Source organism: Maylandia zebra, linkage group LG22 (assembly GCF_041146795.1).
Source record: "Maylandia zebra isolate NMK-2024a linkage group LG22, Mzebra_GT3a, whole genome shotgun sequence".
NCBI classification, from domain to species: domain Eukaryota; kingdom Metazoa; phylum Chordata; class Actinopteri; order Cichliformes; family Cichlidae; genus Maylandia; species Maylandia zebra.
Genome location: NC_135187.1, coordinates 9,240,674 through 9,521,736, shown reverse-complemented (window position 1 = coordinate 9,521,736; position 281,063 = coordinate 9,240,674). Strand labels below are relative to the sequence as shown.

The following is a 281,063-nucleotide window of genomic DNA, read 5'->3' as shown; positions in this document are numbered from 1 at the left end:
TGAATTCGACGACCCCCGTGATGCTGATGATGCAGTATATGACCTAAACGGCAAAGAGCTGTGTGGAGAGAGGGTCATTGTGGAGCACACCAGGGGACCACGTCGTGATGGAGGCTATGGTGGTGGTGGTGGTGGTGGAGGAGGAGGTGGTGGAGGAGGTGGAGGAGGAGGAGGGCGGAGTAAGTGTCCAGCGGTGTATTTCCCGTATTTCACGTGAATAATAATTTATAAGAAATCTCATTTATTTCAGGGAATTCTTAAATTTCATGGGGGGCAGAACTGGTCCTTGGTGGCTAAAGTGCATTCAGTTTATATCATAATTTCATGGTGGAAACTGACAGAGGTGGTTTTTCTGTAGCTGGTTCTTAGAATTGGGTGGAGTGAGGTGAAGCTGGTTTGTTCTCTATTAATTCAATTTTCGTTTCTGGGTCACACCTTCACAGTAGTTTCATCACAGTTCACCTTTGTTGCAATCTCAATGAGCATTCCTGGTTTCTAGTGGTGTTTTTGAATTGGGGAAATCTTACTCATGTACTACTTAACAGTTGCTTCTGCGATGCAGTCCCTGACAGATGGCGGCATCTTTCTTTCTGTGATGGAAAGCTGGAAACAGGCAAGGTGGAACCTAAGAAAGAAAATGGCGCTGCTCTGCTGTCTAAAGTGAACATTTAACAGTTTAACCACAATTTGGCATGTTATCACGGACTGATTAAGCTTTTCAAATCAGGATTTGACCAATATCTGGTCCTTGTGTCTGGTAGGTGTATCCTCGATACCTCTAGATCGTTCTTTGAGAACCAAAGGGGAATTATTCCTGCTAAGCCGCTGACCTCATTTTCTTTGTTTTGGTCGTTGAGACACTCCCACCCGTCCACATTTCACTATTGTTCTGGCTTGAGTGAGCCTTCTAGGTTTCTAGTGGTCTCTTATTCTGCGAGTACATCTGAGTTTCTGGATAGAGCAGTAATTTGGTTTTGAATTGCTTTGCTATACATCACTTCACAGCTTCTACTCAGAAAAGAACAGCAGGCGTGGGAGGAGGTGTCGTAACGTGATTAAATCTGTGTGCACCAGAGCCACCAATGACTTCTTCAAATATCTTGGGTTTCCATGTGATGGATTTGAAACTAACAATACATGTGAATGTGTGATGATGCAGGAATTGGCTTACTAATTAAAACAGTATAAATGTATTGATTGAGCATTGTAGAGTAACTATTTGACTGTCAAATATCTTGTAATCTATTGATGTCTTATTCCGTTTTTATTTCATTTAAAGTGATTGTCAATTTAAAGGTAAAGATTTAACAAAGAACCTCAATGTTTTAATTGAAAGAGTCCTTTGCTGACTGCCTGCCCCTATTGCTGGCCATGGTGTCCCCCCTTTCCAAGAGTGTGGTTTGACCATTCTGGGCCCCTGGGCAGACCAAAAAAGGGAGCCATTGTGAATGAAGACCGCTTTTCCCATTAGGCCCAGGCCGGGTGGTGAGGATGCCATGGGGTTAGGAACAGATGTGGGTTCAGCTCTTATAGGTGCCTGAAAAAAAACAACATGTTTTGTATCAGTGAAATGTTTTTAGATAGGATAGATTAGACACTTGATTTAGTTCAACGTAAGTACTTCCTCCTTCAGTTATTAATTTGATTTTTATTGCTTTTTTCTTTTCTTTTTTCTTATTAAAATAGGCCTGTTGAGCATCAACCAAAATTTAATATCCATAGGGTTTTTTTTTCTTCTTGTTGGCTTAAAAATTTAAAGAAAGACTAATAGAAAGAAATAATTAGGGTCTTTTTAGGAATTAATAGCTTTTTCTCTTTTTTTCAGCCTTTTTGCTTTTTCCCTATTTTGTTTTCTTTCCCAAGAGATTATTGATATATTTTAATAGTGTGTAGCTGGAAGTTTAGTATGACTGCACCATCCCGGTTGCTTTCCAGTCCTCATTGTTCCTTCTGTTTCCTTGTTACCCTGAAAGGTGGATATGGACGCTGGGGAGGAAGAGACAGATATGGTCCACCTATACGGACAGATTATCGGCTTATTGTTGAGAATCTTTCCAGCCGCTGTAGCTGGCAAGACTTAAAGGTATGTTTTTGCTTAATTCACCCTCCTCTCTCATATTAAATACTTATTGTGAAGGAAGTAAGGCTTACAGTCCTGATTTTAAAAAAAAAAAAAAAAAAATTGAAGTGAACCATTATTTCAGCGTTTTAACATTTCCCATAGTGAGATTTTCCCCGTCTTTTTCTTTTTTAAAAATTTTTTTTTCCGTATTTTACCCAACTTTAAGAACGTTGCATTAGATTTTGATTTTTGTTTTTATTGTGGCCACATGATTATATAAACATTCATAAAGCACAACACACCCATTCTGATCAGGTTGTCCATAAGGGAAGATGTAATATGAATCCATGATTCAGAAGCTCTCATGGATTTTATGTAAAATATTTACATGCAGTTTGGTCAGAGCCTCCAGTGGACACATTCTCATGATCTCATCTGTTTCCTCTCCTTGGTAGGACTACATGAGGCAGGCGGGTGAAGTGACTTACGCTGACACCCACAAGGGCCGGAAGAATGAGGGGGTGATCGAGTTCAGGCTCTACTCTGATATGAAGAGGGCCCTGGAGAAGCTCGACGGCACAGAGGTGAACGGCAGAAAGATCCGGCTCATTGAGGACCGTCCTGGTGCCAGGCGCCGCCGCTCGTATTCTCGTAGCCGCAGCCGTTCCAGGTAAAAAAGGCACTGTTGTTTGGTATTATATTAGGAATTGCATGCTGCTGCAGTCGGATCCAAGATCGATAAATGGTATAATATTTTGTCAGGTCTCGCTCCAGGAGCCGCAGGTCTCGTAAGAGCCGCAGCCGCAGTGAGAGCAGCAGTCGCAGCCGCTCCCGCTCCAGGTGAGAAAAACTTTATTTTGCTGTTTTGTCCAGATGTTCGATCGATTTGTCCTCTCACTAGCTGCCTTGAGACAGCTTGAGACTTTGTATCCAGTTCAGTTCATTTGTTTTTATAAGTATGTTACAGGAAACGTGTTACGCTCATTTATAGCTTTCATATTCGTAGACTCTACTAGTTACTTTGCATGATTCAAATCAAGGCTTATCTTTCTTTCTTATCCTCTTTGTTGTGACTTATTACTTCATCCTGTCTGTAAGAAGCCGTTATAGCTCCTGTGCTCACAGCCAGAGCCGTGAGACTGAGATTGCCATATTAGGATAGATCTCTCGTTCTCACTGTAGAGGAAAGCTAGCTGAAAATAAGGGGTTGCGTTTACTTCTATCCTGACTTCATTAATACAGACTTTGTTTAAATATGACCATCCGTTACTGAAATCGTGGGTGTATATATAAAAATAAGGAATGCATAATGGGTTTAATAATACATGTACAAAAATGTAAATAAATCTTCAGGTCAAACTTTCAGTCTTTGTCATAAGACGATGACATCGCGCATTGGTTTGTAAAGTCGTGCTTAGCTGCAAACGGAGCGTTTTCAGGACTGCAACTGCAATTAGGACTGCATGCTGCCTGGCTAATCCTTTGTCATTAACAATAACAAAGGATGAGCAGATCCTGAATAATCCTCCTTTGTGATTTCTGATTCTTAGTTACTAAATATGACTGAGCGCATAAATTGATCATAAGTGTTTACTGAGGTTAGCGCTGAGGGCTGTCTTACTGTAGACTTCTATAGGGCAAGAAGTCTTTTATTTATTTTTTTTGTATGGTGGCCTTTAAAAAGCATGAAGACTACGTACTTTCTCTTTACTGTCTTCAGACAGGATGTAGAAATTTCTGTTTAAATTATGTCTCTCAGATGCTTTTAAAGCTGCTCACAATCATTCCATTTTTGTGTTGCGGAACATCGAAACAGAGAAAACAGACCTTAGAAAAACCCCTAAAATTCTAGTAATTTTACCCAGCTGTTCAGTGCTTTATGTTAATGAGAATTTTGGTGGATGGGTTGGTGCAATAAGACTTGGTTTGTCTTTTGTCCACAGAGCTGCTTCTCGCTCCCGCAGCCGATCTCGTAGCAAGAAGAATAAGGGAAAGGGCAAGAAGGAGGAGGAGGAGCGCAGCAACGGCGCTCAGAAGAACAAGGATCGCAGCCGGAGCCGCAGCCCCAAGAGTAAAAAGAGCAAGAAAGAGGGGAAAAAGGGCAAGAAGGGGGAGTCCAGGTCCAGGTCTCGCTCTCGTTCTCGCTCCAGGTCTCGCTCTAGATCTCGTTCTGCATCTGGAGCTAAGGATCAGTCAAGGAAATCTGTCTCAAAGGGCCGGGAGGAGCCCAAGAGCGATGACGAGGGCGGCGAGCCTGAGCGAGGCTCACGCTCTCGTTCCCGTTCCCGTTCTCAGTCTCCTGAGGAGTCCAAATCCAGAGCCAGGTCTAAATCAAAGTCCAAATCCCGTTCCCCCTCACCTGCCAAAGCCCGCTCCCGTTCCCGCTCCGCCTCCAGATCGGAGTCCCGCTCTAAATCCCGCTCCCAGTCTCGTTCTCGTTCCCGTTCCCGCTCTTAGTTCAGATTTTGGACTGTTTGTCACAAGCCCTCCTCCCAGTGTCTCCCTCCTGCCCTCTATTTACATTCCCCGTGCCCGACAACACTATCCTCACCTCCTGTTTTTTGATAAGTAGCTGTAGAATACCAGGCGCTCATGCTCGATGTCTCTTATGCACATGCTACTCCATTTCATTTGCCCTTTACCAACATACGTTTTCATTAGTGGTGTTTGTAACAATAACAACAGGGTGCAATGTCAGTTTTATAAGTTCAAGCGAAGGTATGGTATTTGTCTTAGCCTTTTTTAATCAAATGTAGAAGCATACTGTTTTTGTCGATATGCTGGTTGGGAACACCTTCCCCACTTTTGTGAAATCCTTGTAATCTTTGTTTCACATTAAAAAAAAAAAAAAGAAGCTTGTTCTGGACTTGTTAGTCATGTTTATGTTGGTAATAAATTCGGTGTGTGAGGGAAGCAGGTTGGCTCTTTTATTTATTTATTTATTTTTTTTGCATGATGGTGTAAATATCACTGGGGTGAGTTTGTGTTTCTTTGTTTGCTCAGAAAACAGTTGGAACAGTTTTTAGAAAATGTTTTTGGGTTTTTTTTGTTTTGTTATCCTATGTTAACATAGGATTAATTTAAAAAAAAAAAAAAAAACAACAACAACTCATAAGGCAGTTTTATCTGTTTTTAAAAAGCCAAAGATGTGTTTTGTAAAGTAAAAGGCTGGTTTGACTGCTGGCAGGCTTCAGTTTCATAACGTAAATTCCTCTCAAACTCAGCTGATTACACGTTTTCGTCTAATAAACAATTAGTGGGTACATTTTTATTCACGCCAAGCTTAATATTACATTTAAATTTATAAAACTGATTCAAGCCACCTGTTTTCCACGTGACAGAAATTTAAGTAGGATAAATCAAAGAACCCTGTTACCGTGATTCCTTGGATGACATGATTCACGATACACTTAATATTTAATCATTTGTCTAAGACTTACTTTGAAGGTAGAACTGTAATTTGTCAGTAAGATCGCTGAAACAACAATTTAGTCCTTAGGCTCTGATTTTATCCATGATGTGAGAAGAAGAAAACATGCAGTACAAAGTCCCAATTTTTACTTTGTGTGTTTCACATCTTACAAAGCCATCCACTCCGTCTACCCTTTGGCTGACATCCCTGAGTTAAACTATAGCTGCTGGCAGAATTGGTCAAGTCAGTTTTCCTTAGGTTTCCAATGTGTATCTGCATGTGAGCCATAACAGGAGCTGGCTAAATAAATACTCTTCGCACACAGGAAAGAGAGTGTTTGAGAATACACTAAGAATTATCAGAGTTCATAGAAGGAAAAACTGAGGTGACTCGGATCATAAGAATATTTTCCATTTTATGGCATAAAGTTTGGATATGTTCAGTGACAGATTCTCAACGTTGGGGTGTGAGGACTAGAAGGGTTTGGTTTACAAGACCTGTGCTGCCAAATGGTATGGGGACTGTAATTAATTTTAGATCAGTTTAATAGTTATTTGCACTACTGAGCACTCAAAACAAAAGTTATAGATTCCCATGATCAAGTTGCTTGTGCATGTGTGGCAGAAGGCTGTGTGCGTGAACCAGAGCAAGGTCAAGAAACAAAAGCCCTCACAGATGTTGCCTCAGATGCAGAAAACTAGATAACAGGTTAGAGGGAGGGAGGCAGGTGTATCGGTCCATCCCAATGTGAAGCTCCAGCTGAGGGAGGAGAGGAAGAGCAGAACTTTGCTACGTAAACAACGGCCGCTTCGCAATAGTTTTGACCAATCAGATAAACGCACATTCTCTATAAATCTCTCTCCCAGGAGTTGGCTACAGCAGACTGCTGCTGACTGGTTTTATAACCAGAGGGAGATCCATGTATTATTCTTTGAACTGCTTGAATCATTAAATCTAACTTGAATTGGACCAGAGCTGACCACACAACAGCAGCAATAAACCTTTCTTATCAAGTTCTGGTGTGGAGAAAATATTTTTCTATAAAGATTAAACTTTATTAAATAATTTAAGTTTCACCACAATTCAGTCCATATTAGTCATTTACATTTTTTAATACTTTAGTTTGACCTAAATCACAGAAAGCTTTATTAAAGGCAGGACTTGTGCTGGATTATTGATCCAGCATGAACCAGATGATAAGCATTACAAATATTTGTGTTTAACTTTATAGGCTCTTTATTCCATTTTTAAATGTTATTACAACCATGGCAATTTATATTTTTGTCATGAAATGCATTAAACAAGTGTCTAAGATGTGCTTTTTGTAATCCCATCTAAAGCAAATTGTGGTTTTAACACAGAAGACTCACATCAACATCTGCTGTCATGTGATTAAGGCGCCCAGTGTGAATGCATTCATTATTTCCTTGGTCTTATGTTTTCCTTTGAGGGGGAATTTTTAATTTTTTATGATGTTCTATGAAAGGTTTGCAGCACAAACAGGCAGACTTGGCCGAGGATACTAAATGTCCCATTAAACCCCAAATTAGTTGATTCTGCTTTGGACAAATTACAAAAACGCCAAAGCATGTTCAACAGTTTACTGTTCATTTGAGGCCGCAGAAAACAAACAAACAAACAAAGAGTCCCTTTCTTTGCTCTGAGAGCTGTGAATGCTACAATCTATGCAACCTGTGGTGAAAGCTACGTCTTTATGTAAATACAGTCCTATGATGTGCATTTTGTATAAAATACTTTTAATTACATATGAACAGTCATTGAATTACAAACTACATGGGCAGAACTTCCTCTTTTCTGTCACCCATTACTTCAGTCCTCATCCTTTCACACAGCAGAGCACAGCTCCTCTATCTCCCTGCATCAGGCTGACAGCATGCAGGCTGGTAAACAAAGCAGGCAGATACAAGTCGTGCTAGCCAACTTCAGTCATCGTCCTCTTCCTCGGAGGAAGAGCGCATCACGCCTCTGCTGTCGTCTCTGTAACACCGGGCCAGCAGGCGCAGCTGCTCCAGGGCCTCCTGGTAGTCTGACACTTCAGGCCCTTGAGAAAGGAAGCTGGGGGCAACACGGCGGATGTCGAAAGCACTCACACCGCGATGCAGCTCGGAGAGCCAGGGGTCGAGCCCAGGACCCGACTGGAGGGAAGTCATGACGGGTACGGAGGAGACGACACGGGGCGTACCTGCAGAGAAAGATCATTCATGAAAACCTATAATAGAACGGCTCTGCGTTACACACAGACAAAAACAGAAAAACACTCACTGCCAGGCGGGGGCGGCTGGCCCTCCAGGAAGCCCTGAGCACCGAGGGATTGACTGAATATCTGCGGGAAAGGTGGTGCCAGCTCACTGGGAGTAGAAACCAGCTGCAGAGCCCTGAGACAGGGATGACAAGATGATGGAGAGAGCAAGGGTGAGAGATGAGAATTTGTTAGGAAAAAAAAAGAAATAGCAAGTGTCACGTGTCAGTGCAGAGACTCACAGAGGAGCTGAAGGATAGAAGGATCTGATGTAGGAAGCCAGGACGTCCTCTCCGCTGTGGAGACTGTGCAGAGGAGTGGGCGGTTTAGTTCCTGCAGCCAGCGAGCTGGTGAAAAGAGAATAAAGGGGGGGGAGCAAGTTGTTTATTCAAAAATGTTGACAAAACTGTCATTCACAACCTTAGCTGAAGTTTAACCTAAAGTCATTAGCATAAAGACACCAGAGCAACCTCCCCGAAGAGAGTCCAGTAACCATCACAGTGGCAGACATCCAAGAACGGGTTTCCAGTATGAAGAGCTGGACAACACCTGTTATCAGGTACCCTGCTGAGGCGCCTGTATGCAGTAAGGGTCCTAGGCTAGACCCCTAATGCTAAATAAGCCTCCAGTATGAAGAGTTGGACATGAGGGAGAGAGATAAATATGAATGCTACGGTAAGGGGGACCCAGGACAACGTTCAGGGGGGAGATATCCACCAGAGTGGAGAAAGGCACTAATCAATGCAGCACAGGAACAAGCTCTGAGGCTGGGGTCTATCACACACCAGCTATCATAGATGAAGAAGGTCAGTGGTAATTTCGTAGGGGCAGAAGCAAACTTAAACTAAAGAGTCAGAGTAGAATATAACTGACTCAATAACTTCATTCTGACCTGATGAGTTTCTGGCCTTCGAAGCCTTTGAGCGTCGCCCACTGGCCGTAGCATCGGCCGTCTCCTGCTTCAGCGCACCCAGACAGAGGCCTCCACGGCAGTACGTCGGTGTATGTGCTCAGGGCGTCAGGGAGAGAGGAGCCGTGCATCATGGGAAAGGGGACGGCACCATAAGCAGCCACGACCTGTGATTTAAACATTGGTTACCATAATCTCAGGCATCTCCACAGATAAATAACCTAGCTGCAACATCCAGCTAGCTTGTGAGACTTCATGTCCTTTATATACCTATAGAGCTTCGAGCTGGTTCCTTTCATGACTTGATTAAAAAAATAAAATAATATTTGCTGAAGGGGGAGGAAAAAAACCCCCAAATAAACGAACAATTGTTAAATACCTTCCTCCCTGATACAGCCAAGTCATCTGCCAACTGCCACATGGGGACGCTGTTATTTCTCAGCCTGTAAGGTGCAGTAAGGGTGTCCAATGCCAAAGCCAGGACAGAACTGGAGTGGTACCACAGTGAGGGCTGGCACAGAAGACAGACAGATACATGTTTATATATAATCCTGCATACCTGCACATGTAAACTGTGTTTCTATGAGTTGAATTATCTCTTTAATCAGAGCTGTGCCAAAGTTTAAAGTTTGAGTGCTTACATTTGGATAGAACATAAAATAAGTCGGTACAAGGTCTTAAAATAATTGCTTGTTGACCAAAGGACACAATAATAGTACTGCAGCCAGTCTCACATCATAACTGAGGTGGGTGAACGTCGTGGGAGAGGACGGTCGTCTTCCCAGACCACCTCGCAAGGTCAACGGGCAGAACAAAGAACTGTGACTGGCCATGTGTACCATCCCTAAAGTGCAGTTCAGCAGGCGGTAGAGATCCTTCACTGGCGTCTGTTCAAACAGAGACAACAAATATAAATAAAGAAGCCGCGTTACAAAACATTTGCTTTTAAAGAAAGAGACACTCACTGAATCTGGGTGACTGACGGGTAACAACCCCCAGGTTAGGATGCCCCTTCCTCCGTAAGAGTCGTGAAGCAGCTCAGTGACCTTCGACCCCAGACCTGCAAAGCCATCAGCCAAGTCGCACAGCACCTGGAAGCCCTGAAAGGAAAAAAAGGATTGAGGAAGCACAAAGAGATATGCAAGAAGATGGCAGATACGAAATGGTGTACAAGTAAACTTTGATTAGCACCTTTTTAAAGGTCTTACAGTACAAAAAAATATTTCTAATTATAGGGGAGAGTGAAATGGAAGAGTTACCTGAAGGTAATCGCACTCCTCCACAAAGAAGTGCAGCCTGTCCTCCAGCTCCTCGAGCACCGACCCCTGGAGGAGAGACTCGCCCTGGCCGAAAGCCTCCAGACGGTGAGCCTCTCTGAACGCCCATAAAAGCAAATATAAAGCACTCAGTTTAAATACCTCATAACTGTAAGTCAGCAAGTCTCAAGAAGCCTTTTTAAGTGTGGTGGAGAAGCAGTTGTGGGTATGTTTTAGATCTTTATTTCATTCTGTCAACCAATTTAAGAATTTAAGAATAGAATTAATTTAGAAAACTAACTGAATGTTCTTTAATTTTATTCTAAAGTATTCATGTTTCATCTAATTACTTTAATAAAACAAAAAAATGACAGATTGGATACGTGAAGTTGTATAATAAACTTGTTTATACATTTTCTGCCTTTTCTTCCATACTGACCCACAGAGTCAGTTTTAATCCTGATTGTGAGGGAAGGCTGACATCTAGTGGTGAAACGCAGGTGAGGGCCTTCCACTCTTATTTTGTGGTCTAATATATAAAAAGTTTTCTCTGTCATAATAATCTAGATCTGGAGAAACTTCTTTGATGACAACATACAACAGTTTGCATAATGAGGTTTGGAAAATTTTGGGAACATTTCCCAAACATTTTAAGCTGTTTCGATGAGATGTGACAGGAAATTCTGCACCTGCAGTTTTTATGTTGAAGTTATGGCTCTAACTCCTTTAGAGGTTCAAAGTAAGAAGCATCAACAAACTACAGGTAATGTTGCACCCGCCTTACCCATCGTGGTTGTACTGGTGGATGACCGAGATGGTCCGAGGGTGCAGGTGGATCCTGAGGAAGTCAGACCACACCTTCACGCTGCACTCCAGCCTGTAGCTCTTCTGTACTCTAGCCAGGTGGCTGTTCACTGTATCCACACTCAGTGACCTTGCTGCTGGGAGAGATTGGTTTTTTTTTAAGCTCATGTGATAATTTTGGTACAGAAACTTGTTATTTCATGCACGTTTGGTTGAGAGGTTTTCATACCTGAGCACTGAGGCTGGGAGCTGGAGGGAAAATCAGCCTCTGCGAGTATCTCCCCTTTCTACACACAAAGAACAGAATGACGGGCTCAACTCTTTGGAGACGTCTCTATTGAGCTATTTTTTTTCTGGAAATTTGCTCTCGCACAGCCAGTTTCATCACTTATTGCATTCTGTGGATTAATTTGGGAAGCTATGACACACAGCAGTGCATCCTTATTTATTACTTACTTATAGGGATTTTTACAAAGAGAGAAAGCAACGGTGATCTGTAACCTGGTCGCAGTCAGTGATGACACGCATGTATGCGAGTCCCTTCAAGCAGTCCAGGGCATGACACGCTTCGACCCGACTATAACTGTAATGTGTGTGTTTGTTGTGAAAATCTCTTTGTGTTAGTTTTCATTTCTACTTGAAATACTCACATCCAACTTATCAAGGTCTTCAAGGAAGGAGTTCTTTGCAGGAGGACTTTCTTCGTGCATAGTGATACTTCCATCCCTGCCAAATTTAAAAAAGTTTTCAGTATATACACTAAATATGAACAGTCTTAGGACCAGTGCATGTAATAAATGGATTAGTTAAGAATAATGGCGACTGTCAGTGCAACCCCTTAGCCTCCTAGCAGATTCACCTATGTATCAATTACAAAGTCCTACATTGGCTCATTTTCATGTCATCGTATTCACAAAGTGTCCATACCACCTGCCCAGTGGGGTGACTACAAATACTCATTCCTTTTATCACCACAGGGTAAAAAAGGGATATGCTATAGGATTTGATTTGTCCTATAGATAAATAGATTTAAATGTAGATAAATATCTATATGTAAACAAATAAACAGACCAAAAAAAACAAAAAACAAAACATGTGACAGTGTTGAAACCAGAAAACAACACAAATAAAATTTGTTATACCAGGCAGAAAACAAATAGAAAGGGTCTTGTTTACCATGTGACAGCAGACGTGTCCTTGCCTGCATCGTACAAACTTCCCTCCTGTCGCAGAGTACGAAGACTTCCTGTTACAGAATGAGAGAAAGACGGTCAGAATTCACCAAAAAAAACAAAAAAAACAACAACTTTGTAACAAGTGCTCTAAATTAATGCTAACATATTATATTTCAGTCAGTAAACTGGACAAAGTAAAGACACAAAGTTTCCAGTATTTCTAAAAGCAAGTTACCTTTGAGATCCATGGCAATGAGTCGTGGTGTGTAGGTGACGTGGCCGCCCAGAGTCTGTCCTTCACGAAACACGACATCGCTCTGGATCTCACCTGGCGGTGACTCCGGATCGTACGATAAAGATGCATCCTGCAAACAAAGAGAGGAGCACCTCTGTTTATCTGCTAGCACGGTCAAAGCAATTGAACAATGCTTACAGAAATTCACAAAGCAAACGTATCATTGTTAACAATCAACAGTCCCGTTCATGAATGTATATACAACAGGTTGACAGTAAGGTGCAACCCACTGATTACATGGTCGAACAAGAACACCAGTTTAGACTTCAACAGAAAACATTTAAAAGAGCACAAATCTGGGGGGAAAAAATGAAGAAATCTTTGCACAGATGAAACCTAGATCAACTTGAACCAGAACACTGGAAGAGAAAAGTAAGGAGAAGGAGAGACACTGATTGTCATCCCAAGCATACCACAGTATCTGTCAAACATGGGAGAGGCAGTGTTGTTGCATGGGCACATATGGCTGACAGTGGAACCAGGTTATGAGTGTTCGCTAATGATGTGACTTGACAAAAGTAACAGGATGGATGCTGATGTGTACAGGCCTGTACTTTCTGCTCAGTTGAGCCAAAAGCTGGAAAATTTATTAGACAGCACTTCACAGTGTAAAAGAATAATGACCCCAAATCATCCTGCAAAAGCAACCTTAAATATTCCTCCATGACCAAATCAGTCACATGATTTCAACCCAATTCAGCATTTTTATTTTTTTTAGCTACTGAAGACAAAACAAAAAGCAGAGAGACCGACAAACAAGCAGCAACTGAGGGTGGCTAAAGGAATAGCTTGATATAGAGCACCTAAAAGGAGATGGGGAGAACAACACATTTGATGAGGTCCAATTTCGGATCTTTATCCATTTATTAAAAATAAACCTTATGTTTTGAAATACGAAAACTTTTTAATTGAGCTAGAGCCTTTGAAAATGGGGAGACTATATATAATAATATTTGCTTTAAATCTTGGACCAACAAATTATGGACCTAAATGCTCAGGTAACAGTTCTGAGTGTTTTTTATGAAAAGCTCGTAACAGTTTGCTAACCTGCTAATTCAGCAGCTTTAGCCACACAACTGTTGGCGGTTATGCCTCTGTTTATGGTCAATGCCATGCTGGTCAGTTTGACCATACTTCGTGTCCCAGTCTGTCAAACTGAGACTAACCAGAGCTAACGGTTCACAGCAAGCTCACAAGTTTGACAACACATGCACAGCTAACATTAGCCAGCTAGCCTAACGTTAGCCTTGCACGCGCACTCCTCACCTGTAAATTCCACCAGTGAGTTCCCGCAAAGTTGGAGTAATGTCCGAGCTGGAGGGTGATCACCTCTCTGCAGAGGCTGCTCATCGTGACGAAAATCAACACGCAAGACAGAAGATAAAGCCCACAACTACGAGCATGATGGGCATGTTTAGAATTGACGGCACTGAGAGGAGACGAGCTAGCAGCGGCGACGGCTGCAAGCCATTGGCTGACAGGAGAGTAAGACGAAATGTGATTGGATGGATCAGCGACGTCAGTATGATAGTTTGGTTTCACTGTGCCTTATATTCACGTGGGGTCCAACCATCCAGTACTACAGTACTGCGTGTTTGATTGTTTATTAGACTGTTTCAAACACTCAAAGAGTATGTGACAAATATTTATATTAAAACTCATCTGAGGCTTTTTAAAATAATGCAATAGTGAACACAATAATATGAGTTATGAGTAATAAATATGTTTATATACATTTTTAGGTAATGTGATGTTTGCTTTGAGAATGATTTGATGGACAAGTATAAAAGTAGAGGATGTAGAGAAATTATATGATAGGTGCACCAGCCTCAGAAATTCCTCTGCCACTTCTGACTTCAGTCAAACAACTAACTTTCTGGTTAAAGTTTAATTGTTTTGTTTTGTTTTTTGTTTTTAAATGTATGACATAAGTTTGTAGAAGGTTTACCCGAAGTACTTTGTGTTTGTGTACAGCTGATGCAGAACCTTTCAGATAATTATTCAAATATCCACGCTCCCTGAACTTAAAGTGACGATCAGTTATTTATATTTCCTAATCAGGTTTTTATTTTTACGTTTTATTTTTTAAATTTATTTATTTTAAAGAAGTTTAGTTTCAATGAGTTTCCTGAATGGATTTGCTTGATTTAGTTTCTTTTTTATAAAAACATGGCCAGGTACAAAAACTTAGATGAGAACGCACATTTAAAACAAACCCTTTTTGAAGACAGCTGAATCACTGTCCAGTAGACATCAGAATTCTAAGCAAGCAAATACACTAAAGGCAAAACTAATAATTAAAACTAATTATTTGTATATGTTTTGTCTTTTGGTTTATTTTATGAGCACACAAAACAATTCAAGATCCCGTTTTTCTTTCAGAAGTGCAGTTTTTATTTTTACTTCGGTTAACTAAGATATTATTCAAGTTTAAATTTCAGGTTTTAGTTATCATAATAATGGGATTTTAAAAAAGGTATATTTTCTACTGTAGAATCTTTAATATGCTTATGATGGCATACCATTTGTGTTCTGTGCAATTTATATGTCGCTTTTAACAAAGCGTAGCAGTCAAAGGCAAAAATAACTTTCAAACACAAAGTTATTTATTTTCCAGTGTCCATATGCTCTGCAGGAAGTAGTCTTTGTCTTGTTTTCAGGATGTTCATCTCATCAAAGTGTAACTCTTTTAAATCAGGTGTTTGAATGTGAGAGAAGACTGCAAATGAGCTGTCTGAAGACATTACAGAGAACTCAAATGTGAGCAGCTGGTTTTTATTAAAGTCACAGGGAGTGGTCGAACAAACACATTTGATGACTTTAAACTGTTGAATTAGGGTTTTAACTTATGAAGCGATGGATAAATGAGCAGTCCAGGCTAGTTGTAGGGTTTACTGGCTTCCACTGAAATAGGACACAAAGGACTGAAAAATGTCGCGCACATCCTGCATCTTCCCCTTCAGGGTGGATCGCAGGTTGTCAGTGGTGTCCTCAAGGCGATCTTTGATGTCCTCAGCTGTATTCTGAATCTTGAGCTTCATGTTCTCCATCTGAGACGTCAGCAGGTCCTTCAGGGTGGTGATCTTTGTCTGGGCGTTGTCTCGCACCTGAGCAAAGTAAGGGTCCAGTCTAGTCTTCAGGTCCTCCACGTTCTCAGAGGTGCGGGACTGAAGCTCCTCGAAATACTCTGTGACGTGTCTGAAAAATATATGTTTATATTTATATGCTTATTAATAGCTTAATCATTAAGACATTAAGTCAAACTGAAAAATAGACAAAAAAGTGGTAAAAGTTCCCACCAAGGTCAAATTCTTTCCTTCTTTCACACCAAAATGTTTCTTACATTTTAAATTCACCAGCTAAAAAGCATCAAATCCTAATATCTGAGCTGAGTTTGGGTTATTTCACCTGAATAATCCACTCACTATCTGTTCCTTTGTTTTTCTACACTGTTAAAACCCCCCAAATGTTGTTATTTTTCTGGTGAGGTTGTCCCACTCACCTCTTGATCTCCTGTGTGTCCTTGCTGAGGCGCTTCTTCATTTTACGGGTGTAGGTGGCAATTCTGCTCCTGACGTCGTCGGTGTTCTGCTCCATCATGGTCTGAAGCTCCTGGACGTACTTGTCCATCTGCTCTCGGGCCTCAGTCATGTGTTCACGGAGTTTGTCGGCCATGAGCTGCAGGTCTTTTCCCAGACGATCTGCGGCTTCTTGAGTGTAGGGAGCCAGCTTGGTCTGCAGGTCATCCTTGTACATGGCCAGCTCGGCCATGCTGTCCTGGATCAGGGTGCTGTTCATGGACGGGAGAGGAGATGGATCGGTTTAGAGGTTTTGTCTGTGGTTTTGATGCATTCAGGATCCAAAGGGGGTAAAGCACTGAATCATTTAAGATAAGTAGAAATATCAGCAGATTTTAATTGAAACACTGAGAAAGATTCGGTAAACTGTAGGACTAAAGCAAAACTCAGGAGACGCACAGGTCAAAGTTCAGCTCTCAAAATGTCTCACCTCACTGCAACCTGCTGATCAGACTCTGACACTCTGTTGTTATATAACAAAGCCAAAGCCCAGCACCATTTTGTTAAGAGCGTTTCTGTTGTAAATTCAGTGTTTCTAAGTCGTGGAGTTAAACTTTAGTAACTAGATAGAAGCAATTTGTATTTAATTTATGAAGTGAAAATTTCTGTGAACTTAAACTTTAACAAAAATATTGAAATTAATGGTTGGCAGCTGAACTGAGACACTGACTGAGACAATTGCATGTTACTGTTTTATATTAATAAAGGATAAAATCTATGAGCTGGATTCAATTTTTAATCACAATTTTAGTGATTCAAATGCAGCCGACAGCCGAGCAGCACTGATGAAAGTCAGTATGCTCGACTACGATTACAGGAATAATTGAACTCACTCCAGTTCTCTGCTGATCTGGGAGCTCTTGATGTCCTTCACCACTACATCAGCCTTTGAGTTCAGGTCCGTGATGTAATCCCTAAACTTGTCGACTGTGGTTTCCCAGCTGTCCTGCCAGTCCTGCTGAAGCAAGCTTCGTGCGTGGCAGCCTGGTTTGAACAAAGGAAAACATGTCAAATGGTCACTTTTGAATGGTTTTCCATCTTTGATCAAAAGATGCAAATTGTAGTATAAGGCTTTAAAATTATGTTTTAATTTGTCAAATCTGGGACCTATGGCAGCATTTAACTGTTAAAGGACAACTCTGATGACTAAAAAAGCTGCAGAATGCATAGTTTGTTTTATTCAGTATGTAACTAAAAGTTGAGTTGGTGTAGGCCGCATTTTTGCAAAATAAAAGCCCCCAAATCTAACAGGAGCTTACATCTTACATCCTCATTTTCTTCTCACTCCTGTATTCTACTTTGCATCCACTTTTCTTTCTATTATTTGACCCTAAATAGACAATAAACTCACCTGAGAAGACTGCCAGTGCAAGGATTACTGCAAACACCCTCATGATGACCAGAGATTAGGACACCTGGAATATGATGTACAAATAAATTTTAGTTACAAAAGACTAAAAAAAACGTATTCAAGAGACCCTTTATTGACAAATACATAACATTTTGTTGTCTAAATCATCTAACTCTCATTTGATTTGATTAATGAATCTAATAAGTATTCAAATATTTTGGACTGCAAAAAGAAATTCGACTTTTAAAGATTTCAGATCGGTAATCTTACCTCAGCGAGCTGATCTGTGACGTCTGTGAGAACGACTGAGCTCGTCTCCCAGTATTTATACAGTTTGGGGGCTGTTGATGTAATCACATGGATGTCAAGAGGAATTCTGACCCGTGGCCGAAGTTCCCGACTGCGTTGTTGTAACTTTATTGCTGAGCGTGTCGTTTTGGCTCCACGTCGCACACAGAAAGGAGACGTGCAGACACAGGTCAGAAATAGTAAACACTTTTGGACTCACGGCTTCCTCTCTGGATCTTCTGCTGAACTTGTGTTTGAGTTTGTTAACTAAAATGTGATTCTTTCAGCCACTCTGCCTCGAGCACCATCACATGATCAGAGAAACACGATTTTTGGTTTTCTTTTACCGTGACCTTTTCAGCCAGTGCCAGCTGACAGCACAACAATGACGAGGTTAAAGGTCGTTTTTTTGATATCACTGTTCATTGGATCTGGTTCAAAGTCTTCTTTAATTGCCACTGTGTTCATTTCTAGGACTGATATAAGATGGGAAACTTTCCAGTTAGCAAGTTTGACACAGAACAGAGCAAAGTTAATAGCTTTATTGTCTGCAGATGTGGGAACTTACATGTAGCCTTCTTCTTATTAAATATATATGTAGAAAATGTGATACATTAAACATATAACATGCAAAAAACAAAAAAAAAATCAGAAAAGTCATGAAGACATCTACACTAATATACAAATATATTGCTTTACAAATATTTAGACCAAAAAAACTTCTATTTTTATTTTATATTTTTTATTTGTAAGAAGTCAGAAATTAATCAAATATATCATTCAACCACTAAAACTATTTTTTCTGTTCAAGAATCGCACTAAATTACTGTCATTTGGCATCTTAATCGAAAAATAATAACATGCTTTACTGGTTTTTTCAGCTGTTTTCTAAAATAGTAAATGTGAAAAATAATTGATAACAAAATTATTATATTTTAGCATTAAAAATATATAATTTTGATTAAAGATGTTGCACTGGTGGATAAACAAATATAGAAGTATAATATATTTTGGTAATTATGAGCATGTTTAACACTGCGGCATAAACCTTACAATAATACATTTGTAAAGCACTGTACAGTAACATTTATGTATTTTAGCATAAAGGAATATTGCAATCCAAGCACATTGTGTGTAGTTGTTTGATTTATTTTTAACAGCCAAATAAACTATTAAATTTATTACTTCATGTTGACATTACTGTTTGAAATTGTGTAATTAAAACAGATAATATTCAGTAGTGCATTTATTACACACTAAATTGTTTTTATGCATTTATTCAGTTTATCGATTTAACAGTTTTGCTTGTCTTATTTTTTCTTCTTCTATTTTGACCTCTAAAAATCAGTAAATAAAAACAGCAACACTAAAAGTTATGTGATCTTTTATTTTAACGAGTTACAAGGCACTTAACATGAATAAAAACGAATGCCTTTATTTATCAATTTAAATAATAATTTTATCATTATTTATTAAGTTTAATATTTATTTGATATATATTTTTAGTGAAACAGCAAAGAAACCAAACTGGAAACTTCTGTATTCTGACAAAGTGTAATTAATTATCTTTGTAACCAATAAAACAAACTCTGTGCTTTGTAATTAAATTAATGCCACAGTATTTTGGCAGCATGTGGAAACACTTTTAAAGAAGTTTACTTACCAATCAGAGGTTGGGCCCTGTGAGTATTTGGTTTGCATGACAGTGAACACATATATTTAAGATATGGGAAAAAGGTGGAGAACTAGAGGATTTTGTTACGGAGAAGAATGAGGGCAAAGAGAGAAACACAATGTGTAAATGATGAAATCACTGGTGACCATGTGACGAGCAAACGTTCAACCAAATCTGAGCCCCTGTACTGTTAAAGATATCGTCCCGATGCATTGATTGAAAAGTCGCTCTCTTCTTAAATCCTACTGAAAAAAATGGTATGATCACCAGCCACACCGACAGGGCGAGGGTGGAGGGGTTGACGGTTTTGTTCAGTATTTACTGAGCTTTTGTTCCTTTGTTGCTTTTTTAGAAGCTGTCTTCCTTTGTCTTGTCTTTGTGTCCCCTTTATTTCCCCTCTTAGAGATTCCAAGCCCTAAGCCTCATTCTTCATTGTGGTTGACTTTGCCCACCTGTGTCCTTTGGTTCCCTGCATACTTGTTCTACTTAAAAGTACTCAATAGTTTATGGAGAATCTGCAATTTTTTAAAAAAGTAAAAAAACATGTGTAATGTTTGCTGCAATATTGTTCTTTTTGATGTTTCACCCATAAATACAGGGCAGCTTTCTCGTTTCTGTTGAACTGCTATGAGCAGAATTAACAGCTGTATCTGTCTTAACCTTTCCTGAACAGTGAACATGCCGAAAGAGCCAAACAGAAGATCAAAGTTATCACAGAGATAACAGTCTGACCTAGTAGCAAAACCTATGTAAAGTCAGATAACACTGGCTACCAGATCAAGTGAGGCAGTAAATTTTTAAAAAAGAGGCAGCTGAGTGCATTTTGTTACCTGATGGTGATGATTTTTCTGCTCATCATTTAAACGTTTGATTGTTTTTTCTCTGCAGTATTGCTCGGTCTGTGTTTGTGAGATTTTGTTAGACACATAAAGGTGACCGTGCTTGACTTCATTTGCACATTTTTTTAAACATCACATGTATTTTCTCTTTCTAACACAAAGAAAAGACCAAAAGTTCCTTGAATGTGTTTATTGTTGTTTGTCAGATAACACTTTTAGAGGTAAAACGTAACATGTAAGCCAAGAGCCCTGAGAGGCTCTTTCACAGATATAAAATCTGTAACATGAGGTATTGTGTTTTCTATGTAGACATTAAAATCCACCTTGATTTAGCAGCAATCACTGATGACAAGGCAGAAGAAAATATCTGACACCTAGTTTTTATTCTAGTCCATTTACAGGGTCAGTTTTAAGCACGCCCGTGGATCAGACCGTTGATTTTCTGGCTTATCTGGGTCATCTGGGCCTCAAAGCTCCTCTGAAACTCCTCCAGGCTCTCCTGCATCTTCTCCTTTATCTCCTCTGTGTAGGGCACCATCTGAGCCTGCAGCCGGTTCACTTTCTGCTCCAACTGCATCTTCAGCTCCTGGCTCTTCTGCTGCAGAGCAGCCTTCAGGGCCTCTGGGTCCTCAGCGTAGGAGGCCGTGTCTTTCTTCAGCTCCTCCACCTTGGCCAGCAGCTCCTCGGTGTAGGGCTGCAGTCGGGCCCTCACGGCTTCCAGATCCGTCTCCATTTGGGTCTTCAGCTTTTCTGCCTCCTGGGAGAACTTAGACATGAAGTCCTGGGCCAGAGGAGCCACCTGAGTGCGCAGGGTGTTGGTGACCGTGTTGATGGCATCAGTGCTTGTTGCAATGAAGGTGCTGCAGAGATAAGCAGAACTTTGAATTAAAACTTCTTCATCTTCAAGTTTTTTCTGTCAATATAAACTAAAGCCACTTGAAACACAAAATTCAAGCTTTTTAAGCACTGTAGGACTCTTACTTCATTTCCTGTCCCATTTCGGACTCTCTCATCTTCTTCAGGGACTCCTCAGCGGTCGCGGTTACCTTTGCAACGTAGTCCCAGAAAGCATCTTTCACCATTTCAGCCTTCTGTTTGGGCTGGTCGTGCCATGTGACGTTGGCATTGCAGCCAGCTACGAGAAATGAGGCAAAAGCATTTCTCATTCACTGTTGTTTGTGAATATCATGAATACTTCTTGATCAAAGATAATGGATGAGAAGTCTCTCACCAGTGAAAACGGCGAGGACGAGAACCACGAGGACCTGCATGTCTGACGTGGCACCTGTAAAGAAACTCAGTAAAATTAACAGTTTGTGGTGATTTTTGTCAGAGAAGGCAACAAATCTCACTGCTGTCCTAACTGGTGCACCTTCTGTTCAGTCTATCAGCTGCTGAATGCTGTGTGTGCTGTCAGGACTCAGTATATATAGGCAGCCGGTCGTGTGGAGGAATCAGGAGTAAAGTCCAGCGCTGAGTGCTGTTCTGTCATGGCTGCTTCCACATCACAGGAGTGCTAACAGTGTCACTGCACACATCTTTCAGAGCAGCATCTGACCTCTCTCACTGCTGACATGACTGACATTTTGGTGTTTATTTTGGAAATCTACAAATTCACACATGATCAGAACTTTAATTCAATTTTACATCATGTTTTTTGATCTGATCAACTCTGTGAGGCTTTCTGTTTTCTGCATACAAACATCTGTGGGTTGGCACTGAATGGAAACTCCTTTTTTCTAGTGCACAAAAAGGTTTTTATAAACTCTTTCATTTAACAAACTATTATCACCAAAAAAAACTCCAAGACTGGTTGAAATCAAAACTTTGATGCTCTAAAGACGCCAAAGGAAGCACACTGGTGCTGAAAAGAGAGAGGACAACACTTCCACTAAAGGCAATGGTGCGGATCGCCTGCTGGGGCCATAACTAGACAATAAAAGCAAGTATCACACAATTCTTTAATTTAAAAAAACAGACCTAACATGCAGAATTGACAACGAAGGGCAGGCAGGGGGTGAACAACAAAGACTAATACTTACATAATCACTAATAAAACATACGAAACAAAGAGAAAAGAACTGCATTTTGATACAACATAACACAAGTCCAACAGTGTTATTGTGTAATAGGGTAGAATTAGAGAAAAGGAAAACAACAAAGATAGATGAGACCACGAGGAGCAAACCCTCAAAATTAATATATAATAAATAAATAATGAAACAGTTAACTCACTGAGACAACACTGAGATGTAGAGAGGGGGAGGAAGAAAAGGGGAAACACTTCAGAGCAAGGAAGGAAGGACAGTAAAGAAAGTAAAACTAAGCATTAAAACACATAAATCACAAGTACAAAGACTCTGACAGGCAGGTAATTTAAAATGAATGTTTCTTTCAATTCATCCTCTGAGGGGATGTTGGAGCCACATGTTGTGTTGGTTTTTAACACATTTCCATAAGCCAGACTAGCATCGTCACCATCGTCTTCATCTTCTTCTCCCAGTGATTTCCAGTCCTGCAACAGTTATTCTACTGCACCGGAAAATCCGGAAGTTTCCCCTACTTTAAAAAGTTATGCAAACTTGCTTCCTTAAAAAAAAACTAAAAAACAACAACAACAACAAGTACAGTTCACATACTTTGACTCAGGACAGTCATGGTAAGGGAACTCTTTCACTGTACTTAGAGTAATTTTATTTCTAAGAACTGGCAAATATTTGTCTGGAACTAATTCATTTGTACTCCTAAATGAGAAAAATCAAGTTAATCTAAATGTCCAGCTAAGTACTGGCAACTTTAAGAAAAAGAAGTTTTTCATTTGTTAAATTGATTTATTTACAGTAGTGGATTAAAAGAGCAGCTAAATACTTCCCTAAAAATTTTCATTTAAAACATATTATTGTTTTTGTTAAAGCCTTAATGCTATCTTTATTTTAACTTAATTTTAATTATCTGCTTCTTTTTCTTCTTCTTTTTGCTGCTATCCATCCACAGACCTTCTCTGAGGTTTCCCTCCAGCCTGGCAGCTCCATCTAGTGAGAGAAAACTAGAATTTTTATGAGTTACACATTAATAATCAAGTTGTCCATGTAAACAGTCGAGTTTCTACCATTTCTCTATTGTACATATGTAACTGACCCATCTGGTTTTACAGATTCACTTCATCACAGAGTCTCAATAAAGGTTGAATAAAAAAAAACTTTAGGCATTGTTTTGATTTTAAAGTGAGAAACAGTAGATGTAATTTGTTTTACTGCAGTGCAAACAGCGTGTGTCACAAAGAAATCTCAGGTCAGTCAAGTGTGAGTCAGACTTGGTGCCCTCTGATCTGAAAATTATCTTCACTAAAGAACGTCCTTTGGCTGTTCCCTCTCAACAAACTGATAAGAGAAGCTAAAGTCTTCCTCTCAGGACAAACTGCTGATAAACACCACGCTGTTTTCAAATGATGTATATATATATATATATATATATATATATATATGAAAAAAGACCTTGAAGCAACTGAAACAAGCGTGTGGAAGTTGGTAGACTGAAAAGATTTTCATTCAGTTTCTAATAGTTTACAGAATTAAAATTGTGTAGCTGTACAGATGTTAAGTGTAAGGCTACGTATTTGGGAAGAGTGAGGTGGAACTATGAGGGCAGCGTGTACGGGGTTAGGGCTGGGTTATGTTCTCTGAGACGTGCCGTCCAATCACGTTACAAATCCTGGAAACCTTCGTAGCTGTAAAGCTGTGTGGTCAATGAGTCTTGCTTTTATTAGTCTTTCACTAACTTCACATACTGTGTATGTAAATATTTCTTTAATTTCTCTCATGTTTTAAAGCCCTCACTGTGTGCATATTTTTATTCTTTATTCTGCTGCTGTAGCACAGTAATTGTGGGATCAATAAAGTATCTGTCGAGCCATCAAAAAGCCATAGACTGTATATAAAAGACAGAAACCATTCATGTGCAAGATCAGGTACAAAGGTCCAGAAAATGGTACAAAAATAACTTGAAGAAACATTAATAGTTCATAATTCCTGGATTTGTGGTATATGAAGCGTGCTATATTCATTTAGTTAGGTTTAAATTCATTAACAAAGTGTCTGAGAGTTTGCTTGTTGGTCTCTGAGATCAGATGGGCAGATATTTAACACACCGATCAGCACAAATAGTAGTAGGCATCTACTAATTAGGGCAACAGAAGACTTCTTCACCTCTGAAAATCCACCAGTGGTTAAAGTTTGGGTTCACTTAACGTCCAACCATTGTTATAGACTTTTCACTTGGTTTATGTCAGTTTGTTTCTATTTCACATGCAACTTTAAAAGTCTAATTTGTCCCAAATTTCCATTAACACAGTCTCAGAAGCCACGAGCAGAACAAAAACGGTAAATATTGCAGTTCAGTGACTCATATCAGTGGAGGTGAGGTCAACGGCTGCTTGTGTTGGCGCACCTGTCAGTCAAAGCGGCCACTCCCCTTAACTCTAAGCCTTTAATAAAATCCAAATAGATGACTAAATAAAAATAAAAGAAAGACCATACAGTTGTTATAAAGGTGTAAACCAACCAAAGAGACCCAAAACAATTTTTGTACCAGTCTCGTCTTTATTTCATCACTACAAATAAAGACTTAAACATGGTGGTCTATGGAGGAAATCTAGCCAGCCTCAAATGGAAATTACAGGAGAGGCAACCTGGTTTTCCTGTTTCTCCTGAAAAAAAAGCTTTCACGAGTTGTTTTCTGCTGCACCTGATTCTGTTTAGGATGTTCAAACCTAAAGAAAAACTACTCTAACCAAGCCAGATTCCAGTAAGCCTGTATCATAAGATATGGAAACACTAAGATTGTGACGTGGAGTCACAACAGTGACAAGAAACTGTCCAGCGGGGCAACCAGAGGAGGACTTTAACCTTCAGCGTCGCTATAAAGCCCGCGAGCGGTCGTCTGCACAGCACAAACCATCAGACAGTGAAGAAGAGACAAGCTGCATCTGTAAGGTAAAAGATCTTATTTCAAACTATATAATCTTAAATCAACCACTAAATCCAGCTTTAAACTAAGCACCTGTTCTCTTCATCCAACAGCATCAACTTCAATCATGAAGACGCTCATCGTTCTCGCTCTTTTCTCCGGTGAGTAAATCTTCCCTTCAAATTAAAAGCGGAACCCATTTTAAATCACAGCTGATCAAATTAACCGTCTGCTTTCATCCACAGTTTGCAACGCCAACATCCTGTGGCCAGAGCCTCCCAAGTCCAACCTGGAAGTGGTGAAAGATGCCTTTTGGGATTATGTTGCAAAGGCCACACAAACCGCTGAGGAGTCCCTGAAGCAGATCAGAGAGTCCCAGCTGGGAGAGGAAGTGAAGTAAGAGTCAGCATGAGGAGTCTGAAGAAGTACAAAATATGTACATATATTATATGTTTTCAGTTTAATAACTTCCTGTTTCTGTGTATCAGCACCAAGATCTCTCAGAGCGCCGACACCGTGAATCAATACGTCGCTACGCTGCACACTCAGGTGGCTCCTTTGACCCAGAACTTCATGACTCAGTTCTCCCAGGAGGCCGAGCAGCTGAAGGCTCGCCTGGAGAAAGACCTGGCCGCTATGGGCACCAACGCAGAGGAGATGGTGGCGAAGATCCAGACCAAGGTGGATGAGCTGAAGAGTGGAGCTGAAGCCTACGCTCAGGCCATGGACCCAGAGCCCATGAAGGCCGTCCTGCAGCAGAAGAGCCAGGAGCTGAAGGAGCAGCTGGAGCAGAGCATGAGCCAGCTGCAGGCCCAGATGGTTCCCTACACCGAGAACATGAAACAGAAGATGGAGCAGAGCCTGGAGGAGTTTCAGAGGAACATGATGCCCCTGACCCAGAGCTTTGAGACCCAGGTGGCTCAGAAAACCCAGGAGATCCAGCAGAGGTTGGCTCCCTATGGAGACAAGCTGAGGGAACGGCTGGACTCCAGCGCTCAGGACCTGCAGACTCAGCTGAACGCCCTGTGGAAAACCTTCACCAAGATCGGCCAGTAAATGGACTCTGTCTCAGTCTTAAGCCTTAAGCGCTTTCTCTGTATCACAAACCAAATATTTATTTCATCTTCACTCCTGTCTGTTTTATGAAATAAAAATCCAGAAGTTCTGCATTTTCTGCGTCTTGATTATCATTAAAGGTGTGGCAGTAATTCAACGAGCATGTTTAATCTCTGAAAAGCTTTACTCGTAAAAAGTTGAACATTGATCTTACCAGTTGGGGAATGGGGGGGAAATGGGGGGGGGGGGGGGTCAAACTCACTTTAGTTTTATGATCTTGTTTTTTTTCCACATTCAGTTTGTAATTACACAGCACAACAAACCTTTAAATTTAGAGCATTGTGAATAGTTAAAATACTTCTCTGGAATTTTCATACTTTGCAAAGGACCTTTTGGTGGGCCAAAGGTTTGACACCATCTAAAATAGCATAATGTATCGCTCACCTACAGATTAGTAGTAGCGGTAAATAGGTGCCCCAAGGTCAATAACTATTCATCATAAGTAAATACCAAGCTTCAGTGGCGCTCATATATGTACTGGTATACATGTTAAGCTTTAAATGTCACTGGAGGAGTGCAATTTGTCATGATGTTTATGTTCTATAGGCTGATAATCCTGAAGGATCACTATTTTCATACCAATTAAACATGGGCATCTCTCATGTCTCAAATTGATTTATATCTATTATTTATACTTCCACTTGTTCTATTTACTTTTTCCATTAGTTTTTACTACCTGTCTCCAACTTCTTTTATTAAATACATCTAAAAATATTGCTGTTGTGACAAACAGCCTCTGGGATGTACTTCTGGTTTATGGATCTAACATGCGGGAGAAAATATCTTAACAGAGAAAAGTCCTTTGGCTGTTCCCACAACAACCTGATAAGACAAAGGAGCAAAGTCTCCAACCCAAGATAAACTGATGAACAATTCAAATGACGCATAGAGAGATTGAAGCAAATGAAACAGTTATTCAAGCAGCTCACTCTGTTGTACTCCGAGCACAAAATGATATATGTGAAAGATTTCATTCAAAAGTTCTGTTTTACTTTCAATTTGTTAGAAAGTGATTAATGCCACCTCTTATTGATTTGTGGGTTTTGTCTTCTTTTTAGGACATTGTAAGGCAGACTAAGAGGGGCTAATTCTGATCTATTTTCCACCATAGAATATATTTACTTTCAGTTTCTAATAGTTTATGATATTAAAGTTAAACTGTCGCTGGATCCTAATGGTTGTTACGACCCGTCTAGGGCCAGGCCATAACATGAGCGAGGCACTCGCTTCCCCCCCAAGACCCAAGCAGTCACACGAAACCAATCCGTTAGATATGAGGTGATTTATTTACAATGTGAATAAAGAGAACCAAAACGGGAGTGTCAACACTTCAGGGTGAGCCAAGGCCAAAACAATAAACAAAACAAACCTACACAAATCCCGCACCCCTGACCTCACCAAAACAAAGTCAAAAATAAAGACAGAGTCTGACCTCCTTAACTAACTCAAAACAGGAGAAAACGGGTGATCAAAAGAAAGGCAGCTCACCCCTACCCACTCCACTTCCACAACTTTCAAGCGTATACTGCAGCCAGCGGCTACCACAGGACTACTGCTGGGTGATGAGGAGAAACGCGAGGGCCTCTCCCGCTGTAGCACTCCAGCCTCCTTTTAATGGGCGGGTCCTCCAGCTGGATCCAATCACGCCGGGGCAGTATATCCACGCACCAATCGGAACAGGGCCCTGGCACAGCTAAATTAACATAGAAAAAACACAACACCTGCACAAACAAACACATGGACATACAAGTTCGTAACATGGTGCAGACCAGGAGATGTGATGCCCACAAACTACAATAAATATAAGGCAAAGAGTTTGTGTGGGTCAATGAGGGGCATTTACCAAAGCTGAGCCTGAACTTTTGACATTAAACATTAAAACTGCATGTTATAGATTTGCCATTTGAATATGACAAATAAGCTGTAATTTATTACAGTTCCTCAACTTACTATTAACATGAATGGAAGCTGACGTTTCTTTCTGAACTTCTGTGGTATGTTCATTGCACTTGTGTATTCCTCTTTTTCTATTAGAACTATTAACGCACAGCCACAAACAGTTTCAGTTGTACAGTAGAAATCGATTGATCCTCTCTTTGAGCCACATGTTTCTTGTGATGCATTTGTGGACATCTGGAAACTAGAATCAATCAAAATGTGGGATACTGATTCAGTACATACCCATACTACAGTACCGATTGGCAAGCTTAGTTACACTGACAACAGAAAAAAAAACTTGGCGTGGTAGATTGTTTATACGTGGTATGCAGATCAGCATTGCTGCCTCACAACAAGAAAGTCCTGGGTTTGAATCCAGCGTGGGATGTCTGTGGGATGAGTTTCCATGTTCTCCTTGACTCTGTAGCTTCCTCCCCCAGTCCAGAATCACGCATTTTTGGTTAATCTGTGATTCTGCTGCCTTGTCTACTCATTTAGCTCCACTCAAACAGAACTAATCCAATAAGATAGCGGTGAAGTAACCAGTTACGTGCTGTGAGGGGTGAAATTGAAGTTTTTTTGTCATCACAGATGATGAGAATGCCTTTAGTTCCTCCTCACAAACCTGTGATCAGGTGTAGGCTTCTTCTCGCCCTATGACACCCAGGCTCCAGCTCTGCTACAACCCTGAAGCAGACTGATGACAGATGCTGATTATCTGCCAAAACTGGGTCATTCTTGAAGGTTGCCAGGCAGAGGTAATTCAAATTCTGTGAAATAAACGATATATTGTTGAGGAGAGCAACTGATGCTTTCACAATATGCTGCAGGAGTATAAAGGCTAAAAAATGGTCATGGTAGTGCCATTGCTAGGTGGATGTCAGGCAGCATATCATAGATAATTTAACAAGTGGGTATGAATAAGATGTGAAATAAAAAAGTGATACAATAGTTTTTTATAAAGTGTTGTAGGTGGCTAAAGCCTAAAAACATTTATCCCATTGGTAGAGTGTTGCTAGGCAACATGGCAACAACATGGCAACAACATAATATCTGATATTAGATAAGATGTACCTGTGTGCAAAGTATGATTGCTCAACTCCTGAAGGTTCAGGAGTACGCACACAGCAGCTACAAATGGCTCTTAAAAAAAAAAAGTTGACGTTGACAGAAGGAAACGAGCACAACGTCCAGTTTTTGTAAGAAATTGTATTGATCAGCTTTGAAGAGGTATATACAGCTCATATATACTGTTCAGTATGTATGTAACATAAAAAAGGCAACAAAACAAGTGATGCATTGTGAACATGACATACAGTACAGTACACTCCTTCCTAACACCTGGTAAACTTGTCTGTAACCAACAACTGATACTTCTTTCACTCACTGCACACCAAGACAGACTTAATGGTAAAAAAAAAAATATTAATAAGAGAAATGTTTAAATCAGGAGCAAAATAAAAATAAACATGACAGGCACTGAACTCAAACAAAGAGCTCTGTAAATCTGTCTTCTAATGTTACGTCCGCCTGCTGTCTATGTGTCTGTTTATGACGAGGGTCTGCTTGTTCCTGACAGGTAACATTATTCATCACACTACTGATTATCGAGGGGATTCGTCTTTAAGGATTAGAGTCAAATGTAGATTTATATTAACCGCTTATATTCACCACATGTGGTGAAAAATGATTTGAGGAAACCAGCACTATAATTATTGGTCAAATCTACCAAAGAGGTCACCGGCAGTTTCCGTGGTAAAGTCTCTAGGTCAGTGGTGCGTCTGCGCCGTTTGTGAGCCGGCACTACGTCGGCCTAACCGATGTTGACGCCAAAACCGCACTGGAACTTGTTTTTGCGGTGGTTGAGGAAGCCGGAGAGGGCCAGAGAGAGGGGCAGCGGGAGCAACTTCTTTTCCAACGTTGCCCCAACTATCCAGTTACTGTCAATTGAACCTGAAAGAGGCAGAACGGCAGATTTAAAGTAAGAAAAACTCTCAAATTGAGAAAGCCTTTGTGTATATGTACACCTCTGGATTTTTCTAACCTGGTGCGTTTCACAGCTGGGTGTGATCGTGTCAGTTTTTACCTCCATTTGAGTGATTTTGGAACATTACACTGGGATGAGACTTTGTGGGGGGGAAAAATACACCCAGCAATGTCTTTGCTTCCAGTTCTGGCTTCTTCTCTTCCTACATCAGCATTATGTGGCAGTAATGTGGCAACATCTATCATTCAGCAGAATACTGTAGCGGCCTCCTCTGCCTTAATGGCGGTTCTTGTCCAGAAAGTGAGTCGCTTTCTTGTTATTGGGCAGCAGTATGACCTTAAGCACAATTTAAGTGGACACACAACAAGGGATCGTTGTGTGTAAGCTCGCCACACCACAAACTCATCTGTCCATTGGTTGGATGAGATAAAAACTAATGAGGACTTATTTTCTTACTGCAGCAGTTACATTTCTGTTTGGTAAACCTACCAGATCCCATTGACAAAAAACACAAATGTTATCTCACAGAACATAAACCATGAGGGTTTGTCAAGCTGCTGTGATGCTAGTTTGACTCCAAATTTGTCTTCTTTCAGGAGGCAGATCACACTATCCCAGCATCCTTGTGCCACACTACATCCGTGAATCTTCTCTTTCCCAGCAGCTCCATATTCAACATCCTTTGTCCAATATATTCACTATCCCAAAACTCATCCAACTTCACTCAAACAAAACTAACCCAATGAAGCAGTGGTGCCCTAACCAGCTGTGTGTGGGGGTGTCAGCACAGTCTGGAGGCTGTGATGAGAGTTCCTCGTCAGTTCCTCATCACCAAGAGCAGTGAGACAGCAGCTCGAGAGCCAAAACTCATCAAATACATCCTATACTCACCCTGGAAGAAGTGAACAACCTAAGGATGGGACGACGGGGCAGATTTAAGCTCGACTGCTTTAAAATTACCTTTTTTTTTAATGTATAATCATTTGGAAATTCTGAGGGGCTTATAAAACTGGGACACAGTTTTGTTGCTAGGTGGGCAATTTCTGATGCAAGCAACTTCAGATCTTCACAGCTCATATTTGACACCACAAGGTTTATAAAAACTCTAAAAACGCTATAAATGACAAAGCACATTTATAACGTCGACTTTGTTCTATAATCTGTCACAAAAATTTGGCTGCAAATAAAATGCAGCGATGGATGAAGATGAAACTGCTCTCCTGAAATTATTTTACCAAACGTGCACATCTTTACCTTTAAATTGTAAATTTGCTTTAGGGACATCTAGCTGGTAGCCAAACGACATACTGGTGTCTTGCATGCGGGCACTCGCCTCAAACTCCACACCGACCTGTAACTGTAGAAGAGACCGATCATCATGAAGGCCGACTGTAAAAATACTGAGTCCTTTCTTACAAAAAGGATGCATGCGGATGCGGTTACCTGATCGTTGGCTTTATGGTAGTAAGATGCATGAGCTCCCGCTGAGCCGAGTGTTAAAGTGGCGATGTAGTTGTTGCCTACAGAGAAGTAAATCTATCAGTTAGGACATGTGTCTGACGTTATAGTTCAGGCTTTGTATTAATCTTTAAACTGTGTCTCACCTGTGTATCTGCCAACTAAAGACATTACTGAGCCCTCCTCTCCAGGCCTGCGGTGATAAACCAGCTCCCCTCCCAGAGCCAGAGCCGGCGTTATGGACTGGAGGTAGTGTGCGACGACGATACCTGACAGGTGCACGACAGCAAGATGACAACAGATGTTCAGATGCAGATCACAGTTTTGGTTTTGTCTGACTACATAGCTGCTTTTCACCAATTTAAAAGAACAGACAACAGTAACAGTGACCTGCACAGCGTCTGTGACTGATGACCTACCAGAGCCAACAAGGACATCTGGGTTTCCGAGCGTGACAGTTGCAGTAAAATCTTCTCCCCTGAACTCAGCGTCGCCCTGCCAGTTCACAAATTTGTTTTGCTGTGTCTGAGGATACAACATATTTAACAGTTAGAATCATGCAAGAACAATAACACATAAAATGGAAACATCTCAGAAGACATTTTTGAGCGTAGAAACTTCTCGCCACATGAAAAAATAAAGATAAAAATAAGAATCTGACCATGAAAAAACCCAGCAACTTCTCCTGTATAATGATGGAGCAGATATAGACACTCTGCACATCTGGTGCTTAATAATCAAAGATAACTGGAAATGTGGCTGCTAACAAGTGACGCATCCCTAGTTTTATCCCACAGGGTTGTGTCAGAGAGTCCGGTGGAAAAATCTGTCAAACATGCAGAGGTGCCTGCTGTGGTGACCCCTGGTGAATAAGGGACCAGCTGAAAGCAGGTTTAACTGGAAATGTGACTGGCACAAAGTGCTCCGAGGGGATTTATGTCAAAATGGCACGTCTTATCACAACGGAAAATATATGAATAAACTGTAAATGTAAAAAGTTAAAAAATGCCAACATGACACATTCTTTTAGTCTTTACCCCTTGAAAGCCAACTAGGAGTAATCCATGAGGCTGTTTGTTTAACAGAGAGGTTTCTGTAATATTTCAGGCCTGCTTATGGAACAAATTAAATGGGTCTGCAACAGAGGGTACAGAGGGTGGTCTCTGCATAGGCAGCTACCCTCAGAAAAACTGAAAACTATTCTTATAGTCATCAAACACATCTTAATTAATATATACTTATGTGTCAAAATTGGCCATTTAGGGTACTGGGGAGGTCTTCAAACGTTGCCTTTATATAATATATAAAAACATCAGCTGACTCTAGTCTGAAATTAGTGGGAACCCCCCCCCCCCAAAATCAATCATTCGTAAAGTGTAAACTGTGATTTTGTGAAGACTTCAAAATATATTAAAACACTGGCTCAGTCTGATAAAGTCCAAAGCCTTTAACTTGTTTGAACAGTTGAATGATCTATTAAAAAGTATGGTGGCACACTAGACGGCCAAAGTTGGTTGGATTGTTTTTATTATTTTCTTTCTATGGAGTAAAACATTTTTATTTTTAAAGAAATTACTAAAAACTGCAGTGAATTGTTAACAAGAGTCACTGCAGAGCCCCACTCGACCCACACATTTTGATGGTTGTATTAAAGGGAAAAAGTCCAGACAGCAGTAAGAGGTTTCACCTGGAAGGCCACTTTGGATCGTATCCTGTTGGTGATCTGGTGGATGATCTGGGCGTTAAGGCTGCCGCTGTTGTCCATGTCTCCCACCATGACTGGAAAAGACTGAACAACAGGAGAGTGTTTGTATAACAGTTTAAACCACAGCGTAAAGATGAGATTCACATTGAATTTAAGGCTTCACACCTCTGCTGGACCCGTCTGCTTCGATCCAACATACGTAGCACCGAACCTGTAGAGGGAATCTCCAGTGGTGCTCAGCAGCACAGTGTGAATCACCTGCAAGCACGCAGATTAAAAATGCACTTTATTCACATTTATTACAGTTCGCTGAAAACAGTCCAGTGATGGCAAAACTTTAGACTAAAACGACACCGTAAAATCTGAGTTTGAAATATGTTGCTGGACTTCATGAATCGACATAAAGGAGAATTGCTTCAGTCATGCAATGACTGTAAAAACCTGCGTCAATGCCAAAGTTTGACACAATCTTATTTTGCTTCCAGTATTTATTCCCCCTCTCATTCTACAGACAGAGGGAATCTTAAGTGTATATAATCTAACTATCTTCATCACACCATCCTTGAACATTTGGGTACACAGATATCAGTCGAGACAGCCAATTTTAGCCAAGCTAATAACAAGGTTAAATGAGCTTAACTGACCTGGAAGTGATTGCTAAGACCTTTATTAACAACTAGCTTCACGCCTTCCATCTGCAAAGGAAAAACCTCTGAGGAGAAAACACACACAGGTAAGACAAATCGAGAGCAAACAGACATTCCACTCCAATAAACATTTTTTTTCAATCTGCTCCTCTTACCTTTGCACTTCCGATGACACTCGTCAAACGCCCCTGGATTGGGCAAAGCATTTTCTGACTCCTGCTGCTGAGCAGAGGTTTCCCCAGTCTGGGGTATAACTGCGGAAACTGGAGGCATCCCAAAGCCCGGAGGCACCGTCAAGCCAGGGGCAGGAGTGCCGCCCGAGGCTGGTGGTGGTGGGTTGGGGGAGCTGGCAGCCAAAACACTGCCCATTCTGAATAGCCAGGACAGAAACACAGAGACAGAGAGGGAAGGACAGAGTGAGTAGCTGATTTATAACGCAATAACAGACTGCCAGTACAAGCTGAGGAAACGTTAAAGGAAACTTGTTATGGTTTTCTTCATTTTCTCTCATATCCTGTATATATACTGTTACAACACGCACTCAAGTCATGGTTCCAGCAGCTTTTCTACTCTTTGTGCTGTATGATGTCAATAATAGCTGATATCCCCAATATCTCCAGGCAAATAACTCTGTCTGTGACCCACTTACTGTTTTAACCTTCTGTTTGTGAGGGTCAGCCAATCAGAACAATGTTGACTTACAGGAAAAGAAGCTTAAGCAGCTAGTTACAGATGGGGGAGGAACTGAGAGTATATCAAGGCCCTGAATTAAAGGCCTAGGTCATGGATTATTTTGGACTAGAACGCTGTAAAGCCTCTGCAGTAAACATGTGGAGCTTGATATGAGCAGAATAGGTTTCTTTTCAACAATCAGCACTGTTAGTATAAGTATAATACAAATATGTCAATAACACAGGCAAACCTAGAGACTACTCATATTTTATCCATATCAATTACAACATTATCAACTAACTTTGAGCATCAAAACTGAACCCAGCACAGTAACAGAGCCCCACCACAAAGAGTCAGATGCTATTGTTTAGCAACTGTCAGAAAAGCACTTCAGTATGGATACAAGGGATTCATAAGCTTGGAGTCTTATGATTTAGACCAGGGGTGCCCAATCCCGGTCCTCGAGAGCTACCGTCCTGCAGCTTTTAGATGCATCCTTGTTCCCACACACCTGAATCAAATGAATGGCTTGTTATCAGGCCTTTGCCAAACATGATGGCATGCTGAAGAGATCAAACCATTTGATTCAGCTGTGTTGGAGTAGGGATGCATCTAAAAGCTGCAGGACGGTAGCTCTCGAGGACCTGGATTGGGCACCCCTGATTTAGACCAACCAGTCAATCATCCTGAGCTGGTTCTAGTTCCCCAGGACGGCAAAAAGTTAATGAGCTGAGTTATCGGTCCACTCCACACTTAAAATAGTCCTGAGTGACTTGAGCAGGGTATGTTGTTGAACAAAACTGGAGTTTTAAAGTCAGAGTTTTCATGTCATGATGGTGACTCTCTTAACCTGGTAAGATCACTGTGGTGACTTCAGCTGAGGACATGAGCTGGTCCAGAGGAGATTATGTTCAGATTTGGGTTTAAAACTGAGAGGAACCATCACCAATTCTCCTCCCTCTAAATGTGATATAAATCAGATAATGTCTGATCAGACATTTCCACTCACCCCAAAACAAATCTGTGATACAAACCATTACAAAATAGGCCCCACAAGCACTGAAATTATGTAGAAAATAGCAGCTTTTGAATGAATTCAGAAAATGAATTATTTTCTGCAGCACCAGGAATACCTTTAGGTTTATCTTATATGCATCCCCTATTCTCTGATAACATCACTGAAGCAGCTTGCATTCAAGGGATCCATTTGTGCAGAGGCGTCAAATGACACAGCCTTTTATGTTAGTACACAGAGCTTGGAGCCGAAAGCATGGGCTGGGAAAGATGATAACCACTACTGTGACACTTGTTGTCTTTGACAGGGGTTTCTGGTTTTGTTGAACCAGCAAACACAAAGTCAGTCTGACTACATCAGACCTGTGTTGTAGCCCACCCCTCTGTTTTCACACTAAAAACTCAAGTCAGCATAGTTTCCAAAATGACAGTAATAAATCGCATACACTTTAAAATATTAGTGTGAACATACAGAGCTGTAGATTTTTTTTCGCCCTTTCTTGTTTCTCTTTTTTTTCTTAATTATGAAGGAATAACGTTATCCAAACATACCTGGCTCTAAAAAACTACCTGCCCTCTATACCTAATAACTAGGTACCATTGGCAGCAAAAACTGCAATCAAGCAACAAAGCAGCCCTGGACCATCACACTACCACTGCCGTGTTTGACTGTTGATATGTTTGATATGTTGTTTGTTTAAATAAAACGCTGTGTTAGTTTTACTTCAGATGTAAAGGAATTTAAACCTTTCTAAAAACGTTCATCAGTCCACAGAATATTTTCCCAGATATCTTGGGGATCATTAAGACGTTTTAGTAAAAATCCTGGATGCCATTTTTGTCCAGTCTCTTTCTTGTGTTTTTTCATCATGAACTCTGACCCTGAGTGAGGGTTAGAGTGAGAGCTGTTCTTTAGATGTTGTTTTTGGCTCTTTTGTAACTTCTTTTGGAGTAATTTTGGTAAACTGGCCACTCCAGTGAAGGTTCATCACTGTTCGAAGTTTTCTCCATTAGTGGATAATGAGCTTAGCTCTCACTGTGGTTCACTGAAGTCCCAAAGGCTTAGAAATTGCTTTGTAACCCTTTCCAGAGTGACAGATGTCACTAACTTGGTTTCTCATCTGTTCTTGGTTTTCTGTAGATCGTTGCATGATTGCAGATCTTTTAACCTACTGCACTTTGTCAGAGGTTCTATTTAAGTGATCTGATAATTCATCAGCTCTTGCATTAATCAGGCCTGGGTGTGGCTACTGAAAGTCAATTCAACTTTCCAAAAAAATGTGATTAATTACAGTTTGGCTTAACAATAAGGGGTAATTACTCTTTCACAGCACTATACCTTTAGCAGCAGCACCCTGTACCACTCTGTCCCACCACCTGCCAAGCGCCACTAGGAGGATCCCGTTTCTCTCTGATGTTGCCATTAAGTCATAAACTTATAATTATGTAAAAGCATATCACGGTGACAGATCAAACTGATCCTTTCGGAGTTTGGGAAGCGTTTGCTTGAACTAATTAAGCATTAAAACAGCAGTGCCTCAGGTTGCTCATGAGTGAACATGTGCAGAATAGGTGTAGTGTCCCTTTAACCTTCCTTCCACACAGCTCACACTCATTCATTTGCAGTTAAGGTAAAAAGAAGGCGGTTAAATTAAACTAACAATGATGCAATAAGAATGAAAATGTCCACAAACCAGCAATTATTATATACTCTCATAATTTTTTGTAGCTAACACCCTGAATGGGAACTGCCTCATGTATAAGAAAGCATGAATGCGTTAGCCGTGCTAGCTCCTTTAGCACCTGATTAGCTTGCTGGCTAGCTTTACAAACAGCAACTGACAGCCTGGAGATAAAACGCTGCTGCTTATGGAGGAAAACTGCGGCCGATCTGTGAGACAAAAGTTGCCGAACAAAACCGCCAACACGCTTCCACTGAAGCGTCACGTTATATAAAATACAGAGCTTTCAAATGCTACTCACGTTGTGATTTCCAGAGGACGATACAGCCGGAAGTTGAAGCCAATGGCACCAACGAAGAAGACGCGGGAGCCCCGCCTTTTTCGTCAATGCAAAATGATGATTGGTTGAAGGAGCATGTATCCGCGGACATGATTGACGAAGTCATCTATCAGTCATATGAGGCGTCCTTGACGAATCGCAGGCCGGGCTTCGAGATGATGTAATGCTCATTCTCAAGCATTATTGGCTAAACAAGGAACGGTCAGCCGTAAGGGGGCGGGGCGCTGACGCCGATTAAGAGAGAATAGGCGGGCGATTGGTTGGAGTTTTAAGGGCGGTTGTAGTAAAAGGTGAAGAAGACATACTTTCAAGGTCAAAAGGTAGCCTGAGGATCTCCAAGCAAACAAAAAACATTGTTTTCAAACAACAGGCCTCTGTCCCATTATGGCTACACAACGAGCAGCACCTTTACATTTTTTTAGCTGGAGGCCCAAAACAGTAGATGAACAGTTAGCAAGGTGGAGAAAGACGTACACATACAAACCCAGAGTACACAGAGAAAAATGTACTATCATCTTCCACTAGTGAAGTGCAATACTGCAAACTTTGGTATCCAGCCCACACCAAGTAAATACAGGGCTGATACCAAGAAGGACACTGATACAAGTTTAACCTATAAAGGTAGCTTGAGTGACCACTAAATCATGATTCATACCTTCTGTAATAATTACTTAAATAAATAAAAATAGATGTTCAGATATTTTTCATAATGTATGTTTGAGGTGTGGCTTTTCCATTTCCCCAAAAATATTTTATTTACCACAATTCACATGCAGATAAAAATGGGTTATATACTGAACTTAGAGGATAGACACAAGGTCTTAATCCCATTGTGCTAATATCAATCAGATACGAGTACCAGCATTAGTGTCCACACTATCGATATTTGTATTGATCCGCCCACCTCTCTCCCCAAAATACAGCATATCACTAGGGTTTGGATAGCTCAGTAGTCATAAAAATGAAATGTTTAAATTCAGTGTCTGACTCATCAGATTGTTAGAGGCCCTAAAAATATCCTGGAAAAACATTTGTGGAATCAGAACTGCCAACAATCCAACAAACTGACATTTCAGATCTTTCTGCTTCTTTTGGCGTCTTCAGAGCACAACATGTTTAGCTTGGTCCCATCAGGTCGCTACAGATGTTCATCTAAAGTATGTGTGAAGTTGTATGGAATCAAAAAGGTGGAGAAATAAACAGCCAACAACAGCAGCCAGTAAAGTTCAGGTCAATTTATTGAGTTTCTTATCAGGCCCTGAATATGCGTTTCCATGTTACAACAATTGAGGACAGAGTTGCTGGAATATACCTTGTGCCTCTTTAATGCATTTTGTAGGCAAAGAAACCCAAAAGCATTTTTTAATAGTAACAATGGAAGAACGTGCTTTTAAATGTCATCCAATCAAAATCATTTCAGTGAAAATAAAAATGGGTGAAATTATGGGAAAGAGGGAGGAAACATGGAATCTTGTTTTATACCAATTCAGGTCCAATCTAGTCATGGTTTTAGGAAAACAGGGCCAAAAAAAAAAAAAAGTACCAGTAAGTACAAGGAAGGAGAACAATTCAACAAAAGGATAATTTAAACCAACACTTATCTGCCAATTTAGATCATAAGCACCCACTTCTACTCATGCGACTTTGTCTTCATCTACTTTTAATTTTACCGCCACTGTTCTGCATCGAAGCTGCAGGGGGACTGCTGCTCAGCTTACAGCAAATCTGCTGAGTGTGTCATTAAAATCTGGCAAAAACCTCCAGCAGCAGTGGTCGAGTCTATTTTAGTGCAGCAAATCCACGGTAGAAATATTAGCGGCATTTAAGCCTTTAACACTAATAGTCCACATTAAGATGTTAACTTTTGTTTTACACCAGCAGGGAAAAAAGAAAATTCATTATAGTATCCAAGTCCTCACCCTTTCTCTGATTTTAACTTTGAATATGTTTCTGATAATATCCCTGCCTCCCACCCCTGTCAGCACTCCATTTAAAAAGTGCCAACACTCACATACAAAGACTTTATGACGACAACAAAAACCAACATTCATGACTACATTCAGCATAACTTCCTCTGTGACAGGTTAAGCCCGACAAAACAACAACAACATCGACTTAATGCTGTAGTTTCTATCGGTTACGACTCTCCCCCCCCAATTCAAAACATTCGACTGAGTCGAAATGAGGCTGCGCTCGTTACTTTAGAGTGTAAGAATGTTACAACTGACTGCGCAAACAGCAAATATATAGCTAAGAAACAGCTGGCAGATTCATTTCATCTCATCCCTAAAGTAAAAATCCAACCATTTCACAAAGATCTCGGGTGTTCAGCTAAATATCTAATTTTCTGTGTCACAGAGGAGTTTATGGACTGACTGTCAGGGAAGTGAGTAGGAACACAAACCACTGAAGGGGGAAAAAAAGAAAACAAAAAGAAAATCTCATTAGAAATTATTTTGTGTGTCCACAAACATCAACTTCTGGAGCAAGCGGGAGATGGAAAAAAACAAAAGGAGAAAAAAAAACAAAAGAACAAAAAACAAATCACATCCCTGACAACTGTAAACACCCACATCAATACTTAAGACATCGTACTTGACCAACAAAACAGTCTGCACGATAAGCTCGCGTACACGCAGCCTCGAGCTACAACAACAGGTCAGTTTGATTCTTTTAAAATCATGCATGAGTAACAAATTTGGCTCCAAATCAACTGAACCTGTTGGATTTATCCACAGAGATAAAGCTGTTTGGATGAGGCTGCATGTAAACACGATGACTCCTTATCAACTGCACACACACTCTTTAAAACACACATACCCACAAACACACACCCACCCCAGATCAATCAACTCGCACGCACGCACGCACGCACACACACACACAGATCCCACATCAATCAACTCACATGCACACACACACGCGCACACAGATATCCCAGATCAGTCAACACACACACACACTCGCTCATACGACATTCAACTTTTTTGGTTTTGCTTCAATGTAAATCCTGAAAATCTATTTCAAGGAAAACAAAAGGAAACAATACAAGTCTACTTCCTCTTCCACCAATGAAGCAAAGCATTTTCATTTTTTCTTTTTCCTTTTATAACTGTAAACAACGAGTGTAAACAATGAATCATTTACCATTTTCTTTCCTCAAAATGATTCAGAATACCTCGTATAAAGATTGCCCTACTGGGGGAAAAAAATAAAATAAAATAAAAATCACGGCACTTTGATCTTCCATCACACAAACGTTGAACAGGTTCAAGGAGATCACAGTGCTTCATCACTTTTCACAAACTCTTGTTTGTTTGTTGTAACTCTCTGGCAGTCAAAACATAAACAAGTTTTCTTTTTTCCCCCCAACTTCTGGGGGAGAAAAAAAATTACAAATAAAACAAAATCAATGCTTTTTGACTATGCTTTAAGTCCCAGAGAGATGATTCAAGATGCTCGGTGAGCATCTGATAAAACACTTGGCTTCTGCAAAACTCACCCCAAAAACTCCAAAGGTTACCCAGTGCTAAAGCCTCACCCTGTCCCCACCCCCCAAACTGCTTAGAGCAACAAAAATAAATCTTAAAAAGCAAAATTTCTTTTTAATAATTCGTGATGATCTGTGAGGGGGCAGGGGAAAAAAAATAAAAAATAAAAAAAATAAAAAAATCAGCTGCCCATTCAAAGATGCTACAAGTTTGCTTAAAAGAAATCTACCCCTCACAAAAATTGTCACTTAAAAAAAATAAAAAAAATAAAAAATGTGTAGGCTGTGGAGAGAAAAAAAAAAAAAAATTGTTGCCGCACGAGAGAAAAAAAAAATTAGTTGTTTCCAATTGACTTTATATGTGGTCTTTTAAAGACTGAGCGGGTTTCATTCCTCTGTGGTTCATGAAACCAGCTCACATCCAGTTTGTATTTCATTAAAGCAAAGCCTGAAGCGGAGCCTCTACTGCAGCAGCAACGTGAAGAGCTTGGCATTAAACCACCGGGCTGCACAGCTATTATTGGCAACTAATACATTCACCGACGTTAATTTTGTCATGAGGGCTTAAAAACACATTTCCACCGTGCGTTTTCTCGATTAAAAAAAAACAAAAAAAAAACAAGCAAACAAAAAAACCCCAAAAAAAAAAAAAAAAAAAAAAAAAAAAAAAAACAGAAGCTGTGTGGGGAAAGAAAAAGTTAAAAGTGTTGTTTTGCACCAATCGTGGACATGCTGAAGCTCATTTATCAGCTGTTTTGAATGAGTCTTGAATGCATCATCCTTTTCAGGAAAAGAGAACATATTTTCATCCAGCAGCTACAGCGACCAATAGATTTACACTATTTACCAGTCAATATATATATTTTTTTCTTAGCTGTAAAAGAACAACAGCTTTAATTTAATGAAGCTGCTACTCATCTCCCATGCTGCTTGTGTGTATCTGCAGGCCAACATACTCTACGAATCAGTACAGGGGCCGTCTTCTCACATTAGCTCTGCTCATGTTTTATTCATGGTGGAAGGGAAAAACAGTCACGTAGTATTTAAATAAAGCTGCCCTTTTTTTTTTTTATTGCAACGTTCACATTAAAAACAAACGTTCACATTCAGGATGGTTTTGAGCCATGTTTCTGCACACCTCTCAGCGGGAGAGCAGTGTGTTGTCCTTTTTTCCTTTGCATAATGACTAAAGTTTCAATAAACTCAGGTTACTATTGATTCATCTTTGTGCTCGTACTCTGCTGCGTGACAGTCGGCAGCAGGCTATGAATGGATGAGTGCACACGGGAGTCAAGTAAGGCACTTAAGTGACCACAGCAGTGTGAGTGGACAGAGTGATGGCTGGTGTAAGTGCACCACTTTAAAAACAAAACAAAAGAAAACAAAAGAAAACAAAAAAACCCAAAATAGACCAACTTTGCTGCTGGAAGTGAAAACTGTCTCCAAAGGCAACGGGTTCAAAACAGCTCATTTCTCTAATTCTAGGAATTGTTAAGCTTTCTCGCGGTCCCAGCTTGGTGCAAAGCACACTTTAAACCTCTAAATGTATAAAATAATGAGGCAGCTCTTGTTGAGGAAAAGCTAAAGAAATGCTCCAAAATAAAAACAGCCTTTGTTTCTTTTTTTGTTTGATTTTTTTTTTTTTTTTTTTTTAAGACATCCATTCCACAGGCTCGGAAAACAAGTGACGAATGTAAAAATGAAGAGTTGCCTGAAGCCTGGGTGCAAGCGCTGATGTCTGTGCAAAAGCCCGGTGTGTCTCAGCGTCCTGAGGAAGAGGACAAAACATGGATTAGGAGCACATCGTCAGTCAAGTTACCAACACAAGGAGCCACACTGCATCTGAAATCATTCACTACTCACTTGAGTGGGCTGTATAGTGAGTCCGGCTATCTTTCAGTCTGAGTAAGATTATACCCTACATGGCATTTGTCCTCATAGGGGTAAGAATGACTTTGATAAAGCAAGTGGAAGGCCACACATTGACAAAAACTCCCCCCCAAAAAACCAAACAAACACGACACAGAACTGGTAAGGCAAGTTGCTGCAAACTCTTCCATGGATCAGCTGATCCTCGCTCCATGATTTCAGTCATTAAGTGTTTAATTTTTTTTACACATCCTTTTGTGCAAACAGATTAGTCCATCCTGACAAAGCTACAGCTGTTATGATTTTTGGGAGAGATTTTAGGCCGGATTTTTAATATGCTGCATCAGCATAACCACCTCTGCAAATGACAAAGTTAAGAGAAGAAAAATTTAAGAAACTGTTTTGTGAGCCAATCCCAGGCATGTGTCCCCTACCCTACAGCATTTAATGCATCTCACAATGCCTCAGGAAAAGTAGTGTACAGCTGATGTGCACTGCCCTCCAAAGAACCCCGTCATACGCTGAGCAAACTATTTTTTAAGCCAGCTGTGATTAATAAATGTAATTGTGTGCCAGCAAAGACATAACAGAGACAAAGGCGCGAGTAGTCTCTGACAGCATTTCATTTTACTGATCTAAATCTTTCACAAATCTAGCAATCTTTGGCAATTTTTTTTTATATAAAACTCTGTTTTTTTCCCCATGTTAGAAATCTAGTTCACCGCTTTCTTTGCCCACCTCTACATGCCCAAAGTTGCTTGCCATTTAATTTAGCTCATGCTAAACTATATATTTAAAAGGTAAGGAAAGCATTTTAAAATGAACTTGTTCACATTTAAAATCATGGTAAATATTGACCAACTATCACCCTGAATTTACTTTTAATCATAGCTGTGAAGCTCAATACATAGAACTCCCGGGATAGGGAGCAGTGAATGATTTCAGACAACCTCGCTTTTTCTTGGCATCGCACCTGTTTTAGGTGCTGTCCTGTTGGCGCTTCTCCTCGACCTCCTCCACGTCACAATCTCCGCTAGTTGAGTGGTACTCGGCCACATAGAGGCTCTTGTCGATGCTGCTGGGAATGGGCTTAATGTCGGTCACCAGCTGGTCTTCAATGGCCTTCAGGTTGAAGCGATCCTCCGATGTGATCAGGTTGATGGCCAAGCCCAGGTGTCCAAACCGCCCTGAGAAACATGAGAATGTGGTTAATATACAATGTCCAGTTTAAACTAAAAACAAAGTATGTCATTAATATTGTGGGGGAAAAATAATCAAATAAAATAGTACAGTAGAGAAACTGTTCCCAAGGGACATCAGAACATCAAAACCATGACATCAGTCACAGTCTGAAGCGCTGTGAGCGTGTCAAACATGAAAAAACAAAAAAACAACCCCATGAATTTGGCAACTTGTGCCACGTGGCGAGACGTCACAGATGCAGATTGCGAAGTCCAAGCCTGTAGTAAAGCTTTAGTTTTGTGCTTTCTAACTAGTTTGCTTTTTCCTGTTTCACTTCATGTGGAAATTTTGGTTTGTGTTTACTTTCATTTCAGTTACTTTGCAGATTGAATTCACTCGTTTCAGTTTAGTTTTTAAAATAGTATCATAACACAGACCATATTTTTCAGAGGCGGCTTTCACAAGTTCAGAACGGACGTAAAATTACAAAAGTACTTTTTGAAGGCAGTTGAGTCACAGATTAAAGCGCTAAAGCCTGACATTTACTCTGTTAAAAACAGGGCAATTGTTAGAGCAAATAGCAGTTTATGCTCAGCACTGTCATCCTTACAGGCAGTAACACCAGTTTTTGTAAAGCTATGACACTCTTTTCAACTGTGGCTTTAGGGTTAGCGACAGGATATTTAGACCTCTGATGGTTAAAATGAGAGTTTTAACTGTGACATAAGAAAAGAAACACTTTTCTCTCATTGTGCATCAGGGGTTGCTGTGCGCCATGGTTTCTAGCTAAATACAAGCCAGTTATAAACTTTCAAGCATCCTGGAAAACAATTTCATTTACAAAAAAAAAAAAAGCAGGTAAGCTTTAATGATTTACATTTACAAACAAAAACAAAACATACCTGATCTTCCAATACGATGCAGGTAAGTCTCTGCGTTCTTCGGGAAGTCGAAGTTGATAACCACGTTTACCGCCTGGATGTCAATTCCTCTGGTGAACAGATCTATTGGAAGGCAACAGAAGATTACAGCAGTGCTACAACATATCCTGGATTAACTCTGAGGCTTTTGTGATGCACAAGTAGATATTCCAGTTAAAACTCACCAGTGCACACCAGATTTCTGCACAGTCCATTTCTGAAGTCGTGGAACACACGGTTTCTGTATTCCTGGAGAAAACAAATGATCGCAAATCATTACTTATCCAACATTGGGATTTGCTTTTCTTCAGCCTGAAGAAAATGTATTCCTCATTGAAATATTCAGGTATTTTAATACCGTGATCAAAGTAATTTTAAGGTTTTAAAAGAATCTAACATTAATATTTATATAGATGGAGGATTACGAGCAGGCATATTCTTTTATTTTGCGCCCGTCATTCATTTGAGAGCCCACTAATGTTCTGTTAGCATAAAAACATTGTTCTCACCTGCATCATTTTAGCGTGGATGTAGAAGCAGGAGTAGCCCAGCTGAGTGATCTTCTTGGCCAAGAGCTCCACTCTCTGAGTGGAGTTACAGAAGATGATTGACTGGTTGATTTGAAGCTATGATGGAGAGGAGAAAAAAAATAAGTTATTCCTAGCTCAGAATGAGCCTTTGAGGGCATTTTCATCTGTGGAAAGTAAAAGCAATAAGCCTGTGTTTCCTTATCTGATAAAACCTTTTAAAGAAAGGAATTAAAATAAAAAAATAAAGGTAAAGGGAGTAAAATTTAATCAGGAAACACTGGATTAACACGGGCTAACTTGTCACTTTGAAAGAAGTGTACTTGTGGTCACAAAGTAACCGCAGTTAACAGAGAGTCGGTTACCCTGGAGAAGAGTGTGTTGAGGCAGTGAACTTTCTGCCTCTCTGTGACGTAGGCATAGTACTGAGTAATGCCCTTCAGAGTCAGCTCCTCCATCAGGTTTATCTCATAGGGCTTCTGAAGGTGCTTGGCCTACAGCAAAGACACAGAGAGATAACAGTTCACACAGTGCTTTTAAAAATGTGTTTTCAGAACTGTAAAAGCTTCTAGGACATTTCTGTCATGATCATTTTCTGCTCTTCTTTATGGAGAAATTTCTTTTTGGATGCACTGTCACTGAAACCACCACACAAGTAGTACCTGCTTAGATACTCAGAATTTCAAAAAAGACTTGTACAAACAGTAAAAGCAATCGTATCCTGTGACTGTAAACTAAATTTGCTTTAGCTGAATCAACCCTGGAAATGTCCACAACAAAGAAAGAAACAGATTTGGGCGCGACAGGAGCGGAGCTCGGTCTGCAGTGTGAGCTAAGTGGAGCCAAGTGGCTCTGAGCCAGCAGGCTGGACAAGCAGCGCAGTAATTAGCCGTCTACTCACCATGAACTTCTGCACACTGATGGGGAAGGTTGCAGAGTAGAGCAGGATCTGTCTGTTCTTGGCCAGGAAACTAATAATATCTTCAATAAGCACCACAAAATCCTGAGACAGCAGCTTATCCGCCTGAAGAGAAACGGAATAATAATTACCACGAAGCAAGCCTCTTTTCTTACCCGATACAACACAATACATGAAATAACAGCTAGTTTCTGAAATGACTTTACTCATATTTACCTCATCCATCACCATCATCTGGACTTTATCCACCTTTGCCACTCCCTTCTTTATCAAGTCCAGGATCCTGCCAGGCGTGGCAATGACCACATGCACTATTGTGAAAACAGAACTATGATTATCATCAAAACTTCCTTTTTACGGGGCATTTTGTGACAATATTTAACAACAGATAACACACGGAATTCAGAGTGACAGCCTCCATAACCTCTCATGGATAAAAGTACCACAAAGCTGGTTGATATGAATCTTTACCGGTCTCATCCAGACGCATGATGTCATCTCTCAGGTTGGTGCCCCCGGTGGTGGCCATTACTTTGACTCCTCCCAGGTGTTTGCTGAGCTGGATGCAGATCTGGCTCATCTGCAGTGCCAGCTCACGAGTGGGCACCATGACAATGGCTGGAAAATAAAAAAAAAAAAAGAAGTAGAGATTACAAACATGATAGATGGTATGTGATTTCACAAGCTGTTTTCACACATGAAATTAATCTGGCTTTTTAGTTTTACAGTTGTCCTTTCTGCTAGGCAGCACAAAGATGGCCACTTGCTATATTAGCTGTGCCTTCAAACATCACAGAGACTTTGCACTTGAGAACTTAAAGGTTAATGTCAGGCTGAGGTCCATCCCTGTTGGCTCAGTCCTAGAAAAGATCTGGGCTGCAATGCATGTGTGAAATCTGCTTTGAAGGAAAAACATAGAACCAACAGAAAAAACAAGGCTGGCGAGACAATGACGATGCATTAGCTTCTCTTTCTATAGCACGTGCTTTGTTTCCTAGACAAACTGAAGGAAATGCCATGTCAGGTAAAATGGAAGCATAGGAAAACAACACAAGTTAAAAAACACCTTAAAGAAAAAGGTAGTTAAAACTGTAGTCAGTAAAGCTTATATTTGGAGTCCAACTATAAAACCAAAGGCAGTGCCTCACCCTGTATGTGGTCCTTTTTCAGGTCTATCCTTTCCAGCAGTGGGATGAGATAGGCTCCACTTTTCCCTGTTCCATTCTTGGCTCGGGCCAGAATGTCCCGTCCAGACAGGGCGATGGGAATGCTCTCCTCCTGCAAGGAACCAACAGGCAAACCGTCTGTCTCATTACACAAACATACTTGCCTTTTTTATTTCATGGACACAAATGAAATGTGTGTCTTTGTCTTACATGTTTAAACCATGGCATTTGTGCTTTTAAGGTAGACCATAAAAACAACCCGAATTGTGTCAGCATGTGTAAGCATCTCTCAAATCAAACAAACAAAATAAAATGTATAAAACTGTATGACCATACAAGTAACCCAGGTTTTTTTTCCCCATCATCCACAGTGATAGTTAAAATTAGGTAATGGAGATAAAGCCACTATTGTGTTAGATTCTTGTAATAATTCACTTGTCTTGTCACCAGGCTGTTACATTTTTATGTCAGTTCACATTTATATTTTCTTTTCAGTTAAATTATATTTAAAGTTTAAGGAAATTATTTGTTTAATAAGACAAGATTTGTAAAGTTTAACAAATCTGATTTACTTTATAATGAGAAATAATCCTGATCTAAAAAGTGCACCACATCAACCGTGCTGCAGATGATGTTTACTTTTAATGTTAATTTTTGATGAGTTTTAAAGAGAGTACAAAAGAAACAGGATGAAAACACCTATTCTTTTTAAAAAAAGTCAAATGCTGACGCACAAATCAACTGATATTGGCGTATATACTGTCAAAAATGATTCTCCCCCCCCCCCCAAAAAAAACCACAACAGAATACAGACAAATGTGTTTGTCTAATACAGAAATGCCCAGCAGAATGGTTACATGTGTTGGGTTTTCTGTCAACATAAAATTGTAAGTTAATCAATGGGGTCTATTTGGAAAGAAGATAAATGATAATAAATATTGAGCATACCTGAATAGGGGAAGGTTTCTCCCAACCCATCTCAAAGATGCCCATCAGGAGTTCTCTTTTGAGACAATAATCTTCAAACTCATTCCCCTTTGTGGACGTCACATCCTGCAGTGGTCACAGAAATGGTTAGGACATCAGGAGAAAACTAGTCTGAAGCGAAAGCATGACAAGAAACTGAAATCAAATTTTAACTCACTGAGGTTTTGACCCTGTTGTCTTTGGGAGGGAGCTGTAGGCTCTTTTTCCAGTCATCTCCAAACTTAATACCACCTCCGTCCTGAGAGGCTCCTCCTGCTTTCTGGGGAGCACCCAAAGTCTTTCCTTGAGTTGTTGGTGCTGGCTGGACTGCAGCTGGTTTGGTCTGCCCTCTGAGCTGCCCGTTCTGCTTATTCAGTCCCATGACGACCGGGCCCACACTTTCTGTTCTGGCGGTTGCCATTTTCCCTGTTTTTGTCTTCTTTTTTTCTGTCCTTTGAAGTATTAGATTTTTGCGTCTTAGGTTTAATTTTTAAAAATTCTCTTCAGATGTAAAAAAGTTTAATAAAGCATTAACAAACGATATTCTCTCTCTTTTTTTGTTTGAAGTCCAAAGCTGACGACAGAAGTGGATTCGTAGTATTTACATATACACACGTACGTGCAGTTCGGTCCCCTTCAACAACAGAGTGACTGACGTACACAAAACAACCAAAAAAAAAAAAAAAAAAACTTTTTACAGAAGAGCTCTTCAAAATGAAGAGAAATTTGCATTCATATGCATGAATATACTTGTCCACAATATAGAAAAATTATATGTGAACAAGTATTGAAGCAGTTCAAGTCCTGAAACAGAACAACTAAGGCAATCTGAACTTGGGGATCTTCAATATAATCTTACTTCAATACTTAAACTTCTCTTTGTGAATGGAACAGTATTTCTTATTTCCACTTTTGAGTCCATTAGAGTTGCTCAATATCCCTGTTCTTGACAAAAAAAAAAAAAAAAAGGAAAGTAAATGCCCAACTTTGTACAAGTATCTCCCCAAAATTATAGTCCGTAATGCTTTCTGTTTATTTCCACTGTGTGGGTATAAGTCACTCCAAAAAAATGGATCCTGAAATCAAAAATCACACAAGGGGTAACTGAGTCCAAAGCCCAAAAAGCTTTCCACCCTTGCTGAGTCTTCAGTGTGTGTGGGGGGTGTGAGTTTCCTTTCTCCTCCAGGTGTTTGACCCTCTCTCCTTCGACACTACAGGTCTTCAGCTCAGTCTGAAGTGTGAGAGTTGTGGCCTGATCGCCTGCTGCCTCCTCAGAGTCAAAGCCAACAACTCAGACTCCTCACCTAAAAGAAATAAAAGCACGAGATTTTACATTTTTAAATGACCATGAACAGCTGACTCTAAGTCCCAGTTATAAGTAGTTTACCTATTTACTCTCTTGATCATCAGTTGCACTGAAGATGACATCATAACCCAAAATAGGTAAATAATGATTACAAAATGAGAAAAAGAAGCAAGATCTCATAAACAAACAATTCGGCATTTTTGGGATGTTTGCATTTAAAGCCATCAGGCTGCCATGTTTAACTCCTTATCAGATTACTTGTAATTTGATTTCTTTGCATAAAAACAGGTAGGACTCACAGTGGCCTCCATAGCTTTAAAGTTGCCCTGTTCCAAAGTAGACCCAAACACTAACAAATATTTTTTGTTCCGTTTTGTTGGTAAATAAATTTACTTTCAGCGCTCGTTATCTGTGACAGCAGAGATGACAGCGTAGGTGGGGATGTTCCAGATCCTGTTTTAACTTTTCATAATGCCACCAATAAACCACTACTGTTTCAACTGAAAACTACCTCTAACTAAACAAAAGGGAAATTAAAAGGATTCGCACCATCAAATTTTACAGGAGATTAAAACTCCTGAGTGTCAAAGACATGCCTGATCATCTACATCAGAATTCCCTACAAAATTTGAGATCTGCAGCTTCTCATTTCAACTTATTGAATTGCAGATATCGCCAACATCCTGCAGTCAAAAACAATACACAAATCAATCACAAAATACACTAATGTGACATGTAGTCACGTAGCTGGGTTTCAGAGGGGTCTGTGGTTATGATGTACCTATGACATATATCTAACCCTTAAGTCTAATCTGTTCTGTTAAGGGTGTCTCTGAAGAAATGTTACACACACAGTCAGTTGGCTTTGAAGTAATGGAGCAGCAGTTACAACAGGCCACACAGAAACCTAGTCTGCCAGTCATTCTCACATATTTGACAACGGTTAAACTCCAAAAGCCCACAGATGCAAAAATGCACTGGGGAAAAAAATTCATCATCAAAGCGGACTTTTCTTTCGAATCTACTGTTACTAATATTTATTAATTCTTTATTTAAACTGGCAGCATTCTTACGTGATTTCATATTAAATATTGATGCTAAATGCAACATAGTGAAATAATAGTGCTATATTTTTAAGAAGTGAACAGTTAGTAGTAGTTCGTTTATAAGCATACAGATTAATTACAGAATACCTACAGAGTAACTAACTAATGAATATTCAGTATATAGAAACACTGAATATTTCCGTATTAAAACACCATACTCAACAGGCTGTGCCACTTTTATTAAAAAGCTCAAACTGCGTTTTCGGCTTCTTGCAGACCCTTCCCCCTTTAGTTAAAGTTGTTGAGAATCTGCTCTTTTGTTAGTAAAGTTGGCCGACTTCTGCCCTGAACAGTGATAAATAAAAGCGGCAGTTATTTGCAGAAAGCGACACGCTGCTTCAGCACTCCGAGGTTAGAGAGGTGAACCTGCCAGGTGGCAGCCCTCAGATTAACGTAGCCCAAACTGTCAGGATTTTCTTCTTTTTTTAAATTGAGTCTATCCTTTACTGAGGCTCAAATCAGCTTGAAACAAATCAAACAATCACAGTTTGAATCGATTGCCAAAAGCTGCTCACAGCGTCATAACTTTACCAAGTTTTTTTTCCTCCACCGTTCAGACTGCACATTAGCTTAAACTTAATTTTCACGCAGTTTTCCAAACGCACTCTGAAATTAATTAACTTTAACACACCAAAACAATTACTTTGGATTTGATAAACTTTACATACCTTCATTTATTGATTAATATCTTACATTAACGCTGCCTCTAAGGAGAAACACTAAATACGTTATGCTAACGGAGCTAAAGTTAACGAGCGACTGAGCCGTTAAAACGTTCGTTCGTCTTTTACTTTTTATGATCTTTTAATTTATCATAACGATAACAATGCGATAAAAATGTACTTTGACTGGGTTAATTCTTTTGCAATGTTTCCACTAAAGCTTCATGGAATACGGCTATCCTCCGGACTAATTTAGCACAAATAACTCCACTCGCTAACGTTAGCTACATGCTAATCTGCTCATAGCAACTCAGATGTTTTTTACAGAAAGTAAACGCCTCAAAGCTCCGCAAACCTACCTTTATTGTTTTATTTTTCTGCAACGAACACTCACTGCGCGGTCGATCAACTATTTCCTTTACAATAAGCTTCAATCACTGATTTTTTTTCTGGATATAAATCTCCTCTATTGTGTTTCTTCTTCCTTTAAATCAACATGGTCGCCTCTTCTTCGTCTCCTCTTCCTCGTCGTCTCTCTGCTGTTTATCACACGTGAGACTCCAAGACGTTGCTGCCACCTGCTGGCGCACCTAGTTACTGCTACATAGGATTTATATTTTTAACTATAATTATATTATTCATATGTTTATTTTTATATTTTATGGAATGATTAAATAAAAGTTGAATATAAAAAAAGCTCTGTAAAGCGATCAATATAGCATTCTCATTATGTACTTTATCTAATCAGCCACAGAGTTTTCTTCTCAGTCATAAACGCACCTTTTTGTGACTTTTATACAAAGTCACAAAAAGTGCCTAATTACCTGAAACACAGCTCACAGTTGTTTTAGATCTTTGCCCACACATTCTTTGCTCAAGGTTACAATCACCTACCGATCGTAATGGGTTCAAATGAGTTCAAATATGCACTCTTACTGCTCTGACTCCTTAACATTGTAAACCTGTTTCCCATAATGTTTGGTACAGAGATGAATGGTAAATAAAAGCTTCCTAGCTCAGGCAACATTTCTGGCAGCTAACACTGAGGGAGCAACAGCTACATTCTTGCTAAAAAAAATCTAACCTACATCCCAGAGAGTGTCTATAATAGAGGGTTAATTTGAGGATGGGTACCTAGAGGGATGAAGTATCTCGGGATTAGGCTAAGCCAAGATATGGAGGACCTACCCCAACTCAATTTTGACCCAGTCCTACTAAAAATAAAAACGTCTAAGGAGCTTGGAAAGAAAAGCGTCTGGACTTCTTCGAGGTGTTTGAAGATGTTTCACCTCTCATCCAAGAAGCTTCTTCAGTTCTAAGGGTCAATGGTGGGGAGTCCCAGATTTAAACCCAGTGGGAGTTTCCCCCCAAAGAGGGACAAAGGACCCCCTGATGATCCTCTACCTAATCACATGAGCCAAGGTGTGAAAGCGGGTGTGGTTCCCAATCAGCCAGGGTTTCGGGTGAGCTCATTGTGAAACCTGGCCCCACCCTATCATGTGATTTCCCGAGGTCAGATGGCCCAGGATGTGAGTGAGTGTTAAGGCGTCTGGGAGCAAAAAAGTGGAGCAAATTAAAAATCTCATTGTGGGGCAAAATAAATATTGTAAAAATGATTATAGCTCCCCAATTCAACTACGTATCATGTTACCAAATGTGATACTGCCTGTTTTCTTCAAACAGAATGAAAACTTAATTAAGCAGTTTCTGTGGGATGGGAAAAGGGCAAGAATCAAGCTAAGTAAATTATATGGCCCTAGAGAGAAGGGCGGCTTAAGTTTACCCGATCCAAGACTATATTCAATCTCATTCGAGGTGGCAAAATTGGTTAATTACTGGGGAAAAAAATCAAGCTGGACAGGAATGGCTGAGTATAGAGTCTGAGATTTATACCCATTATGACCCAAAATGTATGCTGTCTCAAAGCCGCACTTCAACAAACGCAATTTTGCTTCACTCTAGCCAGGTATGGCTGAATATAGAATTCTTAAAATATCACCTCATGTGCAGTTTTACTCATCGCTTTGGAACAATCCAGCTGTTCGTATAGGGGGGAGAAAATGGTGTTTTGGAAATTGTGGCAGTCTCATGGCATAAAGGTTATTAGTGACTCATTTAAAGATGGGGAATTTATGTCCTATATAGATCTTGTCCAAACATACAAATTGGAAGGGAAGGAACGTCTTTGGAGATATTTGCAAATTAGATATTGTGTGATGTCCAAGTTCAGAAGGGGACATGGAAATCTTGTTCTAAATTTTATAAATATTCCTCGGGAGCGCCACACAGCATAATGCTTTTATAAGTTGGTAAACGATAATAGAAGTGGGTGTTCGAATATTAAAACTTTGTGGCAGAAAGATTTAAATGCACCAATTCCAAACATAAAATGGATGGGAATTTTGGTAGAAAATGGGATTTATGTTAAGGAGGCGAGGAGCAAATGCATACAATATAAAATTGTGCATAGATATTATCATACTCCAACAAGATTACACAGCATGAAGCTTATGCCTGACTATCTCTGTTGGAAATGTAAAAGTGAGGTGTGGACTTTCCTACATTGTTTTTGGAAATGTTCCCTTAAAGCTCCTTTTTGGAAGGAAGTCGTCACACTTTTAAAAGGTTGTTCAGGATCAGAAGTGCCCTTAACTCCTGAATTGTGTTTGTTAGGAGACCGTTCTCATATTCCAAGAATTCATAATAATGTTTTTACGGTTGTTATGGTTGGACTGGTAACTGCATTGAGGGTTATCCTCAGGCACTGGAAGACTACAGCACTTCCTGAGCTGAAAGACTCAGAGCAATGGCAGAGACTGCTTCCTATGAGTCCATGCTGAATAAACTTAAAAATGATACAAAAGACAAAGATAAAATTTGGGACTACTTTTGGAGCTATCTGAAGCACACAGGAAATCACGACCATAATACCATAATCTGAAGGATTATTAACTGTGACTACCAGTCAATATGTTACTTTACTGTCATTTTTAGTTGCCCGTTTCTGTGTTTATTCTTTCAGAACCTACTGTAAGTTAGCTTCTCTTTCCTCCTTTTAAGGAGGGATGCACACCAGCAGTTTTCTTGGTTTCTCCCCCCCCCCTGCTCTTATACAGGTTTAAGTACCGTATATATTTTCAAAAAACTTGCAAAATCAATAAAAACTTAAATGTAAAAAAAATATGAGGATGTGAGAGCCATGTTACATTCCCTCAGATTCACAGGTTATTCTGATAAGCTAAGGTGATGCACACTGTGACCTCTGGGTTCAGAATGTGTTTCACTTTTGTTGTCAGTAAAACCTGCCATGCAAGCTTATGTAAAACAGTAACACTAGAGAACACAGAAAACAGTACAAAGACCACATATTAAATGTTAATACTGAAAGGTCTTATTGTTTTCTTGATGGACAATAACTCAGGTATAATATTGTTTTTCTTTTTAAAGACTGGAAACGTTGACCCAGATAGATAAAGACACAGGCATATCCAAGATGTGTTTGAATCACACAGTGACTGCTGACTCCTGTTCCTCAGACTTACTGGTGCTCTTGGTGACAATGGTATCCTAGATGCTTATTAAACTCTAAGAGCTGGCTCAACAGGTTTGATCCCAGTGACGTTGCTGCTGATGGTGGAACTGTATCGCCATGTGAGGCTTTCAATGGGAACAGGAATTATAAACTTCTCGTGGACATTTTTGTAATTGATGTGACACATCAACGCCCTCACTCAAGAACAACGAGGCAAACGTAGAAAGAGTGGACACACAAATTCCTTTTCTAATAGAGCTAGATGGTTGTGTTTAAATCAGTTTTGACTTATTTATAGCACTGATGACTCTGCCATCATTGATCGAGGTTTCCTTCAGAGTATTGCCAGCTGCTGTTGAGTGACATAAGCCAGGAAATGGACTGAGGTCTGCACTTGTAGCAGACAAACATTTTTATCTTAACATTAAAGCTGAGCGCAGCTATTTAGCTGACAGAGTCCGATTAGAGGACGCAGACAGATAAAGGGGAGAAAAAACTGCAAGAATGAAGGAAATGACTGGCAACAGAGCAATCCGTATGAAGGCTGTGATCCTAAAGTTGCACACACTTGAAAATTTGAAAACGAGAAAAGCCATCAGTGTGTTAAAAACTAAAGCGTTTATTTCACCATTTACTGCCACCAACATAAACATTGAATTTAAACTAATCAAAAGCAAGTTTACTTCCTGTCAACATCTGTGACACCTAACGTTGAAGAAGGACAGGTAATGCTCAGATTCACTAATCTGAGTTATCACCATGCACCTCATTAAAAAAAATGCAAATGCAAAAACTTCAGAGTGTAGTTTTATTCAACAGTTGTGAAAGAATAACAACATGATAAAACAGTTAATTTACACCTTATAAAGTTACTTTCACGCTGGTACCAGATACTGCTGGTAAATACAAGGTGATGGCCTTTTTAATGGTAAGTAAACATGTAACAAACTGTAAAAAAAAGAAACAACAAAAAACCCAACAACCCAAAACAGATGACACACCTTATCCAAATAACAATAATAATGATAATAATAATAATAATAATAATAATAATAATAATAATAATAATAATACTACAGTGCATCTGGAAGGTGATTCCTATACAAGTAAACCATTAACACCGGTCAGTTTGACGTAGGCATTGTGAAATAAAGTGTTTCTGACATAGATCGTATATGTTTAGACAGCTTTGAATTTTAGGCACAGCAGCTTACTGACTTCAGAAATCTTCCATCAGGTGATAAATTACTACAAGAGCTGGTTATTGTGATTTTCTGAGTAAAATTTCTGTCAGTCTGTGATACTCTGAATGTTCAACAGATTGTAAACATGTAAATCCTGGTAGAAAAATACTTCATAACTATGTTTTTTGTCGTTATTATTATTATTAGGATCCTATTAAAGCTGGTTGTAAGAAGTTTTCAGTGGTTCTCTTGAACGCGACTACCTACAGAAAACGCTGTGCGGGGTTAAAGTGCAGAACGACAAAGCTTCCTCCACTTTGTGCTTGTAATTCCTCCTCATTTGTTTCTTTTTCACTTTTCTGTCAGATCTTTCTCTCTCTTTTTTTCTTTATTTAGAAGTCCCAAGAATATTGGATCAGTCATCCCGATAAGTTGGCACTCTTAACACATGTTTAATTAAGTCTCTTCCACAAGATCGTGCGGTGGGTTTTCTTGCTCAAAAACCTCCCTTATTCGTGCTACGCAGACTTCTGCAGCCACATCCGTCTCCTTGGAGAGCTGGTACAGGCTGAGGAAGCCATGTGGGAGGTCCTTCGCCACTGTCAGACTCACAGGTTGGCCCATGTCTCGAAGCTTCTTGGCAAACATCACAGAGTCGTCCAGCAGGGCATCGAGAGCAGAGGCCTGCGTGGGAGGAAGAGTCAATTCAAATTCTGCTGTGAGTAATAGACTGCAGTTCAACTCACACTGGACTTTATGAGGAGAAATCAAGTAAGCTAAATGTTAAAAGTGCCTTTTGTATCTAGTACATTTTCTAGAGCATCTGTCCCGTTGAGCCACTGTGTGACTCAGCTACCAATGATCTGTGAGTGCTACATATTGTCTCAAATGACAATCTCGAAGCACATGTGATTGGACCTCTGCCTGTGGTCAAATTTTCTCCTCGTTCCTCTCACAAAACTTTTCTTTTACCCTTTCTAAATGTATCTAAATGTGTTCCATGTGCCTCCCTGTTCTGCAGCCTTTTGAGCCAGCCACAGCAATAAAGTTGCTTTAGAAACACTCTCTTGTTATGTCTTTCTGCTGGAGTCATAATCAATGTTTTTCTATTCCACCTATTTTTTTCTGTTCAGGCGAGAGATCTGGGGCTCATCCCAACTGTCATAGGACAGAGACAGGGTACACAATAGACAGTCTGTCAAAAGACTAACACAATAGCCCTTTTCCAGTGGTACCTACTCAGTTCGGCTCAACTCAGTTTTTAGGGTTTTCCAATAAGTGATAGTACTTGGTAACAGGTACTTTAAGTACCTGCTCAACCGGGATTTCAAATGAGCGAAGTTGATCTGAAAAGGTGACGTCAATGGACTGCATGCCACTGATTGTCCAATCAATGGCATCACTCAATGAGTCATGAGAGCAACTCCTTCACAAAAAAACAAAACCAGTATTTCGAAGACCAGAATAAAAACGAACAATGTGGCTCATACGTCAGACAAAAAGCAATACACAGAGCAGTAGGTACAGTGGCTTGCAAAAGTATTCGGCCCCCTTGAACTTTCCCACATTTTGTCACATTACAGCCACAAACATGAATCAATTTTATTGGAATTCCACGTGAAAGACCAACACAAAGTGGTGTACAGTGAGAAGTGGAACCAAAATCATACATGATTCCAAACATTTTTGTTTTTACAAATAAATAACTGCAAAGTGGGGTGTGCGTAATTATTCAGCCCCCTTTGTTATGAGTGCAGTCAGTTGCCCATAGACGTTGCCTGATGAGTGCTAATGACTAAATGTGCACCTGTGTGTGATCTAATGTCAGTACAAATACAGCTGCTCTGTGACGGCCTCAGAGGTTGTCTAAGAGAATATTGGGAGCGACAACACCATGAAGTCCAAAGAGCACACCAGACAGGTCAGGGATAAAGTTATTGAGAAATTTAAAGCAGGCTTAGGCTACAAAAAGATTTCCCAAGCCTTGAACATCCCACGGAGCACTGTTCAAGCCATCATTCAGAAATGGAAGGAGTATGGCACAACTGCAAACCTACCAAGACAAGGCCGTCCACCTAAACTCACAGGCCGAACAAGGAGAGCGCTGATCAGAAATGCAGCCAAGAGGCCCATGGTGACTCTGGACGAGCTGCAGAGATCTACAGCTCAGGTGGGGGAATCTGTCCATAGGACAACTATTAGTCATGCACTGCACAAAGTTGGCCTTTATGGAAGAGTGGCAAGAAGAAAGCCATTGTTAACAGAAAACCATAAGAAGTCCTGTTTTCAGTTTGCCACAAGCCATGTGGTCCATCTAATCTGACTGAGCTGGAGCTGTTTTGCAAAGAAGAATGGGCAAGGATTTCAGTCTCTAAATGTGCAAAGCTGGTAGAGACAAACCCTAAAAGACTGGCAGCTGTAATTGCAGCAAAAGGTGGTTCTACAAAGTATTGACTCAGGGGGGCTGATTAATTACGCACGCCCCACTTTGCAGTTATTTATTTGTAAAAAATGTTTGGAATCATGTATGATTTTCGTTCCACTTCTCACGTGTGCACCACTTTGTTGGTCTTTCACGTGGAATTCCAATAAAATTGCTGTAATGTGACAAAGTTCAAGGGGGCCGAATACTTCTGCAAGCCACTGTATACCATATCGTCTCGATGTCCTCCATTGTCACTTGTTGTTTGTGTCAGACACAGATGACATCACAGGACTTTTCTCAAGTTGAGTCAAGGCGAGCAGAGAAGGCACTAGTGGAAAAGAGGCAACAGACCCGCTCATCGATCTAACCCCATGCATGGAGAACCAGTCAAGAAGGCCACCGCTAGTAAGCAGTGACTGAACTTCAAAATAAAAGTGTGGGGATTGTTGTTATCCACTGGTTAGAGTGATAATTAAGTAAAGAAAAACATTAGTTTCAAATATACTTTGGGCAGCCTTTAGTATACATGGGCGAATATATGTATACACCCATGTATACTGGATGTCTATGAGTGTGAAGCCCATGGGCAAAACTGATCAACTAAAGAAAAAGACAGAGGTGTCTATTGTGTGACAACAAATCGAGTTTTATGGCTAGAAATTCCAAAAGTTGCCCAAATCCTAATCTAAACATGAACTCTTTCCATCTCCTTTCTTACCACTATGTGCACAGGTGGCAGGCCTTTCAGCATGCTGTTGGGAGCCAGCAGGGGTGACACAAATGGATTCTTTATAACTGGACAGGATGTTGGGTTAACCATAGCAAGAGACTCAGAGCGCAGAGGCTCAAAGCCTTGTGGGTAACAAAGCTGAGCTCCAGAGTTGGGTACGGAAGCTTGGTTGGACATGTGGGTTTCAGTCTGTCTCTGTGAAGACGAGCGGGAGAGCGAGCGACCTGAAGTCCGCCTTGGGTCCAGAAAGGACTGGATCCAGTTAGAGGCACCCTGAGTGAGATCACTGAGCAGCATGGCCGTGTCTCTACTCAGAGTGCTCAGAGTGCTGCTCCCCATTGCAGGCTGCACCGTCTGGTAGTCTATACCTGAGAGGATACCAACGTTTAGTCAGCAGAGGAAACAGCAACCATAAAGTAAAACAAACAACAAAAACAAAAAACCCACACACGAGTCTGGCACACACTTGTGAATTATTAGAGAATATCCACTGAACTACAAATCAGCAGATATGCCCAATACCTAAGAGTTTTACAAGTACTTTTTAAGGTACTTTAAAAAGAGGGTGTTCTATTGCTTATACATGAGAAGAATTTGTCACATATGAACAGAGGCTTTCTGTATCCAGCTCAATCCCACAGTCCAAAAACATGCTATTAGTGATTTTAAAGTGGCCATGGATGAGAGGTAGATAGAGGGTTTGACTGTGTAACTATACAGAGCACTGTATGGTTATAAGAGGGTTGTATTTCAAAGTCTTTTCAGCGGTTAGTAAGTTGTACTTGAGAAAAACAACTGAAAAAACAGCTTCAGAAGCACTTGGTATTAAATCCACCGAACATCTATTGAATAACTCTTGGATTATCTTTGACAGAGACCTTCTGCTTCAGTCTCAAATATAACTGATGATCGTGAACAGTTGTATCACAACTACTACCCAACTACAACTTTGAGACTTTATTCCAGTAAGTCTTCTCATTTTCACCTTGATTTAAATCTAGATGTACTATTGTCTGTATACCAATAGAGTCTTGGGGGATTACAACACTCAGTCTCTTTTTGACCCTGAAACACTTCTTGGGTGCAGCTGGGTGCAAGAAGACAAACGCAACAAGTGCCATCGTTAAAAAAACAACAACTCAGGAACCTAAAAGAAACCAGATGAAGAACAGCAAAACAAATGTAAGATATGTGAAATATGAGCATTAATGGATTGGTGAGGCTGTGCTGGCTTTATCTTTTGGCTTATTACGCCAGTAATGAAGTCAGAGAATGAGAGGCAGTGGTGGAGTGAGCCAAAAAATAAATAAAGAGAGGGAGCAGTGTCAGTAAAAACAAAGCGGTGAATCATAAAAATAATGCGTTATTTTCAGACTGTTTTACAGCAGTTACATTCCAGAGCGCTAATAAACACACCCAGATCTCTGCTGCTCATAACTGACGAGCAGGCTTCATCACGTCTGCTGCGGCTCCTTTGTGTGTATCAACCGTCACATTGACATTCAGCTCTAAAATGCATTGAGACAGCCAGGATGTAATCTGCTCTGTACATTTTTAATAATAGATTCTGTGATTCGTCTCTACGCCGGCTGACTAATTTGCCTATACAAGCCTTCAAATTTTAGCCAAAATGATCTTTTTAAAAGTTAATTATCTGGAAATGATCAGAAAGCAGATCAAACTTCCAGAGTACCAGTGCTGGTTTTTGTTACTCTGCATCACAGACATTAAATTGGTGCAGGGCTGCTAGTATATCCCATGATATTGATGCTTATAGAAAAAAAATGTGCTTTTGGCTTTAGATTGTGACACTTGGATTAAGTGTAAAATTGTTTGGTTCCAGTTTTTAACAGAGCTTAAGGTTGTTTATTAAGTAGGTATATCCTGAATCTATGACGGCTACAACTTACATGAGGATGTAACTTGTAAATATATTTACAGATATTAAGGAAAATGTTTGCATGGCTTCATTAAATATACCAAATTATACCCAGTTTGCCCAGTCTGCCAGCAGACTCAGCTCAACTCAGTTCTCTTTATATAGTGCCATATTACAGCAACAGTTACCTCAAGGCGCTTTACATTGTTTTTGTAGGCTAAACCCCAACAATAATACAGAGAAAACAGCGAAAACCCAACAATCAGATGTCCCCTATGAGCAAGCGCTTTGGCGACACTGGAAAGGAAAAACTCCCTTTTAACAGGAAGAAACCTCTGGCAGAATGAGGCTCAGGGAGGGGCGGCCATTGTTGAAATTATGTCATTATTTCCCGGTTTAAAAATGGTTGTGGTATGACAGCAAAAGCAGAACCACATATAGTACAGGTCCACTCAGACAAAGCATGAAACACTTATATTATTAGAATGATGGTGATAAATACATGTCTTTGTTTTTGGTAATTAACAACAAGTGAACAACAGGTCACATGACTGAAACCTTCCAGTTTTTGCTTTGGCAGTTATGCGTGGCTGACAACAGGAAGACATCTAGGCGGTGCAATGAAGATTAAATCGAAGGTAGGCACGGATTTTGTTTTTAGTACATGCTTAATTAGAAGTTTGACAGGGCAGACAAATCGTAAGTTTTTCCTCCCGCATTTGACGGTTTATACATAAATCCTCTTAATATTCCGTGTTCTTGTCAGGTGGCACCTGGATGTACTTGTGTTAAATGATCTGTAAAACAACACACCTGATCTCCATGCAGGCACACACGCCCTGCACACACACATACCTGCATAAGCATTAATGCACTTGGTGAGTACACCTAGAGGCAACAGCGGGTCAATGAGAGTGAGCAGGCGGGAGGGTGAAGCATCGGTGGTGAGCAAAGTGGCGGGGTAGGCGGCCATAATGCCATCAGGGATTCGGATGCCGGTGGATATGGCCTTCATGGACACGGTGATGCAGAGATTCCCTCCAGCACTGTCGCCTGCCAGACAAACTCGCTCTGCAGTGGAGCCTGACAATAAAAACAAAAATAATTCCCACAATAATTCTTTGGGGCCATGGCTGCAGATTCAGATGTGCTGTTGTGATATTTTTAAACTGTAAAAATACTTCCTGCCATGATTTTGTCAATCTAGTGCTCAATCTACTACTTGCAGTAAATGCAGTCATTTATGTGTGGTGTACTGTTGTGTACTTTTTTTAACTTAAGATATCTCAGACTATTTATCATCTGTTTTTAAATTAATCTCTCATGAGAAAAAATTAAACAAGAGAAAATTCCTAAAGTATAAAAAGTAGAGAGTGGGGTAAAGGATGATTTTATGGCTTTCTTGGCTTTGGGGTTCATGAACAGTTTCAAAAATTCTCAGAAAAACTTATAAGAAAGACAAAATTTGAAAAAAATAGGTCATTATGGACTGGTTTTACTGGTTTGCCCCACTTTAAATCAAATTAGGCAACATGTGGTCCATGAATTACAATGAGTTTAGCTTTACAGTAAGATAACACACACTGACCCAGCAGGTGACAGTTATTCAGTGCCCAGCAGTAGGCGTAAAAACATTCCTCTAGAGCTCTGGGAAAGGGTGCTTCAGGTGACAGAGAGTAGTCGACGGAGAGGACCGGGACATTCAGCTCCTTCGACCAGCTGCGAAGATAGTTCTGCAACACGAGTGGGTTAAAAGGCATGCGATTAATTTATTTTCACAGGAATGCAAGATCTAATGCTACCTGTTACTATTATTATCATTGGAATTTGAGTAGAATTAATCAGAACAGCTATGACAGATAAAAAAGAAAAAAGTCTGTCTTCTGTTTTGTACCTCGTGAGACTTCGAAGTCTGGGCCACAAAGCCCCCTCCATGGAAGTGGATGAGCAGCCAGGGGGAGCGAGGCTGTTTCTGTACCCAGGGCAGATGGGTGGAGATGGGGGGAGGCTTAGCACGGGACAAAACTAGAAGCTCTTCACTGTCCTGTAAAGTGAAAGGATGAGATCATAAAATAAAGTAAACAAAGCAATCAAGTCTTTTAACAGAAGTCATCTTTCAGCATGTGTACAACCACATTTTTGCAGCTCTCTAATGAAAACCTTGAATATTTCCCCTGTGCTCATTTTTCATTGCCCATCCATAAGCAAATTTTACTGGTTACTAAAATAGCTCTACTAGTTTTATCCAATCTCAAAAACACATAATACAAAAAATACAGAATTTATTTACTGCGCTTATTCTGTAAAAAGTCTGATCCTCACCATATTGGTCAGTCGTGTCAACAACTGTATTTACATATTATAGTCTTTTAAATGCCTTCTCTACATAAAATGTCTTTTTTCTTCTTCTTCTACTCTACGAGTTGTTGACCTTCACCTGTCCTTCTCGGAGTTCATAGGAGATCAGACGCATGTGGACTGGCCCGGGGCCCCAGTGAGCTATTGGAGGTGACACGGTGACAGAGAGCCTGGGGTCGGAGGCCAGAGGAAGGCGTAGAGTGACTGGAGGCACGGTCATGGTGAAGTTTACTTGCACTTGTTTGGAGGCTATTCTGTTGAAGCCCTGAAAAGAGTAAGAAATGGAAGAAAGTTCAAATGCTGAAGATAACTTTAGGTAAAAGACAAGCAAAAGAAGGAGTCTGTGATTCTGCCTACTGTTAATAGGCCGGACTCTGTGAGGTTCCAGAAGGACTTCCAGAACTGCATGTCCAGATTCTGGGTAATGCGCTCAAACTCAGCGCCCCGGAGCTCTGGATCAATAACATACTTCCCTGATGTGAGGAGAGACAAGGCTGCTGTTCCTAAAGGAGGACAGATACTTATTTTAAAGATGGTTAAAGGTAAAAATACCCATTCAGAAGAAGGAAATGTAACTTTTGACAACATCCTAAATAAAATAAAAAAAACCTCACCTAAGCCTGACTGTTGTTTACCATAGGTTTCTCCATATGAAACCATACTTATGACAACAGTCTGCAGGAATGGGCGAATGGAAGGGGAGTACTGTGAAACAAAATAAGAGGGGCATTTAATAAATACATTCAAAAGACAGGGCTCTTACTTATTTTTAAGTATTAATTACAACCACAAAACATAAGAGACTTGTGTGAAAGACCTAGGGATCGGTTCACCCTGCCTGGGACAGGGTTACCAGGGGCTCGCCCTGGAACCAGGCCCAGGAGCATCTGGTGGCTGGGCCTTAGTTCATGGGGCCCAGTGTAAACTTGCCTAATCTGCATATAGTAAGCGTAATGAGCCTATATTACAGTACTTAATGATAGTCTGTGAAGCCTTTGCTTTTATTTCTAAATAATAAAAATAAATGTAATTTAAGCTGCCAGAAATTAAATCGCAGTTAAAATCCTTGTCATGTTTTTATTAGGGGAAAAGTCTAAAACCTACAGCAGGGCTGCAGGTGGCAGAATTGACAAATCAAACCAACAAAAAAATATATATATATAATAAAACAATAAAGTTGATTACAAATATGTCTCCACTGTTAGCTGACCTGAAAGCCCAGACAGCGGCCGTAGAAACACGCTTTGTGCATGGAGGAGTACTCCTGCACAAAGCTGCGGCTCAGGTCCTTGTCCTGCAGGGAGTACAGCTGGCCGCAGTCGTTGTCGTTGATCAGCTGCTGGGCGAGATGGAGAAGAGCTCGGAGCTGGCAAAGGGCGCTGCAGTACGCCTCCATCTCAGACGTGTTGTGGTCAACCCTGAAGAAGGGGTTGCTGTAACTGGAGGCAATGTAACGGGCTTTGTGGATGATGTGCAAAAGGCAAGCCTCCAAGACCTGAAAGAAGAAACAGGATGAGAGGTTGGAAGGCATACATGAAATGCACATGTTTATTATGGCTTTTCATGAAATATAGTTAATTTTAAAAAAGGCTCTCATGCAGCCCAATCACACACTGAGATGATGGGCTTTTTATATCTGTAGTGATTATTATAACATTTATGATGTGCTCCAAAACCTATGAAAATTTAAGATTGTTTTAATCTTGGTTCAATCTTGGTACCTACTATATAAACTTAAGGAAGAACTACATTTCACAGTAGTGTAACCACCAAACCTTAAACCACACAGGAAGTCAACCATTTTTAAACCATTAAAGAATTTTGTGGTTGTTTTCCAATTTGCAGAGTTTGTACTTTAACCCTTTAAAGCCGGTCAGAGCAGCACGCTCCGTTTTGCGTAACTATTTTTAAAACCCTGTAGAACCGGAACCGCGTAAGCTAGCGCAATAATTTTTTTGCATATAAAACCGGAGGAGTTGTACTTACATCTTATGCCATCAGCTTGTCCTAGGTCACGTTTTCCTTCCACATAAAGCTTTGCAAAAATTGCATAAAAAGCGCTTGCAGGAACAAAAACATAATATTCCAGAAACAGGCTTTGCCGATCCGATCAGCTGTTAATAACACTTCCTACATTGACGTCAGCGCGAACTATCGCATGTCCGCCATTACCTGCCCGTAACCGGAAGTGACGTCATTTTCACAGAAAATGTAGTTTTTTATTTATAGGCCTTATAAGCCTATACTGGTGTTTTTAAAAGTCATGTTAGACTTCATGCTTTTCTGAATAGTTTCTGGGATGCCTAGAACTCAAATTGAACTGCTTTAAATCGTTTATTTTGATGCACATGCTGTTTTCTTTGCAAATTTGCATTATAGGATTTATTTTAGTTTCTTCTGCAGTAAATAAAAATTGGTGTATCTCAAAAATAAAATTATGAAGACACTCAAAATAAATTTCCTGTTGTTGTAAACTATTTTTTTGCAACTTTTTTGTATTTAAAGTTTTGAGGGATAAGCCTCTTAAATTTCTCGAAGTAGAAATATATGTAAAAAAAACAAAAACGATTTTCAATTTTTTTGTAGTTTATTGCACTTTTTTGCAATTTATGTAGTTACTATGGACTTAATGCATACATATTATTAAAATTTGGGCTATAACAGTTGTATTGATGTATAGCAACTTGAAATATTCCCTAAAATGGCTCCACAGCATGTAAAAATATAAAGTAAGCTCTGGCGGACTTGGTTCTATGGTAGGTCTTAAAGGGTTAACTCACTGCAGACAATTAATCAGACTGATATCATATTTTGTCAGTCTTCTACAGACTTTTGCATTACTTAGTTTGTTTGTTAATTGTTAATTTGTTTTATTCCTATGCACAATGTCTACTATTTCTCATGCTTTAGGAGTGTCTGTATAACTCAAGATATCAACAGATTTTTTTTAAATTTAAGGTTTACACATAAAAAAGATCTCCTGAACTGAATTGATATTTTTATATTGTTGCTGAATTTCTATAAACTTGAAAAAAAAAAAAACTCAAATGAAAAACCTAAATGGAAAAATATGTTAACTGAGCAAAAACAATAAGGTCCAACCCTCCCATTATCCTGAACTCGATAAGCAGAAGAAAATGGATAAATAGATCAATAAAAATGAGTGAATCTGTACTTGAATCATGTGAACCCCACACTTCTAATATTTGCAGAAATACAAATATTAAAATGTTGTTGTTGTTAAAATGCAATAACCTACAATCTAATAAACAGATTTTTTTCTAATGATTTAAACCAAAGATGTGAAAAACCAAACACACTGTTAGTCACATAACACACACGGTCCAGCCACCGTCATACCTTGACCAGCGTGCGGTAGCCATTCCCGGGTGTTTGTGCATCAAAGTCATAATGGTGATAGACGGCGGTGAAGCTGGTTACTACAGGCTCCAGGGCTCGACCATGTTCCTGAATCTGTTTCACACAAGTGACCAGACGCTCAACAGCAGTGCCGTGTGGCAAACGAGAAGGCCCGCAAAAAACAGAGATGTTGTCTTGGCACACTTTCTCCAAGGTTGCAAACACAACCTCGTAATCCATTTCTGGGGCTGTGAAGGAAAGAGAGAGAAAGAAGAAGAGACCGCCGAGTGAAACTTGTCATTCATTTGAAGCTCTCTGTGTCGATACAGCAAACCTCTGATGTGCGCTTTATACATCTAAATAAAAGACTTAGGGGAAACCCAAAGATCGCAGTGATCTCATTGCCAGTGATTACACTGTATTATCTGTTCAAGGGTTGAAGTTCAACTGACCTCATGAGAGCAGCTGACTGTTATGCAATAAAGAGCAATAAAGATAAGGAGAAAACGTGGCAGTCACAAAATAATAAACAAATCTGTGGAAGACTTCTGTAATGGCAAAGATGGTGCATCTCCAAATGAAAATGAAATGAATTCACGCCCTTTATTATAATATAACTGGGAAGGTATCCAGTAGTGTACTGGCCATTGGGTCTGTGCTGCATCATATTGTCAGCAATTAATCTTGAAAAAAATGTTTAAGTAATATAACAATGTCACGTTGCAACATCTTTGCTGTAACAACACTATTTACCTTCCCTGACAACGACACATTGCATGATGTCTTACATTTGATGATTTAGCTGTGGGTCGGGGAACTCCAGGGCTCAAGGTCCGGTGTCCTCCAGGTTTTAAATGTGTCCTTGATCCAATACAGCCGATTTAAATGGCTAAATTACGTTCACAACACGTTATGAAGTCCTCCAGAGATCTGGTAATGAACTAATCATTTGATTCAGGTGTGTTGACGCAGGGTGAAATCTAAAACCTGCAGGACACCAGACCTTGAGGCTTGGAGTTCAACAACCTCCAACACAGAACTTTGCAAAACATGAAACAAAAAACAAACTTCCAACTAAAAAAGGAAACAAACTACATACACAGGGTTACCCAAAGTGTCGTGGGATTGTCCACCATGGATGCACCAATTCGATTTGGATCTGATACCCATTCAATCCCGACTAACAAAAGCTGGATCGGCTGTCAGTGGTAAAGAGCTGATCTATGGGCCCATCTGTTCACCCGTTATGTTTGCTGTAGCACTTGTTGGAATGCTTTTAATTTTTTATTAGGATTATTTCAATTTAACAGTCATGTGTCATAAAGCAGGAATAGAAACTGCTATCCTGCACTCCAGAATCAGCAGACTCTGATCAATTAAAGGAAAGTCAAACTAGATGTTTCTTTACACATAAAGAATTCTTCCCAGTCTCTTCCCACAGTGAGGAATAGTTTTTTAATTCAACACTGGTGTCTAATTGGCACCCTATATTGAATTAAAACTGGAAAAAGTTGAATTAATGCGTTCCTAAATATCTCACACACACACACACACAACACAGGAGAGGACATTCACCCACTAAAGATCATATTGCATATGATGATTAATAAAAAGAGCAGTCACAGTTTAACATGCATCGTCGTGCTACATTAAAAGCCATTGTGGAAATGATCATGGAGACAATGGACCAGTGTGTGTGGTGTGGCTTTACTAAAAAAAGAAAAGTAAAATCTTTCATGTCAGCAGCAGCTGTCAGAGCGCAGAGCCTGCAGCGAAGAGTGAAATCGGGACACCGTGCCAAATGTGGAGATGCTCATAAACACTGAAAGCTTTGTCGCAGTTTTGACACATGGTCGATTGTGTTTTTCCATTTCTGGGCAGCACTCCGTGCCTTAGAGAGATGACCTTTAGGCTTCTCACAATATTTTAATGCTATAAGGGCTGCAGTGTGATGCACATCTGCCTGCAAAGCCCACTAAACAGCAGTTAGAAACAAGCTCGCACAGAGGAAAGGGCTGCAGCTATAGATTATAGTAATCAGCTATTCTATCGCTAATTGAGCAATAATAAATATTCAACAGAGTAAAATGAACTGCTGATTTTTGACATTGCAATATTTTTATTAGTTTCACTGCAATCCACATTTGTCAAAAAAAAACCTTACTGCTGTATTTGCGTGCCATATCAAAAACATATTTCTTAAGAAAATATTTTCTTAAATGCAAAATTAAATAATCTGAAGTATGGTGATATTAGATAAAAATAGGTATACATACTTACATTAACAGATGGAAAAATAAGAGTTCTGACATTATTATATCTTCAGGATGAAGTAGATTTGGTGTGTGTTGTCTGTGTGTTTACGTGTGGTAGTGAATAAGTGAGTTTGCAAGCCTATAAATGAGCATGTGCAATGAAGAAAAGCGAGTACATCAGCATTCTCAGAACTGAGGCTTAACCTGCGGTTTGATGTAAAATTTCATGGTGCAGAAAAAGTTCTGATGGTGTAGATGCTGATAATGTTAATAATTGATGTTAATAATAATTCAGTGCCCAGCCTTACAGTGCCAGGTCAGTGGCCCATGCAAAACTTTACTGGTTTGCCTTTATTTTTAGATGTTTAAGTAGTTAGTTAACTACTGTGTGTGACTAGCCAAATAGTTGACTAACCGTTGCTACTATCACTAGTCGGTACCAGATGTAATAGTCATTTAATCTAATTGTTTTATACATTAATTGATACACGATGCCAGTAAATAGTTGTGTCCTAATGTCATGCAACCATCTACTACCAGATGCATATGATGAGAAACGACATTAAATCTGTTAACCTCGGCCTGATTTGTTGTTAACGCTATTATTGCTAGTTCTTTTAAAGGTGAAAAAATTAGATCGCAGATAAACGTATCATGTATGCAGAGGAGTCTAGTCATACATCGAAAGGAGTCAGCTGAGGCCTTCTGGGTAAGCTGGTCCGACCGATGTATGCAGCGGCTGGCCTGGGAACACCTCGACGTTTCCCTTGATAAGCTGGAGGAGGTGGGTGGGGAGAGAGAATTCTCGGCTTCCCTGCTTAGGTTGCTGTCCCCATGACCCAACTTCAGATAAGCAGAAGAAAAAGGATGGATGACTTATCTTTTTGTTATTTTAGATTTGAACTTTCATTGAAGCGGTTGCCATGAATTTTCAAACAGCGTGCAAAAAACACGGCACAAAATCACCCTTTTTAGTCAGGGTTTATTCATTTTTCAGGTGGTAATTTGTCATGTTTTTAACAACCCATTAACATGTTTGCAGTAACATGTTTTTATATCATATTTAACATTAATTTAGTGTTTTTCTTCTTCACTGTCTGGACTACAATGTGCAATGTTTATAAAGCACCATGCAAGGTGCTGCACAGTTAAGCAACATGACTCGTTATTGAAGAATGGGATTAAAGGTTTAAATTGTCTTTGTTTAAAAGGCTTTGGACATAAAACAGTTCCCAAATTTGGCTTTATATCTGAGTGTAAATTTTAGTTTTAGCCTAGTTGGTTAGTCTGGATCAATAACATACTTGCTGATTCGCTGCAGGCCTACAGATAACAAAAACTCAGTTCACTTCCCTTTTCTGAGACTGTTCCCAATGTAAAGGTCAAAGTGAAATTTCAAAGAATCATTCAGCTCCACTGTTTCTTAGAAACACCAGTGGTAACTAGGACCCCAACCACAAATAAACCTCAGTTCTTGGGAACATCATCAGGAAAGTTTATTCCTTATGGCTATACTTCGAAGATCTGTGTAAGTTCTTCGAAAACCCTACAAAAAGAGATCACTTGCACTTCTTTGCATTTTCTTTTTTTCTCCTGTTGAGCTTTTCAGAAGTCTGATCAGACGATTAATCTTATTTTGTGCTTTTAGACACTATTTAGCTGCAGCTCTTGATATTATTTGGCAACCACTGCCTTTCATATGCTGCAGATCCCTTTTCCCCTTCCTTCACAAACTTGAATGAAGCTGCTTTCATGTTAGCCTACTTATCCTCAGCACAGGGCCATCTATCTATGTTTGTCTGTGGAAAAACAACAAAAACTACCTCACAAAAGGGTGGTGCTTGTGGCTCACCATCCATGGCTCCTCACATATGAAACTGCAACTACTTTATCTTTTACATATACATATATTTTAATACTTGCTACTAGTTTATGTTGTCTAAAGGTAGGATTATTACTGCTCATTACTAAATGAGTCCGTTTTGTTTACATTTTAACAACTGGAGTTTAAAATGTAAACGAATATCAATGGACAACGCAATCAACACTTAGACCGAAACAACACCCTAAATTATAATTTCACTCTTCCGCTGGCCAGATGTGAAACGTGACTCACTGTTCCACCTGCAATGGTCCGGTTTTGTGATAATATTACAGTGATTCCGTGTTTCAGTTTCGAAGTTACATAACCAAAACTAAACTAAATGATCATTCGTGGCAGCTTGGTGACATCTGTTTAACGATGAGTCCACGCCTCTTTCGACGTGAGCAAACTTGCTTCCCTGCTAAATCTCTTTATTTATCAAAATAAAAAGCCTGGCTTGTCACATGGCAACCCCTTTCAAACTAAACAGCTAACAGTAGCAAACACTTGTCAGCAACAGCGGTAGCAGGCTGCTCTGTCCGCTATCACTATCACTTGTCTTCCCGGACATTGGTTTCACATTTACAGTCTGTATCATTCCGCGTTTTAAACAGCAAACCGGATATCTTAAACGCTGAAAACGCGCCCACTGTCGAAGCTAACAACGAGCAACAGTTTGCTACCGGTGACAACTTCGCCCATAACGCGAAGTTTCGGGACTGTAAGCGCGTCCTCCTCCAATACTGCCAAATGCCACCGTTTACAAACAGATACAACCACCTAAAACGTCGCTAACGTTTGTTTAGCTGGATAACACTGTGCAGATGAGCCTAACACGACAGATGTTATGTTATGTGGGCGGTTATGTGACCTCGTTGTGTAGTAAATGCCTTCACTCACCTTCCCGCATCTTCTTCCTTGATCTTCTGACGATCTCTGTGAGCTCGCCCGCAGAATGCTGGGTAACGTCATGTGAGAAAAGCGCGTTCACGTGTCTACCATGACACCAGTTAGCATTATTATTAATCCACAGGTGGGATAAAAACAAGGATTGTCAATACTGAGCTGCATATTTTGATGCCATGGCAGCCATTATATTATATAATCTGATTTAAATCAAAGTTCTGATGACTAGGACATTTATTCACTATATATTAGTGACAGGACAGTCAGGACAAGCAAGGCAATTGGTGTCTTCCTTGACAAATTACAAAGTAAAGCAATCTCTGTTCTTTCATCTTAGAGGCCTCTACTACTACTATCAAGATAACTTGAGGATTAACCCTGGGTTGTCTTTACTAAAAAAGGTGGCTCACTTCTTATCGGGGTCCCAAAAAGGTTGATTCTGTTCATTTGGACATATCGTTTTTGTAATAGAGTGAATTGTTGCCCTCCAGTATTCAAGAATTTCACAACTAGCGACCAGGATTTTAAAAAAATTTCAGTGTTAAAGAGGCTGTTGAGGGACTGTTCAAACATAAGAAAAAACACTGTGGGTCGTGTTGTCGAATATAATGAATCGAAGGAAGGAATTTTGAGTCATATTTGGAGCAGTTGGAGAAATTGATGTGGGCGAATGATGTTTCCGATGAGAAGAAAGTGTGCCCATGAAAGACAGACCAGACAAGAGGGTAATAACAAAATAAAAAGCTGGAAGGGACCTAAAAAGACACAGGAGCAAAGCAACCATGCTATCAATGTGTTGGAAACATTCAGGACATGAGTGCCTTCCCTGTGTTCCACGTTTAGTTTAGTGAAACAAGGGAAGGCACTAGACTAGAAACTATAAATATAACATAAGCAGAAAACAACTAAGAACCATGAATAGTACGGAATCACACAGTATGATTAAAACAAGAAATATACAAACATTGAGTTACGATTTTGTTTAATCATATGTTTGTTAGAAAGTAATCATATTGCATCGAAGGAGGAATTTAATGCGGAATCCAGAAGTTGTTTTTTATGATTGTTTATCTACTAATAGTAATTTTGTTTGCAAACATTCAGAATCTCTGAAAACTGTTAACAGTCAAATTTAAGAAGAACATTTTTGTCATAATAATAATTACAAAACAAAAGAATCAAACAGTGAAACAATCAAAAAAAGATTCAGAGACAGGTTGCTTATGTACTACAGTTAAAACATTCACTCCATGGGAGTCTCTAGTGGCCATCAGATTAGTTGCAGCTATCAGGACATCAACAGTGTACAGAATATTTACTAGAATTTAAAAAACGGACAATATGCAAGATTTTAAGAGTTTAAAACACAGTGGTCTGTAATTGTAATTTTCTGATATTTATTACAGAAAACAATAACATATATTTCGCAGGAAGCAATGTCATATTTGAGACACTGTAGGGAATAAAAGGCTGTAATGCAATTGCAAGAAAAAGCCTGTAATGTCCAATAATGCAGTTGTACAACTAGTTGATTAAAGTTAAGTAACTACCCAATTTTGTCAAGGTTAGCTCAACTTACAATAGAAAAACATAACTAATTATATTTTAAGAAGATTTTAAACGATTCGTCTTGGGTAAAGAAATATATATGTATATATATATATATATATATATATATATATATATATATATATATATATATATATATATATATATATATATATGTATAAATCTTAATGTTGAATAAATACTGAATGAAGAGTTTAAAAACACCCCGCAGATTAGTAGATGTATAAAAAAGACAAAGAAAGCCATTTAAATAAAGAATTCTGTGCTTAAATTATGAATTGTACAATATTGATATTAAAATATACATTTGTAAATTCATTTACAAATTCATTTTTAATTCGTTTATTAATTCAAACATGACTAAAGTTTTTTTTTTAATATTTAAATTTAAAATAAAAACATTATTTTTTAACCAATATTTCAAAATGAATTATTAATCTATTAATAGATACTTCAAATCGAAAATGAATTTCCCAAAAAAGAATTAAACTCTCATTCAAAACCAAATTTTAAACATTTTTTAATTCCAAAATAAAAAAAAAACAGATGTTCAAAATCGTTTTTTAAAGCACAATTCAAAAAGAGAAATAAGTATATGGATTCAAAATTCAGAGATTAATTTTTGACATTTAAACTGGTGATTCCACAACTCATATGAAAATCTATTTCCCTTTCCTGTTAGTTCACAGATGAGCATTTATATTAGCATATTGATTAGCTCTGAGATTAAACAGGATTAGCTGCCTGGATTTTTCTACACTGCTGTTTGTGCTCATAACTTTGTGTTGCTAATAAGTGTAAGCACGCACAAAAGCTGAAATTGATTCAGTTTAGTACCTTTCTCTGTACGTTCTGTGCTTATAATGGCCCTGAATGCTGTGATATATTGAGCAAATGATGTAGAAATAATTTTAACAGAGGTCATAAAGTAATTAAATCACTGCTGTAATTTTATTTGTTTATATTTTGTTTTTGTGTGAAGGTTTGTTTGATGACAACTTGGACTCCTCCGTGAGATGAGGACACACCCACATCTGTTCCATACCACAGTCATGGAGGATGTTACAGCTCATAGTCAGCTTTGCGGCATCAGACACACACACACACACACACACACACACACACACACACACACACACACACACACACACACACACACACACAGGAAAACCACCAACTGGACTTCATGCAGGAGAGACTGCCTCAGTGATGATTGTCTCTGCATCCTCTACTTTACCTCCTAACCATTATCCCCTTTAACACACAATATAAAGTCACACCAAAAGTGTTGTGTAGCTTTATTAAGAATGACGTCTGTAACTTGTACACATTTGTACTTTTACTTGTTTTATCAGCTCAGTCCGCAGGCACACACGTGGAGGTTCAGCTCTCTGTTTCACTGCAATTCAATTCAATTCAATTTTATTTATATAGCGCCAAATCACAACAAAAGTCGCCTCAAGGCGCTTCATAGATACAGAGAAAAACCCAACAATCATATGACCCCCTATGAGCAAGCACTTTGGCGACAGTGGGAAGGAAAAACTCCCTTTTAACAGGAAGAAACCTCCGGCAGAACCAGGCTCAGGGAGGGGCGGGGCCATCTGCTGCGACCGGTTGGGGTGAGAGAAGGAAGACAGGATAAAAGACATGCTGTGGAAGAGAGACAGAGGTTAATAACAGATATGATTCAATGCAGAGAGGTCTATTAATACATAGTGAGTGAGAAAGGTGACTGGAAAGGAAAAACTCAATGCATCATGGGAATCCCCGGCAGCCTACGTCTATTGCAGCATAACTAAGGGAGGATTCAGGATCACCTGGTCCAGCCCTAACTATATGCTTTAGCAAAAAGGAAAGTTTTAAGCCTAATCTTAAAAGTAGAGATAGAACTGCAGGGTCCCTTCATTCTTCACATATCCGTGTCGGGCAGAGTGTCACTCTGGAGGCTGAATGGCCCTTGTGCAAGCACACACACTTCTTAGCAGTGCATGCGTATGTCCAACCAATCAGGGAGCTCCTTACACTGTTGCAAAGCTAATATGTATTGCTTTGGGATTTCAGAAATCAGATAGCTAATCCAATAATTAATCTGTCAACTAATCCAGGATATAATCCAGTAGTTAATCTGTTAGCTAAACCACTTTCGAATGAGTTGTGGAATCGCCATTTAAAATGTCAGAAATATATTTGTTGAAAATCTTTGATTTTTTAATCCATTTACTTATTTGTCTTTTTAAAATTGTGTTTTTAAAACAATTTTCAAAATCTGTTTTTTAATTTTGGAATTCACTTTTTTTTTTTTGAAATGAGGGTTTGATTGAGAGTTTAATTCTTTTTTGTGAGCCTTATTTTTGATTTAAAGTATTTATTAATAGATGAATAATTCAAATATGGCAGCACGGTGGCACGGTGGTTAGCACTGTTGCCGCACAGCAAGAAGGTCCTGAGTTCAATTCCACCATCAGGCCGGAGTCTTTCTGTGTGGAGTTTGCATGTTCTCCCCATGTTTGCGTGGGTTCCCTCCGGGTACTCCGGCTTCCTCCCACCGTCCAAAGACATGCAGCTTGTGGGGATAGGTTAATTGGATAATCCAAATTGCCACTAGGTGTGAATGTGCGAGTGAATGTGAGTGTGAATGGTTGTCTGTCCTTGTGTGTTAGCCCTGCGACAGACTGGCGACCTGTCCAGGGTGTACCCTGCCTCTCGCCCTATGACAGCTGGGATTGGGATGGATGAATAATTCATTTTAAAATATTGATTTAAAAACAGTGTTTTTATTTTTCATTAAATTATTAAATAATATTAAATTACTTTAGTAGTGTTTGAATAAATAAAATTAAAAATGAATTTGTAAATGAATTTACAAATGTATATTTTATTGTACAATTCATTATTAAGCACATAATTCTTTATTTTGATGCGTGTGGCTGTGTGATCCTCCATATAGCACTTATAAGTAGCCGATTCAGGGACATAGGTAAGGTCATCACAGTCACAGTGTGTTTATTCAACATTCGGTGCTACTTCCCTGAACTGTCAAACAGGTCACACGTCTACTGATATTCATGCAGGTGCTCTTATTTAACATCCTTTCCTCTGCAGTTTCATACCATAAACAGATTTTATAAGACATAAACATGTAATGACTGTGCTTAAACAGATACTTTCAGTAGCGGGAAAAATACTGGTATATTTTATGTCTTCTAAGTTTGAGCTTGTAAATCATCACCTTGACAGGAATGAGGAAAATTTCTTTGAGTTTTTATTTGCTTTGACTTAATTCTTCCGCTCTACCACTCAGCATTTTCTCCTGCAGACTTTTGCATCACACTTAAATTACGTTTACATTTTTAACATGTTAACAAAATTGTTAACATGATTTAACACAACTTGTATCTTTGTTGCTCTTAATTTAGCAAAGCACTATACTGTTGAAAAGACTTCTGGGGTGCAGGATAAAATGCGGTGAACCATATTAAACCAAAACACAAGCCACTGTCCAATCTCTGTGTGCTACTGTTCAAAGTAGAACCGCCTAAGAAGTGAACATAACTTTCTATTTAACCTTTGGAGTGCAAAAATCCAACATTTTATCATGTAAAATTATGACTCAGGGTTGCATGTGTTCTGGAGCCTCTCCAAACTGTGATAGGGTAAGAGGCAGGGTACGCCCAGGCAAGGTCACCAGCCTGTTAAAGGGCTCAAAGTATAACAAGTATCTTATATATGTGGTAGTTATGACAACTCGGAAAAGTTGTAATCGACAATTTAGAGCTTCAGCTTATGACAGTTGGTCTTGATATTTAGATTAGACCACTACTATTACTATTTCCAGCAGACTTGCTTGATAAACAGTCAATTGGCTACTGAAACTCTAAAATAGATAAAAAGGATTAAAAATCTGTCATAATTACACTAAACTTAACAACAACAACAATAATAATAATGATATATTTATTTGTATTAGATAGTATCAGATACCATTCATGTAGGTCTATCTCTTGGGTTATAATATCTATTGTCTGCAAACTGCAGTGAAACAGATAAAAAAAAAAAATCTTTATACCAGAATTTAAAATCGCTCATGCTGGAATGCTTAAACAGTATTTATAGTTTCTATTATTATTTTTTATTTATGAAATACTCTGTGCTGCCTTGTTCCTCCTGAAAACACTGTTTTTTACTGGCTTATGGTCGGTTGCAGGATAAAGGACTGTGAAAATGATTCAAACCAGGTTTGCTGCAGCTACAGCAGAGTACTATCCACAAAACAAAAACACTATAGTGAACACAACTATACTTTTTGTCACGATCCGCAAGGCAGAGCATGAGGAGATCACTGGTGAAAGATGTGGATTCAAGAGCAGACACTGACAACCGACTTACTGAGCGTGAACTTTATTCACAGTGGGAGGCAAAATACGAACAAAAGCAGAGAATGGCAGAAACTCAAACTAAGAAAAGCCTAAACTGACAAAATTAACAAGAAGCATGCAATCTGAGGCAAGGAACTAGAAAAACTTGAAACGCAGGTGAAAATTTAGGGATGACAAGTAGATGAACCAGCAACAAATAGAGGAAGACACAGGGTTAAAATACACAGGCAGGACAATGAAAGGCTGGGCAATGAGTGGGAAAACAGCTGGGACAAATGAGACATAACAAGACAAAGGAAGCTAAGCAGAATACACTGACATAGGACAAGGACAACCAAAGTAAAACAGGAAGCACGAGACATTAGCAAAGACGCAGACTTGATACAGAGATGTGGAAACCATGACAGACTCTGTAACATGAAGCACAGACAAAAGTAACTAGATGAGGAACACAGGGAAGACGTAAAGACAGAAAATCAAGACTAAGCATACAACAGAATTAAACCTTCATCGAGAACACAGCGACGGCACAGAAACAGAACAGAAACCTAGATACCAGGAACTATAAATGTAAACAGAAAACCATAATTCAAAGAGTATAACTTAAACCCAAAAGACAAACAATGGGTCACCAGACCCAGTGCCGTGACACTTAGAGTGCATCTGAAATGACCATAACATTTTATTATGTAACATTACGACTCAGCATTTTTGAAAGTTTTTAGTTTTCATGTTATGCTTAGACTGTTATGAAATATCATACATTTAGGATTTATCTTTTGGGTTGTGATATATAATATGTGATTTTCCATATGCTTCCAGACTAAAAGGAAAATAAAGATGTGGGACACACCTGTGGAGGTGATAAAAGAGATAATTATGAGTCTGGGCTTGCGGTGTGTAAATCTGACATTTGAAGAGTAATACACATTTGAGAGCTTAAAAACATAAATTGGCAGGGATTTAGGAAATATTCTGAGCACTAGTCATCATTCCTCGTAGTATGGGCCAGCGCATGACATATACAAATACAGGTCAACACAGCGGTATCCAACTCCAGGCATCGAGGGCAGGTGTCCTGCAGGTTTTAGATGTGTCCTTGATCCTACACAGCTGATTTAAATGGCAAAATTACCTCCTCAACGTGCCTTGAAGTTCTTCAGAGGCCTAATAATAATTTGATTCAGGTGTGCTGAACCAGGGTGCTATCTAAAACCTGCAGGACACCGGCCCTTGAGGCCTGGAGTTGGACGCCCCTGGGCCAACACAGGGACAGATAAAACAGATTCCCAGTAAACAGAAAACCATCCCATCCATCTATTGTCTTCCACGTATCCAATGGTTATAGTGGATGCTGGAAGCCAGCTCTCATGAGTGCACAGAAAGGTTACACCCTTTGACAGGTTGCCAAGCTATCATGAGGCTCAAAGTATAACTACCATCTTATAGTTGCTGAGAATTATGTATGAATCAACTGAGAGTGTCAGCTTCTTAGAGTTGGCAATGATATTTACTTCCGAGCACCACTAATCTAAAATTTGTAGTTTTAGGTAATACATTTAAAGCTTTTAGTAGCTTTTAGAGGAATTGTTAGATAATGAAAACTGCTCTCCATGTTCAAATTCATGTTGGTTTCTGTTACTCACATGAATTCAGATTAGATAATATCATTTTTAGGTCTTCAATTTCTGTGTCAGTCTGTTGCTACCGTTTTGTTTTTCAAGCAAAAGCTAAAGGCTAAAGCATCACAGAAACCATGTGATAACCAGTAACCTTGGATAAATGTCTCAGACCTATCTTTAGTTAGTCTAACAACTAACGCAGCTAGTTTACCCATAAACTGTAAGTTGTTGAGCAAACACCTCGGACTTCCGTGAAGTTCATGCCGGCCTCAGTAAAGAGAACATAAAACTGACTCAGTATGTTTTTTGTATGTTTTTTGAGGGGTGAATTAAAGAGATATATAGAAATATAGAAATAATTATGCTTTCCTTCAGCTCTTATGTAAAATAATATTAATGGATTATTTTTAATAGGCTGTGTTTTTGGTCCCTGACCTTTCTGGATTTGCTTATGTTCAAACCTTAAGCAATTTTAAATGAGAACATAATTTGTTGGCATTTTGCCTTTATTTGATTGAAATTTGTAGTTATCATTAACAGGAACAAAGTGCAAATAAACTATATCATTTGGATTGTCTACATTGGAAGGAACTACTTAGTCTTCTGCCTGTCATAGTCATGTGTGACGTACGTTTGTATAAATGTGTCCAGCCCCTTGTTGTGCACACTCACAACAATGGCTGAGCATAAATGGAGTCATGTGCAGACGTATTTTACTTCCACAAATGGTTGAGACGTAGTTTGCAATACATGTGGCAAGAAAGGGAGGTGTTGTGGCAACACTGCTAACCTCATCAAGCACTTCAGAGTAAATCATATCACAGAATATGACGAGCTTATGTTGAGGTGAACTGAAGAGGAGGACAGGGACAGGGACAGGGACAGGTGCTGCAAGGGTGAGACAGACGTCTCTCACGGAGTCCTTTAGTGCTGCAGGCAGGCAACGTGTTCAAATAGTGCACAACTTCAGTTTTTTTTATTTCTATATGATAACTGTGCATTATTAAGCGATAAGAACAAGTAATCTGATGTCCTGTAATCATTATGAAGCTATAATTTGAGATACAATAACTGAAATACGTTTTTGTACAAAGTATCGGTATCGGATCAGTATCGTCGATACCACCCTGAATTTCAAGGTTCAAGGTTCAAGGTTCTTTATTTGTCACATGCATAGTTATACAAGTATAACACACAGTGAAATGTAGTCTGACACGCTCCTCGACATGTGCAAAAATTGGGGGGGGGGTGTAGAGGAAGAACATTATATATATATATACATACATATAGTATATACACTGGGTGAATGTGCAGTAGTAGCAGCTAGCAGGTGAATTCTGTACATTAATATGAATAGACATCTGACTATTTTACTTGGTATCGGATCGGAAAGGAAATCAGTGGTATCGCACATCACTACCATGGGCATCACCATGGGCATGAATTTCGTAGTAATTTCAGGCTTTAAATTAATTTTGTGGACTTTTATTTTTCCAGGATTAAATGACTTTGCAGCACATACAACTTTAATGACTTTGTTTGAATATATTTAGAATTTTCTCTAATCCACCAAGGCTCAAAAGTATGCATACACCGCCAGTAATTTATTTGTTAAATGCCCCTTAGCAAGTTGCATCTTGACCAGATACGTTGGTAGCCATCAACACGTTTCTGTGTCGATATTTTGGCTGGAAAACTCTACTTTCAGTTGACTTTAGTGGACTTTAGTGCCGAATAGAGCTTTCTTAACACCATGTTTACTTATCAGCCAGGGATTCTGTTGGAGAACCTGCCAGAGCCTCTTCAGGTTTCAGCTCGAAAAAGTACTTATCTTGCCAGTATCACTCAAAAAACCTCACTGAGTTTCTCAGTCTGTTTATCTTTGACATACCTAGCACACCCTGGTACAGAGGCTAAAAATCCATAATGCAGGCATTGACCAGTCTTGGAATACAATAACTGACTAAAGTTCATTCTGTCACCAGTTCTGTCTGTCACTGACCTGTTCTCGGTATCCAGGAAATATGATTTGGAGGAGGTGTTTCTAATGAATGTGGCTTTCTCTCTTCCAGCACAGCGATTGTATGAATGGGCTGTAGACATTTACACTTTAATTATTGCAGGAAGCAATAATTAAAGTGTAAATGTACATCTTTTGGAAATGTACATCATGGGTTCCCTGGCAGTGGGCATCATCATGCCTTTGTCATATCCACTCTGTTTGGGCTTTTTCTTTCTGGAGAAGAAGGGTGAGAATCTCAAACCATGCATCCGCATTTGAATCAAATCTCTGTTAAAAACAAGTATCTGTTGCCTCTGTTGTCTTCCGCATTTGAACTCTTGCAGGGTGCCACCATTTTTTCAAAGTTGTATCTCAGTAACGCTTACCACAGGGTGTGGATAAAAGATACTTCAAGTATTTTGGGATCCCTTTTATGCATACCACTGCTCCAGCTGTGCTCCAAGCCATGGGTAACAATGTGCTGACTTCACCTTTGTCTGCTTGGATAATATTTTCATCCTCTCCAAGACCATTTCCAAGCATCAAAATCACACCCTCCAGGTACTGGAATGCTTATTGGAAAATGAACTGCATGTCAAAGGACAAGGATTTATATTGCGTGTTGATTTTGTGGCACTTTGGGGATTTATTACTAAGTACAGGTAAAATGACACCCAGCTTAGGTTCAAATGGTGGAGTAGACAGTTTTGGCAATGATGAGAAATCTCCAGCATTTCTTGGGGTTTGTAAACCTTTACAGTCATGTAATTAAAGATGTATGTGAATGTACTGCATCTTCTGTCCAAAACAAGTCCTCCAGTTTACTGTTCATGGGACCGCTTAGACCTCTATCTGTTCCTGGATGGCCATGCTCCCACATTTCCCTGAACCTCATCAGTGTCAATAATTGACCAGTTTTCCAAAGGTGCTCACTTTGTGGCTCTGCAAAAACTGCCCACAACTATAGAAAGTGCTCAGCTTCTAACTCGTCATGTATTTTTGCTTCATCCTACCGGAAACCATTTGGAATCAAGGGCCTTAGAGTTAGAGGGATCCCTGGTACAACAGCCACTTCTATTCCCATCCAAGAAGGTTTGTTTTGCAGCTCCTTCTGAGCAGCTTCACCTCTCCCACTGTTGTCAGCTTTTGATGGCGGCCCGTGCAGCTCTATTGACGACACAAGAACGAAGCAAGCGCCTGGCTTACCTACGGCATGGCACCCATCTACTCTGCAGGTTTGATTATCTTCCAAAAATATCCAGTTATGAAATGTATTTCAGAAACTATTTTAGAATTGCCCTAAGACCTGTCAGGCCTGAGGCAAATGAGAATCATTCTAAATCTTGTTCAGCCCAGTGCAAAGTTGCATAACCTTTCTGTGACTTACTTGCAGTCACAGTTAATATGCACTTTCTGCTGTGCATTAAAACATTTCACTGTGTGTCAAACCATTTCAACATATCAGTCGTAAATTAAAGGGTAAATGAGGTGGAAAATGAGAGGCTTTAATTATTAAATCTGTATTAAATAATTGTTGTTTACATGTGAAGAGACCCCTTTTCAAAGGCTCTTTCACTGGATCATCTTTTCTAAAGAATGTAACAGGTTAAAATTATTGTCAGCAGTGACTGAGTCTGCCATCCCTCCTCCCAGACAAGAAGGTTTCTACGAATGTCCACGTAATCAGTCTCACTGTGCTTAGCACTGGATTAAGTTGCTGCTACCATAAACTGAGCATGCGCATTAACAAAAAAACAGACATTTATAGCATTTTTTCCTCTTCACACAGTTAGCTGGTAGATGGCAGGCGTCTGACTGTGGGGTAACCTGCTGTATATGTCTTGTTGCCACATCAACATGTGGACATGCAATGAAAATTTTCCTTACCCATGTGAGTAAAGGGGCTCTGTAGCTTCATGATTAGTGTGCGTTTGTTCCGGTTTTTCTTACTTCACTTTGATTTGTGCACGGCTGCAGGTGAGGCTGACACAGCGGAGCTCCATCAGTTCATCACGCCTCCACTGCATAAGACGTGCCGGGACCTGAGGTTGTGTTGTTGTGTGTGTGTGTTGGGGGGGCGGGGGGCAGAGGGAGTGTTCGCCTAGGGCACCAAACAGGCTAGGACCGCCCCTGCTTGCTTGTAACCAAACCTGTTGAAAATTTTATCTCAACTCCCAAGGTGGAGTCCATCCTAGTGTTGACCCTTCACAAGAATTCTCCTCAGGTCTTCCCGTTCCTTTGACTTTGCAATTGTTCTGAGGATTGGTTGTTAAACAAATCCTTTTTACGGTGCCAAAGAGAAACTACTGGTTATAGTCAATCATTATCACTAACATGAAGTTATGGGCTTCAGCCTTGTCAAGTTAAAAGACATTGTAAAACCTTTAACATCACTTGTTTATTTTATATCACCGGAAGGGCTTGTCCATGTCCCTCTTTGGGAAAATACAGTTACAAAGAAACAAAGAAAGGCGTTAACCACTTTTAGTTTTTTCTTTCTTTTTTTTTTTTTTTTTACCTTTGTGCTGAAAACGTTTCTAGAAAATTCCTAATTGATTCCTGATCCTGGTATCAAAGGTATTCAAACGTTAACTCCAATGACAATAGGAGCTGATATGGGTGATTTATTGGTTGAAAGGCAAGCCTTTATTAAGAAGTCGGAAAAAGAATCGCCGCATCTAAACCACGGTTCATTTATAAACCTCTGTCACCTAAACACGCCTGTATAGTGGCAATGAAGGCTCAACACAACTTTTGTTAAGTATAGGAGAAGAGGGGGTGATGGGAGCACAGGTGATGAGTCGATGAGTCAAATCACCTCTCGGCCCTTTTATCACTTGTGTCACAGACACACACACACACACACACACACACACACACACACACACACACACACACACACACACACACACACACACACACACGCACGCATAGTTAAAAACAAACAATTCTACAGGAAAGATCTGCTCTGCTTGTGTTCTTTCTGTTAGCCAGGAAAGTCCCCTTTAAATACTGCATTCAAAGATGATGTGATGGAAACTGTATGTAAAGTTAATTCTAGCACAACACATGCTACAAAAACTTTCATAACACTTAATGCCAGCTGCTTAGGACACCAGTGCATTGGTTTTGATTAACTTGATCTCTAGTGATCTGTTGGAGAAATGGCATTAAAGTATTATGCTATTATGCTATTATGCTTCCCGTTTATTGCACTATAGAGTGCATCACGGTCGCTTTTGTCATTCTCAATATTTTGATGTAAAAGGTTACAAGGCAATGCTTGTTTGTTTTGGAAAATTAATGGCTTCATGAATAACTTCATAAGGGGCGTCTCTGTGAAGAAAAACCTAGGAAGATTTACATTTTTCTACTTTCGACTCGGTATGATTTCATGGAGACAGCCTGAATACGGTCATGCTAGACAGCTTTAGCTGTGAGTCATAAATCTCCTGATATGACAAATTTCACATTGTCTGCTTCATGTAAATTGACATTCTGTGTTTCTGGGCTTCCTCTGTACTCCTGCATTGTTGTTGTAAACTAATGTCTTTAGATTTGACTACAGATGCAATCGAGCTAATGCAGAATAGCACTGAGATGTAATTCTTACTTTTCTCTGATAACGGTAGGCTGTGTTTAGTCTTTGATTCATGGCTAATTCAGAAAATTTTGAACATTCTGAGTTCATCACAAAGTTAACAGCTTTCAGCTAACATCAGCTTGAAGAAAACCGGGAGACAAAGGCTCTTAATGGTCCTGATACAAAAACACATAAAATCAAAAAGATGGCATTATGGTAACGACATGCAATATATTTACAGGTGTTTTCTTTTCTGATACGTGTAATAAAAACAGTCAAAGCAAGCTAATTCTGAATGGCTGGTAGGTTTAGATTTAGTCAGCTTTAGGATGTGTATTTAGTTTATTCAACAAGTATACAGTAATAAAATCATCTGTCTGCTGTTTTAAATCCTGCTTCTATTTTAACCAGCATTTTTTTTAATTTTTGTGTTTTTTTTAATGAACTTGGACTAAACCATGCCAAATCTGACTGTTCCTCATGCTCTCTTGACAGCGTGACCTCCCCCTCCCCCCCAAGTGCAAGCGGTTTAAAATAGTTCAGTAACTTTATTACCTATTAACACTTTATGAAACTATTGCTTTATAATTACAAATTGTGCTGGCTCAAAAAGGAAATAACATTTTTATGGAGGCTCAGTGGTTTGTGCCACTGTAAACCATTAACTGTCCTCCCAGTCTCCCTTCACGGTTCAGACTATCAGTCTCTGCAAACCTGCACAAATATCTATCTTATCAAAAGAATATCTGTGTTTGCTTCCTCTGCGTGCCAACTACTGTTGAATTTTATTTTGCATGAAGTTTCATCACTTTTCTCCTTTTTCCACAGGCTTTATTGAAACACATCACAGGAAGAGTGAATGTGTTTCGTACATAAGCTCTTCAACACACAGCTGAATATTTTCAATTGTGAGTTTGTATGTAGTAGAGAAATGGTTTTCAACTCCGTCACAGGACATTGCTCAAAAAGAAGGGTTTAATTGTTCAGTAGTGAAGCTTAATCCATATTCCCCACTATTCTCTGTTATATTTTCTTAGAATAAGTAACAGGGACCAACCAAAGTCTTATGTAAGATTTAAGATAGATATATAAATTAAATCTTCAGCTGTTGTCGGCAATACAGAAGTTTTATGCTGCATTTTCTAGAAGGCAGTTTAAAGTGCTTACAAGAAACATTAAAAGATATGATTAAGGCAGGTCTTCCGGGTGCCGCTTTAGCCCACAGGGTGATTGGATGACCACATGCTAAATGGCACTATGGCATGTGCCTTCCTGCTTTCCTGTCCAGTATTTGTTATTGTGCGCAATAAGACAGGTCTTCTCTCTTCCTTCACAGCTTGTCTGCATAGTTGTAATAGTAAAGACACTGTTCGAACACATTCTGAATATCAAAGCTTGTGTTTCTGAACTGCGTTGTTTTAGCTTCTTTGTACTGGTTTCCACTATGTTTTACAGTAGATTTATTGATTTCTGTACTGGACATTGCATCAGAATAATAAGGGGTGTATTTTCAGTTCACTTGTTTGTATTTGGGTCCTCAGCACTCCTACACTCTACATACAGCTCATGACACTTCTTTTAAAGCTGACATTTTTATGTTGTGTTTGATTTGCTGCCCTTTGAGCAACTTTGCGGGGTGAATTTTAAAAATTGCTCATTGTTGTGATATTTTTAATATATTTTTGCTCTTTTTAATGTTAAACCAAAAAGTTTTTGGTTCAGTTAAAACACAGATTGCCATCATCTAACCTGATGTTAGCTGAGAGCCAAAAGCTTCTGGCTTCAGGAAACACTGTCACAAATACTTTTTAGACAGGACGCTTTTTGAAGCAAAGATTATTTGCTTATTGTAACTCAAAAGTTACACACAAATCATTGTACACATTTTTAAATTTTCGCTCATGCTTGTATATCACAATACATGTGTTTATAACATAGTTTCTCTCCAATCAGCACAGGTCCTTGTGTCCAGTAAAACACTTGAATCCAAGTTTAAGTGACATTAAACCTGATCAGTATATGCAACAGCTTAGTTATATCTGTAATGTATGGATATCATATATTACATTGGATCAAAATTTTCATTTTATTTTTATTTTTTAAAAACATGAATCATCTCAACTTATGACATAATAAAATCAAAGTACACATACACCTGCTTCAAAAAAGAGCTTCATAAGTATGTATAAGGAGTTTCTTCCAAAATATTTCCATCAACTCCATCTGAGAAGTAGAAATTTTATGAAAACTTGCTAATACAGACATTCATAGAATTCACTGAGTAACGTGACTAAACTTGCTGGTCTGGGTACAAAAGTGGGTGGAGAAAGACCAGCATCATAATGGGCTGAGCTTCACCTGCTGTAAAAGCTGTATCCTTGACAGAGAGGAGAGCAGAAAGTGGATACCATGCTCTGGTCAGATGAGGATATGGATACATATGTGAAGAGAGTGACAGAGATCTGAGTGAGAAGAAGAAGGCGCAGAAAAAGGAAATGAGACTTTGAGCTGCAGTCTGAGGCTGACTCGAGCATTTTCATCAACAGTCTAAATAGCAGTTTGATTAAAGTTTTAAGATATTTTATCCAATAATGGCAACTCTTTGGCGATTTACACTTTTTCTCTGCATGCTGCTGATGGCGTGTGGAGGCTTGAGCCTGGCTAGTGAAGAAGCAAAAACCCGAAATACACAAACAGAAACTGGGACGGCCTCAAGCTCTAACACAACTGGAGAAGGTGGTCATGGAGGGCCGCCCATCACTACACTGCCTATTGTGACCTGGAAGTGGGATCACATCAGCGTACAGTACCTGGTGGCCCTGTGGGTTTTGGTTTGCTGGCTCTGCAAACTCCGTAAGTCCAATTCATGGAAGTGCTCTCCTTTTCTGAAATCTATTAAAAATAATCCTCTGCACCCAAGATATTTAAAAAAATTTTTTTTTTTGAAGTAGTAATAATTTGTTTCTAGTTTAGGGCTATGCACAACATGTATTTTTGTCACTGGTGCAATTATTATTATTATTTTTTATTATTTCTCAGGTAAGAGCTCTTAAATGTATAAAAACGTGTGTGCTTATACACTTTAGTGATATTTAAATAGAGCCAAACATATGTCCTCTCAGGGCACTTTGCAATCTAAGATTAACCCCACAACTAGAATTTTAAAAAATCATGCAATTCTGTTTAATTAAAACCCCATCATCTTATATTTCACGGCTTTTCCTGAGCTTACTCATCATATAGTGAATTTTTGGATGTGTGACGGACGATATGGACGATTGGACGATATTTGAACCTCATAGAAATCAATGTGAAATATCGGCAACCCGGCATGCCGCGTTGCTTAGCAACACTTATTGTTTAAGCCGACTTTTACTTAATGGCCGCTCTAACACGAGCCAAGTCTGCGGAGAGTCTATTTACAAATATAAGTAAAAATATTGGCCGTTAAAAACACATAAAAACATAGGAAATCACTTTTTTTTTTTTTGGCAGACGATCCCTTTTTGGCAGGATACTCGATCAGACAGAACTCGCGGAATATCTGCCAAAAAGTGAGCGCCTGCAAAAAAAAGTGACTTGCAGAGTTTTCGTGTGTAATGTCCTTATCTATATTGTTTACATAGAGTTTGATGAACAGGCTTTACAAAGGGGTTATATATAACATGCCCTTTTTTCATCTTTATGACCCCGTGTTATTGCACCTACATTACAACCAATCCAATTATATTTGCCACTTAAAATATCTTTATAGTACTATTGTTATATTTTTTGCAGTTCCTGTAAGCCTCTTGGCCAGATTACCCTTTAAAAAGAAATGTTCAACGTCAATGAGACTTTTTAACTGGATAAATAAAGGTGATGTTAAACTCACTTTAAAAAAAAAACTGATTATAACTTTTTCCTTGTGACTGGAATGTTGTTTGGGGCTCCAGATGACATGACATCATAAGTTTTCGTGTCCCAGGATACGGGGACATTTGTTTTGACATATTATAGGCCAACAAGTTATTTATAGCAGTTTATAAATGGGTAGGCACTTTTTGGTATACACCACTCTTTTTTTGTCTTCCAAAAAGTGATTTCCAACGTGTGTAATTTTTTTTTTTTGTAATACCTTTACTTATAAATAGACTAAATAAATAGAGAAAATAGACTTTAGCGAATAGGATTTACAAAGGGGTTACTTATAAACTAAAGAAAGGACTTATTTTGCAAGTATTTTACCCACTGGGTTATTTTACCTACAATATAACTAATCCAGTCCTTTATAGCCAGTTGAAATATCTTTACAGAACTATTGTTATACTTCTTGCAATTTCTGCTGCCCTCTTGGCCAGGTCTCTCTCTCTTTAAAAAAAAGTAATGTCATTGTCAATTTAACTGGATAAAAGAAGGATATTTAAAAATCACTTTGCCAAAAAATTGTGGCTTCTACCTTGTGAAAAGAATGTTGTTTGTAGCTCGAGGATGAGGGATAGTTAGTGGGGGTAGGTTCATTGATCAATCTAAATTGCCCATAGGTGTGAATGTGGAAGTGAGTGTGGTGTACCCTGCCTCTCACCCTTTGACAGCTGGCATAGCCTCCAGCGCCCCCCACAATCCTGAAAAGGATAAGAAGAAGCGAATGGATGGATGGATGGATGGACATGAGGGATACATTTGACATATGTTTCACATATCATAGGCCAACAAGCCATTAAAAGTAATTTAAATATGGAAAATCACTTTTTGGCAAATACAAGAAATCCCTTTTCAGCACAACACTGTCTGTGCAGTGCGTCCAGAGTGTAGAGAATTATTTCAATCAAATAAAAAGTGAAATTCAGAGCATAGCAGCCAAATCAGACTGTTTTTTTGATCGTGAGGTACAGAGCTGAGGATGTGAAGCTGCAGACTAAGGCAGAGCAGCGTGGATGGTCGAGGAGAGGTTGCAGTACTGGTGATTAGAAGCAGACATGGACGAGATGATCTTAAAAATAGTTTGTCCAGCTGTCCACATATCCATCCAGCCCTTCTGGCTCTCTGACAGCTGGCACAGCTTCCAGCCTGATGAATATGTTGGCTGAGGGCGAGGAGCTTTCTCTAGCCCAACCAACTACTTCATCTAGGAGGAAATGTTGATCTCATCATCGCCGTTCCAACATCGGCCGTCCAAGTCCACACTACTGAATACTGATGGATATGTGGACAGCTGGACAAAGCCTCATCACTGCAGCAGCCTCCTCTGCCTGAAGCTCTGCTGATCAGGGTGGGTTAACGAAAACCTTTGGCCAGCTCGTCAATGCCACTGCAGCTAGTCTCCCACAGAAGGACCCTTGATTCTCTGCCGTAGAAATGGTGACCTCAGACTCCCCCAAAGAACTCATATCTAAAACAGAATTTCCAGTTTTGTTTTGCTGTTGTGAAATATAGGTTACTGGGGTCACTGGGGACACATTTAAATTTGTAAAATGTAAAAAGAAAAAAACAAACCAAAAAAATCACTTAGAACTATGACAAATGCAATTAAATGAAAAAAAAAAAGGTTTAATTCCATATTTATACATACATTTTTTTCACAATCCATGGGATGCATGAAGCTCTCACATTCAAGACCCTTGAGTTAGTACATTAAAACCTTGTATCTGTCCACAGACCCTAATTATAGTCTGAATCTGAATTCTCCCAATACCAACAGCATTGTTATTTATGTTTCCAGTAGTCAGAATGAAACTGTCCAGGTTTGAGCAGGAAGCAGTTTTGCTATAGCTGAAAGGCAGAAAGTGACAAAGTCCAAAGGGGTTATGTCCTGCTAGTTCAGGGCATAACAATTAAAATACAAAGTTGCCTGACAGTCAAATGAAAACTCTGACATGGAGCAATAAAGGAGAAACACACAAGGCAGGGTAAATACACACAATAACAAATAACAAAGACAAGGACATGGTTATATATGCAGGAAGGTCAGGAATGACAGAAACTAATCAAGGAGGTAAAACTAAACACAGCACACAGGAGACCAGAAACTACTGTAACAAAATGAAACCTCAAATGACTCAACAGGAAAATACGTTACACAGAGGCAGGAATTTGACAAGAAGATACAAAAAGGCACGGCTAAACTGAACCAAAACACAATAAAGTAAATATAAATAACAATGTAAATTCCAAAGTAATAAGAACTGGGGACTAAGAATCGTAATACAGAGGGTGACAGGAAACCTGATCGGAAATGGAGTTAAAAAAACTCAATGGAATTCAAAACCCCTGGACTACTATGGAAGAGACAGAAATCAAGAGAAAATAAACAAACCTAGAATAGAGGAAAAAATAAGATAAAACCAAATTAGGTTATTAATTACAGACTCGATAAGAAGTCTACACAACAAAACTCAGTGACCGTGACACCACACACCTGTTGCAACTTTTCCACACATTATACGGTATACACAGATGGATTTTGGCTCCATCTCATTTACAGTATATGTTTGAATGTATTTCTTCATTTAAAGGAAAGCTGGTGAAAATGCTCCTAAACCCACAAATTTAACAGGTATCCAATGACCTCTGTTCCATCACTGACTGTGTCACAAATCCCCGTGGACGTGCCCAGAAAATACAAACAAAGCAATAAATTGTCAAAGCAACAACTAAACCAGACAGTCACACACTGCAATCTTGCGTATGGTCAGTCGGCCTATAGTCTACTGGTTTTTAATTTAGAGCTGGTCACTAGATAATTGCATGTCTGGCTCTTGTTGCTGGTCTGTTTGGTCATCCTTTTCTTGAGTTAAACCTTTTTAAACGTAAAGCTAACTCCTCAAAATCTCAGCTGATCTACTTCACGAGAGACTGCACAGATGTGGTTTTATAAGGAGTCAAGTTAGTGATCAAAAGTGAGAGTTTAAAAGTGTAAGTGTTTTGGTTACCTCATTATTTTTTGTTTGTTTATAGATTTCCAGTATTTTTTTTTTTTTACAAGAGGTTCCTTTGAGTTAAATTTAAAAAAGTGATTAACCTTTGCATGGTGTGGAGAGAATCTTTAACTTGTTGGAGGTCCTTGAGTGAATATGTTTTAGTAATGGGAGAATATATTCACTTTTACTGTGATATGAGTCTTACATATATATAAAATTGGAAGCTTTATGATTGTTTTAGCTGCTTTCTATATGTGTGGAATGACACACAAATTTGTACATTAACTCAAAAACCTGAAAGCAAAAATTCTCATTTTTCATCCTCACTGAAGTAGATATTAGCAAAAATATTCATTTTGATTCTGTGCTTGCACAAATGTAAGCTGTATTGGGGACTATAGTTTTTGGAATTTAATCTTCAACTAATTTTAAATACAAATGTGCACAACATAAGTGCAACCCTGTGGGGTAAGAACAGGTGTACACTGTGGTTCAGTAGTTTTTATTGTTAAATAAATTTTAGTGACACTTTATGAGCTCATTAGACATGTGGTTATCTTTGGTTATGCAGACAGGTTTCACACACGATCCAACCACCTCACGTGTTGCTCATATCCCCAGATGCTTTTTTTTAGATGAGCAAAAGTTGATCATTTGCAGAAGTTGCAAATGGTCAACTAGAGTTTTATATTTAAGTGAACTGAAGTGAACTGAGCTTTGAACATTTGCCAGCTCCTACCTGACAGGAAGAAGAGCGGCTTAAAATCAAAGGTTGTTACAATTGATTGATGGTTCTTGTCTTTGTCTTGATCTTTTTTCTCCTCTCAGTCATTGAGGCCAACCATAATGTCACCAACTACATACCTGAGAGTGCCCTCCTCATCTGCTCTGGTTTCATTTTGGGTGGCATGATTTGGGGTGCAGACAAGGTGCAGACCTTCTCACTGAGCCCAACAGTCTTCTTCTATTTCCTGTTGCCTCAAATCATTCTGGATTCAGGCTACCACATGCCAAACAAGCTCTTCTTCACAAACCTGGGTGCTATTTTGATCCATGCCGTCATTGGGACCTGCTGGAATGCTGCCAGTTTGGGGCTGTCGCTATGGGGGTGTCACATGGGAGGAGCCATGGGTAAGAGAGGATCTTTAATTTATTCCATTTCAGCACACCTGCTGCTGCGACTCACACAGAGGAAGCGATCCATTCTGAGATGTTTAGACTGATAGCTACGATTTGTGATATTTGTAGTGTTGCTTAGCATACTAAAGGATTATTAAAAATCTAAGTAAAAGAAGGAGACATTTAAAAATATCAGTTAGTTACTTCGTTGGAACTAACAATCCACATTTTGAGGCTTGACTGATAAGGATTTGGTCGGCAGCATGTTGGTTATTATAATCCAGAAGGGGCCAAATTTGGAAAAAAGGGTGGATTTCTACATTATCAGCTACTGATAGAAAGCTTGGTTATTAAGCTGTGTGCATAAACTGGAGGCTAATTAGAGCTATTTTCTTTTTAAATATTCACATTTAACTCACAAAACGTTTTGCACAAACTCTGCATCGTAATAATTGAACTGTGCATAAAACATGCACAGTAAATCTTGCTGGCTGCACAAAACAGAGAAAAAAAAAACTTTATTTATATAACAAAAAACTAAAATACAAATTCATGTTTCTCAACGTGTAGCAGACAAATAGTGGGAAAAAAGGCAATTAACAATGGAAGCGAGACAGACCATCATAACACACACATTGTTGTGACACAAATGACACAAACATAAGCACTTCAAACCTGGCTTTATATTTTACCCCTGAAGGCTGTGATTGTTCTGGAACAAAGACATGAGGAACAAATGAAAGTTGTACAGTCACATGACTTAAGCAAGCTGCCTGAAAAGAGCTTTCTTTAGTATTACAGAAATCCTTTAATACTTTACTTTTATTCTTTGTTTGAATACATTAAACAACAGCATCAGTAGCTGCTAATTTGGTTTAATTCCCAAACTTTCTCCAAATGCAGACTTAATAAGTTTATTTTATGCTTAGGCCTTGTCCACTGCACTGGACGAGACTGGAGAGAGATTTGACACGATTTATTCTATTAATGAATTAGAATGCTTACTTTGTAATTCTCAGCTACAGAAAATATGAGCTAGGTTTATTGTATTTCCGGCCCTCTGTATCTGTACAGGTGACCTGGACATCGGTCTGCTGCAGTATCTTCTTTTCGGAAGTCTGATGGCTGCTGTGGACCCCGTGGCTGTCTTAGCTGTGTTTGATCAGGTCCACGTTAACGAAGTCCTCTTCATCATAGTGTTTGGAGAGTCGCTGCTCAACGACGGTGTGACAGTGGTTAGTATGATAAACTCTGTAAACGCAAGCTTTTCACCAAACCAAAACGTGGAGTCTGCTTACACACCGCAAAGAGCAATGAGGCCGAGACCTTACCGAGACGGGGAGCTCAGGTTTCTAGAATCTAAAACAGCAGCGCCTGTTCCTTTAATGACTATTAAAACCTTTACTGTGAAAAAGCAAGCCAGAGTCCTTTAACAGAGCACCTGGTTAACTTTGTTAGGCTGGACACTGACTCAGTATTAATATTAATGTCTAACATCCAAAAACCTGCCTCCTAATAATGTCAGAAAGCTTGACATAACAAGACAGAATAAAAATTGCGTATACATTGCAATTCATTTGACTTTGACCTTTGACTGTACTTGACATCATTTTTATACTCTTGCATTTAAGAAATTTTTTCTTTAAAAAAATCACATTACATTTAATACATTTAAAGGGTTTAATTGTTTTATTATTATTATTATTATTATTATTATTATTATTATTATTATTATTATTATTATGTTACATATTTTGTGTGCAGGTAAACTTTAAAACATTGCAGTTTCTAAAATGGGACCTAAAATGGGACCTGCCGAGCCTTCTTTACGAGGGTGTTGGTGTTATGGATCCAACATTAACATAAGACCATTGGAGATGTGGGTGCCCAACAAATTAAAGATTGAGACAGATTCCATCTGTTCTCCTCCTATAAGAGGGGAGAGGACCCGTCTATGCCTCTTGAAGTCTCTACCTATGTCCTGAAGAAATTGGACCTTTGGTGATTAGGATGTCTGGACTTATGGTGCTGAATGAGCTGTAGTAGTGATCATATTGGGCAAAGGTGTGAGATCCTCTGCAAGTTGGATGCTGCTGTTGTGGATTGGGGGGCTCTGGCCTTTGTAGTTGGTGAGCGTTTGGATGCCCCTCCACACCTGAGGAAGTGAGGAAGCCCTCTATCATTCACCTGAAAGCCTCCTTGGCCTGTTTGATGCCCCTCCTCAGGTTGGCAGGGATGTGGAGCAGAGAAAGTTGGTGTACCAAGTAGTATGGTAATCTTTGATGATGTTGCAGGCTCTGATGAGCTCTGCAGCAATTTCTTTTCTGAGACACTGGAGCTGCAGAATAAGATGGAGATAGAGCTACTCAGCAAGTTTTCAAGGTGCCTCATTAGTAAGTGGAGCGAATGGGGAGGGGAAGGTGTGCTCTCCTCATCCGGCACAGCGATGCAGGTGCTTCCGAGCCCGTTTAACTACTGATGCTGTATTAAGTGACCAGCCCAGGCTATCAGTTATCTGTGCTCCCAGAAACATGATGCTGCCAACTATCTTCACCACTGCTGTGTCATCTGCATACTTAATGATGTGATTAGAAGCAAGTGCAGCACTGCAGTCATGTGTCAGCATTGTCAACAGCAGTGGGCTTGGGAACGAGGCCTGTTTGCCTGATTGAATTCTCCTACTACAATACAAACGCCCTCTGGCAAAGTGGCTTGAAACTCAGTGAAGGTCTTAAAGATCACTCAGGGTCTATTTTGTGTTTGCACTGGAGGGGATGTTTACAGCCATAATATTCATAGTGGTAAATTCTCTGGGCAGGTCACACAGTCTGCCATTAACAGTGAGCAGCTCTGTTTCAGGAGAACACTGACTTAAGACCGCTGCTGTGTTTGTACTTCATCTGTTGCTTGTGTAAATACAAAACCCACCTCCACAGAATTTACCACAAAATGTTTGGCTCCTGTGTAGCCACATTGTGATTAACCCCATGCAGACTAACTACATAATCAGGAACAGGGTTCAGCCATGTCTCAATCAGAACCATGGCACAGGAGTCTCTCACCTCCCGTTTTGATGTTAGGTCCAGCAGTGAGAATATGATGGAAGTTTATCTCCTGTTGAGTGCTACATACTAGAAAAGAAAAGTCTGAAAACATTCCAGTCTGACTGTCCAAACGCTGACAGTTTTTGTTTGTTTCTTTTATATATATACTGATCACTCAATAAGTTTTCTTTTTTTTCTCTTAGGTGCTTTTTAATGTGTTTGATGCATTTGTATCGCTGGGAGGAGGCCGAATTAATGCAGCAGAAATTATTAAAGGAATAGGTAAGCTATAACATTTATCTGGTAAAAGAAAATGTATTTGTTCATGCAGTGTAATTGCTCACAGTCAAGTCTGGCAAAATAGACAGTGTAGAGTGTCCCTGCTGCAACACACAAATGTGTTGACCATTTTGATTTGTCGGGTGTGGACACAAAATAAATTAAACACTTTTTATGCTATCACTGCCCTGTAAGGCTAGTATGTTTTAGAGGGGAGTAAACAATAGCACTAAAAAATAGATTTTTATATGTTTCCTCTCTCTCCACAGTTTCCTTCTTTGTGGTTGCATTTGGTGGTTCCCTTGTGGGCATAGCATTCGGCATACTAATTTCACTTCTGACCAGATGCACAAAAAACATCCAGATCATCGAGCCAGGCTTCATCTTTGTCATGGGATACCTTTCCTACCTGACTGCTGAGATGCTTTCTCTGTCTGCTATCCTTTCGTGAGTATTTCACAACTGAAATATAATTTGTTTTATTATGTCTGTATCCATTTTATATATGTAAAAATGAGGTAAACATATTTAGAGTTTACTTTGCGGTTCCTTCTGTAGGACTACATTCTGCGGTGTGTTATGTCAGAAGTACGTCAGAGCAAACATGGATGAGAGTTCCGTCCAAACAGTCAAATATGCCATGAAGGTTTTCGCCAACGGATCAGAAACCATCATCTTTGTTTTCCTCGGTATCTCGGCCATCGATAAGGTTATCTGGGTTTGGAACACGGGCTTCATCCTCCTCACAGTCTTCTTCGTCTTTGTGTATAGATTCATTGGTGAGATTTTGTTGTTTGGCTATCACTGTTGAGTCAAAGCATCACACACATTGTGGGGTAAAAACTTGGTGTGTTATGCAAAGAAATCTTCTGCTGCTGCAGCACAAAGATCAAATGACACACATTTACAAGAATACGTGTGTCAAGAACACTGAGCGACCGGACTCAGAGGCAGGATTCACAGTATTCAAGTTTAGTGAGCTTATTTACAATGAAAACACCAGAGTGATACATACAGGTAGTGATAAGGGAAAATAGGGGCTCCAGGAATCCAGGGGAAGGGGCAGCCAAACAATGTCTTCTCATTTACTCTGCTCAGGCTGTCTCTAAAAACACTGTGCGGCAGGGAAAATCCAGGAAAGGTCTGTACACAAGAGGGACAACAATGAGATTAGTATGAGGCAAAGAAAACACTAGACTTGAGTGCTGAGCTTTACTAAAAGCGTAATTCAACAATCCAGCAAAAAGCACCACCGATGTGTGAAGTCTTTAAATAACTGTGTGTGTTTGTATGTCTATTCCAGGTGTGTTTTTCCTGCAGTGGATCCTTAACAGGTACAGGCTGGTCCCAGTTGAATTAATAGATATGGTGATCATGAGCTACGGTGGCCTACGAGGGGCTGTTGCGTATGGCCTGGCTGTGTTGCTGGATGAGAAAAAGATAAAGGAGAAAAACCTGATGATCTGCACTACTCTCATTGTGGTGTACTTCACTGTCATCTTGCAGGTAGTGAATTTTTGGAGTTGATAATTCGCTAAAATATGTGTACATTAGTTTGCTTGTTAATTACACAGTCTGTGTTAGAGCTTAATTTTGTTGGCACATTTGTGCTTGACATTGTTACAGGGAATAACGATGAAACCTCTGGTCATGTGGCTTAAAGTAAAGAGAGCTGCAGTAACTGAGGTCTCACTCCTAGAGAAAATTACAAACAAGGTAAATCTAATAAAACACGTCATGTTTCACCGACAAAAACGTTTCCCGCCCAGTTTCTACAAAGTCCTTCTCCTTTCTTTAGATGTTTAATCACACTCTGGTTGCCATCGAAGACATATCAGGACAAATAGGAGATAACTACTTCAGGAGCAAGTATGTACAAGACTTAATACATAACTCCAAAATGCCTTTTAATTTTAAAGTAAGCAACAGTGATATTTCTTTTTGTAAAGGTGGAGGCATTTTGAGGAGAAGTGGATGACGCCATTTTTGATGAAGCCATCTGCAAGGAAGAAACAAGATGACGTGTTTGATGTCTTCCATCAGCTGAACCTCAAGGATGCCATGGAATATGTGACTGAAGTGAGAATCATTTGTGCAAATTCAAGTATGTTTTGCTCAAGTACAAATTAAATGAAACTGAGAAGATTACTGCTGGTGTCTTCTGTTGCAGGGCGAGCGTAGAGGCTCTCTGGAGTTTGTCCGTAATGACAGCGCCATTCTTGATTTCAAGAAAAAGTTGGAAAGTGAATACACAGAGGTCATGCCTGACATCCCACCTTACATGATAAATGATCATGGTGCAATGTTCACTATGGGGTGAGCAATCTGGATTTTTATGACAGTGTGAAAATATATACAGAGGGTAAAATAAGTATTAAACACGTCACCGATTTTAAGTGAATATATTTCTAAAGGTGTTGTTGAAATAAAACTCACCAGATGTCAGTAACAACCCATCCAATCCACACATGCAAAGAAATCAAACTATTGATGTCCATAAATTCAGTTATGTATAATAATGAGAAATGACACAGGGATAAAGTGCATACTGAATTTTTTTTAATGCTTTGTACAAAAGTCTTCGTGGTTTCAAGAAACTAGTCACATGCATTGCCAGGCGCATCTGGTCATGGGTAGTTTATGCTGAAATGATGTTCCTTCCACTTCTGGATTGTGGCCCCAGCAGTGCTCACTGCAACCTTCACTAATTTCAAAATATCGTCTCTAATCAATGCTATCAGTGTGTTTTGCAACAATTATGCTCTGACGGTGTTGCGAGAGCTCACTGGTTTCACTGATCATGAGATGCTTGCCGTGTGGCACCTTGATAATGAGACACCAGTTTATAACCCATCAATTGGGACTGAACAAGCTGAAGTTAATTTGCACTGAGTGGCTGGATTGCGTTCTAATTGCTGGTGTCATGACTTTTCATGGCTTTTTGCATCTCCCTTTCTTCATGTGTTCAATGCTTTTACTTTGTGTCATTTTTCATTTTATACATAAGTTAATTTCTGGACATGCATAGTTTGATGTCTTTGTATGTGTGGATTGGATGGGTTGTTCCAGATATGTTGTGAGAATTTGATATTAATAGCACCTTTAGAAATATATTTAATTAGAAAATCTGTGTACTGATTTGATGCATTCAATACTTTTTATACCTACTTAATAGACACAACTTACTGCAACTATTCAGTGCCTTCAAACAGCTTCCGTTCACCACCATATTTTAAAAATGAAACCAGACTCTTTTGATATTGTTGTATTGCTTTAAGTCAGTGACATGATTGGCTTCCTCTGCAGTAGAGACCATATTCCATCAGTGAGCCTGGAAATGCACGAGCAGACCATGAAGGCTATGAGGGGAGCTGAGGCAGTTGATGTTCACCACCTTCTTGATCAGCATCTCTACAAGAGCAGAAAACAGGTAATGAGCAAATTCAGTCATTGCATGAGGGACTTACTAAAGCATCCTAGTAATACATGTCCATTTAACCATTAAATTACTGAGGTGTATGTGAACTAAAAACAACAAACTGTTATTTATGGCTGGCTATAGACAAATGTATATTTTATGTATATATGCAAATCCTCAGCTTATTTGCTTGAACTGTGGCTGAGCTTGACTTTGTGTCCTTCCTGAACTATTGTTGGTTTCTGTTTTATAAAGCAGTAACAAACTGACTTCTCATTCTGTTGTTTATAGTATCGCCACGGGTTCAGTCGCAGTGATTTCAAAATCAACAGAGATGAGAAAGAAGTCCAGGAGATCTTCCAGAGAACCATGAGGAACCGGTTGGAGTCATTCAAGTCTGCAAAGATGGGTGTTTCACCTCCAAAGACAATTGTCAAGTACTCAAAGAAAGAACAGCAGGAGAAGGTAAAGACAAAAAGAGGGAATAAGCACACCCTACCACTGTTTGCAGAGTTGATTATGTCTCTTCTGAAGTCCAGTGAAGAGGAAATACGGTCCTTCCCCAAAGCTTCATTTTTAGTTTTTTTTTTCCATTTGACTTCAGTGTAGTACTGAAAATCCTTGGTACAAGACAGTGGTCTGGAAACTGAAAACCAGCTGCTGGACTTTTGAGAGAGAAATGTTGTCCTTTTCTTTTTAAATATTGCGTGGCTCAATAGACCTACGTCATCTTTTTATGGTTTTCTGTTTCATGATGCTCCAAATGTTTTTAGTTGGTAAAAGTTCTGGACTGCAGGCAGGCTGGTTCAGCACCCAGACTCTTCTATGAAGTCATGCTGCTGTGATAGCAATCTGCAAATTAGCAAAGCCTTCCCTGAAAAACATGTAATCTGGATGGGAGCATACTGTATGTTGACCTTTATACATACCTTTTAGCACTGATGGTGCCTTTCCAAATATGCAAGCAACCACTTCCATATGCATCTCCATACCATCCAAGATGCAGCCTTTTGAACTGAGTGCTGGTAACAATCCAGAGAGTCCCTCTCCCCGTTAGTCTTGAGAATGTGGTGTCCATGTCTTGCAAAAAGAATTTCACATTTTAATTCATCTGACCATGGAACAGTTTTTTCATGTTGCCTCAGTTTCTTTGTTTTTATGATTTTTTAAAGGCACGTTGTGTTATATTTCTTCTTTTGTCTTTGATGTCAAGAAACATTTAATTTTATTAATTTTTAAATCCTGCCTGGAAGTTTTATCAGTCAGAACCATGATCTGAATGTACTGTTATGCCAAACAAACTTGGATCTTTCCAAGATCAGGGGCCCGTTCTTCGTACGTCGCTTACTACATCCAAGATCAAATGACACATCCAAGATCAAATCATCGCGCTAACTCTGAGCTCGCTATTCCGGTTCCCCGAACACACCTGTTGTTGACGATTAGTATAGCTGGATGAAGTAATGTGAGATCACTGGGTGGCCCAACAGGGGCTACGCATCGATAGTAGAAACATTGATCGGCAACCCTTTGATTGGTCGGCGAAAATGTCGAAGGAGCGCGCTCGGTATTTTTCGGCAGCAGAGCAAGAACTCTTGAGTGAGGGATTTTAGGAGTTTCAGAGTCTAATTAAAACGCAAGGGAACACTGCAAAGGCTGCAAAAGCAAGGAGAGAGGGCTGGCAGAAAGTTGCTGACAAATTAAACTCGTAAGTAATTTAATAATAACAATAATAATGGAGTGGATTTATATAGCGCTTTTCAAGGCACCCAAAGCGTTTTACAATGCCACTATTCAGTCACTCTCACATTCACACACTGGTAGCTGTCACAGCTGCCCTGGGGCAGACTGACAGAAGCCAGGCTGCCATATTGCGCCATCGGCCCCTCTGGCCAACACCAGTAGGTGGTAGGGTAGATTTATCATATCACACCATATTATCCAATATTATATTACATTATATTATATTACATTATGTTATATTATATCCCCTTTCACATTAGAGCCACAACAGGACCCACTAGAACATGGGAACAAGTAAAAGTGAAATATAAGAATATTCTACAGAATGGTAATATTTATCACTTATATTGCTTTTCGTCTCTTGGACAGAGACCCTGAAATAATCTGTTTGTTTGTTTATAACAGCAACCAAGAAAAGGGGCAGCGCAAAAAAAAGACAGGTGGTGGTCCTGCACCCCCTCGTCAACAAGTTGGTTAAGTGAATAATACCCTCACGGGAAAATCGATATCTCTCTATGAGCACACTGTCGCGCTGAGCTAAAGGATCCTGTCTGTCCCGCAATATACGCTGAATTCTGAGGACTCTCCTTATCAATCTTGCACCTTCCGCAATGGGCTGCTCGCGTATACGGACAGGATATGACTGCGACAGACTTCCCAAATCCACCTTCGCTTTTATAGCCGTGGTCTCTCATCTTGATTACACGAAGTAATTTACAATTACTACTCTGAAATCTGAATTACATCTGTAATAATCACATACATGTAATAGAATGTTAATAGTACATTTCCCTTTTTTAGGAAATGACCTGTATGTATCTGTGTGACATCAATAAAAGGATCAAGTGCTGCATTATCTTTAGTTACATTGATGTTATTTATTTATGGTACAACAGTGGTAAAATATCGCTGTTGCTTTCGTATACATGAAGCGGAAATACCTGAGTGGCCGCGATCTAATCCTGTTTACATAAAGTAAACCTGCTCCCGAGCAGGTTTACGCTTACGGCTCTGTTGCTATGACAGCAAGTCCCGGATGGGCTTCGAAGAACCGAACGATCCAGGATCACGCGAAATCGTCAACAGTCAAATCCGGCTAACTTACTTAGCGAGGTACGAAGAACGGGCCCCAGCTCTATAAATTCTCTATAGGCTCCTCTTGTTCATGTGCGTCATTTATCTAGGTCAAGTTTATTTATATAACGCATTTCCCAGAGCTCATGCTGCACAAAGTCTTTAAAAACTAAAATGCAACTAAAACAATTAAAATGTGCAGCAATAAAAATATAAAAGAGAAAAAGTAATACAATAAGACAATAAAGACAGCCAACACAACAATGGCCATAAGGGATATTTAGACATGGAGTGAAAACAAAAGGAAGCATTAAACAATACTTGGAAGTGCACAGATTTGTGCGCGAATTGCCAAAGGACAATGGGACACTGAGACATTAATACAAATCAAGGAGACCGAGACAAGGGAATTAGATTCAATACAAAGCACAGGTGACAACAAGATGCCAAAGGAAAGATAGGAGCTAAACACAATGGGGCACAAAGGAAAGACTAAGAAAACAATAATCAGCAATAATAAACGATACAAAATAAACCTAAGTCAGACACTTTTCAAAATAATCAGAAACTCAAACAAGGAACTAGGACTTGAGATATGCAGAAATGTGGCAAACAAGAATAAATAATAATTGATTGTTGTTGATAAGTGATTGCAGAGTGCCCTCTGCTAGACAAACTAGGAAACATCGCTATGGGTTGGACATGGCTGAGGGCGTTGATCTTGTCTCTTTTACTTTACCTTCAGTTTTTTTAAACATCATATGTGATTAAATAAATCTCCTTCGTTCTACAGACCCCAAATGGAAAGTCAGTGAGCAAGACTAAACTCTGCCATTCTGGTGATGAAGGTTTGTCTGCTTGTGGGGTTTTTTGTGTTTTTGTTTTTTTCAGATTTAAAGTCTTAGCAAACTAATTTTCTCATTTTCATTTTTAGACTTTGAGTTCTCAGAAGGAGATAGCGCCTCTGGCTATGACTCGTCATACCCTTCTTTCTCCATGAGAGCCACGTACAGACCAGGAGGTGAGATCAATGCACTTTCTACATCCTGTATGAAACCAAACATATATTTTTGAGAATGATTAAGAGAGTAGCAGATGCTGTTATTATAAACACAGAGATTAGGGAAACATACAACAGAGGGAACTAAATAGACAGTTTGTGTGCAATAAAACCCCCCAAAAAAGGTGAAATATAAAAGTGTGGTAGAAAGGTCTCTACAGAGCTGCAGATGAGCCACAAACCACACCACACAACAAAAAGTATGTAAGGGTTATGTAAGGGTGAGCTGCAGGGTAAAGGCACCAGACTGTCATACAACACAAGGACTTTGTACTAGTGGGCTGACAGGTTTAAAATCAGCAAATGTTCGATCCGTCTGTGTTGAATATTTCCATTCTTACCTGTTGGGAACAGTTTAGGGCTACAGTGCAAATATGAAAGCAGCTCATTATCATAGAATTTATTTTGAATTTCCTAATACTGTTCTGACTCTGCAAGCAAACACCTATAAAACACTTTCACAGTTGAGTTTATGTATAAATGTCAAATAAAAAAAAACAACAACTCCAGAACAGCGAGTGTATTTGAGTTTAAACGTTTAAGCTGAATTAAAGTGGATAGACCACAAGCGCAAGGGATGAGCAGCCAATAATGGTTTCACTTGTATGAAAATGTAATGCAGAGAACAACAGTGGCCCTAATATTGAACCCTGAGGTACTGATTCAGTTTTTTCTTTCATTAAGGTGGGATTGAGAACCCAGCCTTCGTGCCAGATCTGTACCCCACGGATTTGTTGCAGGAGATCCCTCCTTGGCTGGCAGAGAGTGAACCCGACAGCAGCATGGTGGCTCCGTCATTGCGAGCCCAGGCGAATCTTCCCAATTCACCTATGGAAATGCGCCGCCTGGGGCTTCTTCGTGCCAGCACTCGCTCTACTGACACAAAGCAGATGAACAATGATCAGTTGCCCCCTCCACCAACATCTCCTCCTCCCCCTCCTCCTCCCAGTGGCCAAATGTAACTGTATCCCAATGCAGACACCCTGTTCTGTCTCACTTGAACCTGGAACAAAGACACAAAACAAACCTCAGACTAATTAACCATCTACTCTCATACTGACAAGAAAATGTTTATTTTTCCATGACTATGGTTAGCTCCTGTGTTTCTACACAAAACATTTACATAACCTCTTTAAACAACCCCTGCTGTTTTTAGGTTCACCCTTCACTTGGCAAAAGAAAAACTGCACTGAAACAAATCCTTTATGTTCAACATTAGATATATGTTGAACATTGTCATATAGTCTGTGGTTTGTAGTAAACATGCTATTGAAAATTATTATTTAAGGGTTTTTTTTTTCAAAACATCTTAATATTATGTAAAAACCTTTCAAATGACGTGTAGATATCAATTATAAAAACAGTGATTTAAAATACTTTCTGAATCTATAATCCATACATTCGTATTGCAGAATACCACAACAACTTTCACCACTTGGGGCACTATTTTGTGTGAAAGATGAAATATTACTAACAAATAAAATGCTACATAGGTCAATGATGCAAACACATTTTAGTGGGATGCATTTAAACATTTGCAGCATATATAATGCAGATTCTTAGTATTATTTAGTGAGGCTCCAGCCTGCTCTGAAAGCTCTCTGTTTTTTTGACTTTTGACTCTTGCAACGGAAGGAAGAGAGGACATCCCAAATATGGTCATCTCAGATGCTCCACCCACCTTCCGTTTCAGTGGGTCAAACAATTAGGAAAAAGTTGGTTTAAAGGCAGATGATGAACTAAGAGGTATTCATTAAGGGCCAGTAGAAGATAAATGAGGGTATAAATGAGGATTATTATGAACCATGAATAATGCAAAGCTACTCTTGTCTGAGAATCAAAATCTGCAGGTGTAAATGAGTTTGATGTGCCCATTTTAATTTCTTGTATTGTTTTAATTTTCTAATAAATAGAATAGGTGTGACTGTTTCTCTGTCTTTCTGTGTTAGCTCTGGCGACTTTCTTAGGGTGTACCCTCCCCAGCACCCTTCACAACCCTGAATTGGATAAATGGAAGAAAATGGAGATATGAACTGATTAAGTGTATTATCGAAAATCGCATGAAAAAGAACTTTAACCTCTTAAGCCCCAATGCCCCCTGATACGGGGGCTAAAGGCAGGAGATCAGTTAGGCTTGGGGCTTAAGAGGTTAAAAGGATGTAAAAAAATCTTTTTAATCAACTCTATCTGAGAAGTTTAATATTGGTGAGAAGCTGCTAATAAAGCCATTCACAGGCTTAAATTATACCTCTGAGTAAAGTGACCAAACTTGCTGGTCTGGGTACAAAAGTGGGTTGAGCCAGACCAGCATCATAATGGGCTGTGTTTCACGAGCTGTGAAAAGCTGTATCCTTGATATACAGGAGAGCAGAGAGTGGATACTATGCTCTGGTCAGAAGAAGAGGTGGATGTATGTGGAACATTTATGTCAACAATCTACACAATAGTTTGCTGATGGTTTATAAAGGATTTTATCCAAAAATGGCAGCTTCTTGGGGATTTACACTTTTTCTCTGCGTGCTGCTGATGGTGTGTAGAGGCTTGAGCCTTGCGGGTGAAGATCCAGATCAAACCTTATCAAGCAGTGGTCAAGTAAAAGCCCTTAATCCAGAAATAGACAATGCACTGAGCTCAAACCATGGAACAACTGGAGAAGGTGGCCATGCAGTGGAGCCCATCACTACACTGCCTATTGTGTCCTGGAAGTGGCATCATGTCACCACCCCGTACCTGGTGGCCCTGTGGATCCTGGTTTCCTGGCTCTGCAAACTTGGTGAGTCCTGCAAAGTCCTGTTTCTGCAAGGCTCCGCTCTCCCCTCATCAACCAGAAACCCTGGAAAAGCTATTTTTGCACAAAGCTATTAAAACCTATTTTAGCTAGAATTTTACACTCAATTTGAATATCTATTGTGTAGAACACAGATAGAAAAATAATGAGAATTTAAAAAAAATTTAACTATTTGCTGCTATCTACATTGTTAATTGGTGATTTTGTCTCCACACCTTAGGGGTTAAAGTGGGATTCAGTAGGTGGGATGTTATAGCAGTGCAGAAAAGAAAATAATTGTAGAACATAGAAGTAGGTCCCAATAATTTCTAGATTTCTTTGCCTGCAGTCTGTGAGCAGCAGAGCTGTGCTGCTACTCTTTGTAGATTCCATCCATCCATTGTCTTCCACTTATATAAGCAGATGTAACATGAACTACCGTAACTGATTTCCCACTCCTAGACAGTGTAAACCTCTTAGACTGACCATGAACACTATCGCTGCTCTACACCAACCCAACATTCAATTTAACTCAATTTACTTTTATAGCGCCAAATCACAACAGTCGCCTCGGAGCATTTTAGATTATAAGGTAAAGACCGTACGATAATATAGAGAAAATCACAAAAATCTGATTATCTCCTTTGAGGAAGCACTTGTGGACAATGGAAAGGGAAAAAATGGGGAGGAAGACAGGCCAATAGACACATTATAGAAGAGAGCCGGAGATTAACCCATTGAACCCCATTACCCCTGGTGCAAATAGGGAACACGGGCTGTACCGCCAGGTCTGTTATTCAAATATAGACATGTACAGTATCCAAAGAAATGTCAGAATCTCAGCTAAAAGTGCACAAAACAATTTCCATGATCACTAAAAACAACTAAAACAACAAGGAATTAAAGAGACACAATTTGCGGATCCCCATGTTCTCCTGATGGCATCGACACAAACAAACAATGTCTCTGCTGGAAACACAGATCTCACAGATTCCAAAACTGCAAGATCTGTCATGTTCCAACCAACATTCAATGAACCAGCACTGCAATCCAGCCACTTTTCCTGCATAGCTGCATCTCCCATGTGGGCTTCAAGAGCATCTTCCCATCATATACCGCTATTTTCTGCCTTATTTTCTTGCAAAGACGCATTATGCACCATTTTTTTTGCAAAAATGACCTCTGACAAGAAAGTTAATTTCTTCTATTCAATACCTAAGAAATTTTGACTTTTACAGATGGTGCCAAATTGTAAAATACTTAGCTATGTCTCTAATAAAACCTCTGTAAATTTGCTCTGTTTCACTTCAGCGGCACAATTCTTTCTACAGTTGATGTCTATATGTTGATCAATGCTTTCTTCAGTTTTTGGTCTACTGCAGCACATTTGAGTCGTTATATGCTATAAAAGGCAACAAAAAAACTCTTAAAAAAGGCAGTGATCACTGTTGGCCTCTCTCAGTTTTTATTACCACTGTTCTTTTTAAAGCTCAGTTTTAAAAACCTAACAATGTAACTAAGGTCCAGCCCATGCAGCAGTATATTAATGACTAACCTCGTATTGTTGATAGATTATCTATCTCAGTTGTTCTCCTGACTTAAGTTTGGTGCGTTTACAGTTTACTCCACCAGAGTGCCTATTTTGGGTCACTTTTGCCGGTCCAAGCCCGGGTAAAGGAGCAGGGTTGGAATTGTGACATTAAAAAAAAAACAATAATTGCTAAAAGAAATTTAATTTGTAGTTCTAAATAAACTCTAAATGCATTTAGGACGTTTTTTACTCATTTTATGTCTCTTCCACGATGTTATTAGCATGACCAATTATGCAAATTAGGCGATGACGTCATTTAGTGACTTCTAGCGACTTGTAGGACAACCAATAGCGATTTTCCTTACTGAGGAGTTGGCAACACTGCGGGCGAGGTGCCCACCGCAGCACCCGCTGCTTGTTGAGAGTAAGAACGATACACACTTTTACGTCAAAAAGTTGTCATAAATAAGTCTCCAATAACACCAGAGAAAGTTGCCAGATTAGTCGCTAGTTGCTTTTTACAAAAAAAGGTCGCTAAGGGGGTCTGAAAACTCGCTAAATATAGCGACAAAGTTGCTAAGTTGGCAACACTGCATGTGGCTAGCTACCATAGCTGTGTAGCTAGCCACCACGTAGAACATCATTAAAAACCAGCTAGCCCAACTTTAGCAACCTTACAAATGTCACTACTGTTTAGTGTTCTAGGTTCATTAATGTCTGAAGTGATAGTAGAGCTGTACATTTTCAAAAATCCCTCATTCAGAACATGGTATATTATGTTTAGGTGGAAACTAGCGAGCTAACTCCTTGCTAACTTTGAACTCCGTTAAATTTGATAAATCCTGTTTTCATGGATGCCTGGATGTTCAAAATGTGTTAATTACATAAATAAAATGTAATTTTCTCTATAGCACTTCATGGATTTCATAAGAAACACTGTAGTTGTTCACACAAAGCATAAAGGTAAAAAACAATATATACAGTGTTATCTTCATTTTAGATGGTGGTCAGAGGACCCGGTGGCGCCAGTGTCCGGCAGCCTCGCCTCTCTCAGTGCGCCCCGGGGCGGCTGTGGCTACAATGTAGCTTGCCATCACCAGTGTGTGAATGTGTGGATGACTATATATGTAAAGCGCTTTGGGGTCCTTAGGGACTAAGTAAAGCGCTATACAATACAGGCATTTACCATTTACTATTTAGGGACCTGAAGTGGAGTTTGGACCCAGAAACGGCTAATGACATCAGAAATAATAACTGGATGATTAAGCCCCACAAGTGTTAGCTTTATTTTGATACCAAAAATTGTTAACACAGAGTTTGTAACTGTAGAGATTCTAAAATACTATTGTAATTTTTCTTTTTTCTTTTTTTTAATTGTCTACCCCGCGCCTGCATTATTTAATCACCAAAACTTAATACAAATTTCCTCTCTGTTTCAGTATTACTCTCAAAGCCAGCAGACTTTATACTCTTTGTTCTAGGTGGAATTTGAGTTACAGCTACCCTAGATGACGATTTTTGAACAAAGCATTTCAGAGAAATTTAATTCACAGGTACTTAGAATGTCACTACAATGGCAACTTTAGCTGCAGTTTACGCCAAACAGGAGGAGAAAAGTGGGATCAGTGGCTGAGATTTGACCCATGTGAATTAGTTCATTTTATAAGCAGATTACATCAGTATCTCTATCTGATTAATGGATACATCTGAGCTCTTTTGGTAGTTAAATCTTGTTTCTCTCTAAGAAAAATGGTTAAATCTTACATAAGAGCTCTGCTTGTAATCAAGTACCACACATAAAAAAAACACTGTTTTCTCTCCTGTTTCAATTTCCCAGTTTGGACATACAGTAATCAGGCAGCTCTTGTTATAGCTTCCAAGCACATACTACTGGATCACTTCACTCAATTAGAAACCTTCCTATGCAAATCTGACTGACAGGAAAAATCTAGTGTCAAATTTTCAAAATAAAAGACCACCATTACTTGTACTGTTGGACAATGATGTACACTTTAGCGTCAGGCTTTTAAACAAAACAAAACAAACAAAACAAATAAACACAAGAACAGGAAACTACCTACATTCAAATGAATGGATTGATTATTTGCTCATACTATTTAAGAATGTACTCACACTTGGCATTGCTTTTATTTTGACTGAGGGTTCTTAGACAAAACTAGGTTTGGGCTTTTGTTCTAAACTGCTTCGGTGACCTAATTTTTAATTGCAGGACCACAAAATCTTACTGAGAGCAAATTTCCTATAGAAAAGAGGGACACACATTCATGGAAAACCTTTACTAGATCAAGTTATGATCTTGATCTGTTGGTTGGCATTCATTTCAGAAAAATTTGTACAGGAGTATCATCTAACCTAACTGAGATGAGTTACGGATGAGTTTTAGACAAAAGCATTTCAGAGGATTCAGAGAATCGACCCAAAGTTTTGCACAATTACTCCGGCAACTTGAGCTGCTGCTGTCTAGAACAGATAGGGATGGGCGGTGTCACTGGATGAACTTTTATTTTAATGAGTGTTTTTTAACTGATGAATTTGATCATTTGCTCTCAGTGATTACTGGGTTTAAGTTTAAGGGAAATGGGCCATGGAACTGTGGACAATGTAAAAATATGAACAGGGGTTGTGTGCGGCAGGCAGGAATGGAGGACCCAGTATGAAGACTCCAGGATGCAAAAGGTAAACTCAAAACTCAGCTTTACTGCTGGAAATCAGAAAAACAGAAAACTAACTAAACTGGAAACACTCGTGAAGCTAAAAAGGCAGACAGACAGGACATGACACTGGATGGAAGAAAACAAAGGGGTTAAATACACAAGGAATGACGAGTGCACAGGAAACGCGACGAACACAACTGGGGCTAATTGCGCACAACGAGACAGATGATGAAAAGCCTAATATAACACATGAGACGAGGTACCTTCAAAGTAAGAGAGGCAAAAGCAGAACATGGCGCACACAGACAGGAGACAACCAAATTAAAACGGGAAGTAACAGGAACACACACACACAGACCAGACCCAGATAGACACGACACAGACGAGTCCGGGAAAGAACAGACATGAAAACACAATAGACAACAAAACACAAGGACACAGGGAAGGCAGTTTCTCAAGAACCTATTTCCTCTTTACAGATTAACAGTGCTGTCTTTCTTCCAGCATGCTTGGTACTAACTGAAGTACAATGGACAATAAATGCAGGGTCAACTATTTGTGCTTTTTCAAGAAAAAGCTTCTTTATAGCCATCGGAGTATAACACAATCTATTCAGCTAGCAAGCAAAAGACCAGCGTTAATGGATTTCACCTTCTTTGGTGCAAACGAAAGTGACAATGTTGCACTGCAGTGGCAACGAGAAGACAACCTCCAATCAGTGCAGCTAGAATGTCACTAATCTCACCATGAGTGACAGAGATACTTGCAAAAAGCAAAACTAGAGAAAAAACAATCAGGAAATAATAGAAAATCAATAAAGAGATTTTAAATTTGAGTCTCAGTCACACACAAATTTGTACAAGCACCTTTTATGTCTAAGTACTTTCTTTCTAATTTTTGGAGGTTGTCTTCCTGTTGTCGGTGCACGGGTTATCACTGTTATGTGCACCAAAGCAGGTGAAATGGATCCTGCTTCCTAACTGCACAGACTGATATATAGAAGGTTTATCTGTATGTTATATTTTAATGATCAACTCTTCATCCTCATCATTATAGTAACTTATACTTGACTCCTAACTCGGTTACGTCTCAGATACCAAGTGATCAACCCAAATCCCTCACCTGCTGAAACAATTAATTTTATGTAAAATAGGGTTCTTGAAAAAGCTCATGGACCTCAGCATGCAGTTTAACCACAGTGTCTGGAGAAAACCATCCTGGGCATGGAGAAATGTTTACAGTTTATATAGGTGTAAATGATATAGAGTGACCCTGGCAGGGTTACTGAAACAGCTCCAATTCAAGGACAACATTTCAGACACTTACTGTCAGTCTAATTTATAATAAAAATCTTAAATCTCTAATATTCTATAATATAATGCATAATTTTGCTAACAATGAAACTTATTTATCTGAAATTTATTAATTTAGTTTATTGTGTTGTTTAACAACATTTAATCCTTAAGCGTTGGGACCACAAATGACAAATTTTGTTGAGCACAGAGCCTGAGATGAAAAATACCACACAACAGTCTTGAAGTGTAGCTACTGTTCCTCCCACACTGAAAACAACCTTCATCTGACCATCGTCTGAGTGCTTGCTGTGGTGGAGACCTGCGGTCAGAATGACTGAAAAGTCAAGTCACTACTCAGTGACATTATCATTTCTTAATAATGGGAGGGGAGTTCACGCTCGACTGTGCAGCTAAATGTTCTTAAAGCACACACACACACACACACACTAGTAGATAGCAGGTAACCGAGTGGTCATTTTTATTGTATAAAAATACAGTACAGATTTATGACAGAGAAACTTTTTTTTTTTAGTTTCTTATGCAAGGCTTTCACACTCACCCCCACTCACACCTGTGCCAACAAGTCATCTAACCAATGAGGCTATTGTCCCTATCCTTCCACCTGAGGACCCGGCCTACGTCACGAGCTCCCTCTGTGGAGTGAAACTCTGCCGTCTGCTCCTTGCTATCTAATATATCACCGGGCACTGACGTAAACTCTTCTGTTTAATTATTTTCTGTTTGACGTTTATTCAGCTGTGTGAAAACCCCGGAGGAACCCTCCCGAGGGATTAATAAAGTTAAATTTAATTTAATCTAATCTAAGAACTTTAATCTCAACCAAACCGATTTAGTCACCAACAAATAAAACACTGAAAAAAAAACAATAAGATTTTTAAGTTATCAAAGTGACTTATATATCACGTTTAACCCGAGTAGCGAAAGACCGCGGGGGTTTGAAGACGATGTGTCAGTCGGCTTAGATATTTGAAGTTTACACAGCTACATTCTCACCTGAAAATATGTTAAAAGTTTTTTTGCGACCCAGAAAGAGAAATAAGAGTAATATTAAAACTAAGCAGCTGCCGCCATTGTTGGAAACTGGAATTGGCTGGGCCGCGCTATGAATTCTGCAATATGGTTTTTCAATTTTGTTGTCCGGGTGGAAAATCGGGATTTTCGGGAGGGGCACTGAAATTCGGTATTCTCCCGGAAAAATCGGGAGGGTCATGTATGGTTGTGGCAACATCACTAACCTTGTCAAACACCTCAGAGTAAATCATATCACAGAATATGACGAGCGTATGTTGAGGCGAACTGAAGAGGATGAGAGAGTCAGGTGCTGCTAGGGCGAGACAGACGTTTCTCACTGAGTCCTTTAGTGCTGCAGGCAGGCAAGATGTTCAAATAGCGCACAACTTCAGTTTTTTTATTTCTATATGATGAACTCTGCATTATTAAGTGATAAGAACAAGTAATCTGATGTCCTGTAATCATTATGACGCTATAATTTGAGATACAATAAATAAAATAAGTTTATCGAATCAGTATCGCCGATACCACCCTGAATATTACTTGGTATCGGATCGGAAAGAAAATCAGTGGTATCGCACATCACTAATAAAAAGAACAAATGTTAAAAAAAATTCCTTGAATATGAAGGCACTTTTTTCAGCAACCTGCCAGTGACTTGCTCTGCAGCCATCAGAATCACATTTGGTAATGATAAACACAAATTAAATATAAAAAGAAATAACCATGTTTCCATTTATACATTTATTTTAATATAGGTTTTTTTTGCTTTTTGTTTTTTTGCCAAAGCAGCGGTGAGCCGCTGGTAATGGGTAAAAGAGTCTCAGATTTGAGACCGTGGAGTTAGTAGAACTAAAGTACATTAAAACCAGCCAACTGTTATGAATTAACACTGTTCACCTTCTGTCTGTCCCCAGGAGTCTGTAATTGTAGGCTAAATCATTCTCCCCACACGAGCAGCACTGTGTGTGAAGCTTGCAGCAGCTGGAGTTGAGCCAACGCAACACTCCTGTTACAATATTGTCACAGTGTATGCCAATACAGGTGGATTTTGGCTTCGTTAACTCTCTGTTTCATTTAATTTACATTATATATTTGAAATTACAGTCTCTGACATTGCATTCGCCTTGTAAGTTGGACAAAGTCATACGTTTTTTTGTTTTGGCACAAAATTCCCCTGCAGCATCACTTAGTAATGTAAAGACAAAACAAATGATTAAGCTTCTTAACTGAGTCAGGAGTGTTTTGTGCCCTTCTGAAGTCACTGCTCCAATATGTAATGATAGGAGCTTATTTAGGGACTGCTTTACGACACCTTTGTTATTTCTTCTTCGTTAGGGTCAGCTGTGTTTCAGGTGGTAGAGCAGATCATCTACTGATCAGAGGGTACTTGGCCAAGACAGTGAACACTGCATTCACATGTGTGTGATTGGGAGACTTAGATTAGTAGTAGGAAGCACTTTGAGTGCTTAACAGAGGAGAAAGGTGCTATGTCATTTCAAGGGAGTCTTTAACTAAGACTGCGTAAGGTCGGTGTCAATCATTACTAAGGAGTGAAACTGGTGGAAATGTTCCTAAACTAAAGGTATTCATTCAACAACACTAACAATATCATGACAAACTGGAGTGGACGGGACCGGAAAGTACAAATGTAGCAATGACCGGAGAATGTTTCAGATGTCACTGAATAACCGAATGACATCCTTTGCTCCTTCTTAAACTCTTCAACCACACACTCATACATGACCTTACTCATAGAGGAGTAGTGAACTTATAAAAAGGCTGAGTCCAGTCCTGATACAGACTGTGTCAGGACTGAGGACACAAAGTCGCAGACAGAGTGTTGAATATTGTGAGGGTAGGAAGCCATTGGCAGAGGTGTTGTTTATTTATTTTTACCTCTTGAGGTAATACAGGCACGAGAAGGCTTCTTTTCTTCAGTCAGTTTATTTTTTTCAAATGCTACGCTGTGGATATGCACTCTTCTGGCTGTTGGGGTCAGTGTTGTTGATCTGCGTTGTGTCACCAGTGAAGGGTGAAGCTGTGGTAACACGTGAGGGGTCCCACCTGAAGCTGTCCGAATCCAGTCACTCGAATGAGTCTCAACATGGCCACAGCTCCAATATCACAGGAATACCCATCATTAGCTTTAAGTGGCACCACGTGGAGACCCCTTATTTAGTGGCTTTTTGGGTACTGGTGTCATTTTTGGGCAAACTGGGTATGTAATACATATTGTAGAATATAAATATGATAAAAAAAATTTATATGCTCTGTTTATTACACGAGATGATAAAAGAAAAGAAGAAGTATAGTTTGCCTCTTGCAAACAGAGAAGGTAATGTGGAGCAAGCTTTCACTTTTGGTAGCTGAAATCCTCTAAATGAATAGCTCAGGCTTATAAAATATAAATATACAGATAAAAACACAGAGGTGAAAAATTGTATACTTGATACAAGTTTCTGTAATTTAATCTTTAATTACATTTAACCTCTTAAAGCCTAAAATATGAAATGAATTCAAAATTGAGAATTTGTTGAGCCAATATAACAAATATATAACATTTTAATTTCCATAGATGACTTTTGATTTGTATCATATTTGCTACATCTGGCATTTAAAAAATGCTGAAGAATGTATCTTGAATAAAATTTCTTTAGGTTTTTCACTGATAAAGGAGAAGTCTCAAAAACTCATAAAAAAAACTGCACATATCAAACATGATACACCAGGATTTAAGAGGGTAAATATAAACATGCAGAACAGAAGTGTAACCCCGTGAGGTGGAAATTGGTTTACCGCTGTGGGACAGTAGGGTTTATTGTTAAATAAACTTTAATGGCACTTCCTCTGCCCATTAATCATGAGGCTATCTTTAGTTATGCAGTGGGGTTTCATTCATCCGCCACGCTGGTTAATCATGTGCTTTCGTGTTTTATTTTAGATGAGCACTACAGTTAATCATTTGCAAATGTTACAACCTCACAAGCGTTTTACATTTGTGGTTCAGTAAAGTGAACCAAAGGTTTGAATGTTTGCCAGCTCCAACCTGACTACAAGCAGATTAATGTAAAATCAAAGGTTATTACTATTGATTCATGGCTTTTATCTTTTTTTTTTTTTTTTAAATCTTGTTTTCTCTTCTCAGTCATTGAGGCCAACCATCATGTCACCAGCGTTATACCTGAGAGCGCTCTGCTCATCTGTTTTGGCTTCATTTTGGGTGGCATGATTTGGGCTGCAGACAAGGTGCAAACCTTCAGGCTGACCCCGACAGTCTTCTTCTTCTACCTGCTGCCTCAAGTCATTCTGGATGCAGGCTACCACATGCCAAACAAGCTCTTCTTCACCAACCTGGGCGGAATCTTGGTCCATGCTGTCATTGGGACCTGCTGGAATGCTGCCAGCTTGGGGCTGTCGCTGTGGGGGTGCCAAATGGGAGGAGCCATGGGTAAGAGGGGCTTTGTAATTTCTTCGTGAATGCACCAGAGAGAGATCTAATATGATTCCTGTACATCACAAAAGGTTGATTCTGTTCATCTGGAAATTCAGTGGGAGAAACATTTTGACACTCATCCAAGTGACTTCTTCAGTCTCAGCTGACTACAGGTTTTCCTAACCCAAACAGTACATTTGCACAATAACTGAAACAATGTTATTTGATTCAGAGATGGTCTTTCCCTTTTCACATAAATGGCCTCCTTGACTCCGCGCTCAAACCAGCGCTCCTCCCTGTCCAGAATGTGTAAATCCTCATCATTGAAAGACTGTCCATTTGCCTGTAGGTGGAAATAGACTTCCTTCTGTGTTGTGCCATCCGCTTCACAAGAGGTTGTTTGGTTTCCTCAGTGTCTAAATCATGGCAATCCTCCTGGCACTTAGCGCACTCTACATTACTCTGTTTGTGTCGGGGGATCCGATCATTGGGGTGGACCGTTTTTTGGCGCAGTGTGTTTTGGGGTTTAAAGCCACTGAGGTGTTGTGTTTAGAAAAAATGTGTCTGTGAATCAAGGAGGGGGCTGTGTCTCACAATGCTGTGATTGCCGCCATTCCCCAACTTTCTGTGAATGGTACTCATAGGCATTGATCAATGGTCTTTGATCAATGGTCATGACAATTTGCACATTAATGATCAAGGACTTGACCTCCCAGCCCATTGTTCATTCAGTTGGCTAGTTTCCATTATTATTCAAATGTACTGTTTATAAGATTGGGGATGTACAGATGTACAGAATCAACCTTTTGGGATTTACTTACCTGGATGATTGAGCATCAAGGCATTTCCTGTACAGGTGACCTGGACATCGGTCTGCTGCAGTACCTTCTTTTCGGCAGTCTGATGGCTGCTGTGGACCCCGTGGCCGTCATCGCTGTGTTTGAGCAGGTGCACGTTAACGACGTCCTCTTCATCATGGTGTTTGGAGAGTCGCTGCTCAACGACGGTGTAACAGTGGTTCGTATGCATCATTGCTGTCTTTAGCATTACTTAAGTAACATAACCTGTGAGTTTGGTGAGACATCTGTCATAGGCATGTCCACTTTGAAGACATGAAGTGTAAAGAAAGTAAACATTCCAGCACTTCAGTTTAAGTGGTTTTACTCTAGCTGATGTCTTGCCATCTTATCTGAGCTTCTCTGGTCAATATAGGTGTTTCTGAACAGTCTGGAGTTCATTTGATACGAATCATGAAGTTCCACCCCATTCACTGCTGAAACTTGAAAGTTTGTACACCTTTTAAAATTACAATGTTAGAAACCCGTGACTTTATCGTTAGAAGTGTGACCTTCTCAGAAGCATAAGTGCTATATCATATTGCTCCTTAAAGGAGAGGTGTACTATAAAACTGAATACATGTCTTAGAGAACTGAATTAAGCTTAAAATTGAAAGTAAAATAAAAATGAACTAATTAATTAAATGTGGACAGAATTTGTCAATCAGAGATAATTCATCTCATAAATCAAGACACAATGCTCTCCCTTATATAAGATGCCTTTATAGGTTAAAAGTATCATTATCAGTATTGGTATACTGGCAATGTATTTACTTTATTTCTGGCCCTTTATTGTATTGATATAATCTGTAATTGGAGTTCAACACCTGTGGCGTAAGTGAATCACTCAGGACTCACTCTCTCCCTCCCTCCTGTGCTGAATCATAGAGCGAACGAATCACTCAAGACTCACTAACCCCCTCCCCAGAGGTGTGGACTCAAGTCACATGACTTGGACTCGAGTCAGACTCGAGTCATTAATTTTATGACTTTAGACTTGACTTGAAAAAATGTTCTAAGACTTGTGACTTGACTTGGACTTTTACACCAATGACTTGGGACTTGAATTGGACTTGAACCGGTTTACTTGAAAAGACTTGATATTTTACCCCAAATATAAAATTTAACATGCATATTATATAGAGATTGAAAATGTGACGTCATTCACGGGTAGAACCGCAAAGGATTCTGGGAACTCGTGGCAAGCGGTACTAGCGCACGCAGGCTTTCAATTAAAATCAGTTATACAGCGATAAAAAGAAACACAAAAATGTCAAGAAGCTGTTGTATTATTAACTGCAATAGCCGGTCGCATGACAGCCACGGGAAGCCGACGAGTAAAGAGATCGGTTGTTATCGGATTACGTCGTTGAAGAGAAATTGTTCAGCCATGTTTCCGAAGTAACAAAGACGCGACTGGATTGCAGCCATTCAAAGACCAAATATAACGTCCCAGAACACTCCAGCTCACAGGTTAGTCTGCTCCAAGCATTTACACGAAGGTCAGTGTTTTTTAGTAGTTAATACGTCATTTTCATTACATAATTGGTGATATAGGTTACAAGCAAGTCTGGCGCTGAACAGAAATTGTCGCGCTATGCTCCTTTATTTATTGTGCATAAATAGTGAATTGTCCTGACACAATATTGCGTTTCGCTTCTGTTATTATGGTACATTGACAAAAACATATACTTTTATTCACAGGATAAAACAGGGTTTTTGTATCACTAATTGCCCAGTACGATTACAGCATACAGTATTGTTGTCACTGCTACATTTCTGTGATGGGTACCAGAAATTATTTCCACTACTAATTAATTATCGTTGAGCTCAAAGGTCCTATTAATAAACGGCTAAGGAATGTGTATTTATGAGGACGATTTGTGAGACTGGTAAACTTATGATACGTACGATGGTCTTTCGTTCTACACGGTGCATTTCAAGGTCCTGCACCCATCCGTCGGTAAACTGTACCTGGGCTTGTTGCAGTGACCTGAAGTTACTAAACTTCATGAGTGTATGCACTCACTCCAAGAACCGTATGATTATAAATATGCATATAAATATGCTACAATGAGATAGCTGACTTCATCTAACTAGCAAATGTTGTCCAGGCTACGTTGGTGATACAGTTTTTTTTAATGTGTATGATATTTTTGTCATGCGATTTTAAAGCTGGTCCTACAACCGCATCCAAGAATAACATGCAGCTTATCTCAGAACTGTCGGTGAAAATTATTCTTGGAGCTAGGTTTAATTGAGCTGCATTTTAAAGAGGTGCAATTTCACAATTTGTGTATATTTTCTAAGTTCACTATTTTGTCATGTGTTGAGAAAAACACAGATTTTAAAATTACATGGTCTAATATTTACATTTAGCATATAACTGCAACATTATTTTTTCGTTGTTTTTTTTTAAAGACTCGAAAGGACTTGAAATTCAAAGTTTCAGACTTGTGACTTGACTCGGACTTTTACACCAGTGACTTGAGACTCGACTCTGACTTGCCTGACATTACTTGAGACTTGACTTGAGACTTGAGGATAAAGACTTGAGACTTACTTGAGACTTGCAAAACAATGACTTGGTCCCACCTCTGCCCCTCCCTCCTGTGCTGAATCGTAGGTGTAAGCCACAGGTGTCGAACTCCAGGGCTCGAGGGCCGATGTCCTGCAGGTTTTAGATGTGTCCTTGATCCAACACAGCTGATTTAAATGGCTAAATGACCTCCTCAACATGTCTTGAAGTTCTCCAGAAGCCTGGTAATGAACTAATCATTTCATTCAGGTGTGTTGACCCACAGTGATATCTAAAACCTGCAGGACACCAGCCCTCGAGGCCTGGAGTTCGACACCCCTGGCGTAAGCGAATCACTCAGGACTCGCTCACCCCCTCCCTCCTGTGCTGAATCATAGAGCGAACGAATCACTCACTCACCCCCTCCCTCCTGGCTCACAGCTTCTTCTTCTTCTTGGTTGGCAACCAATGTTAAGGCACATTACCGCCCCCTGGCTCACATTTCAGTGGACATTTAGATGAGAAAATATATATTTAACACATTTAAGGAAAATACTAATAAAATAAAAAAAATGTTTATTTAGCAATTTTGATAGGAAATTGCTTCATTTTAGAAATGTTTTTGCTCTTTTTTTTCTCTATAAAATAGTTGTTTTCTTTTAGAATCATTCATCTTAGCAGTAGGATTTACATGAAAAGAGAAACAAATTAAGTTTGAGTGAAAATGTACATTTTTTGCACTCTCTGGTCAACTGACTCAGTGAATCAAATGACTCAAAAAACCCGATTTACTTTGGTGAGTGAGTCATTAAAACTCGATTCAGTAAAAAGAATCAAATTTACCCATCACTAATGTAAGTCCCCTTCAATTTAATGGAATTTATTTTCATTTCATTTATATGAAATAGCCATGTGATTATCAGCAGTTACCACGCCTACCTAGCCACATCAGAGTCATTTTCCATCCTCCGTTATAGACCCACCTACAGACACGTGACTGGACAGACACCACATGCAGTAAATCTGGGCCCACGTGGGTTTTAGCCTTGCAAGGTCTGATTGGTTGAAGTAACGTGAACGTGGCATTGTTACTGTGATTCTATTGGCTCAAACAATTAAAAAAAGATGCCAATCATGCAAATTGAACAAAAGAGACCAAAGTTACAGCTCCTCAGAGTTTAAAGGGCCAGAGACCAATTAAATGCTCCATGCACACGGCAGAAAAGGGCCATTACCATGTAGATGTGTCGTTAAATCTTTAAATATATATATATATATATATATATATTTAAAAAAAGCATTTTTAGGCCTGTTAATAAAATCTATTATTTCTGCTCTTAAATACCTAAAAAATTCAACTGGCATGGTGTCCAATTGTGTGCCAAAATTAGACATTTTTGTACAACATGTGGATATTCATGTATTGACAGTGCTGTAATTTTTCACTGTTTCACTTTACAAACATAAATCCTTGCACAGATGATGTTTATATGTTGGTTACTGAATTTCTGTAATGAAATGTGAACTGAGGCATATTTTAAAAGGGTTATATGCTAAAAAAAAAAATTAGGTGAGGATAAATTCTATTGACTTTTTCTGTGTTCCAGTCTCAGTAACTTTGACACAGTAATATCTGCTTCAATATTTACACCTCTGATGAAATTTCACAAGTGTTAGCTTTATTTTGATACCAAGATTGTAAGGACAGAGTTTGTAATTGCAGAGAAATAATCAATTAATTTGGGCATTGCATTTTCGAGCAGGAAGCTCAGAAACCCCTTTGGGGCTTAAGAGGTTATATTTACCCACAAATACTTGAGCTATACTTAAGGTAAGCACACTACTTTTTACAGGAAACAAGAAAAATAATTATACTATAAGTAAATTTAAGTACTATGTAAGTAATTTTAAATAGTAGTTGGAAATTTTTAGTTTTGCATGACTTCATGTGCTTTAAAGGAACTAAGAAATAATTACACTGCAAGTGTTTTAAGTAGTGTATAAATTATTTTAATAGATCCTTATTAAGTGGTAATTCGTGGAAAAACAATGAAATATTTCCCAACATCAGGTCTTATTATGGAGGGACTTACCTTGCCTAACTTCCAGGTATTTCATAGGAAAGGAGACGTTCTGTTCTAATACACGTGTTGTGACTGTGACAGAAAAAAAAATTAAGTTAGATGTGGCTCCATCATTATAAGGTCACAAAGGCCTACACATTTGGTGGTATTCATTTATTTTTTGTAACTTGGTACGCTTGGTACTTATCACATCCACAGGGCTTCCATCAATGCACATTAACACAACGATGATTAAATAAAGTCGTAAAAAGGCAGTATCAATCTACTCTGTAAAACTGCCCATACCCCCAAAAGGACAGTGTAGCTACAATGTAATACTGTTTGTTTTTGCACAACAAAAACCTGTTACCCCCTTACTCTAGTGTGTAGTACTTGTAGGTAAATATAATTACTTTGCAATTTCAAATAAAATACGTCGAAATTCCATTTAATTACAGGGAAATTGCACCCTTTGTCATGGGTCCTTCTTTACTCCTAAATGACCAAACATTATTTTTTCTTCTTCATCTCTTAGGTGCTCTTCAATGTGTTTGATGCATTTGTGTCACTGGGAGGACCTAAAATTGATGCTGCAGAAATTATCAAAGGAATAGGTAAGATATGATATTTATTAAGCTGTTAATAGAGGATTTGCCTGTGTATGGGTTATAAGCACTTACAGTCACGTCTGGCTAAGCAGAAATTGTTTTTTTGTTTCTTTTTACAGCATTTTTTTGTTCAGTATTATGAGCTTTTTCATCAAAATGCATTGACCATTTCAAGCCACCACGATGCTTTTATTGGCATTGGCTGGGAACTGACCTCCCAGTTCCTTCAGTGGTGCTAGTTTCAGTTGTTATGCAAATGTACTGTTTATAAGATTGGGGAAACCTGCAGTCAGCTCAGACTGAAGAAGTCACTTGGATGAGTGATGAAACGTGTCTCCCACTGAAAACACTACATCCAGATGAAAAGAATCAACTTTTGGAGATGCCTTTATTTACTCTTTTTTTTAGCAGAAGCCAGTTAGGACAGTAGGGAGTAGAGGCATGTAAACAGATGCAATAAAAAACATAACAAAGCCTAAAAGTAGATTTTTACACATTTCCCCCTTTCTCTACAGTTTCCTTTTTTGTGGTTGCATTTGGCGGTTCCCTTGTGGGCCTTGTTTTTGGCCTACTAATTTCACTTCTGACCAGATGCACAAAAAACATCCAGATCATTGAACCAGGCTTCATCTTTGTTTTGGGATATCTTTCCTACCTGACTGCCGAGATGCTTTCGCTGTCTGCTATCCTTTCGTGAGTGTTTTACAACTGAATTTGTTTTATTATTTCTGCATCTATTTTGCATATTTTGTGAACATATTTAGATGGAAGTCTACTTTTGTGTTTCCTTTCTGTAGGATTGTCTTCTGTGGAATGTGCTGTCAGAAGTACATCAACGCAAACATGGATGAGAATTCGGTCCAAACAGTCAGATACGCCATGAAGGCTTTTGCCAACGGATCAGAAACCATCATCTTTGTTTTCCTCGGCATCTCGGCCATCGATAAGGTTATCTGGGTTTGGAACACGGGCTTCATCCTACTCACGCTCCTCTTCGTCTTGGTGTACAGATTCATTGGTGAGATTTTGTCTTTTTGGGCTCAGTTTTGTGTCAAAGCATCACTGTGATGTAAAAAGTTTGTTTGTTATGCAAATACATTTAGATAGACTGAAACACTAAAATGCATTCAAAACTCATGAAGATTCATTTGAAGATATTTTGTGAGTCTTTATATAAGACTGTGTGTTTGTGTTCGTACTGCAGGTGTGTTTTTCCTCACCTGGATCCTCAACAGGTACAGGCTGGTGCCCTTGGAGTTTGTAGATCAGGTGATTATGAGCTACGGTGGCCTACGAGGAGCTGTTGCATATGGCCTGGCTGTGATGCTGGATGAGAATAAGATAAAAGAGAAAAACCTGATGGTCTGCACTACACTCATTGTGGTGTACTTCACTGTCATCTTGCAGGTGAATTTGTCACTTTTTCTTAATTAGTTAACTATCTTTTTCGAAGAAAAAAAAAGGCTTCTGGCAGTAGCTTAGCTGTTCCTGGGACTGCACTCCTTTGGACATTTGATGTTGTGTCTGGAATCTGCTGGAGTCACTCTTCAAAGTTTAGGGTCTCGGCTCCTAATGCTAATGTAGGTAAGTATAGTGATAATAAGACAGCTGAACCAAAGTCCAGCTTCTGGAGGCTCAATGAGCAATGAAAAGAGGAGCTTGCAGCTCACATGCAGCTCGGTTACCTGGACGTTGGCCTCCATGGCAAGATTCTCTGCACCTCTCTGAAATCTATTCCTTGGAATGGCCTGCAAGTAAGCCCACAGAATCAATATTGCTTTCACGCCCTTGTATTACAGGTATTACTTACAGGTCTAACTATAGTGCTCTCACATGAACCCACATCATGTCATTTCTCATTTCTGTGTTTACAGTAAAGCCTGTAAAACCTTATTGCTGTTTGTTTTTGTGTCTGCCCTTGGGTCCACTTCCTTGTACTGGCCTCTGGGCCCCTTCTGACATGAAAGTAAAGAAGTACCAATAAAAATCACCAATAAAAGCATTAGGAGCTGTCACTCCCAAACAAATTCCAGGCACAACATCAGAGGTCTCTCTCCAAAACAAAGTAGTCCTAGGAACAGCTAAGATACAGAGAACCCTGTCCTCTACCCGGTCTCTGTTAAAGCTCATGAACTTACCACCCCCCCTAACACTATTGCATTCCTGCTTGACATTGTTGCAGGGAATAACAATGAAACCTCTGGTCATGTGGCTTAAAGTAAAGAGAGCTGCAGTGACTGAGGTTTCGCTCCTAGAGAAATTGACAAACAAGGTAAATCTAAAACGAAGAACCTCTCGTTTCACCTACACAACCATTTTCTATCCAGTTATTGCTGAGTCCTTCTCCTTTCTTTAGATGTTTAATCACACTCTGGTTGCCATAGAAGACATATCAGGACAAATAGGACACAACTACATGAGGAGCAAGTATGTACAAGATTTGACACGTAATTTGAAAATATCTTCTCATTTTAAAATAAACTTTAAAATAAGAATTTCGTTTCCTTTTTGCAAAGGTGGAAGTATTTTGAGGAAAACTGGATGTCATGGATTTTGATGAAGCCGTCTGCAAGGAAGAAACAAGACCAAGTCTTTGATGTCTTCCATCAGCTGAACCTCAAGGATGCTATGGAATATGTGACTGAAGTGAGCATCATTTTGCTAAAGTACTCATTAAAGAAAACTGATAAAACTGCCACATGGAAAGAAAGCATGGTCTTCTTCTGTTCCAGGGTGAGCGGAGGGGCTCTCTGGAGTTTGTCCGTAATGAAAATTCCATTATTGACTTCAAGAAAAAGTCTGAAAGTGAATCCTTCGATATCAACAATGCAAATATGTCAAATGATCATGGTGCAATGTCCACTACAAGGTGAGCAATCTAGATTTTTATGACAATAGGAGAAGAGCAAAAAGCAGACTTAAAAGTCAGTATAGGATCATGTTGTGAAATCAAATGCACTGCAACTATTAGTTAGATTAGATTAACAAACATCTTCTATGCCTGAAGCTTCAATTTGCCACTGTGCTGTAAAATGGAAACCAGAGTTAATGTACTACTTTAATATTGTTATATTACTTTATACCGCTGACATGATTTGGTTTGCTTCTTAGTAGAGATCCCATTCCATCAGTGAGCCTGGAAATGCATGAGCAGATCATGAAGGCTGTGAGGGAAGCTGAGGCAATTAACGCTCACCACCTTCTGGATCAGCATCTCTACAAGAGCAGAAAACAGGTAATGAGCACATTGAGTCATTACATCAAGGGCTTACTAAAGCACCTTAGTGCCGCGCTTCTATATAATTAGTACAATTTAACTTGTTATCAAAAGAAGAATATTTCCAGGCATCAGTGAGAACTATGCTTCAGCATACCAAGACATTTTGACCAATTTTAAGCTCTTAACTTTGTGGGAACAGTTTGAGGATGGCCCCTTCCAACATGACCGTGCACCAGTGCATGAAGTAAAGTTTATAAAGACATAGATGAGCAAGTTCAGTGTCGAAGAACTGGCCTGCACAGAGTCCTGATCTCAAAATACCAGAACATCTTTGGGACGAATTAGACCGGAGACTGCAAGTCAGGACATCCTGTCCAACATCAGTGTCTGAGTTCACTAATAAATTCCCATAAACACACCTAAACCCACGGAAAGCCTTCCCAGAAGAGTTGAAGCTGTTATAGCTGCAAAGGGTGAGCTGAGATCATATTAAACCCAAAGGATTAAGAATAGAATGTCACTCAAGTTCACATGTGTGAAGGCAGACAACCAAATACTTTTGGCCATATAGTGTAGTATATAAAGGAAGCACTGTGGTAGATGCATTCCAAAGTGGCTTGCAGATGTGCAGGAACTGTGAGCATGAGCTCAACAGATCTTCTAGTCTATTAACACAGAGCTGAACCTAAGCCTAAGCTTGACTTCATGACCTGCTGTTTTTGATTTTGTGAAGGAGTATTAAGCTGTCTTCTCGTCCTCTTGTTTACAGCATCGGCACAGATTCAGTCGCAGCCATTTCGATATCAACAGAGATGAAAAAGAAGTCCAGGAGATCTTCCAGAGAACCATGAGGAATCGACTGAAGTCGTTCACGTCCGCAAAAATGGGCGTCAAACCACCAAAGACGATTGTCAAGCACACACAAAAAGAACAGCAGCAGAAGGTCATAACTTCATTTCTATATTTATTTTCTTCCTGAAGTAAAATACCACTTTTCAAAACTTTTTAAAAATGTTTTATACTATCTTTATCTCATCTTTAGACATAATCAACATTTTCAGTATTTAGATTTTTTTTTATCATGTCTGTGGCTACAATGTAGCTTTCCATCACCAGTGTGTGAATGTGTGTGTGAATGGGTGGATGACTGGTTGTGTAAAGTGCTTTGGGGTCCTTAGGGACTAGTAAAGTTCTATACAAATAAAGGCCATTTGCCATTTTCCCAAAAAATCAATAGAACTGATTTTTAAGTTGGATACTGATACCAATATTTGATGGTGGTTAACAAATTTAATAGACCACCAACCGGTGCAAGATTTATAGCACAGCTGCCCTAAATTAACAGTATTAGCAATTACAGAAATCATTTTTATTTTTCTGTAGTTGATAATCCACCAGTATGCTTACACATTTGGTTGAAAGTCATATTTTTAATTCTGAAACATAATTATTCTTATTATCCACGAATTCTCAAATGTTTTACAAAAAGAAGAAAAAATAATAAAGAGCATTATGGTTTTTGGCGAAGATGCCAAATTACAGTTATTGGCATTCCTGAAGATAAATTTGTTTAAGTGGTTGAATTTTATGCTTCATTAATATCTCATTTCTCAGAAAGATCCAGTGTTTCGACTCAAATTTGGGCATCACATAATTTTTTCTTTCAGACACATGAAACATGAACAAATCTCTCAAACAGTTTTTATGTGCATTTATTTAATTGGTTGTTTACGCTCTACATAACTCTGCTTGGACCAGCTGGTTGTTGTGTTTGTGAGGGTCCAAGCAAGTGTATCGCTAACAGTGAAGTTACAGAGTTCCCTCTGGTGGACAAACTATCACGTTTCTTGTTACTTTATTCACTTTCATTTGTCAGCTGCTATAAATGCCGATACCAATCAGCCATCAAATAGCTAATATATTCCTATAATATTGGCCTACTCATAAAATTGTTGGGCTTTACTAATCTTTTATTCGAAAATTGAAGAACAACATGAGAACAAATGAATATGACTTAGAATTTCACTTTTTGAACCACAGCTAATAATCTAATGACTCGTCTTCCTGTTACAGATGCCTAATGGAAAGTCAATGGACAAGGCTAAAACCAGCTATTCTGGTGATGAGGGTTTGTATGATTGTTGGGTGTTTTTTTTCTTCAGATTTAAAATAGGTAAGCACTTAGAGAGCCAATGAAAATCTTGTCACGTTCATTTTTAGGCTCAGAGGGAGACAGCGCTTCTGGCTATGACCAATCATACATGAGAGCCACGTACAGAGCAGGAGGTAAAACAAGTCTGTAAATCCTGTATCTAAGAGCAAACATATATTTTTCAAGAGTGACCAAGAGAGTAGCTGGTCACTATAACTGGTCACTATAGTAACTATAAACACAAATATTACAGAACCATACTTTAAATGCAATTAAGGTCAAAATAGATACAATATGAAACAAACCCCCTTCAGTGCAAAATTTACTTAAGTACCATTTTAAAAATTTAATCTTTAAAATAAAATTCTCAGTTTTCAGTCTTTCTGTTTGTGTGCTGCACCTTTCTGTGCAGCACACAGCAGGAAATAGTCATCCTCAGGCTCGCACTACTGGAAATACCGTATGTGGTTTATGTAAGGGTGAGCTGCAGGGTAAAAGTACCCGACTGTCATACATCATATGGACTTTGTACTAGTGGACTGGCAGGTTAAAGCCTGGCTAATGTTCGATTCATTTCTTTTGAACGTTTTCCTTCTAACCTGTTGGGAACAGTTTATGGCTGCAGTGCATGTGTGAAGACAGCTCATTATCGTAGAATTGCCTAATTCTGCTCCGACTCCACAAACATCTGTAAAAAATTTCCAGAGAACTGAAGCTGTGTTGAATTTAATTTATGTACACAGACGAGAAGCATCAAGCACACAGTGTCAAATCTCATAAATCCATATAGCTCGTAAAAGTACACATTTTACTGTTTTGTGAAAAAGATTATCTTATGTTGAATTTGATGTTAGCAGTAATCGTAAAAAGTTAAGACGGTTGGAAATTAGGTGGTACTAAAAAGAATTAGCTGGAAGAACATTTTTCTAGTTTAACTGGTAACAGAACAGTAACATGACTATGTCTAAAAAGATTATCTTTGAGAGGCAGAGTTTATCAGAACGAAACATGGGTAGAAGTTCATCAATCTGCAAAATGTTGTATACAGATCAAGGAACAATTTTAGAAAAATGTTCCTCAAAATAAAACGGCAAAGACTTTGATTATTTCATCACAAGACTCAGAAAATCTGGAGAAATCTCTGTGCAAAAAAACATGGCCAAAGATCCTCAACAGATTCCTGTGATGTTTGGATTAAAAACTGCATTAAAAACTGTCATGACACCGTTTAGGAAATCACAGCACGGGCTCAGAAACACCTCCACATGTTGTCTGTGAACAAAGTTAACCACGACATGCAGAAACGCAGCTCACTTGAAATGAACTGGATGGGACACATGGACACTGCACTGTTATTAGCACTCACTTCAAAAGATTGCATCTCTAATGGTATGGGGGTATATTAATGCCTATGGAAGAAAAGTGGAAGCTAGACTGTTGGAAACATTACTCTCTCCAAACTTCAGACATGTTCCTACGACCATTGAAATTGCCTTATTTTTTTCTTTTTGTCATTTTAAACCTGATACGTTCTATTATAAATTATTGTTTGCAAATCGTTGAGAACAACAGAAGCCATAATATAGAAACCTGAGGTCCTAATTCAGTTTCTTTTGTTCATCCAGCTGGGATTGAGAACCCAGCCTTCATGCCGGACCTGGACCCCATGGATTTGTTGCAGATTCCGCCTTGGCTTGGGGAGAGTGAGCTCGACAGCAGCATGGTGGCTCTGTCACATCGAGCCCAGGTGGATTTGCCAAGGACCCCAAGCAACCTGCGCCGTCTGGCCCCTCTTCGTATCAGCACTCGCTCCACTGACTCCTTCACACTGGAGAACATTCCTGACACACAGCAGATGGACAGCGATCAATTGCAGCCGCCCCCTCCTCCTCCTCGTCCTCCCAGAGACGATGGCTACGTGTAGCTGGATCCCCAACCCAAACACTCAACTCTGCCTCACTTGAATCTGGCTGCCAAAGAAACAAAACTAAACTCAGAACGTTTAACTGTGTACTCTAAGAATATTGACTAGGAAATATATTCTTTTCCATTTATGTGATAACCTTAACTCCTGTGTTTCTACACAAAACACTGACAGTTTCATGACCTGCATGTTCTTTAGACTGCTCCTGTTTTTGTTTTAGGTTCACGCTTCCCTGGGCAAAAGAAAACTGCACTTAGAGCAAAGCATGTTATTCACAGGGCACATAGAACACCGTTAAATATTGTCCTGTGGCTCAATATTAACATGCAATTGCAAATCATTACTTAAGGTTGTTTTCCCTTAAATGTGATGCAACAAACAGAAGCAAAAAAAAAAAAAAAAAAAAAAATCCCAAATATATATTTTTGTTTAGGTCTCAATAATAAAAAATAGGATTTAAAATAATAATGACTGAAAATTGATTCTCAATCAATAATATATAGACATGCTTGTGTTTTTCCTCAGAATTGCAACTGAGGTTAAATAATAAACTTGAATAATAAAACAGTTGTAGAAATGTCACATATATGACGAGGCAATATATTTATTTGTGAATCTAGTGCATCTCGAATATATATATATAGACTGTAATCATTTAAATATGGATTTAAAAAGAGAAATTGTATTTGTTTTGTTTCTGTGGAGTCAGTCAAAAAAAAAAAATCCAAATTAAAACAGAAAAAGATGCATCCAGAGATATTTAATCAACTCTTTCTAAATCACAAACTCTAGATAATTAAAATCAGTCATTAACAGGAATAGGATATTTATTTTAGGTCTCAATACTTTTAGCTTAGTTACTGAATTCACTGTACTCGTGGGACTGGGGCGGTCAAAACATAACAAGTTACACTGGTGACACAATTAAATATCACCATAAACTAGTAGAAAAATGACAAAAGTCGTTTTGTTTATAAATAATCCATTTCTGAGGTTTCCAAATGTTTTGTGACGTAATCCAAAATTATCTTTTCGTTTCCAGAGTCCTTCAGGTAGAAATGAGATCCGTGGAACATCTTTATGGTGAAATCTCCTGATGTGATGTCTTTCCAAGCTGTTAATAAAACACACACACACACATTAATTTCATTTGATCACCTGTAAATCTTTCACGTACTCAGTCACACATTCTTGCTGCCTCTGGTTCAGATCCCGTGCTCTCTAATAAGAAACAGTTAGCATTAGTTAACACTGCCCAGCAAAAGATTTACTCAGCCCGAAGGCCGCAGACATCCCTGGACCAGGTGAAGCCATAAACCAGGTAGATCATCATTTACTAACCAAAGCTAACTCCACCTGACATTTTTTTAAAGGTGGTTTTCACAACATAAGAAACATCCTGACAAACGCCATCCACTCACTGTGAAACGGGGCTTTCGGTGTGTACATTTTAATTTGATTCTTAACTTGTGTCTAATTATGTAATTATTAATGTATGCTTTTAAATTTATTTACTACTCTGCTTGAGCGCTTTGTGCTACAAGGCTCATTCACCCACTCATACATACAAGAGGCTGTTTCTATGGCTGGGTGCTTTCGATCTAACTTTCACACTCCGATGAACAAACTGCAAGATACTGAAGTCAGAGTTCAGTAGAAGGAGACGGATTGTTAGGGTTACGTAAACACTGCTCTGCTGAGGGCAAAACAAAGAAGGGAGAAGCACAAAGTAGCAATTGGCATTTAAGTCAATGTAATAACCATAAGAGTAACGTACAGCCCCTTCTTGGCCTGTTAGAGCACTGACCTTGTAAATCATGAGGAATGTCATCCTTCCCGTCAAAACACGTGACCGGGCAGGAGAAAAGCGGGCTGCTCGCCTTGTTACATCTGCAGAGAGGTCAGCAACTCCCATCACTGACAACATCTACGCTTGGTTTTAGAAATGTTAAGAGCAGATTAAGTAACAGACAGCTGTCCGCCCACCTGTAGTTCTCCACTACGTGCAGGTCAGCCTTCAGGGCGGGAAGGAAGAGCTTGAGGACTTCAGGGTTCGCCAGCAGCTCAGGAGGAGTTCCTCCAATCGAAATTAACCACTTAAGAAAATCTTCATCAGACAAGTCGCTTCTCTTTGGGGTTTTAATGCGAGTCTCTGACTTAAAGACAAAGAACAACACAGTACAGTGTCGTGTCATATCAACAACACCCAACTCTTTTCTTACGTTAAAGAGGCCAAATTACAAACGTTTAGCTTTTCCAAATGTTATCACTGATGTTTGTTGAATATGAACATCAGGATTCATAGATCAGGGTTTTCATGGCAGTTATGTGTGTACAGATTAAGTCTAATTAATTTAAATCGATTTTAAAATACGTGATTAGCTTATAGTGAATATAATTTCAATGAAAGAATTTTAATCTCTTTGGTGATCCGGGTTTTGGGTAAAAATTATGTGGCAGAAGCACAGAAATGTAGATTAAAGCATGAAGTGGTGACATAACAGCACAGAGAGGATTTTCACGTGTGTCACTGCATCACTTATTACTAGATTTGAAGTCCACAGCCCCAAAAAACAGGGTTATGTTTGTCTTTTTTTGCTTCGTGGAACTAATAAATATCACAAGCAATGAAAGAAAAAATACTTAAAAAGCGTATTCCAAGCAAAAAAAAGACTTAAGTAATAAGAAGTTTTCCAGGTCATCCAGTAGTTTTACTTACATAAGGTGCAGAAGCACCAGACAGAAAGATGTGAACTGGCTCCACGTTGTGAATTTTCTTCAGCGCGTCTGCAACAGCGAAGCTTGTGAAGGCACCGAAACTGAAACAGATTAGAATTTTTTCTTTATGTTGCAGGGATTAAAACCATGCAGTGTTCTGTTTATGACGACAGCCTTGTTTTTATTCAGGGATCATTTATTCTCGCCATACCTGTGGCCAAACAGAGCGAATGGCTTCTCCTTTAGCAGCGGCAACAACACACTAATCACTTCATCCACGATCTGCTGCATGTTTTCGAAGAATGGCTCTTTAGCTCGACTCTCTCTGCCGGGAAGTTTGACAGCCAACACTACAAAAAAAAAAAAGGAAGAAAGAAAGAAAGAAAGAAAAACAGTGTAAAGACATGAGGTGATGTTTCTTCTGAGTATTTGTCTTCCTTTGATTCAGAGTAAATGAGTGAGTAACCATAAATAATTCAAAGCATAAAAGTCCTCTGAGGCATGTGTAGAAAACTAATTCTGATGATTGATTGTTTTTAAATGCCAGGTTTTTAAGTGACGGACTAGAGTGCTGGCAATTCTGTTCATAACTGGCACGAGGTTGCAGACACAAGCCGTGGAAAACAGCTTTCTCTGAAGGGTGGCTGGCTTGTCCCTTATAGACAGGGTCAGGAGTTCAGTCATTCGGGACTCAGAGGAGAACTACTACTCCTCTACTACACTACCACTGGAGCTTATCCCAGCTGTCATAGGGCATGAGGCGCAGTACACGCCAGAGTTGGTCGCCACTCTTTCACAGGACGAACACACACACACACACACACACATTCACATCTATGTGCAATTTAGAATCACCAATTAACCGAACCCCAATAACTGCAAGTGATTTAACTGTGGGAAGATGCTGGAGTATCTGGATAGAAGCCGCAATGTGCTAGAGCGCATGCTAACAGAAAGGTCCCGGCCAGAGTTGCGAATTCGAACCCAGGACCTTCTTGGTGTGAGGGAACAGCGCTAATTCCACCACCTGTAGACACGAGACAAAGACACGAACGCAGAGGCAGCAAGAATAAAAGCAAACTACAGGAGAGAGACAGAGTTCAGGAAAAACTAATGATCAAATGCAAATAGGTGTGTAAACATGCAAAGACTGAGAAGACACACTAATCATGGGAAGCCCTCCAGCAGACTAAATGTATTGCAGCATGATTGGGGGACAGTTCAGGGTCACCTGATCCAGCTCTGGCTTATAAACTTTAATTAAAAAGAAAGTTTTAAGGCTGATCTTAAACAGCAAAGTCCTCTGCTGAGATATTAAGGTACTATGAAGTCTTTAAGATACGATGGGGCCTGATTATTGATTATTTTGTATGTGAGGAGAAGGATTTTAAAAACTATACATTTAAAAGTTAAAAGGTAATCTTGATATATAATTATGGCAAAACTTTTTTTCTAAGGTGTTTTTTCCCCCTCAACTCTTTTGCAGATAACAAAATTTAGTCAAGAGCCAAGAATTTATTCTGTGCTCCAAAAATCTTTAGTCCAGCTGTCCTTTAGTCATAAACACAGACGAGAAGACTAGTTATACCAGACCACCACATTTCTTTTCCACTTGCTTCCTGGAGCTTTCGTTACAACGTGCAAGCACGTACACGTGAAATGCTTTCTGGGCACCTCACCTTCAACAGAGCTGCTGAGGACATTTCCCCAGCGAGCGTAGTGTATGGACCCTCCACCTGCCCAGGGGAAGCAGATCAGTCTGGCCACAGCATCTGGTCTTTTCTTGAAACAGTTTACCACCTTGTCCATGCTGATTAAGGAGAACAAAAACATTATGACCAGAGATTTATTTGCACTTGTGTTAAAACAAGAGGTTATTTTAAAAAATCTACCTATTACTTGCTGTCTGCTCCATTAACTTCTTCTAGGAAAATCCTGGGAAGAGTTCAGTGTAACATTTCCTTATTGGCTTCTTCTTCATGATGAATTCACTGGCGCCTAGCACACGGCGAACTGGTGCAATACCGCCACCAACCGGTGCTCAGTGGGAAAAATCAAACATGCGATCTCGTGGAGAATAACAGTTGATTAATTTCTGCAGTGAATCTTTGCAGATAAGGTAGCCGGAAATGCACAGACAGGAAACGACAGCGTCGACACAGAAAATTTAAATCGCCTGTAACAATTCCAGGGAGGTGCAGGTAAAGGCACAGGTTACAGGAAGCAGCTGAATGTACCTGATGAATCCCACCAAGCAACTTTCACTTTCTGAGTTCTTTTGAAGTGTATCAGTAATAGCCAGGTTGACTTTCATTTTCCCCTAGGCGTTGGGCCAGCTGCTTTCTCTGATCTTCATATTTCAGTATAAATAAATCGTGTTACCTCTTTTCCACAATAGCTATAATATATGGGATGCCAGGACTGCCAAAATGAATTAATTAAATACACCAATTAAATAATTAATTAAATGTGTCATTAATTAAATAAAATGGAACGTAATTAAATACATATTTATGGCATATTTAATTAATTATTTATTGCCATATTAATTATTGATACATTTCATTAATTATTTAATGGTGTATTTAATTAATTCATTTTGGCAGTCCTGAACCCTAGGGCCAGGACTGCCAAAATGAAATAAATAAATGAGGAAGTAAAACTGAACTTGAATCTTAATGTCTTAATGTGCTTCTTCTTTAGCCACTCCTCTGTTTTCTTGGTGGTACGTTTTGGCCTCGTCCATTGGCCCCTCAGTCCGGTGATGTCATCCTTTATACTTAGCAGAAAAACAGCCCTGGGGCTCGAACCGGCAACCTTCCAATTGCAAGGCGAACTCCCAACTCTTGAGCCAGGATGGCCCCAAATCATAATATTTCCCCTATACTTAACTGTGGGGATGATATTCTGCAGCTCGTAGTCTGCATTTCTCTTCATCCCAACGCTGCAGGTCGAGCTGATGCCAAAGAGTTTGATTTTGGTTTCATCTTACCACCGCTCTTTCTTCCAAACCTTCTCTGAATCATCTCTGAAGTTCACTGGCAAACTTAAGATGGGCCTGGACTCGTGTCCTCTTGAGCAGGAGGACCTTGCCGCTGCTGCAAGATTTCAATCAATGATGTAGTGTGTTACCAGTAGTGTTCTAGGTGACTGTGGTCCCAACTGCAACCAAGAGTTGCCACCATCTCACCAAGCTTCTTGTTGATGGTCTTGTAACCCATTCCAGCCTTGTACAGTTCTTTGGTCTTGCCCATATTGGTGGAGAGGCTGGAATCGAAGAGAGGTGTGTTTCAGGAACATAACGAGTTGAGTGCAGGAATATCTGTAGCTGATTGTACTCTGCGTGCCACATGGGTACACAGCCAATCTGTGGGAGCTGGAATTCTGGCTGGATTTTATGGGATCAAATTTTATTTCACTCAATGAGGTGCAAATCAACTTAGAACTTTTATGTAATGTGTTTGTTTTCTGAATTTTTGGTTGACATTCTGTCTCCTTCCTATAAAATGAGTCTCATTTTTATGAAACTACCATAAAAATTCGATTCTTTTCTTTAAAAGTGAGCAAACTTACAAATTCAACAGGGATCGAATAATCATTTCACTATTATAAATTCTGTTTCTATCATTCCAGAGCTCTTTAATTCTCTTTTTCTGGGAAGGTTCAAGTATGAAGAAATCTGTCTGTGGCCTTGTAAATATGCCCAGTAGTTATGTTATTTTTCTAATTTCTGCTTATAATACTGCTGTCCCTGTTGTTTTAATTGAACATGTACAAGTCTTAGAGCCTAGTGTTTGTTAGAATTTAACTAATGCATAACCATTCACTGCAGACTCATAATCCAGTACTTATCTGAATAATTGCTCTGGCCTTTTCACAAAAACTTTCTTCCTCTCTTCATTATTGCAAAATGTGAAAAGTCACTCTCACTATCCTTAAACAAATTGTTTATCATAAAGGGCTCACTTCTTTCCTATTCTTACTTGTATTTGCCTTCATAATAGAATTTCCTCTATCTACCTGTGCATTCAGTCTGTATTTCCCAGGTTTATGATTGAGGCAGATGTAAAATTATATGAATGGTTTCTGGGGACATCTACAGTACGGAGTAAGCAACTTGCATGAGGTGTGTCACTGTGTCTTTGACTTGCTTTGACTGTTACAATACCTGAGCAAACAGGTCAAGCCACAGAAAATTACGACAGCTAAAATGCAAATAGAATACGTCTTACTTACAAACCTGACGTACATACTTTAGAAAAAAGTTTCACAGATGTGACGTTACTGCCTTCAGATGGTATTTCCTGATGGAGTAAATCAAATTAAAATATTCCTTTTGTCTTAATCAAAGCCTCTAAACCAACTGAGAACGTCTTGGGAGTCTACATAAGGCGTCACCATTCTTATATTGATCTGAATTGTTGTTAAGGCGCTGTTCAGAGTTACAACAGTTAGATTTTCCTGAAAGTAGCATTTGGTTATATGTGGCTGAAAGTAAATCTTTGAAGCCTACCATTTTGCCACAGCCACAGCTGAAATGTTTCTTGATACTTTGGAGTTAATATATCTTATGTGTGCTCTCCAGTTAAGTCTCTCATCTATCATCTATTACTACCGTAAGAACTTTTAAGAATTTCTATGGACTCGTTCAATATCAACACTGTTTATTTTGTGCTTTAGTTATCTCATCCAATAAATGTTGCAGATCATGACCAGAGCTGTGTTTGTAGAGAAAATGTTTTTCATCAGCAAACTGTGTAATTTTAACCCTTTGGACATAAATATTCTAAGGAATTCGCCATACACACCTTTGTCATGTTTCTGATATATTTGGCACCAGTTCTGTTTCATTAAATTGTTTTAAAAGGCATTTGATTCCTCTGTTCTTACTCGTCTGTTTTTTTCCCTGTCCAAATTATTAATCTTGTATTCCTGTCATAGAGTATAAAAACTGGAAGATGGTCTCTGATATCATTACTCAGAAGTCTACTTACTGTCTTATGTTCAATGTAATTTGAAAAAAATGTCTATGAGAGTGACACAATGTAATGCGTCTCTGTTAGGTCTGGTAATTTTAGGGAATAGGTTCATACAGTCATTGTGTTAATGTTATTTAATGTTTATTTGGGTTAAGCAAATCAATAGTAAAATTTCCACAAATGAAATTTTGTTTGTGACCTATTTCTGTAAATGTTTCCTCCATCCAGTCTTTAAAGGCCTCAATACCAATACCTGAAGCTCTGTATGTACAACTAAAAAAAAATTTCTACTTTTGTCTTTATAGATTTCAACTGTTGTAAATTCCAAGACAATATTAATCACCATTATCATAAGTGACTTATGTATGTATGTATGTATATATATGTATATATTGTACTATTCTTAGTTAGTGTATTGTCTGTCTTGTCTTAATGTTGGTTTAAAAAATTTTTTAATGGAGCACTGTAACAAAAAATAATTTCCCCCAGGGATCAATAAAGTATTCTGATTCTGATTCTGATTCACTACCTACGGGGCGATCGTGGCGCAAGAGTTGGGAGTTCGCCTTGTAATCGGAAGGTTGCCGGTTCGAGCCCCGGCTTGGACAGTCTCGGTCGTTGTGTCCTTGGGCATGACACTTCACCCGTTGCCTACTGGTGGTGGTCAGAGGGCCCGGTGGCACCAGTGTCCGGCAGCCTCGCCTCTGTCAGTGCGCCCCAGGGTGGCTGTGGCTACAATGTAGCTTACCATCACCAGTGTGTGAATGGGTGGATGACAGGTTGTGTAAAGCGCTTTGGGGTCCTTAGGGACTAGAAAAGCGCTATACAAATACAGGCCATTTAAATTTCAAATATTTGTCTGGTTTAGATATTCCACCTCCATCTTTGTTTTGCCAAAATATGTACCTGAATCATAACCTTGCTGTTCAAAGTCCATATTATATGTCCATTATCTAATAGTATCCATATTAATCCAAGTTTCAGATATGGCAATGACATTGAATGGATATGAAAACTGGTTTAGATATTCCTTTGTGTGATTAAAATTTGCACATAGACTTCCACAGTTAAAGTGGATGACTGATAATTTATTAATCCACTCGCTGTGCTGTTCATTTGTATAGTAGCAGCAATACTTATTGATAGATCACCGCACCAGCTTCTTCTCTTCTATTTCATATTCCAAGTCCTGTGTATTGTGATTCATATAGCAAAATGTTTTTTTTAGTTCCAGTTGATCATATTCTGCAATTTAGTGAATGATGCAGTATTAAAAGTTATCCAAATACCAAACATCAACCATGATCAAAGCCACAGCCCGCTCTGCACCCGACAGACAAGAGGAGATTAGCAGGCTGGTGAGTGTCCTGTAGGCCAAAAGTAATGCAGCATGGGAGATTTAGTTTTTTGGTATCTTTGAATAAATAGACTTTTGTCCCCTTCTTAGGTGCGGAGTGCAAACTATGTTTGTCCAGGAGTTTCAGTTCCGTGTGCGAGATGAGATGGCTCAGGTGACGGGTCGCGTCCTGCCAGCCCCCATGCTGCAGTATGGTGGCAGGATTTATTAATCCACTCGCTGTGCTGTTCATTTGTATAGTAGCAGCAATACTTATTGATAGATCACCGAACCCTTTATGGTACCTTCCCCTTTAAATCACGCTTCATGTGTTTGTGTCCTTCTGCGTGTCTCTGTGTGTGTTTGAGACAACAGGATTTCCTCCACTTAGCTACAGAAAAAGTGCTTAAGGTATCAGTGCTTAGCAGTATATATAAACTTTATCTTCACAGTATTATTATTTATGAATAAGAGGGTCTCTTTAAATAGGTTTAAAACACATTTTTCTATCAGGAGAATGTAGATTGGAAAATGCTGTCATTATGGGAAAATAAAGAAACAAAACTAACATCAAAAAATATAACACCAATTTGTGGTCAGTTTGGGCAGTGGTTGATCCCTCTGGTGTCTCTGCTGGAATTTTTTACTGTAAGGTCCAATCTTCTGTACTGCTTATCTTGCAGAAGACAAAGAGAAGAACCCCGTATCTCTTCTTCACCTAAGATTTATACTGGATCACGTCAGAAGGCCCAAAGGCCAGTACGAAGGGTGGACCCAAAAGCAGACTCAATAGGCAAACATTTTCACAAGAACATGAGACTTTATTAAACTCAGGAATCTTAATCATGAAAGTGTGGCAGGAAATGAAAATCTCAGGAAAACAACAGGGAGCTCTGGGGTGTGGGTACCCAGGTGAGTGTCAAGGCATGAAGTGAAGTCAGTAAACCATGATGTCTGCACTTTTCTCTCTTTTGCAGTGATCTGGAAGTAAGCTGCGAGGAGGAGAGCAGGCAGGTGAATATTGAGCAGTTGCGTGATGGCAGGATAGACTGGCGTCAGTAAAACCAGAAGAACGACGAAGTTTGAAGGCAGAGGTAACTGGAGACACAAGGACATGAGAGGTTAACACAAGGAACAGCTAAGTGAGAACCAAACATGAAGGCAGATTTACCACCATGGGTTAGTAGATTATCTGGCAGAGTGAAGAAGTCTGAGTTGGTCTTAAATCCCAATCCACTGATTACCTCTGATGGTTTCCAGTTGCGGTTACAGATGCAGGAAGCAGAACTAGAGATATAATGGAAAAATACGTGAAAACACTAGACTCTCAACCCGGACTGTGACAGATCGCCCTTCCTCACCCCTCTAATGTGACATTCAATCATGTTATTGACATCTAATCCCCTGATGTCGACCACCACCTTATCATTGTCTCGCTGACTTCTCCAAATACATGATTTAAAACATTTAAATTTAGAATCACTTCATTACATTTTCATTTCTGTTATTAGCAGAAAATTCCATTACAAATCAGCATTCGCAATATTCATGAATATACTTCACTTCATCTTTGACATTTTTATGTAATTTTCCTTCAATTAACTCTATCATGACCTTATTCCTACATAACATCCATTTTAGTCTGGATACTTATACCTTTTACCCCCTCAGATGCAGAGATGGGCAGTAATGCGTTACAAGTAACCATTACTGTAATCCGATTACTTTTTCCAAGTAGCGAGTAAAGTAAGGGATTACGATTGCAAAAAAGGTAATTAGATTACCGTTACTTTCCCGTAGGAACGCTGCGTTACTGCGTTACTAAAACCGTGATTTTTTTGCGAGAGTGTCTCATGACAATGACGTAAGCGAGTGCGATGTTGGTGGCAACAGCTGTGTGCAGATCAACAATGGATAATATATTGAGTGCAGAGAAAGTACGAGCGTGCAGCGTTTAAAGCGTGGAAGTACTGACCTTACTTTGAGTTTGATTCCGTAAAAAGTGACAAAAACATTAGCGTCCGCTGTTCACTGCGTAGGAAGAAAACTTCTTTTTACAGCGAAAAACTTCCAAGCAAGCACCAAGTACGCTATGACGTAATGGGAAATTCACAGAAAAACTCGTGGATTCTTCCACTGACCGCTGCGGCACACCTGCACCAGGGCAAACCTCCGCCTACCCCACTCCTGCTTTACAGGTGAAAATAGAGCCAAAGGACCGCTAGTCTTTGATTTTATTTATTTTCTGCCTTGTTTTACTTGCATCTATTTGAAAGACTGAGTGTAAACACAAAAACCTATTGTGGTGGAAGTAAAACACGATGGGACCACAGATCCATGTTTTGAGCCATCTTTATTTAACATTTGCATCACACCACCACAACCCCACACCAACCCCTGAGTCCCCGTGTTTTAACACGGCGGGCGTGATTGCGGATGCCGTGGAGGTGCGTCCGCACGGCACCGCAGACCACGCCCCACCACACCTATTTTATTTTATTTTATTTTATGTGCAAGAATGTGCAGAAAATAGGTTTAAATTTTAAACAAATTTCTTCCAGTCAGAGAATATAATTTAATGTTTGCTTGATGCATAAAGTTAAAAGATTAAAACTAGCGTTAAGAAATAAATATATATTCTTAATGCTTATTTGCTGATTAGATTGTTTTATGAGAGGCCCAGACTTGACTAGGTCACAGGCTGACAGGAAACTGCATGTTTTTGCAGAATATGAGGACCAGAATCTTGTTTCTAAAAAGTAACTAAGTAACTAATTACTTTTGAAAATAAGTAATCAGTAAAGTAATGAGATTACCTTTGGGGGGAATAATCAGTAATTAGTTACTAATTACTTTTTCAAGTAACTTGACCAGCACTGCTCAGATGTGATCACAGGTAAGCCGGGGGGACTTCAATCTCTCTCTGTCTTTCCCACCTCTCTCGACACACTCTTCAATCATGTTAAAATGTTTAAACATAAGTTATGACCTGTATCATCATTATTCTTAATGTAACAAAGTACTAGCCTGTTCCTTGTGTTTCTGAAGGGGAAAGGGGAGACCTGGTTCCATTGGTCTCAGTGTGCAGTCGCGGACGAGAGCTTGCTGGAGCTAGCCTCCACCCCATCGACGCAGGGGGGAACATAGAGGCAGAATAATCCTCTCTCCCCCTGTGCCACGGTCCTCCTCAGTAGTCTAACTGGACGGAGGAGTGACACAATATCTCTAAATGTTGGCCTTTTTTCTAAAGGCCAAAGAGGAGGAGTGTGATCAGGAGATATTTTATTTTGTATTCTCATAATCAGTTATCATTGATTAATCATTTACCATTGTGGAATCTGTTGACAGAATAATCTTTTAATTACATCTGTGTTACTCTGAGCAAATATTAATGCACACTGACTGTTTATTGAGGTTCTGTATCATTCTTGTTATCTGCTTAAGTTGTTGCACTTTAGTGCAGTCACACCGCTCAGACCCACCAGTCCTGTTGGGCCCAGGCCCGCCTGCGTTTAGTTCTGCACGTACGCCGGCCTGTAACCACATGCACGCACTTATGTAACACACGCACGTTCACCTACACACTTAGTAATAATAGGAGGGTCGTCTGAGGACAGTTTCTCTGATAGATACACTTTCACAAAATGCACAATGTAATACACACTTGTTTTTCTCTTAAGAGTAGCAGTTGATGTCTATATAAGGGAAAACTCTTTGATAGGCGGGGAATTGTTATCATTTGTGATCATTTCCAGTAAAGATCCAACTGTGATGTCATAATGGCAATATAAGGAGACGGGATGGTCCAGTTGACGAAGGATTGGATTGCAAATTGTCTTTCCCACACTGACTGCGCAAAGTGTGTAATAAAGCTCACTATTTTTTGACACCTACTTCGGCCTGGGCTTGCTTTCTTCTCTTCCCTAAATCGAACGAACCATAACAGCTATGACGTAATGGGAAATTCACAGAAAAACTCGTGGATTCTTCCACTGACCGCTGCGGCACACCTGCACCAGGGCAAACCTCCGCCTACCCCACTCCTGCTTTACAGGTGAAAATAGAGCCAAAGGACCGCTAGTCTTTGATTTTATTTATTTTCTGCCTTGTTTTACTTGCATCTATTTGAAAGACTGAGTGTAAACACAAAAACCTATTGTGGTGGAAGTAAAACACGATGGGACCACAGATCCATGTTTTGAGCCATCTTTATTTAACATTTGCATCACACCACCACAACCCCACACCAACCCCTGAGTCCCCGTGTTTTAACACGGCGGGCGTGATTGCGGATGCCGTGGATTTGTTTGGGGATTTGGGGATTTATGTAGGGTTATGACCATAAGTTATGACCTGTATCATCATTATTCTTAATGTAACAAAGTACTAGCCTGTTCCTTGTGTTTCCTTGTGAAAAGACTGTCGGTGTGCAGGATAAAATGCTGTGACCCATATTAACCCTCTCAAGGCAGGCGTTGCTGATTTGCAACAGTTAAAAACTAACAACCTGATTACCCCACATACATATTTTATGAGGTTTTTTTTACTCAGAAGTACCACTGCAGGACTTAGTTGTGCATTAATTTTAAATCATGCTTTTTATTTGTTCTTGTTTCTAATGTCTCTGTAAAGCACTTTGAATCACCTTGTTGTTGAATTGTGCTATACAAATAAACTTGCCTTGCCTTGCCTTGCATTAGCAACAAAACGCTTAATTTGAGCCTGAGAGGGTTAAACCAAAACATAAGCCACTGTACAATCTAAACATACTACTGTTCAGACTAGAACTGCCAAAGAGGTGAAAATAACTTACTGCTTGACCTTTGGAGTGAATATAAAATTACAACATTTTGTTATGTAAAATTATGGTACTGGGAGTGATTGTGCTAGAGTCTATCCCAGCTGTTATAGGGCAAGAGGCAGGGTACACCATGGAAAGGTTATTAGCCTGTCACAGGGCTCAAAGTATCACAACTATCTTACTGTATATATGTGGTAGTTATGACAACTCAGCAAATAATATACAACTAATCTGACCTAATCTGTCTAGGTATCTAAATTAGAGCACTACTATTACTAACAGCAAACTTGCAGCTTGAATCAAATGAATGGCTTGTTACCAGGCCTTTGCCAAACTCAATGGGATACTGAACAGGTAATTCAACCATTTGATTGAACTGTATTGGAGTAGGGATGCATCTAAAAGTTACAGCACAGTAGCTCTCGAGGACTGGAGCTGGAGACCCCTGTATTAGGTAGTATTGCATACAACCTAATACAGGGTCTATCTCTTAGGTTGTTTTATCTACAGTGTGCAAACTGCAGTGATGCCAAATAGGAAAAAACTTAATTGTAATTGTGACAAAGTGAGCAGTTTTGATGCTCTCCACTTGACCCAAACGTTTTGACCTTTTTTTGCACATTATGCACATTATTCTGTCTCTGTATTTATTTGCTATGATTTGATATTTGTCAAAGTAACATTGCTGCACTAACTATCCTGGGTTTGTTTGTATAAGCATTCTGTTGCCGGAAAAAAAAAAACATTCTGCAAATTAAGGCAAATACTCAGTTACATGTTTCTTTATATTTTATTATCTTACAGATTAAGTCATTTGTTCATACTTACTTTGTTCTTTCTTTTCAGCCTTCATGTAGGTCAGGTGTGGGGAAAGGCCCGCCTAGCATTTCCTCAAAAAGTGCTGATGACGTCAGATGTGATTTGTTGAATCTTTTTTTTTTTTCGTAAATAGAGCTGTTTAGTTGTGTAAATGTGCTAATCAGAAGTGTGAGGAGGTTTTTGTCATTTTTAGTCATCTGTGTAGAGTTTTAGGTCCCTCAGCTCAAGTGAGGGGTGCTGGCCGGACTAATTGAAGGGAAATTGATGGCCCTATATATAGCCAGTCTAATCCAGATTCAGATGAGAGAGGAAAGGTGAGCTGTGTTACTGCATCCATGTACTTTGAATTTTGTTAATTAAGTTACTTTGGGGGGGGAAGTTTTGTAAGTTTCACATAGGATGGGGTTCACTGTAAATAAATTGCTCACCTCTGGAAACACGAAATGTCTGTTGAGTCTGCTTCCTTACCATCTTCCTTGATGTTCGAGTCTGACTACATTACAGTAATGCGTATTTATTATATACAATAAAGAGAAACTCCTGTTTTTTGTATTTGTTTCTGGAAAGACTCATCCTTGATCAGCTCTGACCTATGGTCGGGCTACATCTGGTCCCCCTTCAGTTCACTTACCAGACCTGCCTCTGAGGATGCCATCATCTATCTGCTCAGTCATGTCTAGACACACCAAAATCAGCTGGCGAGCACTCTGAGGGTCATGTGTTTTTTATTTCTCTAGTGCATTTGATGCCATCAGGCCGACCCTCCTCAGTGATAAGCTGACAGTGATGCAGGTGGATGCCTCTCTCATATTATCCTGGATTGTTGATTACCTGGCAGGAAGACCACAAAATGTGCATCTTCAGCATTGTGTCTGACACCAGGACATCACAAGGGACCATTCTATCCTCTTTCATGTTCACCTTCTATACCACAGACTTCACCTGCTGCACAGAGACCTGCCCTCTTCAGAGGTTTTCTGATGACTCTGTGGTGCTTAGATGCATCACTGAGGGTGATGAAATGGCGTACTCTTCATCAAGTGGTGGGAGCAGAATCATCTGCAGCTTAATGTGACAAAGATAAAGGAATGGATTTTGGACATTAGGATGTTCAGAAAACCAGTGACCCCTGTTTCAGCCCAGGGGGTTTATGTGGGCATAGTGGGAGACTATAAATACCTCGAAGCACACATGGACAATAAACTGGACTGGGTTAAAAATTCCACTGTATTCTACAGGAAGAGCCGTCTCTATTTTCTAAGGCGGCTGAGGTCTTTTTAAATCTGTGGGACAATGCACAGGATTTTCTTTTATCAAAACACACTGCAACAGTTGCAGACCCTTACTATTTGCACATCCTCGACAGGGAAAATAACAAAGCACAGTATGGTAAGAGGGGTACCTCATTGCCAACCTGTGTCAATATGTAATTTGTGCAATATACTGGGAATTAATAAAGTATTCTGATATTCTGATTTGTTTAATAATTTTTTCATTGTTTTCCTAGAAAAGTTGTGTTTTGTTTTACATCTAATTGACCCACTTTTGCCTTGTGGCGATTTGCTGCCTTGTGGCCCCATGATAAAACATTATGTACAGGTTAAATGTAGGAGTTAAACATTGATTCAGAGAAATTCTTTTTTCAATTTTTGTTTTGTTTATTTATATCAGTCATTTACTCGGAAACTTTGCATGGCAGTAGGATCAATCCGCTGCTGCACCTCACTGCTGCTCTAGCAAGACTTACACTTGCCCTTTTATTTTATGCACATTTCTAAAAATGTCTCTTTAACCAATGCTGCAACCACAACGAGGACCACAAAAAACAAGAGTCCAGCTTCATCAAACTGTCTCTTCACTCTAAACAGCCATTATTTTTGCAAGTTTTGCTGACTGTTAACAACACACCCAGTTCCACATCGCACTCTCCTGATTGAACCCTCACCCCACAGTCTTGTGCTGCAATTTTGTACCCTGGCTGCACACCAAACAACAATAAAAGAACAACCAAGAGTCCAGTTATTAGATTGCACGTCCGTGGCTCATGGTTCCAGTTTTTAATCATGTGTGTTAATTATATACAATAAAGAGAGTGTTGTTAAAAGGAAAGCAGAAATAAAACAGTGGTAAACATGCCCGTCCCAGGTTTTTTGGAACATGTTGCAGGCATCAAATTCATTATTACATAATTACATAATTACATTTTGAGAGAAGCCAATTGAGTCTAATAGCAGATCAAATGCCATGTTGAGGCTGTCATTTTTAGCATCTACATGGATGTTAAAATCACCCACAATAATTATTTCATCAGATAAAAAGTCTGAGAAATTAGACAGAAGCTCTGAGTAATGCCAATAGATAACAACTAATAAAACTGGGTTTTCAATTATGACTTGGCAGCGTCTGTTGATTTAAAAAAAAACATGATAAGACAAAGGACCCAACACACAACGTTGCACAATGGATGCCCGTTTATTTGCTAAATCTCTCTTTGCAGCAGCTTTTCAACTGCCTCCTGCTGCACACCACGCACAGCTCCTCGGATCATGGTGGCCTACTTAAATGGGTAGACGTGATTAGGTGATGGAGGTCAGCTATGTGGGTCAGCCTTCCTTGACACCACACCCTGATCCCACTGCTCCACCCCTCCCGTTTGTAGTTGTGCTACAAATGGTTTACTGGAAGGAAGAGTGAATCAATTTGTTGGTAAATTATTAATAATGTATAAACAGGAACTTAGAAAGCTTCCTGCTTCCTGGTCCCAACTCTGGATAGTCACGTTTTGGGAGAGTCGAATAAGTGGCCAGCTTTCTAAAAAGGATTTCTAAAAATGAGAAGTGCTCCATCTAAAGTGGGATGGATACAGTCACTCCTAACAAGACAGGGGTTTCCCTTAAAGTTTTCCAATTATCCCTCATTGTTATTGTGTAAGTTACTCACATAAAGGCAGTTCTGGTAATATCAAATTATTAGTTATTTCATTACTGTCTCAGCCTTGAGCTGCTCTGGTATTTTCAAGCAATGGTCAAATGTTAAACTGTTACAGAAACCCTGTGATGACCAGCAACCTTGGATAAAGGTCTCAGACCTATCTCGAGCCAACGTAACAACTAAGGCAACTAGTTTACTCATAAATGGTAAGTTGTTGGGAAACACTTCAGACTTCCCTGAAGTCCATTAAAGAGAACAAAACATGTGTCATAAGAGAATTAAAATGTAACGATAATTGTGCTGTCTTTATGTTGTCCTTTAGCTCTTATGTAAAAATAATATTAATGGATTTGGTCCATTAATAAAAGACCATGGGTTGAAATGAAACCCATGCCAGTGCATCAAGCTGTCACGTTCCTGGGTCTGTTGACCCAGCGTTTTGAGTTTTAGTTTATTTGGATTATATGATTGAGTTCTTTAGGGTAGCTAAGTTGTTTATTAGTTTCCCTTTGTGTTTTCTACCGCTGTATTTAAGTTTCCCTCTCCCTTTGCCTTTATGTGTTTCATGCTGCGTGTCTTATGTTGTCAAATTTATATTGTCTTGTCTTCGTCACGTTTCCTGTTATATTTTGAAGGTCTGTGTCCTATGTCAGTGTAGTCAGCTTTGCTTCCTTTGTCTCGTTATGTCAGACTAGTGTCAGCTGTTTCTCCATGTGTTTCCACTTCCCCTAATCACCCTTGTGTGTAATTAGTTTGTGTGTTTCTCTTCATTCCTCGTCAGGCTGTCTGCTGTCACGCCATGTTCTTTACACCAGGTTTCATGTCCAGGTTGTTTCATATTGTTGTTTAGATTTCCCAGTTTAGGTTTGTGTTCATTTTGCTTCAGTTTTCCTTGCCTTTTGTTTGTACCTTTTACCAGCCTCATTAAACGGCTCGCTTTTTGTTAACATTTAAGTTTTGTTCCCTGTTCCTTGGGGTCTGCGTTTTGGGTCCTTCTCATCAATTCATACAGTCTGCCTTCACCAGACTGTGACAGAACGACCTGACCGTGATGGACCCAGCGGACATTTATTTCACAGACTTTTTTGAATTAAAGATTCGTGTTACGATTCTTCACGCACTTTGGATTATTTCCTCTGCAGGCAAACAGGAGGAGGAGAAGGAGGCTACTCGGGCTCAGATGACCCAGATAGCCACGGCTAACCCAAGGTTTCTGGATTTTTTGCCTGAGGGTTTTAAAGAACTTTGTTACTGCCTCAACCTGCTCTCATTGAACATGCTGGCTTCAGGCTCTCGCCTGTGTCACCACAGCAGCAGACAAGTGCTGTGTTTTCCTCAATACAACCAGTGGCTGCTTCAAGCGCTACATTCCTCTCAGCTGTAACGGCACCAGCCTCCACAACCACAGTTTCCGGGAGGAGCCCGTCAAGCCATCAGCGTCGCCTGCAGCTGCCTCGTTAGCTGCCTCGTCAGCTTCAGTTTCACCTGCAACAGCCGCTTCAGCTTTGCCTTCGCCTTGCCTGGTCCGGCTTCGCCTGGTCCGGCTTCAGCGTCAGCCTCGCCTGGCCCTGCCACGACCCAGCCAGAGGTCGACGCCACGCCTCTGCTCGTCTCGCCTGCTCGTCTCGCCTGCCACGCCTGGTCCTGCCACGCCTGGTCCTGCCACGCCTGGTCCTGCCACGCCTGGTCCTGCCACGCCTGGTCCTGCCACGCCTCAGCCCGAGGACGTCGCACACCTGGTCCGGCGCTCGCCAAGCCTGGTCCGGCGCCCGCCAATCCATGTCTATGGAAAACCAACAAGGCTGTTTTTCCATGGCCACGCTGCCGTCGACCACCAGCCAAGCCACTTGTGAGTCTTCATTCTTGGCCACTTTCTGGGCCGCTGGCTGGATATCATCACCGTCGTGGGCGGCCTCCTGATCTGCTCCATCGCTGCTGTTGGAAAATAGTCAACATTTATGCACATGAGACACATATGAGACAATGATTGAGCTGCTAGAAGACATTTTTTTAACAGTAGTCTAGTGTAATCTAACAAATATTTCTTTAGTTTCAAGTACTTTAAAATCAGAAAGCTATAAAAGCTTGCTTGTCATCCATAACTCAAAATTTAATTTTTTATTGTGAAAATAACTCAAAATTTCGAGTTAATAAGTCAACATTTGAAGTTAGTTTCTCTAAATGTTAAGTTAGTAAGTTGAAGCTTCGAGTTAATGCTGCCAATCAAGTCAAGTGGCTTTTATTGTCACTTCAAACATGTACAGTGGTACAGTACTGGTGCTACATATGACATATAACAGACAAACACAGGACTACGTAAAGTGAAATGTGTAAAAATTGCAAATGCACAAGACAAAACAGTGCAACACTAGACAGACCAGGACGATACAGGCACAAGACAGTGCAATGGAAATATGCACAAAACTGAGTATTGTGCAAAAAGTAACTTGGTGTCTGAAGGTGTGTGTGTGTGTGTGTGTGTGAGTATGTGTGAGAAACTGCAGATAAGTGCTTGGTTGTGACATGTATGAAGGTGTCACAACCAGTGTCCGTGATGGAGGGAAGAGAAGCTCCAATGATCATCACGCGATTAGTCCCGTACTTTAGCTAGAATGGAAAAAAAGGCACAAAGCTGAAGTTATTCTGTCTTTACGTTGCACAGCTGCCTCTTCTCCCCTCATTCTCTCTCCCTCCCTCTCCTGTTGCTACTCTGAATGGCTTAATTTTCTTGTTACTTGGAAACAGACGGGTGGACACAGACACACTCAAAATCAGGTAGTGATAGCATCAGTGAGCTAGGAATATATATGTTAATAGGAAAATTGTACTTAGTAATCAGTATAATCTTTTAATGATATAAGTTTGCATATGGTAGAATGCTGCATGTAATCATTTGTGTGTAGAAGTATATAGTTGGTGGCATATTGAAAGAATGTCTCATCCTAGGAGGTCTGTAACATTCTAGAGTGTTCACCCCCACATCCTAGGAGCATGGGAGAGGTCGTACCTTGTCTTATTGTTTTACGGTAGGATTAATGTAGCTATGTCAGTTTTAGTTTAAGTGCTTCTTTACATATAGATGAACTGTTGGATTTTCCAGACCAGCAGGTTAAGGGAAGTCGTTTATGGGGCCACACTCTGAACACACACACACACACAACTCCACATTCCAATGTAAGGAACAAAAGCTCACTGAAGTATAAATAAAGACAGTTTCTCAAAGGCAGTTTCTCAGCGCGAGTCTCAGTTTGGAGGCTGCCCTTGCTAGCAAGAAGTTCTGTGTGTTTCTCTTCTCTGAGTCTTTACCGAAGAAGTGTTTTAGAGTATATTTCTTGACAATATAATAAACATGTACATAATACATATGCTGCTTTGCAGGCAATAACACCATGTGATTCACCTAGTAACACAAGGATTTCATCATCTATGAAACCGTGCTGACCATGCAGTACTCAGTAGTTTACTCATTCATAACCATTAGCTGTAAGATTGGTAGCTTATCAGTAGCGTTGATAGCTGATGCCTTCCACGTTCTGCTTCATGGTAACAAGACTATTACTATTAACTTACGTAAGTAAGTTAATAGTAATAGTACCTTCACCGAGCTTCCTGATTGGCAGAGGTAACTTGAAATTTCAAGTTTTTTCAAAGAAATCTCGACTTCTTAACTCAAAATTTGAAACACACATCTTGAAATTTTGAGTTATGGATGGCAAAACAGTTTTTTTTCAGCTTCCATAGAACGCTCATAATGGTTGTGTAAGTGCTTTAAAAGAGATCACTATCTTAATTACATAGTAGCACTTCATATCACACTATCGGTTTGCAAATTGTGTGGACTCATGCAGTACACTGGCAACAATATTTGTTTTCTTCTATGTTTGCATGTTGTTATTGTTGTTAGATATGCTGAATTAATTTTTTTATTGCTGACCTGTGTGTTTTGCTTATGCAATAATGTGAATATCTTATCTCTGGGACTAATACTTATCTTACTAAACAATTTATTTATTGCATTTTCCAGGAAGGCCGTTCAAAGTCTTTTCCAAGAAACATTAAGACATATCATTGAGGCAGATCTTTCAAGTGCCCGTTTACCCGACAGGGTAAATGGGCAACCACATGCTGCATAGATAAATGCAGCAGCTCAGGTTCATCTCTGAGGTGCTATGCTACGTGTCTTCCTGCTTTCCTGTCCACTCTTCATTATGGTGTCCAAAAAGACAGATCCTCCTTCTTCCCTGACAGTCTCTCTGCATAGCTGTAATGATAAAGACACTGTTCTTACACATTCTAAAAATCAAAGCTAGTGTTTCTGAACTAGATTGCTTAAGCCTCCTTGCACTCGTTCCAAGTATGTTTTATTATAGATTTATTGGGTTTGGTGGATTTATTGGACATTGGATCAGCCTAATAAGAGATGTGTTTGCCGTTCATTTGTTCATGAGTCCTCGGCACGTCTACACTACACTCATGATACTTCTTTCAGAACTGATTTTTCATGCTGTGTTTGATTCGTTGCCCTTGTGAAAGACTTTGCAGGGTGAATTTTAAAAAGTGCTCAATAAATTATCATATTTTTTCTGTTATATTTATTACTATAAAACATTTATAAACATTATAGATTACATATATCTTATATTTTTCTCTTTAATATTTCTGCAGAAGATAAAATTAGGATTATTAAGACAACGTGAATAATGGAACGCTAATCCAGTCCAAGAATAACTTCTGTGGCTGTAAATGAGCATAATATGTCAACTTTAATTATGTCTTTGTTTAAACTTTGCAAATAATCGATTGTAATCAGGCAGTACGGTGGTGGAGTGGTTTGCACTGTTGCTTCACAGCAAGAAAGTTCTGACTCCACCGGCTGGTTGGCCGTCACTAACAAGACAAATTTGCAGCGATCAGAGAAGTTTGAGACAAGTGTGTGGAGCGCCAGCCAGCCCATATTTACTCGAATTCCAAACTTTACTCTTAATGAGTATCCGGTTCCTTTGGGGGATGTTGACCTTTTAAGCAGTATATGTCAAGTAAGCAGTCTAAATATTGCATAATGATATGGGCAACTTGTGCTGCAGGGCCAAGTTATAGCTGGAATATACAGGTTTACACGGGGAAACCTGCAGACAGTGTTCCTGAAAAGAATCAAGTGAGGTTTGTAGTTCTGGAGATCGATTGGAGGTCTGAATGGACATAAGATGATAATTTCTTCATCACCTGAAGTCTTAGTAAGAAGCTGTGTCAGACACGTGTACTTTGGGGATAATTTCCTCTGTACACAAATAAAATATTCTCAGTTAAAACAGGTGTTACTTTATATGACTGCATAAAAATTTAAAAATGTATCAAAACAAATGTTCTTGGTAACTTTGACCCAAAGTGGTCTGTGATCAACAGGATCCTATATTTTATCCGATTATTGCTTATAGTCAAAATAATCCTGAAATGATCCCTTTTATAACCCGAATTCAAAGCATATAAAGTCAGAATATTGACACATACAGGGCATAAAGTACAAACACATGTTCAAAAACTGTAATGTCCATAACAACTTAGGTTGATAAAAAGATCAACACAAGAAGTAGTGATAATATAGCTATTATAGTTTTTATGAATAGTCTTAAAGGAACAGACATTTTTGGGACTCATTGTTGTAAATGTTCCTGTCATAACACCATACTAAGTGTGAACCTAGGAAAGAAAATATGTTTGGTGGCCAAAGTTACAGTATTTTCTTTCTTTTGAATTGATAAGTTCACATACACATGCTTCAAACAAGCTCATATTAACATGTGTTATTTACAATAGGATTAAAAAGAGCTTCATAAGTTTGTAAATAAGATGTTTCTTCCAAAAATATTTTAATCAACTCCATCAGAGAATTTAAATATTAGTGAAAACTTGGTAATAAAGGGATTCACGGACTTTAATTATACCACTGAATGATGTGGCCACACTTACTGGTCTGGGTACACGAGTGGGAGGAGAAAGACCAACATCATAATGGGCTGAGCTTCACCTGCTGTGAAAAGCTGTATCCTTATCCAGAAAGTAGATGTTGGAGGACAATGAGAGTGATCTGAGTGAGAAGAAGGCACAGCAAAGGGAATGAGACTTTAAGCTACAGTCTGAGGCTGACCTGAGCATTTGTATTAACGGTCTAAATAACAGTTTGATTACAATTTTTAAGGCATTGTATCCAAGCATGGCAACTTCTTGGCAATTTACACTTATTCTGTGCATGCTGCTGATGGCGTGTGGAGGCTTGAGCCTGGCTAGTGAAGAAGCAGAACCCCGAAATTCTCAAACAGACACTGGGATGGGCTCAAACTCTAACGCAACTGAAGAGGGTGGTCATGGAGCGGTGCCCATCACTACACTGCCTATTGTGACCTGGAAGTGGCATCACGTCACCACACAGTACCTGGTGGCCCTGTGGATCCTGGTTGCCTGGCTCTGCAAACTCAGTAAGTCTTGCAAAGCCAAATTGATGGAAGTGCTCTTCTTCCGGCATTATAAACTCCTCTGCACCCAAGAAATTTTGTAATTTTTTAAATATGTATGTAGTTTAGGGTTATTCTGATCATCTATTTTTGTCACTGGGTCAATTTCTTAATTGTTTTAATTATTTCTCAAGGAAGTGCTCACAAAATAAATAAAAATAGTTATAAAAAAAGAGTGTGTAAGTTCACTTATATTCAAATAGGGCCAAATCTTATATCACAAGGGAGGATTCAGGGTCATCTGATCCAGGCCTAACAGTATGCTTAGCAAAACGGAAAGTTTTAAGCCTAATCTTAAAAGCAGACATGGTTTGCTACAGGCTCTCCCTCCCATTCTATTTTTAAATAATCTAGGAACCACAAGTAAGCCCACTGTCTGAGAGCAGAGTGTTCTAATGGGGTTATATGGTACTATAAAGTTATTAAGATAAGACGGGGCCTGATTATTTAAGACTTTGTAAGTGAGGAGCAGGTTTTTGAATTCAATTCTGGATTTAACAGGGAGCCAATCAAGAGAAGCCAAAACAGGAGAAATATGCTCTCTCTTTCTAGTCCCTGTCAGTATTCTTGCTGCAGCATTTTGGATTAACTGAAGGCTTTTCAGGGAGTTTTTAGGACATCCAGATAATAATGAATTACAGTAGTCTAGCCTGGAAGTAATAAATGCATGAACTAGTTTTTCAGCGTCACTGTGAGACAGAATGTTAAAAATTACCCCAAGTGCCTAAAGGAAGCATGTTGATCATAATCAGGATTGAAATATTAATTAATGGTAGGACTTCTTTGAGCAGTCTTATAGGAATGGGGTCTAAAAGACATGTTGATAGTTTGGAGGAAGCAATAAGTTAAGTTAACTCAGAAAGATCAATTTGAGAAAAAGACTAAATGAATATCAGTGGTACAGAAAGTGGTTACATCTGTGAAATGATTATGAGTAATTTTTCTTTAATGGTTAAATTTTCATTCGTGAAGAAATTCATGAAGTCAGTACCAGTGCTGTCAGCGTTAATCTCGTTAAAACCGCTCTAACGCTTTTACGCCGTGCAGCCCCGCACACTGCGCTAACTCGCTAATGGAGATTTGCCGCGTTAATGCAGTTATGGCGTTAACATCATTTTAACGAGATTAACGCTGACAGCACTAGTCAGTACCAGTTAACATTAAATGAATGGCTTGTTCAACAGAGTTCTTACTTTTTGTTCGCCTGGAAACAAGGCTAAAGAGAAACGTAGGGTTTTTCTTAATTTCTTTAATCAGTGATGAACATGATTGATGAAGATGTTCCAGCTTCCCAGCAGTCGCAAACACTTTTTAGAGGCTAAATGATGATCTTCAAAATTAGTGATACGCCATTTCCTCTCCAGCTTATGACTAATCTGCATTAAGGCACATCTTTGACAGTTAGCAAAATGTTATAACTTAACATTGTTGACCTAATGAGACAATTTTTATTAAGCCATCAGGTAGGACTGAATAAGGTGATATTATATTGCTTATATTGTAATTACTGATAAATTACAGCTGGTGACATGACTTTTCATGGCTTATTGGAACTCACATTCTCCACCTCTTCAATTATTTTCCCCCCATGTCATTCCTCATTATTACACATGACTTAATTTCTGAACATCTATAGTTTTATTTCATTGCATATGTGAATTGGATGGGTTGTTACCAAGATCTGGTGAGAATATCATTTCAATAGCACCTTTAGAAATATATTTGCTTAGAAAACTGGTGACTTATCTTACCTGCTATATATCTGTCCACAGTCCCTAAATATAAATAAAATATTGCAACAGTTGCAAATGATCAAATGGAGTTTTATGTATATGGTTTTACTTAAAGTGCAGTGAAGGTTTGAATGTTTGCCAGCTCCTACCTGACTACAAGCAGACTGGCTTAAAATCAAAGGTTGTTACAAAGGTTGATAGTATTGATTAATGGTTCTTGTCTTGATCTTTTTTTTCTCCTCTCAGTCATTGAGTCCAACCACCATGTCACCAACGTCATACCCGAGAGCGTCCTGCTCATCTGCTTCGGTTTTGTTTTGGGTGGCATGATTTGGGGTGCAGACAAGATGCAGACCTTCAGGCTGACCCCGACAGTCTTCTTCTATTTCCTGTTGCCTCAAGTCATTCTGGACGCAGGCTACCACATGCCAAACAAACTGTTCTTCACCAACCTGGGTGCCATCTTGGTCTATGCTGTCATTGGGACCTGCTGGAATGCTGCCAGTTTGGGCCTGTCGCTGTGGGGGTGTCACATGGGAGGATTCATGGGTAAGAGAGGATTTTTATTTTGTTTCATTTCAGCAAACCTGCTACCACGGCTCACATAGAGGAAGTGATGTCAGAGCTCAGCGGCCCGAGACGAGAGATGGACTCAAACGCAGATTCAACCTGAGACTCGAGAAAGTGATAAACAAAAGAACTTTATCTAACAATGGCGTGATGCACAAGGTGAACAGAGCTAAGGTTGTGAACTGAGCAGGGACTATGAACATGAACTGTGAGACTAAGGGAAGGTTGCAAATAACATGAAGTGTGAGAGGACACTATGCTGGCTGGAATTGGGATCTTGGTGGGGGAAGCAGAGACAGGTCAAAGGTAAAAAAAAAAAAGGTCAAGAAATTTCCAGTTAACTCTGTCAAATGCTTTTTCTGCATCTAAAGAAAATATTGTAGTTTTGATGTTTTTACTGTATGAGTAGTCTATTAAATTAAATAATCTACGTGCGTTTGTTGAGGAGTGCCTACCTTTTATGAAACCAGTTTGGTCAGGATGAATTAAGAGGGGGGTTATTTTCTCTAGTCTCTTTGAGAGAGCTTTGCAGATTATTTTAAGGTCTACATTTATAAGGGATATTGGACGATAGCTTGAGGGAAATAAAGGGTCTTTTCCTGGTTTTAGCAAGAGATTAATGTTTGCAGAATTCATATTTGATGGAAATCTGCCGTCTTCTTTGATTTCCAACGACGTTCTGTAAAAAACTGGTGCTAAAATCGTCCAGAATTCTTTGTAAAATTGTGCAGGAAAGCCATCTGGACCTGGAGCCTTATTATTGGGCATGCTTATCAGGGCTTCCTGGAGTTCACCTGATGTCAGTGGCGAATCCAGTGCCATTGCTTGAGTGTCTAATAATTTTGGAAGAGTTATGTTGTCCAAAAACTGATCAATTTCCTTTTTAGATGGGTTTATTTGTGGTGAATACAACGTCTTATAGAAATCCCTGAAAATGTTGTTTATTTGTTTCGGGTCACATATTGTGTTCCTAGATGAATCTTGAACAGCACATATAGTTGTTTTTTCTTAATTTATTTTTAGCTGGTTTGCCAGAAATTGACCGGATTTATTACCATGTTCATAATTTTGTAAGCGTAGTCTTTGTACTAAGAATTTTTTTTAATCAATCATCTCATTTAAATCTAGTTTTGTTTTGCGTATTTTGTTCAATGTTTCCTGATCTTGGTGGGACACGTAGGCTTCTTCTAGTGATTTTTTGTTTTTTTATCATTTCTGAATATTTTTGTTTTCTTGTTTCTTTTTATGTGATGGGAAATAAATTTTTTCTGGTTTTTCTGGTTCTTGCCTGAGACGAGTAAATGTTGATCCAAGGCCTAAGCTGAAAACACAAAGACCGAGAGGTCACACAAGGTTTTAGCTGATGATCTGGTGGAGAGTGCAGGTCAGAGTTGGTCTTAAATACTGTGCACTGATTGCGGTCAATGAGCCAGCATGAGTGGAGTCAGGATCTCGGGAGAGAAGTGGAAAACTACTCCAGGAAGACCAACACTCACTGGATCATGGCACTTTTAATGCTCTAAGTGGGAGTCTATAGAGATTAATTTGCCTTTGGAACGAGCATCAAGTGGCCACTAGAGGAACTGCAGTTTGTAGTACTTCAGCCTTGGCTTTGTTTTTTTGCCTTGAAATTTGTTCTGGAAACAAAGACACGTCACACAAATGATATTTCTACATCCGTGGTGACTCAGGAAAGCTGCCTGAGAAGAGTTTTCTTTAGTATAAAACCAATCCTTTAAAACATTCCTTTTACTCTTTGTTTGGATACATTAAACATCGACATCACTAACAGCTAATTTGACTTCCTTTTAACACTTCATCAAAATGCAGACAAATGAAAATAAGATTTAAGTGGATTTTTAGTTCATTACAGCTCCAGGTTTGTCTGAGACTTTATACCAGGAGCCCCCAATCCAAGTCCACGAGGGCCGGTGTCCCTGCAGGTTTTAGATGTGTCCTTGATCCATCACAGCTGATTTAAAAGGATAAATTGCCTTCTCAACATGTCTTCAAGTTCTCCAGAGGCCTGGTAATGAACTAATCACGTGATTCAGGTTTGTGGACCCAGGGTGAGATCTAAAACCTGCAGGGACACCGGCCCTCATGGACTGGGATTGGGGACCCCTGCCTTAAACCTTTGGGTGAAGAATACTGAGTCTGACCACTGCCAAACCAGTGCACTGGATGAGACTGGAGAGAGATTTGACATGGACTTTTCCTACCAATAAATGAGAATGTTTTACCAAATGACACAGCATTTCATTCCAGCATTTCAGTTTGCAGCAAAGTGCCAGATTGATCATAGTTACAGTACAATTGAGCAAAACTGAATATATTTCCTGCTCTTTGTATCTGTACAGGTGACCTGGACATCAGTCTGCTGCAGTACCTTCTTTTTGGCAGTCTGATGGCTGCTGTGGACCCCGTGGCCGTCATCGCTGTGTTTGAGCAGGTCCACGTTAACGACGTCCTCTTTATCATAGTGTTTGGAGAGTCGCTGCTCAACGATGGTGTAACAGTGGTTCGTATGCATCATTGCTTTGTTTAGCGTTACTTAAGTAGCATAACAGTTTGTGAGTTTGCTGAGACACCCATCATAGCAATGTAGTAGAGTAAGTAAACACTTGGGCCCTCTAGTGTAAGAGTTTTACAAATTGCACATGCAATGTGCAATTTGTAAAAGGAAACTATGAAAGGTCAGTTTGGTAACAAAATGCATTTATGTAACTATAGCATGTTGTACTGCATAAGGACAGTGAAACAAAATCTGACCAGCTGAATTCTTTCCTCCTTCCTTCGTCTCTGTAAATGTACAGTCGTGGTGAAAAGAAAAAAGCTCTTTTACGTATCAGGACATAGTAAATAATATCTGGTCCTTAATAGTCTCAAAATTAGGTGAATCAAACCAGAGGTGTCATGAGTTTGCAGCGCTTGCAGACCCATTTGGAGTGTTAAGTTGAAGACCAAGATGCAGATATGCAGAAAAAGAAGAAATAAACAGAAAATACACCTTTATTGGTTAAAATGTCCAACAACAACATAACATTAACAAAAGCAGCTGGAGTAACACTAGGGAACACACTGGGAGTAAAGAGACAGTCTGACAAGGACTAAGAAGAAGACAGAATTATTTATGTACAGTGGTGTGAAAAAGTGTTTGCTCTGCCATGCAGGCCATTTCTCCCCAGTGTCTAACTTATGATGGAGTCATGAACTCTGACCAGGACTGAGGCAAGTTAGGCCTGCAGTTATTTGGATGTTGTTCTGGGTTCTTTTGTGACCTCTTGGTTGAGTTGTTACTGAACTCTTGGAAAAATCAGAATCAGAATCAGAGAGACTTAATTTATCCCCAAGGGGCAATTAAGATACAACAGAGCAGCATGATGTTAAAAACAAGGACGGGGCGTAAACAGGCAAAACGAATGAGGAAAAAAAATACTTAAAATACACAGTATATACACAGTTTTAAAATTAAAGTCACTGAATAAGTGAATAAAAAACTGTAGGTGACTAAAAGTGAATAAACTGTCGGCAGTATAAAAAGAGTGTAGAGTAGTTTATGTTTATGGTGTGGGAAATGGGCTTATTGGCTGGAGTTAAAAAGCAGAGTGGCTTTCAGACAAAGGTGGCTCGCTGCATTTTCTCCTCCTGCAGAAAATGCAGTGGAGGCGCCGCCCAGAGAGGGAGCCGTTGAAATGCGGCGTGAAGAATGTGAGAGGGGTCATTAATAATTTTGGCTGCCTGTCTAAGGGCCTGTTGGCTGAAAAACCTGTTCAACAGTTCTGACAGGCAGGCCAATGATTTTAGAGCACACTGATGCAGTGTGCTGCAGTCTGTTCCTGTTCTGAAGGCTGAGGGAGTGGAGCCAGCAGGAGATGGAGAAGGTCATGATGCCTTCCAGGAAGGCATAGTAAAAAGTCATCATGATGGGTGTGCTGACTCCAAAGTAGTTGAGTTTCCTAAGGAGGTATAGCCATTGGTAGTCAAAGGAGCTTGCAAAGAAAAGCGACTGAGAACCTTCACAGACATATAGCCATTGGTGGCACCTCTGTGTTCGCAGAGAATTTCAGGAGGTTGTCAGAGATGGTTCCCAGGTATTTGTATACCTCAACTACCTCCACTGGCTTCCCATGGATGGTGGTGGTGACTGAAGCAGCCAGATCCCTCTGCCTACTGGAGATGGTCACCACCATCTCTTTGGTTTTGCTCACGTTCAGTTCAAGTTTGGAGCTGTTACACCACTCTACAAACTCCCGCATGCTCAGCACCCTCACCTAAATCATAAGGCGTTGCCATGTTGAGAATGTGATAGAAGTTTTTCTCCTGTTGAATGGTACAAGCTAGAATGGACAAGTCTGGAAAACATTTTTACCAGATGACCAGTCATTAATTTTTCTTCCATCCAATTTTTCTTTCATCTCTTAGGTGCTCTTCAATGTGTTTGATGCATTTGTGTCACTGGGAGGATCCCAAATTGATGCTGCAGAAATTGCTAAAGGAATAGGTAAGACATGACATTTATTAAGCTGTTAATAGAGAATTTATCAGTGCATGCAGCTGACTGCATGTTTCCACAACCTTATAAACTAGGGCTGAGTGATGAAGTCACTTGCGTGAATCACAAAACATTTCTTCCACTGAAAATGATTTGTCCAGATGAACAGAATTTACTTTTTGGGACTCTCTCTCCACAGTTTCCTTCTTTGTGGTTGCATTTGGTGGTTCCCTTGTGGGCATAGCATTCGGCCTACTAATTTCACTTCTGACCAGATGCACAAAAAATGTCAAGATCATCGAGCCAGGCTTCATCTTTGTCATGGGATACCTTTCCTACCTGACTGCTGAGATGCTTTCTCTGTCTGCTATCCTTTCGTGAGTATTTCACAATTGAAATATCATTTATTTTGTTGTGTCTTATCCATTTTCTATATGTAAAAATGTAGTAAACATATTTAGATGCACACAATTTATATTTGTGTTTCCTTCTGTAGGACTACATTCTGCGGTGTGTTATGTCAGAAGTACGTCAGAGCAAACATGCATGAGCATTCAGTCCAAACTGTCAAATATGCCATGAAGGTTTTCGCCAATGGATCGGAAACCATCATCTTTGTTTTCCTCGGTATCTCGGCCATCGATAAGGTTATCTGGGTTTGGAACACGGGCTTCATCCTCCTCACAGTCTTCTTCGTCTTTGTGTATAGATTCATTGGTGAGATTTGGTCCTTTTGCTATCACATGCACACATTGTGATTTAAAGGTTTGTGTGTTATACAAATAAATTTTCTGTGTTTGTACTGCAGGTGTGTTTTTCCTCACCTGGATCCTTAACAGGTACAGGCTGGTCCCGCTGGAATTCATAGATCAGGTGATTATGAGCTACGGTGGCCTACGAGGGGCTGTTGCGTATGGCCTGGCTGTGATGCTGGATGAAAACAAGATAAAAGAGAAAAACCTGATGGTCTGCACTACACTCATTGTGGTTTACTTCACTGTCATCTGGCAGGTAGTGAAAGTTTGGTTTTTGTTATTAAATGTATACATTATTTTCTTTCTTCTTACACAGTCCGCATTAGAGCTAAAGGTTTGCACATTACTGCTTCACATTGTTGCAGGGAATGACGATGAAACCTCTGGTCACGTGGCTGAAAGTAAAGAGAGCTGAAGTGAAAGAGCTCACACTCCTAGAAAAAATGACAAACAAGGTAAATCTTAAAAAACATCTCATGTTTCACCTACACAACAATTTTCTGTCCAGTTATTAGAGTCCTTCTCCTTTCTTTAGATGTTTAATCACACTCTGGTCGCCATAGAAGACATATCAGGACAAATAGGACACAACTGTCAGAGGAGCAAGTATGAAAAGACTTGATACATAAATTCAAAATGCCTTTTCATTTTAAAATAGGCTACAGTGATCTGTTTTCTTTTTGCTAAGGTGGAAGTATTTTGAGGAGAAGTGGATGTCGAGGATTTTGATGAAGCCGTCTGCAAGGAAGAAACAAGACCAAGTCTTTGATGTCTTCCATCAGCTGAACCTCAAGGATGCTATGGAATATGTGACTGAAGTGAGCATCATTTGTACATTTTAAGTATATTTTGCTGAAATGCTCATTTTGGAAAACTAATAAGTTTGCCGCATGTAAAGAAAGCTCTGTCTTCTTCTGTTGCAGGGCGAGCGTAGAGGCTCACTGGAATTTATCCGTAAAGAAAGTGTTGCTATTGATTTCAGGAAAAAGTTTGAAAGTGAACACTCAGAGGACATGCCTGGCATGAGGGCGAACATGTCAAATGGTCACTGTGCAAAGCCCACTACGAGGTAAGCAATCTGGATTTTTCTGATAATAAGAGGAGAGCTAAAAGCAGACTTACAAGCCATTATATAATTGGGTGGTGATGAATCAGAGGCCACAAAAAATTATTTTAATTTGAAGAAAAATCTAACTAGCTAACTAGGAGCACTGCAACTATTCAGTGCCTGAAAACAGCTCATTTCACAACCATATTTTAAAATATAAACCAGAGGGAACATAGCCCTTTTAATATTCTAGTATTACTTTAAATCACTGACACGATTGTCTTCCTCTGTACTAGAGACCCTATTCCATCAGTAAGCGTGGAAATGCACGAGCACGCCATGAAGGCTAAGAACGAAGCTGAGGCAGTTAACGCTCACAACCTTCTGGATCAGCATCTTTACAAGAGCAGGAAGCAGGTAATGAGCACATTCAGTCATCACATGGAGGGCTTACTAAAGCAGCTTAGTGCTGCACTTTCATTTCATTGGAGACAAAATGTTAAATGTTGTCATTGTGTTACTTAAATTTGTAAGTCTTAGTTCAAGCACCATGATCAAAGACATTCCTTTGTTTCTGACCTCCCCAGCCTGTTGGTGGGGGAGGCTGTAGTGTTTTATTATGGGCACATCCTACGGTTAGCGTTCTGTTTCTTATTTAGTGAGGATGTTTTACTTCCTGCCTTTTTGACCTCACCTGTGTTTGTGTATGTTGAGACCATTGGAGGGGTTAAGCCATATACAGGGTAGATGATCCTTTTTGTGTGCAGGAGGTCACACAAATGCACACCCTAACACAAACACACACACACGTGCACACACACATTCTTGCACATGCACACACACACACAGATGCTTGCACATACATGCACACACACATACACATTCACACACACACACACACAGATGCTCGCACATGTATGCACACACACACACACACATAGATGCTCGCACACACACACACACACACACACACACACACACACACACACACACACACACACACAAAATCAAAGTAAAATCAAAACAAAAAATGCATATGTAACACTTTTCTTATGTCCTGCTCATGCCAGTCACTCAATTCCTGTGAAAAGATATGAAAGGTTATTCTACTGTTCTCCTTAAAGGTGACACTAATAAAACGAATAAAAAATATATATATATCAGTCAGGACCACGGTAGAAAGATATTTCCAGGAATCAGCATCAACAGATGCAAATGATCAAGTCAGGCACAGCAGTTACAGATGCAACTGTGAGCAGTTTCATGCACCTCAAATCCAGCTGCCTGAGATTTATATTTGTAGAATTTGTATATTTGTATATCAGCACTGAGACCAGCTGAATTGCCTGGACTGTGGCTGAGCTTGACTTCATGGTCTTCATGGTTTGTTTTTATCAGTGAGTTTTCTTTTCTTGTTCATAGCATCGCCACAGGTTCAGTCGCAGCAAATTCATAATCAACAAAGATGAGAAAGAAGTCCAGGAGATCTTCAAGAGAACCATGAAGAACCGAATGGAGTCATTCCAGCCTGCAAAGACGGGCGTTTCACCAAAGACGGTCATCAAGCACACAAAGAAGGAACACCAGCAGAAGGTAAAGAGAAAGAGAGGGAATGAGTTTACCACAAAGAGCAAAGAGCTGATTATGTCTTTGTGAGGTTCAGTGAAGAAGAAAAGTGTCTTTTGCAAATACGGCCCTTACTGATTCTTTATTTTCAGTTCTGTTTTTTGTTGTACAAAATAGTAAATAATTCCCTATTGAGCCTTTATTAAACTTCCTTGAAATAATATTCATAAACTCTCTTCCATGTGTGAAAGTGGACAAAAATATTGGATTTTGCTTCTTGAAGTAAAATTTAAGTAAAATCAATCTTTTTTTAAAATTTTTCTTTTGTCTGTTTGGTACAGTTTCAATTCCAAAAAAAAGGAAGTTGTTTAAAATATATTATTATTATATATATAATTACTACAAAATTCCAATGATTTGTACATCTCACAAATCTATATTTGATTCAAAATAGAGCAAAATAGAATCATAAAACATATCATATGTTTAAACTGAGAAATTAAACTCAGAAGATGTCAATTTTTAAGAAAGATATTTATTTTGAATTTGATGGCAGCAATACATCTCAAAAGAGTTAGGACATCTCCATGTTTACCACTGTGTGCCAGCACAGTGGTAAACATGTTGTCTGGTCAGTCCAAAACTCAGGACCATGACACTTTGGCCCAAAGAAGATAGAAGTGTCCGGATCATGTTCACAAATGGCTTCTTCTTTGGAGGACAGAGCTCTGACCTGCATTTGTTGATTAACTTGATTAACTTGTTAATGAGCCCATGCAGTGATTTCCATGGCAGAATTGTGTTTTTAATGCCGCGCTGCCTGAGAGCCAGAAAATTACCTAAATCCAATATTGATTTTTAACATTGCCCCTTTTGCAGATCCTTTACATTTCTTGTTGATATTATGTACTATAGATGCTGAGATATTCAGTGTCTTCACAATTTTACATTAAGGAACTAGGAATTAGTGTGAAGTTAGATTTGTAGACCCAGATTTTTGCAGATTTGTGCCCATCTTTGCTTCTGAGACACTGAGACTTATTTAAGGTGCTCTTTTTCCTTCCAGTCATTACTGACCTGATGCCACTTAACCTAAAAAGCTGAAAAATGTTCCTCCAAGCTTTTCTTATTGTTTTTATAGTTTTCCAGCTTTTAATTGTCCTGCTCCAAGTCTTTTTGTGTTGCTGTCATCCAATTCAACATGAGCTAATATTGTTCTTAAAATGGCAAATTATTTCTGATTTATTGTGAATAAAATCAAGGCGTTGCTGTTTTTTTACTGGGATTATACCATTTTAGCAGACATAAATTGATATTTAAGTGCTTCTGTTTTTTATCATGTTATGCAGGGCTGAATGATTCCATCCAATCTCTTCCTCTTGTCCTTGTCAGGGTAACGGGGGGCTTGAAGCCTATCTCAGCTACTGTAGGACTGGACAGGTCGTCAGTCTGTCGCAGAGCTAACACGCAGAGACACAAAACTATTCCCACTCATATTCACACCTATGGGCAAAATAGAGTTAACCTAACCCTACCAACAGAATGTCTTGAGAGGACCTTCTTGCTGGGAGGCAACTGTGCTCATCACCGACCATAACAGTGCCAATCTCTGCTTCATACTGCTGCAGAGAACAATATTCAAATATATTTAAAGTATTGTGTAATAAATGTATCATATTGGTTTATTACCAGAGCTCATATAGAACTTTAAGACCGATACCTACACAGATATTTTTAAAAAGTTAAATATTCCTTTATACCTTTTTCTTTTCAGATACATGAAACACTAGTAGACATGATACATTTGTGATGTCTAATTATTTCCTCAATTCAGCTGGTTGTTGTTTGTAGTGTTGCAAACATGCTTGTTGCCATCAGGGAAGTTGCAGAGTGCCCTCTGCTAGACAAAATATGTAACAGCAACATTGGTAGCATAGTTGAAGGCCATTGGTCTTGTCTCTTTTTTTACTTCACCTTCCATGTTTTTTGAAACATAGCGTGTGATCAAATGACTCTTCCTCCTCTTACAGATGCCAAAAAGAAAGTCAATAAGCCAGACTAAACTCTCCTATTCGGGTGATGAAGGTTTGTACGTCTGCTTTTGTTGTTGTTGTTGTTGTTGTTTTATAGATTTAAAACAAATTTTCTCATTTTCATTTATAGATTTTGGGTTCTCAGAGGGAAATAGCGCCTCTGGCTATGACTTGCCATACCCTTCTTTCCCCATGAGAGATTCCAAACCAGGAGGTAAAATAATCCACTTTCTACATCCCGTATGAAAATGAGAGAAAACATATTTTTCAGAAATAATTAAGAGCAGAAAATGCTTTTACTATAAACACAAAGATTACAACATATAACAGAGGGAACTAAATAGACAGTACATATGCAATACATTTAAAAAAGGTGAAGTACATGTGTGAAAACAACGCATTATCATAGGATTATTATAGAATTGCCTAATTCTGTTCTCACTCTGCAAGCGAACACTTATAAAACATTTTGACAGCACTGAGTCGTGTTGAGTTTGATTTATGTACACAGACAAGAAGGACCAAGCACAATGAAAATCTGCAGACATAAAGAGTTATATAGATTTAGCATCTAGAGAACAGAGGTAATCTAATAAAATATGAAGTACTGCTCAGGTGCATTAATAAAAAGGAGCAGCCAATAATAGTGTCACTTGTATAAAAATAATAATAATAATGCAGAGAACAGCAATGTCTCCAATATTGAACCCTGAGGTACTAATTCAGTTTTTTTCTTTCATCAAGGTGGGATTGAGAACTCAGCCTTTGTGTCAGATTTGTACCCCACGGAGTCATTGCAGATCCCTCCTTGGCTGGCAGAGGGTGAGCTCGACAGCAGCATGGTGGCTCCGTCACTGCGAGCCCAGGCAAGCCCGCCCACATCACCGATGGAAATGGGCCACCTGGGGCTTCTTCGTGTCAGCACTCGCTCCACTGACACAAAGCAGATGAACAATGATCAATTGCCGCTGCCACCAACACATCCTCCTCCTTCACCTCCCAGTAGCCACATGTAACTGGATCCCAATCCCAACACCCTGTTCTGTCTCACTTGAACCTGGGACAAAGACATAAAACAAACCTCAGACATCTACTCTCATATTGACAAGGAAATGTTTTCTTTTCCGTAGCTGTGTTTAGCTTCTGTGTTTCTACACAGAACATACACAGTTTCAAACCTCTGTGCTCTTCAAACAACCCCTGCTGTTTTTAGGTTCAGCCTTCACTTGACAAAGAAAAACTGCACTGAAACAAATCCTTCATGTTCAACATAAAAGATATGTTGAACACCCTCATATAATCTGTGGTTTGTAGTGAATCTGCCATTGAAAACCATTATTTAAGGATTTTTAAAAATATCTTAATATGATGCCAAAACTTTTCAAATGATGTGGATTTTCTCTATATAGCAATAATAACAACAGGGTTTAAATAGAGTGATTTAAAATAGTTTGTGAATCTATAATCCATAGATTCGTATTGCACAATACAACGAAAGCTTTCACCACCAGGGGGCACTATTTTCCCTGTCAATGTGAGACATACTATTACTAGCATAATAAAATCCTGCATAGGTCAATGATGCACATGGATGTTCACATCTTCCATTCATCACGCAGGATCTTTGTAAGCTTTCGAGTAGGCGTAAGGATGGTTCCACAGTATGTGGCATCAACTTTCACACATGGGTGGATCTACAAGGGGGCATGGGGTCAAATAAAATACTTTTTATTATTTTTATTTTTTAAAAATAAAAATAATCTCTTGCCATCCCTATAGTGCAGCCCTAGTTTTGCATGCGATGGTTTTGTTTATAAAAAAAAAAAAGAAGCTAGCATTAACACTTTGAGCACAGCTGAATATAAACTGAATATGAATTCTAAAACTGAATTTATTGCATAGTGTTACCGCCAACCCCCACCCCACACACACTTCACCCTTAAAAAATGGTTCATCCCATAGTGGTGCCCAGCTTTAATTCTTGTTGTCAGTAGCAATCAACCTATGATTGTGCCAGAGCACATTTTGAATGAACACCATGGACATGGATTGTTACACTCTGGAATTGGAGTGAAGGTGAGTGTTCTTAACCCTCTGGGGTTATTGGTATTTTTTTGTTTTTGTTTTTTTATTTGGTTGTTAAGTAAGAGGGGAACGTTTGGGGAGTGATTGCAGCGAGAAAAAGTGAATTATGAGATGTGAGAGATTTGTGACGTTTAGCGTGTTTGGAGTGTGTAGTTCGTGCGTTGTCTTGTCTTGTGTACTCAGTGTAGTGTAGTTGTTGTTTTGTGTGTTGTGTGTGGCTTCTTATTCAGACACCTGATTGCTTTGTAATTTCAATTTTAGTAGTATTTTTGAATGGTTGTACAAAAACACCTGAGGCATTGGCTGCATTTTTAGGTACAACTTTATTGTTTAAAAAATTTGCACAAAACATTTTAAAGTTTATATTTGCATTTCAAGTTATGAAAATAATTCACTAAAAATATTTGTGGTTATTACATTAAAAATTATATAAGATTTTCCTACTAGGATTTTATGTTTGTTTTTTTTTGTGTGATTTCAGATAAACTGTGTTAATACAGTATGTCAATAAAAAAAAATAACTATAAATTTCAACATGTGAAATTGTGCTGAAAAGGACGATACCAAGCAAGGCTAATCTAGGTAAATATAAAGGTCAAATCAAAAGTAATCAAAAATGGCCAATTAAATTGTGGGCCTTAGAGGGTTAACCAAGTAAAATATGAAAAATTAGGTTTAAATTTTTGGTCAAAAGTGTGTTCATGAAAGTGCAGATTTCTGTCATTTTGTTTAAATTTAAGCATGAAACAATTTTAACATTTCTAATAAAAAAAAGTTTGAAACTTAAGTTAGAATTGTGTTTGTAAATGAACCATCCCATTTTGAGTAGCTTTCTGGATTTTGTACTTATTGGGCTACATACTTATTATATAGGCTATACAGTATATACAATCAAAATTCACATGTTTTATTGCATGTTTAATTATGTGGGCTAAAGATAAGAAGAAAGTTGTAGACTATATTTATATGAAGCATGTATATACTTACTGCATTTGATGTATGTTAACCATATATGGATGTAGCACTTGCATACGTGCAAACAAGAAATATGGCTTTGATTTTGATTTCCATGTCAGCCTTAGAACATTTCTTTAGATCTAACTGTGAGGCAAACACACTGCAGTGGGAACTATTTAAACATTTGCACAGATTCAATGCACTCATCTCAAGATTCATAGCACAGTTCAGATTCTTAGCATAGCGATACCGCTTTTTAAAAAATCTTTTTAGGATTTTGGGGGGTTCTGTGGTTTTATTTGGGGGGGTGGGGGAGACTTTAGAACCTGAAGTAAATGCTCTTGACACACTCACATGCGCTTCTGGACAGAGACCTCAGATGTTGTTCCTGGGTAAGTATCAGAGTAAGAATCTGGTTAGATACCATATTTCTAGGAATTTTAGGGCCAAGTACAACAATCTCAATTTGATCTGAATTTAGAAGCAGAAAGTTGGAGGTACATCCAGGTCTTCACGTCTTTAAGACATTCCTGCAGTTTAACTAATTGGCGTGCTATATCTGACTTCATGGATAGATTTGGTAGAAAGTTGGGTGTCATCTGCATAGCAGTGAAAATGTATGTTATGCCTTCTAACGATACTGCTTAAGGGAAGCATCTATAATGTAAACAGAATTGGTCCTAGCACTGAAGCCTGTGAAACTCTATAATTAACCTTAGTGTGTGAAGAGAACTCTTCATTTACATGAACAAATTGGAGTCTGTTAGATTGATATGATACAAACCACTGCAGCACAGTACCTGTAATACCTACAGGATTGCTTTAATCGTGCTAATAGAATATTATGGTCGACAGTATCGAACGCTGCACTGAGGTCTAGCAGGACAAGCACAGAGATGAGTCCACTCTCAGAGGCCATAAGAAGATCATTTGTAACCTTCACTAAAGCTGTTTCTGTGCTGTGATGAGCTCTGAAACCTGACTGAAACTCTTCAAATAAACCATTCCTCTGCAGATGTTTGACAACTACTCTTTCAAGGATTTTTGAGCTGAAAGGAAGTTTGGAGATTGGGCAATAATTAGCTAAGACAGCTAAGACGTTTAACTACGCCAGCTTGAAGCCCTGTGGTACATAGTCGATTATTAGAGATAGGTTGATCATATTTAAGACTGAAGGATTAATTAATGGTAGAACTTCTTTCAGCAGTCTTGTAGAAATGGGGTCTAAAAGACACGTTGATGGTTTGGAGAAATTACTGGAGTTAACTCAGAAAGATTACTGGTGCTGAAAGTAGCTGTAGATAATTTTACATCTGTGAGATGATTATGACTAATTATTTCTACTAGTTAAATTTTTATTTGTGAAGAAGTTCATGAAGTCATTACCAGTTAACGTTAAAGGAATGATGGGCTCAACAGTACTCTGACTTTTTGTCAGCCTGGCTACAGCGCTGAAGAGAAACCTTGTTCTTACTTTCTTCAATCAGTGATGAACAGTAAGATGTACTAGCATTAAAGAAGGCTTTTTAAGTACCAAACTATTTCTCCAGGATAAATGATGATCTTCTAAATATGTGAAACGCCTTTTCTTCTCCAGCTTACACATTATCTGCCTTAAGGTGTGCATTTGAGAGTTATACCTGGGAGTCAAGTACTCCCAGGTATAAGCTACAGTATCCCGAGTCATAAACAGGTCAATTTATTTACAAGATAATCAACCTGTCAATCATTACTAAGGTTGGTGGAAATGTTCCTAAACTAAACGTATTCATTCAACAACCCTAACAATACCATGACAAACTGGAACAAATGGACTGGAAACTACAAACGCAGCAATGACCAGTGAATGTTTAAAATGTCACTGAATGACATCCTTTACTCCTTCTTTAATTCTTCAACCGCACACTCATACATGACCTTACTCAAAGAGGAGTAGTATACATATAAAAGGCTCAGTCCAGGATTTCTAGCCTTTCTGAAGTCACTGCTGACCACAGACTGTGTCAGGACTGAGGACACAAAGTCGCAGACAACGTAGTGAAGCGCGACAGTAGAAAGCCCTTCTGAGGTAATACGGGCACGAGAAGGCTTCTTTTCTTCAGTCAATTTATTTTTTTAAATGCTACACTGTGGATATGCACACCACTGTCTGTTAGGGTCAGTGTTGTTGATCTGTTTTCTTTTAGAGCCTAGTGTTTGATAGAATTTAACTAATGTATAGCCATTCACTACAGACTCATTATTCAGTACTTATCTGATTAATTGCTCTAGCTTTTTCACAGAAACTCTAAATTTCTTCCTCTTTTCATTATTGCAGAAAGTGAAAAGTCACTCTCATCTTTATCCATAAACAAGTTGTTTATCATAAAGGGCTCACTTCTTTCCTATTCTTACTTGTATTTGCCTTCATAATAGAATTTCCTCTATCTGCCTGTGCATTCAGTCTGTATTTCCCAGGTTTATGATTGAGGCAGATGTAAAATTATATGAATGGTTTCTGGGGACATCTACAGTACGGAGTAAGCAACTTGCATGAGGTGTGTCACTGTGTCTTTGACTTGCTCTGACTGTTACAATACCTGAGCAAACAGGTCAAGCCACGGAAAATTACGACAGCTAAAATGCAAATAGAATACGTCTTACTTATAAACCTGACGTACATACTTTAGAAAAAAGTTTCACGGATGTGACGTTACTGCCTACAGATGGTATTTCCTGATGGATTTCCCTCAGTGGAGGAGGAGAGGAGGGACTAAGAGCTTTGTCAAGTTAGACTCAATGAAACAGTGGAAATCCTACAAATTATCCTGTTTGCTTTATATGGTTCAAAATTCTAGCTTACTGTTAAAGTATAATGTTAAAAATATATATTAACAATCACGACAGGTAGAATTTTTACCACTCTTCATTACAATGTTGCTTCAGCTCATTGAGGTTTGCAGGCATTCATTTCTGCACAACTCTCTTAAGATCTGATCACAGCAATTTGCTTATTGCAACACCTTTCCTTTCTGTTTCAGTTATTCTGCTGCAGATTTGCTGTTGTGTGGAGGACAGATGGCCTCATGTAAAATACTTTTGTATACAGTTTATGGTTGACAGGTTCTATGGCTGCAGAACAAGACCAAATCCTCAACCTTCCACCACCATGCTTAATAGTTGGTATGAGGTTGTTCCAGAGGTCTTGTGCTTTGTTTAGGTGCAACTTAGCAAACTGATGGTATGTCTTTAGAGAGGAAAGGCATCTTTTCATCTTGTTTGTCTTTTTTAAAAATATACCATTTTAGCAGACAAAAAACAAAGGAAACTAAAAGTTTCTCTTTGAACACTAGTGATATTTGAAACTTAATTTGAAGGTGCTAATCATATTGTTAACATGCACTAGCTATGCCCTACAATCTATGTGGTGGATCAAATGTTCAATAAAGGATAGTAAGATGTGATATATAGTGGATTAGAAGCAGAAAATTGCAGAAAATGAAAATGCTATTCAACGTACAATACAGAAAAAAATGTTACTTTGTGTTTTAAGTTTTGATATAGCTTTTCAGTTAGCACCACTTTCTCAAAAGAACCAACAACTACACACTGTTGAAAAACTGTCACTTCTTCCTGTCTCTAATTCCCTGCACCTGTGCCCTTTGTGCCTTCCTTAATTAGGTCTCAGCTAGTCAATATTAGACACATCAAAACTGGCAATAATACAGGTCTTTTGGGCGACACTGTTGAAAAGAATGTGTTCTTAATGACTACCTGATTAAATAGAGTTAAGACTGACTCACTGCACCATCATGTGATATAAGCATTATGTGAAGGTGCAGCCTGACCCTAGTTCAGCCTCAGTTGGTTAACGCAATACACAGACCTTCTGGACTCAGCAGTTTTTTGAGAAGTAATTTTGAAAAGTTTTAAACTGAGTGTTTTTACGTATATTACTTGTGTAAGTTTCTGTAACATGAGTTTCATGAATTTTAGCCTGTGTGTATGGTTTTTTTTTTAAAGAATGAGTCCCAATGTTTGTAACACATAATACAAATAAGAAGAGGAGGAAGAAGACTTGAATAAGTATTTTGTTTTGAAAGAATATCCCGGAAGTTGCTATGTCTCGTACCCGTTAGCGTTCCCTTAAGTATGACAGAGGGCGGCGTAAGAGCAGATTTCAGACCGGTTTATCGCCGACGCTGAGGAGGACGCCGAGGTAGAGAGCCTCTTATATTTGTTTGAAAAAAGTTGAAATCGGGATTGTCACGTTAAACAGACTTGACAGTAAACTCAGCAGTCGAGCAGGTAAATATTAATGTCAATCTCGGGTTGCCATTTAGCTGTTAGTTGTCGCTGGCTAAAGCTAACTAACGTCGTTAGCTTACACACAGTTGCTAACGCTACCGTAGACATTTCACCAACTTCGTGTCTTAAAAAAAAGCTTAACACCGATAATAATTCTGCTCTTATTTCAGTTACAACGCCAAAGTCCGGAGTTAAGACATTTCATTCAACTTTAATCTGCCAGTTTATGTAGGTCAGGTGTAGTGGGGAGACAAGAAGACTTCTAACCGACGGGACAGCGAAGCGGCCCGGTTCGACTTCACCGAACGAAGCCGGGGAGAAGATATCACGAACGGCGGAGCTTGGCTGATGCGTGCGGGGCCAGCGGAACCACACTGAACATTTTAATCTACGAGGATTATTGATCATAAAGTGCCGGTTCATCCGGACAGACACCCCCATGAATGGAAATCGGAACAACAGGTGGGATCCCGGACTAACTAACCACCGTGCCTAAATGTGCTAATGTGGTGTTCAGGTGCTGCCGAGTTATTTTGAGCCCGTATGTGGTACTTCTCATACATTTAACATTACAGGTTTTTGAATTAGGAGTTTTCCTTTAATCAATTTGGTGTCATACGTTTTTGTTTTTGTTTTTTTTTGTTTTTAAAGTGTTCAGGTTATCATACAGAAAAAAAGCTCAGTGGTGTCTGTTCCCAGAGATTACCGGTCAGTTGAGCGCCTTGCACAAGGGAGACATTTGACCTCGTGGTTTTCTACCAGTTTTTCTTAGACTGGGTTTGAACCCCAAGCATAACCAAGGAGTTGCTGTTGCCTAAGCCTGAAAAATGTTGTATTAACAAACCCTTAAAGGCAAACTTAGCCCCTTAGTATTTGCGTGTTTGCCCCCAAACCAGTCTCACGGGTTTCTTTTTTGACTGTGTAGGTTGTCAAAAGCAGGTGGTGATGCCACCAGGTGTGCTTGAAGACTGGGAGGGAGGGGGTATGTCCCATCCATCCATCCACCCACCCACCCACACTGCTGCCATAGTTACTCAGCCTACTGAATAATGTTTAGTTAACTGCTGTCTTTGTTAATTATGAATCAGATAGGCATGGAGGGTCATAAATCAATTTACTTTTTGCCAGGGGTAGCAGTTTCTGTGTTAATGATTGTGTTGGGAAAAGTCCAGTGGTGGACTGGGAGGGACGAGGTATAGATGTTGACTGGTTCATTGAAGCTGACCCATACTTTCTCCATCCCCTTTACCCGTTTCAGATTTGGGCCTTTTTCAAGCCTGAAAAGTTTTAACAATAAACTTTTTCACTTCAGCGTGTCTGTCTGTTTTCAGACATACCGGCACTACTTTTTTCTCTTTTGCCAGGGCACCATTGTAAATACACTGCTGTGAAAAAGTATTTGTTCCCTTAATGATTTCATATTTTTTTTGGTCATGTTTTCAGGTTTGGGTGTTTCAACTCATCAAACAAATTCTGATATTAGATTAAGAGAACCCGAGTAAAGATAAATTGCAGGTTTGAAATTATTGAATTTATTAAAGTAAAACCATCCATTACCACAGAGTAATGGGCTGTGCCACCCTTGGCAGTGAGAACTGCAATCATGTATTTTCCATAACTGGCAATGACTCTTTCAAAATTTGACTCATTCTTCTTTACGGGGTTGTCTTAACTCATGATTGCAGGGCTTCTAAGAATGAATGCCTGTTTTTAAGTTCATGCCAGTGCATGTCGATCAGATTTAAGCACGAACTCTGACTTTAAGGTCACTCCAAAACCTTCATGTTTGTGGTTGGTGTTTGTTTTTGTTTTTTTTGTAGAGTCTTTCAGTGTTGGATTTGCTGGTGTACTTTGCACATTCTCCTTCAGCATTTTGTTAGAGCAGAATTAATGGATTCAGAATTCAATTATGGCAAGTCATCAAAGTCCTGAAGTAGCAATGGTAGTAAAGGGTGGTAAATGTAAGACGAGCTCAGCAGTGGTTCTTTTCTTAGAACTCTCCCATGGATGCCATTTTTGCCCAGTATTTTGTTGTTGGTTGTTGTGGTTGGTGGTTGTTTTTGTTGTTCTGGGATCTGTGACCTCCTGGGTGAGTCATTGATGTGCTCTTAAAACAGAGAAAACCTGGAACCATTGTGAACCTATTTGCAGTTAATGGAGTGGTTCACTGGAGTCTCAAAGACTGATAAATGTCATTGACTTTATACAGCACCTTAAGCTGTAAGCGGCACAACCCCAGCTCAGCTTCAGTTTATAATTTTTCTATTTATTTATTAATTTTTGTAATGCAGTACACAGATATTTTGGAAGTGAAGTTATTGTGGTTCTCTCATATCCTGTTTAGACTTCATTCTGGAAAGTTTGTTGTTTTTTTTTTTTAATAAGTTAAACACAGGAAGTATCTGTTTATTTCCTTCAGTAAGCAAGGCTCTGTAATACAATGCAAATTTTATTATACCCAGGATCTTTGTTTTGACTTTGCTTAACCAAACATAAGCAGTCAAGATAAATGATCACACAAAGGTGAATATCAACTGCATGACTGACTGCATGCATGCACGTCTTTATAGGTTGCGTATCCCAAATCCTTCACTCTGCATAGGCTATGCTATGCAAACAGAAGCATGGCAACATGAAATTCACTTTAGTCTGAAAAAGTGCTACTATATTGGTCTAATTGAAGTGTATTTTAAGAAAAAATGGCAAGCTCTTTTGTCAACAGATTTGAGTGTCGCAGCTCCATTTTTAAGACAGAATTATTCATATGGCATTGAATTTCTGTTTAAAAGTTTGCAATACTGTTAAGTCCTAGTCTTTCATCTGCTTCTCTTGGGAGTGTGTATATTAAGGGTTTTAGAATAATAAAATTTTAATTGTTTGCAGCTAGTATGAAAATCACAGAATAATGTTGCTTCAGAGAATGTATTTCTTACCAAGGCTCATCAGGAAAATGACAAACTTTAGATGCTCTATAAAGAAATGTTTGACTCCCTTGCATTCCCTCAGAAGAGGTCTTAATGGTGATGCTACTTTTCATAGAATTGATTGGCCAGTAGTTGGTAATTTGTCACGCACTGATCTCTAATCTTTAACATAATCTGCTCTGGTGCAGGGTTATATTTGCAGAGCTGGTAACCATGCCAATGTATTTGTAACAATAAAAACTGAGGCTGAAGTTATCCTGCGGTAATCCTGCTTTCAGTTTTCCCCTCATTAGAGCTGTGATGTTGAGTGTGATGGTAATAAGATGTTTGAACAATTCATACCTATTTATTAACTTGAGAATGAGACATTAAAAAGAGTTCATCTTCAGATTTTATTTTTTCTGCACGTGAGGATTGACTCAGCTTTGCCTATTAAATTCTACTTGATGATCATACTTTGCCTGCTTAATTAAGCAGATTATATTCACACCACAACTATTTAAACACTTGTGTCCTATAAAGTTAAGGAGATTAAACCAACACTTGCTTTATTATTCCAGGATGCACTTTAAAACTTTTAGCTTCCAGTGTTGGTGCTGTGGTGGCTGTACAGTATCTCATCAGTGGAGTTCTTTTAAAATATGTGGGTTAACTACAGCCATGTGTGGGTGGCTGCTGGTTGTGTGGTGCATTTGTACATTGAAGCAGCCTGATAAGTGGTTATTAATCTCTCCATTGTTGCTCAGGCTAAAGTGAGCCTTTGTCTTTTTGGGACATTACTGGTGCAGTAGCTGCTGCCTGTCCTCTGGAAGTGCCAGTAATGGACATTTCAGTTCAACACTTGAAATCAACTCCAGATCTCTTATTTGCCTTAATTTTTCATAAGAATGCAAGGGAACAAAACAAAACTTGTCAGTCAATTGTCTAGTTACTTTCAAGTTTCTGAAAATGAGGGACTGTATTAAGATAATTAAATCCTAAAGATGCTTTTATTAAACCCCTTGAATTAAAGCTGTACATTAATGATATGTTGTTAGTTTATACCATCACAGTGCGCTTCAAAATCAAAGGGGCAACAATTACAAAGATTGTGACATTGTCCAAATACTCATGGAGCTAAATGTCAGCACTTCGGTTACAAAATCCATACTCCGAAGCTTGTTGGGCTGAAAGTTTCTGGGTAATTCCTAACTCAGAATGGAGCTTTTTGGAGAGGCGACTGCATGTAAGAACTTATTAGTCCAATAAACTACATATAAAAACCATGGAAAGTGATAGAAGAGTCCGATATCTGAATAGAAGTCTAATTATAATTATTATTTTTAGTTTTTGCCTTTAGCTGAACTAGAATTTCAGTTGATTAAACCAGACTGGTGGGGGGGGGGGGATCTTAAAATATTTCGTAATTGTGATTTTCTTTAGTCAAAGACGAAAAACCTCTTTGATAGATGCTGGAAATTTATTTGAAAGCAGGAAAAACCCGGGTCATATACTCACACTGAAGACGAAAAGAAATTGCATTCATTTTTTTTTTTAAAACGGCACATATTTAAATTCACCCCCCCCCCCCCCCCCCTTGTTTTTTTTGGGGGGGTTTTTTGGTTATTTTTTTGTTTTTAATTTTTCACATCTAGTTTCGGTTAAGTGTAGTAATCCTTATCCTTGTGTTGAATAGACATATACCCAACTAGTGTTTTTATAAAAGCTTAAATAGAATACATGATTTTGACATTTTTGATCTTTTATTTTGCTATACTGATGGCTCTTAAATAGATAATGGGCACCCTGTTACCTGCCTGAGCTATCATATCTCTCAGGAAGAACCTTTTTTTTTTTTTCTTTTTTTTTTTTTTCTCCTTCTTCATTGCAGCTCAGGGATAAATAAGGTAAATCCATGTTGGCCTGCTCTTCCCTCCTCCTGTCGGCACGGTTGTAGTTACCATGGAGAATTATGGCAGCATGGGTGCCGTCACCATGGGAATGGCACAAGGGAATAAAACAACCTGGGGTAACCATCATGCAGAAAGTGTATTGTTTTAGTCAATAATGCCTCCTTATCACACATTCAGATCCAGATGAGAGTTCAGAACTTGAAACAGTTTAACTTTTTCAACCCCCAGTTTCTCAGTTGCACTGATTTCATAGCCATAGTCCTCACTTCATCACTGTTGTAGAATTTCTTTTCTCTGATTCACACTTTCATTTCAGCAGCAACCAAGTGCTCAAAGTCTTGGTGCCTTTACAGCTTCAGCTGTGTATGTATGCGCAAACATTGTCTTGCGGATCCTCTGAGTCACTTTCGTGGAAATTGTGTGGTTGTGTGATGTCATTTTCTTTTTTCTTTCAATGTGTATTTTCCAGTTTGGTATTTTATGAAAATTGATGTCAAATAAGCGTGGTGTGTCACTCGCCGCCTTCTCCTGTCTGGCAAAGGCCATGTCAGTCAGAAATCTGTGACCGCCAAGCTGGTCTTTATTTTAAAATGTCACCCAACTCTGTAACCTTTCCTACGGCCATTATCAGATTGATGTGGGAATCGCAGTGTTCGTCTGTGTCTTTCAGTTTTGTCGGTTTAAAATGAGGCAATGCTTAACATCCCTGACCATCAGAACCGGCTTACACTGTCTGCACTTTTCCTCCTTATTAACCACTTCCTTCCTTCAGTTTGCCTTTCTCTCTGTAAGGGTGCTCTACACTCGGTGGTACTGTGGTGCAGTGGTTGGCACTGTTGCCTCATAGCAAGAAGGAAGGTTGTTTTGAACCTCCTGGTAGGTGGGGGCCTTTCCTCCCCCTCGGTGTACTCCAGCATCCTCCCACAGTCTAAAGACATGCACATCTGGGTAATCGGTGATTCCACACTAGCCGTAGGTGTGAATGCAACATAGATTATGTGCTTTCGTACAAAGAATAAGTGCTGTATGAATTTACCGTACACTGAATACATTTGTGTATAAGAGCAAAAATTGAGAAGTGAGATTAGATTTACAGTAAATACTAGTCGGTAAAAGCTAAAACTCTGCTGTTGTTTAACATGTCCATAAAACTGTTTCCATTCCTTTGAGCTTTTTCTGCTGAAAATATAATTAACAAAATAAACAAATATAGATAAATGTAGACTAAAGTAATCCTGCAGCTTGGGAGTGACTTGGGGGTTACTGCAAAGGAAGGGTGTGTCTCTTTTGGACAGACACCGCTGTCAAATTGAAATAGCATCTTGATGGTTTTATTTCAGTTGTCTTGTAATGATTCATTGTATTAACTGCCCAAGGTTGTGGCCTCTTGGCTACTTTAATTTTGGAATAAAACAATAATTATAATTTTATTGTCACTGCTTTAGGAGCCGTTGAAGCCCAAGCGCTGTTCACATTGCCACGGCGACCGGGCTATGGCACCCTTGGAAAATCCATCAAGCTTCTGGCCAACTGTTTTCAGGTGGAAATCCCCAAGATTGATGTCTACCTGTATGAGGTGGACATTAAGCCTGATAAATGCCCGCGGCGGGTCAATAGGTAAGGGAAAATCCCCAAACTTATTTGGTAATTTGGCTCATATTTAACATTACTGTCTGTGTAGATTTTTACAGAAGAACTAACAGGACATTATTTACTTTTCCTTTGCATTTTACACCTACACTTTTATGCATACATTAATAGTGACGCTGCAGTGTGATCATTTGCAGGGAGGTAGTGGACTCCATGGTGCAGCATTTTAAGGTGACCATCTTTGGTGACCGGCTGCCAGTTTATGATGGGAAGAAGAGCCTCTACACTGTGAGCCCACTTCCTGTGGCCACTGGTGGGGTAAGAAACTAGATCCTCTGTGTGGTGTTGGTTTGTTTAGGTTGCACCTGTCAGCAGCTTCTTATCTATGATATTGATTTCTAGTGCCCGAGAGTTGAACTTGTCAGTACGCATTTGTATGTCTAAAACTCACCTGCTCAGGTGGTTCTTATTTTTGGTAACCAGAGTTTTAGTTCAGTTTTCACTTTTATTGATGTGAGCTTGAGTCTTTTATTTATTAATTAATGTAGGCATTATCAGAAGCAAAATGTAACAAATTGGAATTGCAGAAATTGGAATGCAAATAAATTGTACTCCCAGCATCAAATTAGGCAGTGTACACAAATGTGACCACTTTGATGAAAGGGTTAAATTTGAGCTAGTTTTAAATACACAAGTTTAGGTTTAGTTAACTCCAGCAACCTTTTACCCTGGACATGGGGTTATATCAAAGTATAAAGCTGTTTAACAGTTTAGAAATAAATTCCCCTCTTCATTTCTAATCTTGTTCACCTCCACTCAAGTCTTGGTCCCTCCCACCAAAGAGATGTGCAGAGAAAGCACGGAAAAGAAGTCAAATTGAAACTTGCTTGCATAAAGCGATGTCAGTTAAATATGACGCCTGACTCAGATGTTATCTGATTGGTTTTAGCCTGCTATTGGATTTAATGTTGTCGAATAAGCACATCATGTTCACTTTTATGCTTAGGCCCACTTTTGATGAAATTCATAAAGTGCTCCAATGTGACATGATTGTACAGATAGTTTTTATTCACACACACAAATTAAGGGCAAAAAGTTTGATCATCATAAATAAGTCATATTTTGTAGAGTCCTAGAAGTTTTTGTCTTTTAATTGAGAAATGAGAACTCAACACTTGGTACCACTGATTAAGTATAACCCCTGTATCATTTTTTTTTCTCTTTTCTTAAACAGGTTGATCTGGATGTCACCCTGCCAGGTGAAGGTGGGAAGGACCGACCTTTTAAAGTCTCAATTAAATTTGTGTCATTAGTCAGCTGGCACATGCTACATGAAGTCTTGACAGGACGCGGAGCACCAGGGCCACTGGACCTGGATAAACCTCTGAGCACTAACCCTGTTCATGCTGTGGATGTTGTCCTTCGGCATCTGCCCTCCATGAAGTGAGTTTCTTGTCTTGCACATGTGTGAAGGTTTGTTTTGCTGATAAACACCTTTCTAAACTGAACAACTAGAAAATTATATGAAACATTTGTTCGAATTATTTAATGTTATTTCAAAATAACTGGCATTGATGTCTACTGTTTAGCAAGTGTCTTCAATTGGAAACATTCAGTTGGAAACTTCCTGGATATTAAGTTGAAGCCTTTGTCTGAATTGTTCTATTTAATTTCTGAAGGATGATCTGGTTTAAAAATCCAGCAGATTATCTCTAAACTATTCTGCAGTTTACATATATAAGGTTATAGCATCATAAATTGCTCAATCCATCATGCTGTCCTCGCCATCTTTGGTTAATTCCACCAAAGCACTTGAGCAAATGAAATGCTAAATTACATTCTGAATACAATAAGAATAAGTACACTTACCAAGCTCTTATGAAAACAAGTAGATTTACCTGCAACCTCACAGCTGAAACTGCTGCGAAGCTCAGCTGTGTACTCATGTCCTAACAATGTACTTTTTTCCCATTGACCTTGCTGATTGTAGGGCTGCATGATTTTGCATAAAATGAGAATCACGATTTTTTTTTTTTGGCTTAGAATTGAGATCACGATTCTCTCGATTCTCTTTTCCAGTATAAATATTTATTGCACTTATTAACTGCACATCAACTTCGTAACAGTTGAAACTGAACATAAAAACAATAAACATAAAAACAACAAATGTCTTACGTTTTGTTGTTGCCGCAAAATGTTGTACTGCTTGAAATTCCGGCTCCACCGTTGCTCGACACTGCGTGTATAGAGCAGGTAGTGCAACAATAGAAAAATAGTTGCGGGACGGCACTGTGTAGCGTTTGTCTAGGGTGTTGATCATTTTCCTAAATCCCTCGTTTTGCACAGTGTTGATGGGAGCCATATCTTTGGTCAGGTGATAAGTGATGGCCTCCGTAATTTCTTTGTGCCTGCGGGAGTTCGACGGGGGAAGCGCTGTATAAGGTTCCCGTTATTGATGTTTGGGTGGTTGACCGGGACAGATTTTCTCCTGTCACTTTCTCGTCATCCCTGACGTGTTCTCCGTCGTTTTTTCCCTGCTAATTTTAGCATCACACGTCACAAGGAAGAGTGAGCGCTTGTTTTCATGCAGATTACGTCCCGGGTCAAAATGCGGTGTCGTCGTCGTCTTTTTTTTTTTTTTTTTTTTTTTTTTTTTAAATCGTTGTCATTTGGAAATGAGATCGCACATAAGTATGAATCAAGATCGCGATCTTCTAACGATTAATCGTGCAGCCCTAGCTGATTGGCTCTTAGGGCTGTTCATTTGCCATCTTATTGCATAATTTAATCATAGATTTCGTTCATTTGTCCTATTTCTGTCAGAATGTCTTTGCTTCTTGTTTGCCATTACTCTGTTGCATTTTACATTTAAGTGATTAAAAACTGTAAAGGCTAAATAATGTAATCTGAATTAAACATGTGAGTAGTGTCTTTGTTAGTTAATTCTCAAGTCAGGAAATATGATCCAAAGATGCTCGCATCCTGGAGATATACAGCTCCCTTAATTTATTATGCAGCATTTCAACCGCAACTCTCTTGTGGTTGAAATGCTGCATTTCATGTATTGCATTTCATCTACAATGCCTCAGGTAGATGTATTTTTAGATTAGTAGATGACCCCACTGGGATTTGAATTTGACATGCAGAGATGGATTAAAAGCATCTTTTTATGTAATCTACCTTGGGATGTGTCATTTGGTGAATCCATTAACCAAAATAACTTTCAGTAACATGAACACAAACCCTCTGAGCCTCCTGTGGTTTGAGACATGAAACTCATGGCTTGTTTTGCTGTACCCAGTGAACTCCACAGGGAATGTCGCTTCCTATCACAGTAAGTGTAATTTCTGTTCCCTGCTTACCTCTGCGTGTCCTCTACATCGTCACCAGGTACACCCCTGTTGGAAGATCCTTCTTCTCCTCCCCAAAGGACTATGACCATCCACTAGGTGGAGGAAGAGAAGTTTGGTTCGGCTTCCATCAGTCAGTACGGCCAGCCATGTGGAAGATGATGCTAAATATTGATGGTAAGGATGGTGAAAGCAGGAACATTTAAAAGGAATGCATGTAGTGAATACGCATATGCTTTCTTGCCCAGATTAGGATGACATGATTGTTACTGTGTGTGCACTAAACTTAACTACCACTAGTTAATCTGTACAAAAGTAAAGGTCTTAAAATTTTTACAAGTTTTACCATTTTTCTCTTTTCTGAGTTTTTTTTCAGCTGTCTTCTTTTTAGTCACACAGACTTGGAGACAGATTAGCAGGTTGGGGAATGGCTGCCAACCAGTTACTCAAAGAAAATATGATTCCTGATTGGTTGTGAGTGGGCGCTAAATGGTGCAGGCAGTCATTAGATGAAACTAGTTGCTTTATGATTACTTTGGTCACCAGCAGATTGCTGCGGTTGCCCATAGTTTGCGTGGAGGATGCAATTTATGGACCAACGCGTTTGGAAGTTTCACTGCAGTGCAGTAGTGGAACCTCATAATGTGACAGAGGCTAAGAATGTTTGCCTTCAGAGTAAAAGTTGCATCTTATTGCTGAATTATTTCAAAAGGTATGTCTATTGCTTTGATGACAAATGTTCTGTTTTCAGTTTCCGTCACACTTTCAGGAATTTATCACAGTGTGGGTAGTTCGTGAGTGTTGGCAAGCAAATTGGTGTCTTCATGCATTCGGTGGGCAACCAGAGCAATCTGCTAGCAACCAAAGCCATCACAAGAAGGTTTTTGCTGCTGTACTCTCTCTGCAAATGATTTCGGAGACTGCCAGCAACCACTCGCCAGTCAGGGAATTAATTCTGCCTTCCCCTTAGTCACCTATCCATAACCAGTCAGTGATCCCTGCCACGTTGAAAGGCCACACTGACTGGTCTCTAGACCTGTTTGACTTATAAGCAGGTTTGCAAATTCCTGTAAACTTCAGTTTGATTTTAATTCTTCTAGTTGAATTCTTCATGTTAATTGGTAAGCTTTGGATGTTTTGTGTTACATTTCATTACATTTGGAAAGGTCTTCTGAGTGTATGCACATTAACTTGCGTATTATAATTCTTTTTTTGGCACGATAGTAAAAGCACAAAACTAACTTTTAATGTCATTAGGAAATTTTAGGAAAAGCAGACATTTCAGTATTTGTTACTGTTTTGTCACAACAAAATCCAGAATGTGCTACAGCTCTTGGTGTCCAGCTGTTTAATGACTTATAATCAAATTCAGATTTCCCTTTTTGTCTTAATCAAAGCCTCTAAACCAATTCGGCATGTCTTGGCTGTCTACATAAGGCTTCACCATTCTTATATTGATCTGATTTGTTGTTGTGGCACTGGTCAAAGTTGCAACAATTAGATTTTCCCAAAAGTAACTTTTGGTTATGTGACTGAAAATGAATCTTTCTGGCCTACCATTTTGACTGTCCTAACTCATCTTGTGTTTTCTCAGTGTCAGCCACAGCTTTCTACAAAGCCCAGCCAGTCATTCAGTTCATGTGTGAGGTTCTGGACATTCACAACATTGACGAGCAGCCACGCCCTCTCACAGACTCCCACAGGGTCAAGTTCACCAAAGAGATCAAAGGTACATCACAGAGGAGTGACAGCCTCTGCTTGTTTTTTATCACAGTGTCACAGTAATAACATTTTGTTTATTGCTGCAGATAATTTAAGATCGTGTATGTAATTGAGGTATCAGTAGTTCCACTGTTGGGGGGGAGCTAACTGCTTATCATTTAAATCTTTACAGGTCTTAAAGTGGAAGTGACACACTGTGGAACCATGCGTAGGAAGTACAGAGTCTGCAATGTAACACGGCGCCCTGCCAGCCTCCAGACGTACGTTTCCATATTGCTCCCCCAGTAGATGTTAACTCGCACTCAAAGCTGTTGCTGGCTTACAATAACACATTCTTGTTACTTTCAAATCCTCAGATTTCCATTGCAGCTTGAGAACGGTCAAACAGTTGAGCGCACAGTGGCTCAGTACTTCAGAGAGAAGTACAATCTGCAGCTGAAATATCCCCACCTGCCTTGTCTGCAGGTGGGACAGGAACAGAAACACACCTACTTGCCTCTAGAGGTAAGAACTAATGTTGATCGTAGGAGTTTGCCCTAAAACCCTAAAAGAACAGTCTCTGGATTTTAAATCATTAGAGGTTACTTGCTACTGGGATTGAGAACAATGTGCATTTCTCGCTCTACAAAAGACAGTCGACACACGTTGATTCCTGAGGTCTAAATGAATTTTGTGACATGAATTCTTGGGACTGCGAGGTTTAAACCTGGCAGGGCCCTTCTATGGAGTTTCCATGAAGTTGGCATCTAAGAATGTTAGGTTAATGCTGCCTATGTTGGATGACGACACCCTATGAACACAGATTGTTAATCTCAAGTTTCACTTCCTGGTTAAATAAAGGTTTTAGAAAATGAGCTTTTTTTCGCATCTAGGGTCATAGGGTCGACTGTTTGGCCAGTAAGCTCACAATGATTGTGTTGGATTCATAACAAGAAACGCACTACATTAATGGGGTTTTTTTGTTTTGTTTTTGTTTGTTTTTAAATGGCACTGACACATTATTTTTAACACTCAGAGCAGCGCACTACCAGTGAAACACTGCCATGTCCTCATCTGGCCTACTTGTTTTTGATTTATTGAACCTGGGCTCAGTTTGCATGTTACTACTCAATAGGTAGGTCATATTAAAAAAAATTAACCTACCTCATCTTGGGTAGCCTACCTTCATGTTTAACGTTTCAAGCCTTTAGTATTATAATACCAGAATCCTTGAATAAGTTTGGTCTATGACACTATGTGGCTCAAGCCACAGCTTCAACAAGCTCCACTGTCTCCTTTGAGAAGGATGGATGGTGTTAAGCAGCATTGGGCCTTCTCTTTTGTGTAAACTACCCTGGTTTGAGAACGGTTTCTTGATGATTAAGATCATACAGGAAAACTCAAAACTTGTAATAAGTCAGGACACTATCATTTTAACTGAAAGAATTTCCCAAATACAGGATTAATTAGGAGGGTTTGTTTTTTTTTGTTGGTTTTTTTTTGTTTGTTTGTTTGTTTGTTTGTTTGGGGGGGGGGGGGGGTTGTGTTTTGTTTTTTTTTGTTGTTCTTACCATTATATCCATCTTGTGATGCTGTTTGTTTTCTCCAACTAATGGAAGTTTAGAAAGGGGTTCTTTTGAGTAGGTAGTTGGCTTGTTAAATACATGAAAATGTAAAATATAGCTTTACAAGTTGATTAAAATTTCACAGAAAAGATATAAATGTGAGATATGTAACTCCACTGCAGTCGGTCTACTGTAGTTTCCATTTTGTCAGTGACTCGTTTGGGTTCAATACCTTCCTGAGAAATGCAGCTGATTAACCGCTTCCACACTTTTGTTTTTACTTTCAGGTGTGCAACATTGTAGCAGGACAGCGCTGTATTAAAAAGCTAACAGACAACCAAACATCAACCATGATCAAAGCCACAGCCCGCTCTGCACCAGACAGACAAGAGGAGATTAGCAGGCTGGTGAGTGTCCTGTAGGCCAAAAGTAATGCAGCATGGGAGATTTAGTTTTTTGGTGTCTTTGAATAAATAGACTTTTGTCCCCTTCTTAGGTGCGGAGTGCAAACTATGACGCCGACCCGTTTGTCCAGGAGTTTCAGTTCCGTGTGCGAGATGAGATGGCTCAGGTGACGGGTCGAGTCCTGCCAGCCCCCATGCTGCAGTATGGTGGCAGGGTGAGCTCTGAACCCTTTATGGTACCTTCCCCTTTAAATCACGCTTCATACGCATGTGTGTGTCCTTCTACATGTCTCTGTGTGTGTTGCAGACAACAGGATTTCCTCCACTTAGCCACAGGAAGAGATTTTGGGGGTTTTTTGGGGTTTTTTTTTTTTTTTTTTTCCAGTTTTATTGATACAGCGTTAAACCATAACAGTCGCCTCAAGGTGATTTATATTATTAAAAAACTCCAACAATTAAATGAGCCCCTATGAGCAAGAGCTTTAGTGACAGTAGGAATGAAAAACTCAAATTTAACAGGAACAAAACTTCAGAGGAACCAGGCTTAGGGAGGGGCGACTTGCTGATTCGACCGGTTTGGGGTGAGGGGAGGAAGACGGGACAAAAGACATCCTGTGGAAGAGAGACAGAGATTAATAAGAACCAATGATTAAATGCAGAGAGGTGTATTAACACATTGTGAGTTGGGAAAAGGATGACTGAATAAGAAATACTCAATGGACCATGGGAATCCCCCAGCAGCCTACACCTATTGCAGCATAACTGAGGATTCAGGGTCACCTGATCCAGCCCTAACTATATGTTTTATCAAAAAAAAGTTAAATCTAATCTTAAAAGTAGAGTGTGTCTGTCTCCTGAATCCAAACTGGACGCTGCTTTCGTAGAAGAGGGGCCTGAAATCTGAGGGGGAGAAACAACCTACACAACCAAAACAGTATGGTCTTATGGCGTGTTTGCAACAAACTAGAAGCACAGTTTTCCTTCAGCGCAGTTGCAGAAAGTATGTGTAATGAGGCAAATTTGCACCAGGAAATATCAGCAGAGATGAGGTTCAGCCAAAAAAAGTCCTTGCCGTTGCTTTGAGAAAACCAAGTGGCATCCTGGGATCGTCCTGATTCCACTGACAATCACAAATGGGGTACAATCTTTGTGGCACCTGTTAGCCTCTGCTTCACCTGGTTTCCTTTTGCTGCACTTGGGATCAGCTGTTTGAACCCTATCTATGCAGAGTCCAACACAGAAGCAGCAAAACCAGAAATGAAGCAAAATTGCCCCCTTTAGCACACCTTTGTGCTACTTTTAAGTTAAATAAACCTAAATTGAGGATGAAGAAAGGAGCTGACTGACAGAAAGCGTTCCCCAACATGTATTTCAGCCATGAGATTTCATATATGTGAAGGTGTTGGTGATTGTTTTTTGCAAATTGTGTATATTTTTTCATGTTAAAAAGATTTGTTCTTATGATTAAAAATGTGCAGTTATGCAACTCTCTCTCAAAGGTCAGTGTGCCGCATAGTCAGAATTATTACATGAAAAACATTTATAAAGCAGGTGAATTTCACTTCAGAACGGCTATGCCGTACCACATCATCCACAATAATACAACTCTAAATGTTTACATGATGTTAAAAAAAAAAAAAAGTTATCATCCATCCTTAACAAAGCACAATACTTTCCAAAATATCCACGAAATCTGTGGCTCTTGACACCAAAATTGTGTGAAAAGGAGGAGATGCTAGCAGGTGGAGATGTGCAACACAAAAGTAAATGAATTTAATTTACTAATTTCATTAAGTAAATGAATTAGCTAGTTTTCCTGTGGAGAAAACCCTGGGAGGAGAAATCATCTTTAATTTGCTTCCACTGTTCAACTACAAACTAATTCAGCTAACATTTTCTCATCTTTCTGAACATGTTTGTGATTTCTGTTTAATTACACCTTAACTTGTGAATGCTGTTTAGGGAGATCATCTACACAGATAATGTTGATTTATTTTTAGTGGCTCTGTTTTGCATGTCAATCATAAAATTAATTTTTTTCCCTTTGCATGTGCATGACGAAAGAAAGAATAAAAGCAGCAAAAATATTACCGTACTAAATAATGAGCCAATCAGTCACTCCCACTAGCTGCTTACGTTTTATGAATCCATACATTGTCATTGTCCATGTATTATATTTGTTTGTGTGACTGCCAGCCCCAGCGGATCAACCCTACACTGTCATTGCAGAACCGCACAGTGGCCACACCCAGTCACGGGGTTTGGGACATGAGAGGGAAGCAGTTTCACACTGGAGTGGAGATCAAGATGTGGGCCATCGCCTGCTTTGCCACCCAGAGGCAGTGCAGAGAAGAGATCCTCAAGTGAGCTTGGTTTGGTTATTTATTTACAAAGTGGTTAAACTGTGAAACAGCACTTAGTGGATATACATATGTTAGACTTGCTTTAGAAGTTAATTTAGTAACAATTTGTTGTAGTTTCAAAAAGTAAACTGAAACAAAGTTTCATTGGTTATTTAAGGTATTTGATTTGTTCTATGGAGGTATAAGTTAAGTACGGATTGTTAATCTTCAGAACCATACTGCTCATTAAACTTTAATTTCCCCCCCCCCTTCTTCTTTCAGGAGCTTCACTGACCAGCTGCGGAAAATCTCAAAGGATGCTGGGATGCCTATCCAAGGCCAGCCCTGTTTCTGTAAATATGCCCAGGGAGCTGACAGCGTGGAGCCCATGTTTAGACACCTGAAGAACACCTACGCTGGACTACAGCTCATCATCGTGATCCTACCTGGCAAAACACCAGTCTATGGTACAAAGATCTTTTAATTTCTAAACCAAGTGTTGTTTAACAATAATATCTTTGTGTTCTTAAAAAAAAAAAAAAAAAAAAAGAGATTTTGAAGTTAAACTCTATCGAAGCAGAAAATGGCTTTATATGTCTGACATATGATTATCAAGCATGCCTGCATAGAGTAAAAGGATGACTAATATTTCTGATTACCCACAGCTGAGGTGAAGCGGGTGGGTGACACCCTCCTCGGCATGGCCACCCAATGCGTCCAGGTGAAGAACGTAGTAAAAACGTCCCCTCAGACCCTCTCTAACCTCTGCCTCAAGATCAATGTCAAACTGGGAGGCATCAACAACATTCTGGTTCCACATCAGCGGTAAGCTCACAAAACTTCAAACTGAAATTAACAGACTTTGATGGTTTTTTGTTTGGTTTTTTTTAAACACATTCTCACTGAAGTGCTTATATGCAGTGTTGGGGAGTAACGGAATACATGTACCGCCGTTACGTATTTAAAATACAAAATATGAGTAACTGTATTGCGTTTCAGATACCGTTTAAAAAAGGTGGTATTTAGAATACAGTTACTTTGTTGAAATAAATGGATTACACGGCGGTACTTTCCTGTTTCATATTGTGGCGGTCAGGACCATTTCGGTTTTGTTTGACAGTAGTTCCAGGCGGCAGCGTTGCGGTTGCCATCGTTACAGGGTGACGCTCTCGCTCTGCGTGTTTCCTGGGTGAGAGAGCGCCTTTTTGTTGTTGTTGTGCTAAGCTAATAGGCAGAATGCTACAGGTATCGCTCTAAAGCAGGGGTGCCCAATCCCAGTCCTTGAGATCTACTATCCTGCAGCTTTTAGATGCATCCCTACTCCAACACAGCTGAATCAAATGGTGTGATTACCTCTTCAGCATGCCATCAGGTTTGGCAAAGGCCTGATAACAAGCCATTCAGTTGATTCAGGTGTGTCAGAAGAAGGATGCGTCTAAAAGCTGCAGGACGGTAGCTCTCGAGGATTGGGATTGGGCACCCCTGCTCTAAAGAATGTAGCCTCATGGGCAGTGTAGTCCGTGCTGCAGGGAGAATGGACTGCCATACTCGTTATGTGTCTGTGAGCGCGAGGTGGGAGAAAAAGGAGAGTCAAAAAGTAGAGTTGTCATCGAGCAAAAACGGGAGCTGGAAGCATGTAAATGTAATAATAACCACTGCAGCCAAGAAGAGTGCCTGACGAGCCCAGTTTTTCGGCTATGAGCCCTATTAGCCAGAGGTCCCTTTACCTCCAGTAATAGTAATAAATCACACAGCAATAGTTCACGTAGTTGTAAAAATGCATGATAATATATTAAGCAATCCAAAGTATTCAGAATGCGTTACTCTCATTGAGTAACGTAACGAAATACGTTACAGAATACATTTTGGGGCATGTATTCTGTAATGGAATACATTTTAAAAGTAACCTTCCCAACACTGCTTATGACATTATGAGCTAGAAAAAGCTGTGAAATAAATGATTTACAATGTTTATTTGTTTCAAAGTTTAAAACTATGAAAACAGTTGGCGCTTTTTCTCCTCTGTTTTTCTCCTTGAGGTTTGTTTGCCAAAAATCGTTTGATCTGTGTCATTTCATGACACATTGGTTGGTAGATAATTTTTTTTTCTTTTCTCTTACTTCCAGACCCACTGTGTTTCAGCAACCTATCATCTTCCTTGGGGCTGATGTCACTCATCCTCCTGCAGGAGATGGAAAGAAGCCATCTATTGCAGCGGTGAGTCGTCTCGTCAGGAAACATCTTTTTCCTGTTCTGGTTTCTTTCGTTTAAGAAACACTTATAAATTGCAACATATTCCCTCCTTAGCTGAACTGGAGAAAATTATTCATGTATTGGTGTCATCGTGCTTGGATTACTGTAATGCCCTGATTACCGGCTTGGATAAATCTTTTTAGGCAGTACAAAAGGCTGCAGCCAGGATATTAACTCACTCTATTAAGCAAGCTCACATTATTCCTATTTTTTATTTTTAATATTGACTCTCAGTAGATCTTTGGATTTATTTTAAAATTCCTGTACTTGAATACAGAGCACTAAAGAGCATTTCACAGGCTCAGAGTGTTAGTTCCTCTTACAAGATTTAAGATTTGTGAGGTCAAGCTGCGACTACAGTCAGCTGACTGTGGGGACCTTTTAAAAAGCAATTAATCGTTGTTGTTGTTGTTGTTAATAGTGGTTTGAGTACTTGTTCTCGGGCTCATGTTTGCAGTGATGAGTCACAAAACAGGCCGAAATGTATCGGATAAATAGAAATGTTGTTGAAGATTATTTGCACTGTTGATACTATTTAATTGGCTAGGTTAAAGTATTACTTTTGAATTTTTAACAGAAAATGATGGCAGGGTTTTGTTTTTTGTATGTTTTTTGCAATTGTCTACACTCCTATAGGTGGTAGGCAGTATGGATGCCCACCCCTGCAGGTACTGTGCTACAGTGCGGGTCCAGAGGCCTAGACAGGAGGTCATCCAGGATTTGGCCTCTATGGTGAGAGAGCTCTTAATCCAGTTCTACAAGTCGACCCGCTACAAGCCAACAAGGATCATTTTCTACAGGGATGGAGTGTCAGAGGGCCAGTTCAGACAGGTACTTTAAAAAAAAATATATTGTTCAAGGCTTATTGTTAGTTTTCCTTTGGGTGGAAACTCTTTCAGGCACCACATAAACACCAATTTAACTTGTACACGAAGTTGTTTATTATTTGGTAAATAACACCAAAGAAATGCTGTTTATTTGTTATACCATGAATGTTTAACTAAAATTAGTAACAGGTAATGTGCACATCAGATACGAAGAATAAGTAATTTTTCCCCACTTGTATTGTAATAAGATTTTCTAAAATCTACTTTTTGAATGTGTACTGTATTATTTTGTGTTTAGGTGCTGTACTATGAGCTGCTGGCCATCAGGGAGGCATGCATCAGTCTCGAGAAGGAATACCAGCCCGGGATAACCTACATCGTCGTGCAGAAACGCCATCACACACGCCTGTTCTGCGCAGATCGCACTGAGCGGGTGAGAAATAAACTACCACTCCTCCGAGGAGTTAATTAGTTAGTCATATTAGAAACTTACTGTTTTTGTATAATGTGGTTAAAATCTGGAAACAATGGCCTGTAATGGTTAATGGAAAGCTGGATGGAAAAACAACCTGTAACTTTAAGTTAAAGGTACAGTGTGTAACCAGCTGATGATGTTTAGTCAAATCACTGTAAGGTGTCTGGAGACAGGAGGGTTGCATGTTTAATCTGCTGGCAATAAGTAATTGTGATAATACTGGAAAGAAATAGGAATGTTTATGCACGTTTTTGGTTATTAGAGCCCTGACTTCAGTTCAGGAGATCAGGCTTGAGGTGGAGGTGTGAGGGGGGAGGAGGAGGAGTACATAATCAGAGAGAGAGAGAGAGAGAGAGAGAGATGATGAAATTATAAATGTACAAATTGATCATATGTACTCTTGAAATAGATTTGGGATCTTTAAAAGATAAGATTAAAAGATGTAATTGGACACCAGTCAATGCATATTTGAAAAAGACTTGCTTTTGTAATAAATAAACTCAAATTATTTTCAACCAGTATATTTTTACGTTGTTTCTTCTTATAAGGTGGGACGAAGTGGAAACATTCCTGCTGGCACCACAGTGGACACAGACATCACCCACCCATACGAGTTTGACTTTTACCTCTGCAGTCACGCTGGAATCCAGGTAAGATTTTAAGGACAGACGCAAACTTTCAGGTGACTTTGTTTCAGCTTCACTTTAAGGCAATCTTGGAGCACGTCTCTCATTTGTGAAAAAAATAAATTATTTGGCTTGTGACGTGTTGATCAATCATTACTTGTTAATTACCAGAATTAATTTCCCTTTCTGCCACCTGTCAGTTAAACCTGGAATCTGCCTCTTTCACTCATGTTCATGTTTGAAGCATTTCCCTAAGAACTACACCTCTCACTCTACTGCGTAACTGAGACCTCAGCAGCTGTTGGAGAAGGGAACCCTGTTACTGTCAAACACACAGGCCTACCAGCTTCACCTAATTTTAGCCGCTCATTGTTTGCTGCCTCTCGCTGGAGCTGCTTTCTCTCCTGGGTGCGATTAACTCCGCTTTCCTCCCTCCAGGGTACCAGTCGTCCTTCTCACTACCACGTACTATGGGATGACAACTGTTTCACCGCTGACGATTTCCAGCTCCTCACTTACCAGTTGTGCCACACCTACGTCCGCTGCACACGCTCCGTGTCCATCCCAGCACCTGCCTACTATGCTCACCTTGTAGCCTTCCGCGCTCGCTACCACCTGGTCGACAAGGAGCATGACAGGTGGGGCCCGAATATTTTAATGTTTGTATTTGTGTTTTTCATGAAACCCCAGAGGACTTGAACTTCTAATGCCTAATATTGCCTGTACCCTTCGAAAACAACAGTTTCATATGATCACCTTTTTGTTTCAGTCAATCCAAATTAGCATTAATATTTTGCTGTTATCTCTGTAGTAGTTTTTGTAGCTTGATGTAGGCCAATAGTATGACTTTTAATACAACAGCATCAGTGAGGGTTAAATAATCATAGTACCATAGGTTTTCTGGGGGCTAACCATTTCAGGTATCTCTGTATACCTTTGTTATCCTTGTACTTATTTTTTTTTAATAACTTTTTTTTTTTGTCATAGTGCGGAGGGCAGCCATGTCTCAGGGCAGAGTAACGGCAGGGACCCCCAGGCTCTGGCCAAGGCTGTTCAGATCCACCACGACACACTGAGGACCATGTACTTCGCCTAAACACCCCTCCACTTCACTCCACCTCCCAGTTACTCAGCCAGTCTTAGTGCCCAACTTCCTCCTGATCCGGAGTGACTCTGTGCTGGCGCAGCTTTGCTGAAGCCAAACAACGACGACGGCTGTGTAGGAATGTCCTAGAGGAGTCCAGCCATGTTATGTAATCTGAAACCAGCCAAGGTGCTCCGGACCTCCATCTCATTCTCCCCGTGAGCCGTGTCCTCGCCTTCTGCATTTTACAGACACTCAGTTTTATTTTTATGGGATTATTTGGGGTTTTAAAGGATGGTGGAGCAGCCAGTAATCAAAAAAAATATATTATTTTTGGTGCATTGGTGGTAGAATCACAGAGGACCTGACCTGCTTTGTAACCTCATGTTGAGCCTAATGTTCATGTTTGTTCTTTGGCTTTCTAGAGCCTGTCTGTGTTGTTTCTCTGAGCAAATGTGTGATCGACGTGGCAGCATGTTAGCTTTGGCACCTTTTGTAAATGGGCGGGCTGCCTTAGTGGTTTCTCTTCTGTCTCCCTTTAAGCCAGTTCTGTGTGGTTCCTCAGTCTGTCAGCCAGACAGTAAGCAGCATAACTTTGCACTCTACCAACACAGACACTGAATGAAATCTTCATTTTTCTAAGCAGAGCCACGTACAGCCGTTTTGAGGCTTTGTCGCCTTATTGTGAGGCGAGGTGCATAAACAGAACTATATAAGATTCAAAGTCATTGCCATGAAATGGACTTTGTTCTTGTTTGTCTGACTATTTATGATTTTTCTTTTTCAACTTAAATTAAGAATAATTTACAGCAATAGTGTGTAGATGACCACAAACCTTTGGACTTTTCCCAGTTTTTACTTTTAAAGAGAGGGGAAAAAAAACTGACCGATTCAGTTGTGAAGAACTCCTTCAGTGCAATAACGTGTTAAAATGGAGAGCGCAGGTGTGTTTTCATGAGTATTTGTGTTGTTCTTAATGAGATCTGGGAAGTGACAATGAAGATGGAATCAGGAATGTGCAGTATTTGACATTCTGGTGACCGTGTAGGACTGATGCCTCAGACGTGAGGCTCGGTCGTGATGAGGTCTGATTGTGTTTGAGGAGGTTTGTGTTGTTAAAGTGCCTGATATGTTTAGAAATTGAACAATTGGTGGGATGGAAGGTCTTTTTGAAACAGTTTGGGTGCCTCAAAACAGTCGATTTGTTAACAACACACACAGCACACTGGATTGTAGATGATCCTACCGCCAGCCAAGTGTGATTGCTAATGTTTGCTGCGTTTTTTGTTTTTCTAAATCACAGATCTGAATATGAAAAATGTTTGAGGTCCTACAGACTCATCATGTTAACCAGAAAAAATAGTTTTCATGATTTTTACAGCTAATCTTTTTTTTTTTTTTTTTCTTTTTTTTCGGCACATAGATGATTTGAACAGTAATTATACTTGACCGCTCTCCTTGGTCATGATGTTTTCTAAATGGTGCTTTTGGTCTCCTGGTTCCAGACCTCTAAATGCATTTCATTTGGTTTATTTACTAAAGAAAACCTTTACATCGGCTAAAAACATCAAAAATACACTCACTGTTCACCAACCTGGTTTTCCCGATGATGAAATGATCAAACTCAAGGCAGCAGCTTTGATTCTTATTTATTTTTCCCTTTTTTTGGTAAATGTATTTAACAATCTCAAACGAGATTATAAATTTTGTGTTTGAGAAGGATTCGCTGTCCCAGCCTTTGAAATTCAGCTTTTTATTGCTGGTTTCTGTCTCATTTGTTTTCACAAACAAATTTGGATTAGTGCAGCTACAAAGGCCTTATTTTCAGTCATTTGCATGTTTAAAAAAATAAATCAGAAGTCTGTAAACTCTGAGGGCGATGCATCAAATTTCTTTTGTTGGCCCCCAAGAGTCTAAAATCTAAATATGTGTGGTTCATTATCATGTATGATGAAGAACGGTAACGTGTTTTCCTTGAAATATAATGAAATTAAATAAAAATGCACAATGCATCAGCTGCTATTGGCCCTGCTGACTGATCTCAGCAGCTATAATCACTGATGCAGGGCCAGTATTTATCTGGTGCATCCCATCCATTTTGAGCTAGCCAGACATGAAAAATTTATGGAAAGAGCTTTATTTAAAAGAGGAAGAAATAATGACAACAAAAACCAGTATCTGACAAGTTGATATAAATTGGCCCCGAAAATCGACTAATCGTTGCAGTTTGAGTGCCAAGATGACACTTTTCTCAAAAGCAGAGTTATCTTTACGTTTTGTTTTTTCCCCCTGGAGGGTTTTTCCTCTATTTGGATTTGCAGGTGGTGATGTTGACATCTTTGTTTATTTTTCAACTTTTAGTCCGTCATTGACGTCTCTGCACTGCTGTTATTGTTGGACACCCAGCCCCACGCAGGCTGTTGCTCATCTCAAACCTTCAGTTTACTTTAACACACATGAAGCCTTCAGGTTTCATCCCTTGGACCAAACCCATGTGCCTGGTCGGGGTGAGTGCTGACGCTCTCCTTGCCACGTGTCACCAGAATCAGCTGCTATAAGAGGAGTTTTATTTAATATTTCAGCAGATAAACATAAATACTGTATATTTATACGCAAAAAGGATATTTTACTGCACTTAACAGAAATTCACGGGGGAGAGAAGTGCTCGTTAGGTTTCTTTATGTTTGGCCGAGGCTGTTTCTTAATGTCAGACATTACCAGCATTTCTTTTAGTTGTTTTTGTTTTGGGGGGGTTGTTTGCTTTTTACTTGAACAATAGCAAAAGTAATGGCGGGCATATTTAACGTTGTTTGCTGGTGCTCTGGTCGTCTCTGTAAGTTGACCTTTAGACAGCCTTATTACAGGAACCCCCTTCTCCACTAGTGATGCCACAGGACTTCAGATGCCTTTTTTTTTTTCCCCTTTTAAAGAAAAAAAAACATATTTATATTTACATTTAATAATGAAATACATGTATTGCTTATTTTTCTAACAAAGTCCTATTTAAAGCAGAAGCCTAATAACTAATAACGTAGAGGTCTGCGATAACTTTCCAAATTTAGGTTTATGTATGTGATCGAGGTTTGTCTTGTCATAGAGCGATCAGATGAATCCTCAGCCCTCCGCACACTCTGTTTGTGTTATCATCTCAAAAGCTCATCTGAGAAGCTTTAGGACATTGATTTTTATTCATATACTAAACCTTTTATTTTGCATATTAATGAGAGGAGGCTTTGTTTTTGGGGGGTTGTTTTCCTGTCCGTTACAGACTGTGCCTTTTTCTGATGGTGCTGGAAAAAAAATGTTCAAAGTGTGCTGAGCCCAGAGTCTACATTAATACGTATATATTAATACCTGGAAATACTGTAATGTGTGTGGATACCTCTGACATGTATGCCAAGAACACAAAAATATGCAGAATTTATCCGTTTTGAGCTGACAGGACCAAAAGGCCTGCAGGGATTGGTTTATTGAACGGGCACTCGAGCACAACCTAAAACCAAACATTTTTCAGTAATACAAATCATAACTTGGGCGAGTGGGTTGGGTAAGAAGCACTCATGACTCGTAGGTAACGAATATCTCAGTGTAGACATGATGTAGCATATTTATTTATTTCTGTGAGGCGTACTGCATATTGTCCTCGGTTGGCGTTTTGTGTGTTCATTCTTAAATGGACAGCAATAATGAAGCAGCTGTAAAATTTCTGTGCAATCGGTTTGGCCGGCCTTCCTTTTTCTCCGTGTTTGGGTGTCTCTGTATGAAAACTTCATTTTGTTTTCGAATGCGAAGTTCAGACGTTTACAGACTTGGACAAAGAGCTTTTGTTTCTCCACGAGTGCCCGTCTCCCATGTTAAGGGATTCCCCACAAAATGAATGAATCTTTAGATGCCTCTGAAGGTTGGCTGCATATCATTCTTGAAGGAAAAAAAAATTTGAGTTTGAAAATGTTTTTTTTTTTGTTTTTTTTGTTTTTTCTTAATTTATGATATTAATAAGTACAACTGTATGTTAAAGGACTTTTAAAGTTTGTCTTAACACTCACCTGATCCTGGTCCTAAGTTGAGCCTTTTTTTCTTTTTTTTCTTTTTTTTTTAATTTGTCATATTTAATTTTTGGAATAAATACTCTATGTATAAAAGTTGTGTTGCTGTCGTGATTTGAAGAAAGTGTCACATCCAGTCTTTGTTTCCAAACATCACACTGAGGCTTTTTGCAAAATCTGAGACGCATGAGTCTAAGGAGAGCTACTTCTGTCCTTCTTAGCTTTAAGCTGAGGCTGATTCTCCAATAATGGCTTTACTTCCACCACCTGACTGCTAGACTAAAAACTGAAGGGAGCCCTCGGTCATCAGTGAAACACAAAGTGCTGTTGCATCCAAATATGGATGGACTTGCCCTTTCTTTGTAAATCAAGGTGTTGCTCTTTGCAGAAACATTACAAATGCTATGTTGTTATTGTGATATCGAAAAATGCTGCTGTAAAATAAATCCCATTAGCTGCAGTCCTAGCTAAACTAATAAACTAGCTGAGCTCTTGGTATGCACTAGTATCTTACTACGCAAGTAATTAAGTAGTAATAAAAGCAGTCCAGAGCAAATGTTTTCAAAATGTATTTCCAGTTTTCTTTTAAACACGTTAGTATTTTTACAGTGCATTATTCGTGTTTGAGGTATTTCTACATCCATGCAAAAACCATGTAAGTAGTACTCAAACACACCTGCTTCCAGCATTCAGCCTGACGGCTCAAAATAAACTGTTTGTGCACACTGAGTGCAGTGTATACTTGGATACGATAAAGGGCTATGAGCTGTGTGCATCTCTGCACCTGCGCACGAGTGCGGTGTTCATTATTATTGACAGGAAATGGCCTGAAGTCGGTTATCAGTTACTGTCTGAAGTCTCTGCAGAGCACAAATACACACACTTTATAACTGTGTCACTACATCCATGTTTAATCTGTGTCTACACTTCCGGGCCGTCTGTGCTCATAACTTCATATTAGCTCAGCAATGTACAGTCTCTCCGCTTCCTGCCTATATGGTCTAACGTGGGTTTTTTAATTGCTTTATCTCTATAAAACACTTATCTTTAATTAAACGGTGTCCTTGTTGAACTCTGAGTGACATGAGTACAGCACAGTGTATACAGCAGGTGCTCTGAAGGGCCCGTTTCCTGCTACATTTATAGCCAAAAGACAGACGGAGTGCACCTTTAGCCTCTGAGTAAAGATAAACAAAAAGATAATAAGCTTTAACTTTATAACAGTCTGGACCTCCATAGATTACCATTCCACCTGAGCAAATAACTAAAAACAAACAAAACACCTTTTTAGCTATTACTGTATTTAAAGTGTAATGATAAAGAAGTGTTCTTTTTCATCATTAAAATAATAACTTTCATTTTCAAAAGCTGGTCCACAGATCTCAACCAATCCAAAATGGGCTTCCACAGGGCTCCGTCCTTGGCGCACTTATTTTTGCATTTTTCTAATAAGTTATTTCTCCTACTCAATTTTTCAGCATTTTATCCACCTAAAAAAAGACAAAACTTCATTTAAAATACATTATCCTCCTTTGGAGAGTTTTGAAACATTTATCAGAGTTTGTTTTCATAGCTTCTTATTTCTTTGGTTGTGTAGTTCTACTAGTTTGGTTTGCAGACTGTGTTTATATCTAATTGTTTTCATTTTCTCAGATCTTAATCACAATAAGACCTGATTCAGGGGGAAAAATAATAATTACTGTATTTTTAGGAGATAAAACTAATCTACTAAACCAGATTTTTCTTTAGCTCTTATTTAAAGTCCTATTTAAGTTGGTAACGAAATACTATGGTCATTTATGACATCAGTTTATAAAATCAACAGTAACACAGTTAACACACATGACAATACAGAAATTAATTCATATCACTCAAACTCAGCTTTAAATATTTTACCTTAAATAAATTAAACCACTGACACCAACAGGAACTGACTCAGTCTCACAGTGGAACAACATTTCCTGGCTTTTCATTTTGTCCATATCTTTTGTATAAAATAAATACGTTCAGAATTTCTCTAGAACTTTCAAGAAGGTTCCGCTTTCTTGTATTTTTCAGTTTCTGGTTTCTGTTGAGGACGGTGTTGAGTCTCTTCACACCGCAGGATGTGCAGCTTTGCTGTGATGTTCCTGAAGCAGTGCTTTAACATGCTTCTAACGGCTGACGAGGACAAGTAGAAGATAAATGGATCCAGGCAGGCATTTAAGGTGCTGGAAAGCAACGCCACAGTCCTCCACTCCTGATTCTCCTTATTGACAAAGCCTACCACATGGGAGATGTTGTAAGGACCAAAACAGACGCAGAATACGATCAGTGTGCCAAGAGCCAGACCAATGCATTGCAGCCTCCGCCGCCTGCTGATATTTGGGAGACGGGACAGGATAAGGATTAGGTTGACGTAGCAGAAGCAGCAGATGATGAAGGGGATGCAGAAGAGGACGAGGAAGAGCTCGAGGCGGAACGGCAGCAGGATTGCAAGCTCTTTGTCTGAGAAATTCAGGTAGCAGCTAGGTGGAGGTGTGGCGGGAGTGCTGCCATTGGTGTGTCTCCACTGGAGGTAAGGCATGATGTAGACGACGATGAGGTTCAGAGACGTTAGCAACCAGAACATGACACAGGCCAACAAAGCATAACGAGGCCGCCGATGGAGGGAATGCCTGATGGGGTGGGCGACCCCTAGGTAACGCTCCACACTCACGGCGGTGAGCAGCAGGGTGCTGTTGTAGATGGTGACATAGAAGAGAAACCCAGTGAAGGGACAGAGGGAGTAGGGCAGCAACCACTCCATGTCATCAAAGGCCTCCTTCATTTTAAAAGGCAGCAAAGCCAGGAAAATCAGGTCGGAGATGGTCAGGTTGAGGAGGAGGATGTCTATCGGGGTTGGCTTGCGATACACCTTGCGGCAGAAGGTACCAAATGCCAGGATGTTGGCGGGAACTCCCATGAGGAAGGTGATAATGTAGACAGAAAGCAACAGATTGTATGCCATGGTGTCTTCTTAGGGACACACTCTCACAGACACTGCAGGGAGGAAGAAAGCAAGTTGTGATCAAGTAGCACCAAAGACTCAGAAACAGCTCATACTTACATTTTTCTTAACTTTACATCAGAAAGAAAGAAAGCTTAATAGAAAAACAGCTAATATATTTCATCTGCCATAGAGATGTGAATGTTTATATAACTCCATGCATCAATATTAATAAGTCAGTTTATCTTGTTTGCAAAGGAAACCAGTTCTTGTCTTTTGCATTTGTTTGTTTGTTTGTTTTTTAAGCTAAAATGTTTAAAAAATACACAAAAGAAGGTTTTTCAGAAAGTCATCAGCCTGCTCTTTCCTTGCCACTACCAGGTAAAGGCACTGAACTTTGGCTTTAAACACAGAACAAATCAAGCAGCGGTCACAACAGCACATTATCTTCTCTAAAGCTTCACACGCTCTTTGACATCAGATTCAAACATTTGCAAATAATAATTTCCGTAAAAGAAAAGAAAAAAATCCACAGTGGAATATTCTAACACATCAGTTGATTGCTACCTTACCATCTAGAAAACATTTAAATTTAAAGATGCACAAATTTGTTTTTTCTTATTTAAAAGTAGAACTTCAGAATTAGTGTGGTGTATGAAGTGTCAACGTTTTTTCTGGGAAACAAAAAAAAAAGGAACTGGAGCAACTGGTGAGCTCTCTGCTACAGAGGAATAAAATACTTTTTATTCTTCTTTGCAATCAGAAAGAAACTCCCCCAAACTTTCTAACCACACAGACTTTTAAAGCTGACTGTTAAAAAGTAACAAACATCTGAGTCCATTTGGCTCAGATTTACCTGCAACATCTTATTGTCAAAGAAATGGAGAAAGTGGGACAAAATTTCTGCATATAAAGACATCCAGAAATAAAATACGCCCCGTCCGAAGTTAGCTGGAGATAAACTCACCTCACTCAGGCTTTGAAATCCAGCCTCTCCATCACAGAGTGCTCTGTAGTGCTGCAGCTCTCTTCACCTCTTGGAAACAGACTGTTTGATCACATCACAAGACTGCCCCTAATATTGTCATCCTTCTGCGCCTACAGTCTCTCCTTCGCCAGCGGAAATTTAATAAACTTCTGGACATTTCGTTCTCACCATTCTCCAAACATCATCTCCCAGCAACCGCTGAGAAGCTCGGCGCAGCGTAGGTGGAAATGATTAATCAGAACTTCTCGTGTAAAAGGCCAAGGCACTAACAAAGAGAAGAGGAAGATTGTTTCCTCTCTCTGCTCTGCTGCGACCAGAGAAGAGAATTTACCTTTTTTTAAAAAGCAAATTTTTTTTTTCTATATCAACACATTTTGGCAAAATGCTGCAGTTTTGCAGAGGAAGCTACACTTTCCTTTTCTTCATTTTTTCGTTGTCGGATCCCACAAAAAGATCTGTAAGTGCATTAAACTACAAGATACCTAATTTTGAAATCCAAGTCAAAATAAAAAAGAAGCCGTAAAAGTGCTTCTTTTTGAGCCACCCCTGATTTCTTTAAGTTTTCTTCAAGTTTTATCTTTCAAAGTTTTTCTTTCAGTCCAGTCCTTGTGCCTAACCATTTTCAGAGGGAGGAGTGTTTAGTTTATTTGTGTTTTGTTCTCTTGTTTTCTTTTAACACTGACCTATGAGTCATTCAAGCAGAAGAAGGCACCAAATTCAGGAGATGAACCAGTGTTGTGTTTACACAACTAGTTTTTAATTGTTTCACTAGGGAGCGCTGATCCATTTACTCTTTGCCAAACCCCCATCAGAAATAGTCTCAGCTCTTAGGCTGCCAGTCTTAAAGGAGGGAAAAGGGGAGAAAAAGCACAGGTGTGCCAAATTACACAACAACTGGTCTGAAAATCAGTTGAAGCAAGTGCGATAGAGTGATGAATCCAAATTTTGTACATCGTATTTCCATTTTATGGCACGATGACTGTCCAAACTCACAACTGTTATCCCAGCTGCTTTTGTGACAAGTAAAAGCAAGCAAACATTTACTGAACCATCCATTTACAAATACATGATTAAGATAAAGCAGCACTATTTCAACAAGGTCTTTTCCAGCTTTAGTCTGTTGTCATTACTCTCACAGGGGCTTTAGTGAGAGGACCCCAAAACAGAGAGGAGCAGTTCCAATAAACAAAAGCTAGCCATTTAAAAGTCCAATAAACAAAATAGTAGAGTCCAAGTAGAAGTCTAAAAGCAAGACAAATAAAATCCACACAAGAACACATACACAGCAGAACAGCAGACAACTCTACAAAGGATGGGGGGAGGACTATTTATACACAGACTGCTAATCAGAGGAGTGGAAATATCAGGAAAGAAATGAGACATATTTCAGGGTAATCATGCAGGAAGAAGGGGCACAAGAGATAAACACTATCAAAACAAAGCAGGGGATCAATAAGAGCTGCACTGAAATAAGGACAAACATATAACATGCATGAACATAACAGAAGAGGTGACACAGAGAGGTATATAATGAGTCCACCCATGATGCTCTGGAATAAATGATAAACAAACCCTGAACCATCAATAAAACTACAAACCAAACAGAGAACAGGGATTAACTGTGGGGTCTGTGACAATTACATGTACATTAAAAAACATGTACAGACTCCAGTAATGACGATGGAATTGAATTCTTAATGAAGCAACTTGGGATACAACAAATTTCGATCTGATCTGATAACGTTGGAGTTAATTAATGATTTTTCAGCAATCCAGTGAGGTGGGCCAGTTTTGGGCCACGTTTAACACCTGGAGTGTAGCAGAACCAGCTCTGCTTGCAATGTAAAATATAATAAGGTGGGTTTATTAAAAATAATGAAAAATATTTTTTTCTAAAAATATGAAGAGCCTTGTTACTGTTGCCTAACATGAAGCTTGTCAGTCACATTCCTGATTGCATTTCACTTATAACTTCAGCAAAGTTAAAAACAAAAATATGAAACGCATATAATACATGAACAACAGCTGTAAGCTGGTTACACTTTTTAAAATGTTTCTAAATCCTCACTTTTCTATTCATTTCCAGATTTACCTGAAAGTATGACTTTGAGTCATTTTTGATGTCATATATGGCACCAAAAATTCAATAATAGGGATTAAATAAACATGATAAAGACACAGATGGTTTGGTTTACCTGACGTGATGTGATCAGTCTGCTGCCCACTTAGTCCTTCAGCTCTGCTGTGCTCTAACACTGGGTGTGTTTGTGTCTCAACCCCTCCCACCAGCCTCTCTTTTTATATCACTTCAGAGCACATCAAATCTCTAAACAACAAGGATTTATGTGCAGGACAGCGTCAGATGACCCCAGTCTGATGTGCATAAGTGGAAGCTGAACATTATAGGCACATTAAGACCAGATGTGTTTATCATGCGGTGGCTCGTATACAGTAGCGCTGAACGCGAGCCAAGAGTCCGAGTGTTTATTTGGAAATTTTCCACTAAAACCTTTGCATGCAGGTTATCCAAGAGGAACACAGAAGCTTATCAACACGTGTGTTTTAATTGTGTTTTAGTCTGTATGTTATAATTTTTTATTTTTACTTTGCATTGTTTGTATTTATTTATTTTACTTAATACATATTGGTTGGAAGTCTGTTAATTTATTATTTTTTATTTATTAAACACAAAAGTACAGCATAATTTATAACTGAGATATGTATGTATTACATATCTCTTTATTTAAGTATTATCATATGTGTGTAGTGTATTTACTTAAACAGTCTATGTTCTTTTAGCATGCTATAACAAAACAGGTGTTTCCTGAGACCCAAGCTATTGTTTAGGAAGGATCTTTAATTTCTACTAGCTATTTGGGATTAGTGTTACCTGATTGGTGTAACTCTAAGCATCTTTTTTGAATGTTAATAACATTAGTAATTTTTAATGTCCTCATATGAAGACAACGGGTTTATTTACAGCATCAGACAATAAAGTCACCAAAGTATAGCACACTTTAGCCACAGCTGCCCTGAGGCTAAAGTGTAGCTTGCCTCCACCAGTGTGTGAATGTGAGAGTGAATGAATAGTGGAATTGTAAAAGCGCTTTGAGGGTCTCGAAAAGCGCTATATGAATGCAATCCATTATTATTATTATTATTATTATTACTTTATTGACCAGGAGGAAGTATAAGGTTCAGGATGAGGACACAGGGTCTCACAAAGGTGACAAACTAAAGAGAAAACTTGACCCTAACACTGTTCTGCTGTGAGGAGTGTAGTTATCCCATTAGAGGGATATGTGTCCTGTGATGAAACATATCTATTATAATGGGAATCTTTATTCAATCATTATATTTTTACAAAGTTGTTTTGCTCTTTTTAAGACGTCTTCATTAGTCAGTCTGTCAGTGCACGATGACTCACATCTCTGCTGAACTGATGGTGTTCATAGGTTTCTTGTTTAATATCCATACTTACATGAGGACAGGTATTGTAGGCATCTAGGACTTTCTTTGTTTTCTTAAAGCGAAATGGACTACGATCACTACAAGAGTCTGCCCCCGGATACACTTTACAAGCTTTCACTGAAGGCAATGTCATCTATTTCCAATGATATAGTGATTTTGCTTTATCTGTCCAATAAGATGCTGACCGCTTTTATTTCTTGATCCAAGACTTACCTCTCATCTCCAACTTTGCATTAAAGTCACCCGTGATTGATCACAAGTCAGATTTATTATTTTAAATTTTCTGAAAAGACAAACAACACAACACATTTGTAAACACACTGCTTTATTAGTCAAGAGACTCAACTTTTCAGGAACTGATCAATTTATGCACAAACAAAAAATTTATGATGTTCATTTAAATGTAATTAATTTCAGACATCATATTTTTGATAATTAAAGTTTATCAAAAAGCTGTTTAAAACACACACACAGAACACACATCACACACGCCACACACACACACGCCACACACACACAAACTCGTTTTCATATCTTAGTGAGGACATGTTTTTAACATAATGCTTTCCCCAGACACTTACCCTAACCTTGACCCTTAGACTAAACCTAACCATAATTTAATTGTAACCCTGACACTAAAAACACATTTTGAGCCTCAAAAGTGCCTTCAAACTTGAGGGGAAGGGCACTTTTTCCCAATAGTCTGTGGTGGCCAGTGCGATCCTCTATGCTGTTGCATGCTGGGGGAGCAGGCTGAGGGTCGCAGATGCCAACAGACTTAATAAACTGATACGTAAGGCCAGCAATGTTGTGGGGATGGAGCTGGACTCCCTCAAGGTGGTGTCGGAGAGGCGGATGCTGTCCAAGATAAAGACAATGTTGGATAACACCTCCCACCCACTCCATGACATGCTGGTCAGTCACAGGAGCTCGTTCAGTGAGAGACTGAGATTACCGAAAAGCACCACTGAACGACACAGGAAATCATTCCTGCCTGTGGCCATCTCCCTGTACAACGCATCCACTTAACACACTGTTTGCTGCTACAGCTACACATGTTTCTTTTCCAACTATTTATTTATAAGTGACTTATGTATGTATGTATGTATGTATATATTGTACTATTCTTAGTTAGCGTATTGTCTGTCTTGTCTTAATGTTGGTTTAAAATGGAGCACTGTAACAAAAAATAATTTCCCCCAGGGATCAATAAAGTATTCTGATTCTGATTCTGATTCTGATAAGTGACTATTAGTCCCCACTACTTGTGGGGACTAATAGTCACTTATTGGGAAAAAGGCATATTCTGTCCTCAAAAAGATATCTAAACATGTACACACACACAGGTGTAACTAATAACATTAAAGATTTGTTTCATGTTGCCGTGCTGATAATTCTGCCACTGAAAATCAAGGCAGCTGTGTTGTGATTAGCTTCACCTGTGAGAAATGTCTTATAATACTGAACACTTTCCAAAACATGACAGATTTTAAAGTGAGCTTTTACAGCTTGAGACACCAGATGGAGCCATTTAAAATCAGCCGATAAACATTCCTCATGAAATCTGAAATAAAATGTTTAAACATACACAGTGTGCCTGGTCAAAAACAATGATTTCACATACTATCCACACATCATTTTAATCCAAAACAAGGATGTTACAAGAATCAGCAAAACATTACATGTGACACAGCAGTACCTTACAGCTGTATTCAGTCTGCAAAATAGGCTTTTACATCATCTCTTTTCTTTAGAAACATTTGGTCTAAACAGGTCGTTAACGCCTGACGACACAAAGCTTTGAAGAAGTCAGTCAGCTCTGAATTAACAGACTTCATGTAGCTGGACAGTCAGTGTGGAGGAGGTTTACTGGGTCTGTTTGCAGAGGTTACTGGTACATGAAGAGTGGTCATATCAGACTAAATGTTTTTGCACCATTTCTTCTTTTGAATTTGTTGCACAGTCTCCTTGTGACACTCTCAGGTCATCTAAGCCCCAGGTTTGCTCCCCTCAGATGGGACAGTTGGTGGTCTAACTTTTGAAGCTTCACTGACGGCTTTACACCGGTACCGAGAACCCCCCCTGTGGCTGAACTGGCTTTGCCGTCCACAGATTCTTCCCAAGATGCCTCTTGACATGACTGGAGATAGCATCAGCATGACCACAGGGTCCAGGAATACGTTACAGGTGCTCGTCAGCATAGCGTACGTCCTCCACTTCACGTTCTCCCCCATCACAAACCCCACGACGTGTGAGGCGTTGTAGGGTGCGTAGCAAACCACAAACACAGCGAGCGTGGACAGCGCAACAGCCAGCACTCTTCTTTTTCCCATGGGGGACAATTTCGAGCGCCACACCAGCGTGACGCAGCGCATCGTGCAAAAAGTTGACACAATCAGAGGCAAAAGAAACAGGGTGATGGCCATCTCCAGGCGGAGTGGCAGCAGCACGGCCAGCTGGGACGCACTAAAAACTTCATAGCAAACTGAGGAGTTATTACCTGTGGAAACAAAAAACCCCCCTTCTTCGACCATCACGCCAGGGCTGAGGTGTAGCACCACCAACAGCCACAAGACAGCGCTGATGATGCAGGAGTTACGAGCACAGCGCCATCTCTTGTAGACAATCGGGAATGCTATGCTGAAGTAACGACCCGCTGTTACAGCAGTGATGAACAGACAGCTGCCATACAGGGACGAGAAGAGGAAGAAGTTGTAGACAAGACACACGGGAGCAGGCAGCCTCCAGTCCTGAAGCAAAGTCTCCAGAGTCTTGACAGGCAGCCAGACTAACAGCCCCAAGTTGGCCAGACACAAGTTGAGGGCGTAGACCACGTTGGGTGTGGCACCATGTTTACGAGCCTTGCGCATGTACACAAAGAAGACGAGCAGGTTGGCAGGAAGGCCGAGCAGAAAGGTCAAGATGTAGATGATGAGAGCAATGCAGTCCTTGACAGCCAGCTGCATCTCTTCAGATGAGTTCACTAAACTGGTAGCACCGCCTCCAGTTTACCATGACATAGTTTGAAGGTTGAAGAAAAGTCCTGCCTGGAAATATGCACACTGCTGACCTTTTGTCCTCTCCGTTTATCTACAACGTCTTTAAAACAGCAAAGTCTCCGTTTGGAATGTTTTCCGAGGCGGTAAAGTGGCTGCAGAAGAGCCGGGTTTCTCTCGCCATCATGTGCACAAGCAGGTCTGAGGCACAGAGACAGGTGATGCCAAAAAAAAAAAAGAGGTGGTGGCCACAAATGGGAGGATGTGTATGGGCACACAGGGGGGCGAGGTTCATACGACATCATGACAGAGATGCAGATAACAAGACGTACTCACCCATGCAGAAGCTGGGGGGCATTTAGCCGGCACCAGGCCACCTTAATTGCCTTCTCAGTGAAGGGCAACAGACAGTTAGCATCTGGGCCCTTAAGTGAAATGATTCAGAATAATTCAACCTGTCAGGAAGCACATGCCCATCTTCTTAAATTCAAGGCTGTGTAAATGAACTGGAGGGCCAGGCAGTAAAGTCATAAATGTGCTGAAAACCGATGGTTAGTGCGAGCAGAGGATGGGTTGGGCTTTGGGAAATGGTGATTTGTTTGTGACATGAAGGCACTTTGAACAGTTTTATGGTGGACGGTGTTTTCCTTATTGTGGGTGTTCTGTGTGTGCATGTGGGAAAGTGTGTTAGGCGAGGTGGTTGTGTCATGCGGGAGGCTGCTGGTGAAGAAAATGGAGCAGAAAATTCACTCGACAATTTTTTTTTTCTAAGAATGGAGCTGCCGCCATTCAAAACACAGCTATTAGGTGTTTGATCAGTCTATTGATCCAGTCTTTAAAACCAACGTCTACAGCGTCCAGTCTTCGGATATTTGATCTGAATGTTTGCAATGAACTGACGACACTTTTCCTGTATTGTTAAATGAACGTGACAGTAGCACAGCTTTTATTTACCAGTCTGATTTTGTTTTTCCTTTCAGGCCGTTTCTGTTTGCACTGTCTTGCGTCATTTTCTCCGGTAGCGCTTCCATTTCTGTTATTGGTATTAATGCAGCACCATTACCTATTCGAATGCTCACTATGTTGTAGTTGTGTTGCCAAAATTAACTGCTTGACAAATTTAAAATACTTCAGTTATGCTCTGATGTTTTTCTGAGATATTTCCTGGAAAGAACAGCTTAAAATGGTTCCAATTATTGGGAAAACAGGGGCATCACAGATCATGTCTACATTAAGAAATGGGAAATTTAACACAGCTGTGCAAAAATGGAGAGTTAAGCACTGAAAAGCTAACCAGTAAACAGTTTATCTGTGTTTAAAATGAACCTTTCTTTCACAGAAAGAACTATTTCTGTGTAATTTGCACCTGGTGCAGTAATCGTGTCCTAGAAAGTAACTTCTTTTTTGTCTCACATGGGAGGGTTTTTTGGTTTTTTAGTGTTATTTTCATACAATTTTTTCTCTTATCTGAGCACATCTTACTCACCAAACATCTGTTAAAAACAGCTCACCCGAGATCATCTGGTGACTCATAAAAAGTCAGTGAATGACACAAACACATCCATCTGAAGACTTTACTACAGCGCCGGGTGAGGTTTATTATTTTAGGCAGGCTGTTTACCAGGTTATTTTATCAGAGTCAAAGTTCCCCTCATTATTGCAGCTTTTAAGCTGCCAGCAGCGTCAGTTGATCAAACAGTGTGGCAAAACTAAACAAAGCCATTAAAGCATAAAAGAACCAAACAGACATGAAAACGTGCACTTTCACGTGTGAATTTTGGATAATTATATGATGCCGGATATAGTTTGAAGAGTGAATTTTTATTTTACTCAAAAGACTGTTTAATCCACAATTTAGAGATGATAAATCAATCATTTCTTGCTGGATTATGATACACAAAAATGCAAATTAACCACACAAAACAGAGGTCAGGATAATAATTTTACAAGAGGAGAAAAGTTGCAGCTGGAGTAAGTTTGTTTTTTTTCTTCGGGACTACTTTGTGAAGCGAACTGTGCCCAGACTTTTACTGAGAGTGTGAGTAGATTTTTGTGTGTCCATTGCTTGTTTATGACTGCAGGGTTAAACAAATTAAACTTAAAATAACTATTCGATTTTTTTCCCTCAAAAACATTCAGACCATCTTCTCACTGAGCCAGCAGCTGCAGGTTGCTCCTCCCACTGGAGTTTGCCAGCGGGACCACGAGCGCCGAGTTTTTATTGTCGGTGCTGGAGGTTGCTGTGAGGCGAGCGCGGGTGTTCAGGCTTCGTTGTTCCAGAGACAGAGCTTCCTGTTTTCTGGAAAGATCCTGCAGCATGCGGGAGTGATGCAGCTTCATTTTCTGCAGAGAGTGCCTGAGAGAGGATTACAGCAGCAAGCAGGGATGAATATCAGCTCCGGTGGCATGCATGCTCGAGAAGTTCTTCTGAATTTGGTTTTATGGTTTATCATTACTTTAAAACATCACAAATCCATAAAATGTATTTCTCTTTATATTCAAGATTGTAAGAGTGACAGATATATTTTTATAGTCCTATGTTATTTCAGCGGTAACTCTATAACTTGTCTGTTTCTCTTCCATTAGATTGTTTATACACTTCCCAATCTAATATTCTATATTATATATAGAATACATATTCTATAATTGGACCTAATATTTATTTAACTGGACAAGCTTGAGATGTGATGATGCCACACATAGTATGATTTCAATAAGATCTCATATTGGTGATGGGAGAGTCAGACCCTTCTGTCTCCAGCACATCCCTCTGATTCTCAAGGTCTGGACATTGTCATCTTGGAATTTACCTGTGCCATCAGGGAAGAAATTGGTGGAAAAATAGTAAGCTGACCTAATTTTTCGGGCATTTAACGTCATTCAGTTACAACCTGCTGAACTGAAGCAACCTCCAGTCATAACACTTCCTTTACAGGGTTATGCAGTAGGCACCAGGCTTGATGAGTGCATCACTTCATCCACCTCTATTCTTACCCTGATGCTTCAACACTCCCAAACAGGGTTGAGAGTATATTACACAAACACATATATGTTTTGTGTAATATATACAATACTTATATATTATTATTATTGTTAATACTACTTAGTTTGGCCACACAAATAAAAATGAAGACTCACTGAGCTTCAGAGAGCTTCTGCTTCAGAGCTGCGATCGTGGCCTCCAGTTGCTGGACTTCATTAACGAGGCCGTGCTGCACCTGCAAACCATCACGATAAAAGGAGAAAAGACTTCTAATGCAATCAGGGACACATCTGCTGCTATATAACTGATATATACCTCATCTCTGCACAGGTCCACGTTAGGCCTGTTGGTCCTGGTCTCCAGTCTGGTGTGAGCAAGCTTCAGGTTGGCTGTCTTCGCCTGCAGATCTGCATCCAGCCCGTGGATGTCAATTTCCATTTCTGCCATTTCCTCCTCAGTCTACAGACGGATGTACAGGCAGTGGGAACATGCGATGACAAACTATACTCCCTCACCCTGCTGCTAACAGCTATTATTTATAAGATCTTACAGTTTTTATTTGCCACTCCAGCTCATGTCGGGCCTGCTCTTCAAGGTGATTACGTTTGCGGAGAGCAAACTCTGTGGCTCTGCGTTGAGTCTCCAACTCATTCTGCAGCTACGAAATAAAAAGAAAGAAAGAAATTAACAGCAAATATGCCCCACCTACTCTAAGCAAGATTAGTGGACAATATAAGAAAACCAAAATAAAAATAAATTAATCAAATTAAAGAAATCCTTTAACCATCTGCAGCGCCCCCGGGTGTTCAAACACCGACATGTGAAACAATGTTCTTATTAACATGTAAGTAAAACCTTTATCCCATAGATTAAAACTGCCTAGAATATCAATGATTTTTAAATTAAATGTGACATCAGAAGATTTTTTTTAACAAAATAAAAATATAATACACACATTTAATACACAAAGCGCATCTTTGTGATTAATAAATGTGGTAACTACATATCTCCTCTTTAATTTAAGCTTTTAAACATGGATCTATGATGTGTGCACAAAAAGCTTTTAATCATTAAATAAACATTTGTCAAATCTGGAGAACACAGACTGAGCACAGAGAGAGGGTTGCACCAATATTTGTGCACAGTTTAATGAATATTAAAGTCATTAGGTGGTTATCATTTTTTAATTTTTTTTAATTAAATAAAATACTTGAATAGTACTTGGTCGTATAATAAGTCATATTCAAGAACTCCTACTAGTTGCAAACCACCTACCTGTGCTCGGGTGAGGTTCATATCCTCCCTTATTTGCTGGGAAACCTGCATCGCCTCATGGGCACGAGCCACATTATGCTGGCTGAACTGGACCCACTCCTGGGGGGTGGAGGAGCTACACCAAAGACAGCAGTTATAACAGTAGTAGCTGCTATGAATGATACGGTTTAAATAGACAGCGGTAACCAAGCATCACAAAAATGCATAATACACAATATTACAGTGACACTCAGTAGTTATGGTTTTTGTGTGTAAAAGAACAAATTTTGTATATAAATTTCATGTAAAAAAGTATATATTACAAAAGCTTTATGAAAAGTTCTAACACCTTGTTGTGATTTGGCTCTATGTAACTGAAGTTGAATTGAATTTCCATAGTTTAGCAAATGAGGAGTAATATTCAACCAATCTTTTAATTATGATAATAATTATATCATACACTAGCATTTTATGATCTGCATACTTCATATTTCATGCACACCCTCATCTGAAGATTACCCTGATGGTATGCGAGTCGGGTTGGTCTTTAGGGAGATGTGGGGCGATTTTATCGTAAGTGACAGACAGGACATGTCAATATCCAGAGCATCCATCTTGTTCTGGAGATCAGCAGTCAGCTGGTGCCGCACCTCCTGCAGAATGCTTAGCAACCAGGAAAAAGGGAGGAGCTTAGAAGTTGGCTAAAGTCAACATGCATTTTCAGCAGTGGGAAACAGAAACGTACCATAGCTGCTCAAAGGCCCTGCTAGTGTGCTGCTGCAGAACTTGCTGCACTCTTTCAATCAGCTCCACCTCTTTCTTCAGCTGTTCGTCCACGGGGTCCGTTACCAGCTCGTGCCCTTGCCGTCCCTCCCTCAGTGTCAGGCATTCAGTGGTGACCTCCAGAGGAACAGCAGTGGCAGCCAAAGCTTGCTCGGTGTGCTCTTTGGACTGACACCAGCGTGAAGCCCACATAAATGAAAGTTATCTCAGAGACCAGGAGTAAAGATTTTAAGAGCACTTGACAAAGAAACACCTAGATGTTTCTTTAAGTATGACACATGTGCACATGTACAAAATGGACAAAGGCACCTCTCAGTCATACTGGGGCCATCTTGGATTTTGAAATCAAAGATTAGCGAGAGGCAAGCTGACATTTCCACTATAGGGCACAGTCTACTCAGGCTCTGCACATCCCAATTTATTGTCTCCAAACGAGAGCTTCATTTACAAAATGCAAATCAGGCTGTGTTAAACAAGACTTTAAACCAGGGACTGAGATCTTAAACATATTAGGAACATGTTTGCTGAGTTATTAAACCAAATAAAGAGTCAGGAGATTTTATCACATCCAGATGGTGTCACCACCTGCTGGTCATTAGAAAGAAAACAGGTTTAAGGCACTGAAATGTTGGCTTTACTTTTTAGACAAAGAAGTATATCAGCTACCGTATTTCCGTGTTTCTTATACAGTCTACAGATTCAACCTCTGCTTTTAAAAAGTCTGAATAAATCACCAGTGTCAGAGTCTCCATCTCTTCATCTACTTTCTGAGCACAAGTTTCCAACACTTCCTTCCACCGAGCAACATCCCAAACACGGTCACTCAGCCTACGACACGTATCAGTCTCATCCCAGCGTGTCTATGGAGAAAAGGTGCTTTATTAACAACGTGTGGAGAAAGAAAGGACATTGTTGGATGGTCCAGTGGACAGTGTCCTTTGAGCTCTGCCAACAAAACAAGACCCCACCTTAAAGTTAGTCTCGTTGCGTAGTGTCCTCCCTTCCTGTCTGATGACATTCGAAATGTGTCGTTCGTGTTGAGCTGTGGCAGACAGCTGCTGATTGTTGCTGGTCCACTCTGACACACTGCGGTGCAGGCCAGGCTTTGCATTTAGTGAAGGCATCATATTTCTGCTGAAACAAGGCCCAGATTCACTGGATCTTTCACGTACAGCTAAATGTGGGGGATCTTTTTCTATGTCTCTGTGAAGATCAAACACCAACACATATATTACCAGTGCAAAGGTACTACCAGAAAAAAGTGCAGTTATGAGTAGCAATTACAAACTGATATTATTACAAAATAATGGCATTATATCCCCTGAAAAATCTGAACGATCATAAAAACTCATCAAAATTTTGCTCTTTATTTTGAATGTTTCCATTTTATTAAATATCACAATAGTAATTTGCTTTGATCCAAGGTAAATATTGCATTGTTTGTTACTCTGTTTTGTGTCAGTGACTATATTGCAGTTAATCAACTACTTTAGATTTTATGACTCTATCAAAACTGCACACAATAAACCCAATAGTGTATTAATTATATAAGTGCGCCATCTGGAGCGTTAGTTATAATATCATTATGAAATGCTGACAAAGTAAACTGATAGATGTTATTACAATATATATTTGAATGAGTGTGCTTTGTGTTAATAAACCATACTTACAAACAAACCATCCCTGTGTATTTAATAACACTAAATGCAGATTTGAGATTTAACGGGCTGCCAGAAACAGAAACATTAATAAAACATCAGTGATAAAAGCACGAAAATAAACAGATACTACACTGTGTAAATACTCCTTTCAAAGTTACATCACCTCTTAGCAACTGCAAAAACATGTAAGAATATCAAGGACCTTTTTAATTTAATTATTATAAATAATTTGGATTGTGCAATCAAAATAATTCAGGCCACGCAGGAAGAAAAGAGGAAGACAACAGAGAAGATTCATGGGTGGAGTAAAGGAGGACATGTAGAGGGTTGGTGTGACAGAGGAGGATATTAGGGAGTTGATGAGATGGACACAGATGATCTACTGCTAAAGGGAGCAGCTGAAAGAACAAGATGACACACCTTTGTGAAATATTAGGAATTAAGTAATTATTGGAGTCTAAAAGGCTACACCACCACGTACAATTATTTCTTTTATGGTTGTAATTTTATTGTTATTCTCAAACAGGTCTCTCTTGTAAATTAGACATTGAGTCTCAGTGGGACTACCTGTATAAATAAAGGATAGATTAAAAATATAAGAAAATAAATTATTATTATTTAAAGCGGGAAAACATGCAAAAAATATAAATAAATCAAAGTACAAACTACCTTTGCAATTCTTTTTCCAAATAACATTTTAGCAAAAAGTAGAAACAAGTTCAAAGGAAGATCATATTTGACTTTTTATTATGTACGTGCATGAATAAAGGATCAAAAATGAACCAAAACTTTCTACCAGCTGTCTCCCCGATTTATCTGTAATTAACTGATTTTATGTTTCAGGTACATGGGCCAGACGTGGCCGTCAAAAAGGCCAGGTGGGTCTGGTACCAGGTAGTTTCTTGAGCACTGTACGAGTTATTAATGAACGAGTACAGCATTAAACGCAATAGAGCGGAATCAGAAAATGCAACAAGATAAAAACAGTCAAGTAGGCTAAAATAGCCAAAATGTGGAACGAAGTGCTGCCCTTGATTAAATGTACTTCAATGTTCGAAAATACCAACATTGACCAGCTCATTTGAATATTTATTGTTTTCCCCCTCTGAATCTGGATACCCCCTTTTATGTTTTCTAGATCTAAATCTGAAAAATATTGTAATGTTTAAATTTAGCTGAAATTTTCGTCACTTCGATCTTACTCACCGGAATTCTGGTACCTTCTGAGCTGAGCTGGTTTTTCCGGGGTTTGTTATCCGTGGCGACCGTCTCTAGGCAACAAGTACACACAACTTGCGCCTAAAAGGCTTTAATAATTAAAATACCTTCATTACGTTTAGTTTTGAGTCAGATTACCAGGAAATAATCATCAGGGAACACGAGCAACTTAAATCCACTTTGCCTAAATGACAGCCGGGGAAATTTCCTTTTAGACTTGTAGAAGCAGACTTAAGTTTAATAGACTTATTCTGCTTCGGGAAAGAGAAAAGGCTCAGTACTTATCTAAACACAATCGGATAAATCCGCATAATTTATTTCAAATGTACTACTGTGGTAGTAGCACCAAACTGACACCTTTACACACCCTTCCTGTCGCATAACTATGAAGGATAAAAAGCTAAAATAGTAAAGCTAAATATTAAAGTTATGATGTAATATGAATAAAAATAATCAAATTATCTGAATAATGTGACCAATTTGAGATCATAGCGTAGCAAAACTGAAAAAAAAAAAAAAAAATAGGGTCATATAACACTTTGAAGGTTGGAAATATATTAAACAATTCAAAAAATTTTATTTACATATTTTTGGGGAGGGAAAGCATCTGTGTATCTATACATATATGCATGTGTAAGTATCTACATGTGTATAAATATATATACACACACACATCTTTTTTATTTATTCTGTTTATTATTAAAGCTGGACTATTTTGACAAGCACCGATTTCTGTTGTGATCTATTATATTGTAGTTAAAATCTAACAAAAACAAAAAACAAAAAAAAACAACCAAAATATTGTACCAGAAGTTTCATTCCAGCCCCAAAACGCTTTTCCTCGTAACCTCGATAATAAACACCACTCGGGTATAAACACTCATTTATTGTAGTATCAGAATTAGTCATGCCAGTGGTTATATTTCCATGCTGTGGTGACTTTCAGTGTAGACCAAAAAAAAAAAAAAAAAAAAAATCTAGTTAGGTATAATCATCATCATCATCATCATCATCATCATAACTCGTATCCCCTCCCTGACCATGGCTGTTTTATGGTCATGAATCAGCAGCAATGGTTCCCAAGGTGTAAATAGTAATATAGGGAAAATAAAAAGTCACCAAAACGCAGCAGGACCGGTGGGCCAAAACCGAGGCCGGTCTCCAACCAGGACCTCACACCTGTATTCCAGTGACCTATTAAGCAGATACACAACCAAACCATGGTTTAATGCCCGACAGAGACGATTCGCCTTGAAAATCATCTCAGTGTTACTTTATCTGTACATTGCACCTAACGGGGGACACATATGAGCTCTAAATTCTTTATATAAGGACGTCATTGAACGTGGGAACCGCTTGCCAGTGCATAATCCCAATTACCTGAGCTATGTTAACACCTATATTCTCCAGTAGGCATCTATTAAGGCCTTACACTAAAAAGAAAAACCTCCATGCCCGTGATGTCAAAGCCACTCCCACTTTGACTCTACAGAAATTATAGTTTTGAATTCACTGACGATGGACGATGTGTGTGAGCTCCGTCTGGTGTGTGGAGTACCAGTGTCGAGAGGAAGAAATTTAAAATAAACAAAAAAAATCCACTGACAGTAAAAGTATTCTTAGTAACAGTGCTGAGCAGGATCAAAACAACTGATTTGCTCATTATTTGTTCATTTCTGGAGATGATTTCAGCTTCTATTTTTTTAAACTTCTGTGTACACATTGTTTAAAGACTAATAAATTAAAACAAAATGGGACCATTTAGTAGCTTCAAACAAAGCATGTCCAAAAAATAAAAAAAACAAACCCAAAGGAAAAAGTTTGTGTGATGATAAAAACGTAAAGACGCTAAAAATAAACTTTGTGTGGCAGGTTCATAATTTAAAGTAAAAAGAAGAGTTTGGCGGCAGCGTGGCGGTGGAGTGCAGAGGTCGATTTCCTTGAAGCAGAAGTGAGAGGTTCAGTTAGCTACTCAGTTAACGGATTTCAGAGCGTTCAAGCTTTTCATGGAGCTGCAGGAGGAGGAGACGTGTTCACTTTGCAGTCCTTCGGTGTTCTTCGTGAGCCTTTTGCGTGTTTCTCTGGTCCAATTTCAGACAGAAATTGTCTCCTGTTATTTCTTCTTTTCTTTTTTTTTTTGCTCCTCTCCTGGTGTCGTTCAGCTGTGTGGGAGGACGCGACTCTGTGTTTGTGATCCTGCACTTGTCCAGTCCACAGTCACTGAGGTGTTGCATCTCCGTTGACTTCTATACCGTGCTGCTGCAGCTGTGCTCGAAGCAGTGCGTTGTCATTCTTTAATTCCTCAATCTGAAAACGTAAGACAGAGTATTTAATTTCATTCATCCTTGATCCTTCAAAGACTTTTTTATTAAAATGCCCCTAACTTTCTTGATTCATGCCACGTTTATGGTGTTTTAGGTGCAAACAGGAGAGCGGCGGTGCTTTTCTCTCTCACATTCATGTAAGTGTTATTTTCTATGCCCAATTTTAACCTAATGGTCACAATCGAATGCATGAACTGGAAACAAATCCGTGTTCTGTATCTTGCCCAACATGCAGGCCGGAGGAGCCAGGACTGAACCACCGCTTTTCTGTTGCCCCCGCTTTGGTGTTGAGGCAAAGAAAGTGGAACCTCAGTACTCTACCTCCACTATTAGTCAGAAATAACAGACAAAACTCGTATTGAGCAGAATTTAATTCAGCTTATTGGTGCAGTCCTCTGCAGTGTTTATTTTCTGTCATGTTACAGTGCGCTCACAACGTTCAGACTGATCGAGACACTCGAGTTCAACGTTTTTCTCTACTCTTGGCACTGCACCGCTTTGTCTGTGAGGACCCAAAGCCCCCTCCACCTATGTTTGCAAAGGGTAGCAAATCAAAATATGAGATGTGTGCACAATGATGGGAAGTTAACCTGTTGTCTAAGCAGCTCGTTGTCCATCTCGACTCGCTCCACCTCTTTGTAACTGTCCTGCAGCCGCTGGTTATTCTGACGCAACTCGCGGATGTAGTCGCACGCTTTGGACAGGATGCCTCCTTTACTCTGAGGAACAAACAAATAATATAATATTTTTCTTTCTAGTCTTTCATTCCCACTGTGAGCTGACTTTTCTCCAGCGGCTGACACACTTTGAAATTCCTTCCATATAAACACTTTGTTACCTGCTGAGCTAAAAATAAAATAAATAAAGTAAACACTGTCACACGCCCCTGGCTGTAGTAAAGCCTGGTGAAGGCATGAATGAAGTCAAAGAACAGGGTGAACAGGAAGTGAATGAAGGCCTGACAGAGGCAAATTTAAAAAGATCAGTGACATGAAACAGCTGCTTTCAGACTAAATGAAGTCACGTTACATACTGAGCTAATCTAACTAGCAGGAGCTTCTGTAACCATCTGTCAGCACTTACACGGTCATGCAAAATATACACGAGTTTTCAGTGAACGTCAGAGGGTTTTTTTAATACAACGCTCACCGCTCCGGTTCTGCTGTCGATGCTGCAGTCAGGAATGATTTTTGACAGCGTGACAATCCAGTTATTAATCTTGTCTCTTCTTCTTCTCTCCACTGTAAAGAAAATAAAAAGGATGCTCAGTTTTAGCTCTCGCAAGCTGTGGTTTCACACACCGATCAGCCCCAACATTAAAACCACCGACTGGTGACGTCAACAACACTGAACATCTGCTGGGAAACCTCAGCTCCTGCCACGCAGATCTTACTTCGATATGTGCTACCCTTCTTGTTACATGCACGATAAGTGAAACTGTTTCTGTTCTTCTTCTGTTGCTCTTCTTTTTCCAGGTATAAAGCCTCCGCCTATTGGCCCATTCAAAGTTAATCGGTACATGTCTATTGGCTGATCTGAGCACATGAGGCCAATCACTCGCCAGTGATCGTTACAAAAGCGCAGATCCCTCGCCAGCTGTGCCTGCTCTAATCCTTAAGTGACATTCTGGTCCAGACTCCATGCCAGTTGGTGGCGGTAATGCACCAATTCGTTTGCCAACCGTCAATAAAAAAAAAGGAAAGGAAATAGAAGAAGAAGCTTCGCCTGCTTCCGACTCTCAGTGACCTTTGTGTTTGGTAGTTTCTGTGTGTGAACAGCAGCAGACTCCCACAGCACGACATTACACCATCCCATGCAACAAAAACTGCTCAGAAACCACATGAGGGACACCAGAAGAACCCAAAGAGTGTATTCCCAGAACACAGAGGCTCTACACAAGAGCCCACATAAGATTCATTTAATGTTGTGGCTAACCTGTGGAGATACACACGAGCTGGAAAAAAAATGCTGCTGGAAATGTGCACTTTGACATGTTACTGCCATTCATGTCTGTGATTAAAGAGCAATTAAAATAAAATCGCTTTCAAACTTTCATTTAAGTTTAGATCCTTCCTTCACTATTCAAATTAAATCTGGTCTTTCCTTAGGAACTTGAAGTTAAAAAGGAGTGATAGATGTGACAGCCCTGAAATATCCGTAACCTTGGCGATCACGCACCTTCATTGTGCTGTGCTCTTCGCCTCTCATCCCTGGGCGCCCGTGGACCATCTACTTTCCTGTAAAGGCACAAAGAAAAAACACAACAATTGTAAATTAACATTGAAAAAAAAAATGCTAAGACACCACACTGAATGCTGATGTGCCAAAACTGTGACCCAAAAGTCTGTTAACAACAAAAAGTATTGATATAAAGGAAAGCATGTTAACCAAAACCCATCTGGTTTTAGTAGAAAATTATCTTTATTTAGGTTTAATGAGCTGTAAAGAACCCCACAAATATACCAACTGCTAGAGTCTGTGTTAACTAGACTTTCACCTCCAAAGAACAGACCCAGATCCTTTAAGTCCTCTGAAGGGCACGCTCTTTGAGCTCAACCCTTTGAAGGATTCAGGCTCTAACCCCCCCCCCTCAAAAAAAAAACATGAGTATGGTTTACTGTTGCCCTCTCTGAAGGAGAATCAGTGACAAACTAAACACCAAAGCTCAGTGGTTCCCACACACTTATTACCTGGGAGGGCTGCCCAAGTATAGTAATGGGCCCTTATTATAGTTAGCCTTTCATTTTAGCATTTTTTGCAGTTAATCTTATCCTCCTCACTTTTATTTTGAAAGTCTCATCACCGCTACACCACTAGTCCTGCGTTAGCAGTGGCTAGTAGGTGGCTCGCAGGCGTGTGCTGCTCATTAGTCATTCAGATGAAGATGTCCTTCAGTGGCTCAATGTAGTCCAACCTCACCATCACAGACTGAAACTGCAAAGAGGTGGAAAACTGGGTCTGAAATCTAAATCTGTGGGAAACACTGATGCCTGAACTAAACCTGCAGCTATTAACCAAAGCCACAGGCAGACCAAAATCCAGTTTAATCCTCGTATCTTAAGCAGCCACCAAACGTCTGATTCTACGACACATGATGGGGGCAGGGTGGGGGGCGTAAGTGAAAGTTCTTCTCACCAGTCTGAACTGCCATGCTGCAACATCTCGCTTTCACCAAGGTCTCTGGGGATGGCAGGTAAGTAGGACATAGTATGTTGGATGTTTTAAATGATTTAAATGATGGTTTTTCTTTTTTTTTAGTATATATTTATTGTTTTACACACAATGACAAGACGGATCACGCCAAGAAGGAAAGCAAGAGGCAGAGTACACCCAGTCCAGTGCAGATTGGGAGGAAAAAGGTGAGATGTCGGCCAAACAGATGTGCAGAGGGATTATGGTGATTTGGTCATTCTGAGATTTTTTGGGAAGTAGCATCAATGTGCGACGAAGCTTTAAGTTGTACTCACGCAGTGTAGGTGTGTGTGCGTGGCGCTATGGTACGTTGGGTCGCCGTCTGCAGCACCTCAGGTGGGCTCATCATCACGTAGAACTGACCTGGATTTGACGAAACACCACGAGGCGTTAGATCGACAACACGAGCCTGTTTTATTTGACGGTTAAAGAAGTGCTTCTCACCTCCCGCTTGTGTAATTGTTGGGTCGGCGGTGGCCTGCACCGACACGGCCGTGGCTGTTCCATCGCTGACTGTGGCTGCAGGGAAATAAGCGAAACGTGTCTCTCCTCCCACCGTCTCCCCGCCAGGACTTCCCCCGTTGCTGAAAGGATTCTGGATGACGGCCTGCAAAGTCGGAGACAGAAAGTTTGTACAGCTGGAATCATCTCAAATACAAATTCGATTACTTTTGCCACTGGAAAACCAAAATGCTGAAATACAGTTTTCAGAATAAGAGCTCCTTAACTCCTTAACCCATGTTTGATATACAGACTGACTCTGTGTCATCCGGTCACGTCCTTGTCATGCACTTTTTCACAGACTGTGTTTTTAAAATGTCACAGGTGTTCATGGTAAAAGCCAAAAATAAATCTTAAAATAGGGTCACTACCCAAACGTTTCCAGACCGAACCATATACACTTCTCTAAATAATTACAGCCCGTGTGAAATTTCACGTAGAAGAGGTTGACGTCATGGTGATCCAATCCCCTATTTGCATGCCCCTCAGCCTTCCTGTCAGCCACGAGCTGATAGATTAGTCAGATAAGGAAGCGGGTGTATCTGTGGCTTCCTGTACAGACTGATGGCTGCTGCGTCTTGACTGCAGTCTGTTTTTATTTCTAGAGCCTTTTGTGCATCCTGATCATCTTGCAGGGTTAACTGACCTGCGCTACTGCCTGAGGGGCTCCAGCAAATGCTGCAGTGGAGACGACGCTGACGGCTCCCGTCCCATCAGCTGCCGCTTCTAGTTGGTCATCTGTCACCTGAACCACGCGATAGGTCACCTGCAGACAGAGGAGGGCATGAAGTCAGTGACCATTATGGGGGTGTTTGAAATTTGTTTTTGGTACGAGTCGACCTCACACAAGCCTGGTGATGCACATTCATCGAGTAGCCGTCACGCAGACGTTTCATCTTATCGTTCATCTTATCATATCACAATATGTATTCTGAAGATGACAGCAATGATCCAATCACAGCGCTGCTGGGACAGCCACCATCACTGTTCACAGCCTCTCATAAACTCTCTGATCAGAAACTCTTTGTTACCATATTTCGTGAGTTTTTTTGGTTCTGAAACTTCTCAAGTTCACTTTCAAATATTTGGGTCAAAATTTTAAAAAATAGATTTTGTTCAAAGGTGTCAGTGACCGTCTGGAGTGAAAACAACAGTCGTTGCTAATTTTGCATGTGCTTATCAATCAAGTCAATTACACTTTCACCCCACAGACCAACAGTGACACCCACGTTCAATGACCTCAGGCGGCGTGACGCCCGGATTTCGATTCGATCGCTGCCAAAGTTGAATCTGTGGCTACAGCCTCGCTTTTAAAGAAACATAACTGGGATAGAAAGAAAATAAGATCCACAATAAATATGTCAACTGAAGAAAAAAAAAAATCACTGACAGAGCAACTATATCACAACTAGGGCTGGCACGATTTGTCGACTAGTCACGATTACGTCGACTATCAAAATCGTCGACGACTGATTTAATAGTCGACGCGTCGTTTGAAGCTTTGTAAGATCCCAAAAGACGCAGGAATAAGTAGCAGGATTTAAGAGTGTAATAACGGACTGAAACAGAAGATGGCAGCACTGCATGTACAAGGATGCCAGCTGCCGTTAAACCCCGAAGAAGAAGAAGAAGAAGCAGCTGTGTCCCAGAATTCATAGCGCGGCCCAGCTTAGTTTCCAACAATGGCGGCAGCTAGTTAGTTTTAATATTACTCTTATTATTCTTTCTGGGTCACAAAATAAACGTTTAACATATTTTCAGGCGAGAATGTAGCTGTGTAAACCTCAAATATCGGATCAGTTTATCAGGACACCACATATTTTCAAAAGCGCTCCGACGTTTTCGGAGACGTCTGTTACCCACTAGCTCGATAGCTAGCCGGGGGCTAGGTCACTAGCGCGGTGAGAACATCGGACTCCCGGCAAATTGTTTTCAAACCCACCGCCGTCTTTCGCTACTCAGGTTAAATATATGAGTCACTTAGATAAATTAAAAATGTTGTTGTTTGGCTTTTTTTTTTTTTGTATTTTATTTGTTCCTGAGTAAATCAGTTTGTCTGAGATTAAAGTTATCCGGTTGTTCAGTGATGACGCGACGAATCCTACTTCCGGGCCTAAAGTAGTCTGCGTTTAATATGGCTTTTGTGTTGTTAACATGTTTAATGTTATGTATTTTCTTCTATTTAATCTCAAAAAGCTCCTAAAACAGTCAGTGATCCCTGTTGACCTCCCTCGGCTTTTATTACCACTAATCATTTATTTAAGCTCAGTTTTTAAAACCTTAGGATGTAACTACAGCCCAGCCCATGCAGCAGTATATGAATGACTAACCTCGTATTGTGGATGGATTATCTCAGTTGTTCTCCTGGCTGAAGTTTGGTCCTTTTACAGCATCCTGCCATGCGATTACATTTGTTTCTGACCACCGAGAAAACTCACGTTAACTTTTATCGAGTGGAAAAAAAGTTAGCTTGTTTATATTATGCTAACATAGCTATGTCGCTAGCGGTCACGTAGAAAATCATTATATACCAGCTAGCCCAACTTCAGTAACCCTACAAACGTCACTGCTGTTTAGTTTTCTGTCTTCATTTATGCTGGAAGTGATAACAGAGCTGTACGTTTGAATTTGTTTCCAAAACCCCGCAGTCAGGACATGCTATATTGTATTTAGATAGAAGCTAGCGAGCTAACTCCCTGCTAACTTCTAACTCCGTTAAATGTCATAAATTCCGTTTTCATGGATGCCTGGATGTTAAACTCAATTGTTACACCTGGTAGAGCAGAACGCTGATCGTTTTATTAAAGATGAAAGACTTTAGACAGTTTTTCAACTCTCAGTAATGCCATAGTGATCGTTTGATATATGGACCTGCAGCGGAGTTTAGACCCAGACACGGCTAGTGACATCAGACTGAACAACCGGATAGTTTTTACACAGCTGAATAAACGTCAAGCAGACAGCTGATTATCAGAAGTGTGAGATGCTGGAAAATATACTCCGTTGTCCTGTTATATTTTAGATAGCAAGGAGTTTGTTAAACTTCACCGAAACAATCTGCAAATTTCATTAAAATTTAATAAACTATCATCTTGTCTTTATTTTTAGTTAGCACCTTAAAAGCTTAAAGCTGTAAGCTAATGATAGTTATATAAGAGCAGATGCTGCTGGTGCAATAAGCTGTAGTTTTACGTCCAGTGGATGATGATCTGATTAGTCGACTAATCGCATAAATAATCGGTGACTAGTCGACTATCAAAATAATCGTTTGTGGCAGCCCTAATCACAACTGCCCACTCTCCACATATTTATTACTAAGGTCTGTCTGGCTTTGTTGTAAAGATATCCTCACATCCTTTGTGTAAAACTATGACGCCTGATCCCAGGATACTAAAATCTGTTGTCACAGCTCAGAACAGGAGTAAATTTTTCACCAACAGTAGACAGACGCTCCTGCTGCTGATGGACTGCTACCTTTAGAAATATGGCTCTGTGTCTTGCTGTTGTGTCCATCTCCCTTGTATAAGACTGTTATACTCCCACTGTGAAATTCTGGGCTGATCTACAGATTTTTCATGTTTAAAATAACAATTTGTCTGATAGCTGACGCCAAAGAGTTTTTTACATTTTTCTCCTTTGGTTGAGGTAAACAAATAATTCTTCCTTATATAAAAATGAGCTGACATCCTTTGAAAGTTTTTCAGCTCCTGATCAACAGATCCTGAACATTGAACCAGGGCACAACTGCTGCTATCAGTTACCGTGGTTACCAGTATCTGAAGCTCTATTGTTGCATTCCAACTAGAAAATATCTGAATGGCAAATCAGCAACAGAGGAAATGCTGCCTGCAGCTCACCTGTCCGCCGCTGTTGTCTGTACGAAATTGGTACTGCACATTGTGGTCAGCAAATGCAGTCTGAGGGACACCGGTGATGGTCACTGCAGTCTGCTCGTCCGTCCCCACAGCTTCCCCTGCAACACACACACCACCACGTTTCAGACCTCGAACACTAAACAAGCGCAGGGCCGTGTAACGCAGGTGCACGCCTTTTGGCTTAACAGCAAGCCTGTTTTGTTTTTCTGCATGGGCAAAAATCTGCCACTGTCCAAACAGGTTTTGGCCTCGTCTGAACTATTGACATGTTACTTTCCAAGTGGAGCTTCGTGTACCCACAGTACTCATGTCCTCACTACCATAAAATTCATTTTTAGTCACTAAATGCCAAGAAATAACAAAAAAATATCCACTGTTTTGTTGAATTAACTATATCCAACTCAATCTTCCTTGTGTGGAGAGTCCAAAAAATGCATTCTGAACCTGGAAAAACTCTATAAAGTCTCACTTTTAAGTGTGTTTTGTTTCAGTCGTGTGGATTACAAGAACAGATGCTCCTACCTTCCTGTAGCTGCACCACCTCCTCTGTTTCCTGTTTGTCGTGACTAAAAACAAAAACAGAGCAGAGCTGAGTCAATTTCAAGTATTTCTCTGAAATAAGATCATTAACGTTTTCTGAACAAAAACCCAGCTCTCCTGAACCAACTGAGGAAATACGGCGCCCCCGGGTGGTTATATGAGGGAATAATCATTAAGATATAAATAAAATGAAACATTACTGGCGTCTAAGACTTAAAATCAGTTCATCTGCACTTAAAAGGGGGAAATGAGAATTATTTAAGACCTAGAAGTCTAGTCTAACTGCTCTGACCAGTTGCGCATGGAAAGGCAAACTTCACAAATATACATAATACTCCAAACAACGCCCTAATGTAGTTGGATTTAAGAGTTTGAAACCTTAGAGATGCTGCATCAGTTACAGTAGCAGTGAAGTGCGTTTACTTGTTAACCTAAAAACAGTCACAAACTGCAGCTGTGCACTTGTTTTTATTGTGCATTGGATAAAACAAGCGCACAGATTTGGAAACGGGCGCACAGCTAATGTGTGCAGAAATCCTCTGAGAAAGTGCGCAGACAGTGCGGGACAACACGAAACAAATATTAAAAGTACACTGAGAAGGCAGGTTATTAACTGCACTGCGCTGCAGGGAGCAGGGGGAAAACAGAGGGGTTTATAGGCCGTGGTGGAGCCATGTCTGAGCAGGAAGCGGGCAGCAGCTTCTCACCTCGCCGAGCTGTCCAGACTTTGCTCCAGCATATCCATGAAGCTTTTGCGGGTGTAAAACGCCGATATTCAACGACACCGAATTACGGAGATGGAAGCGCTGATCACGGGGACAAACACACGGGTCATGTGAGGAAGACAGTCCAGGACACGTGAGGCGCCGACCGGGCAAGGAGCTAAAATGGAGGCCGCTGAGGAGCAGGACGGAGCTGTCTGCGTCTGTGCGGAAAAGTAGAAAAAAAAGAAAAAAAAGAGTCCGGGTGTTTCCGCAGCGGTGCCGAGGCGGTGGAGGGAGGCTGAGTCCTGGATTATGATCGTTATTGTGTTATAAATTCGGATCTGAATGCACGGATTGAGGCTGGTTTGCGGTTAAATTGGTTTCTTTATGTCCTCCGTGTCCTCTGTTTGCGCACAGCTGCTGTTTGTCCGCGCAAAGCGGCTGCGACATGCGCTCCAGAAGACACGGAGTGGATTAGTTTGTTCGTTTTTTGACAGAAGGAAATGCGTCTTTTTTGCTCTAAATGTCGCTTTGTCTTTGTAAGATTTGGAGAGCTTGTATTCACGTGACTCCTGGTGTGCAAACAGTTTGGTTAGAGACGGATTTTCATGGGATTTGTTTGGTTAATTCTCTATTAAAAACGATTTACTCGCGAATTATTTGACTTTGGATTTAATAGCGCGGTAAATATTGTCACTGAGAGTCATTTTTTGTGCTCGTTTTTCTCTCCCAATCAATCAGTTCCTCAATGGGATTTTTTTTTCGGGTCTCTTTTGCCCAGGTGACCACAGAGATCCAATACGGGTTTTCTCTCAAACCACATGACAAAAACTGTCTACATAACAAGGCACAGCCGAAGCTCGCATGGTTTTAACACATCGGGCAGCTATGGTGACCATTTTACTTGAAATTCAGACCCAGTTTGTACATCGCTGAGCTGCTAAATGAGTGAAAAAGACAAATAAAACGGGTTCTTGTTTCTTTACAGCCAACCTTCCCATCAATTTCTGACAGTAGGAGGCGATGCTGAGTGTCAGCGGCAGGAGGCACGACGTCTTCCACAGCTGATCTGCGCAACTGAGATCAGCAGATTTTCTTTTACAGTCTATTTAATTCACAAATAAATGCACCTTTATCATACACAGAATCTCAGAAGCTGTCTATAAAATAAAGAACGAACATACTGAAGCTTGTAAGGCCTCACAAAGCACATCACATTTATTTAAGAACATGTTTTACACATTAGGCCCCTGTTTGTTTGTTTGTTTGTTTTTTAAATACTTGGTAATTTTACACCAGATATCCATAAATCCTTTGATTGAAACAATATTCATTGCCGTTTAATTTACTTGTATAAAGGCTTTAACAGTGTGTCCAAAAGTCATAATTCATAGTGTTTAATAAAACTGTCTGCCATTTATTACATGTCAGTTTTTAGAGCCAGCACAAAGGGGAAAATGAATTTTTGCAAGCATAGCTTTAACCCTTTAAAGTCCACTATTAAAATGAACCACTTCTAGCTTGTGTTACAGGTTATAAATGGGATAAAAGTGCATATGGAAAAAAAACCCCCACATACATACTCATCGGCCACTTTATTAAGTATATCTAGTTAGTACTGGGTTGGACCCCCTTTTTCCTCCAGAACTGCCTTAAGTCTTCATGGCATAAAGTCAACAAGGTGCTGAAAACGTTCCTCAGAGATGTGGCTCCATATTGACATGATAGCATCACAGTTTCTGCACATTTGTCAGCAGCACATTCATCCATCTCCCACATCCCAAAAGGTGCTGTACTGGAGTAAGATCTGGTGACTGTGGAGGTTATGTTATGCTGCTGGAGGCTGTCATCCTAAGATTGGTACACACTGGTTATAAAAGGCTGAACATAGGAAGATTGTGCATTTAAAAATGCTTAATTGGTGCCAAGCGGCCAAAGCGTGCCCAGAAAATATCCACCACGCAATTACACCATCACCAGCAATCTGAAGACATTTTCTCCCAGAGAAAAATACTGCTCACGGGATATTTTCAGTTTTCTAAAAACCCCATGGTTGTGCAGTAAAATCCAAATAGATCAGTAGTTTCTAGAATACTCAGACCAGGTTTGCACTGTAAGGGCGTCCAAAGAAAAAGAGAAACATTTGTTGCCCATTCTGATGCTCAGTTTGAACTTCAGTAAGTTGTTTCACATTGCTTAAATGCACTGAGTTTTCATCATGCGATTGGCTGATAAGAAATTTGCATTAACAAGCAGTCAAACAAGTGTCCCTAATAAAATGACCAGTTAGCATATAATCTCCATCAGCTTGTTCATCAGTTTATGAGATTTAGTAAAATGCTTCAGCCTCAGTGTCTTTGTAGTCACTCCAGCTGTCCAGCCATTCATTTTCCTAGTCAAATTTTGGTCTCAAGCAAGGCAGACTGATCTGGCTGATATAAGAGAGGCGAGATGGAAGCGCCTATAGAGGAGCATGTCTGTGTTTCCGAGTGTGGGAGGAGACTGGAGCACACAGGGAGAACCTGTAAACTCCACAGAGAAACACTCCAGCCGACCAGGACGTGAGTGCTAACATCTGCACCACTGCGTAGTCCTCTCATCCTGCCACTGAAATGTAAAGACACTGTATCATCTGTATCTGTAACACTGTATCTTGTATCTTCTCATACATATTATATGTATGATGTTTAGTGATGTTTAGTGGGCTACAATCAGAATAATTAAAGGTCTACAAAAGAAAACCAGTCTGCCAGAGCACACTTTTGGTGCTGTTTTTGTTTTATGACTCGGAATCTCTTAGTTAAGGCTGTCCAAAGAAATACATTTCTGGCCATTTAGGTATTTAAACCAAAGGCTAAGTAGGAAATTTGTGTAAGAGCTTAAGAAAAGATGTTGCGTAAATGCATCCTTACAGGATGTGAAGACTCCAGCTCTGTGGGGTTCTTCTGGAGTTAAAACTTTTGCAGAGCTTTTACAAAACGACTACAATTCAAGTCTCAGCCAACAGATCTGCTTAAAATTATCCCTTATAGGCATCACATGGCTTTGTGCGTGGCTTTGTGCAGAGGGTGACTCATTTATTCAGACTGTACACCCATTACAGTGAGACAGAGAGAGAGAGACAGAGGGAGGGAGGAACAGCCACCTAACAAGTGCCAAACTTGAGGCCAACCTCTCCTCCCATCTCATTCTTTCCTACATGGGCACTCTGATGGGTTTGCAGACAGCTCAGTTTGCAGACTGAAGAGAGAACCAAGACGAACACTGGGATCACGTAAGGAAATCGTCAAACTACTCTGCAAAGATCTCCAGAGATTTCTCATCCTCTAACAAACTTTAAAAAGGTAAATCGAATTTTATAAGTTAGTATCTTTTGGGCAAGGACATCACTTTAATTTTTGGGTGGAGTTGTTAACCCCACCCATGTCTTTTGATTAATTGTGCTTTGTCGTTTGTGTGCTTAATGTTAGGGGATTAAAAAGAGCCGGATGTATTTGGAAGTAATCAATATGTTCCAGTGAATTAAGCTTTGTTTTCTTTTTAACTTTGAACTTTGAGCCAAAAAGTTGCCTCATTTTTGTGTGTTTCAATGAATATTTCTTGGGCATATTTCTTTCATCTTATTTGTGACACATGTTCCACGTCGACTGTCGGATCAAACTGAATGGTGTGCATTTGCACTTGAATAAAACCTGCTCAAATTGACTCTTTAGACTCAAATGAATATAATCATATCTGTTTTGACAGCAAAATAAGAAAGTTACAATGGCGACACCCAAAAACACTCCACGAGGTGCAAACACACCACTTTCTCCCAACCGGATCACCCGTCTCCAGGAAAAGGAGGACCTCTGCAACCTCAACGATCGACTGGCCGTCTACATCGACAAGGTCCGCTCTCTGGAGGTTGAGAACGCCGGGCTGCGTCTGCGCATCACCGAGTCGGAGACAGAGGTCAGCCGGGAGCTGACGGGTCTGAAGGCCGCCTATGAGACGGAGCTGGCAGATGCCCGCCAGACACTGGACTCGGTGGCCAAAGAGCGAGCACGGCTGCAGCTGGAGCTGGGCAAGCTGCGAGAGGACCACAAGGAGCTGAAAGCCAGGTATAATGTTTACTGTGTTTGCACGTGTCTGCAGGAGCTGCTGAGAAAAAAGATTGATTACTTTGGGTTTGTGCCCTCTCATCTTGGGTCCCCAAATTCCTTAAACTCACCCCTGTGTGTTTGATCGATGTGGGTGGGGTTTTTTTTGTTGTTTTTTTATAGCTATAGTGGGAGTGTGTAACTTTAAAAGACAAAATAGTAACAACAAGATGAAATCATGAGCTGCAGAATTCACCCTTACTCATTCCTTACACTCAGGGGCTGTCACGGCACGATTTAATGTGGTTTGACCTTTAGCTTCCAGTATCTAATTTCAGCAAGTCTTAGGAGTTTCTTGTCATTCTGCTGACTTCATAACTCATTTCTGTTTGTGTTATATTTACATTAGCAGTTACTATTATCCCATAATTATCACCTGTCCCACAGTGTCTGCTGTTCAGCTAAAGTTATACGATACAGCTTTTGAAGTCGGGATTGCCAAACTCTTCTCAGAAAGAACTCTGCTGCAGAGTGTCTGGTGATCATGAGATGTCTCGCTGCTGCGAGGCATCTAAAATCCCCCTTTTCAAACAAACCCTTTCAATTGAAGGCATCTATTTGTCCCTTAATACAAATGTGAAAGGGTTTGGACTTCAGTGTTGATACATATTAAGCAGCAGTTACTCATAATCTTTTAATAACTGATGTTTTAACTTGGTGATGCACTGAGAGTTGTGTTACCCTGCCGCTGGGAACACTCCCTATAACTGTAACATATTCTCCTCATTGCTCACTGGGCAAGAGCTGGAGTGGGACTCCAGCTCTTTCCCATGCTTCCACATCCAGAGGCTGATGACTAACTCTTTCCCCAGCTTCTCCTCCTTCACCAAAGTCATCATTATACACAATACGTGGCAGTGTTTAAAGAGCTCCACTCTTGCCTGGATTATTTTTCCGTAAATAATAAAACGACGGCCACAGTGTGTTTGGCAAAGCCATACCGTTGCCATGGCAATATCTCAGCTAAAAACCAACGGCTGTGGCTTGTGGCTACCAGATCCACGGGACTTGATGAAAATCACTGTGGTCTATGACTCATATGCACCGAGGTCTTTCCCCTGCTTCTGCTTCTTGTAGACATCCTCATTCAAAAATAGCTCATATTTGTTTGATTAGAGTGTGTAAAGGAAACTATAGTAATTCAGTTTTAGGTCTTAGGTCACTAAAACAAATGCAGTAAGATGCTTAAACTCTTAAACTATGGATTCTCAAAGCTTGAATGAATTGAGTGTCATTTGAGTAAAACGAGAGAAAATGTACACATTGAAAGTCTCAGTGGCATTTGTAATAGTAGTTTAAGGTTTTGTTCAAGTATTGTTGCTATGGTGACTAATGGAGATAAACATGAATGAGAAATCCTCCCTTGATCTCACTCAAAGCTGTCATAGAAAATGTAAAGTAGTGCATTCTTTCATTCATGCTTGCACTAAAAATGAACAAAAGCTGCACTTTGAGAACTTAAAGTGGAACTTAGTCCCCATTTTTGTTTTCATAGGAACACTAAAAAAGAGTCAGAACTGGGGGGAGCCTTGCAGAGGCTCAAAGACCTGGAGGCTCTGCTTAATTCGAAGGATGCTTCCTTGACTACGGCTCTTGGAGAAAAGCGTAACCTCGAGGTGGAAAACAGGGACCTGAAGGCGCAGGTTGCCAAGGTAAAGTCAAACCCACGCTCAATTTAAAACTCAATAGAAACACATCTGGGCTCAATCTTTCTGCAGTCAGTCTACAAGCTCAGAACCTCTCTGTTTGTCCTTCATAGTCCTCCTCTCTTTCTTCCAAGTTTTGTTAGTAAATGTCAGCTAATTCAGATTTCAGCAGGGGTTGAAGGACAGCCTCTCTGCATGTTTTCCTGCCCGCATACTCCACTGACTGCTTATTTTCCACTCCGCAGCATTACTTTGTACTCATACTCGGCCCATTTTGTGCTTCTTTTTTAGTTGGATACCAGCTTGGCCGATGCCAAGAAGAAGCTGCAGGATGAGATGCTGAGGAGGGTGGATGGAGAGAATCGCATCCAGACTCTGAAAGAGGAGCTGGAATTTCAGAAGAACCTCCACTCTGAGGTCTGAGCGCTTTTTGCATATGTTCTTATCATTAGTTAATCATTTTAAAAAGTACCCATGCTGGACTTTACTGATAATCATTGCTGGTAAATTTTCAATAGGAGCTGCGGGAGATAAAGAGGCGTCATGAGTCCCGCATGGTTGAACTGGATAATGGCCACCAGCAGGAGTTTGAATGCAAACTGGCCGAGGCACTGGCGGATATGCGCAACCAGCATGAGCTGCAGATTAAAATGTACAAGGATGAGATCGAGAAGACCTACAACACCAAGGTAGACCATCAAGTTACTGTTACTAAAGGTTTACTTTGCAGCATTTATGTCTTCTGTTTTGGTCCTCAGTGGTGAAAGAAAGCTGCACTGAATAATTGCGCAGCAGAAATATCCAGTTAAAACATCGTGACATGGTTGTGTAGTTCCGAGTTGTTGGGCTTTCGCAGTTTCACAAATGTCTTGTATAATTTGGTTACAGTCCATGTTTTATCTCCCTCCATCAGCTGGAGAGTGCTCGTCAGTCAGCAGACAGGAGCAGCCACCTGGTTGGGGCAGCACACGAGGAGCTCCAGCAGATCCGAGTACGCCTGGAGTCCACGTCGACTCAGCTCAGCCAGCTACAGAAACAGGTTCTTACAAATAATCAGCACACACTTATCTGCAAGCATACATCACTTAAAGAAAAGGGTGATATTTTTCATATTTCAGAGCAGGGGTGCAAAACATAAGACACAATCGACCCGCCAAAGCTGTAGAAAATGTAAAGAAGCGCATAGATTTTGAATTTTTAACTGCAGTTTCATAGGTTTTACAGATGTTCCTGATAATAAAGATTGCCCACTTTCATGCTAAATCAAAGTAATTAAGCAACTAAATGACAAGAAAGTTTGTTTTTCAAATATCGAGTCCATAGTAAAAAGAACAACAAAAACTTTATATTTTATCATTTCAGAACAGTCTGTGGAAAAAAGTAACATAAATTATTCTGTAGTTTTGCGTATTTATCATGTAGTTTCACTGGTCCGGCCAATTCAATATCACCTAAGATCAAAGTGGGGTGTATGTGACTCACTATGTAAAATCAGTTTGACATCCATGTTTTAAAGTAAAAACAGACCCCAACAGAAATCAATTTAATTTAAAACAGAAGTTGTTTTTATAGATTCACATGAATTAGGCTCTTCAAATTGATGCTGGCTGTAAACTCCATTTATTTGTTTAAAAGTTCAGTTTTTCATGGTTTCTCTAGATTTCCTTTGTTTTTTGAGCTCAATTATTAACTCACTCCTTGATTGCTCTTGAGGTCTCCAGACTTGCTTGTTTGATCCTATCAGGCAGTAACTTTGTGACTCTTTGGTTTGATCCAGCTGGCAGCTCGTGAGGCAAAGATCAGGGACCTCGAGGATGCTCTGTCGCGGGAGCGGGACAGCACGCGTCGCCTTCTGGGTGAGAAGGATCGAGAGATGGCAGAGATGAGGCACCAGATGCAGCAGCAGCTCGATGAGTATCAGGAACTCCTCGACGTTAAGCTGGCCCTGGACATGGAGATATGCGCCTACAGGAAGCTGCTGGAGGGAGAAGAGCAAAGGTATGTGTAACGACGCTCATCGTTTCCTCTGTGTGGTTCATAAACTTTTTCATTTATCTCATCATCGTCATCAACATGTTTCTCTCTGCAGACTGCGTCTTTCGCCCAGCCCTCCTCCTACCAGGGCGGCGGGAAGTCGATCCTCTACTTCTGGAGCTCTCTCTCGATCTATCCACCACAGCGCTCAGAACTCCCCTGCTAAGAGACGTCGCCCTAACGACACCGACAGCGAGGCCTCCAGCTTCGCCGGTGGAGCCGTTTCCCGCACTCGCATCACCCAGCAGGCTTCGGCCAGTGGACGTGTCACTGTGGACGAGGTGGATCTGGATGGGAAATATGTCAGACTCAGCAACAAAGCTGATGAGGTGAGATGGAGAAGTTGGAGGTGGACTGACTACATTACTATTTGTAATGTAGTGACTTTGAACTCTGACGTTTTTACCCAACTACCCTCTTGCTCTTGTAGGATCAGAATCTGGGGAACTGGCAGGTGAAGCGGCAGGTGGGATCTGGCACTCCCATCGCCTTCAAGTTCCCAGCTAAATTCACCTTGAAGGCTGGTCAGAGGGTGACGGTTAGTAGCGTCTTTATTCAGCAATCAGAATCACCAATCAACACCTGATTAGCACAGATGATTTACTCTGTACTGTCCATGTGGTCAGATCTGGGCCTCTAATTCTGGTGGAACTCATAATCCTCCATCTGACCTGGTGTGGAAGAATCAGCCCTCCTGGGGCACCGGAGACCTCTTCCAGACTACTTTGATCAGCACTAATGGAGAGGTATTTTGAATTAAATCAGCTTATTGGGCTTGATAGACATTTCATTCAGACCTAAAGTGTCAAGACATCAAAACTCATGGCCAGTATATTTAAAATATACCGAAACTGAATGAATAAATAAAAACTACAACACTTTTCTTTCAGGAAATGGCAATGAGGAAGGTCACCCGCACTCACCTTGAAGAAGAAGATGATGACATGGTGAGAGAAATGATAGTTTTCCTAGCATGTGCATAATGAGATCATGTGCAGGACCAGAATCCAATTAGCAGCATCCACTGGTTTTGCATTGAATTAAAATAAGAATCACATTAATTCAGATATTAACATTTCAAATGGATCCGTATCACTGTGTGGGGGCGGTAACATTGAAACTGAGCATTACGTGTTGCATGATAAGGTGATGGTTGGTAAGTAAAATAAAGATATTTAAAAGGATATATGTGTTTTTAGTTAGGTGAAGCAAGGACACATGTGCGTGTGCAAATGAAGAAATACAGCAAAATCTCACACAGTTGCAGCTCCCAATGGATATTTTACATTCTTACTAGAAAAATGATTATCAGTAGTGAAGAATAGTTGCAAACACACATATTTCATCAACTGTTTACGCAACTCAATGTTAACTGTTAAAAGAGACAATTTAAAAAAAACAAAAAAACAGTTCACTTATTGTTTTTAGGCTCTTGTTCATTGTATCAGGGCTACAAAAATACAGGAGACAAAGGCGGTTTAATAACAAAAGCTGTTACAAAACCAGTCCTCCCATAGATACAGACTATTTACACACACAGGACTGAGTAGATGCTCATTAAACAAATAAGGGTGGGGCAGGCAGTCACAAAGGAGTGTCAGAGGTGGGGGGGAAGAGACAAAGACAGGAAGTCAATCCCAAGAGACACAAAGAAAATCACATACCAAAATAAGACAGGAAATGGAAACAAGAAAGACAAAACAGAGACCAAAACATTAGGAAAATATCAGTGAGAAGGAATGAAAATTAAATAAGCACAGACACCACGACACATACTTGACCTTTATTACCACTGCAGGGTTTTGTTTTGTTTTTAACACACACTAATTAAAAGCTTTGTCTGTGCCTCAGCAGGTGGCTCACAGCACCTGTGGGGACGGCGAGTACAACCTGCGGAGCCGGACGGTCGTGTGCGGCTCATGCGGACTTCCTTCAGATAAATCCAGCAACTGCTCCGTGTCCTCTGCTTCCCGCTCCTTCCGCAGCGGAGGCATCTCCGAGGGTTTACTGCCCCACTCCTACGTGTTCAGCACGAGCACACCTCGCAAGGTGAGTACCGCAGCTCATACAGGAGATATATGACTTCCCTTTCATGCAAAGATTACCTCTTTTTTGTCTATTAATATGCATGTGTGATAATTCTAATTTTGTTAAAATTTCTTCCTAGACTGGAGGCAGAATGGAGAGCTGTCCAATCATGTGAAGCCCTGGGGCCACTACACTACATTTTCTATAGCTTCTTAGGTATCAGTTGTTGAGTTATCTGGTATAGTTTTTAGTTCAGTTTATGTACTTTCAATTTAATTTCAAGTTATTGAATGCCAGAAAATTTTATACTGCTTTTTATAATGTACATATGCATGAATAAGAATAATTTTCCAGAGCCTAAAGGTTAATTGGGGTTAGCTTTGTTTGTTTTTTTATATTAGGGACATTTAAGGTTGGAAAATGTAAAACAGTTACTTTAACATTCATTCGTTTTAAAAACTTAATTCAAATTAATTTCATTATACTCTATAGACACTCTGACACAGCGGGGTTGTGATCAGTTTAGGGGAGACCGGGGATAGTTGTAACGTGGGTCAGTTGTAACACTTCCAATTTCTCCAATCAGGGCTAAGTTTCAAATGATGTGACTCATCCTGTGCATGCCCAACTCAGTTCTGCTATCACATGTGAAAAATCAGCACATTTTGCCAAACACAGACAATTTAACATGAAAAAAAGTAATTTGTATGCCAAAAAGTAAGTTTTTCTACTTTATTTCAATTTCTAATAGCATTATCTGCTTTGCAGTTAAACTCATCAAACTTAAATTATGTTATTTGTATGTCTATGGGGATATATTCTGTGTAAGTCTTTAGTGCTAATGTTTTAGCCATTGGCTGTAATGTTAGCTAGTTCATGGCTATAGGAGTCTGGGTCAGTTGTAACAGCAACAGTCTGGGTTAGTTGTAACAATAATGCAGATGTTACAACTTACCACACTATTACTTTAACTTATATTAAACAAGTTGGGGCAACGACATCAGCAGAGAGAGGTTCACTGGTTGCTTTTGTATATGCGGTTAATGCCATTGGCAACACAATTCCTCCACTGTTTGTGTTCCCACACATACATTATGCAGACCACTGTGTCAGAGATGGACCAGTAGGAAGTACTGGTAGTGGAAATAAATCAGGATGGGTGCAAGAAACAGATTTCCTCATCTTTCTGAAGCACTTTGCAAACCTCACCAAGGTAAGCCATGAAAAAAGTAATGGAATTGCGATGCTGGTGAACAACTACATTTTTTCAGCTTCATTGTTATGTTCAAAATTGGTGCAAGAGTTGTGGGTTATAATGCCCACTGAGCCAATGAGGCCAAACTCAAGGAAGACCAACCAAAATTAATGAAATATTCAGTTGCAGAAAATTCCATAACTTGTCTTTTTTGGGGGGTTGGAATCAAAAGTTAGATTTCTGCATTCTGTCACACACACACATAGCTACATAAATGGATGTAAGTGCATTCATGTGTTGAATAAACAAAGATTACATGTAAATGTTTTGTTAGTACCCTTATTTCATTGTGTTACATTTCACCCCAGGATATGTTACAACTAACCCAGACTATGGGGTTAATTGTAACATTTCACTCTTTGTGTTTGAGGCCATACCATGCAATGAGTAATTGTGCTGCAGAGAAAATAGCTGCACTATTTAATAGCTGAGACATGTAAATACTTTGCATTACATTTTGAATCCACTACCTTAAACGAGCTCCAATTTACAGACAGAAATGTCAAAAATGTTACAACTATCCCCGGTCTCCCCTACAATTTTACCAAAATTGAAAACTTTTTTTTTCTCATTAAATCTTCTTACATGGTGAAGGTAAAATGAACCCAACCTTGCTACAGATCTACAGAATATTGTCGGGTTTTTTTTTTTTATTAAAATGAATAAACGTGTTTTCAGAAACCTGCCTTTTTTCTGTGTCTTTCTATTTACTCAGTTTCTTACAATATTTACTGCCTCACCATAGAATCTAATACAGGGGTGGGCAATTCCAGCCTCTAATAATTCCTCTATTAGGACACAGTCAGGTGTTGCTATATAGTTCATCTGTTTGAACGAGGCCAAGAGTTTTATTGATTTAATAAAAATCAATAATTAAAAAAAAAAGTTTCATTCAAATGAAGAAAAATATGACATTTGTATTCAGGCTCACAATTACATGATAACAATAATATAAAAGAACAGATTATAACTGTTCAGTATTCATACTCGTCCACGGTATTATAAAACTATAGGTGCATTTATTTCACCACCTCTTGAACTTTACTTGAGTATTTCATTTATATTTTTTGTACCTTTTCTCCGCTATTTAGAAGGAATTCCTGCTTCTTGAAATTACAAAAAATAAATAAAAATATTTTCAAAATCAAATCGTTCATATATATAATGAACATTCCAAATCATAAATGAAGTTTCTGCTCATAGACCTTCTGTTTTTATAAAGAATTATTTACTGGAATATCTTTAATGGAAATGTTTTTGAACATTTGTGCTTTACTAGTTATAATTAAATTAAGGATATAAAAAAGAATGTATAAAATGGGCTTATATCGTGTGTCACATGGGTCTGATTCTATATAGCTGGCATATAGGGATTCTACTTCATTTATATATAGTAAGGGTTACGCATATTTTCTCATTTTAATTAGAAAAGTGTGTCTTTTACTGCAGTCTCTCCGACTGAGAGCAGGCTTTTATTTTGGAATCCTGGTTTTCAGGTCGCTTTCAAACCCGGAAGTAGCCTACAAGGTCAGGGTGCAAGTGTTGCTCTTGCACAGCGTCAAAGTTCCAAAACTAAGAGCTCTGTGGTTTAAAAGGACAAAACTGCATGTGAAGCTGTCTGCAAGAAAAAGGGTGTTAAAATTTGGTGAGTGTCGCTAATGTTTTGACACGAAGTGGAGCAAATGCTACACGTTAGCTAGCAAGTCAGAGCTAGATAACAGTGAAGTGGACATGAGAGTGCTCCTACTGTAGCCCTGCGACATTAATGTGTACACAGTAATATCCACATAACCGTGTAATGCAGATTAAAAAAAAAAATACAAATGCTAATAAACATTTACAAATATTAGTCGCGTTGATCTGAACATAAATCGAACTGGATGTTAGCAAGTGAAATCTGTTTCACTTCAGTGTTCATAGTTCAGACACTTTTTATTTCTGTGCAGTCATGTGGATTAATAAGTAAACCCTGACTGCTTTCATTGTAATTAAGAGGGTATGTAGCAGTAAGGTGCTGCTAATCACGATTAATTGATCATGAGCACCTCTGTAAAAGCACAAGTGTAGGCACTTTTGCTGGTCTGCAACATTCAGGTGTGTCAACACAGTACCACAAACTTCCCAGCAAATTCACCAAAAGATCGATCTGTGCAATGAACTGTTAGAGAAAGATTAAACAAGTCTGGCTCGTTTGGAAGGAGTGTTTTGCAGACACAGGATGTGGTCACCTTACAGTCACCAGGTTGACTGTCTGCACCAGTTCATATTTGATTCAACTGTTCTTTAATCTGTCTGACAGCTAAAGCCTGACCCAAATTCAGTCATGCAACAGGACAGTGATGTCTAGCACAGCAGCAAATTTGTGAAAAAGAAAAGAATCAAGGTGTTACAATGGCCAGGTGAAAGACCTCAGCATGATTAAAATGCAGCAGGCTCTTAAGAAAGCTGTGCATTAATAAATACCTGCAAACCTCAAGGAACCGAAGCAATGTTATAAAGAAGAGTAGGACAAAATTCCCCCTTAGTGATGTTAGAGGCTGATAAACTCATACAGGAAATGATTGCTGCTAAAGGTAGTGCTACAAGCTGCTGAATCATGGGCTGTAATTAGTTTTTCACAGGATTGCAGAGATTCCTGTGATAATGTTCCTTTTCACATAATTTTAGCGATACAGATAATAGTTTTCTCTGTATTGATTATTAGTGTATTTACATAAAATAAGTTACTTGTAATCTATTTACATTTGTTTTTATTATTGTTATTCTTATTTTTTTTAATGCTGCAGTGGTCTAATTCAAGATGATTTTCTCCTGTGGGAGGAAATAAAGCAGTCAGATCTGTAAATATTACTGCACTTAGATTATTTTTTTGTTTTGATGGTTACACAGAAAATACACTCAGTTTATCTTTACTGTATTAGTTTTGTAATAACACAGTATCATTTTAGTTCATTTTTGTTGTGGAATTTTGTTTTTTAAATGCCTAGTATGGGTTTTTTTATTTAGTTTTAATCAACCATGTTCTGGTGTTGCACAGACTGTGAGAGTGGGGTGTCTCACCTCTTTCTTTAACGCATACTAAGCAGCAACGCAGACGAAGGGAATGACTGATTCTAAGTTTGCAGTCTGCAGGTGTGAGCAAATAAAAGCAAGGAAACAGCGAAAGGAGTGAAACCTGCGTCATCAGCAGACTGAACATTGCTCACTGTGGTCTTTTCTTAAATTTCCTCAGGAGCTTGTATCATCTGGATGTTGAGCGTTCGAGCTCTGTTTGGGATCGGCTTCCTGGTGACCTCACGAGCCGCGACAGCCCTCGCTCAGGCAGGGACATGCCCGTTGCCCGCTGCAGCTAACAGCCACAGAAAGGACTGTTTCAGCAGCACACCAGCGTCCACCATGGCCCAGGCCATCAAATATCTCGGGTGAAGGTTTTAACCTTTTCACACATAAGAGTAAAACCAGACTTCATGAGCCTAGACTGACCTGTAAATACTTCACAGGCAGGAGGAGGCCCAGCACATCGACGAGGAGCTCTTCAGTGAGTACGGCTTCAGTGTGGATCAACTGATGGAGCTGGCTGGACTCAGCTGTGCCACAGCCGTCACACGGGTGAGCGTCACCGTGGGCTCTTATTTTTGAAATGCAAATCTAACGGGAGGAATATTAGTCACTGGACTGGCAACAAACTCTTTTATAATGTAAAATAATTATTTCAGGAACTAATGTGAGACCTCTACCTATTCCAGCTGCTCAAAAATGAGTTTGGTGTCTTTAGGGTTTGAAGAAAGAAACAAGGGTCGAAAGTGGGGTGTAGAAATATTTTCACTTTTTTCTTCTATTCTATGGTTGAGCCACTTAATCCAGTTACAAAAATAAAAGTTTAAACATTGATGTAAATAGACAGCTACCAACCAGTTACGCAAAAATCGTGTGATGAATTTCCCCCAAAACTCTGATCTAATCTTACTCGTCAGCCTTTATTTTTCTGTAGTCAGACTAAAGTAACATTACACTTGATGACGTTATAGTAATGTTGAAACATTCGTCTTTTTGCACAATCAAAGTCTGAAATATTTTCAACTGCACTTTTAAGTTTGCTGTTGTGGAATTGAGATGCACTTGATACAACTGCATTTTGCTCGAAGGTGCAGGAAGAAGCTTTACTTGGTTTGCGTAACTAACACAGAACGGGCCCTTAACCTCCTAAGACCCAAACTCTTCCATGACATGCATTTTTAATTTCTCTTTGATATTTGGGCTGATTGTGACCCAATGAATGTAAAAACAAAGAATTGCCATATTTTTTACCTGATTTTTGTTTCTGAGAAAAATTAGAGCCACATATGAGGATATTTGTCTAAAATTTCGATAGAACAGTGGCAGTATAATGTCCTCGTAAGTGGATATCAGGCCCTTGTAGAGCAAAATTTAGGATTTTGGTCTAAACAACCCAAAATGTGATGTCCACATATGTGGACGCCAGGTCCTAGGAGGTTAAATATATCAAAGTTTATTTTGCTTTCTTCTTTTCCTTCAGGCATATCCACTTACTTCTCTGGTGAAAGCCAGACCTTCTCTGCTAGTGATTTGTGGACCAGGTAACAACGGGGGCGATGGCCTGGTCTGTGCCCGGCATCTGAAACTCTTTGTGAGTGTCTCTCAATTTCACAGAAGAGGAAAGTAAACCATTTATTTTCACATCCTCGTTCAGCCTTAAAATCCTAAATTCCTTTTTCCTCGTTAGTACTTTGTGTGTCTGATTTCAGGGTTACGAGCCGACCATCCTGTACCCAAAGAGGCCAAACAAGCCGCTGTTCCAAGGCCTAACCACACAGTGCCAGAAAATGGAGATCCCCTTCCTGACTGAGATGCCTGAGGTTTGGTGTTAATAAAATATGTAGCTGCAGCTTTATCCAATGTAAACACACAGACACACTGCTTATTGTTTTCTGACTGTGCATTTTGTATGAAGCTGTACAAATGCTCTGTTACACATGAACAGAGCTAATGTAATTAGGCTCCAGTTTAAATTAGCTGTCTAAATGATACTGAGGGGATAATAGCTCTGTTTTTATTACAGCAAACTAGATAGTGAATAATTTCATTGGTAGCTAAGAGGAGCTTTAGTTGATGGATTTACTCACTGAAATAAATGTGCTTTCAAGCTATTGATTAATTCCTTTGAAACTAACTTATCTGGGTAAAACTGTCTCCTCAGGCCAAAGCGATTGATGAAGCATACAACCTGGTGATAGACGCCATCTTTGGCTTCAGCTTCAAGGGAGCTGTGCGAGAGCCCTTTGGCTCCATCTTGGACACACTGAAAAAGTCCACAGTGCCCACAGCCAGCATCGACATCCCCTCAGGTCAGTCCTCACCAGTCCTTGGGTGACATTACTTTGTGAAGTAACTGGTTACAATACAAAATTACTGCCATTAAAAAGTAATCAATAAGGCATGCACCAGTATAGTGGGGCAGGGGTTAGCACATCACCATGAAGATGTGAATGTGAAGTGCTGTTTTTCTTTGTTAGCCATGCTGACAGACTGCTAACCCTTCAACGATATAACCCGCCTCCCAGCTCATGGCAGCTGGGGAAAGCTCCATGTCGCCACAACCTTGAATTGAAATGTCTCTTATAAAAATGGATGTATTAACTTTTGCTAGCATTACCTCTTAAACTAAACCCAATGTATAGCCAGCTTTTAGCTGAAAAACATGTGGTTTTGCAGTCCTCCTCGCTGCAGTACGGCTTGCCAGCAATGTTGTGGAGTTCTGCTTATTGTCAGTGAGGATTTATTAAACTGCAGTGCATCTGTCAACAGTCTGGAATGATTATAATCAATAACTGCATGAAGCCTGCTGCATGTCCGCGCTCCCAAACAGAGGATATTGATTTGGGTCTAACAACTGTCGCTAACAGACATACTGCAGATTATCTCAGGAAACAGAAATTTCAGCTGGTTAGTGACAGCCTTTTTTTGTTTGTTTTCATGTTAAAGGTTGGGATGTGGAGCAGGGTAGCACAGATGGACTCCAGCCTGACATGCTCATCTCTCTCACTGCACCAAAGAAATCCGCCTCCCTGTTTAAAGGACGATATCACTTCTTGGGAGGCAGATTTGTGCCACCTGGCTTGGAGAAGAAATATCAACTCAACCTGCCCCAGTACCCCGGCACAGACTGTGTTTTGCAACTCTAAGAGATGTGGGCCATCACTGAAGGGAAATAAGCTGTCACTGGCGTTATAAAGCAATCAGCTTAGCTCAGCATAAAGGCTGTAAACTGGGTGAAACAGCCAGCAGCGTGACATCCGTTCACTCATTAACACGTCTTGTTTGTTGATTTTAAGAGAGCTTATGTGACATAATCGTATGCTGTCATCACACCTGCAGCACAATGGCAGCATCAGCTAAAGTAAATATGAAAATAAAAAAATTCTTTCTCTGACAAACTGACAAACTTTTTAAAGTTCATATATTCTGCTTTTCCCAAATTTTTTTTTTTACATATACGTACACGTATATACGTGATGGGAGAAGGGAGCGGGAGATCGACAGACTGATTGGTGCAGCGGCTGCAGTGATGCGGACGCTGTACCGGTCTGTTGTGGTGAAGACAGAGCTGAGTGTAAAAGCGAAGCTTTCAATCTACCGGTCGATCTACGTCCCTACCCTCACCTATGGTCACGAGCTGTGGGTAGTGACCGAAAGAACGAGATTGCGAATACAAGCGGTGGAAATGAGCTTCCTCCAAAGGGTGGCTGGCCTCTCCCTTAGAGATGGGGTGAGAAGTTCGGCCATCCGGGAGGGGCTCAGAGTAGAGCCGCTGCTCCTCCACATTGAAAGGAGCCAGCTGAGGTGGTTCGGGCATCTGACAAGGATGCTCACTGGGCGCCTCCTGGGTAAGGTTTTCTTGGCATGTTTCACCAGGAGGAGGCCCGGGGCAGACCCAGGACACGCTGGAGAGATTATATCTTGGCCGGCCTGGAACGCCTTGGTGTTCCCCTGGATAAGCTGGAGGAGGTGGCTGGGGAGAGGGAGGTCTGGGCTTCTCTGCTTGGGCTGCTGCCCTCGCAACCCAGCCCCGGATAAGCGGAAGAAAATGGATGGCTGGATGCATATACGTACACTCACCAGTCATTTCATTAGGTACAGCATGCTAATAATGGGTTAGGCCCTCTTTACCTTCAGAACTGCTTCAATTCTCTGTGGCATAGACTCAAAAAGGTGCTGGAAACATCCCTCAGAGATTTTGGTGCATTGACATGAAACAATCTGCCGTACTGCTCCTAGATCTGGTGACTGGAGGTAATTTGAGTGGACTGAATTCAGTATCATCTAAGAAACAAGCTGGAGATTATTTAAACTGTGTGACGTGGAGTATCATCCCCCTGGAAGCAGACATCAGAAGATGGACACACTGTGGTCATAAAGGGATAGCCATGGTCAGCAGCAATTAAGCAATGCTCAGTTGGTATTAAGGAGGCCAAAGCGTACCAAGAAAATATCCCCTGCACCGTTACACCATCACCAGCAGCTTAACCACTCACGAGGCAGGATGGGTCCATACTTTCATGTTTATGCCAAATTCTGACCCTGTCATCCAAATGTTGCAGCAGAAACTGAGACGCATCAGATCAGACCATGTTTTTCTAATTGTAGCCTCGGTTTCCTGTTCTTAGGTTTTTTGATTTGATTTGATTTGATTGATTAGCATTCAAATTCAAATCTCAGTGAAAACAGTGAAAAAACAAACAAACAGTGAAAACAGAACAGAAATCTACCATAAAGAAAGAAAGCATGAGACAAGGCTAATCAAAAGGTATTGGCAGAAGCATTTGCTTATTACTCCAACCCTTTTCACAAAATATCTTTTTGTATGCAGCTCCTGTACACAGGGCTTGAAGAAAATAATAAAACAAAGCAAAAACCAAACCAAACAAACAAACAAACAAACAAAAACAAAGAAAGAAAAAACTTTCCACCTTAGATAAGTAACTACATCAAAGCAAAAGAATCAAGAGGTTGTTTTTTTTTTTCTCCTTTTTGCTCTTTTCATTCTTGATTTATATATTTTTCTAATACTCTATTTTTAAACATGTTTTTAAACAAGGAAAATGAACTACACCTTTTTAAATCACTGTCATAACTATTCCACAGGTTAACTCCTCTAACAGAAACACATCTCTGCTTTATATTTGTCCTCATCTTGTTTTTCTTAAAGGTGAGTGTCATATAGTGTGGTGTGCTGCTACTGGAATCAACAAGGCGTTTTCAGCCAGAGAACTGCTGCTCACTGGGTATTTTCTCTTATTTGGACAATTTTCAGACTGCAAATCCAAGAGATGTTTGTGTGGGGGAAAATTCCAGTATATCAGCAGTTTATGAACTACTTACACTGCTCCCCCTGGCACCAGTAACTTTCAAAATAAATCACTGGTTTCTAAATATGGTTACAAAAGTGGACTCTCATATTAGACAGGTCCAGTAGAAGAATAAAAAAAAAAAAAAAGTTGTTTTGAACATTAAAAATGGAGCTGGAGCTGAGCAGACCTCACTTGAAATCTTCATCATAATCATCAATCATAATATCCAAGCACGACAATTTTCAACCACGTTTTCTCCATTTTTATTAATACATCTTTATTATTGACTGAATCTATAACTAGCAGTTAATTTAGAAATACAGTCTATTGTAGCCCATCACATTCTATTTTAGAAATCACTTACACATATGGTGTTTTTTATACATTATGTGGTGATGATTTAGTAAAAAGCTTTCTTGGACAGTTAGCCTCATGGACTCTCTACAACACCACTCATATTAAATGCATGACTACATATACTTAAAGACAAATACTGAACGTACAGTATATGCTTCAGACAATGTGGTTCATTAATGCATAATGGTTTCTCATATAAGTGCAGAACATGCTTTTTGTGCACAGGGTACTATATACAGTGCTGGTACCATGCTCTCCTAGTGTGTTGTCCTTTGTTCGGTTTGTTAAGAAGGTAAAATAGAGGTTTGAGACGAAGAGTTTTTCCCTCAGGTTGTCATCGTGCAGGTCGTTAAGTGGAAGGATGTTTTCAGTCCATGAAGAAAGCCTGAGGACAAAGACGGCTCACGTAAATGGAAGTGCTGGCGCAGAATCAAAGCGACTGAGCTTGTAGAAAATCCAGTTTATCTCTAACTAATCCAACCTCTACAGCCACATTTAAATAATTAAAATGATCTCACAGCTGTTTTCCATTAGTTTCAGCTTTGCACACCTAATCAGTGACAACATATCTGTGTTAGATGGTGCCATAAATAATGCTTTTACACTTTATTAGAGAAAACAAATCAGTTTTATATTTAGTAATGAGGTTTGGAGTACATGGTGGTGTAGCCTTTTGGACTCCAATAATACTTAATTCCTAATATTTCACAAAGGTTTATTATCGTGTCCTTAGGGGTAGATCATCTGCATCCATCTCCTCCTCTGTCACAACAACCCTCTGCATGTCCTCCTTCACTACATCATGAATCTTCTCTGCAGTCTTCCTCTTTTCTTCCTGACTTGCATCTTCAACATCCTTTGTCAGATATATCCACCTTCCCTCCTCTGCATATGTCAGCCTTTCCTTTCTAACTTTGGCTCCAAACTGCCCTACCTGAGCTGTCCCTCTGATGCAGTGGTCTCTAATCCTGTCTATTCTGGTCACTACCAGTGAAAATGTTAGCATCTTCTTTTTGTTAGTACCACCATCTCCAAAACATGCATCACAGCAGGTCTCACTACCATCTTGTACATTTTCTCTTTCACTCTTGCTTCTATCCTTCTGCCAGAAATCACCCCTAACACTTGCCTCCACCCACTCCATCCTGCCTACACTCGCTTCTTCATCTCTCTTGTACATTGTCTTTTGCTTTGGATGGTTGAGCCCAGGTATTTAAATTCATCTACTTTCACTACCTTTGCCCCTTGCATGTTCACCTCTCCAACTGTGTCCCCCCCCTTGCACACACATGTATTGTGTGGGTGTTAGTCTGACGTCTAAAACCCACACATTTTCACCTAACTGAAGGTACAGTATTTGTATCACACAATTAGCAAAGCTGGTCCCACTTTAACACTTTAGCTGTGAAAAAATATAGTTGAGCAGAAATTCAAGGGATCCACCTTTCTAACCTGTCATTAATTTCCCTCAAAAATATACTTTAGTGCAAGAACTCAGTATTTAAATCTACAAAGTTTATTTTGCACTTTCTAGTAAATGTTAAGTTAGCAGCCTAATAGCCTAGCTTAGCTTCATGGACATCCATAGAACAATTTTGCTATATCCATAGAAAAGTGCAAAAATGACCCTTAATGACCTTTACATAATGTTTTCAATAAAAGTACACAGTCTAGAAATAACAAAACTTTCACCATAATAATACAATCAGAAAATTGCTAGACTAGATAATAAGTAAAGAGCAATTTTTTCTTTTATATTTTATACTTGACGTCGTTATTGTTGCTACAGGGACACAGTTTACATAGATCAAACATGATGTTTGAAACAAAGCCGTGGTTAGGAGTGGTCAGCTGACAGGGTTTAATGACATTTATGTAGTGTTTCTAATCATTCTAAAATACATTGTAACAGTAGGTATCTTTTATGGAAAGATGACATCCATTTTCATTAAATGATCACAACGTACCTGTGCTATTCTCCGACTTGTACCCCTGCACAGTTATCTTTACTTTCCGAGGCTATCGCTAAATATTCAGCATTTCTGGAAAGGAAAAAAAGAAAATCATTTTCAGTAATCATCTGCAATGTTTTCTTTTATCACAATGACATGGGTTAAAAAATGCAAAAATAAAAAGATACAGGTTTGATTTTCTTTTCGACTTACAGGAGGAAGGTTTTGGTTTTGACTAGGGAGGAGGATGGCAGGATGAAAACACGACAAGGCGACAAGAGGGAACGGGACAAAGACACACAAGTGAACGCACACAAACACGATGGAGACAGCGACAGTCTTATAGTAAAGGAAACAATGATATAGCAGGCAAAGGCAAAAGTTAAAATTATAGGTGTGATTATAGCAGGACAATAAACAATGACATGACTCATGGGGAAATACACACTTTTCACAACTTCCGACTCACACCAAATTTGTTTTTGAGGAAAGTACCATTCACGTCAAACACTGTAAGCCAAAATAACACCTAATAAACAAGTATCAATGAGAAGGAAACCGCAACTGCTTTCACATATCTCTTATCATTTCTGCATATAAATTTGTCTCTTTGGCAGTCTGCCAAACCATATCCCTCTTCTGTGATTCTTCTCCTTTTGCACACCGAGGAAAGTTAACTTCTTAACATGCAACAGGTCATGAGTTAAAATGAGCATTTAGGGTTGAGTTTGGGTTGGGTTAACATCCACCTTTTTATGATGTCATTTTCTCCTGTTTGGATTCAGGAGACAAATACCCTCTCAACTCCAAAGAATGCTCTCATTTATTTTATAAAGCTTATAGTTAGGGCTGGATCAGGTGACTGAATGATCCCTTAGGTATGCTGCTTCAGGCTGCTGGGACACTTCCCATGAGGCACTGAGCAGTTCTTCCCACTCTCCTGGATGTGCTTATATGCAACTACTGCAACCTTTGTCTACTTCCTCCCATACTTTGTGTCTGCTCGTGGTCTCTCTCTGCTTTCCTTTCCTTTCTTCCTTTTACCCTCATCTCTCAACCATTCAGGCCAGGTTGCTGCCCTCCCACAGCTTGGTTCTGCCGGAAGGTTCTTCTTGTTAAAAGGTAGTTCTTACTCACAGTGGATCCTCTGATTTTTTGTGGGTTCTCTCTATAACGATGTGCAGTCTTTACCTTGCAATAAAAGAACATAATCTGTGGATTTTGTTGGGTTTTTCCTTCGGTAAGGATTTCTTAGTTTATCGTTGAGGTTTTTTGTAATTATAGCAAAAATGTAACGGATGTGTTGATTACTTCTAGGTTCTATTTCATCTCAAGATTCTCATTTAGTGTTTTAGTTCTTCTTACTTTTGAAATCAGTTTTTCTTCAACGTTTAGAATACCCCTATACTTGATTTGATTTGGTTTGGTCTGGTCTCTCTGATGTCTTCTTGAATTTTGTTGTCAAGTGTTTCTCTTTTCCTTGGTTTCCCCATTTGGGTACTTCCTGTTTTATTTTGTTGCTTTTCGGTCTCTTGTACATTATCATTAATATTATTTCCTTTCTTATTGTCTTAATTAGTTTCAGCTGTGCCCTGTTAATCTAGTGTTTCCACTTTTCCTGATTGCTTCCTGTGCCCATTTAATGCCTCAGTTTCTATCAGTTTTTTGTTCAGTTACACTCTAACCCTGCTGCCCTCTTTAGCTTTATGTCATGTTTCTGTTTCTTTAATTTTCCACATTGTCTCAATAATGTTTTAGGTTTTTTTCTGTTTAATTAGTCCATCTCTAAAAGCTGTATTTGGTTCGGCCTGAAATCTGTGACATTTAAAGCACCTTGAGGTGACTGTTAGTGTGAACTACAATTATTTTAATTTAATTTTTGCCTAATTGGAACACCTAAAATGTTTTTACCCAACCTGCAGATGCAAAATTCTGGAATCCCTAGCTTACACTCACACAGTGTTTACTTCCTTCAGCTGGAGACCTAAAATTTTCTTTCATTTGCACCTCTGAGTGAGTTTATAATGCTGGTGTGACCGGGCCTTAACCCAAATTTGTCTTTCATCAATATCTACAAATATGCATGCCAATAAGTGCCAGAAAATAAGGAGTCTCAGATATGTTTGTTTCCTTTTCAACTGTAAAATGACTTAATTACACATCTTGGTCCACAATAGCAACGCGTGACTCATTTTATTTTGAGCTACAAACTAATATTGGCCAACATATCTGCATCCAGTTCATAACTGCACTCAGAAACACTTTTATAAGCCTTTAACATATAAGCACATCTTGTATATCTTTTCAAGCTGAATCTTGAAATGAAAAGGCTCAACTGTATATACAAGATTCTGACATGCATTAAGTCAGCATGCATTTAGGTGTAAGAGAAAAATACTTACGCCGCTTCTCGTAATGCTTCTTCTCCAGCTGCTGCTATCTTTCTGTAACAGTATATCATCTCTATGAGGAGCCAGAGCTGCAGGCCGATGATGGACACGTACATCATGACCTCTGACACGATGGAAGCTGTACCTCTGGTGGCTGCATACAGGAAACCAGGAAAGACGAGACAAACAAACAAAACAAAGGTGACCTGACGGGGTCGAGAAAAAGCTGAAACCACCTAAAACCTAAAGAGGAAACATCTGTTCTATCTAAAATCTTTTGTTTTCAACCACAAGAGCCACACGCATCGAAATAAAGAATTCTGTGCTTGAATAGTCTTAGTTTTTCTTGCAGAAGAATCACTTTTGTGACATTGTGCAGTCTGCCTGTGAGACACTACTGAGTTTAATCAAAATATATAATATATAATAAAATGACTTTAACAGTCTCTCATGTTCTTGCAGAGGAATTTTGGACCACTTCACAACATTGCTTCGGTTCATTACAATTTGCAGGCATTCGTTTATGCAAAGCTCTCTTAAGAGTCTAAATATTTGCAAAATATCTATTAATTAATCATAATTTGTTCCAAAGTTACAGTTAAGAGACAGTTTTCCAGACGTATTTAAAGCCTAGTCCTAGATTCAAAGGGAAATTAAATTAAGATCGCCGCAAAGTCTAAGACTAGACTTGATCCGTGTCTGGGAGACTGAACCAAAGAGCGCACAGTTATATATGCTTACTGTTATGCTGCCTGATAGTAATGCATTTATCAGGAAACATTAAATAATTCAGCTAAGCTGCTGAACTGGCAGCGTGTCAGTATCCACGATTAGACATGTTTCTTCCATCTATTGAAAACTGTAGAGAGTAAATATCAGCCACTGATGAAATAGAAGTGAAACAAAATGAATGTTGCTTCCATTTTAATCATAACAGAGACTAGGAGGCTGCTTTATTGACAGTGCCAGAATCTTCAACCTCTGAAAATGGAGGCAGGCTGCATTCTCATAATATTAAAGCTCCGTTGTTGTTCAGGGACCTCCAGGTTAATAGGAATGCACACTGCACTCACAGTGAGATTTAAAAGAGTGACGGTCTGTATTGTGTGAGTGTGAATCAGTTTGTGAAATGCTTCTGCAATGACAGAGTCTGCTTAAGTCTAATTAAGGCCTGAAAATGCTCAGCCATCTCCACCATTGATCGCCACATTTACACGTAAGATAAATTCATTCAAAAAAATTCAAAAAATCTAAATCTGACTGCTCAAACCACACTTTTCAACCTTATTTCAATATGCATAATATATTTTAACATTTAGCAATAAATTAGCTTTTTCTTGTTAACTGTCTTCAGATGTCTTTAAGTCTACTTGCTCAGATACTAATGACCTGTATAAAGTCGTACCTTTCCCCACCACACTGAGGTGCACCACTTTGCTGACAACGTCGTTGTACTCGTAGTTTTCGTAGGAGAGGATGCGGTTGAAAAAGCACCGGTAAGTGCCCGAGTCATTGAAGGTGACATTTAACAGGTATATGGACGCATCTTGAATGTCTCTGCTCCTTTTGCTTCCGTTCCAGTCGACACGAGCCTCAAACTGGTCACTCTCAATGGTGGGGCCATCCTCATTGTAGGTGTACATCTGGACGACACAGAGATCATTTAAGGTTGTGTTCATTACCAGTTACATATTCTTATGCAACACCTTTGCATGAGTGACGGTTAAAATTAATCTTTCATTATTTATGTTATTCTGGGCCTTGGTGTAGCCGCTCAGTTTGTTTCCCCCCTTAAAGAGAACTTATTTCTGATTGGCTGTCCCCCCCTAAACAGAAGATCGGAACAGTTGTGGGTGGAGCTTCTGTTCTCACAGCTAATACCAGGTGTCTGAGATGACTCTATTGGGATATACGCACTCCATGACATCACACAGAGCCAAGGGTAGAAGAAACTGTCAGAAACAGAGCATTTGGCTCACAGGTGTTACTTTTAAAAACGCTGAAACTTTGGCGGTGTCTAATATGAACATCCACCAATGAGCTATTATGTTATTTAGGCTACGATGTATTATTATTATTATTATTATTTTGGAAATGTGTTTCATATCTCTTGAAAATCAAGGATTTAGTGTAAAAACTGTCAGTAACTCGTAAACATTTATTGCTAAATGTTTGTTAAACCCTTGAATTAGAGCAGAAAGTCTACACTTCAGCTGTACCCTGATTGTTTGATTTCAAATTGGAAGCAACAATGAAAAAAATGTCCAGGTTCATGAGTAAAAAACATACTCCATTTTTTAGATTTTCAGTTAATTGGTTAAGTAAACACACTTGACAGCTCCAAATGGATATCATGTGAGAGGAAAATACCTCGTTACCATATTGTAGATGGATGTGTTGCCTCCGATTTAAATTTGTCTACACCCCCAGTCACCCCATATGAAACACACTTTCCCCTGAAACTGTTCAGGCATATTTTTGTAAATTATAAAACGACCGTTCAGACACTACTATACTGAAATACATCCACGGCTACATTAACACAGCATGCACTGCGGCATCAAACAGAGAATCCAGCACAAGGTCAGCAGAGCTCTCTCTGACACTTTGATGACTTCAGTGGAGTAAAATGTTCCAATTGATTCCCATCTGAAGCTCATGACGGTCTCATCACTGGGTGCTATTATGTGACTGAGGACCGTACTGTAGGTGTCTATGTGCGAGTAAGTGAGAGCGACAGGAAGGAGGAGAGCTTTGGTGTGCACTATATATAAGTGCATATATAAATAGCTCAAATCCTGAGAGAAGTAGCCCACAAGTTTGATTTTATGGATGCTTGCATGACTAAGACTTCCTGCTCCAAACCTCCCATATAGTCAGCAGTGCTGCTTGTTGTGTACAAAGCAGAATTTAAGGTCCAGCAGAGGTAGCGGCTTCGCTGTGTGTCATTGACATAAATGTATTTTTCAAGGGATTTTGCAGAAATTGCAACAAGCATAAATAGCACCATAGTTCTGTAAAGATATTATTAAATTGGCCAAAAAGGATTGGGTTGATTAGAATTTAGGTATTATTTTATAGATAACATCTTCATAAATCCAGTTAATTTACCAACACGAGGAGCTATTACACATACATACATCAGAAACATCAGAAATCTTTTTGGTGCAACACCGGCCCACTTCTTGACGTGTATGTCATCCAGTTCAGCGATGCACAGTGAGGATCTTGGAAGACTAAAATTTGTTTTAATCTCCATCATCAAAACTGCAATTAGGAAATGAGAGCTCTTTTCCTGAAGGATATTGCTTCTCCTTCAAATGTACTGAAATCGTTTTGTGTGATAGTAACTGGAAGAAGCTCTGGCTTTTGCAGTTATTTTCTTCTACTTTATTAACAAGGTGAAAGAAGCATCCTTTAAAGTGCTCCACTGGTTTTATCCTACCGAAAGTGTCCTTAAAAAGACTCAAACCTGACATTATGTAATCTTACATGAGTTTGTCTTTCAGTTATTTTAGCTTTACCTCTACTCCTGCCTACTGAAACAGCATGTTTACGTTTATGTAAGTGATTCCCGATTGGTTTGGAAAGATATTTTATTTGGACTCCATCAAGACAATAACGCAAACTCTTGTGAATTTCAGATTAATCTGATTTTTTTTAATTCTGTGCCAAATTTCAGATTCACAAATGTAAGTTTCTAAACTGAAAACGAATGCAGTTCCACAATCATATTCCTACTGTCGTCTCCCCTGAAAATATATTGAACAGTGTTTATTTTATATAAATAAAGCAGCAAGTTACTTCTATACTTTGTTCCTTCTTCTAATAAATGTTTATTTTTTTTTTTTAAAAAAAGATGGGAGGAAACCCAGATCTGCAGGGCCATAAATCCCACTTCATGGAAACACTCACCAGAAAAAAGTCAGCCTCCCCTTTTGGCCTGAAGTACCATTCGACGCTGGCTTCACCTCTCACCTCACTCCTTCTTTTGCAGGAGATGCAGCCCAGTTTAAAACCCTTGCCTGCTACAGCTTCAGTGTCCGAGTCCACCTCTGCACAGGCCCCGTGACACTGGTACACTGTTTACAAGAAAAGAAGAGATGTCATCAGCCTGGGTTAACAAGGTGTCATAGCAAAACACTGCCAGGAATCCCGCCCACTCACCAAACAGCGTGCAGAGGAAGGAAAATAGCAGAAAACGTAGTAGTGCCATAACTCCAGATGTTTTATCGAAGGAGGGGCCTCAAAAAGTACAACCCTAAAATGGTTCTTGAAGCTTTCACGGAGCCTAGTGACACTCACGCACTGAGCACCTCCGAGTTTGCAATAGCAGGATGGATATTTGCAAATGTTTTCTTGTAGATTTCAGGAAGCTTATCTGTATTGTTTTTTTTTTTTTAAGTGCAGGCTGATGTCATGTGTTGGTGACAACTAGCAGCTAAACATGCATTGTAAAGTGCAAACCGTATACGCGTAAATGTAATGTCCCGTGGAACCACTCAGGTCTTTGGCTCAAGCCGGCAACAGTTTCCAGAATTCTGGTTGCAGAATTTATTGCCACAAATTATTGCTCCTTTTGAGACAGTTCCCCCAATTTACACACCCACTGGCCTCCCGCATCCACGCGGTGACCTTTTCTGCTATCAATAATCAAATAGCTTATGAAACGATCCAGATATCTGTTAACTCACAGTGCTCCCCAGATCCGCACCCTGAGGTTATGATTTTTTTTTCCTGAGGTCCTTTTAATATGAGATGCAGAGAGCAATCAGTAGACCTCCCTGGGGCATGCTCCGCTCTAAATGTTGGAAAATTACAGAGAGTATAGACGCTTACGAGGTTAAAATGAATGTGTTCAAGAGTGCAACATGCCAGCTACTGAATAAACGTCAACAATACATTTACATGCCAGTGCATTTATAATCAATTTGCATGCTCTACGGCAGGAAACAAATGGCTACCTTTTACAGGGTACACGCTACCAGTATTTAATAGAGACCAGTCTAATGGTCTAATGGTAATTATCCTTAATCGGATCAATGAAATCAGAGCCACTGTCCTGATCAGGCCTCCTCTCCTCGAGCAGAGTCGTCTCTCCTGGAAAAAATATAGAAAAATACTGTCCTCTCCTGCGATGGCAGCTATATTTTTTTTTTGTATAATTTCAGCTATCTAATGACCCCGTGCTCGGAGAAAAGATGTTTCGTTCGCGTTGGCATTGCAGGTCAAACTGCGTGAGCGCACACGCAGGCATATAAACCAGACACGCAATTAAAAAAAACATACACACAACCCTCAAATAAATCCGTCCAGTGCTCAGTTAACGGTGTTTTTTCCTGCGCCACAGCGGCACCTCTGTTGAGAGGCTGTTGCTGCAGATGCACTGCGGTAAAAACAGCCAAGCGTGTGTGAGACAGGGCAGGTGCTGCATGTGACAGCTGTTTGAGCCTCTTCTGTACGGTTTTTTAAACTGATGCTCATTTAACCCTGCCTCAAACCTGCTGCAGGGATCCCGGTGTGCGTTGGAAGCAAATTAAATGGAAAATGATAAATAAGAAAACGAGAACAGGGCGAGATGGCCCTTTAATTTAACTCCATGTTGATTCATACAGGGCATCAGAGAGCTTCCACTTTCTGGACTTCTTGTTTTATAGGGGGCGCTAATGGGAGGTGACTCAAAAAATCCAGTTAAAATTACAGTAGGCTACAGTGAAGGAATTTTTCGTGAAATTATTTTAATGTATTTCCCAGTGTTTATTACACATTGAGTTTTACCATTAGATATTTGTGGAAACTTAAAAAAATTATAATAATTTTGATGTTTGATGTCTGTGGTCCCCACATGCTTCAAAAGATCCACCATCATCACTGTGCCCAAGAACAGCAAACCCTCATCCCTGAACGATTACCGGCCAGTTGCACTGACCTCGGTAGTAATGAAGGTGTTTGAGAGGCTGCTGAAGAACATCATCTCCTCCTCCATCCCAGACACCACAGATCCGCTGCAGTTCGCCTACAGATCCAACAGATCCACAGAGGATGCCATCGCCCACGTCCTACACACCACTCTCAGCCACGTGGACAAGAAACAGGGTAACTATGTGCGAATGCTGTTTGTTGATTACAGTTCAGCGTTTAACGCAATAGTGCCCTGCAGACTGTTCACAAAGCTCAGGGATCTGGGACTTAACAGCCGTCTGTGTGCATGGGTGTTTGACTTCCTCACTGGCAGAACTCAGGTGGTGAGGGTGGGCAGGTGCTTCTCCAACAGCATCACCATCAACACAGGAGCACCTCAGGGATGTGTCCTCTCGCCACTGCTCTACTCCCTCTACACTTCAGACTGTGTGGCCACCCATGGCTCCAACACCATTGTGAAGTTTGCTGACGACACAGTGGTGTTGGGTGCCATCTCCAACAACGATGAGGCGGCCTACATGGATGAAGTGAAGAATCTGGCATCGTGGTGCCAGGACAACCACCTCCAGCTGAACGTCTGCAAGACCAAGGAGCTGGTGGTGGACTTCAGAAGGGGTCAGCACAGAGACTACAAGCCCATTATCATCAATGGAGCTCCAGTGGAGAGGGTGCAGTCCTTCAAGTATCTTGGTGTCCACATCTCCTCAGACCTGACATGGGCTGCCCACATTCAGGTCCAGACCAAAAAGGCTAGGCAGCGCCTGTATCACCTACGACAACTGAGGAAGTTCAGGGTCCCTCCAAAGATCCTCAGGATTTTCTATACAGGCGCTGTGGAGAGCATCCTCACACAGAACATGACACCGTGGTTCGGGAACAGCTGTGTGAAGGACCAAAAAGCTCTCCAGAGAGTGATCCGTACAGCAGAACGCTGCTGCAGGATTGCTCTCCCCCTGCTTCAGGACACACCAGGAGATGCCGGACTAGAGCAGCGCAGATACTGAAGGACCCGTCCCATCCTGGCAACAAACTGTTCCAACTTCTGCAATCTGGTAGAAGGTTCCGCATCTTCCGGGCAAGGACAGAGAGACTCAAGAGGAGCTTCTATCCCCAAGCCATCCGTGCCCTAAACACACACACCCGCCCTCTCACATCATCTATAATTGACTGAGACAGGACTCTCTTCCAGACACTCTAAACCAAGGCACAATGTACATTCCAAATTCCTTTAATTTTAATGTTTATATTGTCTATCCTGTAAAATAGTCAGATGTCTATTCATATTAATGTACAGAATTCACCTGCTTGCTGCTACTACTGCACATTCACCCAGTGTGTATATATATATATATATATATATATATATATATATATATATATATATATATATATATATATATATAAAATGTTCTTCCTCTACACCCCCCCAGTTTTTGCACATGTCGAGGAGCGTGTCAGGCTACATTTCACTGTGTGTTATACTTGTATAACTATGCATGTGACAAATAAAGAACCTTGAACCTTGAACTTTATTTAGGTGCAAGGGGTGGGTGGGGGTATTTCATTTTCATTTTATCTTTTGCATTTTTAAAAGTGTAAACTTCATTGAGGAAAATTTGAAATTTTTATGATATTTTGTTTGGAGATAAACGTTGGCGGTTTTATTTATTTTCACAGCACTATGAGCCGCTTTACTGCATCCGCCATTTTACTTTTGGGCATGAATCCACCAGTAGCTGAGAATTTCTAGCAACTAACCTCCTGGCAGCGTCCCGTTCAACCACCACAACCATCACACATGTTGTTTTCTGTTGCGGTTTAACTTTTCTTCCACTGTTTATTTAACGCTTGTAGAAACGTGTGTCTTAGTAAAATGCTAGCTTTTGGGCAGCATAAGCTTCTCTGTGAGGACTAACTAAAGGACAGGAACATCGTTTTATTTCAGTACAGGCCCATTATCGATGAGATATGCGAAAATTAAATTACACATTGACCGTTTTGTCTAGAAGCTGTTGTTTTATCCGTGTTGCACTGTCAGCTAATTGAATATCTCCGGAGCGCCCCCTGCTGGGCCTCCAGCTGGATTGCAGCCAGTTTCTCGGGGATTGGGCTCTGTCAATACATGTAACAATGGGTCTGTCAGTAACGTTTAATAATTGTCCATGCAGCTATTGTTTATTCAGCGGCAGGTGAATCAACAGGTTAACGTGTGATGGCGTTTCGTGACAGTTCTAACCGACGTTTACACTAAACACCCACTCACACCGTATGAGGATGCTGCTTAGTCAACTGGCTATAAGCAGCAGCTGCGCCTGCGGGCAGGCTGCCGTTAGTCTCGTTTTATTAGCGTGATTTTTTTGAGATGGCGGTTAGCATGTGGAGTTTACCAGTGACGTTTTGCTGCAAATAGTCAGCGAGGCTCCATGTAAAACAACAAAATCTCGGCTCATCGAAGGTAAAGTCATTAAACTAACGTTTACTGGGCTAACTGTTGACTGGCTAATGTAGCTAAAAGCTAGCTTAACCCAGGGAATATAAACAATGAACCAAAAACTAAGGAGCGAATGTCTTCAGCCCTTCATCGTGTGAGTGCCGCCTTTAAAAGTAGATGGTGAAATAGTAGAGCATCGACGTGAGCAGTAATCACCAGGTGGTAAATTATTCGGGATGAACACAGGTGGTTATTAATAAATCAGCCCTATTTATCCCATATTCGGGAAATGCTATCGTTACAGCACTTAAATTGAACATTAAAGATAACACCCGGATTATCTGGCAGATGGCTTTCTGGTAGGCGGATGTATTGAATTATAGAGTGTGATGGCATGTGGAAGGGAAGATTTTGTATATCTCTCCTTGTGGCAGTGTATCTGAGGCAGGCTCTGCTGTCTGTTTAGTAAGTGTTGCAGAGGGTGGTCAAGATTATCTATGATGGATAGCAGACTGTTCAGTGGCCTCGTCTCGATCACAGCTCTTTCGTAAGTGTCGTGTGTGCAGCCAGTCACAGAGCCAGCCTGTCTGATCAGTTTATTCAGTATGTTGGAGTCACCAGCTCCCCAGCAGACTTCAGCAAAGTCTAAAATTGGGTGATCTGCAGCATTTTGTTGGATGCTTTGAAGGATCTCAGTTTCTTTAGGAAATAGAGTCTCCTATTACCCTTCTTGTATACAATCTGTGTTGGTTTTCCTGATTTGGATGCCTGGAGTAGCCCTCTACTTCAACACCTTGTCCCAGGATAGGTCTTGGCTATGTAGCTGCCCTCTTCCTTCTGAAGTTAGTCACCGTAACTGTGGTCTTATTCACATTCAGAGGTAGACAATTCCTCCTAGACTACTTCACCGGTGGGCCCAGGCAAGTCTCTGGTGTGAGGGAGCTAGTCAATAGTTGTTAAGCCCTGATAGTGTTGAGTTCTTCGGTACAGGAACCAAACAGCATATTTTCCATAACACTGATATTAGCAGCGTTTTACCTGACATTTGAGGTAAAATGATGAGGTAAAATTGGTCTTCATGAAATTACTCGTAAGCAATTAAAGATCAATCAGAGGATAATAGATTAATGTACCAGCTGATCTTTTCTGCGGTGAATGTTATCAGCCTTCTTTTGTGGAAACCAGACAGTGTTATTGCATATTTTAATGGCGTAACAAAACATATATTAGTCTATAATGCATTATATGTATAAGTGTGGATTAGAAAAATAATAACTACATGTGTAGTAAAATATGAGAAAACAACTGACAACTTTTGTGCCTTTCCTCTAGGTTTCTCTGACCATGGATCCGACCTGCAGTGGGTCTGTGGCTCCGGCCGGTTTGACGGTCCAGGTGTGCTTCCCAGGCGCCAGAGCAGCTGTTTTGGACAATCTGAACCGGCAGCGGGAGGAAGGCAGGCTGTGCGATCTCTCCATCCAGGTGCAAGGTCAAGTGTTCAGGGCTCACCGCTGTGTCCTCGCTGCATCCTCACCTTACTTTCATGATCAGGTAGGGCAGAGCATATTAATGCAGGGTTGAAGTTGTTGGGGTTTACTGTCTGATGTTGCACTCCAGTAATATAGCACTATTAGAATACCTAAAATCATCTCTGCATGTAGAGTGGGTGACAAGAGACGAAGGGAGAGACACCACTTCACAGCCTTTATGAGCATATCACCCACATGTTTTCTACTCCACATTTTGAGCTTTAATATTTACATTTTGGCCACAGCTGGCAAACATGTTTAAAAGCTGTATTATTAACTGTTGGAGTGCAATCCACTGAAAAAGATACCTGCTAATTAATACGTAGTAACATAAGCTGATGGTTATGATAAAATACTTGAATTTCACTCGCCAAAACTGAAGCAGAAAATCCTTGGGTAGTCTGTACCTCACAGTAGCTCAGATAATTTCATCAAACAGCACAAACATGGTGGAAATGTCCACATCAGTGACTCCAGTTAGCGGAAACCTAGCTTTTGTATAAAAAGCAGGTGTCTTAAGCCTCCCTTATAGTTTCTTTAGCTGTTTTTCTATGTTTAAAATGGATAACAAACTGAGCAACAGTTTGTTTTTGTAAATGCACTGGGTTTGTAAAACACTGGCAGAAAACCTGTTTATGTGTATATTTTAGTCCAGATGTCAAAGTGTGTCTTTGTTTCTGTCTCTTCACAGGTGTTACTGAAAAATGTTACAACTGTCTCCCTGCCCTCAGTCATGGACCCAGTTGCCTTTGAGAGCGTCCTGAGTTCTGCGTACACTGGCCAGCTGAGCATCGTGCATGACGATATCGTCAACTATGTCACCGTGGCCAGTTTCCTCCAGATGTGGCACATCGTGGACAAATGCACCGAGATCCTGAAGAGGCCTCGGTCCTTAGCAGAGGGCGCCTCTGGGGAGGCTGCCGCCGCAGCTCACCCCGGCTCTGCATCTCGCCAGCAGTCCCCGAGCAGCACGGAGTGCCTGTATGCAGAAAGGGAGGGAAGGAGGAGGGAGAAGAAGCCAGATTCACTGCCTCCTTTGGCTACATGGAGACGCCCACAGCAGTTCTCAAGATGGGGACGCCCTCGACCCTCGTCAGCCCAGCACTTGGCTGATTCACAGCTGGACAGCCTTCCTGGCTATGTGGAGACTGATTACACCAGCTGCGAGGAGACATGGGTATCGTGCAATGCTAAGACGAGTCACTTTACTCATGACGGACCTGGACACAATGCCCGGCACCATGGGGGGTTTTTGGGTGCTGAGGCTTTAAAGCAGAAAGTCAGATTTCAACAGCGGGGGGCACCACAGACCTCTGATCGACCACTCGATAAGAATAGAGAGAGTGGGGATGGTGATGAGACGCAGGATAAGAGGAGGAGTGAGAGAAGAGAGATTGAGGCGGATGAAGGAGTAGGAGAAGAGACGGGGAAGAAGGAAGGCTTTGCACAAATGGGACACTGTGGTAAGATGGACAAATATGAACAGCATTAAAGAATCCTTTTTAGACACTATTTGTTATTAGGATTTTTACTTTTCTTGAACAGCAGTTTTTTTCCAAATATAAAGAAATTTGCAGCTTTTGTGGGGATGATTTGGACTGACAGCAGTGCCCTGACATTTACTGTAAATGTTACTGAAAGTTAATATGTTTATATATTATAAAATAAATACAAGAATTTAAATATTTTATTTATTGGTTTCAATTTAGTGAAATTCTGATTTACGTCAGCAGTGGATATAAATATAAATAATGTTGAATCTGACCAGATAGCTGGGTCATATATTCTTTCTCTTTGTGCATTTTCCCAGTGAATTTAATAAACTGTGCTTTTGTTCCTTCTTGTCTTCAGCAGACTTTCACTCAGTTTCAAATGAAAATGATGAAGCTGGACATGTTGCAGGGAAGCAGAGTGCAGACGTGATGAAGCAAAGAGATTTGGTAGGAAGCGATCCAGCCACAGACCTGCCCAGTCTTCATGGTTGCCAAACAGGTGACGCAGTTCCAGACCCTTCCTGCCCGTCCTCAGCGAGGCTTCAGTGGCAAACAGGTGCCTGGTCTCAGCAAGAGCAGAGGCCTCAGGAAGGAGAGGGCGGCAGCTGCAGTAAAGATGAGGATGATGAAGAGGAGGATGTGGATTTTGAATGTTTCACAGAAGCGACCTATAGGAGAGGCACTTACGATGAGATTGAAGATGGCACAGGACAGGTTTCCCAGCGGCCTTTGGTCCCCGTGTCTCCTGACTTTACAGTGGCGGGCGCGGAGGTGAATTGGCAGGGTGGCTCTTTGACCCCTACCTCCAGTCGCCATTTGTCCTCATCTTCTGCTGCATTTCCACCGCCCCCTTCACCTCCAACCCCATCTTCATCATCCTCAGTGTCCCTCGCTGCTGCGCCCTACACGGGCAAAGTACACTTCTGCCACTGTGGGAAAGCCTACACCCTGAAGAGTATGCGTGACCGGCATGTGAAGATGCAGCACCTCAATTTACGGCCCTTTGGGTGTCCTGTTTGCACAAAGTCCTTCAAAATGAAGCACCATCTCACTAAGCACCTTAAAACCCACGGAGGGCTGCGGCCCTATGAATGCAGCCTCTGTGGGAAGAAAGTCATTTGGAGAGACAGCTTCCTGAGACATCAGGCCCGATGTGAGAGACTTGCTTCCAGCTCCTCGGCGAACAGCAACAGTGCAAGCGCAGCAGCAGATATGGATGATGGCTACAGTTATGGATTTGATGAAGGGGAAGCCTTTCTCCCCACTGGAGGACAGGTGAAAGTTGAGGAAGTGGATTTTCATAAGGAGATAGAGGATGGGATGGGTGGGCTTTTGGGTAGTGTTTCTGGGATAGTTGCTGAGCTAAGAACCCAGACGCAAAACTTGGACCCTGGCAGTCACGTTTTTAAAGAGGAGGCCAGCGAGAGCTTTACCTGAAATTAAACGTTTATGTGGAAAACGGTGATTTAAAGCACTTACTGTAAAGTTTGAAGAAGGATTTTGCTTAAATTGCCATGAAATGTCATCCGATCTTCACACAATCTGAATAAACGAAGAACACAAGCAGTTATACTTTTCATTCTTTTATTTATGAAACATTGAGCAATCACTCAGTGCTGGATGGAAAGAATAAGCGAACCTTTGTGCTAATGAGTTCTCAGAAAAGCTGCTTGGAGTCAGGTGTTCCAATTAAGGCAATGAGATTTGACTTGTGGGATGTAGAGGCACTTATCCCTATAAACAAATGTGTACACAGTCTGATTACTTACAAAGCCTTTTCTGAAATTTATATAAAGTGGAAATATAGGACAGGCACTACTCTTTTTTTTCCAAAGGCCACAGAGACCACAATATATCTGCAAACAATATATCTACACTTACTAAAATAATTAAAAGATATACAGAAAACTTTTGAATAACAAATAGTGTTAATGGAAGGATTTTGCTAAGTAAATAAGTTTGCAAAAGACCAGATGGATGTTCCAAAACAGTTCTGTAATAATTTTCTGAGCACAGTTGAGACAAAAGTCAGTCTTACCATCCACCAACTGGATGCTTTGCAGGCATTGAGAGAGTAAATACGTTTATAGCGGCAGTTCTAAATCTGATGCTTAGAAGAGTTTGGGAAGATGCAGTAAAACAGGAAATATTATTGGCCTCAATGCTGTTAATGTTTGTCCAACTAAATAAATTCAATAGTTTACTTACCGTTTTAGAATAAACACTGTGGGATTACTCAATGTGTTCAATAAAGACATGAAAAGTAAAACTGATATTTTCCGAGTTTGATCAGATAATTAGTAATCAGTTAAAGTGTTGGTGATCCCAAAGGATTTGTCAGCTTTCTGCTGTATGTACATAAACACTTTAAAAGATGGAAATGTATAACGCAACAAATCTTTGAGCCACTGCTTCAGTTTTGTCCATTACATGTGCATTATTTACAGGCCATGGTTATTTTGAAAAACATGAGAAAAAAAATTCTAATTTCAAGTGATCCTTTTTCATTTTGCAGCGTCACATAGGCTCAGTTTTTGTTTAGTGATGCTTAAAACTCTACCAAGCAGTGTTGTGAATGTATTTCTCGCATTTTGCACATAAATTATTTGCCATTGACCTTTAACACAAGGATAAAAATGCTTTTTTCCCGTGCCATGCTGATGTCACTTATGTGAAGAAAAAAAAATCATGGTAATAAAAGTAGTTTTGTTTCCTGGTTTTGGTGATCTGTGATCATTTTAAAACATGTCACCGAGGCTCATTTTAATATTGTGTGTTATTTTAGAGCACTGAGGCCATTTTTAAATATTTTGTTAAATGACTTCTCAAGAAAGAAACTTAAAATCAATGGTGATGAGATTACAGCTTTATCTAGCAGTTGCTGACAAAGCCAGTCAGTGTATTGGCACCTGAGAGGCTAACACTGGGCTCCCGAATAGCTTGTTAGATTTATATGAAGTTTAGCATCTTTTCCAGGTTGAAACAGGTGACTTTGGGTTTCTAGTAGATAAGTGTGATCGTCTTCCCTGTGAGACGAGCTCTACCAGTTACATTTAGGCTTGCAGGGTGTGAACACTGATTTATAATTTTTCCATTTTAGGCTAACACAGTGGATTTTAAATCAAGCTATTAAGATATGATTGAGGTGGAGACTATCAGTTTAAATTCAAGTGGTTCAACAAAAGCAATATATAACTGGGAAAGGCAGTTGACTTAAAAAAAAAAAGTAATTCCGGTGACTGGAGTCGATTTTGTTAATTTCCTCTGTTGTATTTGGGAACCATTTATTTTTGCTATCAGTATGAGGTCCTTAGAGATGTTGATGTAAGTGAAGGAGGCTATGATTAGACTTAAAAAAAACAAAATGAACACCAGAGGGAGACATTATTTTAGGAGTGACCAGTCGACTGTTTGGTACTTTTCTAAAACGAAAGAATGCAGTAAACACCAATAAATCCACAACTAAAGTGGATTCTTGCAGTTTCTTTCATCGGTTAAGAAAAATCCCTTCCTAGTGGAAATTTGACCAACATAAACAAATCTTACATTTTTGAGGAGTTAGAAATGTTTTTAGATGAATAGCCTCTTATCTAAAAGTATTTGAAAAGTACTGTATATGCGGCATTTTCCCACTGGTCAATATTAAAAGATTTTTAAGCAACATTCCACACTGCTGTGTGTTTTTGGAGGACATAAAACACTGAGGTTTAAAGAAACATTGCAGATAATTTTAGAACCCTTAGGCTGATTTGAAACAATCTGGAATTCATGTTTTAAACAATGCTGAGATTGTCGTAGAGCACTAGTGTGTAGATAGTGGTGGCCATTCTAGAACAACGGTGTGCAACATTCCAGAATGCAGAAGTTGATTTTTAAGCATTCATGGCCATTCTAGAACACAGATGCTAATGTGAAACATTCTAGAACTCTGAGACTGATTCTAAACTTACTAGAGCACGGCACATTCTAGAACACAGGTGTCGAACTTGAGGCCTTGAGGCCCGGAGTTGGACACCCCTGTTCTAGAATGTATGTTTTAAACAATGCTGAAGTGCTGTGTATATTGGTGATCATTCTAGAACAAACCAGTGTGCAACATTCTAAACATTGATGGTCATTCTAGAACATTTTAGAAACATTTTAGAAACATTCTAGAACACTGAGGCTGATCTGAAACATACTAGAATGTTTTTTTTTTAACAATGCTACAAGTTTATTGAACACTAGTTTTTCATTGTAGCTAATTGTAGAAGACTAATGCATGAATAATGCTTCATTGGGAAATCTACAATGTTAACCCTTCACTGTAACCTTCCATGTAGCCTGATGTGCACCACCTGATGTGCACCTCCTGAAAAAAATAACTACACATCGGGTTGATGCAGGCTGCCTCGACTTCAATGGCATGGAAATGTGATGGACGGCTAAAAGGAGTTTCTGATTACGACGTAAGTTAGGATGCAGCTTTCCTGCAGAAGTCTAAATCGAGCTTTAGGCTCATCTTAAAACCTGGGTCATTTATGGTCATTCTCATAACAGTCTCAATAACTGTTTGTTGGCTCTTAGTCACCTGCTGAGTTGTGTGCATAAGAACATATTGCTTTTTTTATAGTGGAGAAATTCTGAAATTCAAATTTCAGTAAACAGGTGCTGCTTTTGGATATAGTATTTGCCCCATTAGAACACATTTAGAATGCTGCCTTGCAGCACAATGACGGGGCACAAGAGGTCTCTGTAGCTCAACACTGCATCAAGCCATTCTAGTCAAAAACTACACTATCTGTGATAACATGATCTAGAGATGCCAGTGAATGGGACTGCTGATTAATATATTTGGGTGTTTTCAGAAGGGATAGTCTATAGAAATAGCAAACATGAGGTCCTGACCATCAAAGAAAGAAATGACATAACACAGAAAATACACATTTTTGGCTTGCAGAGCCCTATAGCTTAGAGAGAAATGTTACTGCAGTACAGTTAAAAATCATTTTATAGTAATGTTTTGTCACATTAGACACTTGTATGGCTGGATTAACTGTGAAGATGAACTGGCTGAGTGTACAGTTTGCTCTTTATATGAGTGCTCAAATGTGCGTGACGTAACATGGATTATAGACCTCTGAGCCAATTGTTGAATTATTCAGAGAATAAGCAGCTCAGTGATTATTCTGCTTTTAGAGGCAGTAGTCCATGAAAAGTTCTATCTCACCGTTATTTCTAATGATGAGAAACACTGTTTTTCCCACTTCTCAGTATTGACAAGGGAGTCTAACGAGGATGACTCATCCTTGTTTAGTGTTTAATTAAATGTAGGACAGAGTGTCCTGCTTGATGTAGTTGAGATCTTGTTTTTTTCACTCTGCAAAAGACTTTGATATTGGGATTATCGTCTGACGTAGACGACTGGCCTCGAGAGAATATTTCAGCAGTGTTTGGGAGCTTTTTATGGCATGGATCATCGCTGAGTTACAACAGGGGCTTATCAGTTTACTTTTTTTTCCTCTCAGTTTTTGAGCTGCTAGGTCAAACTATAAGCCTTCTAAGCTGCAAGAAGGTAACAGGGTCAAATTTTGTAATTTTTTAAAACAATTTGGCAATTCAACAAAGACTCTTAATGGGTAAAATATTGAAAATTTATGAAGTATGGTTACAAATCTTCCAGTAGAAGGCTATTACTTACCTTAAATGAGCTTAAATGAGCAGAAATGTAATTTTCTTTTTCTTTCATAGTACTAGAAATTTATATTTCTTTATTTATTTGAGTTTATTTAAGACGTTAGAATATATAACTTCATAATAACGGGAAGCGGTGCAAGAAGAAATCTTATAAGCCTGCCCTTTGTACAAATGAATAGTTTAACATAAGGTATTTCACAATTGCACAATGCCTCTATGCATACTTGCAAATGTACCTCAGCATCAACACACATACAACACATACACATACAGAGCACACTATATTTCATACATTCATGTGCTCAAGGACAAAATAGAAACAAAATAGGAAGTAAGCATGATAAATTGGAACGGAACCAATGAACAGCTCATTTTCTACATTATTATTAGGGACACTTTGTGTACATTATCTTTGTGTAGTGTGTCTGTGTGAACTATTGTGTTGTTTGTTTACATTAAACTAATGATTAATTTAATATGTGTGATGTGAGGCACGATAACTTACAGCGAATGCAGCAGCAAGCATGCCAATGGTACTAAAACAGTCATTTCTGTTCTGAGCCTGTCATTTTCCACGTCTCTGTGTCAAATTGCTTATGTCTCATGCTTTGTGTTTTATTTTGATAGTCCTTGTCTCATGTCAGTGTATCTAGTTTTGCGTCCCCTTGTCTCTTTATGTCTGATTAGTTCCAGCTGTGTTTCCACCTGTTCCCCGTCGTCTCGTTATCCTGCCTGTGTATTTTAGCCCTCAGTCTTCCCCTGTTTGTTGTCACGTCATACTGTCAGTGCTAAGTGCTGTGTGTGAGTCTTCGGCGCTCCTAGTATTCTCCAAGTTCTCTGTTGTAGTGTGCTTCCCTAGGTTTTATGTTTCTGGTTTCGTTTTCTTGTATTCAGTGTAGAGTTTTTCCGGGAAATAGAGCTGCCGTTTTAATTTTACTTTTCCGTGTGCCAAGTCCTGGATTTGGGTCCTCATCCTGCCTGCCACACAGCGAAACATGACACTATACAATATTTTATACTGTTTTTTGCATTACTTAAATGGAAAAAGGCATAAAGCTTTAGAAGTGCAGCTATTTTTATGGTCTGTTCAACCTTAACCCTCCTGCCATCCTTTAAAAAACTCACACCCATCACCCTAGGGACCATTCTCAGCCACGCCATAAAAAGACCATATATCCATATTTTATTCCACTTTAAATTAGCCAACCTTGTAAAACTACTTCTCCCTGAAATATTCATGTAAAGTTTTAATTATATTTTCGTTGTTTTAACCCTTCAAATCCCAGTGTTATTACATGAGCGCCCTGTGTTATAAGCCCCAAAAACCAAAAAACGAAACTAAATATTTCCACAAAAAACCAGTTGAAGTAATATGTGATTGTCATTATAAGTAGGCCTTTAGATGGACCAAAGATTGGCACCAACATACATTTTGACCTGCCATTATCTTTTTTGCATTTTTTTTGCAATTTAAAAATTAAAACTTCAAGGCCCTGAGTCTTCATTGACATCCAAGAAAAGAAGAAAAAATAAAATCATATGATGATAATTTGGGGTTGAAAAATAGCGTTTATAATGGAAGTCAATGGGCAGAAAATGGTCCCCAGGGTGATGGGTGTGGGGATTTCTGCTGCTCAGCCATTTTAGGCTGATTTAAGGAATTCACACTGGAATATTAACATTGACAGGTAAAAACTATCCTGTGGCAAGTTTGGTTATATTCCACTGAACACAGTGGAAATGGCAGCCATTTAACACATAGCAGTGGCACAAAAAGGTCCCAAGAAGGCAGGAGGGTTAAGAATATAGACTGTATATAGGTGGTTATGTTTTTCTTCAAGAACGTAACCACCGTGACATCATCATATGATTTGATTTGATTGATTAGCATTTAAATATCTCAGTGAAGACAGAACAAAGATCTACCACAAAGCAAGAAAGCATGAGACAAGGCTAATCAAAAGGTATTGGCTGAAGCATTTGCTTATTACGCCAAGCCTTTTAACAAAAGATCCTTTTGCATGCAGCTCCTGTACACAGGGCTCGAAGCAAATAATAAAACAATAAAACATATGGTTATTATAGTCCTAATGTGAGGCCCTGTTCTGAGAATTTGTTGCTGTTCCTAACTTCATGAGGAGTGAGAGCTCGGTCTGACTGAGACACCAATAAACAGCAGATACTCTCATACACCAGCGACTTATCATGCATAAGGTAAACATGCCTTAAAGCAGGGGTGGGGAACTCCAGGCCTCAAGGGCCTCAAGATCTCACCCTGGGTCATCACACCTGAATCAAATGATTAGTTCATTATAGGCCTCTGGAGAGCTTCAAGACAACTTCAGGAGGTAATTTAGCCATTGAAATCAGCTGTGTTGCACTAAGGATACATCTAAAACTTGCAGGACACCGGCCCTCGAGGCCTGGAGTTGAACACCCCTGCTCTAAAGCGTCTTGTGTTTTATCCTCCTCCTAAACTCTAGCAGAGACTATATTTCACATATATTTGAAACTACTGACTGAGAAGAAGCTCATCGGGAAAGTTTTTAACTGAGTTCAAAATAATCTAAAAACCATTTTCTCATCACTTTCTATGAAATCAAACCTTATTAAAAGGAAAAGAAAAAACTGTTTTAAGGACTTCTGGCTTGATCTTTATGACTAAAGTCCATCTTTTACATACAGTCTATGCATTCGACTAGTTGTGTCCACTTGTTTTCAGGCATTTTAAGCCTAGCAGACTGTCCCCTTACCACAGACGTGAAAGTGTTATTATCTGGTTAACGTTCAGCAGGAACGCTAGCGTGCACATTCGTTGTCACATTTTTTGCTCAGAGCTCATTTGAATCATATGTTTGGTAAATCATAACAATTAAAATGCAGCAAAGACAAGGGAATGATCTGATTTTAAAACATTTAATAACTCTTAAATGTGAAAAAAGTAAAGGTGTTTATTGCAAGTTAGGCTGTACATTACAAACAGGAAATTTACATTAAGAGGAAACACAACACTTATTTAAGTATCAGTTCCTATTCCCGTAGCACCACCACACATTAGCCATCTCATCTTTACAGTGCTTTTGACCATTCAGTTAAAGTGAACATACAAACATCAAGTAGAAATAAGAGTGGCAGTGTAATTTATTACAAACAAAAAAAAAATAAATCACAAAATATTTGTCAGAACACATGAATCCAACATCCTGTCCTACAGTACTGTGCTCCTCGTGCCAACTTGCTGCTTCATCCTTAAACCTTTTGAACCACTTGCAAATTAACCATCAGCTATAAAACATGTCAGCCATCCTCTGGAAAAACACAAATCACCATAAAACTTAAATGACGACAGAACAGATAAAGAAAATCACTAAATGAGGCAAAAGCTACAGAAAAGACAACAGAATAGTTTTAGCACATTTCTCAGGTGTGAAACAGTGCATTCGAAAGGGCATTTTTATCTTGTTTTGATAGAGTTGGGAAGCATCAATATCATACATGGTGATTAATTACACTGAGGCAAAGAAAACTTATGCAGTGGTGTTAAAAACAATATTAGAGTCCACTACTTCTATAGGTTTCCAGTTGCATTTTACAAACGTGTGGCTTTGTGACATGCTCAAGCAGAAACAGGACCACCCTCTGTCACGATTTCACATGTGAAAGTTTGTTTGGCTTGTGTGTCGTGTGAGCTGTGTGTTTCTAGGAAGCAGCGAGATCCATAAAGCATCAATCGTGTACAAAATGCAGACGACAGCAGACATAGAAGAAACAAACACCTGCCATGAACAAACCTCAGACAGCAGACACTAGCACCATCAAACAATGATTTTTATGGTAGGAGACTTTACTAAAAGCATGACTGAACCTCTTACAAACAGCTAAATAATTCCTCAGAAGTAGGATTAAAAATAAAAAGAGGATTTTTACACTAATGTTGTGTCTCTGTCTACAGATAAAGGAGGATCGTGTTAGTTTGTTAACATCTCTTGAGGTCGTGAGTCTGCCGCAGGCGTATCTGTCTCTTCTTTTGGTCTCGTCAGTGTCGGATCTGCGGTTTGGTCCTCAGTGGAGAGCTTAGAAGATGGTGCTCCAGCGTTTAGAGGGTGCACGGGACTTGCCTTCTCCCTGGAGAGAAGAAGAAGTGGACATGAGGAGGTTGAGAAAAACATTAGTTTTCCTGCCGCAGCCACAGATAAGAGCAATCTGGGAAGATATTTGGTTAAAACAGTGTTGAAAGTTCATGAACGAGGTGATTGTCAAAAAAAACGTTGCATTTAGTGGCGCTGATCCACACTGAAAATAAAGCCTCAAAAAACATCGAGGTAGATGGCATTGGATGAATTTGGGCTTACATGTAAAAGTGAAAATGTGGCTCTAAAGCTTGTTAGTTTATTATGATGACAGGCTGCAGTAAAAGCATGATGATGAAATGATCGTATTTACATCCTACTCACTGATCTCTGACGAGAACATCACTGTTGCATTTGAGCAAACACAAACAGGAAGCAGTGATCGTGAAATCCAGGTTTACAGGCAGAAAGGGGGAATTCTGGGTAACGCAAAGAGGCAAACGTTCTGCGAGCTCACCAGGTTGAAGAGTCTGGACAGCGTGCTTTGGTCTCTGCGCCTTCTGACTGGTGACTTTGTGCTCTCGGCACGCGGTGACGTGGCCTAGAAAAAGATGCCTTATAAGCACAGGTGGAGAACTGGAACCAGCTCCAGAATCCAGCATTGCCTCACTGCATAACCTTTAAGCAATTCATTTTACATGGACGGCCTTTTCCTCTCCATGAGATTAAAGATATTTTCCCCCAGACAATCAGAGATATCAAACTACTTCAACAAAATGCCAAACACACAAAAAAACTACTTAACATTTTGTTACAAAGGGCGCCGTTTTTGCTGTTGCTGCACAAAAAACACATAACCACCCGTAATATGACTGCAAACCTTCTTTTTAATGATCTCCATCCTCTTTAAATGCATTAGGATGGACTCCTTGGTATTTGGGTTTGTGCTTTCATTGTGTTTGGCTATGAGTTGAATTTCCTTCTTTGATATTTAAAGTGAATTGGTGTGCAAAATAACAAAGTGCAGGTATGTGGTTTCTCTGCAACAGCAAAGAAGAAAGTTGTCTTTGATCTGTTATTGTGAGTAGACATGAAAGGAGAGAAATATGAATGTGTGACTGGACCAGATTTCACCTAACAGTAACCTTTAGGGGAAAGAAGATGGATGACAAGGAGAAGATGGGGTCCATGAGAAGAGACACTGACACAAAGGGTGTAAGTGGCTGATCAAATGACACACAAAGAGTTGTCCACAGTGGCTGGACAGATAAGAAGACACAAAGGAGGTGGCAGACCAGAACAGATGGATCGGTGAGTCATCTCTGGAGAAGTTGATGAAGGTGTTACAGAGAACTAGAGGTGTGAAAGAGGAGAGGGGGGGGAGAGGTCCTAAGAAAAAAGCGTTTACCGGCTGTGGTTCATAAATAGTTGAGCGATTTCAAAGTCATCCAGAAGCAGTGAGTCGCTCTGGATTGAAGCAAAGAAGGGAGGGAAATTGAAGTGTAATGAACTTATCAATAAGTCAATAACTGTATCAATAATTTCCAAGCAGCAAGTCAATGAATGAAATCGATTTTCTGTGGCATTCATCCAGGCTGATCTGCTGTAACTGTGCCTTTCAGGCCTTGTGTGTGAATGCTGGTGAATCAGGACGTGAATGCGACTTGATTCATCGCGCTCCGGTATAAAATGTATTTCTCTTCAGGGAGGAAAGCAGTGAAACACAAAGTAGGTTAGGAAACAGGTGCACTGCAGACAAAGGACATGTTGCAAAGAAGAGGTTGACAGACAGATTTAAATGGGATGATTGCAGACGCACAGAGCGGCGCAGTCAGCAGTGGGGCTTTTGTATAATTTGAGATGGATCGAGTGACGTACCAAACCCAAGACGTCTCTCCACTGGACATGAAAAAGAAACAGATAACGACATGGTGAGATGAGCAACAGTAAGATTATGATGCCACCTGCACTGGTCTCAGATTAGCTTTGTGGTAGCAGACAAGTCGATGTGAAAACTCTGATTTTATCCAGTCCCTCCATGATCTCCACTGCTATGATCTAGCTTTTAAAAATGTTTCGGTAAAGGTTCCTAAAAAAAAACACGAAGAAACTGAAAATGGATGCACATATAAAAAAAAGAGAAAAGGTTTCGTTTCCTGTCCAGTTATCTCATGATCCTTGATAATGTATTTATCCAGTACCAGAGTGGGAATCTGCATTTTAGAGGAATATGTGACCCTTATAAAGAAATTGCTTTGCAATAATAAGACAAATATAAGAATACAGATAGATCCCCACACAGAGGATTACTAATAATCTAGTAAACATCAGCATAAATAAGATGACTTGCTATGATATTTTTTTTTTCCAGATATTCATTCAATAAACGTATGAACTATAACCTTAATATTACATAATGGCACCATCATCAGGTCACAGTCTTGGTTTGCTCAGTTATAACCAATTATCTATTTGTCTCACTAAAATCAGCCTCAGCTTTAGTTTATGTTACCATGATAACACCAGGATAGCAACCATGGTGATGTGTGAAATTAGGTACACATTACATTTTAGCTTTCATTAACCCTTCAAAGCCCAAACCGTGTTTATGAACCCTTCTGACAAATATTAAAAAATACATTAAATATCATTTTTGTGCAGTTTATTGCTGGCAGTTTGGAAAAAGAAAAACAATAAGTGGGTTACGGTTAAAGAAAATCTCGCTGGTGATGCAGAGGTCTCTATCTATTATGATCTTATTATCTGATATTTTCTTATTTATGGCTTATAGTGCTGTCTGTGATTATATCAGCTTTTTCCTTTGTAGGACATTTAGATAATCTCTGTGAACACAGGTGAACTCTGTTTCATCCATTTGTTTATGGGTGAAAGACCCACAGTGCACATTTAGATCCACAGGACACTTCATGGCTCTCCAGTGATTTTGTAACCATTACATGAAGGCACCTTCAGCAAAATGCTGAAAATGAGTAAAGTGAATTTCCACAATAAGATCTGAGATGCAATTAGCAGAAATTGTGGTGGGAAATTTGCAGTCATGACAGTATCAGTAAAGTAACCACTGAGACAGATTTTAGGTCAAATATCCAAATCTCATTTTTAGGCTTCTCTAAATAAAGAACTTTGATTCTGCTGCTTTTATAGCAGAGTGTATTTATATCGGCAACAGTTGAGTATTGATTTCAGTTTTACTTCTTTGAAGTCTGGGTGCATGTGCAGTTGGTGCATTCAAGACACAAAAAATGAATTACGTTAAAAAATAAAAATAAAGTCAGGACTGTAGATGTCCTCATAGACCTTCATTATCTAACACTAAAATTTGTATCTCTCAGGCCTGAGCAGACCCTAGCAGACTGACAGTAAGCATAATCGATGCCTGCAAAGTGCAAAATTCTTGATGTAATATCCAACAGTAAAATCTGCTAAATTGGCTAATTTTAGCTTGCGGTTTTGTATCTCCACTTTTTAAGATAGTATTAACAAGATTTCTGAAATAAACTCAATTTTGGATTAAATATTACCCAAAATAAGTGACTGAGTCCATAGACTCAGGAGGAAAGTGTTTGCAGAGGTCAAAAAGGGAGTTTTCATATAAACTTGTATAGGACCTGAATCGTTTTTGCTTCTACAACTGTCGCCATCTTGTGGTCTTCGGATAGAATGCAAGTTTTAGGTACTTCCCCTTTTGAGGTTAGCATAAAACATGAATGTAGCTTCCTATCTAAGTGACAACCAATCAGAAGAGGTTTTGATAAAAAAAAAAAGGTGTGGCCTTAGAGGGAAATGAGCTTAAACAGCTTAAGACAGAGGAATGAACTGAGGGGCTTTTGTAACATTCAGTTTATCTTACTATATAATGTCTTTGTCTCTATATTGATCCCTTCTCTTTCTTCTCCTTCACTTCACCCCCCTAAAGACTGCAGCATATGGCTGCTCCTCCCTGAGCCTGGCTCTGCTGGAGTCCTCTTCCTGTTAAATGGCAGTTCTTTCTTCCCACTGATGCCAAGCGCTTGCTCACAGGGGTTCATCTGACTGTTAGGCTTTCCTCTTTAAAATGATTGGATCTCTATTTAACTATAAAAAGGTGAGGTGATTGTTTTGACTTTGTTTTGGCACTTCATCAACAAAATTGAATTTAAACCTGAAATGATAAAGAGTGATTATTTTAACCTTTGATTGCTGCAAAAACACTTTATCTTCATCCTGTGGTTAAACCTTTGGAATAATTAAAAACAGATATGGGTAAAGTGGGACTCACCCTGGATTTAGGACGAGGAGAGGAAACCTGAGGAACACCAAGCAACAACAACAGCAACAACAACAACAAGAGAGTGACTGATTGTTCAGAGCAAAAAAAACCAAAACAAAAACAGAGCAACAAACTCAGATATGAAATAAACAAAAAGTGCTGAGCTGCTGATTGAAATTTCCCCAAAATCTTTTTTAACAATATGCAAATGAAGGAGTCATGCGCGCGCTAATCACTGAGATAGGCAAGGAAAAACAATTTAACCAGCTGTTTTTTTTAAAAAAAAAAAAAAACATTGCCACACTGTTGATGCCAAGAGTTAGAGCCAAAGAAAATACTGGAGGAAATTTGTTTTTTCCGCATTATGAGTTATGCAGTTTTTGGCAATTTCAGGGGATTACATCAAACAAATTTAACTGAATGACGCTCGGCGGGGTTAGCGTGACCCAGCAACAAAAAATAGCTTTTATAAAGGTAAGTAAAACATGTATGGAATGGCATGAATAACGTGTGCGTGCAAGTGGAACTTACAAAGCTCCTGAAGAAATGCACAACAGCATTTTCATTAGTCCGACGGCGGGAAGAGGACTGCTGGGGTGAGGCGGCCAGATGACCCCGGAAAGACCCCTGAGAAGATAAGCAGAGGTCAAGTAACTGCATATATTTGTTTAACACATGTTCATCTGACTGTATGAAACATTCATTTTTCTGCAGTGTCTTCATGATAGAACAGATTGGGATGAGCTCACTTTCTCTGATGAAAGTCAGCACCATGCAGCTGCAGAATTATAGCTTTGATATTTCCTAATTGTTGTCAGATCTCAGTGACAGAGAGGAAATTATCAAGATGATGTTTTTAAGACTGATGATACAGATTAAACCTCATATATGCAAATCAATTTTTAATGATTTTGTAAATGTTCAAGGTTCAAGGGTTCAATAAACACTCCTTTTAGAAAAAAATTGAGTGTTCTGGGAATTAAAGACTTTAAAGTTTTAAAGGCAAAAGCAATGAAGACAATGAGAGGAGATGTATCCCTGATGGTCATCTAAGGCGAGCTGTGAGATCAGAAGCAACCCCTACATATTGCTGTAAGCCTCTGTTTATGTGGGAAGCCAATCAGAGGAAGGTTTCTGCCTCTATGACATTTATTGTATTTTTTTTTACTTGGTCTTATATTTAATGAATACAAAGAAGTCCGAATAAAGAAGCGAGATATGTGCAGGCACGCATCTTTTTGCTTTCTGTTGTTTTCTGTCTGTCTTGCAAATGAGTCACAGAAAGGCTGAAATACAAGAGTGAAACACACAAACAATAAAATTCAAGAAATCTCTGAGATCTGGCGTCCTTGCGCTCTGCCTACTCAGAATAACAGCCTCAGATAGCAGATGAAAGCAGTTTGAAAGCAGCAGAAGGGCCCCTCCCATCACATACTGTTGAATCTTGAAATCTGAAAGGGGTTTTGTCTGATGTTTTCTATCTGCTGCAGCTCATGGTCAGACAGATATTACTGACTAAATTTACATGCATCCACATTGAGGCCTGTTTTTTCCTTCACAAGATCTCAATGGGACTGTATTAGAGCCTTTATATTAGATTCTTTGCAGCATTTTGCAAGATAACAAGAAAAACAAAATAAAACAGTGCATCGGGGCAAAGCTACCAAAGCAACTGGATGGATTTTTGAGTTACTCATACCCTCCAAAAAAAAAATATATATATATATTTTTTAAAAAAGCTGAAGATGGGAGGCAAAAAAAAAATCCACAGCCCACAGTACATACAGTAATTTTGAGTGTGAGCTTTTACATAGTGCAGTACTCAGTGAAACATCACAGAGATGGTGTCTGACATACAAAACAACCTCAGTGCTTTAGGACACTGACGCTTAAATAAGTGGATTTTAATTAACAGATAAGGTCTGCAGGTGAATGTGAAGTACAAGCAGTAAAACCAAAGAAATCTCAACTCTGCTCAAGAAAATTCAAAATTGCTTAAATATTTAAAAGCAAACTGTCATAATATAAACTGCAGAAGTGAATTATCACCTCCCCTAACCTCTAATCATCCACAAAGTCTCACTTTAGTTTATGAGGACATTTCTTTTTAATATTTCACTTTTTAAGATAAAAACACAAGTTATTAATCATATTAATTGCATTATTATTGTAACCACATTATTATTTATATGTAAAAATTAATATATGCATGAATTGGCTTACAGACCACAGCTTGGCACAAAGTATCTAATTAACTAAGTAAAAGTTTAAAACTGGGTTAAGCTGAGGATGAAACTGTCCTTTTAAATGGATGGATGCTCACCTTGCTCCTCTTCTTTTTGTTTCCTCCAAAGAATTTGCTAATCTGATCCATCAGACCGGGGTTCTTCTTTTTCCTCCCGAGCCCGAAAGCGCTCTGCCCTGAGGTGCTCGCTGTAGCCATGCTAGCTGCTGCTGCTGTTGGTGGCGTTGACCTCTCTGTTTACTCAGTAGTCCTCTTCCAAGCTATTCCAAAGCTCACAGTGCCAAAACCCGTCTCTGCTGCTCCTTCAGGGTGGTTTGCAGCCCATCTGACGCTCAGGGGCTGTCTTTGAAGGTGTCATCCCCTTGGCCCAAGGGCACCATGGGACATACTGAGGGTCAGGTTGGTGAGGGTGGGGGGGTTTGCATTGGTGATGTCCATGGTTCTGGCTCAGCTCCAGGCATTCTTTGGAGCTTCAGTGGCTGTGTCAGTCACTGCCGCCCTCCGCATGGGCCCGGCCATTGTTCCTCTCGCCATCTGCCTCACCCCGGCCGCAGGGACAACAAGGGTTATCTCTGAGTCTGAACTCACACCCTGATGCAAAGCAGCCCGAAGCACTGTGGGGCCATTGTTGCATCGGCCCCATATATCTTCTTCATGCATTGTGTTTGAATTGGATGTACAGTCACCAGATTAAGAAAAGGAAAGACTATGGTGTGAAAGAGACAAAAACCTGTGAACACAGGCCAATTATCTGTCTGCACAGTAATAAAATAAACTTGAGGTGACTTTGCACATTGCATTTGCTCCGTTTCGGTGTCTTTAAGCCAAAGCCATTGAAGAGCTCCAGTTATTTCAGTTTATGACTAACAGGAGAACAAGATCTGTGCCATGGACTTGAAAACTGCAGCTTTATGCTTTAATGCCAATAAAAGTACAAATGCACCAAGTTTAAATCTGCAAAAAAATAAATAAAAGGTAGCTGCCTTGAAAGCATCTGCAGCTTATTGATGATTGAGCAAACTGCATTTGCTCCTGAAGACCTTGGAGTGAATATTTTTGTTAGCCGTCAGTGTTTCACAGAACGATCCATGGCTGTTTAGCAGTGTAGAGTGTAAATTTATTTTCTCATTGTACCACTTAACAACATTACAAGGAGTCCTGCATGTGTTGTTTCACCCAGAGCGGCTGCGGCGGTCGGCAGACAAAGCACGA

General features: G+C 39.7%; 22 protein-coding genes across 46 annotated transcripts in view; 9 read left to right on the top strand and 13 right to left on the bottom strand.

The window, feature by feature from the left end:
- The window catches only part of srsf4 (serine and arginine rich splicing factor 4), a 7,475-nt gene extending 2,500 nt beyond the window's left edge, over window positions 1-4,975 (top strand). The window contains exons 2-6 of one of the 2 annotated variants that reach the window (XM_012924140.5): window positions 1-179; window positions 1,974-2,083; window positions 2,518-2,732; window positions 2,825-2,902; window positions 4,006-4,975. The exon at window positions 1-179 is cut by the window's left edge and continues 12 nt beyond it. In XM_012924140.5, the coding sequence (XP_012779594.1) occupies window positions 1-179; window positions 1,974-2,083; window positions 2,518-2,732; window positions 2,825-2,902; window positions 4,006-4,519 (1,096 nt within the window). In that variant the 3' untranslated portion in view covers window positions 4,520-4,975. The other variant, XM_014411230.4, reaches the window with a different exon arrangement.
- Window positions 4,976-6,801: 1,826 nt separating this feature from the next.
- Window positions 6,802-13,680, bottom strand: msto1 (misato mitochondrial distribution and morphology regulator 1). Of its 2 annotated transcripts, none has more exons than XM_014411228.3 (14): window positions 13,441-13,680; window positions 12,115-12,244; window positions 11,881-11,950; window positions 11,355-11,430; window positions 10,934-10,991; window positions 10,685-10,841; window positions 9,904-10,018; window positions 9,610-9,744; window positions 9,379-9,531; window positions 9,024-9,155; window positions 8,627-8,811; window positions 7,977-8,081; window positions 7,758-7,870; window positions 6,802-7,677 (listed from the first exon to the last, which is right to left on the bottom strand). In XM_014411228.3, exons 1-14 carry the CDS (start codon window positions 13,522-13,524, stop codon window positions 7,418-7,420), a joined length of 1,773 nt encoding a protein of 590 aa, XP_014266714.3. In that variant the 5' UTR covers window positions 13,525-13,680; the 3' UTR covers window positions 6,802-7,417. The 2 variants fall into 2 exon arrangements, with proteins under 2 accessions (XP_014266714.3, XP_014266715.3); XM_014411229.3 differs by having other exon boundaries at window positions 10,685-10,838.
- A 1,253-nt stretch (window positions 13,681-14,933) lies between these two features.
- On the bottom strand, window positions 14,934-19,175 carry apoea (apolipoprotein Ea). 2 transcript variants are annotated; one of them, XM_076879551.1, is made up of 6 exons: window positions 19,055-19,175; window positions 17,374-17,543; window positions 17,104-17,167; window positions 16,586-16,736; window positions 15,677-15,964; window positions 14,934-15,372 (listed from the first exon to the last, which is right to left on the bottom strand). In XM_076879551.1, the coding sequence occupies exons 3-6, from the start codon at window positions 17,144-17,146 to the stop codon at window positions 15,066-15,068; spliced, it is 789 nt and encodes a 262-aa protein (XP_076735666.1). In that variant the 5' UTR covers window positions 17,147-17,167; window positions 17,374-17,543; window positions 19,055-19,175; the 3' UTR covers window positions 14,934-15,065. The 2 variants fall into 2 exon arrangements, with proteins under 2 accessions (XP_076735666.1, XP_004569262.3); XM_004569205.5 differs by lacking the exon at window positions 19,055-19,175 and having other exon boundaries at window positions 17,374-17,559.
- Window positions 19,176-20,080: 905 nt separating this feature from the next.
- On the bottom strand, window positions 20,081-21,364 carry LOC101471536 (apolipoprotein A-I-like). 2 transcript variants are annotated; one of them, XM_076879552.1, is made up of 4 exons: window positions 21,278-21,364; window positions 21,137-21,190; window positions 20,887-21,040; window positions 20,081-20,765 (listed from the first exon to the last, which is right to left on the bottom strand). In XM_076879552.1, the coding sequence occupies exons 2-4, from the start codon at window positions 21,174-21,176 to the stop codon at window positions 20,315-20,317; spliced, it is 645 nt and encodes a 214-aa protein (XP_076735667.1). In that variant the 5' UTR covers window positions 21,177-21,190; window positions 21,278-21,364; the 3' UTR covers window positions 20,081-20,314. The 2 variants fall into 2 exon arrangements, with proteins under 2 accessions (XP_076735667.1, XP_004569263.1); XM_004569206.2 differs by having other exon boundaries at window positions 21,137-21,316.
- Window positions 21,365-24,790: 3,426 nt separating this feature from the next.
- Window positions 24,791-26,039, top strand: LOC101472019 (uncharacterized). Its single transcript, XM_004569208.2, has 4 exons — window positions 24,791-24,896; window positions 24,984-25,031; window positions 25,116-25,266; window positions 25,359-26,039. Exons 2-4 carry the CDS (start codon window positions 24,998-25,000, stop codon window positions 25,924-25,926), a joined length of 753 nt encoding a protein of 250 aa, XP_004569265.2. The 5' UTR covers window positions 24,791-24,896; window positions 24,984-24,997; the 3' UTR covers window positions 25,927-26,039.
- A 1,214-nt stretch (window positions 26,040-27,253) lies between these two features.
- Window positions 27,254-37,549, bottom strand: tomm40l (translocase of outer mitochondrial membrane 40 homolog, like). The gene is made up of 10 exons (XM_014411225.3): window positions 37,391-37,549; window positions 33,877-34,091; window positions 33,719-33,786; window positions 33,240-33,332; window positions 33,057-33,158; window positions 31,789-31,894; window positions 31,516-31,638; window positions 31,355-31,431; window positions 31,166-31,268; window positions 27,254-29,877 (listed from the first exon to the last, which is right to left on the bottom strand). Exons 2-10 carry the CDS (start codon window positions 34,088-34,090, stop codon window positions 29,738-29,740), a joined length of 1,026 nt encoding a protein of 341 aa, XP_014266711.1. The 5' UTR covers window position 34,091; window positions 37,391-37,549; the 3' UTR covers window positions 27,254-29,737.
- Window positions 37,550-38,649: 1,100 nt separating this feature from the next.
- LOC101472794 (putative ATP-dependent RNA helicase ddx6) lies at window positions 38,650-52,098 on the bottom strand. Of its 2 annotated transcripts, XM_076879549.1 has the most exons (14): window positions 51,902-52,098; window positions 49,328-49,772; window positions 48,647-48,920; window positions 48,451-48,555; window positions 47,485-47,614; window positions 46,808-46,954; window positions 46,553-46,647; window positions 46,319-46,441; window positions 45,783-45,911; window positions 45,400-45,516; window positions 45,076-45,139; window positions 44,873-44,974; window positions 43,762-43,975; window positions 38,650-42,687 (listed from the first exon to the last, which is right to left on the bottom strand). In XM_076879549.1, exons 3-13 carry the CDS (start codon window positions 48,887-48,889, stop codon window positions 43,767-43,769), a joined length of 1,464 nt encoding a protein of 487 aa, XP_076735664.1. In that variant the 5' UTR covers window positions 48,890-48,920; window positions 49,328-49,772; window positions 51,902-52,098; the 3' UTR covers window positions 38,650-42,687; window positions 43,762-43,766. The 2 variants fall into 2 exon arrangements, with proteins under 2 accessions (XP_076735664.1, XP_004569269.1); XM_004569212.6 differs by lacking the exon at window positions 51,902-52,098 and adding an exon at window positions 51,549-51,675 and having other exon boundaries at window positions 48,647-49,772.
- Window positions 52,099-55,868: 3,770 nt separating this feature from the next.
- lipea (lipase, hormone-sensitive a) lies at window positions 55,869-72,124 on the bottom strand. 2 transcript variants are annotated; one of them, XM_004569213.3, is made up of 11 exons: window positions 72,030-72,124; window positions 67,011-67,258; window positions 64,861-65,145; window positions 64,265-64,355; window positions 64,008-64,153; window positions 63,730-63,915; window positions 63,187-63,336; window positions 62,881-63,025; window positions 62,148-62,375; window positions 59,402-59,781; window positions 55,869-56,942 (listed from the first exon to the last, which is right to left on the bottom strand). In XM_004569213.3, exons 1-11 carry the CDS (start codon window positions 72,037-72,039, stop codon window positions 56,715-56,717), a joined length of 2,097 nt encoding a protein of 698 aa, XP_004569270.1. In that variant the 5' UTR covers window positions 72,040-72,124; the 3' UTR covers window positions 55,869-56,714. The 2 variants fall into 2 exon arrangements, with proteins under 2 accessions (XP_004569270.1, XP_004569271.1); XM_004569214.6 differs by lacking the exon at window positions 72,030-72,124 and adding an exon at window positions 69,946-70,113.
- A 15,473-nt stretch (window positions 72,125-87,597) lies between these two features.
- On the top strand, window positions 87,598-105,755 carry LOC101474089 (sodium/hydrogen exchanger 3). Its single transcript, XM_004569216.5, has 16 exons — window positions 87,598-88,043; window positions 92,918-93,220; window positions 94,283-94,443; window positions 96,456-96,534; window positions 96,801-96,978; window positions 97,090-97,310; window positions 97,835-98,037; window positions 98,158-98,247; window positions 98,330-98,400; window positions 98,481-98,610; window positions 98,702-98,847; window positions 99,838-99,961; window positions 100,241-100,414; window positions 103,560-103,614; window positions 103,701-103,787; window positions 104,511-105,755. The coding sequence occupies exons 1-16, from the start codon at window positions 87,782-87,784 to the stop codon at window positions 104,786-104,788; spliced, it is 2,562 nt and encodes an 853-aa protein (XP_004569273.3). The 5' UTR covers window positions 87,598-87,781; the 3' UTR covers window positions 104,789-105,755.
- Window positions 105,756-114,905: 9,150 nt separating this feature from the next.
- Window positions 114,906-130,021, top strand: slc9a3.1 (solute carrier family 9 member A3, tandem duplicate 1). 3 transcript variants are annotated; one of them, XM_023154083.3, is made up of 16 exons: window positions 114,906-115,347; window positions 116,275-116,577; window positions 117,419-117,579; window positions 122,515-122,593; window positions 123,103-123,280; window positions 123,385-123,605; window positions 123,792-123,994; window positions 124,770-124,859; window positions 124,944-125,014; window positions 125,104-125,233; window positions 125,320-125,456; window positions 125,702-125,822; window positions 126,577-126,750; window positions 127,881-127,935; window positions 128,028-128,093; window positions 129,585-130,021. In XM_023154083.3, the coding sequence occupies exons 1-16, from the start codon at window positions 115,086-115,088 to the stop codon at window positions 129,881-129,883; spliced, it is 2,550 nt and encodes an 849-aa protein (XP_023009851.1). In that variant the 5' UTR covers window positions 114,906-115,085; the 3' UTR covers window positions 129,884-130,021. The 3 variants fall into 3 exon arrangements, with proteins under 3 accessions (XP_023009851.1, XP_076735663.1, XP_004569272.1); XM_076879548.1 differs by having other exon boundaries at window positions 125,699-125,822; window positions 127,881-127,926; XM_004569215.3 differs by having other exon boundaries at window positions 125,699-125,822.
- A 605-nt stretch (window positions 130,022-130,626) lies between these two features.
- On the bottom strand, window positions 130,627-134,616 carry olah (oleoyl-ACP hydrolase). The gene is made up of 7 exons (XM_004569217.4): window positions 134,494-134,616; window positions 134,281-134,411; window positions 132,813-132,951; window positions 132,603-132,702; window positions 131,870-132,039; window positions 131,691-131,773; window positions 130,627-130,997 (listed from the first exon to the last, which is right to left on the bottom strand). Exons 1-7 carry the CDS (start codon window positions 134,514-134,516, stop codon window positions 130,855-130,857), a joined length of 789 nt encoding a protein of 262 aa, XP_004569274.3. The 5' UTR covers window positions 134,517-134,616; the 3' UTR covers window positions 130,627-130,854.
- A 19,062-nt stretch (window positions 134,617-153,678) lies between these two features.
- LOC101474645 (sodium/hydrogen exchanger 3-like) lies at window positions 153,679-167,192 on the top strand. Its single transcript, XM_004569218.3, has 16 exons — window positions 153,679-153,940; window positions 155,956-156,258; window positions 158,640-158,800; window positions 160,705-160,783; window positions 160,974-161,151; window positions 161,271-161,491; window positions 161,583-161,785; window positions 161,895-161,984; window positions 162,065-162,135; window positions 162,218-162,347; window positions 162,453-162,598; window positions 162,874-162,994; window positions 164,000-164,170; window positions 166,174-166,228; window positions 166,307-166,390; window positions 166,921-167,192. Exons 1-16 carry the CDS (start codon window positions 153,679-153,681, stop codon window positions 167,190-167,192), a joined length of 2,547 nt encoding a protein of 848 aa, XP_004569275.2.
- Window positions 167,193-173,097: 5,905 nt separating this feature from the next.
- ago3b (argonaute RISC catalytic component 3b) lies at window positions 173,098-198,680 on the top strand. 5 transcript variants are annotated; one of them, XM_076879546.1, is made up of 20 exons: window positions 173,098-173,158; window positions 173,729-173,967; window positions 179,767-179,938; window positions 180,109-180,229; window positions 181,146-181,354; window positions 183,302-183,438; window positions 184,856-184,990; window positions 185,156-185,243; window positions 185,340-185,487; window positions 186,815-186,934; window positions 187,024-187,167; window positions 189,161-189,294; window positions 189,556-189,740; window positions 189,939-190,098; window positions 191,400-191,490; window positions 192,163-192,357; window positions 192,652-192,786; window positions 193,377-193,478; window positions 193,893-194,092; window positions 194,442-198,680. In XM_076879546.1, exons 2-20 carry the CDS (start codon window positions 173,949-173,951, stop codon window positions 194,548-194,550), a joined length of 2,604 nt encoding a protein of 867 aa, XP_076735661.1. In that variant the 5' UTR covers window positions 173,098-173,158; window positions 173,729-173,948; the 3' UTR covers window positions 194,551-198,680. The 5 variants fall into 5 exon arrangements, with proteins under 5 accessions (XP_076735661.1, XP_014266709.1, XP_014266710.1 ...); XM_014411223.3 differs by lacking the exon at window positions 173,098-173,158 and adding an exon at window positions 173,292-173,416; XM_014411224.4 differs by lacking the exon at window positions 173,098-173,158 and adding an exon at window positions 173,324-173,505 and having other exon boundaries at window positions 187,024-187,146.
- A 1,925-nt stretch (window positions 198,681-200,605) lies between these two features.
- LOC101469345 (free fatty acid receptor 3-like) lies at window positions 200,606-201,573 on the bottom strand. The gene has a single exon (XM_004569285.2). It carries the CDS (start codon window positions 201,571-201,573, stop codon window positions 200,611-200,613), a length of 963 nt encoding a protein of 320 aa, XP_004569342.1. The 3' UTR covers window positions 200,606-200,610.
- Window positions 201,574-207,472: 5,899 nt separating this feature from the next.
- On the bottom strand, window positions 207,473-210,562 carry LOC101474928 (free fatty acid receptor 3). Its single transcript, XM_004569219.2, has one exon. It carries the CDS (start codon window positions 208,975-208,977, stop codon window positions 208,000-208,002), a length of 978 nt encoding a protein of 325 aa, XP_004569276.1. The 5' UTR covers window positions 208,978-210,562; the 3' UTR covers window positions 207,473-207,999.
- A 247-nt stretch (window positions 210,563-210,809) lies between these two features.
- tekt2 (tektin 2 (testicular)) lies at window positions 210,810-217,141 on the bottom strand. 3 transcript variants are annotated; one of them, XM_076879550.1, is made up of 10 exons: window positions 216,895-217,141; window positions 214,996-215,161; window positions 214,762-214,887; window positions 213,990-214,195; window positions 213,764-213,907; window positions 213,266-213,380; window positions 212,541-212,648; window positions 212,306-212,449; window positions 212,146-212,225; window positions 210,810-211,363 (listed from the first exon to the last, which is right to left on the bottom strand). In XM_076879550.1, the coding sequence occupies exons 2-10, from the start codon at window positions 215,152-215,154 to the stop codon at window positions 211,156-211,158; spliced, it is 1,290 nt and encodes a 429-aa protein (XP_076735665.1). In that variant the 5' UTR covers window positions 215,155-215,161; window positions 216,895-217,141; the 3' UTR covers window positions 210,810-211,155. The 3 variants fall into 3 exon arrangements, with proteins under 3 accessions (XP_076735665.1, XP_004569277.2, XP_012779570.2); XM_004569220.5 differs by having other exon boundaries at window positions 214,996-215,230; window positions 216,895-217,140; XM_012924116.4 differs by having other exon boundaries at window positions 214,996-215,158; window positions 216,895-217,137.
- Window positions 217,142-217,777: 636 nt separating this feature from the next.
- usf2 (upstream transcription factor 2, c-fos interacting) lies at window positions 217,778-228,770 on the bottom strand. 2 transcript variants are annotated; one of them, XM_004569221.5, is made up of 11 exons: window positions 228,046-228,770; window positions 227,321-227,364; window positions 226,781-226,896; window positions 223,570-223,689; window positions 222,867-223,029; window positions 222,698-222,785; window positions 222,366-222,410; window positions 221,409-221,467; window positions 220,380-220,471; window positions 219,821-219,949; window positions 217,778-219,213 (listed from the first exon to the last, which is right to left on the bottom strand). In XM_004569221.5, the coding sequence occupies exons 1-11, from the start codon at window positions 228,081-228,083 to the stop codon at window positions 219,124-219,126; spliced, it is 984 nt and encodes a 327-aa protein (XP_004569278.1). In that variant the 5' UTR covers window positions 228,084-228,770; the 3' UTR covers window positions 217,778-219,123. The 2 variants fall into 2 exon arrangements, with proteins under 2 accessions (XP_004569278.1, XP_004569279.1); XM_004569222.6 differs by lacking the exon at window positions 222,366-222,410 and having other exon boundaries at window positions 228,046-228,768.
- A 2,396-nt stretch (window positions 228,771-231,166) lies between these two features.
- LOC101476203 (lamin-A) lies at window positions 231,167-239,832 on the top strand. Of its 2 annotated transcripts, none has more exons than XM_004569223.6 (13): window positions 231,167-231,386; window positions 231,790-232,145; window positions 233,680-233,836; window positions 234,122-234,247; window positions 234,349-234,519; window positions 234,744-234,869; window positions 235,608-235,828; window positions 235,920-236,193; window positions 236,295-236,402; window positions 236,491-236,610; window positions 236,755-236,811; window positions 237,716-237,913; window positions 238,032-239,832. In XM_004569223.6, exons 2-13 carry the CDS (start codon window positions 231,808-231,810, stop codon window positions 238,065-238,067), a joined length of 1,932 nt encoding a protein of 643 aa, XP_004569280.1. In that variant the 5' UTR covers window positions 231,167-231,386; window positions 231,790-231,807; the 3' UTR covers window positions 238,068-239,832. The 2 variants fall into 2 exon arrangements, with proteins under 2 accessions (XP_004569280.1, XP_004569281.1); XM_004569224.5 differs by having other exon boundaries at window positions 231,168-231,386; window positions 237,719-237,913.
- Window positions 239,833-240,639: 807 nt separating this feature from the next.
- Window positions 240,640-245,610, top strand: naxe (NAD(P)HX epimerase). The gene is made up of 7 exons (XM_004569225.2): window positions 240,640-240,792; window positions 242,380-242,569; window positions 242,648-242,756; window positions 243,685-243,795; window positions 243,914-244,024; window positions 244,366-244,513; window positions 245,151-245,610. Exons 2-7 carry the CDS (start codon window positions 242,397-242,399, stop codon window positions 245,348-245,350), a joined length of 852 nt encoding a protein of 283 aa, XP_004569282.1. The 5' UTR covers window positions 240,640-240,792; window positions 242,380-242,396; the 3' UTR covers window positions 245,351-245,610.
- Window positions 245,611-247,763: 2,153 nt separating this feature from the next.
- On the bottom strand, window positions 247,764-257,558 carry scn1bb (sodium channel, voltage-gated, type I, beta b). Its single transcript, XM_004569226.5, has 6 exons — window positions 256,383-257,558; window positions 256,131-256,297; window positions 253,621-253,858; window positions 252,228-252,369; window positions 249,841-249,915; window positions 247,764-248,258 (listed from the first exon to the last, which is right to left on the bottom strand). The coding sequence occupies exons 1-5, from the start codon at window positions 256,429-256,431 to the stop codon at window positions 249,846-249,848; spliced, it is 666 nt and encodes a 221-aa protein (XP_004569283.3). The 5' UTR covers window positions 256,432-257,558; the 3' UTR covers window positions 247,764-248,258; window positions 249,841-249,845.
- A 2,662-nt stretch (window positions 257,559-260,220) lies between these two features.
- Window positions 260,221-266,307, top strand: zbtb22a (zinc finger and BTB domain containing 22a). Of its 4 annotated transcripts, none has more exons than XM_004569229.4 (4): window positions 260,221-260,592; window positions 261,901-262,119; window positions 262,789-263,560; window positions 263,952-266,307. In XM_004569229.4, exons 2-4 carry the CDS (start codon window positions 261,913-261,915, stop codon window positions 265,025-265,027), a joined length of 2,055 nt encoding a protein of 684 aa, XP_004569286.3. In that variant the 5' UTR covers window positions 260,221-260,592; window positions 261,901-261,912; the 3' UTR covers window positions 265,028-266,307. The 4 variants fall into 4 exon arrangements, with proteins under 4 accessions (XP_004569286.3, XP_004569284.3, XP_004569285.3 ...); XM_004569227.4 differs by having other exon boundaries at window positions 263,949-266,307; XM_004569228.6 differs by lacking the exon at window positions 260,221-260,592 and adding an exon at window positions 260,672-260,814 and having other exon boundaries at window positions 263,949-266,307.
- A 5,859-nt stretch (window positions 266,308-272,166) lies between these two features.
- mbpa (myelin basic protein a) lies at window positions 272,167-280,218 on the bottom strand. 6 transcript variants are annotated; one of them, XM_012924149.3, is made up of 8 exons: window positions 279,930-280,216; window positions 278,138-278,233; window positions 277,616-277,642; window positions 275,215-275,235; window positions 274,745-274,803; window positions 273,854-273,937; window positions 273,721-273,741; window positions 272,167-273,391 (listed from the first exon to the last, which is right to left on the bottom strand). In XM_012924149.3, the coding sequence occupies exons 1-8, from the start codon at window positions 280,047-280,049 to the stop codon at window positions 273,235-273,237; spliced, it is 585 nt and encodes a 194-aa protein (XP_012779603.1). In that variant the 5' UTR covers window positions 280,050-280,216; the 3' UTR covers window positions 272,167-273,234. The 6 variants fall into 6 exon arrangements, with proteins under 6 accessions (XP_012779603.1, XP_012779605.1, XP_004569288.1 ...); XM_012924151.4 differs by lacking the exon at window positions 273,721-273,741 and having other exon boundaries at window positions 279,930-280,215; XM_076879145.1 differs by lacking the exon at window positions 274,745-274,803 and having other exon boundaries at window positions 273,283-273,391; window positions 279,930-280,218.
- Window positions 280,219-281,063: the final 845 nt, after the last annotated feature.

What these genes read in the sequence shown, in the direction of transcription:
- LOC101474928 (XM_004569219.2), bottom strand. Translation starts at nt 208,977, where the DNA reads ATGCAGCTGGCTGTCAAGGACTGCATTGCTCTCATCATCTACATCTTG.
- olah (XM_004569217.4), bottom strand. Translation starts at nt 134,516, where the DNA reads ATGGAGCAGACAGCAAGTAATAG. An exon ending in CCTCAGCAGCTCTGTTGAAG is followed by an intron (nt 132,952 to 134,280) that starts GTGAGGTGCCCA and finishes TTTTTTTTGTAG; the next exon opens with TGTTGGCTGTCAAACTTCCC. An exon ending in CTGGTGCTTCTGCACCTTAT is followed by an intron (nt 132,040 to 132,602) that starts GTAAGTAAAACT and finishes TTTGTCTTTAAG; the next exon opens with TCAGAGACTCGCATTAAAAC.
- tekt2 (XM_076879550.1), bottom strand. Translation starts at nt 215,154, where the DNA reads ATGATGCCTTCACTAAATGCAAAGCCTGGCCTGCACCGCAGTGTGTCA. An exon ending in GCAACGAGACTAACTTTAAG is followed by an intron (nt 214,888 to 214,995) that starts GTGGGGTCTTGT and finishes TTTTCTCCATAG; the next exon opens with ACACGCTGGGATGAGACTGA. An exon ending in TGGACCTGTGCAGAGATGAG is followed by an intron (nt 212,226 to 212,305) that starts GTATATATCAGT and finishes GATGGTTTGCAG; the next exon opens with GTGCAGCACGGCCTCGTTAA.
- zbtb22a (XM_004569227.4), top strand. Translation starts at nt 261,913, where the DNA reads ATGGATCCGACCTGCAGTGGGTCTGTGGCTCCGGCCGGTTTGACGGTC. An exon ending in CACCTTACTTTCATGATCAG is followed by an intron (nt 262,120 to 262,788) that starts GTAGGGCAGAGC and finishes GTCTCTTCACAG; the next exon opens with GTGTTACTGAAAAATGTTAC. An exon ending in TGCACAAATGGGACACTGTG is followed by an intron (nt 263,561 to 263,948) that starts GTAAGATGGACA and finishes TCTTGTCTTCAG; the next exon opens with CAGACTTTCACTCAGTTTCA.
- tomm40l (XM_014411225.3), bottom strand. Translation starts at nt 34,090, where the DNA reads ATGGGCAGTGTTTTGGCTGCCAGCTCCCCCAACCCACCACCACCAGCC. An exon ending in AGCAGACGGGTCCAGCAGAG is followed by an intron (nt 33,159 to 33,239) that starts GTGTGAAGCCTT and finishes CCTGTTGTTCAG; the next exon opens with TCTTTTCCAGTCATGGTGGG. An exon ending in GATCCAAAGTGGCCTTCCAG is followed by an intron (nt 31,895 to 33,056) that starts GTGAAACCTCTT and finishes TTGTATCCTCAG; the next exon opens with ACACAGCAAAACAAATTTGT.
- lipea (XM_004569213.3), bottom strand. An exon ending in ATGAACTCCGAGAAGGACAG is followed by an intron (nt 63,337 to 63,729) that starts GTGAAGGTCAAC and finishes TTCACTTTACAG; the next exon opens with GACAGTGAAGAGCTTCTAGT. An exon ending in GAATAACTGTCACCTGCTGG is followed by an intron (nt 62,376 to 62,880) that starts GTCAGTGTGTGT and finishes TTTTATTGTCAG; the next exon opens with GCTCCACTGCAGAGCGAGTT.
- LOC101472794 (XM_076879549.1), bottom strand. Translation starts at nt 48,889, where the DNA reads ATGGCAACCGCCAGAACAGAAAGTGTGGGCCCGGTCGTCATGGGACTG. An exon ending in GAAAAAGGACCACATACAGG is followed by an intron (nt 46,955 to 47,484) that starts GTGAGGCACTGC and finishes TTTATTTTCCAG; the next exon opens with CCATTGTCATGGTGCCCACT. An exon ending in TCAACACACTCTTCTCCAGG is followed by an intron (nt 45,517 to 45,782) that starts GTAACCGACTCT and finishes TCTCCATCATAG; the next exon opens with CTTCAAATCAACCAGTCAAT.
- apoea (XM_076879551.1), bottom strand. Translation starts at nt 17,146, where the DNA reads ATGAGGGTGTTTGCAGTAATCCTTGCACTGGCAGTCTTCTCAG. An exon ending in TGCACTGGCAGTCTTCTCAG is followed by an intron (nt 16,737 to 17,103) that starts GTGAGTTTATTG and finishes TGTTCAAACCAG; the next exon opens with GCTGCCACGCACGAAGCTTG. An exon ending in CAGATCAGCAGAGAACTGGA is followed by an intron (nt 15,965 to 16,585) that starts GTGAGTTCAATT and finishes GTCCATGAACAG; the next exon opens with CACCCTGATCCAGGACAGCA.
- LOC101474645 (XM_004569218.3), top strand. Translation starts at nt 153,679, where the DNA reads ATGGCAACTTCTTGGCAATTTACACTTATTCTGTGCATGCTGCTGATG. An exon ending in ACTTCACTGTCATCTGGCAG is followed by an intron (nt 161,786 to 161,894) that starts GTAGTGAAAGTT and finishes ACATTGTTGCAG; the next exon opens with GGAATGACGATGAAACCTCT. An exon ending in CACAACTGTCAGAGGAGCAA is followed by an intron (nt 162,136 to 162,217) that starts GTATGAAAAGAC and finishes CTTTTTGCTAAG; the next exon opens with GTGGAAGTATTTTGAGGAGA.
- usf2 (XM_004569221.5), bottom strand. Translation starts at nt 228,083, where the DNA reads ATGGATATGCTGGAGCAAAGTCTGGACAGCTCGGCGAG. An exon ending in CCCCTCAGGCAGTAGCGCAG is followed by an intron (nt 223,030 to 223,569) that starts GTCAGTTAACCC and finishes CCGACTTTGCAG; the next exon opens with GCCGTCATCCAGAATCCTTT. An exon ending in AACAATTACACAAGCGGGAG is followed by an intron (nt 222,786 to 222,866) that starts GTGAGAAGCACT and finishes CGTCAAATCCAG; the next exon opens with GTCAGTTCTACGTGATGATG.
- LOC101474089 (XM_004569216.5), top strand. Translation starts at nt 87,782, where the DNA reads ATGGCAACTCTTTGGCGATTTACACTTTTTCTCTGCATGCTGCTGATG. An exon ending in CCATGGAATATGTGACTGAA is followed by an intron (nt 98,611 to 98,701) that starts GTGAGAATCATT and finishes CTTCTGTTGCAG; the next exon opens with GGCGAGCGTAGAGGCTCTCT. An exon ending in TCTACAAGAGCAGAAAACAG is followed by an intron (nt 99,962 to 100,240) that starts GTAATGAGCAAA and finishes TGTTGTTTATAG; the next exon opens with TATCGCCACGGGTTCAGTCG.
- LOC101476203 (XM_004569223.6), top strand. Translation starts at nt 231,808, where the DNA reads ATGGCGACACCCAAAAACACTCCACGAGGTGCAAACACACCACTTTCT. An exon ending in AGAAGAACCTCCACTCTGAG is followed by an intron (nt 234,248 to 234,348) that starts GTCTGAGCGCTT and finishes AATTTTCAATAG; the next exon opens with GAGCTGCGGGAGATAAAGAG. An exon ending in TGATCAGCACTAATGGAGAG is followed by an intron (nt 236,611 to 236,754) that starts GTATTTTGAATT and finishes CTTTTCTTTCAG; the next exon opens with GAAATGGCAATGAGGAAGGT.
- slc9a3.1 (XM_004569215.3), top strand. Translation starts at nt 115,086, where the DNA reads ATGCTACGCTGTGGATATGCACTCTTCTGGCTGTTGGGGTCAGTGTTG. An exon ending in GTCATTTTTGGGCAAACTGG is followed by an intron (nt 115,348 to 116,274) that starts GTATGTAATACA and finishes TTCTCTTCTCAG; the next exon opens with TCATTGAGGCCAACCATCAT. An exon ending in AGAAATTATCAAAGGAATAG is followed by an intron (nt 122,594 to 123,102) that starts GTAAGATATGAT and finishes CTTTCTCTACAG; the next exon opens with TTTCCTTTTTTGTGGTTGCA.
- ago3b (XM_076879546.1), top strand. An exon ending in GATGATGCTAAATATTGATG is followed by an intron (nt 183,439 to 184,855) that starts GTAAGGATGGTG and finishes GTGTTTTCTCAG; the next exon opens with TGTCAGCCACAGCTTTCTAC. An exon ending in ACACCTACTTGCCTCTAGAG is followed by an intron (nt 185,488 to 186,814) that starts GTAAGAACTAAT and finishes TTTTACTTTCAG; the next exon opens with GTGTGCAACATTGTAGCAGG.
- LOC101472019 (XM_004569208.2), top strand. Translation starts at nt 24,998, where the DNA reads ATGAAGACGCTCATCGTTCTCGCTCTTTTCTCCG. An exon ending in CGTTCTCGCTCTTTTCTCCG is followed by an intron (nt 25,032 to 25,115) that starts GTGAGTAAATCT and finishes TTTCATCCACAG; the next exon opens with TTTGCAACGCCAACATCCTG. An exon ending in CAGCTGGGAGAGGAAGTGAA is followed by an intron (nt 25,267 to 25,358) that starts GTAAGAGTCAGC and finishes TCTGTGTATCAG; the next exon opens with CACCAAGATCTCTCAGAGCG.
- LOC101469345 (XM_004569285.2), bottom strand. Translation starts at nt 201,573, where the DNA reads ATGGCATACAATCTGTTGCTTTCTGTCTACATTATCACCTTCCTCATG.
- naxe (XM_004569225.2), top strand. Translation starts at nt 242,397, where the DNA reads ATGTTGAGCGTTCGAGCTCTGTTTGGGATCGGCTTCCTGGTGACCTCA. An exon ending in CCCGGCATCTGAAACTCTTT is followed by an intron (nt 243,796 to 243,913) that starts GTGAGTGTCTCT and finishes GTCTGATTTCAG; the next exon opens with GGTTACGAGCCGACCATCCT. An exon ending in TCCTGACTGAGATGCCTGAG is followed by an intron (nt 244,025 to 244,365) that starts GTTTGGTGTTAA and finishes CTGTCTCCTCAG; the next exon opens with GCCAAAGCGATTGATGAAGC.
- LOC101471536 (XM_076879552.1), bottom strand. Translation starts at nt 21,176, where the DNA reads ATGCAGGTCCTCGTGGTTCTCGTCCTCGCCGTTTTCACTG. An exon ending in CGTCCTCGCCGTTTTCACTG is followed by an intron (nt 21,041 to 21,136) that starts GTGAGAGACTTC and finishes CATTTCTCGTAG; the next exon opens with CTGGCTGCAATGCCAACGTC. An exon ending in GAAATGGGACAGGAAATGAA is followed by an intron (nt 20,766 to 20,886) that starts GTAAGAGTCCTA and finishes TTATCTCTGCAG; the next exon opens with CACCTTCATTGCAACAAGCA.
- scn1bb (XM_004569226.5), bottom strand. Translation starts at nt 256,431, where the DNA reads ATGGCACTACTACGTTTTCTGCTATTTTCCTTCCTCTGCACGCTGTTT. An exon ending in CTTCCTCTGCACGCTGTTTG is followed by an intron (nt 256,298 to 256,382) that starts GTGAGTGGGCGG and finishes TCTTGTAAACAG; the next exon opens with TGTACCAGTGTCACGGGGCC. An exon ending in GGGAGGCTGACTTTTTTCTG is followed by an intron (nt 253,859 to 256,130) that starts GTGAGTGTTTCC and finishes TGTGTCGTCCAG; the next exon opens with ATGTACACCTACAATGAGGA.
- mbpa (XM_012924149.3), bottom strand. Translation starts at nt 280,049, where the DNA reads ATGGCTACAGCGAGCACCTCAGGGCAGAGCGCTTTCGGGCTCGGGAGG. An exon ending in GGAGAGACGTCTTGGGTTTG is followed by an intron (nt 274,804 to 275,214) that starts GTACGTCACTCG and finishes GCTTCAATCCAG; the next exon opens with AGCGACTCACTGCTTCTGGA. An exon ending in TGTCCAGACTCTTCAACCTG is followed by an intron (nt 273,742 to 273,853) that starts GTGAGCTCGCAG and finishes CAAATGCAACAG; the next exon opens with TGATGTTCTCGTCAGAGATC.
- msto1 (XM_014411228.3), bottom strand. Translation starts at nt 13,524, where the DNA reads ATGAGCAGCCTCTGCAGAGAGGTGATCACCCTCCAGCTCGGACATTAC. An exon ending in CATTGCCATGGATCTCAAAG is followed by an intron (nt 11,951 to 12,114) that starts GTAACTTGCTTT and finishes ATTCTGTAACAG; the next exon opens with GAAGTCTTCGTACTCTGCGA. An exon ending in AAGACCTTGATAAGTTGGAT is followed by an intron (nt 10,992 to 11,354) that starts GTGAGTATTTCA and finishes CTTTGTGTGTAG; the next exon opens with AAAGGGGAGATACTCGCAGA.